The sequence below is a fragment of the Perna viridis genome, chromosome 15 (assembly GCF_037379345.1).
Source record: "Perna viridis isolate PV_CMFRI_1.1 ecotype Kerala chromosome 15, ASM3737934v1, whole genome shotgun sequence".
Lineage (NCBI taxonomy): Eukaryota > Metazoa > Mollusca > Bivalvia > Mytilida > Mytilidae > Perna > Perna viridis.
Window position 1 is genome coordinate 775,892 of NC_142459.1, and position 288,358 is coordinate 1,064,249.

A 288,358-nucleotide genomic window follows, 5' to 3' on the forward strand; every position below is an offset into this window, starting at 1 on the left:
AATATTTAAACTTTAATTACCAAACTGAATTATAGTATAAATGTAGAAAAACTCGTTTCAAGGAGATGAAGGACCGATGACCCTTGTGAAGAGACAAGGGCGTTAAATAACCCAAAGGCGTTAAGTTTTATCCTCGCAAGCAAGCGCTCTAAATCTACTTAAAGTGTTTGTATCATTTATTTCCACCTAATAGTTCGTCCCGTTGTACTCCAAAGACAGTCCATTAAATAAAAATATTCAAAAATTACAAAATATATACAAACACCACAATCACATGATAAAAATATTGTAGGAACATAAATTGAAATTTTAAACAATGAACAAACACGGTGATTTCCAGATTGCTTGTTATTCTTCGTGTTTACTTTGAAGTTGAGTGGTAAATTAAGTTCGTGTGTTCAAATATAGTACTAATATCAATTACGAATTTTTGTGGTGAAGAATTTGAAATACTTGGAGGTGTTTAAAATTGTTTGTTTTGGTTTAAATTTTAGTGCGATCGAGTACAGTTTTGATAAAAAGCATTGTCATTAAAATGTTTATACATGTATAGTAAATTTAATTTCTACTGTTGATCCTTTAATTTCTTTTCGATAGTTCAGTCAGTCTTACCTTCGCCATTTTCCAGCAAAGATCTATAACTCAATAAATAAACTATCGCGAAATTGTTCTTCGAACATTACAATACAATTTGATGAGTGATCGCGAATGTAACTCTTCGTGAAAGCAGATTTATATCAGAATCCGCGAAAAAAGATGGCACGAAATTTCCCGATTTACAGTAACTGATTTGAAACGGGTTCAGAGAAACATGGTATATTAAATTTTGCCTACCCTTTAAACAGATTTGTACTTAAATATTTACATGCCAAGCTTGACAATGACATGGTAAATATTTATTTGTTTGCTCAAGTAATGAATTGGTATTGTATTTTGTCACCTTTGATCTTAAACATACGTATGAAATGATGGGAAGGATGAAATATGATCAATTACCGAGCTGAGCTAAGATGAAATATGATCAATTACTGAGCTGAGCTAAAGCATTTTGGGTAATTATTTGGTTGATGGACTGGTAATATCGCAACATCATGCATGGTATTAATGAAGTTTTTGTCAAAGATATAGATTTTTTAATCAATATTTCATATAAAGATATACATGTGTATGTAAAAATTGATTTAGCTAACCGATCTTTTCTGAATCTGTCACTATAAATAAGTGTAGATGAATTCGTATCAAAGAATTTTTTTCAGTTAAATCCTGTTAAATCTGATCAGAACTTGCATTCATTGCTTTTTTTGTACCGATTCACCCAAAACGCCAGCTTTTTTGTACGAAGACCTCTTAAGCAATGTATTATATAGGCTAGAAACCACTAATTCCACTTCCCATAGGCTTCTATGCTAATTTCACGATATTAAATGGCTTCTCTGGACTTTACCTTAACTTTAACCTGCAGAGGACTATATATCAGTATGATTCTACATATGTCAGCTCACAATCCTCAGAATGGCATGTGGGGTAGCAGACTTGCAGTGCAGTACTGGTCACTGGAAGTGAAGGGTCTATAAATAGCATGGGAAATCCCAGTGTTTTCACAAGATAGGGGTATATTTAGAAATCATTATGGCTTCACATCACAAGAAGCAAATTACGTACGACACAGGTCTCACTTGGACACGGAACATTTTTTAGACTGTGGGGGTTGTGTTGGGTTGGGCTGGGATTAGTTTAGGAAAAAAATCCATACATGGGACAAACACTTTTTTACTCAGCCACGAACAGAACAATATTATGGTTCAATTTTTTCCCGATTCCTTAACAATTTAGATTTTCAAATAATCTTTTAACTCTCGACCGGCTCTGCTGAACGCGCTTGCGCGAAAAATAAAAATCCAAGGTTTTACCTAGAGAAGAAAATGGGATGTGCCTTAAGATACACATGTAAATAGCTGCGCCATAAAGCGGGTGGCTATGTTTACATTTTGTCTCCAAAGATCATTGTTAGGAACTTGAAACGGCTCCTGAACGATTTCAGACAGTGATTTAAATATTTGATTTTTAACTTATATTTGTATATCAGTTTCTGTTTCAATAATTTTAACAATACAAAGAAGAACAGAATTACCAAAATAAAATCATAATCTTTGTCATAATAAAACAGGGCCAACCTTATATCAAACACGTTAAGTAGCACTCCATCTAAGAATCATGAAAGATGTGATACATGGTTGGAAACCCTACATTTTTTATTTTTTGATATTTTGTTTAAAATGCTTAAGTAATGAGAAAATAACATGTGGGTGTTCATAGAACCTGTGTTCATAAGAGATATAAAGTATATAAAATGAACTGTAAAATTCAAAACAAGGGAGATAACTCTATAAATGACATTAAAATACAGTAGAAAACATTAGAGTTTCATTGTGAATTATCTCCTAAGAGAAGACATATTGGAATGAATGATTATATATTTCATCGTATAGACAAATAAAGCAATCTAATATGTAGCCTCTTTGTGGTGTATCACATACAGAATTCTTCTGCTGCCTAAGTAGCTGTATAGAATTAAAGTCTCAGAAGAAGGTAGTAAAACAAAAGAAAAAAAAAGAAAAATGAAGCAAATAAATGCAACATTGACAAAGAAAAACAACAAGAAAGAAGAAAAAATAGAAATAAAACACCCCCACAAAATTAAGTTATATAAATTAATAAAACAAAACAAAAATAAAAAAAAATAGATAGACATGAAATGCTGCATATTTACTCTGAAAAGTGAGGAAAAAGGGGGGTTGTCATAACCGATGCATCGATCTTCAGCTGTATCACCCTTTCGTGGATTTGTTAAAACTTACAGATCATTGCAAATAGGATATGGTGATAACCGATTGCACTAAGTCTAAAACACAGTATTATGGCATTGAAACTTGCAATCTTCATTTAGCGTAACTTAAAGACGGTTAGAATGAAGACGCGCTCCATGTCGCTAGTAGGACATGCTCTCATCCAATGCTTTGGTCAGATATCCCACAAATATAGCTCTGACACCAACAACTAGTGGTCTAATAGCACATGCAATGAAATACCGATCGTGCGAGACGAAAGGGTTGTCGAGGTTGAAACAAATCATAATCATTTTATACTTATGTTCAATTAGGAAAGGGCGTAAGAGCAACATTTGTTAAATCGGTATATATATATATGGGTCTGAAAAGTTCCCAACGATGTTAGAACTGTCAAATTTGCGAAGCAAATTTTTGGTCGTTCCCTCCGCGGGACTCGAACTCGTACCGCTGTGACATCTATGGCAACACCGCCGGCACTAAGTCCAGCGCCCTAGACCACTCGGCCAGCTAGGCTATATAAAAATGTAGCTTTCGCTGGCCGGGTCATTCCTCCTCGTAGGATTAATCTAGGGCTGTAACTTAGTACACGATGTATGGTAGTACGGGACAGTTCATCTAGGTGTTATTATGTAGGATCGAGGATCAAATTAATGATGCACATAACAACAAATCAATATTATACAACGTCTCAGAATGTGACGACTATTCGCTACACTGCTCCATCGGATCAATTTGATACCGGGAAGATAACGTAAACTTATAGAAGGTCTGTTCAACGATGTTAGAACTGTCAAATTTGCGAAGCAAATTTTTGGTCGTTCCCTCCGCGGGACTCGAACTTGTACCGCTGTGACATCTATGGCAATACCGCCTGCACTAAGTCCAGCGCCCTAGACCACTCGGGCAGCTAGGTTATATAAGATATACATCTCGACGGGAGAAATCTGTTTTTTCTGATCGTGACGTCCATGTACAATGTAACAATCTTTATTCCAAAATATACCACAGTATTCAGATGTCACTTCTCATTGAATTATCTTAATTTATTCAGTTCTATTCAATTATATGACTGTAAAAAATTCAAACTTGACAGGAATATCACGCCTTGATATTACTCGCACGCGACGAGAGAACAGTGAGACCGTTTGGGATTTCCCGGGAACTTATCACAAGCAATACAATTTACTTTCACTTTTTTTCACCGCAGACAATAATGCTATCAGTTTATATTTGTTTTGTTTTCATTGAAACATCATTTATCAGCCTTATAGGAGATATACACATCACTATCGCGGATTTTTATCGTGGTTGTGCCGGACTGCAATCTGTATTTTATTATGTCTGATTAGCGGAAGTAAACATTGTATTGAATTTTGGGTTTATTATTTGTTTCCATTCACTTCAGCATATTTGACACAAACTCGATAAATTTTAATGAAAGATAATCCAGACGAGCCCTGAATGTAAGACCGAATTATTCTTTCAGCCGAAAAAGGGTCAGGGTACAACTTTTGCTACATTCAGTGACCTGCACAGTCAGAAATATATCCTTTTTCGTAGCTTCGCACCATGCCAACACCATTACTAAATGTACCCTTTTAACAGTATATGATTACTGTTGTATGCCTTTAGAAAATGGCCACATCCTGCACAGGTTATTCATTTTTAAGGGCAAATGAAGTAGGGCAAAATGTTTTTTTTTTTTTTGTAAATTTGTGAATAATTAAGATTTCACACCAAATCCCCAAATAAGGGGAGGGGTGTTCAACCTGAATTTGCGCCTGTCCGGTAATAGCAGACCTTATAATGTGTGATAATTTTTCACCAAATATTTTAATTTCACCTTAAGATCTGAAAAAAGAGAGAAATACACTAAGAAAAGAAAAAAAAGAAAAAAAAACACAAACAAAGTACGTACAATAAATATGATAAACAAACTAATAAAAACAAAAAATTAACACAGTAATAAAAAGAAGAAAATACGAAAGCATCAACACAACAGAAAGAGAAATGAAAAAGAGTTTCTTGTCCAAACTTGCTTTACAAAAAGAAAAAAAAAACGAGTAAAGAAGCAAACATTTGATATTTGTCAAATGGGAGTGGGTGTATGGGCTAGGATAACATTTTCTATCCTACCTTTTTATTTGGAGAGAGTATAGGCCCTGTTTTTTTTCTGCTGCACAATGCGTTTTTTTTTAATATGAACCAATATATATATATAAAATATTATATTTAAAAAAAGTGCTTTGTGCAGCAGAAAAATGCAGGACCTCTGTTTTCTCGAAATAAAAAGCTAGGGTAGAAAATATGATCCTAGCACACACGGTCATATATTTTTTTTAATTTCTTTTGAAGGCCTGTCTTTTTATTTTATGAAAATTTGAATCCTGCCTTTTTCATATTCGATCTTAACGACACCCTAATCAAGGTCGATTGGAAGTTCCCTAAGGCCAAACGCGTATGATAAAATAGAACTCCAAGTATCTGTATCGCGATGTTTCTGTATTATCAAGGTGTCAAGACTTTTTAAATGATTTGTAAACATTTATTTGTTTGAATAAGAGATGAAATGCCCGTTAACTTTATCGGTATAGCCCATTAAACTAGCCAGACTGTTTGAGAAGAAAATTAAATGACCCGCATCATAATATATCCAGTTAAAACTTTATAAATCACTGAACACGTGACTGCAAATCTTGTCCAATCAGGAACATTTTATTACTGGGCTAACAGTTTCGTCAAACATTGATTGATTGATTATATTTTTACATAGAACGTGAATTATTGATCTGCCAAATAGACATCCGACTCGCTGAGCCGGATTTATCATATGCTCAATCCCAACAGCAAAATTACCTATAAAAAGATAACACCGGCATTAAGTGCTGGAAGCTATAAAAATCTGGCAGAATTGAAAAAAAAGAATGTATCATGCACTCAAATTTAACCATGTAGGCACATAGTTTATGGTGTATTGAAACGAATCGACAGTACATTTGTCATAGTGTCAGTGGAAGCAGAAAAGCAAGTTTAGATCTTAGAATTGTTTCGGTTTAGACAGATGTCCGGTTTACAAAGGTTGGGAATACATTCAAATCGATAAAGAGGGGTTTAAAAGTGTTTGGTTTAGGCAGGTTTTATTGTATTAAGTACCATTCTTTTTAAGAATCAGGCATGAGTGGCACATCATTTTTTTTTCAATTAGGTCTTTTGTACCTCAAATATGTTTTGAAAAATCTAGAAAACAACTTGAAAGCTATTTAAATTTACCCCAAAACAACAGTTATTTCGATCGTTTTTGACTGCTTATATAGGGAAATTGTGCGAGGAAATTTTTCTGCCATTTTCTAGTGCATTTCAACTTAAAAAAAGCGAACTTTACAAGCACTTTGATAGTAATTTCTGGAGGTTATGAGGTATGAATACTTGGTTAATACAATAAAATCTCCGCGTTTTTCCTTCATTTGCCACACTTTATACACATTTTGCCTGATTCTTAGATGGAAAAGTACTTCGATAATGCAATAAGATCTCTGTATTGTTTTCTTCATATGCCACACTGTGTACACATTTTGCCTAATTCTTAGACGGAGTGGCACTTAATGGTTTTAAACTCCTTTCCAGGTTCAAACCTACGACACTCTGTAGTCAAGGTGCACAACGATAACGAATGGAAATACCAACACCACCAACAATAATAAAACATCCACGAAGTTTCCATTTTTCTATCAGAAGAAGAGTCTGAAAAGAAGAAAAGTCAAACATTTTTAGTAGATACATTTTTTTTTGTATTTATTTCTGATGTGTTCGGGAAAAAGTAGTTAAATAGAGGACGAAGTTATCGTAACTGTAATCAAGAAAAAAAATTAAACTTTGACCTTGAAAGCACTGAGAGCTTGATTTTTGTTTAACAGGGAGTAACCTATAGTGCAAGCAAGGATCTTTTTTTAGTTTCGTATCTTAAACAACATAAAATATTTATAGCTCGCAGTTCATTGTTAAGATAAATTATGAAGAAAATTAATCCTGTTTGTAAAAAAATATTAATATGTTCAACCGCGTCCTCTTACAGGTTACACGTGCCTCATGTTGTATATACTTTTAATTAAAGTTAAACTGTTTTCATATGTCTTTGATACTTGATCTTATGAGACAGAATTGAAATTCAAACAAAATAGGAAACTACTGTCACGTTATATGCAACGAATTTATCCTAGATATTTGATGCGAAACTGACATTCCGTAACGGCATCTACATACATATGCACTTGTACAAATGTTTAAGAAAAAAGTCTTCCAGAGAACATTAGCCTTGGGTTTCATGTACAAGTATATTGTATTGAAACCTTTTAAAACCGAACCCATTTGGTTTGGAGATGTTTTTGTTTACGGCAGGTGTTCCGTAAAAACAGGCTAAAAATGCATTGAAATATACGGGTACAGCTATTTCGATGTACCTCTGTATAATGTTGTTCTGGGGCCAGGTGCAGCCTGCGTTGTTGTGTGGGGTTTCCTTATTTTTTTCATTTAAGACCCATGGGTGGCCTTGAGCTGGCCTTATCCCGTAGAGTTTTCTCTTTGACATATCCACCTTATTTATTCTCGCGATATATCTTTATTTATAAGACAAGTTTTTGGATAGGGGAGATTATTATTATATCCTTACCTTTTAAGCGCTTGTAACACATATCCATTCTCGTTACATCAAAACTAAAATGAACGGATTAAAGACAATGTCTGGTTTATAGAGGTGTTTGGTTTATCAAGGGGTTGGTTCATACAATGTAATACAAACCTCTATAAACCAGACATCGTCTTTAATCCGTTTATATTAGTTTCATTAATAACTAGAAATGATACATGTATTCTATGAACTCATTTTAAAATTTAAATCTTTACAACAGTAAAAATTGGATTCATTGTGGCTAAAAGAATCAGAAGCGAACACTAATAAGGCAGTTGCAGATCCGGGGAAGGGTGATGTTGCGTGTGTCATAGCCATAAATAACCCCTCCTTTTCATGGGTAAAATTGACATAATATATTAAGCAATATACTAGCAACCCCCCTTTTTCTGATAACCGCGACTGCCAATCCCTACTTTTCAAAGTGTCTGGTTCCGCACCTTAATATTGAATAAGGGCGTCCTCTTGGTTTGTGTATCATGTCCTGGGTTCTATCTCCGGTTTTGGCCACTCCTAAACTCATTTCTAATAAGAAAAAATTAGAGTTCTTTGAGTGGAGTAATATTTTACGATTAGTGGATTTTACATTCATGTTTCAGATTTTTATCCATTTTACCAACTAGTAATTCTTACAAAGTCTTATACTTAAAGCAGTTTAGTTAATACGGATTGTACAGTAATTTTGAATACCTACCGCTTTCATGTTATAAGGAATAAAATACTATTCTATGACACCTGAGGACATTTTGAGTGTTAAAATACAGAAACTTCTTGGGTTAATTTACACACCTGTACCAAGTAAAATGAACACAGGTGTTCAAGTTTCTTGTTCAAATCTAACTTACCGATAACAAGTGACTTTAATACATTGAAAAGCAACACCTTATTTGCTTTTAAGCTACTAGAAATAATATTTTGAAATAGATTCAGAAATCATATTACATCTCTTTATCTGTTTAAGTCGACTTTAAATATGAAATAACTACATGTGCATGAACGGCTTAAAACAATGAACAAACTACAATTACATGTGTTATGGTCATTTAATGTATAAGAGTTGTGCATAAAGGGCCGTAGCCAGGGTTTCTGAATATTGTGGGGGGGGGGGGTGCGAACTGATCACTGATAAGCAATTTTATTTGGACATCTGGTATGGTTTCTCTTTAATAACAGGTTAAGATATAAATCAAAGAGGGGTGGTTATTTGTTCAAGAGCCTCTGTCTATGGCCTTGGCATACATTTCATTTATGTTGACGTAACAAGGGCGGATCCAGACACATTGAAAAGGTGGGGTGACAACCGGGGTTCCTCAGAAAAAGGGGGTACCATTTTATGTCAATTTAGTCATGAATATGAAAAAAAAATCAATAGAAAGGGGGTGACAACCTTCTGCTCCCACCCCTAGATCCGCCACTGCGTAAGTATGTCATTTTTACTGTTCACAGACGACGATGTTTGTTCTAACGATTTAGTATTTCAACAGAAATGAAAAAGAAGAATGCCTTGACAGAGTCATGATCATAATATGTTAGTCTGTACAATACTGAGTGTTAAACGGCATAAGACATATTGCTGAAACCAGTATTGTTTTCAAATGTCGTAACAGGATTTGGTAGTCAGATATATCAGTCGAAAAAAAGTGTCAGTAAAGAAAGTACAGTGAAATCTGAGTGAACCGGAGCCCTTTATGGACTTCAATAAAATGTAATCGGTGTTTGGTTTCGACAGGTCCAAAAACACATTTAAATTGGAATAATGAATAAATGAACAGAAGGTAAAGAACTGCATACAAATAAAATAGAAATAAAACGTAAAAATATAAAGAAGATGAGCCCAAATTTTCGGCCTTATGGCCTTCATCAGGGGTAAAAAGTGTTGAGGAGAAAAGTATTAACTGCCGGCATTTAAATTGATATAAATGGACTTTCAGAAGCTTTGTGTTTAGTCAGTTTGTTTTTTGTTTACTCAGGGTTCGGTTAAGACAGACATTTTTACAGTAAAACAATGAAACCTTCCATACCAAACTCTAAGTAATACGAAAAACCTGTCTATACCGAACTCTGAATAATGCTAAAAACATGTCTATACCAAACGGAGTGATCCTAAAAACCTGTCTACACTGAACTCTGAGTAATCTAAAAACATGTCTACACCGAACTCTGAGTAATCCTAAAAAGCTTTCTACACCGAACTCTTAGTAATCCTAAAAACCTCTCTGCACTGAACTCTGAATAATGCTAAAAACATGTCTATACCAAACGGAGTGATCCTAAAAACCTGTCTACACTGAACTCAGAGTAATCCTAAAAAGCTTTCTACACCGAACTCTGACTAATCCTAAAAACCTGTCTACACCGAACTTTGAGTAATCCTAAAAACCTGTCTATACCAAACTCTGAGTAATCTTTAAAAAAAAAACTGTCTAACTCGAATTCTGAGTAATCCTAGAAGCCTGTTTTCACCGAACTCTGAGAAATCCTAAAAACCTGTCTATACCAAACTGAGTTATATTAAAAACCTGTCTAAATCGAACTCTGAATATTCCGAAACTAAACACTTCTTAAAGTCCCTTTATATCATTTAATTTTTATGAGCCTTGGTTATCGGTATACCTGTCTAAACCACACGGGTCTAAATCAGTTTCACAGGTTTCACTGTACTGTTATTTTTGAAAATGTTTTTAAAAAGATTCATCCCTGACCAACCATGACAAAATGTTATTTTATATAGCAATTAAGTAGTACTCCAGCTAAGGATCATGCAAAATGTGATTCATGGGTAAAAAGCCTACATATTTTCATTTTTGATATTTTGTTTGAAATGTCATAGTAAACAGAAATTAACATTTGGTTTTTCATAAAACCCATGTTCATAGGAGATAAAAAGTATATAGAATGCACTGAAGATTTCAAAATTAATGGAGATAACTCTGTAAATGACACTCAAATAGAATCTATTGGATTTTCAATGTTGATTATCTCCTAAGAGCATGCAGATTCGAATGAATAATTACACATTTCATAGTATAGACCCATAAAACAACTTAATTACAAAAATAAAAATATGTAGCCTTTTTTGGGGTGTATCACATTTTTCAGATTTTGCATGATTCTTAAAAAGACTGCTACTTAAAGACAATATAACTGTTTTTACATGTACGACAGTTGGACATTTTTAAAAATTGAAATATTTTTTTCTCCAAAATCTTCATCTTAAAAAATTATAAACTTACAATTGTCGACACTAGGATGCATTTAATGATTCATGTCAACGTACAATCTCATTGAAAGTCAAGTCTAGGGTAGACGAAAGAGGAAAGAAAAATTATGACACTTTGAACTAATCAGTTTTCATGGTGCAGATATATATATACACGATCCACGAGTTCATGATGACGACTATAAAACGTTGTGGTGATGACGTTAATCTTGTAGTAATCACATATTGGTAGTGTTGTATAAATGTATCTCTTTTGAAGTTGTGAGTGCAAGAAAATATTGATTGGTAATTTGTTTAACGAAAGACAACAGGTCAACTAAATTATCAAAAATGCAAAAACATTTGTCTAAGATCCCTTTATACATGTAGGTATGCAGTTGTAGGTCCTGGAGTACCGTCTGTTGGGACCGTCTTTTTATTCGACAATTGTCTTAGATTGTGCAAAGCTTTGGTAAAACTGAGCGTATAATAACAGAACTTCCTCTTTATTTTTTGGAATGAAACCCAGTTTACGCTGATATATCCTCGGCTTATCCATGTATGATTGAATGTGTCTATCTGTACTGTTGAATGCTTGTGTTTGCGGGTATCGTCTGGCTGCTACCAGAAGAGTAGTTAAGAAACCCCCATCATATTTCTACAACAATCTACATGTTTTGGAAGAGTTTGCTCAGCGTGCTTACAAAAACAAACATAAGCATCTTCTATAAAACGGAGTAAACTCGATCGAAGTTTACCGGCATTTTTTTTATTCAAATTAGCAATAACATTTAATATATTCTATGTATATGAATTTAAATTTTCTAAAAATAGCTTTTAGGTAAAACAACTACGTCCACTCGATCACATGACCGAATGTAAAACCCACGGGTGGTCTTGAGCTAACATTTTTCATTTCGGTAGGGTTGTTGTCTCTTCGATTTACCATATCCATTCTCGTTATAATCTAAACCTAAAAAAAACCTTTTTATTGCTGCGTGATCAGAATGAGCGTGGAGACCACGTGACCAATTGAGAAGGATAAGCAGACGATTGCCTACAATGACACTGTATAAATATTTTGACCAAACATCTCACTCGTCTGGTGTAAATATTTGACATTTATAAGATGATATTTGTAAACCTTAATGCAAACACGTAGGAAACAGTCATACAACCGTATTTTAACAAATCTCCTTGTTTACAGCTGGATTAAAGTCTGATTTTACAAAATGAGTTCGTGTATTATGGTCAAAATAATTTAATAAACGAAATATATATTGAGTATTAAAATTCCTTAACGTTTTTGACCTCCATCGTTGAGGATTAAGGGATAAAATGGAAAATCAATGAAACGAAAGATTTGTTGAACGTTACCAGAACCGCGTTCAGTGGCACAATAAATATTGAATACAAGAAATTAATAATAAACACTGATTGTTCTGATCGGATTCGAGAGAGGGGGTTTAAGGGTCTGAAAATTTTGAGCAAAACAGCTGGAAAAATTAGCATGAACCCCCTTTTTTAAATTTCTGGATCCGCCTCTGATCATGTATAAATATCTTCCTGTACATGATTTACAGGGGCGAATCTTGGACTGATTTCATTCTGTTTCAAATGAAACTTTTGTAGGCTTAGATGAAATATCACTGATTTCAAGAGTCAAGTCCCTTACACTAGATCTACCTCCTTAAGATTCACCAAAGAGTTAAATCTCATATTAGACTCATCTTTGAACGATGGATAATTTATTTCCTAAGAAAATCATTCACGATTTTATGTTAGTAGAGGGTCCCTTACAGTTGTTGCCAAGGGTTCGCTTATATCCTACCGGAGCACCTGGTCCATGTTGGGATCTTTAATATATTAAGTAGCACTCCAGACAGGAATAATTCAAGATGTGATTGAAGGTTGGAAAACCTACATACATATGTATTTTCATTTTTGATATTTTGTTCAAAATGTTATATTAAACTGAAATTAACATGTGGCTTTTCATATAACTCTTGTTAATAGGAGATAAAAATTATAAAGAATATTCTGTAGCATTCCAAATTAAGGGAGCTAACTCTGTAAATGACAATAAAATACAATAGAAACTATTGGATTTTCCATGAGGGTTATGTCCTAAGAGCAGACAGATTGGAATGAATCATTATATAAATCTATAATTAATGCAACCTATTAACAAATAATAAAAAAGTAGCCTTTTTAGGGTGTATCACATATTACAGAATTTGCATGATCCTTACACAGACTACTACTTAATACGTTCATATATACATGTAATTTTGGTTCTTGTATATAGCATATTACTTTATAACGTTGATTTTGATCCCTGAATTTTAAAGGTCAAACTACCACACCAGCCATTTTTGCAATTGGGGTCCGACCCAAATAAAAACACTATTTTCAATCTAAGTATATATTATAATTTAAAAAAATAAATATAAGAATCTGTGATAAAATCTAAATCAAACAGTGAAAATGAAAAGTATAAATATACGTATAAAAATCAACTACAGTGCAACCTGTCTAAAACGAACCCTGAATAAACCAAAAACCTGGCTAAACTAGACACATCTGAAAGTTTCTTCATATCAGTTTTAATCTGGATGTACCGAAAATCTGTCTCAACTGATCAAATTATACAAAGGCAGAATTATATAATCAAGTCTAAACTACACCCCAACTCTAGAATCGATGCGATATATATATACATAAAATCACGTTAACTTCACATGGAATTCACGTGAACTTGATATAAAATTAACATGGTTTTCGCGTGAAATTCACTTTACACGAATTGCATATAAACAATTCACGTGAATTTCACGTGAAGACTCGATTCACCCAATTTCACGATTCACTCGATTAACATGAATTTCACGTGAAAAACATATACATTTATATTTCTTAAAGGATTCGATTAAGACAAATTTCACTGTATTCATAAAATATCCGAATAAATCTAACAAGATAATCTAAAGCATAAAGGGCATAGCCATATTATGATGGTTTCGTTTAGGGGAGAAGGAGTGTCGAAATTAAATAATGAAATTATGTGCATTTCAATAAGGTTAACAACAAAATTACCGAACACTAATCCGTTCCATGATCAAGTCCAGAACAAATCTGGCATAATATTACATATTACACCACCGGAACAGTGGAACTGCAATTGTCCTGACTTGGTACAGACATTTCAAACGAAATGGTGGGTTAAATCTAGGTTTTACAATAAGGTAAACCCCCTCTTCCGCTTGAATAAACCTGTGGTGATTAAATAGCATTTGTATGTTATTGCGTCATGACAGTTAAATCTGCGGTCACATCAGCACAAAGAACAATTTAAAAAAAATCATTAGTCATAAAGTAGAGGACCAAATTCACTGTGAAAACATTGATGGTAATTTGTTCCTGCTTCTGTTAGCCTTTAGTGGAATAATTTCAGGACAGTACAAGAGTAGACGTTATCTAAATAGTACTTAAGCAAGTGCTTAAAACGGTTCCCTGAATAAACCAAACACATTTCTAAACCAGACACATAATTTTGCCTAAAATTTAAATAAAACAACCAAATTTTCTTATACATAGCGAAGTTAGTTCACTTATAGCACATGTATTTGCCCCATCCCCATTTTATTTTTTACAAAATAACAAATTCTTCTTTATCCGCAGAGTTTAACCCCCGACAAACAAAGCGTGGTTGCCCCTCAATAAAATTTATATTAAATAACAAATTCTCAAATTCTCTCTATATATACGAAGTTAATCCTCTTCAAATAGTTGCAACCCTATAAGAAAATTTAAATGTTTTTTTATTTTTTCAAAAAATAAAAAAAATCACTACAAGAAGCCTACAATGTAAATATGATTGAAATAAAATAACAAATTAATACTCTATCATCACATAAAGAAGTCAGTCCCCAAATTATAATAATCTTAAATTAAAGTAGAACAAAAAGTTCAGTATATATACATGTAGAGAAGTCATCCTCTGTGAATAAATGTGTTTCCAATTCAAAAAAGTTATTTTTTTATCAAATAACAAGTGTATAGTACAATCAAAGCTACTAGCTATATGCCATTTCCGCTACACTAAAAAGAATAGCCTCGGATGGAGAAAAGATAATTTTTTCTTGACAAATTTGTCGGAATTGTAATCATACGCGACTCAAAGTAGTTCTATCCAGCAGATGGCACCAAAAGAGTCAGTAAAAAATCGTTAGAAATAAAGAACAATAGCTCTGTCAAAAATTTTGGCGCGAAGCCAAGAGCTAGGGAAAAAATTATGGTAAAAAAATTAACTATAATTTAAGAATCGGATCGGTTCAAATTCCGGACAGAAACTTCCGCCTCGTGCCTCTAAGGTTTTTTATTTCGTGTAACTAGAAAGGCTGAGGAGTTCAATGAGTACATTGTATATCATAGAAAAATGTTGATGAGGTCAAAGTACAAAATTTGGTCTAAGAGAATTTTTTTCATCCAATCAGAAACTCGTTACTTTTAAAATTAAATTATTCTTCCTGAGTTAGACAGTTACGAAGTAAGAGGTCTAGTAATTTTAAAGAACCTAGCCTGTCATTTGAACATGAAATACACGAACAATTTAGAAAGCAATTTTTGCAATATTCTATAGTACATTCAATAAAATTTGGTTTATAAAATACAATAGTTCAGGTTTGAAAGTCTCGTCTTCGTGTTAAATACGTTTTAAACCGGGACGGGTTTGTATTTAGTTTGCTACTTCTGGGTACATGATGCATATAGATGTGAATTATTCTATTTTGTGTTTAATCCAAACTTGATGATTTATTGTAGAAATAAATTGTCGTCATTTTTCCATCGCATTTACGCTGGAGAGGTTTTTGTTTATAAGACTACCCTCATCCTACGTCCAATGTATGCTCTTGATTGGGTGAGGGACCCATTCTCGCGAATTTACGTGGTCATGTGTCGAGACATTCAAGCCCTATCGGAATAATTATATTAAGAAAAATATACTAGAACTTTAACGTACCATACAAATTGACACGTCATAAAAATGCTACACACAAACAGATAACTGAGTAACACGTAATCAAAAATTGAGCACAACTTGATTCAATCACGTATAGATCTCCTCTTTGGAGATGTACCAAGCTGAACATTCTTATTTTCCCATGGTGGTAATTCTCCAAAAGTTTTCCTCTTTGGTGACAATTTTGAGGTAATATTTACATCAAAATCGAATACTTTCTTCGTGGAAGGAGACACTGGATTTCTGAAACATAAATTTTCGAAGAAATCGATACATTGCAAAAATAAAGACTGAGAACTCAACTTGTGTTCTGATTACATACTCATCTGAAAGACATTGGTTTAGGCTAGGGCAATTATAGACTCAATGCAAAGTTTTGTATCTTCTTTTGCATAACTCAGCCATTTTTCAAGGAAAGTCCTTTAAAACAAAATGGCGGCCATATCTCCGCCATCTTTCTTTTTTCGACAAAAAAAAAAAACGTATTTTGTATTTTTTACTTTCTCACGTGGTCCTACCAGATGCATTAAAGTTCATATGCAATTGTTAATATCCCTTTCGGAAGATTTTGCTTGGGTTTCTCAGGGACATCCTCTTAAGTGATATTCTTTGTAAAAATCAGGCAGTGGGTGAATTATGGTTAAAAAACCCCATAAAAGTCTTTCCATGAAATCTTATTCAAAGCGTTAATTATATTTGAAATGTACAAATTGCATTCATTTCTTACTTAAAAGTCAGTAATTCGTAGTAAAACACATTTTCGAATTATCAAATAGAGAAAACTCACTTAGCCAAATCATTCTATAATTATAAATATGCATCCTTTGACACTTGTAAGACAAACAAACTGACGATTCATCTTCAATAAACTACAAACTATGCGCCTTCATTGACAAATTCGTGTTTTGTTTTCTGAGCATGATTGATATATTTTTTTTCAATTTTGCCTTTTTCTTAAAAAATACCCGCACTGAAGCCCCTTTTCGCGGAAAATTTTCATGAACATCAATGAACTAGATGATATTTTCTTTTTATTGTTTTATTGACACAAATAACTCAAGAAGTCAGTGATATGTTTGTATATATATTCAATTTCACAAAAGCATATCAAGCTTTCATTTGACACAGAATGAAATCAATCCAAATTACTTTGATGTTTACATGATATTGATGTAAAATGCTGAATACAAACGTTCCAATGATTTGTAAGAGTTATGTCCCTGACCCTAGGTCTACCTACCTAGGTTATAACAGACGCTTACCCTACCGGTACATCTTGTCCATACTCCAGGTTTTAAATGGAGTCCGAGCATTTACTTTAGTTACTTTGTATGTATTATTCTAGTTATTTCAAGTTTTTTGTTAAGTGTGTCTGTATAATCTTTGTCCTTGGATTACAGTCTTTTGATTTCCACTAAAATCTTGGTAGCTTAAATTCCTCTGTAACCGAGTGGTTGCCTTGACTGTAAATTTAAAGTAAAATGAATATGTCAAGAAAAAAAGCACTTACATGTACAGACACATTTTCGTAATATTTGCGTCATTGAAATAATTTATCGAAATTATACAAAGTTAGAACTTACATTTCCTGGAAGGCCTTTCTTGGTGATTTTTCACCTATATTTGAGAAGGAAAATTTCCTTTCCTTCGAAAATGGAGAGTTCGACAATGGAGATAAGCAGAGAGGACTAGGTGAAGGCGATTGGTTAACACTAGGTGCTGATTGGCTGCGCATGTGTATGATAGCTAGAGCTGTCGGTTTTACTTTCTTCCTTGGGGACCTCTCAAATGTGTAATTTTCTTTCGACGAGCTACACACACTTGCAATCTCCGTATCACTTTTGGACAATGATGTGTTCAGCTTCGGTGACTTGATTTCACCTACAAAGGAAGAAGGAAATGTCCTTATTAGTTTAGTACTTGCACATTTTTTCAATTCAATTATGTCATATCTGGGGTTTATTCCTGGAATGCCAACATCCTTTGATCTACTACAGGGTTCGACATTAACTTTTATATTCACTTGTCCAGTCGGGCAAGTGACATATGTGATTCACTTGCCCGAAATATTGAAATACTTGCCCGGAACTTTGTGTCACTATATAGTGTTTACTACCTCGACACTTGGGGAGAACTGATTAATTACAAGCCAAATAAATCGAAAAGCCGTCATATTTTTTGCGGGAATAAGGGGTAAAACAAGAAGCAAAGAAATTACAAGTATTCATGTGAGGAGTTTTTATTTCACATCTTTAGTTTAACAAATGGACAACAATAACTATCTTCAATAGAATTTTTTTTCTCTTTTTCTCTCATATTTTCGAAGTTGTCGATACAGATTTCTTACAGTTTTCCAAAGTAAGAAATTCCATAAATAAATCGCGATGTTCAATTGGATAACGAAAATAGATGTACAATTGGACGCATCCGATTGGTCGACATTAATATCATACGATCTATTTTTGGCAAAGGGAAAATCAGAAAACTATCCAATGATAATCTAGATCAGCAAGGTCGGGAAGAACGGCGAACTATACAGAAGTAATTTTCGATGTTTTAGAGCTGCGATGATCAGAAATAATGTAATTTGGGCACATATTTTTTTCACTTGCCCAGTCGGGCAACTTTGATGTCGTTTTTACTTGCCCAGACCGGCGATTTACTTGCCCCGGGCAATCGGGCAACCGTTAATGTCGAACCCTGTCTACCGACAATTTACCAGTAAAATTTTGTCGGCGTTCAAGGAATAGGTATCACTGGTTATCACAACGAAGGTGCATGCTTATCAAAACATTAATACTAATTAAAAGATAGGTAAATTACAGTGACTTATTTAAGTTCATATTTCAATAAATTATTCCAGTTTTTAAAATCTTTCTTTTTTGGCTGTTTATACTGAAGCATTTCTTCACAAAATCATACTTGTACATGTATAGCACAATAGACTTTTGAATTATTTTTGTAGTCCAATAAATTGAAGATATTTCAATCTATCTTTCTACTTCTTTATGTACTAGTACTAGAATAGTTACTAAGTATGAGGTCTTTATTCAGTTTAATAAAACATTTTAATGTCTACACAATGTAGAAGATCCGTTTTGTTGACCATGGTTTAATGACTTTACTCTAATTACTATGATTGAATATCACATGAAGCATAATAAGTAGAAAATAAATATATTCATATGAATGAGTTAAAACGTTTGAATGATAAAGTATGAAATAAATCATTAATATAAAGAATTTGATATAGTGTTAAATTTATATTTATATTATATATCAATAGTAATGTATATTATTTGTACATTTCTTTAAATAAAAGTAAAAAAATATATATATTTTTACAAATTTTAAAAAATTCAAATTTATCATATTCTTACATACTTTTAAAAATCTGCTGTTTTCAATATAAAAAGGTATAATGTGCCATGTATCAACTTCACTAATTATTTATAAAATAATTCTAATTGTTATAAAAGCACCTTTTGTTATAATATAAACATCTATTGATTTTTTTTGTTGGCATTCAAGGAATATGTAACATATAAAATGTTGGCATTTGAGGAAGACACCATATCTGGTAGTCGGGCTTCAATTAATTAACAAAACTATTTTTATTACAATATGAATAAATAAAAATATCTTAATTTCAATAAAAATCTGATTGAGATAGAAATTTCAAAAGGAATTATCAAATTTTAAGATCGAACCAAAAAATAAAAAAGACAATTTTTTAGGGCTTGGTCCAATTATGTACTCCTTAAACTCGAAAAAAGTTTACCTTGTAATTAAAAAAATAATACCAGGAATAAATGAGATTTTCTCATCCTACTTACATAGTCTTAGCTCTTTTCGTGCTCTTTCGTAATCCTCTCGTGCTATATGAACCTCCAGCCTTGCACTCGGGCAATTATATTTATCTTTTAGTTTTTCAGTAAGAAACGTATTATTTATAACTGTCCGAAGTTCACCTGAATCAAACATGCACCAAAGATCCTCTAAAGCAAGTAAGGTCGGACTATTGATGACAAAAATTATACTTCCGGTAAACATGTCCTCAATAATACGGCCATATTTACACATGGATTTGATACCGCAGAGAACTTTTACCGAATCAAAAATATGTTCTCTAGTTTCTGAAGCCTCGTTATTGAATCTGTCAAATGAATATTCACTTGAGTCCATACGCCTTATCTTTTGATAAGCATTTCGCGCCATTTCTAAGATGGAGCTTTCAATATTTGCACAACTGCAATTTTTTCCGCCAGCATGTTCCACTTTCTTTAAGGCTGACTGAAGATTTCGAGATTTTATCGAGACTTCGTCATCTTCACAGCTGACATGAACTTCAAGATCACCTGAAGGGGAAATTAGTTTTGCTATACGTTTAAATCATTATGCATAGATGTACATGGTATAACATATTTTCGAATTTATGCGGAAATTATTTCACACTTTTCTTAGAAAATTCTTCTTTTGTCTTCTATTTGAAGCAAGTGTGTTATATCGTGTTTGAATTTAAAATAAGTTGCAACTCATTAATTTTTCTGAAAAAAATTCAAAAGGTCTGTCAATAACAAAAAATCTGTCTAAATGCATATATACAATGTTGTCAGAAGCTCACAAAGCATTAAAAGGAAGACAGAAGAAAGCTGAAGTTTCAAATTTACCTCGTTTTCGTTTCCTAGAAATGTCTCGCTGAATTCTCGTTTGAGTATGAGAACATCCGGGCATATTGCAATCAAGTTCCCTTTCCGGCATTGGAGCTGGTTCACCGCCAATCATCTGATATTTACGGGAAAGACGATTTGGGGAACGGTTGGTGCCCACGTACATGGCATGGTGTCCTGTTTCTTCAAAATTCTGGGAGTTTCTCCACATTTGTTCGTCATAAAGCTCTTGGGTACGCTCCCGATACATTTCGTCGAGGATATCGGTCAAATCAACCCTCGAATCTCTTGCATCAGTACAATCAAGCCTTTGATTAATTTCTGAAAAAATACACATATTAACCTTACTTTTGATTTAACCAATCACATTTATTGGTTAATATGAGGAAGGTGAACCTTTCAACGCTCCCTAAGAAACATTAACTAAAAACATCTTTGATATTTTTTCGTCAGCTGTAATTTGATGTATTATAATTATAATCTTCAAATATAGTAAATTTTGTAATGATATATGTCCTAAAGCATAATACTAATTATCATGGTCTGATTTTGGCTAGTGGCTGAAATGTCCGGCATTCATAAGGAATTATTGGTTGTCATGGTCCGAAATACCATTGGGTCGAATTATCCGGCACTGGTAAACATTGTGGTTCTTATAACTTGTGAATTCGAAACGTCAAAAAAAAAAGACTTCTGCTATTCAATTTAGTTTCGATTCATTCTGTTTCGATTTGTATCGTTTAATTATGTATTTATTACGATTTGATTCATTTTATAGAATTGTATCGTTTCGATTCTTTCTTTTTTCGATTATTTTCGTTTCTTTATGTTTTGCTTTCATTTCGCAATTTTTATGACCCGAGAATTATGGGTAATATTGATTACATAATTTTTTTTAAACATCTGGGCGCCATACTGTAGACTATTACGGCCAACCTTGGAAAAGCTATGATTCGATTTATATTTAATTATCGAATCTAGCAAATATTTTCCCAGACTGGTTTTGCTCTCAATTCATATATAGAAATATACGCAAATGAAGCTGCCATTATGCCGTTTTTCAGCTCCTGAAAATGCAGATACAAACCGGATATTGATGCTTTTTCTTGATATAAATATACAGAACCAGTTTGATAATACAACCATAAACGCTCCCTCCGGGAGCGTACTAAGTATTTGGTTAAAATGGGGTTCCCTTCTTATGTTTGACAGCAATGTTATAACTGTATTTTGGTTTGCTTTTAGTTCATTTGTGATCTCATGAATTTTTCATAATAAGCATGTATCCTTTCAATGCCTTTACAGTTGTCTTTTGACGACCCCCTTATTTAGAAGAAATAACCAAATTAATTCCATAAATGTGACCAAGCAGACACCACTTCATACGATGCTACATGTAACATAAACTATTAATAAACTATTAAGGTATCGTTTTTATGGCATTGATCTCCATTTTGCCTTTTTAGATATCAGTCTTAAAAAAATGATTTCCTTCTTGTTTAAAAACTACCTCAATGGGTTCTATATAAAAACATTGAAATTTCAATACCTTTTGGAAACAATCTTTGTGCACATTCATCTTGTTGCCTCTCTTCAAACAGACGTCTACGGGCATCTGGGTATTGTATTTCGCTGTAACCATGACAACTTCCTTGACAGCAGGCTCCTCGTGAATGCCTGCTCGTGCTAGTCATGGATGATTCAGAGGTAAACGAATCTTCAAAGACTTCGTCAACATTGAATTCTTCTTTCATTCTTTCCTCAATTAAAAGATTCTTCAGCATTTGTTTCATTTCCATGGGGCTTGATAACGATCTATAAATAGTTCGAACTTTTTCTCTCATTCGATCGATATCGGATTTAGAGGGAGATAACTCGATCATACTATACGGACGCAACATTTCCCGCACTATTGTGTACCTTTCGTGTTCGTTTCCAGATCCGTTGTAGCCATCTAAGCTTTGATCACTGCACTCTGTGCTCTGTAATAACCCTACGACTTTTCTATAGCCGTTAGTCCTTTCTTTAGGGGAACTGTAGTGATTTGAATGAGAGGTTGACCTACTTAATGTAGAGTTGAACGATTCCATCATTAATTCGGAAACAGACTCGCGGTTTATTCCTTTGGTGAGTCGTGCACGATCCAGGTTTTCGAAATGTTGACGATTTGGAGACCTATTCCACGAGCATCCCTGTCTGTCTGGTTTGGAAACAAGAGAAGAACAGCCAGTCCTATTAGGACTTTTTGAGGGGCTTCCTTGTTCATTTAAGTGTTTGTCCCTCGCAGGAACGTCTAAACGAGAAGATAATCTGACGGGAGAATCTATTTTATATACTGGAGAATCTCTTTTATATGAATGATATTGATTTGGGATCATAGAACAACTTTTTGACGGACTAATATTGTTAGGAAGTGACCCTTGTTGTTGATGATGTATTTCCTGGTATCTTTGGTCTTCAAAATACTGTTTATCAACGGAAACGTTCTTTTCTCCATGGAAAGGTGATTCAAAATACTGTTGGTCAATAGCACCACTTCTCGCCCGAGAAAAAGGATCCTCGCCGAGGTTAGGCGTGCTTATAAATGGCGGACGGAGTTTGTCTCCATGGAATGTTGAATCAAAGTACTGTTTGTCACTTTCACCTCCTATCGTCCGAGAAAAAGAATCGTCACTAACTTTAGTCGTGCTTTCAAATGGCAGACGGAGCTTGTCTGATGCTATTCTTGGGCTAAATAGAACAGGTTCAGAAATGTTCGACTTAAATGGAAAAACAAAACCCTTCTCAGTGACTTTAGAATTGGCTACATCTGAAACTGTCGATGATGTACAGACTGGGGCGGCATCTCGAATAAAAGATTCATTCTGGAATTCGGAAGAAAAATCATTTACACAAAATGTGTTCCCTTGATGTTTATATTCTGAAGTTTTTGAATTTTTTTTATGACTACTTCCGTAAGATGTATCGGTCAGGACTGGTGTCGGTGTTGCTGGTATGAAATCATGAACCGAGTTCGGGGACGGATCTGAAATAACCCATTCCAGATTTTTAGTGTATGGTGTTTCGGGAATATTGATTGAGCAATTTGTGTTCAACGGACGTTTGGCGTGCCCTTTACGAGGAGGGACTGTTTGACATTTTTCAGTTGAAGTTGACATTGACGGAATTTCACAGGTATCTGATGGAACATGCAGCTGAACCACATAACCATCATTTATATCCTGTTTTTTCTGTATTCGTGTTGTATATGATGATTGTTCACCGACGCCAGATTCCTCTGTTTGACCTATTTCTTCAAAACTTGACCTTGAATGCTGTGTTGAAATCGAACTGTGTAGTGCTCCAGAGTTGGTATTTTGTGGTTTTTTAGAAGGGAATTTTTGGACTCGATTATCCAAAGATTCATTGGAATCCGTTGAAATCTGACGCTTGAACTTTGGCTTCGGGGGGTCTTGTAGAGGAAACGGTTGGAGAATCTCAGTTTTGTGTGAAGGAGCATCTATAATATACAAAAGCTTCAAAGTAGTAATACCAAAAAAAATTATTAAAAAATGCAGAACAGAAGAAAAAAAACTATTTCTTTGTCTTAGTCTTAGTACTTAACCTCTCTGTCAACCGAACCAAGTTCAAAGTTCAAACGAGGTTCGGTTTAGGAAGGTATCACCTGTACATTGTCTAAACCGAACTCTTAACAAACCAACAACCGTCTAAACGATCCTAATTTAAGTTCATTCATTGCCGTGTTTATTATTTTGAACCTGTCTTAACCAAACAAATTGTAAAGTTTAAAACAAAGAACGATGTCGACACTTCTTATAGTACAGTTAAACCTGTCTAAACCAAACAAATTATAAAGTTGAAAACATGTAACGATGTCGACACTCCTTGTAGTACAGTTAAACCTGTCTAAACCAAACAAATTGTAAAGTTTAAAACAAGTAACGATGTATACCTGTCTAAACCAAACTTGTTTTGAACCTCGATGTGATATATACATACAGCAACTTAATAGCAAAAAAATATTTGTAGCCTTTTTGGGGCGTTTCACAGATTGCAGAATTTGAATGATTCTTTCGAAGACGGCTGCTTTTCTGTTTATCCTGTAAAACATAACCGGGTAGTATTATTTTAAGTTTTGCGATTAATTTTTTTTTAAATTCGTGAGGACACAATATTCCTAATGTAATTTGTCCATCAAATATTTACATTGTCAAATTGAATTTCTGTTTTTTTTTTGTTTTTTTTTGTTTTGTTTTTTAGATTCAACATTAAAAACTGTTTCTGGAAAAGCAAAGGACGCTTACTCTATATGTGCACCTGGTTCATGCTCCCAATTATTAGGGGAGTCACAGTTGCTCATTTACATTTGTTACTTTGTATGTATGATTTTAGTTACTTTATGTTCTTTGTTGTATATCTCTGTTTTCCATGTCTGGTCTTTTTCCCTGGATTACATTCTTTTGATTTCGGCTAGAATTAAGGTTCCCTTGATTACTCTTTCTAATGGGCCAGATCAAAAATGTAACTTCCTTCCTCAAAACAACATTGCACCGTTGCAGTATTCTTGTAAAATACTCCCTGACCAATCCCAGAGTGCAATACCGGTTCTGAATAGGTCTATTGAATATAATATATTTTCATTGTATATTTCAAAATACTTTAAATCCTAATTTCCCCTCCTCCCCATTATAATATCACCATTCCTCATTATGATATCATCACTCCCCATTTAATATTACCATATCATTCTAAAATCACCATTCCCCATTACAATATCACCATTTCCCATTATGATATCACCATTCCCATAATAATATCACCATTTCCCATTATAATATCAACATTCATCATTATAATATCACCATTCCCTATTATAATATCACAATGCCTCATTATAATATCACCATTCCCTATTATGCTGTCACCATTCCCTATTATGATATCACCATTCCCCATTATGATATCACCATTCCTCATTATAATATCATCATTCCCCATTATAATATCACCATTCCCCATTATAGTATCACTATTCCTCATTCTCCATATACCATAGAATGGGACGTGCATACAACTATTGTATCTGACAACATGAGTCATAGACATGTGTTTGATTTACCCCATATTATGTGGCTTATCAAGGGATAAGGAAAGACATATGTTTGGTTTATCAAGGGTTTAGTATAGAGACAGATGTGTGATGTACACAGGAACATGGATAGACAGATGTGTGATTTACCGAGGATTATAGGATAGACAGATGTGTGATTTACCCAGGAATATGGATAGACAGATGTGTGGTTTACCCAGGAATATGGATAGATAGATGCTTAGTTTACCGAGGGCTTAGGAAAAATGTGTGGTTTACCCAGGGTTAAGGATAGACAGATATTTGATTTACCCAAGGTTATACGGATTATCAAAGGTTTTTGATCGACAAATGTTTTTTTTTTTCAAACGGGGCCTAGGATAGGCAGGGTTTTCTGCTATATTTCTCTACAACTTACTTTTTTCGAAGACCTCTCTAATGGCATGCTCGAGTCTTTCTCTTGTTTTATCATCAGCATAGGGTACAAATATTCCTGGCGACTTCAATGGACCTTCAATCTGTGAGTAATAAAAAGGCGAGGGAGTTGATTGTATCCTTTTGTCGTCCCCTGGAAGGTTTCGTAGTCCATCTTTTTCGATTTGTTTTGTATAAATATATTGATGCTGAAAATCTGTGTCTATTGTCAAAGGAGACATTTTGCCATGATTTGATCTGTTTAAAGATTCCCGTTCACTTTCATGAATTTTTTTGTCACGTGATATCTCTATATGTACAATGTCCGGTTCATTGATTTGGTGACCTTTGTGGCGTTGATTATCCATCTGAAATAATTGAATTATTCATTTAGGAAATGACCCTTTAAGGATGTAGACCTAGTGTAAGGGACATAACTCTTTCACATCTTTGGAACGTTTGTATTCACCACTTTACATTAATCATATGTAAGCATCAAAATAACTTGGACTGATTTCATTGTGTTTCAAAGGAAAGCTTGAAAGTTTTTGGTGAAATTGAATATGATACAAATATATCACTGATTTAAGAGTTATTTCTCTTACCCTAGGTCTAACTCTTCAAGTTGATAATTTGGGGAGGCAAACTGTATCTCATATAATGATAAAAAAAAAATTAAACAGTATTTAAGGTATTGGTAAGCTGGGAACACAACATGTTTTCTTTTGGATAAAATACCGAATGGCCCTGACTTTGGACATATCTTAGAAACATAATCCTCATTTATTTGTTATTCATATATCTCACCGCATTCCCATATTTCAATTATTTTTCCTATATGTCAATCAACAGTTCCTAATTCAACATTCTAATATCTCATTCACAATTTACATATCTCGTTCAACATTCCTATATCTCATTTGTTATTACAATTATAGATCATTTTTCCGAGACCTCAATAGTTCCTAATTCAACACTCTAATATCTTCATCAACATTCCCATATCTTATTTGTCATTACCGTTTCATATCATTTTTTCCAATAACTCATTCAACAATCTGGTATTTCTTTCAACATTCTGGTAAATCTCTCAACATTCCGAATTCAGCATTACCTTCACTAAATCTCAATCTCCAAAATGATATTTCGTCCAATAACCTTTACGTAACTCAATGAACATTCCTTTATCTCAACAAATGTTCTAATATCTCAATAAACATTATTATATGTCAATCAACAATCTTATATTTCACTAAACATTCTTATATCTCAATCAATATTCCCATATCTTAATCAACATTCCCATATCTCAATTTTTGAAGCAATATATAAATCAACTTCACTTAAATTAAACCTTACAATAGACCAACCATCAAACCAAGTTGACATTCAATTTAAAAATCTTAACGTATCTCTCTAAACCCCTTTCCACTATCTCGACTCATCAGTAATATTAAATAACCAAACACCTACTCGTTCTTCTACCCTACCAATGCACCTAGTCCATGGTCCTAGATTTTAAGGGAACCCGGATTACTCATTTTGTACGTCTTATTTTGGTTAATTGTTATGTTATTCTTATTCTGAGGATAAAGATTATACAGAGAAAATAGACACGTCATGTACATGCGTAGCACTTCATATGATTCTCTTGTATGACTAATTTTTATCTTCAGAATAAGTGATTATCGCTCGAATCGTCTTGCCCTAGTTTACTCTTGATATAAAAATTTCCAATTCACTCTATTCACCGAATTAAGTGTCATCGATAAGGTTTGCTGCAATATCTACTTAACAACCAGAAGTGTCACACATTAGAATCATATGTAGTGCAACACACGAAATTGTTTAGAGTGTCGCACATGAGAATCTAATAAAGTGCCCAACATGAGAATCTAATGAAGTGCAGCACATGACAATGACATGAAGTGCCGGACATGAGAATCTTATGAAGTGCAGCACATGAGAATTTAATGAAGTGCAGCACATGATAATCTAATCTAATGAAGTACAGCACATGACAATTACATGAAGTGCCGGACATGAGAATCTAATGAAGTGCAGCACATGACAATGACATGAAGTGCAGCATATGACAATGACATGAAGTGCAGCACATGATAATCTAATCTAATGAAGTACAGCACATGACAATTACATGAAGTGCCGGACATGAGAATCTAATGAAGTGCAGCACATGACAATGACATGAAGTGCCGGACATGAGAATCTTATGAAGTGCAGCACATGAGAATCTATTGAAGTGCAGCACATGACAATGACATGAAGTGCCGGACATGAGAATCTTATGAAGTGCCGGACATGAGAATCTTATGAAGTGCCGGATATGAGAATCTTATAGAGTGCAGCACACGAGAATCTAATGAAGTGCAACACATGACAATGACATGAAATGCCCGACATGAGAATCTTATGAAGTGCAGCACATGAAAATCTTATGACGCGCAGGACATGACAATGACATGAAGTGCAAAACATGAGAATATTATGAAGTGCAGCACATGATAATCTGATGAAGTGTAGCACATAACAATGACATAAAGTGCCAGACATGAGAATCTAATGAAGCGTCGCACATAACAATGATATGGGGTACCACACATGATAATCTTATGAAGTGTCACACATAATAGTCTTATGAAGTGTCACACATGAGAATCGTATGCAGTACATCACATGAGAATCGTATGAAGTGCCACACATGATAGTCTTATGAAGTGCTGAACATATGAATCTAATAAATTGTCGCACATGAGAATCGTATGAAGTGCCACACATGATAATCTTATGAAGTGCTGAACATATGAATCTAATAAATTGTCGCACATGTCAATGATGTGGGGTGGCGCACATAAAAATTGTTTGGAGTGTCGCACATGAGAATTAAATAATGTTCATCACATAATTTTCGTACAAACCGAAAGTCGTATGGCGAATACTAGTTTTGATTTGCATATGATAATCCAATGAGTATATTTTTTCATGAATAATACTAATCATAATATACTAAAAAAAATAAACAAAAAGTTTTATAACGACACAAAGACACATTAGTGATCAATACCTAAACAAAAGCACGCGATGTGTAAACAGCCTGGCTTTATTAGGCCGTAATCATTCAATTTTTTAACCAATTTTAAACAAAAGTATGATACGTTTATCATATCATGTCGTTTAAATACATTTGATGTTATTTATCGTAATTTCAAATCAGACAGACATATTGTGCTCTTTAAAATTAAAGACTTGATTTCAGACTGATAGGAGATGATTTTTGCAAGTCATATTTTATTTAAAACTCTTTTATGAAAATGTGAAAGAATACTATAAAAAGTGAAAGTTTCACGCACTACTGCCTATTGTTATAATGGAAAACATAATGTGCGAATCAAAAAGAATTTGTCATAATTTATATTATTCATATTATTTATATTTGAATAAGAGAAAGAGTATTACGGTAAATGTCAGGAAAAAGGTAAAGAAAGATTTAAGAAAGTCCATGTTTGCTGCATTAAACGATTGTCATTGCCTTTCTACATTTAACAGCCGGAAGGGCCGCACATAAGAATCATATGAAGTGCACACATGATAATCTAATAAAGTTCCGCAGATGAGAATCTAATGAAGTTCCGCAGATGATAATCTAATGAAGTGCGACAGATGAAAATCATATGACGTGCCCCACACGAGAATCATATGAAGTGCCCCATATGAGAATTTAATGAAGTGCCCCACATGAGAGTCTAATGAAGTGCCGCACATGAGAATCATATGAAGTGCCGCACATGAGAATCTGTGTATTCCCATTGCTGTCGATTGGTAAATAAATGTACATTATATACAAGAAAACATGTCTTCCATATATGTGTAGGACAAATTTGGAAACATTTGCTTTGTTGAATTAATAACACATGGAAACTTATTTTCCAAATTCACATAAAAACCTATGTCTATGCAAAAAAGGAACATTTCATATGATTCCTTTTCGCATGTTTTTCCTTTCAAGATCATAATAACTTAATAAACATACGTTGTGACTTTGCAAACAAGAACCAAAAACACGTCTGGTTCTTTAATCTTTTGTTGTTTGGTCTCCTTAAGGAGGTAGACCAAAGGTAAGGGACATAACTCTTGAAATCAGTGATATGTTTTTACTATATTCATGCTGAATAAAATTTAATCCAAGTTACTTTGATGATTACATGAGATTGGTGTCAAACGCTGAATTCAAACGTTCCAATGATTTGTACATGAGATTTCATTCTTCTTTGATATATATTGTTTTAGATTCTTCAAATCAAAAACAAATGACTAGACATTGAATTAAGATATAACTGTTTGTTTTATTAAAACAGGAGAGCATTGAGGGAAGTCTAAGATAGGAGCCTGCATGTAAATAACGAGTACATGTTCACAACGGAAACAAAATTAAATACTCTGTATACTATAAAATACTTTATCTATGGGGTCCGAGAAGCACAACTTAGCCGTAAACTTAATGCAAAGACCAGGTGCACTTCACCTCGAATTTAAACTTTTATTTATTTACACAACATGTGCTGTCTCTTTTCTCAACAATTTATGAAAATTGCACTTTAAATTAACCCATTATTCACAAACAATATTAACCACCGGATGTGTCGCGATAAATCTCCTCTACCGTGAAGAGTTGATATCTTCTTCCGGTACTTGTTATTGATTATTTTCGTATCTTTTTGCACCTGTCGCGTGCAGGTTGTCATGGAAATGACATCTGTTTGAAATCACTCTCTATATAACCTAATGCATTGGCAATTTTCTGTCATTTTGTTTAAAACTTGATTTGATTTTTTTCTTCTTGAAATTATAAGTTTTTAAGTTTTGGAAATTTACTTTTTAGGATGAAGAGATTATTATTATCAGTTTTTACATGTTTTACTGCTGGAATCGATGTAGTGTAATAATTCAGAGATTTTATGTCTGAGTAATAGGATTTAACAAAATAATATTTATGTAACAAATTAACAGATTTTCTGAGATTCAAATTTTAAACGATTTTTATAAAAAATTTGAGTTGACATACACAATCTCATTTTTTTAAAGGATGGTGCATGTGAAATTAGACCTGAAAGCATCTTATCAGGAATTTTAAGAAGAAAAACTTAACAAATTTGTCAACTTTTCCAGTTATTATAAGTGGATTGAAATTGCTTATTTTTGAAATATTCCAGAGGAGCGAGGATAGAAAATACGTACAGATTGTAAATATGTGAAAAGGATTTATTAATAAAATGGGGTTATCACAAACTGATCGTGAGGATATACCTTTAATAATACCAAAAGTTGGAAGTACAGAATATTTTTAATTTATCATAACCGATATAAAAGACGACAATTGAGAAAAACTGCAAGCCTCTAGATGACGTATCAATATGCGGACATGCAACATGGAAAAATCTATTTACAAGGAAATAAATGCGACGGTGATAAGCTTCGTATTTACATACCCAAATGAAGGAGCTAAATTTTTAAAGTAAAATTGTGGTTAAAAATGATTAAAGCTTGTAATATCAATTTATGTTTAAATATTCGTTGGATTAAACATAAAACTTCTATAACATGAATGGAAAGGAATACTTTAAATTGTTTTTGGATTATAAATTCAGGTATCGTAATGTTGAGGATGCATACTTTATATTGTTTCCTTTCTGATCTGGAAATACGTCAAAAGGGTTAAGTGCCCTTTTGTCTGGACATTTCTCTATCAAATGTAAAACCACAACGCAATTGTGTTAAAAACAAAATGTAAATATAGAGTGGAGCTTAATTTCTTAACGATTGGATATCCTAATTCATATAGTGTAGTAGTATTGTTTTAAATCTTTCAGTTGGAATTTTCAGATGTAGTTTGAATCATTAATGATTGGTTATAACAGTATGATTCTTATTCTGGTTTTTTTTTCTAATGAAATAAAATAAAATATATTGTGCACATCTTAGAATATTACTGTAATAACATGGATCTACAGTTTATCGATGTTTTAGTTCAAAACGAATCACAGATTTATACATGTATCCCGTGAACACATATTTTTATTCTATGAATCAAGATTGTTGTTTTTTTTTCTTAAAACACAGTGAAAGGCAGTGATTACAATTTTTACCACATTAATTTAACATCCTTATTTTCCTTGAAATGACTTACATTGTAATTAATCGAAATTTTGTTTGCAATAGGTTTCGTCTTTTTTTGCAGATGAACTCTTGTTAAAAGAAAAGTCCTGAACGCATGACTTAATCTTTGTCGGCTTTAAACCAAAGTTAATTTTAGATTTTTGATTCATTGTTATAGCGAATTGAAGTAATTAAGCGCGTTGTTATACGTATATTCCATTCTTTTATGACATGCTTTAAAGCTCTTTAGACCACAGCCAAGGTAAAAAAGTGATAAGCAAATGACCAACACTTCGTGCAACACATAGGCTGCGTCTTTAAAAAAAATATGAAGAAACTAGTCGTATTAGAATTGAAATATATAAAGGAAACTTCTTTTTATCGTTGTTTTACAACAGGCTTACCACGTATGTCGTTATTTAACCACTCGCTATCGCTCGGGGTCAAATAAAGCGACATAAATGGACAGCCAGTTGTAAAAAAGATGATAAAATGGAGTTTTGTAATCTATTTCTTGAATATTATTAATAAAGATAAGACATGTATTTAGGAAAAAATCTGAATTTATTTTTATATTATGTATTATCGCAACTTTATTACATTCCCTTTACCGCTGTCATTTTTTGAAAACCCTGAAACATACGATAAATTAAATTTAAATATCAAAATTTGTATCACATGTCGTGACATTTGTCATACTTCAGATCGAAAATAGAGAAAGCATCCTTGAGTGAAATCATTTTGTCAGATCGGGGGGTTTTGGATATGCATGATTCAGATTTTTCTCATTTTGTCTGATTCTTACAAAAAAAAAAAAAAAAAAAAAAGCTTAAACTTGTTATTATATGGTATGACAACAAAAGATTAACATGGAAAACGAAAATTTTGGGAAGATAAATATCAATTTCATCAATAAGATTTCACACTACTGTATTTGCATGCTTCGTTATTTTTTTAACAGATCTGTTACATCACACCGTCATCCGATGCGGTAATTAGCCGATTTATCTGATCTAACTGTAACAGGATATGACGTGATGTAACTTGTTTGTATGTTTTCAAATCAGGAAGTTGAGACATTTTATTAATATTATGAACAATTAAAATCAGACTGAATGAAAATATCTCGGGTCTTAATCAATTTGAAAATTATAAAATGTAGCGTAAGATAGTACTGAAAAAGATCTGTTAAAATTGTTGATATTTAAGAGTAAGTGTTTGTAAGAATCAGGCAAAACCCCACCGATCTGATACTAAAATATCACTCAGGGTTTTTTTTCTATTTGAGAAGACCATTGTTTAATCTCTGCATCACTGGCTTTGCTTAGAAACGTATCTGACCTTGAAATGTTCATTTTCAGTGCATTTTCATGAAATCATAACTCATTGGTCCCGCATGTTATGGAAAATTTTGTCTCTTTGCCTTTATACCGATAGTTTCTGATAGTGCAAATTGTCAAATTACACTTTAAATTTTTTTTTTCATGCCATGTTTTACTTACTGCCTGATTCGTACAGAGACTGACACTTGAAAAATAAATCAAGTTTAAAAATCGATACAATAATTTTAAGTGTCAGGTTTACACAGATTTTCGCTTAATCGGTGTTCAGTTTAGACAGATTTCTCTGTATGTCCAAATGTTTTCATTGTATAAGCACTATTCATTACAAAGCCAACATGTTTACATTAAAACATATCTAACCGAACTAACGTGTACTACACCTGTCTAAACCGAACTCCTGAAGGATGTTTATTATATTAAGCTTAAAAAACTGATATAAAAGGGTGTTCTTCAAGAGTTTGGTTAAGACAACTTTCAGGTTTTTAAGTGAAAAAAAAAAATGATCGGACTAATCAACTTTAGTGAAAAGTCAAAAGGAACGATAAAAATGTCTGTATAACAAATGGCTTCATCAAGTTTTAAGGTTGAAAACCACCACAATGGTCCTAATTACAGACACATCCGATATAAATACATACTTGTTCGTCATTTCAATTTAACATTAAGAAAACTGTAATCGATTTTTAAAATGCCCTCCATCGGTCAATTAAAGGTAGTGTCGGATGGTCTTAGATTTGACCGCCAATGTACAGCATAACAGGTGTCTTGCGAGAAGCAGTTGAAGCTAACCCAACTGGAGAACATCTGCTCTTGGGGGTAAAATCCGAGGTCACCCGAGTTGGGTACTTGCTGTTCATTTTATTTGTGTATTTTTTTTTAACCTTTGTCGTATTGAATTATATTAATTGTCTTAGTTGTTTTCCATCCATTTCAAAATATTTCCCCTCGTTTTTATATCTAGTGATGGTACTACTTTTTAAATAAAGGTCTAAATATCAGGTAGGGGTGATTATATAATATCTCAAGATAATCGAAGAAACTGTTCTAACGCATTTGCTACGTCGCAAAATCAACTCTTCCTATATTAATTTTCTTGGATCAGCTATGAATCGTGAACAATGTTTGATTTGTTATAGTGTCAAATTTATGATGGGAAATTTCCTGTACTTTACCATAGAAGAACGTACCAAATTTAAGTGCTACTATTTAAGTGAACAACTTTCGTTTGCGCTCTTATTGTCGAATACAGTTTCTATAAGGCCTACTGAAGTATTTCCAATTAAAAGATTTACATGAACCACTAATCACTGGTTTTTAGACAGAGCTGTACTAAACAAATATCAAAACTATAATTCAAGCTTTGAATTGTCTTTCTATCAAAATTAGTGTAATACAAAAAGTTAAAGCACACGATTACTCAGTTCGGTATAACGTATCAATTTTATATGTTATTAGTATTACGAGTAATGGTAAAAGGGAAATATCCTTTCTTTGTTTTGCAACCTTATACTGAAAGGACTATGCTTTTACTATCTAAAAAGTATTGTAGCTTACTTATGTTGTAAAGTGAAAAAGATCATACACTTTTGCATTGTTAGTTTTGTTTTTCATTCAGCAAACTTTATTTTCAGCTTGAAAAGCTCGCATAAACTAGGCTTATCAATTTCATTTTGATAAACAGCGTTTGTATTTAAAAAGGTAAACACACCTGGGTTTTATTTTTAATGGGTGTGCAATTGCGTAACTGAACTGATGGTCTACACATTAATGTAAAGTGAAACTTGCATATAAAGGAAGAGGCTGATGGACTAAACAACTGTTAAATTAATTAAAGTGTTTATTATAAATTGGATTACATGTAAATTACATATAGAAACGAATCATAAAAAACATTTTAAACATTTTTTTCTCTATACGAAAATAAACCAAATGCTTCAGTTATTACCGTGTTTTTACGACATTTGAATTCAGGAAGAAAACGACATTTAGAGTTCTAGTTTTAAAAAGTAATAAAAAGATCTTCTGAATGCGTTCATAGTAATAAGTGCTTCTTATATTCTTGGATTGTAGAATACCTGCTGTTAAGACAGGTACTCGTTATACCCGTGTTTAAATTAATTTTAATTTCAACTGATATGAAGAGGCTTCAACACGAAAATGGTTTGGACTGTTTTTCGGTTAATTTATGGGACGGCTAAGTCAAGTCTCGTTGTATAAGGTTTTATCTAATAGTTCACTAAAAGAATCACATTCGAATGTTTCATACGCTCAGACAAAAAAGGGGGGATGTGGTAAGCAATATTATCCTTAAACAAATTGAGGAACACGTTTCTACATTACCTGCTATTTCAGAACCAAGACTTCCACATAATCCTTTGGCTAAAATGTTTGAAAATGACATTCCTTTCACTTTAATCCAAAAGTACAAAATTTGGGTTTTTACAATGTTTGAATTCGCCGCCACCGTTTTTAATCATTCTTTTTGCGCATATTCGTTACTAGGGTCGAGTCTAATTTTAGATAATACACATTGCCCCGGATGTGCTTTAAAAATGCAAATACATATTTTATGGATAGTATTGATTTACGTCTCAGTAGTAATTTTAAATTATGCAAGGTAACGTTTGTATAACGGCTTATCTAGTTATCAAAGTCTCAATGGTCCTCGGTTCTCCACCGAATAGGACTGTGCCCTTTAATAATTTGTTTCCCGATAAGATTTTTTATCAATGGATATTTAAAAGATATTTCGTAAAGACATTTTAAATCGAAAGAAATAAAATTCAATAGACTTCACTCCATTACATTGAGTCGGTCATCGAGTGTGTTTTAATGTTAAATGCGATTCGAAAGATTTTGTTTCAAAAAAGGAAAATGAGCACAGTTTGATAAAGTATAAAATGTTTTATGTAGTATTTATTTCGTAATAATACAAATAGCTTTAAAATACAATGTATATCACACTCTCCAAAGGGGAAATGTTAGACCACCCTTATTTTTAATCTATACCACCCATTTTCATTGAAAATTTCCCATACTTTTAGTTGAATTACGTATATGTTTAAGAGAGAGAGAGAGACTTTTCATGCGTAAAAAAAACTAATTGTATACATGAAGTCCTACAAACCAAAACTATCGAAATAAGAGGTCAAATTCAACACCAAGAGGGTATGTACAATGTGTATGAGTAACCTAGAGAACCAAGACTCCAGCAGAAACCAAGAGTATGTAATTCAGGAACAAAGACGAAATTTAGTCCAGTTCTTATTCCTATGCCAAATAATTACCCTCATATACATTGAAATTTTTATCTTTAAACACCAAAAATTTTCAAAAATGTCCAAACATATCATGTTGATTATTTTCATTTTCATTTTACTCGAACATATAATGTGAAAACGACCAAATCCAATCCGAAAAAAATGTTTGAATGTTTAAAGAAAATTGTAATAACCTATAATGGACGGGTCTGGTTATGATTTATTGTTCCCTGACAAAATAACAAAAGTATTTATAAAATATATGTTATTTTTTATTTGTAGCTAAACTCAACTCTAAGTAAGGATACATATGTTTTTTGATGAAAATGATGATATAAAGAAAAAACAAACAACGTTGTCATGTTCCGCCTACTGCCCGTTTTTGCATTGACACACTTAAAAAAACGCTTCCATAGGACGTTATTTTAAATGGAAATAAATAATCGGTTATCGAATTGAACATGTGATGATTCATTCGCTTCGTTTATAATTTCGCTTGTGTCACAGTAAAACACTTTAAAAATCACACCATGTTCACACGAATTTAGCATGAATTTCACTTAATAATGTGACACATGAAACTCTTGGTCTTCTTTGACTACTCTTTACTTTTAAGGATTTCATGAGAAATGTTCACAGAGAGTTGTGTTAAGGGGAATTTGTGTGAAATGTTCACACAGAGATACTCTCAAGTGAATTGCATATTAATTTTTACATAAACATCAAGTGCTCATTATTTATTTTGTGCACTAAATACAAAGAATAAGGCTTAACAAAGTCATTTAGATAATGTTTAAAATCAAGATCAAATAACGACAAGTAAAAAAAGTTTGGGTCTGATCTTTATTTCCGTTGCAATAAAATGTAGGTCAAATGTTCCATATATATATATATATATATATATATATATATATATAAAAATAGAAAGGTCTGAAAAATTCCCAACGATGTTAGAACTGTCAAATTTGGTCGTTCCCTCCGCGGGACTCGAACTCGTACCGCTGTGACATCTATGGCAACACCGCCTGCACAATATCCTAGACCACTCGGCCAGATATATATATATATAACTACAACCAAAATACATAACTAAACTCGCTACACAAACGCCAACTAGGATTTGAAATGTTTTACCAAATACCTGCTTTTTATTCAAATATTTAGTGCATAATATTGATAAATGTCAATATTGATGGATCAAATTTAATTTCGCAGACATTCTCACGATACGAGTTGAAAGGTTAAAATCATATGATAATAAGGAACACCTGTATAAGTTGTTAACCAATCAGAATCATTGTATTTTTTCTCTTGTATTTAAATATAATCTCTAGGGGGAGAACTGATTGATTATGTTTAGTACTTTAAGTATTCGATAATATGGTACATATCAATGATTTTTACAATATTATTGTACGAGCGTAACTTTAAATTGGTATATTAGGAATGGGAAATGGAGAAGGAATATGGGAGAGTATGGGGCATAGGGATTTTGAATGGGGAAGATATGGACATTATTTATTAATATGAAAAATGTATTAAATTAAATTGAAAATATAACGTGTAATGTTGAGGAACTTAAAACTATAAATTTCATTTGATAATTTAGATATTTGAAAAAGGACAAAAAATGCATGGATATTTTTTTTTTAGAAATGTAGTAGTCTTCTATGTTGTAGTGGCGACTCCTCTATTGCTGAAAATGATATGAAAAAGGGAATGAGGATGGTATATGATTTAAATAGGAAATGTTTACCATTCAGGATTTGCAAGTTTTAAGTTATATTCAACCTGTGTGATTTATTTTATACACAAGACTATTTTGACTATAAATCTCTAATATGGCATAATTTTCAATAGAAAACATTGAAACCTTTCTATACCGATTTCTAGAAAATTTTGTAAGATCTCTATTGTCTGTTATAATGTATGATTCCTAAACTTCACAAGAATCCATACAAACAACGTTTCATAGCTGGATCTGCAAAATGTACCACCAAACCTCTTTCAAAACTTTTAACTTCTATACTCACAACTGTCAAAGGGGGTCTGCAGTCCTACCACAACACTTGTTACTCCCGGTAGTGGTATTAATTCAATGTGGATCCTAAAAAATTCGAGGGATCTTTTGGAGACAATCAGTTCAAGACTATTATCTGAATATAAGAACATTATAACCTATGATTTTTCAACACTGTATACTTCTATTCCCCAAAGTCAGTTAAAATCCCGACTTAAAAACATTTTATATCGTTGTTTTTTTTTTAAAGATGGTACACCTGGATACAAATATATAGTTCTTGGTAGATATTTCTCATACTCATACTCATCCTCAAATAATTCCAAATCATGTTCCAAATATACAGAGGAAGATGTTTACAAAATGCTGGAATTTTTAATCGACAACATATGTGTCCAGTGTGGTGGACGTGTTTTTCAACAAACGGTCGGCATTTTAATGGGAACAAATTGTGCTCCTTTACTTGCTGACCTTTTCCTTCACTCTTATGAGGCTGACTTTATAGCTGAACTGATCAGAAAGAAAGAATATCGTTTGGCTAGATCCTTCAATCTCAGTTTCCGCTATATAGATGACGTATTATCTTTAAACAATCCTAATTTCGGGGATTTGATACATCGCATCTACCCAAAAGAACTTGAAATAAAGGATACTACACACACTGTGTCAGCCTCATATCTTGACTTACACCTAGAATCGATGGTAAAGGAAAACTATTGACCAAACGTTACGACAACCGTGATGACTTTTCATTCAGAATTGTCAACTTTCCTTTCATCTGTGGCAACATCCCTTCGGCTCCTGCGTATGGAGTGTTCAGGTTACAGACCACCAATTCAACCAATGAGCATTTGGAACGTACGCAAAAATAGTCCTACGCAGAAATTACCCCTGTTCCTCATAGTGCTGTGAAAAAAGTTCTCATCTTATTTAAAAAATTGAAACAGTTTCTGAAAGGAAAAACATTTCTGTACATTTTATAGGTGCATTTTGCTTCTTGTGATGTGAAGCCTAATCTCCATAATGATTTTTAAATATACCCCTGTCTTGTGAAAACACTGGGATTTCCCATGCTATTTATAGACCCTTCACTTCCGGTGACCAGTACTGCACTGCAAGTCTGCTAACCTCACATGCCATTCTGAGGATTGTGAGCTGACATATGTAGAATCATGCTGATATATAGTCCTCTGCAGGTTAAAGTTAAGGTAAAGTCCAGAGAAGCCATTGAATATTGTGAAATTAGCATAGAAGCCTATGGAAAGTGGAATTAGTGGTTTTTAGCCTTAAGATGAAGCCATGGCAAAATGAAAAGTTTCTTGAAATAGCTTTAAACTACTTGAAGATCTTGTTAACTTTGCCATGAGAGGAATACACTACAAAAATCCTTCAAAATATGCATTTGTTTTAAGTTATAGGTCCAAATTATGGAAAATTAGTCTTTTTGGCTGATTTTTATGTCCTATCTTGTAAAAAGTGTAGAAAATTTAGTAAAAATATCAAATATTAAACTTTGAGGGCTATATTTACCTAAATATGGTGGTAATAAGCACTTGAAATCAAGTTTTGTGTAGATTTGAGCAAAAATTAGGTTAGAAATGAGGAAAAACTCACTTTCATTACTGCGGTTAAGGCCATATCAGCATTCCCCTATGGCAACATGGAAAATCCATTATTGAGTACTTTTTTTGCTTTAGGTGCCCTTTACTGGTCATGTTTTAATGTGAAAACACTGTATTTACAAATTTAAAGCCAAATATATCACCTTTTGTGAAAATTTAAAGATTTAGGATTTTTGACATATGATCAAGAAAAAGGGGAGACATGTCAGAAATAAATTTTTAAAAATAGACCAATTTCTCAGAAAATGATTACTTTTAAAACTATTTCTTCATTAATATTGTTAAAAAACAAGTTGTGATTGATATTTTTTATTTGAAAAGTCAGAAAAAGTTCTTTGCAAATATTTAATGCATTTAAGTATGGTAGAATATTGTCACTTTTTTGCTCGCACAACTTGGTTACCCTATATTTAAAAATCAAATATTTAAAAAAGTGCTTGTCACATTTCACTGAAACTTTGCAAATGCATTCAGTATGTGTGTAGGAAGATACCTGTATAGTCATTTATTTTTTCTAAGACAAAAAGTGACTCTTTAGGTTACAGACCACCAATTCAACCAATGAGCATTTGGAACGTACGCAAAAATAGTCCTACGCAGAAATTACCCCTGTTCCTCATAGTGCTGTGAAAAAAGTTCTCATCTTATTTAAAAAATTGAAACAGTTTCTGAAAGGAAAAACATTTCTGTACATTTTATAGGTGCATTTTGCTTCTTGTGATGTGAAGCCTAATCTCCATAATGATTTTTAAATATACCCCTGTCTTGTGAAAACACTGGGATTTCCCATGCTACTTATAGACCCTTCACTTCCGGTGACCAGTACTGCACTGCAAGTCTGCTAACCCCATATGCCATTCTGAGGATTGTGAGCTGACATATGTAGAATCATGCTGATATATAGTCCTCTGCAGGTTAAAGTTAAGGTAAAGTCCAGAGAAGCCATTGAATATTGTGAAATTAGCATAGAAGCCTATGGAAAGTGGAATTAGTGGTTTTTAGCCTTCATATCACAACAGATATGTTATGACAGAGCTTGCCGAAACTACGCAGACTTTGTATCGCTCTAGAACTCTAACAAATAGGCTTCTGGAACAAGGTTATGTTGCTACAAGATTGAAGTCATCACTACAGAAGTTTTATGGTCGTCATCATGAACTCGTGGATCGTTATGGTGTATCCATCAGCACCATGAAAACTGATTTATTCAACGGGTCATAGGTTTCCTTTCCTCGTTTGTCTACCCCGGACTTGACTTTTTATGAGCAACTCGGCGGGTGTTTCTAGAAAAGCAGAGAACGCTTACCCTACCGATGCACCTGGTCCATGCTCCCAGTTTTTAGTGAAGTCCGAGTTGCTCATTTACTTTTGTTACTTTGTTTGTATGATTTTAGTTACTTTATGTTCTTTGTTGTATATGTCTGTTTTCTATGTTTGATATTTGTCCCTGGATTACATTCTTTTGATTACCGCAATAACCTTGGTTCCCTTGATTACTCTTAAACTTTCAGACGAACTATTAAATAATTAAATTCACTAGAGATACCCAAGTAAACCAGTACAAGCCAACAATAAACAATGACACCTGTCTAAAACGAACCCTGAAAAAATCTTGAATGTGTCTTCTATACAAGACATTTTAAGGTTTAAACTGAATTAACCAAACATAACATATACAGCTCGAGTTAAAATTATTTAAATTAGATAAACAAAATTATTACAGAACCAGAATTTTCATCAATCTAAAAAAATAAAAATGGGCACTTGCTTTTATAATAATATTAACCCGTTTGACGTATTTCAGGTAACAAGGGTATTCCCCATATGTAATTGAAGTTAAAGAGATGGACAGAGAAACTCGTCAAATGTAAACCCTAAATAATCCTATCTCAACCAAGCACTTTTGTAATGAGGTTCAAACTATTAATGATTTAATAAAATGTCAAACTGAGAATAAAAGTACCTCGTAAATAAAACCTCTTAGAAACTTTTTGTTAAAAAAGAATCAATCTTTCTCTACATTACCATCTCTAGATAAAGATGTTTTGGCTTGCCACATCCCCCTTTTTTGTCTGTTTTTTACTATTGCGTTGATTTATTTCTACGTTTTGACTGCAGTAAAATGTGAGACCTTGCAGTTAGACATACATTTAATACAAAACTTCAATATCAAACATTCAATTATATATGTTTTGTATCATTCACAACGAGTAAAAATATTGCCAATTGTTTTTACAAATGCAACGGCAAAAATATGATGAATGCAAACCGCCCATTCAGACTCAGATTCAAAACAAACACTGAATAACACGATACCCTGTCTAAACCAGATATTTTTAAATTCCTTTTTATCAATTTACATGTATCTGACACAACGTTAAAGAAAAATCTTGTCTTTACGAACTTTATGAATGTCCAAAATGAGTTTGGTCTTGGCAGTTCTAACTTTTAACTTCCTGATGTTTCTGGCTACACTTTACTGTATTGGATTAGACATTCATCACTCATTTGCATCTTCTCTGCAATTCAAAACTGTGTTATAATTGAAAAACGAAACAACAATTTATTTCGTGTACATCTGTTACTGTACATTATTTGTGTCCTCGGTTTTTTGTTGTTTGTTTCTTGATTTTTTTAATTTTTTAATTTTTTTGTTTTTTTTATTGATGGGATCACTTTATTTTAGCGCATCTTTAATGTTGTTTAAACGGTCAACTTGCATCATGCAGTTTAAAATTTCAATCGTTACTTAAAATGTATTATTATTGTTCTATTTTGAAATATTCACGACACTCTTATTTTTTGCCTTACACGTATATCCATGGAAAAGCAAAATAAAAAAACAAAAAACAAAAAAAACGAAAGTTTCATGAGTTTCCGAATCGTACCAGCTGAGTACAGCTAAGTATACTTTGACACTTTTGACCTGTTTGTATATTTAAGTAGATAATTGTAAATTATGATTAAATACTGAATATTTTAGTTTGCATTAATTCAAATTTAATCTGATATCATTTGTTTATTAAAAGTGAAATACATCGTGTACATTTTAATAGATTAAGTGTATGCATTTTATTTTCATACAAATATAAATTTCGTCAAATTTTGTGGGCAATTTTAGTCAATCGTTTTCTTAAATTGTTTATGCACATAAAAATAGTAACTAACTAAAATAAATTTAATTATCTATAACTTTTTAAACAATTAAAACCGTTGAACCAATCAAAGCGGGACAACTCAAATCGGGAACTTGTGTGTAACTATGGTTATATGCTATACATGTAACAATGGTTTGTAGGTTCTCTACATGCAATTATTCCATATGGAATCCAGAAATCAGGTCTTTGCGTATTCATAAGTGGGTTAAATTCTATTGGTATTTATTGGAACAATATTTCATTATTCACTGTTATATTTCAACAAACATTTCGATCATGACGCATAGTAGCTTCTTCAAATATAAAATGGCCCCGTGCAGGTCCGGGGGCTAGGCGCTCTGCCCACAGAGCAACTGGGATGTGTGCCCCAGGCGGCGGAATGGGGTATCCCTGGCGTGTTACATGCTGGGGTTGTCTGGCTGTAACGATAGGAGTAGGAACCTTTGCGCTCCGCCACATGAGGTTAAATTGCCCGACCCTACCCATCCCTTCCATTCAATTTTGTGGGCAATCAAAATTTTTCGACCCTATCATCTTTGTGTCCCATCCATTTGTCATTTCATCATCATCATCATTTCATGTTCATTTTATCATTTCTTCCGTGTTCATCGCCTGAATATAGCTGGAATATTGCTGCTCGGGCGTTAAACCCCAATAATCAATCAATCAAATATAAAATGTGGCCTTTTAAATATGTGGACAATTAATGGTATATTTTTTCGATGGAATGGGCTGTTTTGTTTACACATTTTCTAGAAGTATCATTTTATCTGACGGACTGTCGTCATCCTTTTTAGACAATAATTAATTATTAATTAGAATGAACTTTAATAAAGTTTTTTATTGATGTGGAATACATTCATCAGAACAAAAAGTTTGTTTTAATAACAATCGTTTGGATGTTATATGTCGTGGAGAACATATAAAGCTTGTGATTTTTTTCTTAAACAACAATGACTTGCGTGTCTAAAATTCTTATGCAAATGACAATAAAACATATCAATATAAAGCTGAATTTGTGAGAATAACAAGACATGACCAATATTATCCCCCACACGTGCAGAGTCGGGGATATATATAGTGATTTTCTTCTGTTCTTCCGTTTGTCTTTCCGTCTGTCTTAAGTTTCTTTCCTCACACACTCATCTATTACCCGTTCCCATGGTATTTGATTTAACTTTTCATTGTTTTAATTCAGTAAAGTTATTTAAACGGAGACAGTTTAGTAACAAATAATAAAGTGTGCACTTGATTTATTTTTAATTATGACATAGGCATTATAATATCTATTAAGCCATGTTTTAATGCATGGATGCTTAATGAGCTTTATATTATAATGTCACATTTGACAATTCCGAATCAACAAATTTATCTTAATTCTAAAAAAGTATACTCTGAAGTTTAAAAGGAAATATTCCATTGAGAAATTGTTCCACTACAGTTTCATACTAATCAAGTGTCAGGAATGTTTCTATGTGAGTTACTCTATAGTGGCTTGATAACTTACCCCTACAATATTTACATGAATGGTAAGACAAAATGTATGTTGAGAAGTAGCTCTGTTAAAGGGGTGCATTACTACCTGCATTTGTGTGATATTAGTATTAAGTTCCACTTTTTTATGATTGAAATGTGGCTATTTATTATTCACACATAATAAACACATTCACGAAAGAGTAATCAAGTCTACTATGGTTTAAAAGAGTAAGCAAGAGAGCCAAGATTCCAGCGGAAATAAAAAATGTAATCCAGGGACAAAGACCAGACATGAAAAACAGACATGCACAACAGAAAACATAAAATAACATATATAATAACTACAAAGTAACAAAAGTGAATGGAAACTGGGACTTGAAGCATGGACCCGGTGCATCGGTAGGGTGAGTGTCCTCTGCTTTTCTAAAAACATCCACCGTGTTGCTCATTTAATATCAAGTCCAGGATAAAAGAAAGAGGAAAGAAAAAATATGACTCGTTGAACAAAGTTTTCTAGTTTTATGGTGCAGATGGATACACCACAACGATCAACGTGTTCATGATGACGACCGTAAAACTTCTGAAGTAATGACTTCAATCTTGTAGCAACATATCTCTGTTCCAGAAACCTACTTTTAAGAAGTTTAGTGCGTTATGGCATAACGTATGAATTATGGTATGAACTTATAAAGTTAATGTTATAGTGTTCCTATTACATGTATGTTTAACGTTGTCTTCTTACGGGTTACGTGTTATTTCTTAGCGGATAACTCGAATTGATGTACCGTTGTAATCATGGGTGTAATTGGGATTGATATCATATACAATAAGGACATATTTTTTCTGCTAGAATATTGGTTCTCTTGATTTACTCTTTGTAGATTTAAACTGGTTTGGACTGGCATGTCAGTTAACTGCTAGTACTCACTCGTTTGTGCAAACTATAACCAGTTACTTTATTAAATGTGTTTACAAACTACTTAGAACTGATTTTGAGTGTATTAATGTAGTAATATATTTTTTCCCCAGTGACCAGATTGAAAGAGGGAGGGTTGTGATAACGCCAAAGAACTTTAAACCCGCTGCACATTTTTTTTATCTGTCTCAAGTCAATAATTTATGTATTTCTTGTTTCGTTTTCAGTTTACTTTATGTTTATAAAGAGGCAACTAATTCGTTATACCTGTTCATACTATCAGTTTTAGGCCAGCAGTTGTCAGCTTTGTGCTGTCAGGGTTTCAACTTTGTTCATTGAAGACAAATGGATGGCTTTGAGCGAACATTTATAATTAAGGCGAGGTTGTTGTCTCTTTGAAATATCACCATATCCATTATCGTTATACGGTGTGTTGTGATTTCACTCAAGGCCGCAAACTTGGATTTAGATGTCTCTGAATTTATTTTTGATGGTCCGGTGTATTTTGCTGATATCTGAATATTTTAATTATGATTTTTAAATGTTTGAATCTTGATTCTTTGGAAGAGTAATCAAGGGAACCAAGGTTATAGCGGTAATCAAAAGAATGTAATTCAGGGACAGAGACCAGACATGGAAAACAGACATACACAACAAAGAACATAATTTGGAACACACGATTTGTCAATCACAACAAAAGTTTGGACTGCGAATGTTACAATATAATTAGGCTTAGTAAATATTGGTTTTGGAAAAATCATCAATTTTTTTGTCTGGTCTTTTCAGATGACACCTAATCATAATTCATACTGAACGGATTTTGGTCTTTTTAAATGTGGTGGTTGCCTGTGATGTACAAATACCTGTTTATTCTTCCGAAACACTCGTTTGTTGACGGAATTCATGTGCTCTGCTGTTTTGCATGATTTCTATTTTTTTCCTTGAGTGTTTTTGAATTTCACACTTTTATCTACATTGTGTATAATGTATATTAACTTTGTTTCCCCTTCTCATGGATCGTTATGGTACATCTATCTGCAACCTGAAAACCAATGTGTCATAGTCATAGTTTTCCTTTTTTTTTGTTTACCCGGACATGACATCATATGAGCAACAACGACAGGTGTTTTTGAAAATCTGATGACGCTTTCATGTTCTGATCTATGCTCTTATTTGTAAAAAAAAGTCGGGATTTCTGATTTGTCTAATTTGTATGTGTGTTTTATTTTTTCCTTTTTCTGTCGTTATCATTGGATTAAATTATTTGTTTTCTATATTTATTATTTGTACATCATTTCGGTTTCATGGTCTGATAATGATTTGGTTTTGATGTTGATAATTTCTTAAATTAATCTGGAATATATTTTTGTTTTAGGTTTATTTACCTGTTGTATCATATTTTGCATATCCACATTAACAACACGAAGGAGTTATTGAGGAGACAAAGATTCTAGTGGAAATCAAAGGAATAAAATCAAAGGACAAAGACCAAACAAGGAAAACAGACACAAACAATAAAGATTATAAAGTAACCAAAAATTACGTACAAAGACCAAAAGTAAATGAGCATTTCCGACTCAACTGAATAATCGGAATCTACTAAAATTCCGCTTAATTGAAGAAAGAAATTTTTACAAGTTTTATAATTTATTACAAAGTAATGCAAATTTGAACATAATGTCATACATTTTTTATGTAACACAAATTATTCGTCATCTAAAGAGCTATCTGTCTTGTCGTCATCAATTGTGCTAATTATATAGCAATGTATTAGATATTGTTATGAATTATGCAATATTTTATTTTAAAGCATCACAAGAATAGTTTCCCACTACATAAAGCAAAGGAGAAGGAATATATGTATACACAATTCCAAATCAAATAAACTGAGCTTAATCAAACAAGGCAGATTGTTCTTATCGAGAGAACACACCTGTACATATTGTTATAAGTCAGTTATTATCAAATGTAATTGAAAATTAACATCATACATGAATGACATGTTCATGGTGTGACATTACAAGCAATATTTCCTTTAGTACGCTTGTACTATTGTCCTTCAGTATTGTAATCTAAGTTTGCCAGAACATGAAGAAAAACATTAGCCTTGAAAACATAATTTCCACCTGACTGTTCTTGCAAACCTCTCCATTCAAATATGGTCCTTCTGGTCACGTCGTTTAACCATTATCGAAAACGAATCTCTGCGTAATATCCTTTCTAAAGGTCCCAAGTACCGTGAACCACGCTCCATAAATTGGAATTATAACTTTAAAGTTCTTATGGATGCCGTCGAGGACTATGCAAGAAAATGGATAAAACGAGAACAAGAAGACATTGATTCTCTGTCAGAGTGGTTAAAGGCCGTGAGGTCTTTGATTTTGAAACAAATGAAAGTTTAAAGTAGGTCAATGCGTGCCAAGGCTACATCAGTTTTCAAAGACCCCGATGTAGCAAAAACATTGTCTACTATACATGTCAAATATGTTGTCGTACCAGCAGACAAAGCCCAAAACAACATTGTTTTTGTCTGCAAAACGTTTAATATCCAATGTTTATTATCAGAGGTAGACGTAGAAAATAATAGCAGTGATAAGACCTACACTGCTACCACTCTCTCCAAAAAAGAGATTGTGGAAAACCATAAATCTGTGCTATCCTCTTTGGTCTCTCTACCAAGGACGATTATTGTGATTTACCGTCTATGTACTGGATTCCTAAACTTCACAAGAATCCATACAAACAACGTTTCATAGCTGGATCTGCAAAATGTACAACTAAAACCTCTTTCAAAACTTTTAACTTCTATACTCACAACTGTAAAAGAGGGTCTACAGTCCTACCATAATACTTTTTACTCCCGTAGTGGTATAAATTCAATGTGGATCCTGAAAAATTCGAAAGATCTTTTGGAGACAATCAGTTCAAGACTATTATCTGAATATAATAGCATTAAAACCTATGATTTTTCAACACTGTATACTTCTATTCCCCATACTCTGTTAAAATCCCGACTTAAAAACATTATACATCGTTGTTTTTACAAAAAAGATGGTACACCTAGATACAAATATATAGTTCTTGGTAGAGATTCCTCATACTTTGTAAGAAATAATTCCAAATCATCTTCCAAATATACAGAGGAAGATGTTTACAAAATGCTGGAATTTTTAATCGACAACATATTTGTCCAGTGTGGTGGACGTGTTTTTCAACAATGGCATTCCAATGGGAACAAATTGTGCTCCTTTACTTGCTGACCTATTTCTTCACTCTTATGAGGCTGACTTTATAGCTGATCTGATCAGAAAGAAAGAATATCGTTTGGCTAGATCCTTTAATCTCAGTTTCCGCTATATAAATGACGTATTATCTTTAAACAATCCTAATTTCGGGGATTTGATACATCGCATCTACCCAAAAGAACTTGAGATAAAGGATACTACAGACACTTTTAAGTCAGCCTCATATCTTGACCTACACTTAGAAATCGATGGTAAAGGAAAACTATTGACCAAACTTTACGATAAACGTGATGTCTTTTCATTCAGAATTGTCAACTTTCCTTTCATCTGTTCAACTCCTGCGTTCATGTCACAACTCATACGTTATGTCAGAGCTTGCCGAAACTACGCAAACAAATAGGCCTCTGGAACAAGGTTATGTTGCTACAAGATTGAAGTCATCACTACAGAAGTTTTATGGTCGTTATCATGAACTCGTGGATCGTTATGGTGTATCCATCAGCACCATGAGAACTGATTTATTCAACGGGTCATAGTTTTCCTTCCTTCGTGTGTCTACCCCGGACTTGACTTTTAATGAGCAACTCGGCGGGTGTTTCTAGAAAAGCAGAGAACGCTTACCCTACCGATGCACCTGGTCCATGCTCCCAGTTTTTAGTGGAGTCCGAGTTGCTCATTTACTTTTGTTACTTTGTATGTATGATTTTAGTTACTTTATGTTCTTTGTTGTGTATGTCTGTTTTCCATGTCTGGTCTTTGTCCCTGGATTACATTCTTTTGATTACCGCTATAACCTTGGTTCCCTTGATTACTCTTTAACGGAATCTTCACAAACGTTCAGTAAGTAAATATTTTTGTATCACAAACAAATTGTTAGTCGAATTTAGTCAAGTATCTAGTTATAAATAAATGTCAAGACAAAACGAAAGTAAAAAAAACACAGAAAGAAAAAACATTTAGCAATGTATCATTTTTAAAAACAAATGATATAAAATGTTGAAGTTATTTCCGCAGTTACTTTGGTTCAATATTGTATATGGTCATTGTTAGTGCTCTTAGTGTTTTTAATAAGAAGGAAAGAAAATTGTCTGATTATAAGACATACCAATCAATCATTCAAAGTTCATGTTATTACACTGGGACAAACATTCTTATAATCTTATAATGTATTATTCCGACAATAACTTCACAACTACATGCAATACAAAGACAATAAAAACTACAACACGTGTTAATAAAATCTTAGTTTTTTTTTTAAAAGAAACAAAATACGATACATGCGGTTCAAATGTAGGCTTCAGGCATTCTGATTTTTCTAGTATTCGGTTTCAAATATTTTGATTTCTGTTTGAAACCTATGCGATATGTAGTGGTGATAAACTATTAAGACCTGATATATTTACGTCTGCTTCATGTTCTATCAGAACATCCATAGAATCAACATGTCCCATCAGGCACGCCCAATACAGAGCAGTTTGTCTATAACTAGTACAACGGTTTATTTCTATGTCAGGATATTTTAGAAGTTCTTTAACTACATCTACTTGATTGTTATAACAGACGGCCAGTAATGGGAAACAACCATCATTCTTACACTTCTTAACATGTTTGGGAGAACGAGCCAGTTCTCTGATTATCTATACATTGATCATTTGACAAACCCAAAGGTCAAGGGGCAGACTGGAATGTTCAGATTTATAAAAGTCATTTTCTCTTTCCTTTAAGAATTTATTGAGATTGTCTTTATTGCCATGGTCACATTCTATCGTTTCCTCTGAATTGTTATCTATGACACCTAGGTTTATGTTTATGTCTGCATTGTGTTCAATCAATGCCCTCACTATTTCTATGTGGCCTTTGAGACATGACAAAGTGCATTGAAACTTGCATTATCATCCCTATGATCAATTCAATATCTTTACACTTGAGGAGTTCTTTAACAACTTCTCTATGGTTGTTATTACTTGCTATCTGTAATGGTGTCCAGCCGTTCTTCATATATATGTTTATGTCTATAGAATGCTGTATCAATTCCCTGACCACCTTGATATGTCCATTCTGACAGGCTACAAACAGAGGTGTTACACCACCTTTTGAACTCTGTCTACAGAGTGTTCTAACAATACATCAACTATGCCATGATTCCCCTCCTGACATGCCTGATAAAGAGCAGTACAACCATTTTTATTTCTATGATCAATGTCAATATCTTTACACTTGAGGAGTTCTTTAACAACTTCTATATGGTTGTTTTGACATGCTGTTTGTAATGGTGACCAGCCTTCCTTCGTACATGTGTTTATGTCTACAGAATTTTGTATCAATTCCCTGACCACTATGATATGTCCATTCTTAATGGCTACAAACACAGGTGTAATACCATTGTTGGTCTTGTTGTTTAAACATTTAGAGCAAGGAGTCAGTAGATTGACCAGGTTAATATATCCCTCTTGACATGCTATATATAATGGTGTGGATAAATCATTCCTACAGATCATCGGTTTATTATCAACTGTGCAAACTCAATATCACCATAAAAAATATCATGAATAATGGTTTGTCACCAAAACACTTGTCTCGTTTTGTTGCTAATTTTGACTGTAAAGAGGTTTCAGTTGTTTTTAGGTAAGACATGAATCTGTTGCGGAAAACTCCAGATTTCTTGTTTGTATTACAGAAAACACAAGTTACCCTACCTTTATCCCAGTCTGAAACCAGTCTTTCCATGAACATCTTGATTTTGTCTTCTGTGACATTGATTTTGTCTTCTGGGACATTGATATACAGTTTGCCTGTTTTGTCTTCAACACAACTGTTGCTAAGAAAAAATCTTTCGCTGATAAATTCATAATCAGAATTTCGAATGAAAGTGTTTATCATTTAATTTCCACATTGTTTTGCTAAAAGATAATAGTCTATCAAATTCTTACTTAAAAAAATGAGAATGGATTTTTCATACAATTTTCCAATTCCAAAATACTCCTTCCCTTTAATTGTCCACATAGAAACGGGAAAAAATCATAATTACTCAAATATTTATTGATCGTTGTTATTTCCCCTTCACCAAAATATCTTTTGATAAACAAGTTCCTTCCGTCAGGCAAAAGGCCAAGACATTCAGAATAAATATCACATTCACTATTCTCAAATACGGAGGGCATCTTGATTTTTTCGTCTTTGAATACCCGAAGCCTAGAGGTAACCAGAATTTTGCAGCAGTTATCTTTCAGATTAGACTTAATTGAATCTAATTTTGATTTCCAATTGTCCAAATAAGTTTGATTTAGTGTAAACTCACCACATAAATTATCAAAAACAAATAAAGTTTTGCAGCCATGCTTGAAGTACTTTTTAATGCCCTCTGGATCCTCTGCTGGAACAATTACATAACCCTCCTCTTTCATCTTAAGAGCTATATGTCGGACTGTGAATGTTTTACCTGTACCGCTGTTCCCAATTACTACCACACAGCTCTGTTCCTCAATCCTTGTAAACACTTCTTTCGCTGCTATTGTTTGAACAAACATGATGTTGTCTTTCTCCCATTGTTCCGTTTGTTTATTGAATTGCTCTTGAAAAACAAAAACTCAATGTTAATATGACTACAATTCATGCGATGTTAATATAAGCAAAACTTAGATTTATGATCTACATACGCTTATAATATGTAAAATAAAAGTAATTCAATAATGCACATCAATATATTTTTATTTCCATTTACCTCGAATGTGTTCTGGAATGTGATTGGATAGCTCGTCAGTTGTTTCTTTAAGTTGCTCTGCAATTCATTAAAACATATTATTAACTTACACCAGTTTGAAAAATAATAAAAAAATATATTAGAAATGCATATATCAACCTGTTACATGTATTGGACATCAGCAACACGTATTTACCGGAGCATCAAAATAGAAAAAAATATGGAAGCATCAAACCAAAGTATACGATCAAAACGGTAATCAGAGACGATTAGATATGAATGAGAAATGTAAACTACAGAAAAGATAGGTTGATTTTTTATGACATGATCGGTCCCGTGCAGCTCCGGGTGTCAAAAAAATAGTCTTGCAGCAGCGCTAAGCTTGTCGTAAAAGGCAACTAAATAGTGCTCAGAAACCTAGCCGGAGGCTAGGCGCTCTGCTCACAGAGCAGCTGGGATGTGTGCCCCAGGTGGTGGAATAGGGTACCCCTGGCATGTTACATGCTGGGGTTGTCCGGCTATAATATGGAAAACCTGACCGCAAACCACAGTGGTACACCGTGATGGGAAAGGTGCCACGTTAAAGAAACCTGCTGTGGTATTCGATAGGAGTAGGAACCTTTGGGCTCCGCCACATGAGGCTAAATTGCCCGACCTTACCTATCCCCCCTTTTTCTAGTGGCAATCAAAATTTGTCGACCCTTTAATCCTTGAGTCCCATCCTTTTTTTTAATTTCATCATCATTTCATGTTCATTTTATCATCCCTTTCATGTTCATCGCCTGAATTTAGCTGAAATATTGCTGCTCAGGCGTTAAACCCCAACAATCAACCAATCAATCATGACATGATCGCTTTCAGTTAGGAATATGATACTTGTTGGAAACAAATCACTGATTCCTTTTTCAAGTATCATTTTGTTAGTAATATATGGACTGTCGGAAGAAGTTATCGAGAGAAGAATTGACATTAGAGAGATGTACGGCTTTTAAGTGACAAACTTCCAAAAGTGAAACTGATGTGCTTTCGATGCCAAAATCAATAATGGTAGTCACCTAGCAACAGTCGTTCATTGAAGACCAAAATATGGCCTTTGGGTGACATTTTCATTCCGGTTGGGTTGTTGTCTCTTTGACATATATACCTATGCTCATTATATTGCTGAAAGTGCCCAAACGTTTCCTTTATCATTACACACTTAATGACAGCTAGTCAGATTTAGAATTCCGATGGCTCATTATTGAAGGTGATACACGTCTATATCTTAAAAGCAACATGCTTAATTCAGTATCAGCGCCATTCTGAAGCAAAATATGTTCTAAAATGTCCTCTTTGATAACTGAAAGATTTCGTCTGTTGAAAACAATTAGTACCACTGTTAACGACGTATCTAAATCACTACCGAGTTGTATTCAAGGGACTCAACTCCAATTCCCATGGAAGAATCTGAAGCGGCAGTTACTATGTGGTAATGCCCTCTTCACATTTTAACGCAAAATAATAAATACTCAATAAATACTCAATGACCATATATTAACAATGTTTTTTTCCTGATATGAAATGAATATAATGTACAATCGGTAGTTATATTATATATTATGTAGTATTCGATACATGCTGTGTCTTTTACAGCGGTGTTAACTCTCTGAAACATATGATATAAATTATCAACCGCTAAGTATAGTACAAAGTTTAAATAACAGGTAATGTACTACGTTAGCTTGTAATTGATACTTAATAATTGTTTTTTCAACAGCGTTTTGTCTCTGAAACATGTAATATCAAAGGAATGAAACCTTTACAAATGCCCATTAGACAAAAAAATCATTTTAATTGCAATTAAAAGTTTAAGCTTTTTTTTTCAATTGAATAATGTATTATTTTCAAGATTAAAAAAATATGTTGCAAATGTTTTGTTGCTGAAATTGTGAGGTTGATATTGTGCAGATATAACTAACTTCATAAAGGACTAATTACAAAAAAAACATGACTGAAAGAGTTGTAAAGTGAACTGCATACTAAAACATATGTTGCTCAGACGTTTTCATTAACATTTAAGTCAATATCGTTTTTGATCTGTTGAAGACAATATGTATTCAATCCATTTCACCTCAAAAGGGTGTCTGACATATTCATGAAGGAGGTATTGGTGAATATTGTCATGAAGTAATATTATGTTACACTATTTTGCAATAATAAACGCGCTTACCCTTTGTTGTATGTGAAATAATCATTGATTATACAATTTGATATACATTTCAGTTTCCTTAACGTTTTTATCGTTTTGAGAATTTCTGAACTTATACAAGAAATGTAGTTAAATAAAATGTACCATGTTTAGACTTTCCAAACTGTGCTCTATTGCTCTTTTGATGTAGATTCATTTAAATCGTCAACTTCTTTCATGAATTTCTTTTTTAAATCCTCTTGAACTAATTAGATACCACAAGAACCATCCAACTGATATCAGTGCTAAGACATACACTGCTATCACATTCTCCTAAGAAGAGATAGTAAAAAACATAAATCTTTGTCATCCTGTTTTGATCTGTCTACCAAAGACGATGATCTACCGTATATAGACTGGGGCCTAAACTCTACAATAATCCATACAAACAACGTTAAATAGCTGGATCTGCAAAATGTACCACCAAACCTCTCTCGAAACGTTTTTTTCACACATGTCAAAGAGAGTCTTCAGTCATACCACGACACTTGTTACTCCCATAGTTGTTTAAATTCAATGTGGATCTTGAAAAAAAATTCGAAAGATCTTCATGAAGCCCCCAATTCAAGATTATTATCAGAATACAATGGCATTAAACTTATGACTTTTTAACTCTTTATACCTCTATTCCCCATCCATCCTCAGTTAAAATTATTACTCAAAAACAGTATGCATCGTTGTGACTCCAAAAAAAAAAAAGACGGCACACCAAAATAAAAATATGTAGTTCTTGGTAGAGATTCCTCATACTTACTAAAAACTAATTCTAAATGACCTTCCAAATATGCCAAAGAAGATGTTTTCAAAATTGTTGTTTATTTGTCCAGTGTGGTGGACATGTTTTTCAACATACTGTCGGCATTCACTAAGGAACAAATTTACTTGCTGACATTTTCTTTTAATCTTATGAGCTTTATATTAGCTAATCTGGTCCAAAAGAAGGAACATCGTTTAATTAGATCCTTTATCTCAGTTTCCGCTATATAGAAGACGTATTATCGTCAGACAATCCTAGTTCGGGGATATGATACATCGCATCTACCCAAAAGAACTTGATATAAAGGATACTACACACACTGTGAAGTCAGTCTCATATCTTGACCTTCACTTAGAGATCGATGGTAAACGAAAACTTTTGACCAAACCATACGACAAACGCAATACTTTCCATTTCGTATTGTCGAATTTCCTTTCATTTGTGGCAACTTCAGCATGTTTTTTTATATCACAATTTATACATTATGCTAGACCTTGACGTAATTTTTGTATTGCGCTGGATTTCTTAAAATAATAATCTGTATTTTGCTACAATATTGAAGTCATTACTACGGAAGTTTTATGGTCATCATCATGAACTCGTTACGGTGTATCCAACTGCACCATGAAAACTGATTTGTTCAACATGTCATAGTTTTCCCTTCCTCTTTTGTCTACCCTGGACTTGACTTTTTATGATCTACCTGGCGGATGTTTCTAAAAAGCAGAGGACGCTTTCCCTACCGGTGCACCTGGTGTATGCTCCAAGTTTTTTGCTGGAGCCCGAGTTGCTAATTTTCCAAACTAATGGACCCTCACCCGCAATCATTCACTGGAATTTGCTGTGTCAAGAAAAGAAGATATGAAGATACATCGAAATCATTATTGATCAAAATCATGAAATATAAATATACACAAAGCGATATATCATAAAGATCTTAAAATTACGCTCGGTCCTTGACGACATATCACTGTATAACGGTCCGTCCGTCTGTATACACATTCTATGCTTAAAACTTATTTTGGTTCATGAAAGGAAGATTTCTTTAGTTTCTTATCCTTCAGAGGGAATTACATGTATTCCCCTCATGTTGTTGATCTTTATTACGATCTGTATTGTTATTCCTTTAAAGTCAACACCTGGACAAACAATTGAAAATAAATGTTATGACATGCTACATTTCAAAACAACCCTAAAATATTTTCTAGCCACAGAAATTCACCCCTTCCCTTCTAGTCCATTCAGAATTAAATAATTTCGCCCTCCACGTGCAGTGGTGGATCCGGGGAGGGGTGGTCGGGATACAAACCTAACCCCCTTTTTAGAAAGCTGTTGTTATTTTTTGGATAATTAAACAAAATGAGCAAAAACAAGTACTTAATTCATTTAATATCTTTATTTGTATATGAAATACGATTAAAGACAGTTATTGCCACGCTTATGAGAATATTTAGATTCAACAACTGTGAATTAACACATCCTCGACGAAAATTAATTCCTTCACATGGTGCGAGTTTCGCAGACGACATTCTAGCATCCGGTCTGACACGTTCTCGGTGTCAAATACATGGATTTTACATTTTAAATGAAATTCTTGTTCTAAATGCATATGATCTTTTACGTTGCTACTACTGAAAAGTACAGAGAAATTGCATCTCAAATTGAATACAATCTTCAGTTACTGTTTAAGTGTTTAATTTCTTATTAGTGTATGATTTATGATTTCAGAAAAACGCAGCCATTTTTAAAGATAATTATATCACGCTTATAAAGCCCTAATAGGCATGCTCGTTAAAATGCTATTGTGAAACATTCCAGCCATTACCCTAAATAAAACGTTAAACCCGTTTAAATGAGACAACTAGCTCTAGACAAAAAGTCTTTATGAATAAGTTTAAATGCATATTAAACCTGCGTTAACACAACATCGGTAAAAGGCATCGGTAAGGTTGGATTTACTGTACATCTAAATGTGCAGTGACACCAGTCCCTTTTGGATTTCAGGTGTGCAGTTTTCAAAGGTTAAAAATACATTTAAAATGATGTGAATGCAGAATATTTGTTCGTCGCTACAGAATGAGTTAATACAGTAGTGGATGCAAGAATTTATCAGGCGTTTGACACCCTTCCCTTTTTGATGGAAAGTTGAGTGAAATTTGTGTAAGATACAAATATTTGCATATCACAGCATAGAAACCCCTTCCACTTTTACAGCTTTCTGATCCGAACCCTCTTTATAAATTTCTGTACCTGTGATAGTCCAAAAACTAAAAGAAAATATATTACTCAAATTTATCATAAAATCATGTAAAATACAGACCCAGACTTTTGATGAAGTAATTGTCTAATCTGATCCTTCAAAAGAATATTATAAATACAGTAACGAAATCAGGAGCGTAAATATGACAAGTAGAATTCGGGTAAAAATAATTATAATAATTCACGACTTTAAGTACCATTCAGTGTAAGAATCGGGATAGGGTGGTACATCATTTTTTTCTCAAAATGGTCTTTTTGCCTCAAATATATTCAATATAGCTAGACCTAGAAAATCAATTCAGTTTTATCCAAGCTGAAGCATCTGGGACGTGCATAATGTTGACAGCTTATATAGAGGAAAAGTGCGGGAAAAACTTCCAGCCCCTTTTCAGCTACATGTGACCTATTACAAACTTGAAAAACAATTTAATGGTTACTTCATGAGGTATAAAACAATAAAATCTTTTTCTTCTATTCTTCATTTGCCACACTTTATACACATTATCCCTGATTCTTAGAAAGAGAAGAACTACAAAATCAAATGATAGCTACATTGGTGAAATCTGGGGTAGATACAGATTTGAGGAGGATGCGATAATTTTTTTGCTACAAAATTTAAAAGCCACATTGAAATTGATTTACAAACTAATGACCGCTGAAATTCAGAAGAAATACATGCACTGATCATTAAAAAGTCCTCATTTCCTCATATTTTTTCCAAATTTAAACGTGAAATTCATAATTTATAGGATTTGCAAAAGATATTCGACATTCCGAGTAAAATAATTAAATTCGAATATTTCCGATAAGATTCAGCGTGTACGATAAAATTAAGAGACACAGCGTATTTAAAGTCGAGCTTGTTTCCATTTAAATTCGAGCTCGTTCCTAATTAAACTCGACGTTGTTCTTGGTTAAATTCGGTAATGTTCCAGTTTAATTTTCACTAATTTTGTTTAAAATGGGTCATTAATTCCTTTTGAAATCCAAATTTTTTATGAGTGTAGGTGGCGCCCTTCGTAAAGAGAATATGCTAATGCCCGGCGAAAATGCTTTTAAGACGCAGCAATTTGTAAGATGTGAACGTGAACAAGCTAAAATATGTAAGAAATAAGCGTACAATAAAAAAGGGATTTTTATTATATATAATAAATATTAATCGATCATTGAAAATAAATAAAATAAAATGAATAAGTGTTTACCAAATACATTATAACCGGAATTTGTTCGTGAGAATTTGTATATCAGCTCCTCATTTTTAAACATAAGAATGTAAAAAACAATTTAATCGTCATCACGAAAATGCTCAACAAAACCATTATAGTCTGACTATAAGAAATGAGGTTTTTTTTTCAGGACTTCAGTCTCACAATAAAAAAACATAAAACAAAACAAAACAAACAAAAAGAATAAAAAACGTTCATTTTAAAGTCAGTGGTCGCAACAAAATTTAAAGTGTATGAGTACACTTGTACAGGAAGTCAATATCAGACATCACCCAAAAAAAACGTATGTATGTGCCATCTTTATAAGGACACCCATCAAATTTAAAGCCAATCCATCAATTTTGAGCCCTTAAAGTGAAAATGGAAAAGGCTTACATATAAAACAAACTTTTGAAAGAGTAATCAAGGGAACCAAGGTTATAGCGGTAATCAAAAGGGATGTTGCCAGAGATGAAAGGAAAGTTTACAATTCTAAATAACAGTCATCACGTTTGTCGTAAAGTTTGGTCAATAGTTTTCCCTTACCATCTATTTCTAATTGTAGGTCAAGATATGAGGCTGACTTCACAGTATCTGTAGTATCCTTTATCTCAAGTTCTTTTGGGTAGATGCGATGTATCAAATCCCCGAAATTAGGATTGTTTAAAGATAATACGTCATCTATATAGCGGAAACTGAGATTGAAGGATCTAGCCAAACGATATTCTTTCTTTCTAATCAGATCAGCTATAAAGTCTGCCTCATAAGAGTGAAGGTATAGGTCAGCAAGTAAAGGAGCACAATTTGTTCCCATTGTAATGCCGACCGTTTGTTGAAAAACACGTCCACCACACTGGACAAATATGTTGCCGATTAAAAATTCCAGTATTTTGTAAACATCTTCCTCTGTATATTTGGAAGATGATTTGGAATTATTTCTTACAAAGTATGAGGAATCTCTACCAAGAACTATATATTTGTATCTAGGTGTACTATCTTTTTGTAAAAACAACGATGTATAATGTTTTTAAGTCGGGATTTTAACTGAGTATGGGAAATAGAGGAATAGAAGTATACAGTGTTGAAAAATCATAGGTTTTAATGCTATTATATTCAGATAATAGACTTGAACTGATTGTCTCCAAAAGATCTTTCGAATTTTTCAGGATCCACATTGAATTAATACCACTTCTTCAAAATTTTGATAAATTTGTAGCATAAAAATAGACACAAGTCGTAGGGTAGATACTTTTCGATTTGCTCAAAAACTCGAAGTGTTACGGCAAATAGAAAGTAGAGCCTGTTTGGTGAAACATATGTTTATAGAGTACTTTGCAATCGTATTTTGTTGATAGTACGGGCTGCATAAGGAGCGGTATTAACTGCAAGAACTGCCTCTAAAAAGACATATAGTGTAAGAATAATTACATAAGAAGGGCTCAAATATTGTGCTATGCTACAAAACAAGGTTTTAGATAGGTGGCGAAAAAATTTTAATTATTTTTAATGGAGATTGAGTTAATTGCTAAAATTAATGATGGCTCTTGAAACAAAAACAATGGAATTATCAACATGTCTGAAGGAAGACAATATGGTCTAGCTTTATCTCAGGAGTAACAATTAGTGACTAGAGTGTTATCTAGATGAGTGATACAGCTGGGATAATCATTCGAAAACGAATGATACCAAATTAGTATTACACACTGACATTGTTTGCCAAAATAAACAAAACTAAAAACTCTGTGCGAGAGACATAACATACGAGAATCAAGGACATTAACCCACGGACAAATACTGCTGGCTAAAATAATGACTGTAATGTCTATACACAGTCAAAATATAACCCAAACAAACAAATCAATATTATACAACGTCTCAGAATGTGACCACTTTATTCGCTACACTGCTCCTTCGGATCAAATTGATACAGGGAAGATAACGTTAACTTATAGAAGGGAAGATAAAACTGATAATAATATTGCTATTATATCATTGTTTTTTTATGATTTCAGATTTAAATATTGTATTATATAAGAACACCATGGATGGTTGTAGTAGTCGTAACTTATATGGCCACTTCTTGTACCCCCTTTTTTAGCATTTAAACATTGCAAAACAAAGGAGTCGAATGCAATTTATTAACCTTAGTAGCTGAAAAAATCATATCAAAAGTCATATTAATCGATATTTCAGTTTAATCATTGAATGTTTGAGCCTGGAATCAATCTTAGATTTTACATACAAGTCGGGCTGCATATTTGATACTTGGTCCAAGTCTCCATGATGTGTTGCCTCCTCCTTGGAGAAAGCTCAACTTTTCCATCGCTGCCATTTTTTGGATTTTGTTTTTTTTTCTCATTGTTTTTAAAACCCTCATCTAATCAACTGTTCTTTGGATATTTTTTAATTGAAAATAGACTTTTCTCTAGTTTGTTTTTTTTTCACCACAAATTCGTTGAACATGAGCTTCATAACATATAGATTTGTCAGCTTATTATTTAATGAATTCACCAGTGAAGACCATTATCAACTTTCTGCACTAAATTAACGTACAACAAATTTCCAGTTGATGTAATAAAACGTAAGGAAAGCGGCCTTATGCTTCAGGACTAGTATTCAAAAGAATACGACCTAGTTACATTTGACTGCTGTCATATCATAAACGGTTATGCCTGTGCATTTGTTGTAAACAATTTCCGGATTTTTTTTGTGTTGCCCATGGTAGCACTGATTTTCATATTGCTGTTATCTAATTTAGCTTTATGTATAAGGAACTTTCTTACACACCCATCAGAGATTGATTCATAAGGATCTTCATAGCTAACCTCTTCATCATTTATTCTCCAAACAACTTCAGCTTTTTCGTTTGTTATTTCACAGCTGAATTCTGCCTTCTCGCCATCAAAGACTGTCGTGTCATTTAATTCCCTGGTCCATGATATAACTATATATATGAAAAAAAACCACAAACGCAATTAAAACTCGGATGATTGAATTCCTTCATTATTGATTCTGGAACTTCATTTTGTACTTCTGTTTATGATTTATAATTAAAACCATAACAGGGTTATCATCTTCATTCATCAATAAGTATTCCCTTAAACGCCGCGAAAAGAGTACATCTGATAAAATAATCACAGCATTGATACTTTATAATTTTATGTTACGAGCTGCGATAAACATTAATTGGTTGAATCGTGATAAGCAACGAAAAAAAAAACAAGTCAAAATGGAAGAAAATACACCATAAAATCATTTATTGGTATTGCTTTTATATGTAGGTATGGTAACGTTAATATTATTATGATTGTCCAGAGTTTTTTCCTTACATTTTCTCGGGTGGGAGATGGGGGCGCTTCCTAGTTATAAGATGACGTGCCGCTGGCATTAGGTGGCATTCGGTGGCATAAGGTTGACTTTGTTACTGTTGTAGCGACATACCAAGGAACAAAATTTTCCTTTCGTTGATAAAACTGTATTTGTGAAGGACCAACCGAGTAACGATAGAAACTTATCACTTCTTTAACCCAAGAGAACTTCTGTATACTTTACAAACGAAATGATGGATTCTCTCTGGTAAAAGGTTTAATGTTGTTTTTTTTTATAATAAAAGCAGGTCATATCAAACACGGCTATTAGGGTTTTTTTTAATGAAATGTAAAAATAGTGTAAAAACTTCCCAACGTTGTAAGACTATGAATAACGCAAGGCATTTTTTTTGCTTTTATCTGTCTGGATTCGACATGTATGACAATACCACCTGCACTCAAGTGCCCTAGACTACTTCACTCATTTTTTAATGGAAAAAGTTGACACATATCCAAATGGACTTGCACATGTTGAACATAGTCATTTATTCAGCAGTATATATTAACATAGGGACGTACTTTCAGTAATTTGTAACCCACATTAATATTATTATAGTTAAATCGCCAAAACGAAGTTTTGCGACTTATTTTTCTTGACTTGCTGTCATCAAAATGGCCACCAAAATCAGCGAAGTTTCAACATTTTTTTTTATTTAAATGAAATTTAATATCTAGGGTAAGCATTACCTTCAAATTCAATGGCGGTTTCATAATTAGGTTGATTTCGATTATTTGCAGTTTTTGGCGATTTTCTGTTGTGCATGAAAACACAGTACCACCTGCTTTTTGGGTTTATTAGTAGCTTCGTTCGTGTTTTTGTGCATATATTGACGATAACTATACTATAATAGTATTTGAAAATAGTTCAAAATAAGATGCGAAGTCTTAGAATATTCAGTAGGCTATTTTTAGCAGGCATGATTGATAAACGAGAATATCACACGCTACGTTAAAAAGTCAAAAATCATATAATTATACAGACATATGTACCATGCGGATAGATAACGTTCTCATGGCTACAAAAACAACAGTCAGCAAAATCGTTTTCCATCCTAAATCTATTTGTCAAATGCCAATGTGTTATTGTCTATGTAGTTATAAAACAAATTTAATTCATATACCTTTTAATATTTCTTAAAATAAAAAAATGTCAAACATACATGTAAAAGTACGTAACCTGCCAACAGCGAAAGCAGAAAAAAAGGCAACTCTCTTCTGGAATCATTTTATCTGCCGTATAAACCAAACACATCCTTCATACACTTATCTTACCATCATTTCTAAGTGACCAAATATTTTATTAAACTTTCAAATTATAAAGTAGTTTACAATTCAATTCACTTTTCAATAGTGAATAGTGAATAGTGAAGTGTACTCCAACTTCAGTCCTATGGTACGGACCACTATATTATTTAATAGGTTTTTGGATGATTAAAGAAGGGGAAAATAAAATAGAATTATTGTTTTGCAAAGTTATTTTTATGATCTGTTTGGCTGCTCTAGATGAAGATGGGACATCGTCATTTCCAGAGTTTTCCTTTCCTCTCTTCATCCTAGAACTATATATCTAAATTAATAATGTATCGCCTTAACATTAGATTTCAGCTACGAGTTATGTAAAATTTTGAAATTTTAGAATGCCGATTGTAGGATTTTACTACTTAAATGTAATAGTTCTTTACACTTAATCTCCATATAACAAAACTTGAAAGAAGGGAATTCATTACTCATTGGCATCATTGCCAATTAATTGAGAAATCCCCATACATTTATGCCATTGCAATATCTCTGAGGTCTTCCAAAAATATATTTAAAAGTATAGTATCAGACGGGAGTTCATTCATGCATGTTATAGATAATTGCATACCACATAAACAGTGATTGTTTAATTGTTACACTTTAAGATAAAAAATAATGCAGACTGTGTATGAAATTGCACTTTGGAAGAATTATAATTGTTGAATTATTTGACTTGATTGACTTCACTTATAAATGTGAAGTTTTCTAAAAAAAAAAATACAGATCTGAAAACAAAACAAAAGTTAAAAAAGTGACATCATTTGTTCGAAGGTTTGAATCACCTTCTCATTAGTACCAAAAATAGAAGTGTCTGAATCTTATAGAGACTGGTACTTACGTATGGTTCTTTCTAAAAATGTAAGGGGAGCGAGGAGTGATTCTTCATAACTCAACAAAACTGTTCAAATACATTTGTAAATAAAACAATTCCATACTAAAACATATGTTTCAAGTATGGTCGGATGTTTATACAAAACGATGTTTTCTGTTCACGTGAAGTCAATCACATCAATTTACTACTGTCCACTACTACAACTCATTGTTAGTCACGTGCAAAATGTGATTAAGATTATTTTCCGTGTTTGAGTTCCAATTCCACTTTTTTTCGACGAAAACGGAATAGCTTCGCTTACACCATTTGACCTTAAATACGCTTTTCCATGGAAACGCAAGTCACCTGATCACGATTCTGTTTCCCAATTGGCCAATAGTGATAACTTAGTGGCGTTCGAAAAAAACTATGTCAAAAATTGACATTGCGTGCCATGTGTTTTTTCCTGAATGAAATGTAGAAAATTATAAGTAGAAAGAACAAATTTTACTGCGTCGGCTATCTAATACTTGTTTTTAAATGTTAATGTTAACGCCCGATAATAAAAGAAAGAAAAAGTGGAAATGTGATCTCACAATACTTTGACTTTACATATAAACAATACCTGATAATTTTTTTTTCTATGAAGCAACACGCTTATTCCTAACAACAAAATAAATATACGAGCAATCGGTTCGATAAAATACCGCTTTACACTTCATTTTATTTTATGTCAGAAAACCGACAAAAATAAAAGTTTTTTTTAGGCAGACAAATCAATAAAGAATATACGAAACAACCTACAGTAAAATATGCAATAATGACGCATTCTCATTGGCTTAATTGAAAGGTAATACCGGGTCATAACGTACACATGTGGATGTTTAAGTCTTTATATAACAGAACTCTCGGACTGTTAAAATTGTCATTGATTTTGCTTATGTCAAGATTAAGCTTTCAGTTGAAAACGGACAAAAATAGTTAAACATTAAATAACACTCCACATTAGAATCAGGCAAAATGTGATTCATGGAAGAGGAGCCTACATATTTTTATTTTATTTAAAATGTTATTGTTAACAGAAATTAAAGAACCTTAGTGAGCGCGCTCATATATCCCACGCATCCCCATGTTGGATACTCCAGTAAATTTGATTGTAAGCGAAATACATGTAGAAGGACCCGATAAAAAAGGAATAAGAGTGTTTTTTAGGCTTTCGACCTTTTTCTTCTTACTAAATTCTGTTACTCAGAATGGTAGTTTCAAACTCCAGACTGTGATTTCTTTGAGTTTTAGTTAATCCAAAGTAAATATCATCGTAGCGGAACAAAACATACTCTTGACCTGTAACTTACCATGGTGTACTTATATACCAAAAATTATGTCATAATCTGCAAGCGTTTAAAAAAAGTCAGACAAACGGTTATTTCTGTAAATTTAGCTATGTTCAAGGCCCGTTATTTTGGTAAAAATCATCGGGGCGGAACCAACTATTTCTCCTGTAACTTATCATGTTGAATTTCTGCACTAAGGATCATGTCAATATCGGCAAACATTTAGAAAAAAAGTCCAGAAAACTGTTATTTCTGCTAATTTTGCTGAGTTCAAGGCCCATAATTTCGGTAAAAATCATCAGAGCGGTAAACTTAACCTGTAACTTATCATGATAAACTTGTATACCAAAACTCATGTCAATATCTGCAAGCGTTTAGAAAAAAAGTCCGGAAAAATGATGATGGACCGACGGACTGACAGCGGGTCAAAGAGTAATCAAGGGAACCAAGGGAAAAGAATGTAATCCAGGGACAAAGACCAAACATGGAAAACAGGCATACACAACAAAGAGCATACAGTATACAGTAACCAAAATCATACATACAAAGTAACAAAAGCAAATGAGCATATCGGACTGCACTAAAAACTGGGAGCATGGACCAGGTGCACCGGTAGGGTAAGCGTCCTCTGCCTTTCTAGAAACATCCGCCGAGTTGCTCATAAAAAGTCAAGTCCGGAGTAGACAAACGAGGAAAGGAAAACTATGACCCGTTGAATAAATCAATTTTCATGGTGCAGATTGATACAACATAACGATCCACGAGTTCATGATGACGACCACAAAACTTCTGTAGTGATGACTTCAATCTTGTAGCAACATAACCCTGTTCCAGAAGCCTATTTGTTCATGCGCAAGATAAAAAGTCTGCGTAGTTTCGGCAAGCTCTGGCATAACGTATGAGTTGTGATATGAACACTCCATACGCAGGTGCTGAAGGGATGTTGTCACAGATGAAAGGAAAGTTGACAATATTAAATGAAAAGTCATCACGTTTGTCGTAAAAAACAACTGAAAGCAATTGAAGCAACTTAATAACAAAAAGGAAATATATAGTCTTTCTTTAAGGTGTATCACATTTTACAGAATTGGCATCATTCTTACAAAGACTGCTACTAAATAAGTCTTCGTCAAAATAAATAAAAACGTTTTAGGAACTGTTATCATTTCAGGAATCATCTTCTTCCAAAATATAGATTTGAATGTCTCCCTTTGCATACTATCGGAACTATATCAGAAGTGCGGTGATTATTATTTACCGTGCTGTAAATAACAGATAAATCTGATTTGGGATTCAGTGTCCGCAGCTGTTTTCTGATAGCGGCCAAAATAAGAAAAATAGCATGAAATAACTGTAGAGCTGAAGTACATCTGTCAAGTAAAATCAGGAAACAGAGATTGTGTCAACTGTTGCATCTGGTGAGTATGTTGAAATAACCTAAACTTGACAAGACTTGCAATATGCAATGTGAATGCAACATTCGTTTTAATAATTGGTAGACTTACCTTTAAATGATAACACGAGCTACCCCTGCTATATTTTATATTGGTCAATAATCGTGTGGTCAATTCATGTCTCAAATAATTTATAGCACCGCCTTCCTGCAGGCTCATAGTCTATTTGTGCTATAAATATAACTTACATTTCTTAAATATCTTGTATCTAATACCTATTTATGGGGTAATCAATAAAAAACGGGTTATAATAACCGAAATATTATCATGAGTGCCAAAGAACGCCAAGATTTTACGAGAGTGCAGAACTGTTTCCATGTACAAGATAGTTTTAAAGCGATGTTGTCATGAGTATGCATTTTTATTCATTCCCCATGTACTATGTAATTCTACTATAGTTTGTCACAGTAACACATATTCCAAACTTGCGTGCGTCCTGTTTTCTTGATTCAGAATTGTACGTTTAAGAGTGATATAGATATAGATATAAATACAGCCTTTATTATAATTACATGATATAGACTAAGACGTGCGTTTCCTTCGTTAATCACAGACCCCAAACTTTGAGGTTTTAGAGATCCTAGTTATACATATTATAAAAGTAAATGTACTGACCCGATTTCATCTAGTTTCATTCCTCACCATGTTAAAGGGTGGATCAATATCTAGGTCAATAATGTCTTTTTTTTTTATTTTAAAATGCACAAAACCATATAGAGGTAGACCTAGTGAAAAGGACATATAACTCTTAAAATCAGTATGGTTGTGTCATATTCAATTTGCCAAACACCTATATATCAGGCTATCATTTGAAACATAATGAAATAAACCTAAGTTATTTTGATGCTTACATGAGATTGGTGTATTATCCTGAATACAGACGTTCCAATAATTTGTAAGAGTTGTGCTCCTTACCCTATGTTTACCACCTTAAAATGTAAAAACACACATCCCTCAAGTCAAATTCAAAATCGTCATTTCTTCATCTATGGGCAGGAATTTCACCCTTTTAAGTACTTGCCAATATGGTTTTCAGTGCAGTCTAGGAAACCCCCTCCAAAAAAAAAGAAAAGAAAAAAGAGAAAACGAGAAAAAAAAACAGAAAACAAAAAAACAAAAACAAAAACAAAACAAAAACAAAACAAAAAACAAAACAAAACAAAAAAATATAAAAACAAAAAAAAAGAAAAAAAAAAGAAAGAAAAATCAAACAAACACATTTAGATTTAAACGAGGAAAAAAACCCTCGAAAACGCGAAATGGTCATATACTGCTACGGTCGTTTAAAACTAAAGTGAGTTACAATATATGCTCCTAGATTGGAAAATAAATTAAACAAAAACCGCGAGAAAGCGTATTGATCGTTTATACAATGTAGCAACTTCTAAAAAGCTAAGGACGCTTACCCTACCGGTGCACCTGGTCCATGCTCCCAGTTTTTTGTGGTGTCCGAGTTACTCATTTGCTTTTGTTACTTTGTATGTATGATTTTAGTTACTTTATGTTCTTTGTGGTGTATGTCTGTTTTCCATGTCTGGTCTTTGTCCCTGGATTACATTCTTTTGATAGCCGTTATAACCTTGGTTCCCTTGGTTCCCTTGGTTACTCTTTCTTTTTTGAACACTTCGCCCGATGTATGTCGGATCTGCGTGCATTTTGTTGCATGAATTAGCTGGTTTTTTTTAAATTATTCAAATATAGGAGATACAACTTTTCATTTCTTTAACCCAACAACAAATATGCAGATGATAAAATGTTGTAATTTAATACAAAACCCTTGTTTCTAGAATTACCAATGATATCATTTTCAATATTTCCGGAAATAATAGCTTTGTGTTACAAGTAATTGTTTTTAACATACTTTCATGTACATGTATATTAACATTTGACTTCACATATTTTTATAAATTGTTCATCAAAAGTATAGGATACCTTTCAAGCCAATATAACAGTAGCATGAATGTGATGAATTTATTTGACAAAAATCCAAGACGGGAAAGAAGTCATTGTCATCGCCAATATACGTCACCTAAGTTACATGATGTCTCCATAAATGGTCTCCTTCTTTCATACAAAAACCTCTTGGACTTCATTACGTTAGAACCAAACTTTATTCTATACCTCTCACTTTACTACACTCCCTTTACAAAACAAATCTTGACACTCCTGTTTCTGACCCTGCTTCATCATTATAGAGACTTGTTGCCATCATTTTGGATATGGGTTTCCACAGACTCTTTAAAGTAGTATGTGTGAAAACTCAAGATGAAGAAAAACGATCATTTCTTCCACCACCGTTTGTCAACAAAGTTATAGATGCAATTAATTTGGCTAACATCCTCCATCACAAAAACGTTACCAACAGAATTCCCCCATATTTCAAAGACAAATCCAAACCAATTATTTCATATTCCTATACTTCACCCATTGCATCCAAAATTTTCAATTAAAAAAGGCTATGGCAGAACCTCGAGATTGAGGACTTCAAGGCTAAACCACCTGACTGTTCTTGTAAAAACTCTCCATTCAAATATGGTCCTTCTGGTCACATCGTTACAGGAGATTTAATAATCATCGACAACGAATCTCTGCGTAATATCCTTTCTAAAGGTCCCAAGTACCGTGAACCCCGCTCCATAAATTGGAATTATAACTTTAAAGTTCTTATGGATGCCGTCGAGGGCTATGCAAGAAAATGGATAAAACGAGAACAAGAAGACATTGATACTCTGTCAGAGTGGTTGAAGGCCGTGAGGTCATTAATTTTGAAGCGAATGTAAGTTTTAAGTAGGTCAATGCGTGCCAAGGTTACATCGGTTTTCAAAGACCCCGATGCAGCAAAAACATTGTCTACTATACATGACAAGTATGTTGTCGTACCAGCAGACAAAGCCCAAAACAATATTGCTTTTGTCTGCAAAGTGTTTTACATCAAATGTTTACTATCAGTGGTAGACGTAGAAAATAATAGCAGTGATAAGACCTATACTGCTACCACACTCAAAGAGATTGTGGAAAACCATAAATCTGTGCTATCCTCTTTTGGTCTCTCTACCAAGGACGATGATTGTGATTTACCGTCTATGTCCTGGATTTCTAAACTCCACAAGAATCCATACAAACAACGTTTCATAGCTGGATCTGCAAAATGTACCACCAAACCTCTTTCAGAACGTTTAACTTTTAATACTCACAACTGTCAAAGAGGGTCCACAGTCTACTACAATACTTGTTAATTTCGTAGTGGTATTAATTCAATCTGGATTCTAAAACATTCGAAAGATCTTTTGGAGACAATCAGTTCGAGACTATTATCTGAATATAATAGCATTAAAACCTATGATTTTTCAACACTGTATACTTCTATTCCCCATACTCTGTTAAAATCCCGACTTAAAAACGTTATACATCGTTGTTTTTTGGGTTTTTTTTCAAAAAAGATGGTACACCAAGATACAAATATATAGTTCTTGGTAGATATTCCTCATACTTTGTAAGAAATAATTCCAAATCATCTTACAAATATACAGAGGAAGATGTTTACAAATGCTGTAAATTTTAATCGACAACATATTTGTCCAGTGTGTTGGACGTGTTTTTCAACAAACGGTCGACATTCCAATGGGAACAAATTGTGCTCATTTACTTGCTGACCTTTTCCTTCACTGTTATGAGGCTGACTTTATAGCTGATCTGATTCGTAAGAAAGAATATCGTTTAGCTAGATCCTTCAATCTCAGTTTCCTCTATATAGATGACGTATTATTTTTAAACAATCCTAATTTCGGGGATTTGAAACATCGCATCTACCCAAAAGAACTTGAGATAAAGGATACTACACACACTGTGAAGTCAGTCTCATATCTTGACCGGCATTTTGAGATCGATGGTAAAGGAAACCTATTGACCAAACTTTACGACAAACGTGATGACTTTTCATTCAAAATTGTCAACTTTCCTTTCATCTGTGGCAACATCCCTTCAACACCTGCATATGGAGTGTTCATATCACAACTCATACGTTATGCCAGAGCTTGCCGAAACTACGCAGACTTTTTGTATCGCGCTAGAACTCTAACAAATAGACTTCTGGAACAGGGTTATGTTGCTACAAGATTGAAGTCATCACTACAGAAGTTTTATAGTCGTCATCATCAACTGGTGGATCGTTATGTTGTATCAAACTGCACCATGAAAACAGATTTATTCAAGGAGTCATAGTTTTCCTTTCCTCGTTTGTCTACTCCGGACTTGACTTTTTATGAGTTACTCGGCGAGTGTTTCTAGAAAAGCCGAGGACGCTTACCCTACCGGTGCACCTGGTACATGCTCCCAGTTTTTAGTGGAGTCCGAGTTGCTCATTTGCTTTTGTTACTTTGTATGTATGATTTTAGTTATTGTATGTTCTTTGTTGTGTATGTCTGTTTTCCATGTCTGGTTTTTGTCCCTGGATTACATTCGTTGATTAACGCTATAATCTTGGTTCCCTAGATTAATCTTTCAGATAATTCAACAAGTATTTCATTAAATTTATGATTGCCTTTTCTTGCTCGAAAAATCACGAGTTCGACGAAACTACACTTCTCTGTATCATTTAATTAAAAGCGACAGTAACTACATATACGGTCACATTCTAAAATTTGACTATTTAACTAATTTATTGTAATACGTTTTCGTGCGCATTGATAATGCTAGCAAATACAGGTGGTCGACGAGGACCTAAATAGAGCCAGACTGACTGTTGTCGAGTGTTGACAATAAAACAAACAGTATCAGAATTAAGTTATTTAACACACTTCAAAAAACTATTTTTTCTACTAAAACGGGTCAGATATGTTTAATTCACATTAATGCTGTGGCCAGAAATGTTTGTCCATGGCCAGACTGATATCGACACTAATCGTTTATATCAACCTTAAATAAATTGATAACTATTCTAGCTTTACATGTATCTAAATTTGGATTGTGATGAATATTTGACACAGAATAGTATAAGATCAAAATCACACTATGCCCTATTTTTTCCCAATTCCCGAATGGTTTCAATAACAGTTTTCAAAGTCAATCCCTTAATTACTTTTTGATGAGTTTAATACTGTGGTACAAATTATTAGAGGAGATCTATCCACTAAATATTATAACATTAACTGTCCGGATTGCAGGAAAAAAGCTTGTGTACCCCCTCCCCAATTGCCGAAAAAATCTATCCAAGCCTTTTTGTTTGTTGTACATGTATGCTATTCTTATTTAATATTTTAGTACTTCATACTATTATTCATACTTCTGATAATATATACATGAGATTAAAAAAGGGGGGACAAAGGTCATTAAGGCCAAATGTCATATAAATCCTTGCCGAAACAAAAATAATTATATTTAAAGGAGTAAAAAAGCAGTATTTGATGGTCATATATATTGTTACCTGGGGATACGTTTTAGATACTACTATTATAGCATTTCAGAGTCACCAATATTGTGTAAGATTGCGCGTGTCAAAAATCGGTGTACAATGTAATCAGTCTTTTCAAAATGTGAATTGGACTTAAATAGCTAAACATGTTACAATCTTGTCAAGTGTGACATTTAAGGGTGATTTTTTTTTTCAATTGCAAATATTAATATTATTTGCCTGTACACATTTGAATGATGGTGTATTGTATACCTATATACATAGCGGTGTGGCTTAGCACTCAAACCTCGATTGGTACGGCGAGAAGAGCATACACACTGCGTGCGGTTCAAACAAAAAATATTGGCCCGATACCAACCGTTCCTGCTGCTGCGTTCCTGCTTATTCCACTACAAATACTAGATGCTACTTCAACCGCTAATCATTTACATACCTACATGTACCTATATCTCAATTCCATGAAAATGTATCGGTGTCTTCGGGAATACGCACCAACTCGTCAAAAATGGAACTGAATTGAACTTACCCTGTATTGCATGGTACTCAAAGTACTATATATATATGCATAGTTTCAAAGCAGTTATCTGATTCGCATAATACCTCGCTACTTCGCGTGATGGGATATACAAAACCACAAGATCAGAAAAAAAAACAATGTTTAAAAACATATTTATAAAAACACTTGATATATGAACACAAAAAATAATCGGGAATGGCCTTCGTTATGGTTTTATGGATGATATAAACAGCGCACAATCCGATTACATCTACATGTCCGTAAATACAGTACATGTTTACAGACAATTTCGTTCAGTTTTCACGCAGTACCTGTATATTTGAAATATTGTATAAGATTCAAAATGTAATACCCAATAAGCGGGGTCTATGTTAATAATGATGTGGGGGGGGGGGCATTTATTTATTTTTTTCCTCATTTAAATAAATCTTTAAACTTAGACTATTAAAACCATGTCACATATGTTACATAATTTTGTTATTACATGTATACACATGTAGGTACTGTTAATGTTTATTCAAGTGTGTTTATCTCCTTTATAATTGAGAATTTAATGTATTTAAAGCAAAATGATGGGCATTTGGTAAGAATCGTCTTTTAAAATAAAACATGCTGTTAATACCATGTTTTTTTAGACTTGACATGTATATATTTTTGGTCTGTAATGAACGCCCCTTACGGAGATATTGTTTAGTAGATATTGGCAGAGCAAGCTTTCGTGAAACCTGACCGAAGAACTCCGACAAATATGTCCTACTACATGTAACAGCCAAGCGGCTGTGTTAATTTCCTGGCTCACGCTCACACAAATGTACCCTATGTGGGTCTGAGAGTATCAAACACGCTTAAGTAGGTCCACGTACCGAAGAGTGAAACAAATCTGGATCGGACCCCCGATTTAATGTGATATGACCCTCCACTCTGATTTTGCAATGCTTTAAATAAATGAGGTCTTTCACATATGACTGGTCTATTCGGTATACAGTATATTATAACAACAACTATTCTTTTAGAGGTTTCCATGTACCATGTTTTAGCTCTGCATGCTCGCCAAGGGAACGCTCTTCTAACACTTTAGAATGTATTTTATAGTGCGTGAAACATCTGAGTGTTTAGAATAAACAAAGCCGATGTAATTAAACGCAATTAGTAGAATTAATTTGAAAATTGAGAGTTTAATAAACAGCTTGCATTTATCGCGCAAGTGACTCGATTGGTGTGGTAGCATGTGCGGCTTCTTTTATCTTCGAACGGTGTCGGCTAACAACTTCCATTACCTGCAAACGCATTTCGCAGTTTACAATCTTTTATTTGATGACCTTATAAAAAACTGCATCAAAAACAAGTATACGACATGGTTAATGGGTGTTTACTGGAGCTTTTAATTCTACGGACAATTTCTTTTGGAATTAGGTAAAATATAACTTTAGTGGATATATACAATGTACATGTATTTCAGTCAGTTTAGAGTGCAAGTTAACTGTAAACAGAATTCGGAGGTAGCACATCTTGTCGCTGGCAAGTTTTTTTCTACAATTACCCGATTGGAAATTGATTACATGTATTAAATATGATCTGTTACAGTATAATATTTTTTTAATAAAACGAAGGCATACTGAATTCACAAAATATTAATAAAATTTTTTTTATAACAACAAAATGTTTACTTCAATATATTTTTTTAAGTAAATGTAAGTAATTTTAAGAATCAAAATGAAAAAAAATAATTTTGATAAATAGTGAAAATTTAACTGGAACATCACCGAATTCGACCAAGAACAACGTCGAATTTAATTAGGAACAAGTTCGAATTTAAATACGCTGTGTATCCTAATTTTATCGTAAACACCGAATTTTATCGAGAATATCCGGATTTTAAATCGATACCCTAATTTAATTATTTTACTATAATTTTAACGGCACATGTCCGAATTTAACTCGGAACATCGAATTTAATATGTAAATCCTAAAAATTAGGCATTTCACTTTTAAATTCGGTAATACGTGAGGAAATTAGGCATTTTTAATGATCAGTGATGACAATCAACAACCAATGCGTCTCGTATCTTATTTGAAGCTTATTCGGTCTTCTTTAAATACACCGATTTCCTAACTCTGGGTATTTTTCAGCTAAATACAAAAGACGTTGAACGGAATAGTTCATTTTAACGGATGTCGGTATACGTAGTATACAAAATTCCTTTAACAGGAACCAGAATTCTAATAGATTTTTACACTCTGCGCTTTAATGTCGAGGTTTGAAATGAAAGTGTTTTCCTTCTTTTGGTCCCTAATTCCTTCTCTCCGCTCCTTCGCAGAGGTACCTTTCTCTAAGTCATTATCATTACATCACTTAATGGAATTTAATGAAACTTTCACAGAATATTCATGAAGTATTGGCAATGTACATCTCCTACGTAAGATTTTTACATGAATGTTTTCGGTGACTTCCAGTACGTAACAACAGGATCGTTGCCTTTTATGAACATACATATGATACCCATCTCTTATCCGCAACTCCTCCTACACAATGAGATAAATTACTTTTATTAAATATTCAAATTCTATTTAAGATTTCGGTCCTAAACCATTTTGATATCAAAGGCGCAAATGGGGGGAGGGTATCAGTTTATTGAGCATTACTCATATTATTTTCTTAGTTTTCTGTATTAAGCCGTGTAGAATTAATTACTGTTTACCTGTCTTGAAATACATACCCCACATATCATAGTTTATGGACGAGAAGAGCCCATTGCAAAAGAGTCTAAAAGTGACCCTCACACCTATTTTTTCACATACGAGATTGACGCAGTCTTTATCCAATCTTCTACAGGAATTTACCCTCATTGATACAATATTTGGTGAAAAGATCTATATATACTATAATATATGACCCTTGTCAAGCACCCCTAGTCTCCAGGAACACGCTGCAAAAAAGGCTCAAATTGACACCCGCCCCACCTACATTCGCTACTTTGTTTTAATTTAAGTCTTTACTCATTCTACCACAGGAGTTTACCTACATCGGCTTTAGTGAAAAGGTCTTTATTTTAGGTCTAGAATAAGCCTTAGTATACACTAAGAACACATTGCGAAAGAATCTCAAAATGACGCTCCAGCCCTTCCCTACCTACCTTTTCACATACTTGGTTTTAATTTGAGTCTAAACTCATTCTACCACAGGAGTTTCCCCACAGTGACATTATATATAGTGTTAGGTCTAGCATAAGCCCTTGTCAAGAACCATGGTCCTTTGGAACACTTTGCGAAAAATCTCTAAGTGACCTCCACCTACCTTTTTCGCATACTAGGTCTTATTTAATATGTGTTGTTACCATTTTCAGTAGGGGTACAGTAGGGGTAATTTTTTATATTTTTCAATGAGTTTGCCATTCTTATGGAAGAATTATATGCACCAGGATATATTATTTATGATTGATAAAAAAAGATTTAGTTGGAAATCGGGAATTTGTATTAATAGAGTTCAGCATTCGTACGAGTCGAGATTTAGAATTCACCCACATTTCCCTACCTAATTGGGTCGGAGGATTACTTGAGCAAAAAAAAAAACACAAAAAAAAAACACTCTTTTAGAGTGTAACGGATACTTTTCCTAACCTGTTACTTTTTAATTTATATTTGGGAGATTACCTTGGTTAATTGCAATGCTATTTATAGTCGTACGTAACTTTCACTTGTATTGGCCACGTGATGAAATCATATAACGGGTAAATTACGGTTTATCCGAAGTTTAGCCACAACATTACCCGATATCCTGGCCGGTACGTATTTCGGGTGACTATAAATACTAAAGTGGCCTCGGGAAAGTGGTTCGGGTAAATTTTATGCAGACGACGCTGGTCAAGTTTTTATCAATAGACAATATTTTTGGGGACTGTTATAAATTATAAAGGTAATTAATATCATCTCCGATCATTAGGGCTTTTAATAACACTCTACCAAGCACCAATAAACTATATATTTGGTATTTATGATAAGTTTTTCTATCTTCATCCTGGAACCAGAGAAATGAATATTCAACCGCGTAAATGTTCAAGAGAAAACTAGCCACTGGAACTAATATCACAAATAAGTGAACAACAAAAAAACTGGAACATTTACGCGCCCGGTTACAAGAGGCTTAAAACTGGTTGAGCACTATTAATGTCGAGAAATTACTCATTCACTCATAATATAAAACTAAACACTTTGAAACAGGTACAGTGTATAAAGGCCGATAAGGGTATGTGACATTAAACATTTGTTTCGTTCCATATGAAAATTCGTTCCATCAAACTGAATTAAAATCTACAAAATCTACCAACTATAATCAAAAAAGACAAGATGGCGGGCAAAAACACAGTGGCCCGTCTGCTTCGTCAACACAAGGCAGCTATCGTTAGAGAATTAGATGTTGAGCGGGTTTTACCCCGTTTAATACGAAACGAAGTTATCACACAATCAGAGAACTTACAAATTATTGATGCAGAAGATCGCCCAAGACAATGTGAACTGTTTTTAGACATTTTGTCTAAGAAAGGCGTTGGAGCATTTCACGAGTTTTGTGCTAGCCTTGAAGAAAGTGCGCCTCATCTACTGACAGGCTTTCTGCTGGAAAATCCAGGTTATTTTTGTCACTTTTACTACATGTGCCCTCTATCTGTTCTCCATGTCAGGGATACGTGGTATCTCCGTTAGCATGTAATATCCTTTGGTCTGTTTGGAGTAAGAGCAAAATATTGTCAACGAAACCATGCTAAGATGCTAACTCCAAGATTTATTTTTTAGCATATCATCTATAATTTCTCTTCATGTTCACAAATGCATGTACATTGTACGTGTTCATAGCAATGACAAATTAGCATGTCTCTTATTGTTAACTTTTTGCTTACATGTTTTGTCAGTTTTATTTAAACTGGGCATAATCTAGGTGGCGGAATGGAGATTTAAGTCACCAAGAATTTTTAGAAATAGTTAAATGTTGCGAGCTCGTGTTCTTTTAACAGAAGTGAAGTCGCTATGAAATTAGACCAAAGAGAGAAGACTCTAGCCCTTCCAGGTATTACACAACCAAAATGTTGGCAATTTTTATGAAGAGAAAACTTGATTTGGAAGAAGTTCACTTTATTTTTATTAGTTCCAAGCAATCCAGGGAATATTTCTCCCCTTCTAGCAACTTGGATAATGGATATGACCAGCAGAATATATTTGAATTCAAAATCAAAGAAAAACAATCACACAAGGTAAGGTACATGTATATTTTCTGTTCCTTGATTAAATATTTAATTTGATGGCTACAGATAATTTATTTATTCAATGAGAGACTCTTACAGTGATTTCAATGGTTTTAAAGGAAAATTGGTAATTGGAAGGTTCATCTTGGATCACAGTTATGTGAATGAGTGCTCAGGAGTTTGAAGTGACACTTTATTTTGATAAGGCCAAAATAAAGATAATTAGCAAACAATCACTTGTAAAAAAATCAGGGAAATTTATTGGATAATTGACTACTATATCATGATGCAGTCATTCATCTATCAATTTAAATTATAACTATCAATTATTTGAAAATAATCTCACTAAACAACATACATGTAAACATTCATGTACATGTACACGTATGCATGTCTGTGTAGGTTGATTGTGTTTTGTATCGATTACAATACAAGTGTGCTCATCATGGTCAGAACAGAGATGATTTACATAGAGTATTTTTTTTTCTTTTTCAGGAAGAGACCACATGAAAGTGCAGACCATTCTTAGACTTTATAAGAAACAAGTTCTCAATGACAATCTGAACTTTACTTATACATGTACTTATTCATTTGCAAGTAAAGAAAATGGAATTACAGTATTAAACATTTCCTATTTGTTTATTATTTATGAGATTACATGTTCTTAAGATACAACTTCACATCAATGTGATAAAATATTCTAGTGATGAAGTATGATTTCTCCCCATTGCAGACTCACTTCTCCTTATCATTCCTGGAAGGGAGAAGTCACTTCTCCTATTCACTGAATCCTAGATTATGCCCTGTTTAAATCACTATTTCTTTGGAATTTTCCACTTCAATGACTTCTTCCATATTGTGGCTTCAAACTGAAGATTTGGATCCAAAATTGATGAGAAAAAAGACAGTTCTGTTATCAGGATTAAGGAAAATGTAACAATGGGATACATTTACATTATATAAGCTGAATACATAAGATATATAAGCAGAGCTTACTACAATATGAACTGATCACTAAAAAATTGTCCTGAAAGCAGGTTGTGTTTAAAATCAAATTTTTGCCCAAGGTTGATATTAAACTAAGGATATGAAAGCCCGGAGGCTTATTTCCAGTGTGGTCCCTGATATAAAAAAAATATCTTACTGGTTAAATAATGGAAGTAAACAACAACAGTCTCATGACTTTGGCAGTGAAACTCTTGACCTGGATTAACAGATGTATAAAATATAAAGTATCATTATGTTACTTTTACTATTTAGTATATTTATCATAATAAGAATCTTTCAATGTTTCAAAGAGAACATCTTTAACTTTAGATTTAATTGTGAATGAACTTTTTATATTTTTTAAAATTTCTATTGGAAGGGTTCTCATCGGCCTCTTTGCATGGCGCTGCACCATGTGTTACTTTCCTTGCACCATGAATTCAAAACAAGCGCCACATGTTCATTTGGTGTGCGCCATGTATTCAAATTTGCGTCATGCATTGCAAATAGGCACTGTATTTCCCAATTACTCTCGTTTATTAATAACCTATATATGTCATAAATCTATATGATTGGCGCATGTGTTTATTCTAATGCTAATTTAAATGTTTTGAGTGGTAATTTACGGGGGTTTATTGGGTCAGGGAGTGAAATGTGTGCGTAAACGCATCTTGGATTTGTCAAATTTACGATTATCATCGTTGGCAAAATCGATAAGATTAGAAAAAGCTGGATGATTTCTATCCTTTTTTTTTTTAAATGAACAAAATTTGAAAACTTTTCATTTAATAAAATATAGAAAGTATTGAGAGTTTAATTCAATTTGATAAAGATCTATATGATCGGAGAGGGAGAAAGACGATCTTAATATATACCACAGTGTTTCAACAATCTCGGCAATTATCTGACAGAGAAAAGTAGTTCAATTTGCCTACCTTTTATGAAAATGTGATGGATCGACTCCCAAAAGTTCTAAAGAATTGTTTAAAGACACAATTTGGATGAAAACAACATTTTACTGTCTAAATTCTTGTGGTTAAATTATAAAGAACTTGTTAAATGCACATGGTTACAATATGTGGTTTAATGGTATCAACAAAATGACCACACCTATCAGTGATTTTAATTCTCTTTAATTTTCTCCTGATCTCTGGACCTATGGTCAAGCCTAAAGAAGGGAAAACTTTACCTTGTTATTATTGAAATAGGCAATACAGACAGAAAAAGAAACACCATTGTTGATTTCTATGTTGTAGCTTGTGCTATTAAATATGTCACATTCAACCTTATTTGGCAAGTTATTTTCTGCGAGAAAGGACACATGCCATGATAAAAATATGTCCAACCAGAGAGTGAGCCATGTGTTAATTTTGATCCATGAAGATCCCTGTATTACAAGTCATAATTCTTACAAAGTCTTCCTTAAGTCAACATCAAATCTTCTAGTTTAAGCTCACTAAAATTTGTGATTGCTTTAATTCTGAAATAAGTCCATACATAGTAATACATGTACATATACAACTGTACACCAGGGTTCATGGTAAACTTGAGAAAATGAGAAAATCACTGGTTGATCAGGAGTTAAGTTTAATAGAGCTCTGAATTTGCATTGATGTTGAAAGCCAAAATAAGTGGCATAAAATATTTTACGATTAGCGATTTCAGTCTTTGATTTTTTATTTGGACTCAAGGTTAACCAACATTTGTTTCAAACCCTGCACTGATATAGAATGCGATAATTATAAAAAAAAGACCCATCAACTGTTTGATTCTGTCACTGTATGTATGATCTAAAAACATTTTGTTCTACTTTCTGTTCTGATGTCCTGAAAAATCTTCAAATAAATTTGGCACTCTATGTGAATACACAGCATTGTAGCCTGGCACCTGACACGTGAGGTTGGGTATCACAGAAATGACAATTTATATTGCCCCCTTTGAGTCTGAGCTAAATTACAATTCACCCTTGGTTAACCATCGTATAATTTTACTATTTTCTCTGTTATCTTTAATTCTTCCCATAATTGGTTTACACCATGGATGAAAGAAACCATTGTCTGAAATTGCATGCACATTGTAGTCAATTCTTTCAGAAACTATGTCCTGTGCCATTCATATTTTAGTACTTGCCTAAATTTTTAGCAATGACTTTAAGAGTAAAATTTACACAACTTAATGAAAAATTCCAAAATCCCATTTTTTACAAGGTATGAGTTACATGTATGACTATGAAAATTGCCACAAGTTTTCAAAAGAACCCCAGAAGTATCAGTTGTGATAGTACTATACAGAACATTCCAAATTAGCTATTTTTTGCTAAAGCAATGATACACTTTACGATGGGGGTTTTGATATTGAAAAATATGTCAATGTAAGTGATTTTTTGTGGGATATGGGGTACCTATTTTGCAATTAATTAAAAATCGTTCGTGTAAGTTAGTGTAACTGCAACTGTCTTTTCTCTTGGTACCATTTATTTGAGACTTTGGCTTGCCTGATGATACTTACATGTATGGTATACATTAACTTCAATTTATATGAAGTACAAATTTCTATGGGAACCAATTGTGCACCACTTATTGCAGACCTATTCCTGTATTGCTAGGAATCACAATTTATGGCTAGAATAAATAAAGACCCTTCAAAACAACATATATTTATAGAAAGTTCAAGTTTTAGGAATAAAACATTTTTTTTTACCTCTGGGAGGTACAATGAATAAAAAATAATGCCAGAAAAAATGCTTCAGTTTGAATTATGGTGACAAATTGATTTGAAATTGGGAAAGTCATATCGAAATTGAGGAGTAAGGAATTTCTAGCCTCTGTATTTCTTTGTTTCATTTTCACCTTTGGTTTACTTTATGTTACTTGAGTTTACATTATATAGCCATTAGGGGCAACTTTTTTGCTGTACCCAGGTCTATATGGGGCGATTCGGGGGGAATTAATTTTGCTGTAATAAAGTTGGTAAGGGGTAGAGGTATACAAAATGTAGATTAGAAATTCAATTTCATGAATATATGATACAGTCAACAATTCAGTCAGCAGGCTGATTTCATTTTGTCCGATATATTTAGTTACTTACATATGTACCTTTAAGAAAAAGTAACATTTATCTCAATAAAAGAAAATGAATAATTGAAAATGCTTGTTTATATTGTCTGCATGTAAGAACATAGAATACATAATTTTAAAGAGCATTGGTAAATGATGCACGTACACATTCACTTCTCCCGGTTCATCCCCACTTTTCCCTGCTTTTCTCAAACCATGTGTACCTGTCCTTCATTGAAGTCCAATAGGTGACCTTGGGGTGACATCCAGGTAGGGTTGTTGTCTCATTGGCTTATTCTTGTTATACTTGCTCAGTCTTTATACCAATGTACATGTTGGTGCATGTGTTTTATGGGTTATTGACTAAAATAAAAGAAATTTGGAAAGTACAAGGAAACTACTGAACATATTTTTGTTAAAATTTAGTAGGATTTTTGTTGATCATACTATTCTACCATTACAGTTTAGGTTTTATTCTAAGATTACATAGGATTTTTATCTTATCATGCAGTCAACAAGTGATTGAATCCTCCCAGTTGCCCCTTTTGTGGTAAGAATAGAATTGAAAAAAAAAAACAGTTGCTATCTTAATATTGGCCTTCATACATCATCGTAACATGTACATGAAGTAAGGAATTAGCAAATTTAACTAACACTTACAGTTAGATTTAGACCGATATTGTACAATGACTACATAATGTAAGTTAGTCAACCAGATTTGGCTTATCAAAATTATCCAACATGTCTCATTAGAGTTGCTTCCCTTTCTACAGGGATAGCCTTGTAGTTCTCATTTAACTGATATTTTCATAGTAAAAATCACCTTGAATAGAACTATTTGTGTACACAGAACCTGTCATGAAGATTTATTTTGCATTTATAACAGACAGATTTAAATAACATACCAAATCATGTAACTATCCTTGCACCCCTATTACCTTTTGGAGTGGACTCAACTGGATATTTATTCTACTACTAATGGATCATCACATACTCAACAATAGGTAGAATATACTTTTGTACCTGTAAATTTTTTGGGTCAATTGCAGAGCGTCTTCAGGTAAGGTTTGATAATAATTTGAAATTTAATTTTTGCATGTTTCAAGGGTAGATGATTAGTAATAATTGCATGATGATTGCAGAAGTTTATTTGTGGTTTGTACATTTGAATACTATCTAGTTTGAGTCATCTCACAGTTGTCTTTTAAATTTAAAAAAAAAATTGGTTATTCTCTTTACCCTGGTGCAGTGAGGCACTGAAGGGATTGTTTTGGTGTATAAATTTAAATATAGTATAAATTTTGACATTTATACTATACACTGCAAGTTGAAAATGTTTAATATTGAACTTCAGTGAATGGGTTTAGAGGGGCTTTTTATCTAATTCCTCCCAGTACACTTAAAAATTTGTCACTTTCAAAAATGCATTAGTCTCGAATTATAATAGAAGAAATTTTACATTCATGTACTTGTAGGTACATGCATATAGGTTATTATGAGATCACAGATTTCAATTTTTTTTACAAATATTGTTCAAGAATGGTCCTTTGAAATTTTTAAGCTCTTTTATAAATGAAAATTTTAATCCTAAACACTGTCAGTGTATCTTCTTGGTCTCCATTGTGAGAGTAATTGTATTAAATTGTAGATATACATGTATCACAAACTGCCCAAGAGGTGTTACTCTCTGTAGAGGAGGTTGTGAGTTATGCCAAATCACACCAGCGATTTTAGTTTTGTCGGCCTTTTCCTACAACATGGGAAATTATATAGGTGTCAGAATAATGTGTCATCTCATACTGATAGTATTGTAAATTGGAAAACTGATGTATATTGTATTGTAATGGGTAGTGCTATTTCAGAGGGTAGACCTAAGGTAAGGGACATAACTCTTACAAATCATTGGAACGTTTGTATTCAGGTGCTTTATATCAATCTGATGTAAACATCAAGGTAACTCGCTCTACCATTCAATAGTCAAGTTGTACTCAATGGTACCCTCTTAACCTTACTCTACAATTCAATAGTCAAATTGTTCTCAATCTTAAATAGTAATAACCTGCCCAGTGGTGTGAGGGTTTCCTCATTCTTTCTCTACTAATTTTTGTCCATCAAACACTTTTTGGTTCTTCACTTGTGATTTTTTGCCCCCCAATGTCCTTCGGATTTTTCACTGGTGATTTTTTGTCCTTTTAACATCTTCAGGTTTGTTACCCCCCAATGACCCCCTCCCCTAAACATCTTCAGGTTCTTCACTTGTGATTTTTTTTTCTTGAACACCTTTGGGTTCCTCACTGGTGATTTGTTGGTAATTACTAGTATTACAACTGATGTTTTTAAAAGACAAAGTTTAATTGTTAAAATGGCTCAAGGTAAGACAAACTTACATGTATCATAAATATTTTATACTACATGTATTACAAAAAAGTACATGAAAATGTACATGTATATACATGTATAAACTGAAACCTTTCTAAACCAAACATTTTTTTCACTGAAGTGCTTGTTTGGTTAAGGAAGGCATTTGTTTTACAGAGGTTTCAATCCATTGAAGTTGATTTTAGAGGACTTTAGACAATGTCTGGTTTGGAGAGATCATCAGTTTATTCAGGGCTTGTTTAGAAAGGCACAATAATATATTTCCATTTGGATAAAAAGTTTGGAATATTTCTATCATAATTATAATAATAAGAATCTATTTTCAGTCATCTTCAGAATTGTGATTTAAAGCTTAAAAATTGAATATGAAATAGCGCAAGTGTAAAATAAGTTTTTGTGAATACAAAGTCAGATTTACATATTTTATTTCAGTAAGTAAAACTAAAATTTTTAACGAGAGCTTTAGCCAGCATTTTACATTTTAATTTTATCATATAGAGTGAAAAAAATGGTTCATAACAATTCTGAGCTGTGAATGGGTGAATTCACTAACACCAGTATCTTGCCTATTTTGATCAAGTTTCAACTTACTATGTCTATGAATTTTTACTGCAAATTACTCTCTTCGAAATTTGAATCTCTCCATAATACACATGTTGAAATGACATGAAGTTCAAGATTTTATGCCTCATTTTCACAAAATAAGACTAAATCTAGGCTTTAAACAGGTCTGGTACAGTGAACTCTTGTTGGTGAAATAGTGTGGGAGATCGTAGGCTTTATCCCTGGCCAAAATCACATCAGTGGTTCTCCCCCAAACGCAGTATTTAGGGGATAGAGTGACGTTTGCTTTGATCAAGGTCAAGATACATATAATGTGTCCAAATGTGGGACATGCCATGTTACTTCTCTGTGTTAGCACCACTGTGACAAAAATCCTGCTTAATATATAGAACTTGTAAGAAGTAGGGTTATATTACATGTGCATGTTCATTTAGACAAACAATCTTGTCTTAAAATGCATGACTTATTTTCATAGGACATCAAACCACAATCAATCAATCAAAATATTGATGTGAAGTGACAGGTAAATGTTTGTAAACAAGTGATTATCCTCTCACCTGTACTCAGGTGTAATACTGTATTACTCTGTTTACAGCTGAGATGAAAAAGATGTATCATTCTGTAGAGGTAAATATCATAGGATTTAAATTCTGATCAGCTGTTTGGGGGTTATTTAGTTAATTCAATTTTTTGTATGTGTTAAAAATTCCAACCAGGTGAGGGAATCAGGCTCCTGGTAGTCTTTTGTTTGTATGTGTTGAAGGTGTAGGAACATTAAGCTATGAATTTTGCCCTAAAATATTAATAACTATTCAATCATGGTAAAACATGTAACTGTTAGATACAACATTGTTGTTTGGTATTGGCTTATTGGAAGGATGTCATATTTTAACAGAAAAATGCTAAAAATTGTAAATTTTGATGTTTATGGAAACATTTAAATGATCCAGAAAAAATATGTCTGCAGACCATCTAAGAAACAACTTTATACCGGTGCTCCAACAATATGATAAACTATGTCAATAATAAATATATTCACTAAATATGAAGCTGTTTATTGGGTGTGGACACCAATTTTCTTCCTGAAAAATTTGACTGGAAAGTGACCAAAAAGTACAAAATTGACACAGGATCTGAATTTTTGTACATTTAAAATTTTGTCCTTTTAGTGCAGGTTTTATCAAAAGTCTTATGTTTTTATTGTTCCTCATTTTTTAAGGATTCAAGTCTCCAAATTCCCAAATAAATCTTTCAACACTTCAGTTCAGTTGTATTTTTGGTCAATGAGAGCCTTTAACACCCCATCTCCTTTGTTATAAGTTTTGGCAGTTCATGGGCAGAGGACAGACTGTCACAAAAATATGGCTTAAATGTATGTAAGGCCAAAAATAAATAATTGTTTGTTTCCCCAAACCTGACCCTACCAAGTCAGGTGTGGGTAGGTAGGTAGGTAAAATATTTTTTTTTTTGGCATTTGTAAATAGGAATTACAAACCAGTATTATAGGCCAGTATTTTAAGTTTTATGGTGTATCAATTTATCATTTTCCTCATGTCAGATTTACTGAATAAAACTTTTTTGAAATCATTTATATTATTGGATTTCTCTTGCGTGGTATTTTGCCAGTAATAATGCAGTCTCTCCACACTGGTAACACAATACAATGTGTTTTAAGGGCCTCCTTGTCCTTCGTTTGTTGCCCCAACAACTGCACAGAAGGCAGAGAAAACTATACCCTTTAGTACTGAGTTATATAGCTTGCTTTACACAAATATTCAGAAAAAAAAAACGATACTGAAGTAAAACCAGGTTTACAATTAATCTATCCACCATTATTATTCAACTCAGGATACCATGTTTATTACAAAAACCAAGGATTGTTGAAAATTGAGCAAATGTAAATAAAAAAAAGCAGGAAAACAACAGCAATTCTGAAAATGGCTGCTCCAATCAAATTTTCAAAATCACTGTTTAACTCAGGATAAAATGTTTACCTACATGTACCTAATTAAATTGAAAATCAAATAATTTTTAAAATACTGCCCAAAAATGGCAGTTATTTTGAAATGCTACGAAGTGATTGGTAAAGGGAGTATCATGCACTAAAAAACGGTGAATGATAATTCATTCCATGGTTCATGGAAAATAAAAGCAAATAAAATCCCTTAGTTTGTGGGAATTTGAAAGTCGCATGCATGATTAAAAAATGTATCTGTAAAAAATGGACTAGGATTAACCTAGTACAAATGACATAGCATGCCCTCAGTGTCGAGCTATCTAAAACATGTTTTATCAATATGTTGTAAAAAAATATATCATGTGGATCAAAGTCCGGTATTGTTGTTATCTGTACTAATGTATTGCATATTTGATAATAAAATGTCATAATATAATTAAAATTTTCATTGACCATAAAGTAAAATCGCATCAGACTCTGTTTATGAGATTTTGTTTTTCATATATTCTGGATAAGATCACATTCATTCTTTGCTGACACGGGGATTGATGCTAGGTATGTTATTGAATAATTTCTACACAAAATCGGCAATAAAATTATTTTGGTCGGGGAAACAAAGAATATTTTACTTTTGGCCTAAAGGATTATATGAAATACTGTTTCAACAATGGTTTGCCAAATTTTGGGAACAACATAAAAAATAATCAACAAAATTCATTCATGTAACATAATTTCAAATAAGACTTAAAAAATAATTCCATTATTACAACTCTTAACATTTTCTTATAATCAAACTGTTCAATCTGCTATAAAATGTAAAAAATAATACAGAGGATTCCATCTAATTGCATACCTGATTATTGCATATTTCTATTAATTGCATAACATTTTCAAGAACCAAATCATTTGCCATCTCTACCATATTAAAAATTCTTCTTAAGGAGGTAGACCTAGGATAAGGGGCACAACTCTTAAAAATCATTGAAACGTTTGTATTGTTGTTATCTGTACTAATGTATTGCATATTTGATAATAAAACGTCATAATATAATTAAAATTTTCATTGACCATAAAGTAAAATCGCATCAGACTCTGTTTATAAGATAAGATAAGATCACATTCATTCTTTGCTGACACAGGGATTGATGCTAGGTATGTTATTGAATTCAAACTCAATCACTTCTTTTTTTTTAAATATCAAATCTTTCAAAACGTTATCCATAGCCTTAAGGTGAAGTTTTAACCTCTTTAATAATTTTAGAAAAACGTAAAATTGGGATAGGTTAGTGAGAATTAGTCAATAAATAGTTGGGTACAGTAACTTCCAGTTACACATTTTATACTTAACAAAACCGATCAAACAAGAGATATCAGAAAAATATACATTAAATACTGTTTCAACAATGGTTTGCCAAATTTTGGGAACAACATAAAAAATAATCAACAAAATTCATTCATGTAACATAATTTCAAATAAGACTTAAAAAATAATTCCATTATTACAACTCTTAACATTTTCTTATTATCAAACTGTTCAATCTGCTATAAAATGTAAAAAATAATACAGAGGATTCCATCTAATTGCATACCTTATTATTGCATATTTCTATTAATTGCATAACATTTTCAAGAACCAAATCATTTGCCATCTCTACCATATTAAAAATTCTTCTTAAGGAGGTAGACCTAGGGTAAGGGACACAACTCTTTGTATTGGGCATCATTCACAGATCATCAGAGGAAATGCCTGGCTCAGTATTTATAAGTGTATTCTGTAAGAGCAATCAAGGGAACCAAGATTCTAGTGGAAATCAACGGAATGCTATACAGGGACAATATTGTACACATACATTTATATATATACATGTGGCACTGAATAAAATGGTTTTTTTGTGGTCAGAAGAATTTTTGCCAGACATTACCGTGTACTGCTATGTCTTGTGGGGGAATGTTCCCAAAATGTCTAATCACAGAATGTCTAATGAAAAAAAGCTTTATTCCCAAATTGTCGAAATAGGAAGAATTAGTAAGAAAAGAAACAAATAATAAAGGGTTGAATTGAAAAGAATGAAACAAATGGGAAAGATACTTGTATAAACATAGTTCAAAATTAAAGTAATCAATTTGGGTCTGTCTAAACACCGCTTAGCCCAGGCTTAGTGCACTTAGCCCCTAACAGTGCACTTAGCCCGGGATGGGAACATTTATGTGTGCATATTAGTATCAATAGACAAAATTTGAATTATGAAGATGTTGTATCTGATTTTTGTAAGTATCGCTGCAGCAATTATTGATTTAAACGTGTTTTAAGATATCATAATGACACATGCCTGTATATCCAAGTTCAGTAGACCGTGAAGGATTATCACACCTACACATTTTATTACTAATTATTAATTGGTGTAAATAACAAAGTAAATGTAAATTATTTTGAATGATTTATTGCAGCTCTATATTGTATAATAACATGTAAAACATCAACAAAATAAAGACATTTGCAGAACTATTGTCATGTTAAAATCTTGGCTTTGTATGGCAGTTTCTAGGTCTTATTCTTTGGTATGGTTTGGCAGCAAGTCTTTTTGGTTGTGGAACTTCAAAGTTTTTATATGAAGACTTAATGCTGGTAACATCATTTAGAAGTCTATGCAACAGGTTGTTCTGTTGTTCTTGTGTTTTGGTTTGCCAACTCTGGTAACTATGTAAATGTTTTCTGTAACGGCCATACAATTCATAATTCCCACTATCGTAAAGTGAACATTTTAAGTCTATGAAATGTACGGTAACAATATCATGTAAGTCTTGTATCAAATTCGGAATTGACTTTGGCTGCCAGTTTACTGCCTTCTTGAAGACGTGATTTATGGATTCGCAGTTGTTGTTTGTCCATAAACGATTGTAGTCCAGTTGCCAGTTTGGAATGTTAACATAATGAAACAGTCTGTCTTTTAAATGGGTTTGAAAATATGAATCAAATTCAGGGTAGTTTCTGCTAATATCTCGAGCCTTGATATGAAAATCTGAGGGATCTATCGCCGATGTCAGTCCGTTGGGCCCAAATAGGTTATTTAGAATATTTGTTCGCAATTGGTTGTTGCATCCAATTTTATTTCTAAGGTGATCAGAAACATTGTCTTTAATGGGTTTAGTGCACAAAAGTCGTTCTATGTTAGGAAAGACACTGTCAATTGCTTTTGTAAAACCACTCTCATCGTCGCTTCCAATTCGTAAATCGATGCATTTCACACTTTCCTGAATGCGTGCTTTTACATGAGATAAAAATGTGTGGTACGAAAGGAACGAACCTTCCCAGTGTAAGAACATAGGGCCTATGAAAATCGGATGATCACCAGTTTCTTTTGACACCACCTTCTTGTTTTTGTATACTAGATTTGTGACATAAACGGCGCCAAGGTTAAAAGTTCTATCTATACCTAGAATGCAATCTTGATCGGTCATCAAAAATTGTTTCAAATCATCTAGTTGCTGTTTAGTGTAACAAATAATGGACGGGGGTTTGTTGTTGCCGTGTGTATATACCACTTCTTGAACAAAGCTGTCATTGTTTACCATCGCCAAAACTTCAATAATTTCATCAGCAACGTTTCCAATGGCAGAGGAAGACGATTTCTTTTTTTCGGTGTACTTCTTGTTTCTTATTTGGTGTCTGTCCCTTGGTGCGTTGTCTGAATCGAGATTTTTGTATATCTCAGAAGAAGACTGTCTCTGTTCGATGCCTGTTTTTATCTTATCAAAAACCTCTGGTTTGGTTCTGATGTATTCTTGGGTCGTGTTTTTGGCATTGCCATGTGGCTGACCATGTCATGGTGATGTGCCGATGTATTCTATTACGGCTACATGTATATTAAGTAATTGATGCTGTGGTAAGGTTTCGAACCAACTCACTCGTCGTTTATATGAATTATCACGTTTTAGCGTTGAATAATACCGATGAATTGTCACAATGTTTTCAGGTTGAGGATTGTAAGGTGTAAGGTGTATATGTTTTTTTACCGTTGGTTTTAGTTTGGAAGCAATAAATGCCGTCTCTCAGAAAAGTCCACTTTAAACTGTTGAAACAATAAAATGTGTTTTTGTAGTTCTACCACAGTGAGAGTCCCATGCCCCACAATCATCAGAAAAGTTACTGTTTTTAGAATTTTGACAACGGCTTATATTGACACTGTTATTTAGTAAAAAGTAAACGTTAGGCATAGATGTATATATGTCTTTCTTTGTAACCATTTCTATACAAGTACGGACACGCAGTTCTGTAGATAATGTCTCAGTTCCGGATAAATCTACCGAAACGGCATTGAAAAGACAACTACCATTATCTTGAACATAGTAAGGGACACCAATATTTTGCATATTACACTGCTGTAGATAGGTCTGTGATAAGACGTCAATACGTGATGGTGCAGTCACTATAGTTGGAAGCTGAAAAGGTGGTAAGCGGTCACGCTCTGCTATGGCAACATCATGTAAATGTAGGAATCCATACTGGCAGGCCTGAAATAAATAACAAAAAATAAATATTTCTATTTATTTAAAAGTAACCAGAGCATGGTTTATTATTTCACGTAACTTGACGCCATTTTATATGATTGAAAACGATGTTGCAAGAATAAGGATTCAGATATATCTTGTTCGATCTGGATATTCTTTTATAAAAGATCTATGATACAAATACGGTAGATCCGACTTTCTGCTAAGAGGGCCCACATGGTGATTTTGTTGTGTGTGTATATTTCCAAAACGACATAAAGAACAGAACAATGCCTTTTAGTTTTTACGATATTTTTTTCAATGTACAAAGTGGACTTACTGGCGGAGGGGAAACGACAGTAAGATAGAATGTGGGCAATAATACTCAGCGGTCAGACTTTGTTCAAATATTTATTTCGTTCCGTATCTGTTTTATTTATCAAATGTCCAGGACACTTTGATGGCTGTTTTGTTTGTGTTTTAGGAACGAAATGAATAAAAGAACAGTCTTACTGGTCAAGCATCAGACAAAAATCAAACTTAGTTTTCAGAAGTTATTCAGATCATTGTGTTCTTTTAAGGGGTATATTTCTGGACAAAAAAGAAACAATGATCAAATAAATCTTAATGAGTTAATTTCCAATGTGCAACAAGATGACGGGCGATACATTGGGGGCGATATATATATACTCAGCGGTCAGAATTTGTTCAGATATTTATTTCGTTCCATATCTTATAATTTTATAATTTATATTGTAAATACGGAAAGTGATAAATGCATTACCTAAAAAAGAAACAACAATCTTTCATCTAAATTAATAATAATTAATATATATATATATATTTATATATACCTCTTGCAATCTATGTAAGACCATGTCATAATCAACGGACGTAGTTGGTGATCCCCAAGGATGCCACATCTCGTATATTTTGTGAAATTTATATTGTATATTGTAAATGCGTTCGCTATGAATGTCCAGAATACCGATGTTCCATATTTAAATGATATTTAATTTTACTCAAAAAATCTTACCAAAACAAGAAATCTTTTTAATATTGTGACAAAAAAATTTTTATATTTTATTCTTTATCGTTCTTTGTCTAAACTTAAAATGTTTTTATGAGATGAACATCAAAGACCATTTGTCCAAGATAGTGCACATTTATTTTTCGCCAATTCTATTGAATAGGTCATTATTGCATATAATTGAAGACAAACAATTAATCATAAATTAATTGACAAGCCGTATATTGCTTGATTAACTTGTTAATTTGTATACGCATGATAGCACACGAAATTGCCGACACACAGACAGTGTGTGCCGTTTTAGAAACCGTTTTTTCCTAAAATATAATAACAATATCTCTAAACAAAGTTCAAATATATAACCATATCTGACATATCTTTTCATCCCAACCTTCAAAAATATAGATATTAATCAATATTTGGGGCTAAGTGCACTTAGCCAGGGCTAAGCGGTATTTATACGTACCGATCAATTCTATACAGTAAGAATATTGTTTGATATTCTGGGAAAAAAAATTGATTTATATCAACTCAAGTTAAAAATTTACCTGGAGACATTTTTGAATTACCTTCAATTTATGATTAGGCAATCTGGGAAATAAAGGTCTAATTAGGTAAAATTTACCTGTAGACATTCTGGGAATTAAGGTCTAATTAGGTAAAATTTACCTGTAAACATTCTAGGAATTAAAGGTCTAATTAGGTAAAATTTACCTTTAGAGATTCTGGGATTAAACATTTAGGGCTACAACCGTCTTGTGAACTTGGTATTAAAGGTATATAAATGTTTATACATGTAGTGGAAAAGAGCAGCAAAATTTTCATGCGCCACACCTTGTACACATTTTGCCAGATTCTTAGACAGAGAAGTACTTAATTCCCTAATAAATTTCTGCTCTATTATTCAGAAACTGATGAGAAGGGACCAACTAAAGCTCTACAACTCGGGTATGAACAAGCTCTAAAACAACGGGACCATGCTTTACGACAGCTGCAACAAATCAAAACAGAGAGAGCATTAGCAAGTCTAGAAAATATAGCAGGGCAGCCAAAATCTCAGAGGTACATGGTTTCTGTAATTCTTTTGTTCTTTCTCAGTGCTAGACCTAAATCTCAGAGGTAGTCAACAATTCTATTGTTCTTCTCAATGCTAGACCTAAATCTCAGTTCTCAAACCCTTTTTCGTGATCCTTAAGGGTAAGCAGTCCTATTTCCATGCTGTTCAGTGACTGTCAGGAGAAGATTAAAGAGGAAAGACATTTGTGAAAGGTGGTTTATCATTCAAATTTGAAAAGGACATTTTATATTTTGTGCATCACATATGTTTCAACAACTAAAAGTCTTTTTTAGCAGTTCTTTTAGAGTTACTGTGAAAGTGCTATTATTCTTGGAGTACCAATTTTTGTGGTTAGGCCGAACCACGAAATTTGGTTCCCAATGAAAGGGAGATTTCCATTGATGTGTATACTGAAAACCTCAAATTACATGAATTAAAGAATCCACGAATTTGTGTTTCTTCCCTAATCCAGGAAAATTGGTATCCATCTGTTATTGATATTTTTACAGCTAAAATTTTCTTAAATAATTTGAATGTCAATTTCAGCAGCAAGTCTTCTGAAGGAACGCCAACCAATCGATCAAAATCACCTAGTCGCAGAACGAGGAGTAAAAGCATGGAAAGTGATACAGAAATCGATGAGGTAGGCCATAACTATATCAATTAATTATACCCCCACTTCAAAGGAGATGGTAGTTATACTGTTTTACCTTTGTCCATGCATATACCCATGTTTTACATCTGTAACAAGCATAACAGTTTTCTTAGCAACTACTCATCACAGGGCATGGACTTTCTAGCATTCAGCAGGGTCCCGTTAAAGGACCCTTTCCCCCAATAATTTAATCAAAATCATGCAATTTATCCAAAATTTTGACTTTACCTCCCTAATTTTGACTCCCAAATGGCAAATTTGTTAACAACTTTTTTTCTCAAAATGCCCAAATATGGCATTTGCCAATATGCCCAGATTAACCCCTGCATGGGCTTGAAATTTTTTACACATTTTTCTGGAAGGTATGTCATATGATGGGATCCATTTTCAGAAAAGTTTGACAACAACTTCCTATTTACCGAGGACTTTGTTTATGTTCCTTATATCGTGTTAAAATGCGGGGACATCACTAATGAGCCTTCACTCACAAATTTCTTGTTTTTGTTTGTGAACTTTATTTTTATTTACGCAGAGTGTGTTATACAATTGATATTAGCTTCTTTTTGTAGTTATCAGGGGAAGTAATTACAAGGAAATACAAGTACATGTATCAGCTTTTCCGTAAAAACTTCAGGGGGCTTTTAGGCCCAAAAAAATTGTTGGTTTAAGGAGGTAGACCTAGGGTATGGGACACAATTCTTCAAAAATAATTGGATTGTTTGTATTCAGCATTTTACATCAGTCTCATGTAAGCATCAAAGTATCTTGGATTGATTTCATTCCATTTCAAATGAAAGCTTGATAGATTTCGGTGAAATTGAATATGATACAAACATATCACTGATTTCAAGAGTTATGCCCATTACCCTAGGTTTACCACTTTAATGTGACATTGGATGAAAAATAGGGTAGGTAGGTACATTTTTTGGTAAAATGGTTATGTAAGACACTTATTGAATGATTAGGTAGGTAAAATAATAAATCAATTTATTTTTTACCCAAAACATTAAAATATTTATGCTTCAATGACTCATGTCAACATTAAAATATGTTGGTGGCAGGAGGTATGTTTTTTAGTTTTATTCACAGTATTTCTAGTTTTATATAACAGCAGGATTTCTTTATTTTAAATGGTGCTGAACTAAACAATGATAGTTATGTGCATTTAAAAAAAACCCAAAAAACTGTTAATATAGGTAGAAAAAAGGGGGTTGGTAGCATGACCCTAAACATTTTTTTTCTTGTCCATGAAAGTGGCACTGCTGTCTGTCGGTATGTCTATTTGAAAGCTGAGTTGAACATTACATGATGAAGGTTGATGTTGGATTATTTCCCCTTGTAAACATCAAACAGTTAATATGTACACTTTGCATACATGTATTTACAACTAAACAATAGATACTTAAAGGGGGGGAGTTTGAAATGTTTAAAACAGAATGAAATCAATCCAAGTTACTTTGATGCTTATGTGAGATTTGTGTAAAATGATTTACTTATATGAACCAGTGATTTGTAAAACTTATGCCCCTTAACCTAGTTTCATCTCCTTACATTTGCCTTGATGAGGACCTTGGAATAGAGATTTTCTTCCATTCATTTAGTTTTCTTCTAATCTTCAATTCAAAGCATTAGGTTTCTTATTAAAATCTTCAACTAAGAGTTATATTTGAGAAATGTAAGAAATTAGGTATGGTTCTGGCAAAGCAGTGAAAATGAGTCTTTTTAAGACCTATTTGTACAAACTCTTTCAATCCTATTAAGTACCAGTCCATATAAAAGTCAGACACTGTCACTCATGGTGTAGAAAAACCCACCATACAACCAACACTTTTTTGTATCTACATACAATGTATTTTAAACCATGTAATTTTTTGTGGTAGTTTCATTTTCACTATTTTTGCTGTAAGACCTGTAACACATAAAGTAAACTGTCATGAATATTTTTTTCCAAGGAACATTCTTATAAGATTCATGAATTTTAAGTTGTTGGAAAGTAGATTGATCGCATAAATCACAGAAAAAAGACTGCGCGAAAATTTCCCAGTTTACAGTATACATATAACATATCAATAGTCTGTACTTTGATCTGCATTTTTTTTAGAAAACCATCGTTTCCCACAAAAATCAATCTAATCAAGGTAAATCAAGAAACAATGACCTAAAAAACTCAAACAATGACCTATATAATATTTATGTTAAAGGTCTGTAACCGTTTCTGATTCCGAAATGAAAGTGAGTTAGGTTGATTTTTGACATGGAGGAAACACCTGATTTTTATAAGACTGCTATTTAATTACATTGTACAAGTAAAGTCTTTAAGTGGATAATTAGGTCCAATGTATTGTTCAGAAAAGGGTGGAAGTTTAATCCCTTGTCCTCTTTTTTGTTATCTGTATTTACATTTGTTTACCTGTAATTAACAGATCAAAGTTATCTCAGGTGACATGTTTGACTGTCTCATGTTTAATGTTTGCCTTTTAAGATTTATTTCTTTTTGAAGATAATGGCCTTTGAATTTTTGTAAAGCTTTTAGATTATTCAACAGATTTAAGTGAAAATTTGAAAGAAGTCACGTCTAGTGTATTATAATGAATTCTTATCCAAGGATTTTCTGTAGTTTTAATCTTTAGTACATGTACACAGATTTCAGGCTGTCTGTCTGTCTGTATATTACACAAAGCGACACCTTTGGGAAAGCATATTTACCCTTTCTGACACACTATTCTGGCTCCAAACCTACCCCTGGTTACTCTGACTTCTGAATCAGGGATAATTTTCTTCCATGTTTTAGTGGAATTTTCACCTTTTTTCAAATCCAGATTTTACTGTTATAATTCCTTTTTTTACTGTATACTTACACTGTCCATTGGATCGCACTTGTGGATGCAACTCCTTGATTACCCTTTCTGAACTTCATGATTCTTGCTTAAGTGGACTAGGATGTATCAATGCATTGCTCAGAGAGCCTTTAGTCAGTCAGGTAGTCAGTTAGTCTTGATTACAATGTCATCATGAAGAGTCATTACAAGTTGTCAGCTAAACGATTAAGGTCATCACAAAGAGTCATTACAAGTTGTCAGCTAAACGGTCAAGGTCCTCACGAAGAGTCATTACAAGTTGTCAGCTAAACGGTCATGGTAACTAGGTTGAATAATATGGTTGCAGGACAGAGCTGTGCGATGGACATGCACAAATACCTTGAAATGAGGATGATACTTTAGTCTAAATCACAAGGCATATATGTAAGTCTTCTTAGGTGAACAAGTGAACCCCCTTTTCATATCATACACAGGCAAAATTATTTTACTTTATGACAGAGTTCAAGTGAAATTCGGTTGAATTCATGTTAAGTGAATTTCACATGAAAATTACGTTAATTTTTTTGAAGTAAGAGTAATCAAGGGAACCAAGGTTATAGCGGTAATCAAAAGAATGTAATCCAGGGACAACGACCTGACATGGAAAACAGAATACACAACAAAGAACATAAAGTAACTGAAATCATACATACAAAGTATAAAAAGCAAATGAGCAACTTGGACTCCACTAAAAACTGGGAGCATGGACCAGGTGCACCGGTAGGGTAAGCGTCCTCTGCTTTTCTAGAAACACCATGAATTTCTTGTGAAGCTTGATTAACATGAATTGCCTGTGTAGGTGAAATGGCAATAACTTATTGTAACATTGTCAATTCTGATCATTTACAACATACCCTGAAAAAAATAAAATACAATCATGGCTTTTGCCTTTATGCAGCTGTTTATTGGGACATTACCTACCTTCTTGACTGGTTCACATTTTAATGGCATTAACCATTCAGTATCTTGTAAAAATCTTTAATTGAAACATATTGGTCTGTTTCACTTTTTTTTTTAGTCTCAACCTATTACATATTTCATCACAATTAAACTGATCTATTTAACATTCTTACCATGATAGAAATCAAATATAAAGATATTGGAGACATTTAAACCATAGACATGAAAAGGTTGTAAGAGTTTAAGATCAACAATGTCAACAAAAATGAAATCTTTTGTCACCAGGTACAGTGACTCAGGTGTAAGTTAAATCTTTTTAGTTTTTCACAACAAAGAGATGTATGAAATTTTACAACTGGTATTTGTTCATACATCTCTCATTTTGTTACTTTGAGCTGTGAATTTTCTAACTTTTGTGACTACAATTTACACAGTTGCAGTATTCTGGTGGGATTATCTGCATGTCAAATTGTGATAGGGAAAATTGTGTTTTGAGGACTGTGCATGTCTTAAAAATTTCTGTGAGGAAACGGAGGAATATTTTGTTTATCTTGTTGAGGTGTTTTTGTGACTACAGTTCACTAAAGGCTATTACAGTGACAAAATTAGAATGTGGCTGGATTTGTAGGAATGAAATGAATTTAATTGACTTCATGTCTTTGTTTGTGATATTTCCAACAATTGTGTGTTCTGAGATCAGGAATTTAACACTCAGTAATTCAGTAATACATGGGGAAAGAAGAGAGAAAAAAATACAAAAATGCACCTAGTCATTGCATTGTATCAAGCCTCTTGCTTGTGGGCAAGTGATTGTTTGGAATCCTAGCTGTCATAGGAGTTGCTAAGCGTCTTCTTTGTGGGCAAGTTAAAAGTTTTGATTCCAAGCTGTCCTTGGAGTTGCCAAGCCTCTTGCTTGTGGGCAAGTGATTGTTTGGAATCCTAGCTGTTCTAAGAGTTGCCAAGCTTCTTGCTAGTGGGCAAGTGATTGTTTGGAATCCTAGCTGTCCTAGGAGTTGTCAAGCCACTTGCTTGTGGGCAAGTGAATGTTTGGATAACTTAGTGATTTATCATATAGGTGTATTTGGGAACCAGAATATGTAAATATTTTTATCAAGATATGTCAGTCAAGTCGGTTCTTTGTTTCAAATTGAGAGAAAATGACTGGGAAAGTTGTGTAAAGAGATTGTTTGGGTTTAATGTGTATTTGGTACAAATTTACTACGTGTTTGTTTACCTCTGGTACATGCAATTCTTCCTAGTTTGTTTTTATTTTATTTTTTTTTAATCTGGTTTGCTTGTTGGAACAAATTAGTTGGCATGTGTTTTATAAATAGTAACAGACTACAAATGGACAATATTGTGATGTTTAGATCATAAAAATCGTAATTAATGTCGTAAATTTGTCTGTTAATGACTGAATTCAGGATATTGTCCCAGTATATTGCAGTCTGGTGGACTAGAGTACTATATGTATGGCATAGCTCACTCAGTCTTTTGACTTGATGGTAATTGTGGTAGCATCAGGTTGAATTAACTTTTTAGCAAAGTATAAAGTTGTAAGAAAGTGAGATCTGTTTGTACAAGTATGTATGGAGCAGCAAACTTACGTAAATATTACTTGTCAAATTTGAAAAAAGATGGATGGATCAGAAATGTGGCATATTCAAAGCTGTGTTTGAAAAAAGATGTTAAAAACAGTTTTATTCTTCTATTGTGAAATTGATAGATTACTTCAAAATCAAGATAGATAACTCTAATTTATCATTCATGACTGAATAACTATAAGAATAAAATTTGTGTATTAAAAATTCAGAATTTGGAAAAATATAGTGTTATTTTATAGAGTGACAAATATATGTACATTGAAAGGAAAAATTGTAGTTTTGCAGAGACAAGTAAAGGTTTCCTAGAGTCTCTGAAATGGAAGGAATTTTGCATGAACTAATCAATATATGAAAATTGAAAGTTGTCTCTTTACAAATGGAGCACACATAATTTTACTTTCCGGAACTTTTATCCTGCACTTTTTTTAGTTACTTTTTATCTGTGTTTTTTTCTTGCATTTTTCATTGAATACATTTAAATCACATTGGAATTCATGTAAGTTGTGGAATACATTTACCATAATTTATATTGGAATACATTTAAGTCATGGAATATATTTAAGTTGTGGAATATATTTTAAGTTGTGGAATACATTTGTCTTGGAATACCCTGAAGTGTATACAATTGGACCACAACTTACACTGATATTGACAGAAGCATCAATTAACGTGATATATAAAAAAATATGTTTTCTTTTAAAATGAAGGGATTACGACGAACACCTTCGAAAAATAAGGTAAAGTAGACCGCATGATATTTCAAGCTCTACACAGTGGCAAATGTTTGTAACGTCATTTTCTTACCACTGCAGACAGGATTTTTAAAATTTTCCAAATCAAATGTTGTTTGACAATCTGATACATTTGTAATATCACTTAAAATCATTCACTTTTCCTGACATTTTAACTTTCTTGAAATTTAGTAGAGATCTGTCTGCAGTGTTTAGAGTGAGCTACAAATATCGGACCCTGTTTAGAGCTAGAAGGTTTTAGTTATAGCAAAATGATTGTTTGATGTAACCATAAGAAAAGAGGGTAGTGTTGTGTTGTAACATGATCATGGTTTCCTGTGTTGTTTTGTTTTGGTGTGCATGTATTGTATATAAATATATCTCCACTAATTGTGAGTTTAACCAATGCATGCTCTTGAGTTAACTAGTGTTTAAAACTGAGTTTGATACTTTGTATACATTTTATATTGTGTATACTGCTGGATTTATTATAACCTTAATTCAAAAAGCAGGAGGTAAAAATGATCATGCAGTCTGTCTGTCTGTCAGTTCATCTGTCCCAGTTCGACTACTTTTACACTGCTGAATACTGTGAAAGTACTATTGCTCATGGGGTGCCAATTTTTGTGGTTTTTGTGGGTATGCCATAACAAAAAATTTGGTTCCCAACAAAAAGGAGATTTCAATTGATTTGTCTACTGAAAACCTCAAAATCAAGAATTCAAGAATCCATGAACTTGTGTTACTTCCCTAATCCACAAAAACTGGTACACACGAATAAAAGTTCTTTTACTGTAGAATGTGATGAATCTAATATATATAAAATAATATAATATATTAACTACCTACCTACCTATATATTAACTACCTACCTACCTATCCTATTATCCAATGTAACCATAGAAACAGACATCATTTTTTTCTTGGCCTCATCAATTGATCATTTCCTGTTGTCTCATCAAAATGTGAAAAATCAGAAACCTGCAAAACTCCACCGGTCTCACATTGCATGTCAAAACTCCACCGGTCTCACAATGAAGTATCACTCAAGGATACCTTCTCTTTTTGAAAAGACCATTATTTAATCTCTGCATCACTGACTTTGCTCAGAAATTTTTCAATTGAACCTTAGAAAAGTGAGGTTTTTGACAGAGTTATCTGCCCTTGGATTATCTTAATTTTCAGTGCATTTCAATGAAATTTTTACCCAATGGTTCAGCATGATATGGAAATTCTTGTCTGTTTTCCTTGATTCTGATGGTAAAAATAGTCAAATTAAACTATCAAAATGGTGGGTTTATTTATACCATGTTTCACCCACTGCCTGATTCTTACAGAGACTGACATTATACTTCTTTACACAGTTAATGATTGGAGACATGTGTCAGGAATTAAGATTCTGTGTATAATATGGCACACATGCCACTCTAGAGATGTGGTGGGGTATTTAGTCCCGTAATGGCCTGTTATGTATTTACCAGCAGACAGTTGAATCTGCAGGCTATCACTGTTACCATATAAGGCTCATCTTGTAATTTTTGATTAATTAGTTTTATGCAAATGAAGTGATATGATTTCTATATAAGGATGTCTTTAATGTCTGTGGTTCCAGGGTGTTTCCTGCTGACTAGACATCGGTTTGTTTGAAGATAAAGCTTGATTGTCCAGTTAATTCCAGCTATTTATATAAATTTCCTTTCTCTTATTTTTTGTGTAAAATTAAAGATCTAGAACAGTATCCATGGTATGAAAAAAAAAAACCAAAATGCTAAATATTATTATGACTTCTCTTGGGTCAAGGTATTATACATGTTTGTCAATTTTTCATCTGTTCAATTTACACAAATGTTTAGGCTGGGTTCAAAATACATCAGAACTGCAAAAAAATGCTATAGGTGATATGGGATAAAGTTGTTTGTTTTTTAAGTGCCAGTATCTGTATGAATCTGGCAGTGGGTGAAATGTGGTAAGGAAAAAAAACACATTTTGATGGTGTAATTTGACTATTTGCACCATCAGAATTAAAGAAGAAGACAATATTTTCCGTAACATGTTGGTGCATTGAATTATAATTTCATTTCACTTAGTTTTGGTTTTGACAGGTTTTACTGTAAATAAAAGATGAAAGGGATGTAAAGAAGTGAAGCAAAGCTGAAAATTTATTTGGGAGTTTAATTCAAAATTTCAAGCAAATACTTTTACATTTTTAAAGATTTTCTTGGGATTGTTTTTCTTCGTACAATCATGATTTCATTGAATTCCCAGTGTTTAAGGGAGGAGGTGATGAATGCCCCCCTCTGAATCTACCCCTGATAAAACAAGATTCAACTGAATTATTTTCTTACTTTACTTCAAGGGCAAATTTGTATTTGTAAGATGTCTAGATTGGGTATGTATTATTTAAGTGTTTGGTTTAGAGATATTTTACAGTATTTTCTAAATGTACTGGTGAAGAATATACATGTATAGAGGTCAGTGTTAAAAACAGGGGGGATTTGAAGGTTAGCAGGTTATGGCTAAAGTATGATATATAGTGTTTTAAGTATGAAGTTTTTGTACATGTTTAATTTCATGAACAGCTGATACTAAATTACATTGTAAACTGATCTCAATAGCAGGGGACAATAATGGATGGGAAGTGAAGTGTCATATTGTGACATATTTATTATCAAATATCACTTTCTGTTACCTGGTGTCTAAATAGGGGAACTTGCATTCTTTTTTTTAACTCTATGGCATTTAGGATCAGTCTGGGATTATTTTGGATCAGCAGCTGTTTGTCTGTTCTCAATGGACCTAGAATTTTAGGAATGTTGATTGTTGAGCAATATCAAGTGAATTTTAATTGTTAAACTGTACATATTTAGAACATACATATAATAAGGAAGGATTTCTGTTCACGTAAGTATTAATTGGAATATTGATGGAGAGTATTAGGCATAGTTGTTAGTAGCTTGCTTTTAAAGACATGGGGTCACATGTTTTTTAAATATTTCAGATTAGGGAGTTATCAGATTTGCTGATTGAGTGAGCTAGGGGCGAAGTTCTTGGAGGTGTAATATGTATAGACAGCAGTTGTGTAAAAATTTCACCTGCAAGTTAATAGCAAAGTTTGGAAAGCATGGGACATATACTAGGTATTAGGCCTAAGACTTGTTGCCAAAGTTATAATTAAGGCTGTTTAAACAGCCAGAAGTAGCATGGTAAATAGTATATGATACGTGTATTTGTAGAAGACTTACCATTAAACTATCTTTATTGAACTATGAACAGTTTTATGGTATTTGAGTGAAGGTAGTAAATATTTCTTTCTCGTACATGTATATGTCATCCTCAGAATGGTTAATATAAAATTTGCAAATTAATACATAATATGCAAATTAGTACTGGTACATAATATGCAAATTAATATAAGATTTCTACCTTATTACTGATAGCCCAACTCTTTGAATTCTTATCTTGAAAGATAAATTAAGGAAAGTTTGCGAGGCGAGTTTGGTAGACAGGATTAAATGTTATGTCAACTACGTCATAACAGTCATCCTTAGTATTGCTAATATAAAATATGCAAATTAATATAAAATGTGCAAATTTAATACAATGTTACTTGTAACCTGACAAGTTTGTTTGTGTAACAGTGAAATTGATGCTCTAATCCAATTTTAATGACTTTCCTTGTAAGAAAAAGTGATGTCTTTGAAATATTTTTCTTTGTTGTCAAGTTTACTTATGTCTTAATCTTCTTCATGTAGATATAGAACATTTTAATAATCTTGTTTACTTTGCATGATACATGTAAAACATATGTACATAAAGACAAACTTGAGCTTAGATTTGATAGATAAGAATTAAATTTTAATACACTATACCAATAATTTTTCATTTATTACATTGTTACTTTTAAAACCAATGGCAGTGATGTTGATTGGAATCATCTTGTGTTACTTGCCGTATTTCTGTTTTTCTGTTAGGAGAATTGGACCATTTACAAGTCCTCTACATATGCTTCTGTCCTCTGCTACTCTGGTTGCATCCAACAATGGGTGAATTCCAATATCAGTCCTTCCTCATTCTACAGTTCTCCAAGTTCCCTTTGGTCTCCCTCTTCTATTGGGATCTTCTAGTTCACTATTATAATTGATAATTTGATCCTAGCCTTGTTCAGCCATCTTGGATGAGATTTTTGTCAAGGATTTACGTATCGGTATCTTTTTCGAAATGATTCAGTACACTTGTTCAAATTTACTATTGAGATTTCTCTAATTTGGAATGAAATGTCCACTTGAAGAAAATAAAAGGTCCTCAGTACAGTTCAATACAAAGAATTCAAGGTCCAGGTCCTAGATAATGAAATTTAAAAGATGCTTGGCTAGAAATGAAGGATCACGAACCTCAGACTTCTACTAATTTGTTTGTTTGAAAGTTTGTTGGGGTTTAACGTCTGAGCAGCAATATTTCAGCTATATTCAGACGATCTACTAATTTGAATCCCTGCAATATTTACACTAATTTGAATCCCTGCAATATTTACACTATATTTACATCAAATTTTACCTACTTCGGTTTAGACCTTAGTGTATTAAGGTCAGATTCTAGTTAAATTGATTTAAGCTATAAAGAAAGTCTGGGGTAAATTTACTTACCAATGAAGAAAATTATTGAAATTAATGTTTTGGGCCAGCAGCTGAAAACAATTTTTTTTGGCACAGACTGTTTCCCTGTTCTTCTTTGTGTATTCTCATCAATGCATATTGTAAATTCAATTTAGTTCCAGTAGGGTTTTGTTTTTTTTCAGTTTTTTTGTGGTTTTATTCAAGGTTTGGTTTAGACAGTGTTTGGTTAAGACAGGTTTCTGGTTTTATTCTTGGTTTGGTTTAGACTGGGTTTGGTTAAGACAGGTTTCTGGTTTTATTCTTGGTTTGGTTTAGACAGGGTTTGGTTAAGACAGGTTTCTGGTTTTATTCTTGGTTTGGTTTAGACAGGGTTTGGTTAAGACAGGTTTCTGGTTTTATTCACAGTTTGGTTTAGACAGGTTTCTGGTTTTATTGATGGTTTTGTTTAGACTAGTTTTTCTTTTTTTTTCAGGGTTTTGATGGATTACACTATATTTTCATATCACTGCCACTGATAAACTCCATTGTCAAAATACAAATGTTTTATAATAACACAATCAATGAAATTCTTTACATACCATGCCAAGTCAAGAGGTTTAACATCACAATTATTTGTGATTTTCCAGGTATTTGACACATTTTGCTGGTTTAGTGGTAATCTGTTACAATTCATTGAGTTTTTTCCTGGATTTTGACACTGGTAGTGTAATTTTGTTTAGGACTTGATAATTAGCCATAATAGATTAAGTAGCTGTTTCCTATCTTTGTGATATTATGTGGAATTGACCAACTGACAAGTTGGAATAATTAATTCAGGTAATCTTTTGTTTCTCGAATTTTTTAAGTGCAAGAATTACATATTGATTATTTCAGGGACAGATCACAAAATTTGAAAAAAAGGAGGTTTCAGATGGGTTCCTAGCTATTACCATATTTTCTAACTTTTGCTCAAAATTTGAAAAATGTATTTTGACCCCTGGAATCCCCCGGACCCATGGATTGATTTGCCACTAATAAATTGATAAATAAGGGAGGTTCAGGTATGGATACAGTTGTTCGTAGATGTTTGACTTTTTATTTAAAGAACCACTAATTTCCACCTTTGTGTAAGCTGTGCAAAATCATGTATGAAAACAATTAGCAAGACTTGTATTGGTTCATAAATTACGGTACTTTGTATGAATGTATAAATATTCTTCATTTTTTTACCTGCTTTGTATGATGTTTATAATAATAACAGAAAATTAGTGTAATTAAATTTAATCACAGACCTATTAATGGTGCATTTAATGGAATTTGTAAATTTAGTTTTAAAAAAAGTGTATATGCTGACTTTATCTTGAAATGAAACTTAAAAAGAACTTAATTTGAAGAAGAAAGTATTCCCTGCAAGAATGATACAATTACTGGTATCATGTACATGTAACTGGTGAATTTGCTTTGGTCTAATTGTAAACAAAGTGAAATAATTCAGTTTTCACAATAAACCCATACATGTAATCCAAAACTCCAGCCTTGTAAAAATACTGGTAGGCCAGTCAAAATTTCACTTACAGGCCAGTACTACCTTTTTATACCCCACTGAACGTGTGAGTTGTATATTGGAATCACCTTGTCCATTGATCTTAATTTCTTCCTAATTTTCTCAGTTCCATGTAACAGATTGATTTCAAATTAGGTGTATGATTTTATATAAATGGGGCATATTTTATACATGTAAATCAATTGTTGTTGCTGTCAAATATCAACTTCCTGTACAAGCAGTACTGTAGCTGGGGTGTGAAGTCATCACTGATCAGCAGTTTTACTTGGTTATCTGGTGTGATTTCTCTTTAATTACAGGCTAAGATGTAAATCAAAGTTTTTTTGTTTTTTCCTTTTAAAAGGGGGGAGAGGGGGCGATTTGGTTTGATTTTGGTTGATTTAGTGGGAGATAAATGTATGGTTTTCTAAAAAAAAAAAAAAATACAGATCTGAATACAGAAAGACCTATCTTAGCATGAGCAAATTACAGCATATGTAGACTTAAACTTATTGTTTATTCAATATGGGTTTTTTACGAACATGCTTAAGTCAGTGTCTGAATTTTATATGAACTGGTACCCCTTACTTTAATTCTGATGTACCACATAAAATCATGTTTTAAGTAGCAGTCTTTGTAAGAATCGTGCACATTCTGTTAGATGTGATTCACTCCAATATTTTTTTTGTTGTTATTCAGTTGCTTTTTAGGTCTATATTATGAAATGTATAATTATTCATTCCAATCTGTCTGCTCTTAGGAGATAATCCACATTGAAAATCTGACAATGTCTATTGTATTTTAGTGTCAATTACAGAGTTATCTCCCTTAATTTTGAATTCTGCAGTGCATTCTATATAATTTTTATCTCCAGTCCTAAGAACACAGGTTATATGAACAGCAACATGTTAATTTCTGTTAAAAAAAAATTGTAGGCTTTCCAACCATGAATCACATTTTGCATGGATCTTGTGTGGAATGCTACTTAAAAACAGCAGAGAAAAATCTCCTTCAGGGTATTACACATTATCTGACCACCATGTTGTCGACATGATCAGTATCAATGTAACAATATTAGAAGATGGTATAGCTCTTAAACCGTGAAGTGGATTTGTTTGTGTGTTTGTTTTACAAGATATTTGAATCCTTTTGTTTTCGTTTTTTGGATTTTGTTTTGCAGTACATATATTGCTACCTAATTTGTGTGCTTTATAATACGCATTACAAATGATTTGTATCTGTATACATTGTGACATGGTGACTTTTGATATGTTTGTATTATATTGTTGAGGTATTTCTGTAAACAGCATGGATATCCATCTTTTTATGGATCGTGTATTATGATCTAGTGACTTTTCAGCTTAGCACAGATAGATTAACTTGCTACGGACTCGTCAGTAGTACAATGTAATGGCAAAATATTTAATGTTTTCAAGATATCATTTTACGACGTGTTGTATGGTACAATTCTGTTTTAAGGGTTTTTTTTTTTTCGGCAGTCTGTTTTGAGTTCTTTTGGTTTTATAAATTGTGTCACATCTTGACCTGTGTCTTGAATGGATCATGAATTTGCTTCATTTATGGACTACAATTCAGTTCTCAAATTTCAAATCTCAAATTCAGTGTACCTTACTGTTGCACCTTGTCCATGCATTTGTTACTTTGTATGTATTATTTTGGTTAAATTATGTTATTTGTCCTTTGTTCTGTGTGTCTGTTTTTGGTTTCTGGTCCTTGGCACTGGATTACATTCTTTTGATTTAGGCTTGAATTTTTGTTCCCTTGATTACTCTTTCCAACATCAATACATTATAAACTGCCTGAACTGAACCTCTATTGGACTGTTTTCAGTTTTACATGTAGGATCAAGCTGAAAGATAGTCTTTATGATTCAGAAAGACAGTGCCGCTGCTTTGAAAACCTTTCTAAAAACAAGAAATTTGAGAGAGAGATTTCCTTTTTGTGATATTAACCTGGGTGACCTCATGTCATTTGCATATCAAAAGGAATTATAATTGGTAGATTACACATGCTTATTTTGTGAATCAATTCCCAGATAATAAAATTATATACGTGATTAACCTTAGAATTTATTAACATAATTTTCGGATTTTAATGAAGCGAAAAATCCGAGTCAGGCACTCAGTGATAAAGAGTAATTAAGAAATGGTGTGATTGTTGGACAGGATTTTGGATGATATCCACTGTTTCAGAAATCTACAAGTATATGGATGTAGATTTGATCACTTAGGAACCTGACTCGTTTTTAAAAGCATTTGAAGCTTACTGTTTTATGTTGTATACAAGTCAAGGTTTAGTTAGTCTGAGCTGTATGAGTTATATTTAGATTGAGGCAGGAATTGGAATAAGTGTCTTGCAGAATTTCGCCATATTGGAATAGATTTGTTAGAAATATTAATTTTATCTTGCATCAGATGAATTTGGAACATGGAAAAATAGGTAGTGAATCCAGAGGAAGCAACACTTAGCTACAAAAAGGGAGGAATTATTTCTCTCAGAATGTGTGACTTGTACATTGGCAGAGTTTTTTCAAGTTGAAAATTGTCAAATTTATCCATAGACAACACTGCAAAACACGAAGCAGATTTAGTCTGCAAGGACTGTAGATAATTTAACTAAACAGGGGACTTTCGTCTGCAAGGACTGTAGATAATTTACCTAAACAGGGGACTTTCAGATAGGGCAGGTCACTTGTGCATATTTTTATGTGTAAAGTTGGTATGTGGAGGATTTAGTCTTGAGAGAACAGTCAATAATTGTCTTCAGTTTTAAACTCATTGGAGTCAGATGATAGGACAAGATACTCGAGCAGCCTTTATAACTCATTATGTTTTTAAAAAAATGACAAATAAATTCTAATTTGCCAGCATTGATGGTAATTTTTGTTTTGATTTAAACTTTGACCTGGATCTTGGTAGAACTTATAAGTAGTACTGTCGAATATCTGAAAACTTTTAAAAAACACAATGTTAGAGTATTAACTCGGATTTATATGAAATTGGATTATGTGGTCTTATCATAAGACTACGATTTATCGCAACATTAGACAATCTCTGAAGTGTGGATTTATTGTGTAAAATATTGACAGAGTTACAAAGCTATCAAAAATATGTTGTGGAATTTTATATAATGGAATTTGTTGTTTTTTTTTTTAATTTGATATGAACATCTGCCTCACAAAAGTCATAACTACAGTGTAATTTCAATTTTACATGAATTGATCTTGAATTTTGTATAAATAGTTGAAAGTGATCTTGATTAAGCAGTGTTGTTTCTCAGTGAATTGAAGTTATAGAAAAATGTAGAAATAATTTTAGTTTATTTCTATGATGTAAGGATCCATTCAATAGCTTTAGGTATTGGAGTCATTTTAAAAAGACAAAACAAGATCGAAGTCTCCATTTTGAACTAAAAAGGAGCCTAACAAGGTAGAAATGTGAGAACTTTCAAGTAAGCAAGAATATGATATCATTAAAGGTGTGATCTAAGACAGTTAGAATGACACAATTCCTGTCAAGGAAATAATGAAATACATGTCAAGAGGGAATCAGTTGTGTAATGTTACATGTGCAGATGTAACATACATGTGTATAAACTATTAACATACATGTTTACACATTTTTAGTCCTCACTGACCAACGTGTTTACACAGTGGCAGAATTTGGGAGTTCATGATTTCTGCAAATTATAATTGTAAGTTGCTTTCAATTAGAAGAATTTTCACTAGAGAATACATGAATGCGAGTGAATTTTAGCAGACTAAGTGATAGAGGCATATTTTGAAATTTCTATTTATACTTTCTTTATAAAGGTTAGGAGAACTTATGAACACTTGTGCTAAGGTGTTCGGGAGAACTTGTTGATGTACTTACTGGTTTAGGCAAGCAATCTTACCAGAGTTTTGCTTTTTTTTTTATCAAAAGTGTTAGGACAAGAGATACAAGACTTGGTGACTTGTGATTTATGACTGAAGCAAGCATTCCTTCTGAAGTATTCTTTTTTTTAGTGGAGAAACGTATTACTGTCTGTTGAAATTTATAATTTGAGTTTTAAGAGATAGTACATTTTATGATTAGAGATTTATGATTTAAGCAAGAAAATTGTGAACAGAGTGTCCTCAATGCGGAATATTTAATGTGGATTTGTAACATTCCATAACTTTTCTTAAACAGCTAGATTCTTATATTGGATCTTAGCAATACTTGCCAGTACTATATTCATGATGAGGAAGGCACAATCTTTCAGTGTGCTGAGGCGGAATGATCCACTTCGGTGGTCAAAAAGTTTGAATGACCTCAGAATTAACAGAAATGTCAACTTCTGGCATAATTCAGTGATGGATGGTCCTGTTAAAGTAAGTCACTAACAACTCATAGTCAGAAGATTAGAAATGGCTTCTCAGAATGTGGCTGTCAAAAGTGTGAAATTTATGGTCATTTTAATATCACAATGTCATTTTACACACAACTTTTTGTGAAATTAACACCACAGTCTCATGTACAGTGTACAGAATTTTTGGGATATTGACCCCTAGACTTATGACTTTTTGTATCGATATTGACCCCTGAACGAAGGCTTTTTGTGATATTGACCCCTGGCTTAGATAAATATTTTTGTTGTATAAAGAGTCTGGTAGTAAGAAGATAAATATGTTTTTTTTATATAAAATGTCACATAAAACTGTGACCATGTGAAGTAAATCATTGTCAATGACAGTCGATTAAGAGACTGGTTTTGTATGGGAGTTATTATTTTTGTCAAGAATAATCATTTCTGCCCAAGTTTTTTTTAACTTGGTGAATAAGATAATGTTTTGTATACATTATTTCTGCTGTTGTAGGTTAGAATGCTTTTACCCCTTCCAACCCCTAGTCCATACCTATTAACCTATTGAACTAATTATGTTGGAACCCTTCCCCCCCCCAAAATGGGCACTGTGGAATATGGGAGATTTTTACCTAAGAGAAAATTTTGCGTGTAAAAATACTGTTATTAAGTATTTTTCACAGAAAATATAGTAACTTTAACCAAAAACCTCCCACAAATCTGATATTTCTATGTGGGAAATTAGAAATTGTTCATGGATTTTATGGTGTCTCTGCCCCCCCCCCCCCCTGCTATGTGGGAGGGTTAACAGGTATGCAAAAATCAAAATTAAAATCTTTATTGTGTGTTTAAGGACCCACAAGGAGCAAAGACAAATATGACATATATGATTAAAACAAGAATTACCGACACATAATACCAAGCATTGCATACGAGATAGACGTTCAGTCAAACCAGGTATCAGGTAGGCCCGCAGGGTTAGGGAAGGGGATAGACGTTCAGACCCTGCAGGCCTGCCTGATACCTGGTTTGACTGAACGTAATAAAATGCTTCCTCTGTAATGTATATACAAGTCTTGTCAGTACTGCATGCTTCCTCTGTAATGTATATACAAGTCTTGTCAGTACTGCATGCTTCCTCTGTAATGTATGTACAAGTCTTGTTAGTACTGCATGCTTCCTCTGTAATGTATATACATGTACAAGTCCTGTTAGTACATGTACTGCATGCTTCCTCTTTAATGTATATATGTAAAATATGGGTGAAAAATTTGCCTTGATATATAGCATATTTTGTTTAATTTTCTCATTTATCAAATAGTAATAGTAATAAAAGGAACCAAGACTTTAGTGGAAATCAAAAGAATGTAATTCAGGTACTCAGACTGGGAAATCAAAAAAATAGCATTTGCAGTCTTTAACCTATTTTGGATTTTTTTCCGACACAGTTGGTATAGTATCGCTTTTTACCCTTTGATGCTCTTCCATGGGAACGCAAGTTGGCCAAATTCTGATAATTTAGTGGGGTTCGAAAAAGGAAATTGAAATTGCATGCCATGCATTATTTCCTGATGAAAATTATAAATAAAAAGAACAACTTTTACTGCGTCTGCTATCTTTTTTTAAATATAGTACTTGTTAAACTTGTAATGTACAAATGTCAAAAGCAAAAATTGTGTGTGGACAACTATTATTGAAAACTAATTGTAGTTAAAACATTGGGGACTGTTTAATTGTAATAATTAAAAAACAATAGTTTCTTACCTGGCTTTATCAGAAACATCAAAGGATTCTTAATCAGATAAACCAATCTTCAGGTGAAAATTTCACACCTTTTAACAGGTGTTGATTACAATCAAAGCACTACTCATTATTATGTCTAGACTTTTACTCAAGGTATGGATTGACTGTGAGATATGAGTTTTTTGGTCTGAAATAATTTGATCAAAGAAAGGGGGGAAATAAAGTGTTATAATTGAGCTTTTTTTAAGTTATGTGAGGAGAAAATTCTATTTTTTGTTTAAAAAAAAAACAAAAAAAAACATACTTTTTATGGATTTTCTTGGGTTTCTTAAATGATACTCAAGTTATAGGGATTGAATATAAGTTGCAGTTTTTGGGTCTGAAATGGAAAATGGAGAATAAAAAAGGGGGGATACATATATATAACACTGAATAGATAGAAAAAACTCTAAGACATTGTTTGGCCTGAACTAGCCATTTGAGAAACAGCCTAACCCAATACATTAAAAACAAACATGTTGTCATGTATATGAATTTTTTTCACGAAATTATATTTTGAGGGTTGAGGCATAATTATGTTTGTCTGTCTGTCATTCAGCTGAATTTCGGCTAAAATAAAATAATAATTTGGGTTTCATAGAGAAAAACCCTTTTAGTATTGTTGTGGGGAAATTGAACATTCTATGGGAAAAAGAAATTTTTCTTTCAACTTCATGACACTAAATGGATTCCATCACGACTCCTCTGAATGATGGCCAGTATTGTTTAAAGAATTCAGGTCGAGGGTCTTATTCCAGATGAGACAGTAAATATATAAGATATTGTTACCTGATATGATATCTTCAAGTTTCTGTTATCAGGAGCTTATAGTTAATATAATCAGACTCAAGTTACAGTATTCCTGTCCCATTATTTTCATGGCTAAGCAAAATAAATTTGTCATCAGTTCTTGACCCATTTCTGCATGCTTTGAATATTGAATACTGTGGACTCCCATTTTTTTAAGAAACCTACATCAGAAACAAAAAATTGTTTTTTTATGAAATGTATTTGTCACATATTTGATTTTCTAATGCATGTTTTCTGCCCGACTATAATAGTTAATTCATTAATTTTGGAAAACTTTGGTTTGAAAATAGAAAAAAAACTCTGCTTTCTGCTCAACATTCATAGTCAATTCATTATTTGTAAGTTAGTTTTAAAACTTCATGTTTTTTTTTTTTTTTTCTTTTATGTGATGACATATTGGTGTTAATTCAACAGGAACATCATGACATATTGTAATAAAAGTTGAACTTAGTCACAACTGCAAAAATTTGCTGAAAAATGACAGAATCAAATGCATACTTTAAATTCGGAATTGATAGTACTATGTAATTAGTTAAAATAAATATTTGTCCTGTCTTTTGGCATGCCATTAAAGTTTCATATTTATTTTTTAAACATACATTTTTTCTGTGGATGACATGTGAAAATGAGTGAAATATGACAAAAAAATTGATATAGTCATTAGGGTCAACATCTACAATAAACTTTGACCTTTAGGGTATATGTACAACATTGTCTAGGGTCATGCATGAGTGACTTGGGTCATGACCTCAAGGATGTCAATCAGTTGTATTGTAATGCTTGCTTTAATTATAATAGTAAACAAACTACCTGGGTTTAATTCCAATTAAGACTCATTAAAGGCAAATAATCTGATTGATCCAAATATATAAACATAGGGGAGGGGCTAATTTTTTTGGAGGGTACATTACCTGTTGACATTTGACATTTCTGGGAAAATTTGCAAACTATTAGACTGAAATATTTCTTGCTAGGAACAAATAAGTGAAACTTCACACTCGATTAATGTGCCACTGTGGACATATGAGGATTATTTGAAGTAAAACCAGGTGTAATCATAGAAAAACTGTGAAAATGATGATGAAAGTTTGTAACCGTTGTCAACAGTATATATCTAACATGGATCATAAATGCCAGGTATGTCAATATGAGGGGTAGTTTTCTCTTTGTCTCCCATAGAAATGTACATGTAAATAAAAAATATTTTATGGGTACTTAAATTTTAATTTAATTTTGTCTTCATGCTTTCATTAAAGGAATAGAGAGTTTTTAGTCTTCGAGGATGAGTTTACTTTTCTTTGAAGGTGATTTTTTTATGTTTTGAAAGAAAGGGGAGGGTTTGGTTGCATTTTGAACTGCATAGAAATATACAAAATATAGTTGTTTGAAACAAAAAGGATACAAAATGTAGATAAATATTGTTAGAACACATCCAGTTAATTGCTTTCTCGTTGAACAGATGTTTGATACTATCTGTAACAGTGTGTTTCCAATGTCAGTAGAAAAAATAACTTGAATAATAAATTATGAATTTAACAGAAAAATATGTGGACTAATAGTATGTTTACAAATCTACACATTTATTTTTGTCTCTACCTGAATCTAAATGGTACATTATTTAATTGATATATACTGGTACTAAATCAGACTCAGATCTTGCCAAGTTTTGGGATTAAAATAAACCATGACTGAGCTGGGTTATAGACAGTGGATTTATCATGAAGATTCCTACCAACTTATTTCGAAAGTTCATCAAGGTAGGATTCTGTAGGTAGTAGGGATTGAATTTTAGAATTTTTTCCACTAGCTAAATTTAGCAAGTACTGAAAATTTACACCCGCTAAATTTTAGTTTTTTGAGTTATTTCTGGACTTGACCTATATGACATATAGAAATCCACTGCCAAATTTTAGCAGGTGTAAATAATTTTTACCAGCAAAATTGAATTTCAACTTGCATTTTAGCAAGTATTTCTCTCTCAATTACTGCAGTAGTAGAACAAAAATAGACCTGCAAAGATGTGCCATTGGCAGAATTTACAAATGGGGAAACTTATGCATTCAGTATTACAAGGCCCAAATCAATGCAGAAAGAGATCTGAAATATTGTTGACATGTTAATTTACACTAATGAACTGTCAAAAAACTTCCATATAAATATTTTAACTACCGAAATTTATGGCTTTGCCAAGAATTAATATTATGACACTTATGCCCTGAAGTTAATTTTTTTTTGATGATATTTTGTTTCAGGGTTAAGAAAATATATTATGTGTTTACAATTTACCCATTCATTAGTTATACACATATCTGGTTTTCTTCAGCCTTCCAGATTATTGTCCCCAGTCACAACAAGGACAGAGTAATATTATTGTCGGTCTGTACCTCTGTCAGTCACATTTGACTTTTAAGACCCAACTCCTCGAAAACAGGTCAACTGATTTTGTTCAAATTTTACAGGATTGTAAGTTACCACACATATAGTTGATTCTGCATCACTTTTTGGATTTGATTAAATTTTCAAGAGATTTTGTTGTATCAAAATGGATGCATCGGAATATATGTTCCAAGTTCCTTAACAAATCAACTCAATTTTGATCAGTTCAGAGAGTTATTTCCCTTTTTTTTGCAATTTTGTAGTGCTTCCTATGTTATTGATTCCTTTTATATCATCTCAGTAATTTACAAAACAATATTTCAGAATACAAGAGTTTGTGATATAAAATGAAAATTAATGTTTTAAAAACATCTACTTGGACACCCCATTAAATTGAATAGTGACAAGTTAATAATGATAGCACTTGATACAGTTTTTTTGCTGTGCTCCATAATTGCACAAGATATATATGATTGACACGGAAGCCTAAAATAAAAAAAAAAAAATAGGAGATGTGTGGTGATTGCCAATGAGACAGTCTTCCACCAAAAGCCAAGCAGCAACCAATTAAATTTCTACAGGTCACCACACGGTCTTCAATGAAGTTATTTTGTTGGTTAATTCTTGTAAGTAATAATAAAGTAACAATGTGATAATTGTATTCTCAATTAAAAGATTAGTAGAAAGTCTAAGTAATGATCTTAGATTTCAAATAATTTAAGTAATAAGAGAAAAAATGTCCAAATCCTTTGATCTGTTTAATTCTGTGGAAATCTGAACTTATAACACAATATTACTATGTAAATATTTAGAGATAGGATTATTGTTATTGTTTGATGGTAAATAAACACTCCAAGATTGTAAACAATTATATTTGAACAGATTAAAGGGAGGTAGTCCTATAAATAAGGGAAGATAATCTGTTAATTTTTTTTTTTTCAAATTCCCATGACTCCTGTATTTTGTTAGATTATTTGGGATTTTGTTGATTGGATTTTTTAATATAAAATTAACTATTTAATGAAATCTAGAACATCCAAATTGTTTATACTCCTTTTTCAAGACCCAAAGCATTCTTCAGTAATTTTTATTTTTCAAGAATTAGTCTTTTATATTAATAACAAATTTAATTATTATTTATAATAAGTCTAGTTAATTAACCTTAAATTTAAATGCTTCAGTATACCAAATTTTATGTTGATCTTAGGTTTGTGAGTGTAATTCAATAATTAATATCAGAAGCATAAAATTCCATTCTATTTTTTTGATTGTGGAGAAAAGGGGGATTAAATTAATTTTCTTTAAAAACATAAAAATAAAATAGACAAAAAACAAGACTAGGAAAATTAAGTTTAAGACTCTTTTGCTCATGATAATCAAATAGATATTCAAGTTTTCTGGTGGATTGTTTTAACTTATGATTGTAGACATAAAAATAGCATGAATTATTGAATCAGCTACTGCTATATATATGTCAGGATGTATCAAGCAAATTTCTAAATAATATTTTTTTGTGATAAAGTGATAGATTACTGATCATAGTCAGATCAATTGGTATTATACAGAGCTCGAAGTTGTACTAGACAGGTGTAATTAGTAACATCAAAGGGCCAGGTATATTACTTCCTGATTGAGTCGTCTACCTTGTTTTTAGTGTAGGACTACCTGGTTTTTGAAGTCCTCAGGCCAATTATCAATTATGCTAATAATTATGATGAAATTCAATGTATTATCTTAGTGAGTATTGATTAGGACATACTAAAAAAATATTAGATTCTTTTTTTTTTTCAAAATATGCGGAGGACTACAGATTTTTTTAAAAATTAAGTGAAAAATGCTGTCAGTGTGAAAGAATTGGACCCAATTAAAAAAAAAACAAACTAAAATAACATTTTTCAGGGACGGTAAAACAGTTGGGTTGGAAGGGTATGAGAATCTAGGATATTTTTTTATTTTGGCCTAATGGTGAAAAGGAACCTGTCTGGGTAAAACTTGTTCAGAAATTCTAGTGATTATAAGATGCTTAAAATTGAATGAGGTGAAAATATGATTTGTTTACTGCTCTTAAGGGTTTAAGAAATAAAGAGTGCATTGATAAGTTGTTAAAATTGAAGTCCAATCCTTCTGTTTTATGTACAATAAATTGTTTAATCGAATCTAACAAATGAACAAAAAATTATATAAACATATTTTATTGAACAAAATAATATGAAAGTAAACATGTAAAAACGTTTGGAATGTTGAATAAAATGTAATGAAATGAGTTTAAAAAAAAAGCAGATGACTTATCTGCCAAAAAATACACAACTTGGCATGAGATAAAAAAAAAAAAGGATTATGAAGGAATTTCAAAAAAATAAATTTATTATATTAGATGTTTGTTAATCTGGTTGCATCACATACAATGCGAAAGTCTTTGATGTTTTAGAAACAAAAGCATAATTTGGCAGGGGGCTGCCTAAATTCCTGAAACAAATGTTTTGATACTGGTCCAAGTGTTTGTACCTGTTTGTTTACATTTAGGATGACTGCGGAATGTCATGATGACAAGGATGAACAAATATTTTGATAATGTGTAACTGTTTGTCTAATGTGACATATTGATAAAGGGGAAAAGGGGGGGGGGGTAAATTTTGATATCTAAAGCATATTTTGTATAATAGGTCTCATTTCTGTTCTGATTTTGTTCTTTTTGGAATGATTTTAAGCTGATCAGATTCAATATTTAGATATATGTTTTAGAAATTTCTCATCATTATTTTCCCCTTTGTCTTTCTTTCTAGACATTTTAATTTTTATTGTCTCTTTTTGACGCACCTTGTCTCTAATTAATGAGACTGGTTTTACTTAGTGTTAGTACATTGTACTTCAAACTTTCTGGTTAAAAAGACCTACTCTTATGGCATGTCAGAAATGTTAAAAAAACGGATATTAATTAAGATAATTATTGATGACCATGTTATGAACTCATTTTGGTGAGGAACATATAAAAAAAAACTAACTTTGTATGGGAAGCTCCAAAAGGCATGACTTCCTCTCAGACTGAAATCTGGCTCTCAGTGCTTCCAAGCCAAGACTTTCATATTAAATATGGTTGTGAAGACTTTGTCCTCTCTCCAATTGATGATGTCCAATTTCTACTTCAGTTTTTCAAATTTTTGATTTCTATTCCAGCATAAGTGGATATAACCAACTAGATATGTACATTCTTAGGTAATAATATGATGCTTTTTATTTCAGCATAAGGGGAGATAACAAATTAGCCATCATAAGTTGGTTGGTTAAATTATGATTAATTTTGTTTTCATTTCAGAGTGGTGATACAGTTGTATGGGAGACGCACAAAGTTTCTTTGACTAGAGTGAGTATAAACTAGTAACCTGAAGAATGTGACAGCACATGATTTAATGCATTTAGTCATAAAAAAGTAGCATGGTTTGGTTTTGAAAATCATTTTCTTTTAGTACTGTGAAAGTACTATTGTACCAATTTTTGTGGTTTTCGTAGGTAGTCCAAAACTTGAAATTTTGTTTCTAATGAAAAGGCGATTTCCATTGATGTGTATACTGAAATCGTCAAAACAAAGAATTCAGCAATCCAAGAAAATGTGTTTCCTCCCCAGTCCTCAAAAATTATATCCACAAATTAAAGCACTTTGACAGTAGCTACAAAATGCACCCCTTAAAATACTGATTTTGGCCAACATCAAGTACTTTTAATCAACTTTTATGAGGGATTGTTCTGTTACTTTCTTATTTCGGAACACCATGCAAGTCTGGGTGTTAACAGAATAGGCCTGCAGCAGCGCTATAGCTTGTCGTAAAAGGGGACTAAATAGTACTCAGAAATCTAGCCAGGGGCTAGGGTGTTCTGCCCACAGAGCAACTGGGATGTGTGCCCCAGGTGGTGGAACGGGGTACCCCTGGCGTGTTACATGCTGGGGTTGTCAGGCTATAATACGGAAAACCTGACTGCATACCATAGTGGTGCACCGTGTTGGGAAATATGCCACACGTTCCTTGCATGTTAAAGAACCCTGCTGTGGTATTCGATAGGAGTAGGAAACTTTGCATTCCGCCACAGGAGGCTAAATTGTCACACCCTACCCATCCCTCCCTTTTTCTAGTGGCAATCAAAATTTGTTGACCCTATTATCCCTTTGTCCCATCCCTTTTTTTTTTTCATCATCCATTTCATGTTCATCGTCTGAATATAGCTGAAATATTGCTGCTCGGATGTAAAACCCCAATAATCAATCAGTTAATCTTATTTTGGAATGCCATCTTTCATGTGCATGTTTGTGTTATTATATGTGTAACTTCATGTTTTCAGGTACCAAGTTTTGGATTTGGTATTGCTGTTAGTGGTGGCATAGATAACCCACATTTCGCCAACGGAGATCCATCTATTGCCATCTCCGATGTTTTAAAGGCTGGGCCTGCTGAGGGACGATTATTGTAAGATATTTATGTTAACTTTTTATACTCCACCACAGTAAAACCTCCACTGCTATTGGCACTTTGTTTATACTCCACCGCACTAAAAACTCCACTGCTATTGGCACTTTGTTTATATTCCACAACACTAAAACCTCCAGTGCTATCGGCACTTTGTTTATACTCCACAGCAGTAAAACCTCCACTGCTAACGACACTTTGTTTATACTCTACTACACGAAGTGCTGATGTGTTATACATTTACTGCCTTCAGTTGAGGGTAGTATACTAGATTACCAGATGAAAAACAGTGTTTGAAATTGGGGCCATCCCACAAGCCAATGCTCGTAAAAATAATGGCGGGCATGCAGAATTCTTGCTTCCAAGCCAATGTATCCTATATATAAAATTCTTTTTATAGTAAGGGTAGGGACTTGTCTTAAATTTAGATGGCAAAGACTGGAAGAAAGAATATTGCCAAGACAGTTTCATCACTAAATATCAAATAGTATGAACAAACAGGTCAAGGGCCAAACTGAAATTATCACTAATTAATCACTAATAATGTGATTTATGTATGTTTATCAGTATTAAAAAACACTCTTATCTAATCAAAAAATATGTTACTTCACAATTAGATAATTTGTACATAATCTGTGTACTATTTCCAGAATAAACGACCGAGTCGTCAGTGTAAACAACATCTCACTAAAAGATGTAGATCATCGTACGGCCATCAAAGTACTTAAGGATAGCGGAAACAAAGTAAACTTAGTCATTCGTAGGAGAGTTGTAGTCCCGTCAATGATGGACCCAGAAACTCCACTGAAAATAACGCTGGAGAAAAAAAACAAAAAAGATGGTAAGAAATTTGGGATTTTCAGATGCAAAATACGGACTTTTTCATTTGTTGATAAAAATGGGGGGGTTGGGGCTTCTTTATTCCACAACCGAGACTCCTCTGAAACCACTGAACAAAATTTGATTAAAGTTTGACAGATTCTTTATTACATGATGCCATTGTGCACCTCCTATTTTGTTTTTCTATCTAAATCACTTATAGGTTATTTTTTATGGTTACTGATAAGGAAAGCAGACGGTGTCTACGACTGAGTTTTGCTCACAGTTTTTCTATGACTTTTGTAACTTCCTGTTAATAGAGAACACATGCTTCAAAACTTGAACCGCCTCCTAAATAAGTGACTAGTCATAGGCCATACAAATTGCTTAGATTTTAGAAAAAAAAATTGATGCAAGGAGGCTTTTTTTTCCTTGATTGTAGCAAGTTTTCCTTTTATTTTTCTTTAAAAATTTCATAGAATTGAGAAGTGAAATAAAATACTTCATGGCATTAAAACTTTACTGGCATATGAGATGTAGCAAGAAGTAAGAGCCTTCACCACAAGACATTCTTTCGTTTTTGATGATCAATGTTAAATTACAGCCTCATTCGCATCATATTGTTTACCTTCTTGTCTAACGCACCGACAAATCCGTTAACTAATTAAAGGTCTATTCCGGGCTGGATACGAAATTTTCTGGAACAGACATGAAGTTTCCAGATTTTAACATGATAAAAATCACAGAGGCGGGTGGGTTTTAAGGGATGGGGTGTGGCCTGAGAACCTAGCAACCTTTTTTTTTTTAGCCATATAGGTCTGCTTTTTTTTGTAATTTATTCCTTTGTTGGAATTCAGATACTAATTGTTGCCTATAAATTTTGAACAGATTTCGGTGTGGTGCTTGGCTGTAGATTTTTCATCAAAGAAATTTATCCTGGTACCCTAGCAAGAGAAGATGGAAGTCTTCATGAAGGGGATACAGTATTAAAAGTGAGTTATGGTTCTTTATCTATGGTAAAATAGTTAAGGGGGGAAATAGTGCAAAATCATGTACATGTATGATGACCTTTAAGGAGAAAAATCAAACTACTGTGAAAGTACTTTAATGCATGGATTCCAACTTTCATGGATCAGGGAATAAACACAAGTTCATGGATTCTTGAAGTCATGGTTTTGAAGTTTTCGTTATACACATCAATGGGAATCTACTATTTGTTGGGAACCAAATTTCGTGGTTTGAACAACCCACAGAAACCACGAAAATTGGTTCCCAACGAACAATAGTACTTTCACAGTATTCACAAAATATATGTCACATCCACACTAATTGTACACGTCAAAGTGACTTTAGAAATTTGTCCAGCTTATTGAATTACAATATCTCACATGAGAAATTACCCTTTGTTTTATTTTGTTTAATATTTTAATCTCTGACTGTATTAAAAAATCATCAGCTACATGTATATTCTTTTTATTTTTAAGTAAAAAGACTTCAAAGTTATTTTTTTCTTCAGACCAGTACTTGAATAAATTTCCTTTTATCATATTACTGACTTTTAAAAGGGGGATGTATAAAGTGACAAGAGTGTCAGTCCTATTACCCATATAAATCTCCTTCCGTTACACAGAGGACCAATCTCTTATCTGAATGGAACTTAATAAAATTTTCATAGAATCTGTATTACATGTACTCACTGTCCACCTATTTAAGATTTTGATCCAAATCAATATGTAAATTAAAAAATGTAAATTTTTGAATGAGGGATTTGGACGTATCAAGTGAGAATTGCTGTTATTGTTTCTAATTTAAGTTGTCATAGAATAAATTGAAGTCATTTTTACATCATGTGATATGATGTATTCCCATTTTTACATCATGTGATATGATTTTGTAGATTAACAACACACCTATAGAGAATCTATCTCTGTCTGATGCCAGGAAGATGATCGAGAAAACTAAAGACAAGCTTCAACTGTTTGTTACAAAGAAAAATCTACACAAACCACACAGTAGGCTTCAAGATGATGGTAAACAAATAACAAGTCAAATGTTGATTCTTTTTGGCAACTTGAATTGAAGTGGTACTGATTTCAACACTTAATTTTTTTAAATTTTGTTTTATAAAATTTAGAGATTAAGGCCATCATAGTTGACAAAAGTTCTGTCAAGTTTCATTGGTTATTAAGTAAAACAAAATGTTTTAATGAGATCACTGTTCTGATATGGAGTTCTGTAAATGTTTCTATGCCATGGTAAAACTTTGATAAACAACAGAAATTTGCTCCAAAATGGTCACCATTTTTGTGTCTTTTCTAAAATAAGAAACTGGTCTTATTATAAACTGGAGAAATCACATTTGATTTTTGTTTTACCATAGGCTGGCAATTTATGTCAATAAAATAATAGGTTATAAATGGCCAGTCTATGGTAAAACTATGATAATATAGACTTTCTGTGATTTATTTAACAAGCCTACCCAAATTTGTGTTCAAATCGGTACTAGTTCAAGAAAAGTTGCCATAACTTAGGAAAAAGGTGGTATTAATTAGGGAAAAAAATTATTGCATAATTTATATTATTATACTTTACATAATAAAGGATTAATTCTATTAGATAGAATATAATCACGTGATATAGATTAATTTGGATATATTTTGTTTTTATTGCTAGAAATTTTGTATAACCCCCAAAATTCTTGCCATCATTGAATAACCCTATTATTCAGTGGTGAATAACCCATCCAGGTTTGAAATTTGAAACCATGCATTTTTGTCCTTTGTTTGTTTGGAATAATCAAACAATTATGACGCTTTAATTCGGTGAATATCCAAAATTGTCAACCTCACTGAGGCAGTCTTTCTGTAGGTTCGTCAGACCACTAGATATCACTGGTAAAAATGTGACAGGACCGTTAAAAAAATCCGGAACGCCAGACCGGAAGTCCGGAAAATTTCTGATATTAGTCATTCTTGATTCAGGTCAAAATGGATGTTAAAACTTTGTTCAGTTCTGAAAAAAGTATGTCATCACAGGACCGAATGTCCAGAAAAAAATACAAACTTTGATAGAGTGCTTAGGTTATTCCCCTCTGGCTAAAGCCCTCAGGGAAATAACCCTAGTCCAGGTTGACAATAGATTATTTTCGGTTTCTATCTTTAAAGCAGAGAGGCACTCAGAAAAAGATCTGGGCGAGCTGTAATACTTGGGTCAACTTAGAGTTAGGGGAAGTAATTCAAACTATGTAATGTATATTGCTCAGTGATTTAGCTGGCGCTCGCCATTTTCGCCATTGACAAGTGATTTTCGAAAGTGGCGAATTTTTCTCGTGCATTTTTCCCCCCCCCCCCCCCCCCCCCCCCCCCAAAAAAAAATATGATGTTCCCACGACCCCATAATTGACAACTTTATTACCTTTCCCAAGCCAATTAGGGTTTTACAATAAACAATCATGACCAATGTTTTTATTGCATCACCTTTGATCAGACCTTGCTTGATCACCTGGTTGAGGCTAATTATCCCGACAAACAAATTAATTGACGGTAATGATTTGTTTGTTGAGCGCTGTAACATGTTCTCAAAGTACTCAAAGTGTCATCGTATGTATTTAAAATGGAAAGATGTTTGGATTTTTCAATCACAGTTCGAATCACAACTATGTCTGCCATTACGAACTATTTTAGTTCGTCGTCACATGACAACATACCTAAAGGTCAAAAGTCTAATAATAAGTCAACTACTACAAAGAGTTGCAGTGATCGACTATTTAAAATTTAAACCAGAGTGGTCAAAGATATTTCCATGCATATACTACAAAGATGGGGCGATGTACTGCCGTGACTGCCAAGATGCTGGACTTACCAATACATTTTCTATCGGAAGCAACGCATTCCTAAAAGATAATATACAGAAGCACATCAACACTGCTGATCATAAACGGGCAGTCCAGACCAATTCCATGAAGCAAGAATTTGAGCAAGGAGTGACTTCAGCAAATAAAACACAGGAGTCAGATGTTACTAGGGCACTCAAAAACATATACTGGTTGGCGAGCAACAACTTACCCAACTCAATGTACACCGTGAATGACCTTCTGATACGTCAGGTGTGTGGTAGTTTATATGAAGTTATATTATTTATTAATAAAATAAAAAGATATATAAAGTAAACGTACATGAGACAAAAAACACAAACAAATGTGTAATTGAAAGAAAGAAATTTTAATTTGATACACATATATAGTATATAGTATGAAGTAAATGTACATGAAACAATGTATCTAAAATTTAATTAGCGATATCTGATTCAAGAAAGAAGACAAAATCATTTAAATTTCAATTTATAAACGATTTTTTTTATGTTTTTGTTGAAATTTTGACGTTTTTCAAAACACAATATCTTATGTTTTGATTTATTTTGCAGAATGTGGAAAGTGTCACCAACACTCAGAAGGCAAAGAATGCCTAATACATGGCTAAGGACAGGAGGTTTATGCATTACTGATCAAGTAAACAGTGCTTTACATTCTTAGACACATGCCAACAATAGTAGCTGATGTATATAATTTTTAGATTTTTACACACATGATATGTATGACACAGTAACAAAGTATTTTTTTGCATATTTTATTCATGAATAGTTGCTGATGTAGAAACTGTATGTTGTTATATATTTTTTATTAATATGAATTATCTGTTATTTATATACCTGTGCTGAAATAGAAATAAACATGTTATTATTTATAATATAGTTGTTATAAGTATATGTATATACATGCATACTTATAAATTTGTGACGCGAAAAGAAAAAACAGTATTGAGATTTAGTCTTACTCAAAAGTGACTAATGGGTTGAAAATTCTGGCTAAATCCCTGATTGCTGGACATCTTATTAAGTAGCTGCTTTTGTAAGAATCAGGCAAAATCTGAAAAATGTGATACACCCCAAAAAAGGCTACATATTTTTATTTATGTTGTATTATGGGTCTATATTATGAAATGTGTAATTATTCATTCCAATCTGTCAGCTCTTTGGAGATAATCCACATTGAAAGTCTAATGGATTCTGTTGTATTTGAGTGTCATGTACAGAGTTATCTATCTTAATTTTGAGATCTACAGTGCATTCTATATAATTGTTATCTCCTAAGAACATGGGTTATGTGAAAAACTGAATGTTAATTTCTTTTTACTGTGGCAAACAAAATATCAAAAATAAAAATATGTAGGCATTTCACCCATGATTTGCATTTTGCATGATTCTTAGCTGGAGTGCTATTGACAGCACTGCAAATGTGTTTCCTTTATATTCATTATGTTTGTTTTTTTTTTCTAAAAAAAAAAATTTAATTTTGCAGAAGCCTCCTTGGGTTATGGAACTTTACAGGGGACACTACAGACACAGAAAAGTGACATTGATAATGTCAATATATATCGTCCTAATGGTGGTCTAGAAGAAATGTACAAAAGTAACCCACAAGAAATTCCCAAAGGAGCTTACCCACCTAGTGAACATGCTCACTTTGATGGGAGATATATCTACGACCATGAAGGTCCACCAGTTCCTCCTCTGCCAACAGGGGTAGATCCTAGTAAGAAAACCTTTTTGTAGAAGTCGTATCAGATCTGAAAATAAAAAAGGAAATGTATAATGGTATCAACCAAAGTATGTTTAAGGTGTAGCTTAACCTGAGAAAAAGCGGTGAATAAGTAATCAAGTAATTATAATAAGTAATCAAGTAAAAAGTAGTCAGTTTATGTTAATATGGAATGGAGTATTAAAAAAGTAATCAACTTATAGTAAGTAATCGTGTAATAAAAAGTAGTCAGTTTATAATAATATGTAATAGAGTATTCAAGTAATGATAAGTGTATTAACTCTTGCAGACATAAGGTTATAATGGTTAGCCTTCTGAAGGATTTTCCTGTCAAAATACAGAATTATTTACCTGTACAGATTGTCCATATTTTTTAAGAATTTTTACTACAATTTACGCTCTATAAATTGTGACTCTTTCCATAGTGCCTTTGTTAAATTTGCATGAAGTTCAGGAGTTTTTGGATCATTTTCACCAAAAGTGGCAAAAAAATTTATTTGTTATCAAGTTGCATAAACAGGTGTGAAAATATTCCTGTGTAGAAAATACAAATGTTTGGCTTTCTGTCAATTTTGAATTATTTTTAAATTTTAGATGCACCTCCAAGACCTCCCAGCCCTGGCAAAGAGCCTTTACGGCCAGAAGACTTTTACAATTCTCCTCAACATAATGATGGATACTATAGCGACCGAGGAGAATCACTCATGGATAAGGGGCCATCTCGTCGTCATCATGATGAGTAAGTTTCTTGTAGTGCTGGAATCTGAAAAAAATCAGGGAATAATGATGAAAAAATTATAGCACCTTATCGATACTATTTATGTTGAACTAAAGAACAAACTGAGTTAAAATAAAAAAATACAGACTCTTACTTTAAATGCTTTAAGTGTCAAAGGGAGATAACTGATATCATCTGTTTTTTTTTCCTGGGTATAATTCATTATTGTTTATTTTTGCCTGATTCTTACAGATGCAGCACTGATATGGGGGTTAATCTGCTGACCTCTTGGTGTTAATCTGCTGACCTCTTGCTTTACATATATTAACATAATGTTTAGTGACTGGTTTATGGCTGATTTTGCAGTATGAAGAGCTAAACTTTCAACTTTTGTATTTTGCTTTGTTGTTTTAATGTTGATAGATCTATGGTCTATTCTAAATTTCTTATAAAAAAACTTGCCTGTATTTTTTCAGTTGACATATTTTAGTTTCTATAGTTTATTATAAATATCTTCTCTAAAACTTGCCTGTTCTTTTTCTAGTAATGTATATACAGGTAATTATTTAGAATAGACTATAGAACAAAGTCTATTGTCAACATTAAACAGTAGCAAAGTATTGTAAACTAAGTTAAAAAAGTTGATTCTTCATTCTTCATTATTTCAGCTATATTCATCCCATATCTATTAATCTTTTGACACTGCCTCATGGAGGAGATTTTTTAGTAAACATCAATTTTTATGTCCAATTGTTTTGGTTTCTTGTATTTTTCACTATAATCTTCCAACAATTTGTGGGAAATTCAAAATTTTTCATTGATTTTGGGGCAGTCTCCCCTTCTGATGTGGAAGGGTTTAATAGGTATGTTATGTGTCACAAATTTTGATTGGTCATTTTTACTAATAAGTCACTTATTTTTATTGGTCAGGCACAGTATTGTTTAAATTTATGTTTTTGTATTTAAATTTCATAATGTTTTGATATCTTTGGTAAAAAGAATTGCCTCCTCCTTCATTGATTTTGACAAAACAAAAATGCATTGGAGCCAAGAAATCATATTTTGGCATAAAAGTCATATTGTTTTGGGCCATTTTATCAGCTTACTGCTCCTTCTCCTTTAATATAAAAACTCTGCCAGATCAGTAAGATTCAGTTCAGCAATTTCTGTATTCACTTAGAAAGTGCTTTTTAATGGGTATCAATTTATATGATTTGTTGAAAATTCAGGATTTCTTTTATTTCTAAATGCACAGATGTTTATTTTAGAACATCTTTACTTTTCAACCAATTTGTGCTTTGATCTAGTTAACTTCCAAAATTGGTACCCACTGTATCCCTAGCACTGCTTCTTCTCTGGGCACAGTATCATCATATTAACATTGTGTATTTCAGACGATATGTTGGCAAGAGAAGAGACATAATGTAAGTATATAGATCCTACAGGGTGCCTTTTTATGTGAAGATAAGAAAAGAATGTCCAATTAGAGGGCATGCGATGATTATGTACAGGGGAAAGTGATTACATTAACTGCACAATGAAGCAGGAATTTCAAACTTCTTTATATATTTATAAAATGATACAAAGTGTAAATATTAATCTCAGTTAATTTTCGTGGTTAATGATTTTTGTGGATGATATCATGTGATTGTATTCAATGAAATCAATTGTTCACAGTTGATAAAAATTGGAAGTGTCGTATAGTTTAAAGTCAATTTTGTGTGTATAATTTTTTGTACTTAATGTACACCACAACAATATAAAAAATTATTAGTTTTACAATAACTAAACAAAGATCATCAGGTGATTGTTGGAAGACCAATTATTTTCCCTATTAACATTGTACGGACTGTAATTGAACATTTATAACTTGTCATTTACACACAACTGAGAATTAAATGACAGTTTTGTATAAAAAAAAAAAAAACAGTTTTAATTAGCAATTACCCATATAGGTATGTAATATTCAGAACTTATTAGTGCAATAATTATAATCTTGTAATTTTCATGTTCATTGAAATTTATAAAAAACAATATTGTGATCTCTAGAATATTTTCTCTTTAGATATACACCTGCATACAAAGGGGTAAATTGAATTTGATGAATTTCTCACATTTGTTACATGTTGTCCTTGTATATCTCCAATTTTGTTTTCCCATCTCAATGACTTATGTGCCTTTTAAGATGGTTTCTAGGGAGAGGAAAAGGAGTATCACCCAGTGAGCAATTTTTTCCTACCTATTATAAATGGCTATGATGAAAAGTCACATCGCTATGTAAATCATAATATCTTAAATATTTGTTTTTTCGTTCATTTAAGTTCTGAGCCAAGGACTGTATACTTCCAAAAAGAACAAGACTTAGGTCTGGGACTAAGACTTGCTGGAGGTAATGCTACAGGGATATTTATAGCCTCCGTACAGCCAGGCAGTGGAGCTGCTATGGTTGGACTCACAGAGGGAGATGAAATTCTAATGGTATGTCTAAACTTGTGTCAAGGCATTTCCACATGACCTAGCACAACAAACATGTTGCATTTCATGCTTATTTTATAATTTTGGTAAAAATGTGGATAAAACCATATATAAAATTTAACACCATTTTAGCAGCATTATTTATTTTAACCAAAAACAACCACACATCAGCATGCAATTAAATATTATGCCCAATATCAACAGGAATTTTAAACGTCCAGACATCTGCTGGAATTTTAAAAAACCCAACATCAGCATGCAATTTAAAAAGTAAAATTAATTAAGAATAATAGTTTTTCAGTGTTCAAATCAAGAAAATTTTCCTTCATGACATTTGAAAAAAAAAAAACATAAAATTTGAACCCCAGAAATGTTTCATATATATTTCTTCTATGAATATAAATCTTCATTCATGTATTTGTATCTCTAGCAGTAATTCATATTAGCCATTTTTAATTGAGGTGTGAACTTCTCTCCTTAGGCCAACAATAAAGCAGTCCATGGTTTATCCCGAGAGGAGGCAGTGACCTACTTAACAAGTCTTGAAGGTCAAGTTCAGATGCAGGTTCAATATAAAAAGGAAGGTCAGTTGTCATTTAAATTACTTAATCTAATTTTATGTGTTGTTATTAAATTAACAACTTATCAAAGAACTCCGCACCTTGTAGAAGAAATGAAATTATATGTCGTCTGTCTGTCTGTCTGTCCGTCCATCCGTCTGTCCATCTGTCCGTCTGTCTGTCTTGATATCTTGTCTTTTCTTGGAACAGAAGTGTTCACTTGTGTGGATGATTCATAGTTACTACAGATTTTGACTGAATTACCATCTACAGATTTTGACTGAATTACCATCTACAGATTTTGACTGAATTACCATCTTCAGATTTTGACTGAATAACCATCTACAGATTTTGACTGAATTACCATCTACAGATTTTGAATCTCTGTGTTAAATAATCCCTGGATTAAAGGATAATTTTTTACACTGAAAAATCTGGATTATCATGAAGAATATGCAGGTCTGAAATTGATATCAAAATTCATTATGAAATTCAAAATTACCCCATTTTATCTGTGAAATAAAGAAATTTGTGCCTTTTTTTTATATGAATTTACAAATATATGGAATTTCAACAGCCCTTACCGACATATCAATGGAACATTTCATCAGCCCTTACCGACATATCAATGGAACATTTCATCAGCCCTTACCGACATATCAATGGAACACTTCATCAGCCCTTACCGACATATCAGTGGAACACTTCATCAGCCCTTAGCAACCTACCAATGGAAAACAAACATTTAACATAAAATGAAAAAGAATTAAAAGAAGAAATTTATTTTAAAAAAGAAACAATATTAAGGAAAGCTATTAGGAACAAAAGTTTTAGGTTTCCAATTTATTCTTGTCGTTTCATGTATGATGTAAAATTTTTGATTGATTTGTCAATATAAGTTTGTTAATTTTGTTAAAAGTATCTTTAATTCCTAAATCTGCTGGTCATTTACAAACACAGAAAGCTTTTTTTCTCTGATAATTAAATTGTAGCTTAGAAATTTCCTATTTTTTATTTATAGAATATGACAGAATAATGGCCAGTAAAGAGGCTGGGGATTCCTTCCATGTCAGGTAACTATAGTAATATTTCTAAATATAGCTAAGGGAATTCCATTTCATGGGTTTCTATATTTGACCCCTGCTTGCAAAGTGCTGATAAACTTGTACCAGGTCTGAGTGCTACAAATAAAAAAAAAATCCATTTTGAGAATGTTGATAACTTCCATGGTGACTTCATTTAACCTGAAAATAGCACCTTTGATTATGTCCTTAGAATTTGACCTTTTGTTTTGATTTTGTAGGGCACATTTCTCGTACGATCCACAGGACCAAGGAGAATTACCTGTCAACTATGGTGATATATTCCTTGTCAAGGACACATTGTTTAGGGGCGTAGTTGGGTCATGGCTGGCTGTTTCCCTCGGAAAAAATAATCGAGAGAACAAGAAAGGCATCATTCCAAATAGAAATAGGTATATTATATATTTCTACTGGACATAATGTATTGAAATTAGTTCTGCAGCTTTCAAATAAAATTCAGTACTATACATAGCCTTTTTGGGGTAGGAAAATTTCACTTTGGATTACTTCAACACCATATGCTAAGAGTATTCCTATTTTTTGTTTGATAAGGTCATACAAAGACAGTGTTGGTAGGTTAGTTTTTTTTATTGATTAGCCTGGAAATAGAATTGTTCATGTGTTTGGCAAATAAAAATATTGCTTATAGATTGTAAAAAAAGTTACATCCCAACACTGAAGTAGGTTTTCTTGGGTTTGTACATGGGGATAAACACATTTGATCATATTTTCACAGAGCTGATGACATCATGGCCACTCAACAGACTTCAGAAGCTGAGAAGGAAAACACTCCGTCAAAGGTTGGACGGGGATTGTTCAAACGTAAAACTGCCAGACGGTCTAAGTCTCTTGGCAAGGACCACTGGGAGGATGTTATATTTTGTAAGTCTAAGAAGCCACTCAATTGGCTTAAAAAGTTGCTATGGAAAGTGTAGTCATTTGTAGATATTAGTTGAATGTTGATGTTAAAATGAAAAAAAATAAACAGTTTTAGTTGGTACAAGCAGTGTGTAATATCTTCCCTGGTCAAGTTACCTAGGGCAGGTTAACATTCCACACACACACACCATCCCCTTGAAGTAAAGATAAAAACCATTTTTTTGTGCATTGAATCATTGATTTTCACTATAGTTACCTCCCCTGGTGTTGAATGTTGAACTAGCAAGTTGAATCAGGGATGATTTTATCCACTTTTTAAAATCGGGATTTTACCATCACAATTCTATTTTTTCACTCTAGATTTATAACGAATTTGTCAGTTTCCGCTCTGTTTGTTGAACTCGTAAAATCATCCCTGGTTGAATGGAAAAATAAAGAAAAATTCAAATTAATAGTTAAAGAAATCAATTTTCTTAATGTTAAATTCATGCATGGGAATTCTCTCAATAAGATTTATAGCATTATTTAGAAACAGGAAAGACTTTATATATTTTCAAGGTCAAAGGTCAATTGGATCCAACTAATCAGATTCATTCTACCATCAACATTCATTTTTTATGTAGAATTAACCAATGGTGCTAGATCTTATATACAAGCATGTTTTGATATTTGTATAATCTTGTTAAGTTTTTGTTATTAAATGTTTATGTCTGTTTTTGTCTGTGTTTGTGTGTTATTTATGCTAAATTTAAATGTGCTCCTATGCTATGTATGATCGATAATTAAAAACACAAGTGAAATGATTAAAAGGATATCAGTTTGTTTTAAAATGATGGTATACCACTGTCTGTATCAATGTCTCTCAGTTAATGAAAATTCAAAATTGCTTTGAGGGAGTTCCATAATTTTTATGTACATAAGTTTGTGGAATTTGTTCCTTTTCACAGTAACAATGGTAACAATAACATGACTTAGTTTTTTTAAAGCAACATGCAGCTCTTTCAATTCAGAATTTTCCATTACCATTCTAATTTTACTGTTATACTTGTATGTTTAGACTTTTATTGTTTTTTGTTCTTTGTCTAATCATTGAAAAAATGGAGGTGGGGTACAAAGGTGTATTGGCTTTGCTTTCATTTTCCTTGTGTCACTGTTAAAAGTGTGTTGTAGTTTTTTGTTAAATTATTTCTGATTTGTGGTTTTTAGCTGATGATGGTGGTAAGTGTTGGTCACCTATAGTTTACCTTGTTGCTATGACAACCTTTTTAGATCTATTTAGACCTTAGACACACTGCTTTTATCATCATCATCTCTTCATATATACAATGAAATATTCAGATTTTAAAAAATCAAATGATTATCTTCTTTTTTTTTCCGGATTTCTGCCATTTCAAAACCTGATTTATGGTTACGACTCTTTTTGTAATGTATATTTGCTTCCGATTTTGCCAATTTCCGCTTTGCTGACCTCATCCCTTAGTGATTTATGCATGAAGAATTAGGTTTCAAAACAGAACACCAAAATAGAAATCGAAAAATGTAAACAAAAACATTTCCCAAATGACAGTTATGATTGTATCTATAAATAGTCCTTTTCTGCCATCAGTGAAATATTGAATTTCCCATCCACAAAGCTGAGACAAAGAACCTGCTAAAGGGGAGATAATTTTTCAGGAAAAGATAAGTTACTTGGTATAGATTTCATGCTTTATATTATTATGCCCACATAAGATTGTATGATTCATCTTTTCAGGGTCATATGCTTGCACATTCTTCAACAGCTGCAATTAGTCGTACAATTTATTCATTTCCTTTTTTGTATTAGATGGCCTAGCTTATTTCAGTGGCAATCTAGTCTTTACAAAAGCTTAGCTTAGATGCATCTGCAGATAAGCCACTTGCATGGCTATCCAGTTATAGAATGCAATGCATCAGTTGTAACAAGCTCCACATCAGGACAGACAATCGTTACCTCTCTTACTGACTGCTGCAGACAACTCTTTCAAAATTCTTGAATCAGACATTCAGACTGCATCACTTAAATTCATTCATCTTTCTTGACTTTCAAAACTCTTCATAATTTTGGGCAGGGCTGTCTGCAGTGTCAAATATTAAGTTTTGAATATCGAATCTTTAAGTTATGATGCAAATTAGGTAGCATGGCCATGATGGGTAATTACAAAATTACCAAACTGATAAACTCTTTAAATGTAGATATATAGGGGTTGGATTGACAGCTTGGTATGAACCAGGAGTGTGAGATTCTGGTTTAAGTAAAATGATATTGTCTTCATTGTAGCTGGTTTTAGAGGTCTACATGAGGCTACTTTGTGTAGGTTTTGTGTGATCCTCCTATACTTTATATGTGCACCAACCCACTTTAAACTCCACTGAACAAAACTAAAATTCTGACTCCACAAAACCAACTTCTTAAGTTCTAACTCCACTAAATACACTTCTAAAGTTCTGTCTCCGCAAAACTAACTTCTGAAGTTCTATCTGCACAAAACAAACTTCCCTGAGGTTTAAAATTCTTTTCTTTAACAAAGGAAAATCAGTGTGAACTATCATTTAATTAAGAGAAGAACATCATTATCCCCCCAAAACATCATCATTGTTAGCATTGTAAAATCACTTCTGTAGAAAATTTATGGTACTTTTTTATTTATTATGTTTACATGACAGACAATTAACATCATAATTGGAAGTACAATTTATTTATATATATAAAAAAAACAAAACAAACAAAAACAAAATCAGACATGTAATGAATATATTGAAACTTATGGTTAAGTTCATATACTGTGAAAGTACTATTGTTTGTGTGGTACCAATTTTCATGATTTGGTTCCCATCGAAATGGAGAATACCATTGATGTGTATACTGAAAACATCCAAAACTACCAATTTAAGAATCCACGAACTTGTGTTTCTCCACTTATCCACGAATTAAAGTACTTTCACAGTAATTTTCATTTGAAAATCGAAGAGGGAGTTTGTGCAGTTTTTAAGTGAAATTTTACCCTTTTTTTGTTTGGAGTGTAACCTTAAAGAGACGTATTTTTTTATGAACTAACAGACAAATTTGTTTTCTTTTTTTTTTAAGGGAAATCACTTAAACTTCTTGTCATTGATGTCTAGATTAGGCACTTACTGAGAACTTTTACACACATACTGTGAAAGTACTATTGTTAATGGGGTAACAATTTTTGTGGGTCGGCTAAACCACAAAATTTGGTTCCAAATGAAAAGGTGATTTCCATGGATGAATATACTGAAAACCTGGAGACCAGGAATTCAAGAATCCACGTGTCGTCCTAATCCATGAAAATTGATCTGATTAAAGATCTTTCACCGTATTGTATAAAAGTTCTTTCACAGTGTTGTATAAAAGGTCTTTCACATTATTGTGTAAAAGTTCTTTCACAGTATTGTATAAAAGTTCTTTCACAGTATTGTATAAAAGGTGAACCTTAATGATAGAGAAAACAACTGTTTAAACCAGAAGTTCCTTTTTATCAGTATAAATGGTAAATATAAAATCTGTCTAAACAGTACTTTTATTAAAGTTCAGGCAGTTTTTACTGTATTTTTAATCAAGTGATTCCTTTGTGTACAGTTCTTTGGTTATAGTGATTTCTCATCTCTTGTAACATAACCTCCAGGTACCATTTACTATAATATATAAAATGTCAAATTCATCTCCATGGAATAAAAAATAAAATTAACATTCATTATTTAATTGGCTAAATATTGTAGGTGATAATTATGGTGAGTCTGATGGCGTCTAATTAACCACTGTCTATAATATCAATTATATAAAAACTAAAAAACTGTGGGACACAAATATCTACATGTGGAAATAAACCTCAGTCTATGGAAACAAAGAAAAAAAACCAGATTTCTAGTAAAATGACTATAACTGCAATTAACAAAATAATTTTACCTTCAATTTTGGTACTTAATGAATCATGTGGAATATCTAAAGTGCTCATAGAGATATTTCTCATGATATTTTGTCAGCATCTAAATAAAAGTAAATATTCTTTATTTACCTATAACCTGTTAAAAATTTAGAACATTTTTTAAGGAGGTAGACCTTTGGGTAAGGGACATAACTCTTTTAAATCATTTGTACCTTTGTGTGAACCATTTTAATTTAATCTCCTTTAAGCTTATTAGTAACTCAGATTAATTTTATTCTGTTGAAGATGAATGCTTGACAGGCTTTAATAAAATTGAATATGACTCAAACATATTACTGATTTTTCAAGAGTTATGTCCCTCAGCCTAAGATCTAACTTCATATATTATTGAAAAAATGAAAATTCTTTTAAGATGTAATGTATAATTGATAGTGGTTAGTAAGCACGGCCAGGTTTTTACTCATTAAATTAAGCATGATATTTCTACTCATTCAATGTATAACAGGATTATTTAACTTGGATCATTTTGGACTTTGGACTTTTAGGATAAATGGTACTGATATTGTTCTTCCTTTCCTTAGTCATTGGAGTTTTAGGATAAATGGTGCTGATATTGTTCTTCCTTTCCTTAGTCATTGTTTTTTATTTTATTTTATTTTTTTTTTGGGGGGGGGTGTAAAAAACTGAATTAACTGAAGTTATAAAATTATGATTATTCCCTTACAAGGGGTAATTGCAGTGGAGCATCCTGCATGTTTTAAAACAGTGGCACACTGTTTTTTTATTTACTCATTTTCCAAAACCCAAAATGTTTCCAGGTTAAAAAACATTTGTTTTAGTCACCATGTTATTGCATCAATTCTTGTTGAATGTCATATTGCAGAAGTTAGTTATTGTGACTGATAATCTGTGAATGACCATATTCATCAGTAACTGTGCAATAATCCTTTATTGTATAGCAGTACAAAGAAGGAAATCAGAAAAATTATTTTCAACAGTGAAACTTGTCTTAACCAAACTCTGAAAAATCATAAAACCTCTCTAAACCAGATACTACCAGTATTTATAATTCCTCTATATCAATTCAATGTATTTTAATTTGAAGTCTTTATAAAAGTCAAGCAGGGGTTGATTCATGCATGTCAAAAACCCACCCATTTTAATTTTGTTTCTTGTTGACAAACAGTTACTGATCACATGACCAGTCTTTGTTTTTGGTTGTTGCACTTTTGAGATAAAAAATTACTTAGATTATACATGACATTGGCAAGAGTTATCTTTCTTGATTTGGTGTAATTTGGTTGATTGTAGCAGGAGTTTAAATGCAGTTTTCTCAAAAGTACAGATTTTAATACAGAAAAGACCATTGTCACATAGAAATATAGCATATGTAGGCATAAAAAGCATCATTTGTTCTGTGGGTTTTTCTACACCATGAATCATGTTACCATAGGCAGTGTCTGAATTTTTTATGGACTGGTACTTAAATCTTGGTAATCCAAACACATGTCTAAACCAAACCAGTTTTAAGAGGTTCTGTATTACAGGTTTCACTTTATAAGCAAATATTTTTTTTTGTTTGTCTGTAAATAAATTTTATTTTAGCTTACTCATTGTACAATATTTATCAAGTAAAATATTACATGCTAATTTTCATCTTAGCAAATGGATTTTGTATTGCTGTACAATGTCAAATCTGTCTTCTGAGACCGTACTGAATGTACATATACAATATTTATTGTCATCAATTCTTCATCACCTTTGACTTATAGAACTCTTGAAATCATATGACTGTCACATGACATAAATCTCTTGTTCATCTTATCATGTGATCATGTTGTGTATTCTGCATGAAATTTATAAGGTTTAGCATGGAGATGGGAAAGTATATCAAAAACAGATGGAATGCTCATGTTTTCTTTGTTATGGAGGTTTGCATGGTTAAGCGTGCCACACATACGGATATTCTATACTATTTGTGGTGTAATAAAATTAAATTCATTTAGAGTTACCATTGAAATTATGAAAAAATTGAGACTTTTTTAAATTCTGTGGGACTCATACTTGACTATATATGATTTGAATATTTGTATTTTCAATCAGTGATATATACAAATATATATCTCTGTTTCCAGTAAGGGGCATAATTCTTACAAATCACTGGTATGTTTTTTGTAAACCATTTTACATAACTATCGTCTAATCATCTAAATTAGATTGATTTCATTCTGTATCAACTGAATGCTTGAATGGCTCTGATGAAATTGATTACAATGCAAACATATTACTGATTTCAAGAGTTATTTCCCTTACCTTAGATCTACCTCTTATTATGTTCCAAGATATAATCTTATAACTGGAATATTGTTAGATCTTTTCTTAGTGTACATTATAGCGAAGGTGATAATAATGTTCAGGAGATTGACTTGTCTTCTCTTGATTAAAAGACAATTACCTGATGGACTACCTATGATTTTTAGCTAGACAATTGACATGGAGATTTAAATTTTCTCTTATTTCATGAGTATTTCAAATATTTTTTGACAGAAAGTTTATGTTTTCTGCATTATTCAGTCGGAATCTGTAGGAAGTTCATAAGGTTATGGTCATGTAATCAAGTGAAAATCAACTCTATTTGAAAATTCACCATTGTATGCACTATAAAAAAGAACAGATATTCAAGATTAAAAAAATAAGAAAAAATTTGTTTGCAGTTCTGGGAGAATTAGCTTGAATAAATTATACCAGTAACATTTAGAGTAGATGATATGTCAATGTGTATTATAAAAAAACGGAAAAAAAACAGAAGGTCATATTTAATTATATTTTTTTTCTATTAACAGCTAATCTGACTACAAAGTTTCCAGCCTACGAGAAAGTCTCACTCAAAGATGGTGAGTAAATGTTTTTGTTGGTGATTTCACTCAAAGATGGTATGAAAAAGTAATCAAAGGAACCAAGGTTATAGCGGTAATCACAGAGTAATCAAAGGAACCAAGGTTATAGCGGTAATCAAAGAGTAATCAAAGGAACCAAGGTTATAGCTGTAATCAAAGGAACCAAGGTTATAGTGGTAATCAAAGAGTAATCAAGGGAACCAAGGTTATAGCGGTAATCAAAATAATGTAATCCAGGGACAAAGACCAGACATGGAAAACAGACATACACAACAAAGAACATAAAGTAACTAAAATCATACATACAAAGTAACAAAAGCAAATGAGCAACTCGGACTCCACTAAAAACTGGGAGCATGGACCAGGTGCACCGGTCGGGCAAGCGTCCTCTGCTTTCCTAGAAACACCCGCTGAGTTGCTTATAAAAAGTCAGGTCCAGGGTAGACAAACGAGGAAAGGAAAACTATGACTCGTTGAATAAATCAGTTTTCATGGTGAAGATGGATACACCATGATATGATGAATGAATGGTTGGTGATTATACTGGATAGTAAATGTTTGAGTTATTCGCCTGAAAGATGAAGGTCCAGTAAGGGCAATATTTTACCTCAAAATCAAACTGCATCAGAAGAAAATTGTATAGTGTTTCTCATACTCTTTTAACTTATATTTCAGTCAATATGATTGGTTTTTTGTAATGACAGTTGAACATATAAACTAGAGTTAAATTTGAAAAAAAATCTGTGAAGTTTTGCACATGCAGTTTTTGACTATTTTCATACATACTCATTCACAAGCTGAACACATTTTTTGTATGTAACTACAACTCATGTGTAAAAATCTTGAGTGAGCACATGTGTGGCCATTTACATTCCACACAGATGTTTTAGTGAGCACATGTGCAGCCTCATATATTCCACACAGATGTCTTGAGTGAGCACATGTGTGGCCACTTAGCGCCACAGAAAACCCATTGTAAAAATTGCAGAAATGTTAAGATTTAGAGTTTTGTAAATTTATGTTATGTCTGAAATTACTTCCAAAGTTTTGTCAAAAATAGCTTGTATTTAGTATTTGCATCCATTTTACTATACTACTTTTGCTTAAAGTAAGTTTTAATCAAAAGTAAAAAATCAACATATTATGAGGCAAAAAAGTGTCTAAACTGGACCTTCTCATTTATTGTAAGTTATGATGTCATTGTGAAAAAAAAAACTGTGATGTCGTTACCTCGAACTTTTTGTAAAATGAACAACTTCACTTTATTATATTTAAAAAATAACATACTTGTAAAATACATCTTGAATTATACTTTATTTGTCGTTTTTTTAAGGGGAGAAATTTGTCAGTGATTGGTTCTTTGTTTATTTCAGTGAACTTTTTTCGTCCTGTCGTTATTTTTGGTGCCTTGTCTGATGTGGCGAGAGAGAAAATGTTAATGGAGTTCCCAGATCGCTTTGAATCTCCGCGTAAGTTGTAGTAGAACTTAGGTTTTTTGGGTTTCAAATTTTTATGGATATTCATGGTTTTGGTACACTACAAATTCAATTTTGCAATAAATTTTTACAAAGAAAATTAATATCCAAAATACAAATGTATATTGAGATTACCTCTTCAGTATTTGGTTTGAGTTTAAGGAGGTAGACCTCTGGTAAGGGGCACAACTCTTACAAATCATTAGAACGTTTATATTCAGCATTTTACATCAATCTCATGTTAGCAACAAAGTAACTTGGAATGCAGTGTTCTAGGATTCATATTTCCCGTTACCCGGGGCTAGTGAAATTTGGGTCAGGGAAAGTTAGGTATTTAGTTACACTTTTCTGTTGCAAGTTGAAAACTTCATATGCTGTAAGGATTTGTTAGGAAAGCAGTCATTGACTGTGGGAAAGTTGATTTTATATGGATTTTTCCCCGAGGAAACCTCAATTTCTGAAAAATCCTAGAACACTGGACTGATTTCATTCTCTATCAAATGAAAGCTAGATAGGCTTAGGTGAAATTGACTGTGGTACAAACATATCACTGATTTCAAGAGTAATGTCCCTTACCCTAGGTCTACCTCCTTAAAGAGCCATAGATGTTTACTTTTACAGTTTCTAAAAGTTTTGGCAGCAAAATTATGATTTGTGAATTTGTCCATAGCATCTATGTTAGAATCACATAAAGTTCAGGATTTAACGTATCATTTCCATAGAATATGATCAAAATATGGAAGCAAGTGGCATGAACAGGTCTAATAAACTTACTGATTGTTAATCTGAGACATTCATGTAGGGGAAATAACTCCATTACAAAAGAGACTGGTTGCCTGTCTCATATTAAATAGATAGATAGATCAGGATTTTTTTTACTTTTGGAAATACCTATATAGTGTAAATTATTTCCACAAAAAAACTTCAACTAATTTCTTTAAAGAGATTTAAGCTTCTGCCTTTCTAGTCTTCTTTCAACCACTCACATGTGTTAATGAAGTTCCTTTTATTCTGTTATATGTATGTTGTATTTTTAAAATGTGAAGATGTCATTATTAAAGATTAATGAGGTTCTAAAACTATTTTTAGAACAAGACAGCAATGGTCATGAAGATGATAAGAAAACCAGATCAGGAATTATTCGTCTTGGTGCAATTAAAGAAATTATAAATAGGGTAGGACGCATTACTTAAGAAGACTCCTTGGCTTGCATTATTTAAGGAGACTCCTTATTCCATTTTTTCTAGGTTGGTTTGCACTATTTAAGGAGACTCCTTGGTTCACATTATTTAAGGAGTCTCCTTGATTCCATTTTTTCCATGAGACTCCTGGGTTTGCACTATTTAAGGATACTCACATGTTCACATTTTTGGCCTTTGGCCAGGTGAGCTATTGCCATCACTTGGCACCGTCGTCATCGTTGTCCATTAACAATTTTTTTCAATTATTGAGGAGACTTCTGGGGACAGATTTCAAAAACAATTAGTAAATAACTTTTTTTTCAGTATATGCTAAGTAATGATAAATAACAATTCAGACCAAAATCTTTTATACAATTTTTCAATTAATTTCTGTCACACATTCCAGACAAATTTTTTTTGAAAACAAAAACACTAAAAGTAATTATGAAAACCTTGGATATTTTATGTTCTATTTCTACATTAAAAAGAGATTGTGCTGAAATATAATGACTTAATAAATTCTTTCTTTTTCATTCTTAAAAACTAAAACCTAAATGATAGACAAAAAATGCCTGAATATAATGAGACCAACAAAAAGTTTCAATTTCTAAAAATTTTCGTTTTGTATATTTCAAAGATTACTGATGACCTCTTTTATAAGTCCTTACTGAAAACCTAGGATTTCATACACGAGAGTTGAGAAATTCTGCGTTTAGCATAAATTATTTCCTCATGTTTATGAAATCTTAGTGTTTCATTAGGGATGAATCTAAATGCCTATTTCTTGCATAAAATACTGCATTTTGTAGTCAAAGCTACCTATAGTCAGGAAGAATACCGCCATTATATTCACAACTGTTGTTATGATAGACATATATATGAGAGAATGACACACGTGGAGTCTCATTGTTTTGGTTCAAGGACTGAAGATGAGAGTGTTTGTCATTTTATTACATTTCTCCTCATAATTTGAAAAGTCGTGCAAGAAATTATCTGTCTAGCATCATATCATTCAATAAATGGGTGATAACTCTGGTTTTCTTGTTGGCAAACTGAGTTTACCAGTGACATGTTAATTGTGCCAATAAATGACTATTTGCCATCCTTAAATCTAGGTTATCAATGACAAATCATCAAGTACAACATGGTTTTGTCTATTTCAAAATGCAGCTGTTAATATTTTCTGTGAAAATGATAATTAAAAGTTAATAAAATACACTTTCTAAGTGTGCTAAAAAAAATTGAGACTGTTAAGTTGATGTCTGGAAATTTTGGTTGTTATCATATGAAATGCCACATTACAAATTTTGCATCAGAATTGTGTTATGTTTATTTCAGAGAAGACATTGCCTGTTGGACGTGACACCAAACAATGTCGATAAACTGAACTATGCCCAGTATTATCCTATTGTAATCTTCCTCAAGGCAGAAAACAAAAATGTAGTCAAAGAATCTCGAGCCAGACTTGCTAAAAATTCCAGTAAAAATCCCAAGAAGCTCTACGAACAGAGTATAAAATTGGAGAAAATGTACAGTCATTTGTTTACAGGTGAGAATATAATTATAGCATTACCTAAGTCCATATGTTTTGTCCCCAGCAACTACACAGAAGGGGAGATGTCTGTCTGTGCGTCTGATACACTTCAGTACACAATTCCTTGGAAACCACTCAGTGGGTTTTGTTTATACTAGTCAATTATTCTAGTGTTTGTTTTTTTCTTACTAGGTTTCACTCGCTTACAAAGACTGACCCTTATATTTTTAAACTTGAAAAGTGCCTAAATAACTATTTTATTACCCAACAGGAATAGTTAACCAGAATACAACAGAGATCTGGTTTCGTCGAGTCATGGAAGTTGTAGAAATACAACAAAATCAACAGATCTGGATGTCGGAGGGTCAGGTGAGTCATAGAAATACAACAAAATCGACAGACCTGGATGTCGGAGGGTCAGGTGAGTCATAGAAATACAACAAAATCAATAGATCTGGATGTCGGAGGGTCAGGTGAGTCATAGAAATACAACAAAATCAACAGATCTGGATGTCGGAGGGTCAGGTGAGTCATAGAAGTACAACAAAATCAACAGATCGGGATGTTGGAGGGTCTGGTGAGTCATAGAAATACAACAAAATCAACAGATCGGGATGTTGGAGGGTCTGGTGAGTCATAGAAATACAACACATTCAAGTTAGTTTTCTCAAGGCATCATAGAATTAGATAATCTGTTTACTTAAATAGATTTTCTGTAGTTTCAACAAAATTTGACAGGAAGTTACATGTAGGGATAGTCTCTATTTTCTCCATGTTAAAATTTTTGTAAAATAGGGTAAAAAGTACAGAACACCAACAAGAAGCTTGTCCGCTATCTTCATTTATAAATCTGATAATTCAATTATTACAACGTTAAATTCAATTATTAAAACGTTAAAATGCTTTATTTACCTGATTTCATGTATTGATTATTGACAGCCTGAAGTTAATGTCCAGGACGACTATTTGTTCCCAATGGCAAGTCGTCTCAGCTTTGCTGGTCCCAGGGAAAGCGAACAGGACCTATCCCGTCACCGAGATGACTTTGACTTTTCTCCTCAACACCGTCCACGGTTGATGAGATCCTCGTCAGATCCAAGTGTCAACACTATGGAAAAGATTCCTGGTATTCCCCCATACCCTGCTCCACCGAGTTATAGGAAACCTTCAAGTGTAAGTTTTTAATGAAAATTTGGTTTTTCCAAAATTATTTTTTCTTGGGTCAATACAGTACACCTCTTCACTGTTTACGGTAAAAATATATTTTCTGGTAAATTGTTTCAAAACTATTGTTTTTAACTGAGAACAGAGTTGTCAGTGCCTTTTTCCAAACTTTGTTTTTTATTCTTTAGAAGAAATTGGTTTACAGTCAAACCAGTATTAAGCAGTCACCTCTGGGGAATACTCAAAGTTACCTTCATAGATAGGTGATCTTTGGAATGAGGTCACAAATTGTGATGTAGAAAGACTGATGTCAGCATATAATCCCATATTCCTTTAAATTGTACTTCCCTTGATTTTCACAGTATTACATGTATTTATCTTGGATTAATTTTCAGAGGTAGATTCATGTATTTAAAAGTATTTTCATTCAAAATATCATTCAGATTAAAATATATGACAATAAAATACAAAGTATTTCCTCACTTCCTGTTTTATGTTGTTTTCATCGTCTACGTTATATTCAATATCCTCTATAATTTCTAATTTTTTTTTTGACAATTTTAGTAATTTGTGTTTTTCAGACATTAATTTCACGGCCAACTTTTCCATTATTTGATTTTTTAATTACCTCATTTCTTTCCGTGACGGAGACATTTCTTTCCATGACGGAGACATTTCTTTGAGCTTCTTGTGTAATTAACAGGTATGCTATTATGTGGAATCTACTGTAACAAGAATTATATTTATTTTCAGCCTACGTCACCAGGGGGTGGTGGTTTGAACGATGATCGAAGATATGTTGATCGTAAGTACATTTGTACTTAAATATCTTACTTGTTTTGTTTTGTTTTTATTTTTTTCTCATAAATGAAGATAAGAGATGAAGTATTTTCATTTTGGATACAAATTACTATATATGAGCCTAACAAAAAAGCGTCCTGCAGAATTTTGATAAAGTCATTCATTTATGAAGGAGTTACACATTTTTTATTTTGATGTACGTGAAAGTCAATCCATTTTATTTTATTTAATGTACAATGAAGAAAGAACTTCATATGAAGATTTCAAGTTATTTGTGGTGAAAGTTACAGTTCATTGACTGTAGATTTATTTCCCTTTTAAGTAGCAGTCTATATAATGTATAGAAAGGAAGTGATTCATGCATGTCAAAAACTCACCAAATTTTATTTTTTGTTTAGAAACAGTTATATCACATAACAGTTGTAGTTGTTGCCCTTTTGAGATAAAAGTTATATAGACTGTACATGAAATTGGCACTTTGCAATATTTATTGTTCTTGATTTTGTCTGATATGGTTGATTTTAGTGGGAGATAAATGTATGTTTTCTTCTCAAATGTGCAGATCTGAATACAGAAATGATTGTCTGTCTGTGAAAACATAGCATATGTAGATTTAAAAAGCATTGTTTGGTGGGTTTTTCTACACCATGAATCACTTTACCATTGGTAGTGTCTGAATTTTATGTGGACTGGTACTTTAAGAAAATATTTTTGGATTAAATTGACTTACATCCTGCTACTTAATGAATCCTTTTATGAATATTAAGTAATCCTCTGTCTATAAGGCCTATTTTTTTTTATGCCTACCCATTTTATAAGCAGTGTTAAACTGTAGATTGTTTCTTAATTAACTCAATGTAAAATGTTTATGAAAAAAAGTTATTTCCCTACCTGCATGGCCTTATTTTTCCTACTTGTAGCAGGAAACAGTACTATTATTTGTGTGGCCTTCATTGCTGATGTTTGAATGGCTTAATGCATGTGGCTGTGACTATTTTTTTTTTCATACATGTACTTTAAACATTACTGAAGTGGTGTATTAATAATGACCCCTCCCCCACTTAAAAAGTGGGTGCTATTTTCAAATCACTTTGTCTATCTGTCCAAATTTAGTATCAATTATCTCAGCGTCCTGTGGATGGATCAGTTTATATAGCAGCATGAGCATTCACATACTGTAAAACCTTGGATGTACAATGAAAATCATGCACATACAATTTCACAGGTCAAAACCTTCATGCAAATGAAAAAAAAACTATTTTGATCTTTGAATTTCTGGTTTTCTGTTAGTTCCGTCTTTTAGACTGAAATTTTCATCCTCAAAATGCATCAGCAATTGAAAATGATATACATGTATATCATAAGTGAAATATTTTGTCTGACTGTGTAGGGTAATTTTCACCCTAAGAAACCCTCTGTATCCCCAGATTCAAAGGTTTGGGGATGCATGAACCCCTGATTCAAAAACTAATGCCATGCTGTATATATATATATGGTATACATTGTAAGTCCGATTGCTCTCTGATATCAACATCTTGTATTATGCAATTTTCTCTGCATGGAACGAATGGGGGTATGTCTAGCATGACATTGCATGCAACGTCATATATTATTTTTTTTTACCGTGAAAGTTTATACTAACAATTGTTTACTCGAAGAATTTATAAAAATTAGCAGACCTTAAACATATATGTGTTTACAGTTGAGTTTGACTTACATGTAGTGACTTGAGCTCATTTTTTTTATTTATTACATTTAATATTGTTAAGAATATTTACTGTGTGTCCCCTCTATTTTTTAAGGAGGTATATCTAGGGTAAGGGAAATAACTCTTGAAATCAGTGATATGTTTGTATCATTTTCAATTCAATTTCTCCTATCAAGCGTTCATTTGAAATAGAATGTCTTGGCTGTAAGCTTGTCATTTGCTTGTAACTTTGAAATATAGATAATTTTCCCGGATGGAATACTGTGAAAGTATTATTGTTCGTGGGGTACCAATTTTTTTGGTTTTCGTGGGTAGGCTAAACCACAAATTTGGTTTCCATCGAAAAGGAGATATTGTTTGATGTGTATTATACTGGTAACCTTAAAACCACGAGTTCGAGAATCCATGAACTTGTGTTTCTTTTGTAATCCATGAACATTGGTATCCACAAATTAAAGTACTTTCACAGTAGTCATTAATGGGACATACAGTATGTTTGTTTGGTATAGTGTAATATAGACTTACTAACAATGGTGTGTGTTTATTTCAGTCGACAGATCTGAAGACAGATATTACCCATCATACTATGCAGATCATTTCTCACCTCGCCATCATGGCCGATCAAATATTGATGCTTATGCCACCATTACACCCCATGAGCGATTACGTCCTTCATTACCCACAGATGGTAGGTTGGGGTCAAAGGCTATGTGTGTTTAAAATAATTGTCTACAACTGATATTTTTTGGTACAACTTGTTCTCGTATTTGCTGAATGACTAGGTCTAGTAGCTGTTTGACTCTATCAGACAGTCCATCAAACTCTGCTTGTTCCTATATTGTGTAAATGGTAGCTCAATAAGTACTGAGCCAATATCAATCAAAATGTATTGTGTTTATATTCATCAAGCAGATGATGCTTACCCTACCAATGCACTTGGTCCATGCTTCCATTTTTAGTGGAGTTCGACTTGCTCCTATACTTTAGTTACTTTGTGTGTGTTAAATTAGTTATTTAGTGTTCTTTGTTGTGTGTGTCTTTTGATTTTTGCTTGAATCTCGGTTTCCTTGATTACTCTATCGATAACTTGTTTTAAGGTAGATCATATCTAATATTTCTTGTAGATAAATTTTCTAAGTTTTTTGGACTATTTCATTAAATAAACATGCATTAGAATCATAGGTCATCAAACTTATAATTTCTTCTGAATTTATATAAAAAAAAAAAGCTTAACTGACATTCTTTTGTATTTCGAAAAGTTAAAAAAGGGGGTCACCAAACAATTTTTCTTGTAATATTTAAAAATTAAAATTCCCAATACATTTCTGTAGAAAATTTTCCTGCTACTTATCTCCCCTTAAAAGAGGCTTTATTCAGTTGATGTTTGTAATTTTACTGTACAATTTTTTATGTCAAAAATTCTTTTCAAATAATTTAATCATACTGTTTTTACATCATTTTAAATGTCATTAGTTAATTTAAAATATATATGTCTGTATGATTTTGAAAGAAAAAAGAAAAGAATGCTTGGTGTAATAGTTACAATCTACCATAAGGTAAAAATCTCCTTTATAAGACAGCATCACTGGTAGAAAAAGGAACAGATATTGTGATAGGTAACAAATGCACAATCATGTAACCCCTATAAAAACAGTAGATACTTAAAAATGGGGAGCATGGACCAGATGCACCAGTAGGGTAAGCAAATTTTGGAATTGTTTAATTAGGAAAGGTTTGAATTTAAGTGTCTATTTCAGAAAAAAAAAATATTAGCAAACTTTATTTTTGTTCATCCGTATCAATTAACAATTATGGCAACAAATTAAACCTTGAACCAAATAATAGTCGGTGTTGATTTTCTGACTTGAACATTTTAGAAAAGTTACATTAGAATCTCCATGTATCTCCATCATTCTGTCTGACCATCTATATTTTGTTGCAATTATCTCAGCTCCCAGTAGATGGATTGATCTTATATTTGGTTTGTGGCTTCATGTAGATAAGGCATATGCTGTAATAATTGTGATTGCTCTCCGATATAAACTTCCTGTATGAGTAGAGATACATTTTTGTATGTATAGCAGGACAAAACTTCTTGTTAACCCTGTTTTGTTATCAATAATGTTTGAAATAGAAATAAAACCACAATAAAATGTTCTATATAGTAGACACAGTATTGTGGTAGGCATCTTGTACTGTATAGCGAGTAATTTTCACAGGGTGCTCATTTTGGTGTATTTTAGGAGTCCATCTGAAAACAACAAATTATTAACTGTTGGCCTAAGTTCTTAGTGCACCATTTAGCATCCGCCAAATAGAAACATCAAAATATTGGTTATACCTGTTTGCCTCAAAATCTCCAAGTTTTAACTCTGCCAAAATAAGATGCTGCACAGTATTCTGTTCTTATATTTTCAGATCGATGGTTCGATCCCGCCTTTGATCCACACAGTCATAAATCACCACCAGATCACAGACGTACAGACAGCGACCCAGCTCATCACAGTCGACAATATGATTCTCAGCCCCCGCCACATTCTCACTTACCGCCAGACAACAAGGTATCACTTTCTGAATAATGCATTGTGGGTGAAACTATTAAATTTATTCACTCACTCAATGATTTGGTGGTATATATTGGAAGCACCTTAATTTCAAATTTGCAGGAATAATTTTCTTATGTTTTTAGCTAATTTCCGCTATTTCCCGATTTTACCATTATGATTCTTTCTTTACTGTGTATTTACTTCTGATTTTGCCAATTTCCACTTTGTGTATGGTATCACTCTATTTCTATTTGCTGTAGTTTCTATCATATCTTATGTATGGTATCACTCGTTTTAAATTGCTATAAACAACATTTAAATTATGACATGAAGATCTGAAATGAATATGTTTTCTTTAAAAGTTATACATTGTTCATTTTTCAGCCATACAATGATAATGCTTCATTTAGTGGAGATTCCTATACTCGATATACATCACATCCCGCCAACAAACATGATGATTCCAAACTGCGGGAGAAATTTGGGACCAAAGGTGTTCGCAATGCTAATATGTCACATGATCCATATAGATTTACACGAAGTACAGCTCACCCGGTGAATACGTCTAACGTGGATAAATCCAAACTCTCAGACCTATCAGCCAGATATAGGTATGTATGTCTGTGATTATAACCTTAGGTGTTAAGTCTCCTGCTTTCAGTGGAAGACTCTCAATATTTGATGAAAAATTCAATAATCTCCCACTAACTTGCCCATGTGAAATAGGAGATTTTGCCACATTCCAAAATTTTTCCAATATTTCTCAACTTTTCGGCCTATCATATATTTAATTAGTTCAATTCTTGTCAAAAAGTGTTATGAAAACTTCAGTTTTCAGCAAATCTCCCGCTTTGAAAATAATTTGAGAGGGAGATCTCCCATTCGAAATTTTTTTCCAAAATAACACCTATGTTGCACCCACCCAAAGAAACAATAAGAAATAAAAATCGGCCAAGATACCAAAATTATTTTCTCACTTGGGTTTAATCAAAGAGATAACAAATTGCTAATTGCTTGCACTTTCAAAATTTATTTTTTAAATTTTTTTCGGCTGACAGAAATGAAGAAAATCTGACAAGTTAGTAAGGTTTCAAAATGACTCAAAATATAAAATTATTAGCCATATTTTTGAAGTATAATTTAATTTTTTTTCAGCAAAATGTCAGCCTCGACTTATTATCCACTTCGACTAATATAAGGATTTTTAAAAAAAATAGTTCATGTACAAGTTCATTAGAATTGTTTACATTTTATTGATTGTTTTCATTCACGGAGTAAACTGCAATCACATGTCGTAGGAAAACAAAAGTTGTCAATGTAAATCAAACCGGCGACTGATTGAACTGAAAAAATAATTGATCAGTGCTGAACGAATACAACAATGTTATATTGAGTCATCCTTATTCTTCAAAACCTTAAAAATATATAAACAAACTCTTGAAGATGCGTTTAAAAAATCTTTAATCAGATGGTGCATTCCAGAGTTATCTGTCCTTTTATAAGCAAATTTATAGCAGTTTACGGTATGTCGTAACACATTCACAATTGGTGCAAATTATAATCAATTTAAGTGTTATCTAATTAGCGTAACCTGATTTAAAGGTAGCAGTTTTTAATTGAATACCATAAAATATTGTTTATTACTTGTTTGTCTATGACCAGCTGTCCAGACTAATTTTACACCTTGGTGCCCACGCTTGACATGTTTACGATCTTTGGGTTTCAATATCAGAGCAATTGACATAGAATTAAATAAAAGTAATAAAACTCATTTACAAAAATAATAGTCAGACTGGTGCAAAGCAGTGTCTGTTCCATCGGTCATACCTTCTCATTGTGAAATTGATTAAATATATCTGCCAGAGGACATTATACCACAATCAATCAATCAATCTTAGAACTTTCAGAATTCTATTTTACAGAGGTAATGAACCAAACCAGAAACCAAGATCATTATCAACATCTCGTCTCCCAACATCACCCTCTCATCAACAGCCCGATCAACCTCAGAAGAAGATTCCCCCTCCAGTACCAGTCAAAACATACAACCTGAAGGATCGAGGCATCGAACCTGACGAACTCAAAATACGCAACTATGAAAATACAAATAGGTGAGTACAAAGTTTCTTCCTTGATGCTGGTTATTAGGCAAACCATTCTCTTCTGTCCCTAAGACCACCTAAAGGAAAGCCATATTGCACATGATGTATTAGCCTTGCCATTTCATGCTTAGATAGTTTTGCTGTGACAATATACATATTTTTATACCCCACTCCGTAGGAGAGGGGGTATTCTGTTTTACCTATGTCTGTCATTCCATCATTGAAACAAGCTGTTGATGTTTTATAAAAGCTTTATATGGGTGTACCATATCATGGGTTGCATTTGTATGACTTCTACTTCCTGCCGAAAAAAACTTGAAATTTCCTGAAATCTGATTGAAAGCAGTGGTACCACTAGTGAGCTGTTAGATAAAGTGGTATCACTAGTGAGCTGTTAGATAAAGGGGTATCACTAGTGAGATGTTAGATAACAGAGGTATCACTAGTGAGCTGGGGTATCACTAGTGAGCTGTTAGATAAAGTGGTATCACTAGTGAGATGTTAGATAACAGAGGTATCACTAGTGTGCTGTTAGATAAAGTGGTATCACTAGTGAGCTGTTAGATAGCAGGGGTATCACTAGTGAGCTGTTAGATAACAGGGGTATCACTAGTGAGATGTTAGATAACAGAGGTATCACTAGTGAGCTGGGGTATCACTAGTGAGCTGTTAGATAAAGTGGTATGACTAGTGAGCTGTTAGATAACAGAGGTATCACTAGTGAGCTGGGGTATCACTAGTGAGCTGTTAGATAGTGGTATCACTAGTGAGCTGTTAGATAACAGGGGTATCACTAGTGAGCTGTTAGATAAAGTGGTACCACTAGTGAGCTGTTAGATAAAGTGGTATCACTAGTGAGCTGGGGTATCACTAGTGAGCTGTTAGATAAAGTGGTATCACTAGTGAGCTGTTAGATAACAGGGGTATCACTAGTGAGCTGTTAGATAACGTATCACTAGTGAGCTGTTAGATAACAGGGGTATCACTAGTGAGCTGTTAGATAACAGGGGTATCACTAGTGAGCTGTTAGATAACAGGGGTATCACTAGTGAGCTGTTAGATAACGTATCACTAGTGAGCTGTTAGATAACAGGGGTATCACTAGTGAGCTGTTAGATAACAGGTATCACTAGTGAGCTGTTAGATAACAGAGGTATCACTAGTGAGCTGTTAGATAACAGGGGTATCACTAGTGAGCTGTTAGATAACAGGGGTATCACTAGTGAGATGTTAGATAACAGAGGTATCACTAGTGAGCTGGGGTATCACTAGTGAGCTGTTAGATAAAGTGGTATCACTAGTGAGATGTTAGATAACAGAGGTATCACTAGTGTGCTGTTAGATAAAGTGGTATCACTAGTGAGCTGTTAGATAGCAGGGGTATCACTAGTGAGCTGTTAGATAACAGGGGTATCACTAGTGAGATGTTAGATAACAGAGGTATCACTAGTGAGCTGGGGTATCACTAGTGAGCTGTTAGATAAAGTGGTATGACTAGTGAGCTGTTAGATAACAGAGGTATCACTAGTGAGCTGGGGTATCACTAGTGAGCTGTTAGATAAAGTGGTATCACTAGTGAGCTGTTAGATAACAGGGGTATCACTAGTGAGCTGTTAGATAACAGAGGTATCACTAGTGAGCTGTTAGATAACAGGGGTATCACTAGTGAGCTGTTAGATAAAGTGGTATCACTAGTGAGCTGTTAGATAACAGGGGTATCACTAGTGAGCTGTTAGGTAACGTATCACTAGTGAGCTGTTAGATAACAGAGGTATCACTAGTGAGCTGTTAGATAAAGTGGTATCACTAGTGAACTGTTAGATAACAGGGGTATCACTAGTGAGCTGTTAGTTTTCTTGTCTTGGTTTTTATATGATTTGTAGTATATAATTCCTTACTAAGAGGCAAGGAAGATGCAGATTTTCAAGTTTAAAAAAAAAGTAACTTTTTATGTAAAGAGTTCTGTCCTGATTTTCCTTTGTTAGGCTGCCACAGACACAATATATAGGAATAATGTCCTTGTTTTTGAAAAAAATAAAGTATACTGTGGAAGTATTGTTATTCATGGTGTACAAATTTTCGTGGTTTTTGTTGGTAGGCCAAACCATGAAATTTGGTTCCCAATGAAAAGGTGATTTCCATTGATGTGTTTACTGAAAACTACCGGTTTAAGAATTGATGAACTTGTGTATCTTCCCATGAAAATTGATATTTACCATGCTAAGTATTGTTATAGCATATTGGCACCTTGAAAGTGGATATTGTGAAGTACTTTTATTTAGTGGGTACCAATTTTGTGATTTAGGCTCAAAAGGATTCTTTGTAAATTCTAGATTTGATTACTCTATCCTACAAATGAATGGGAATTTCTGTTAAATTTGGAACTAAAGTTTGTGATTTACCAAACCCACAAAAAACCACTAAAACTAATATCCCCTGAACAATAATTAACTGTTTACTGGATTATATTATAATTAATGGATTGGTACCTAGTAATAGAAGCACTAAGTAGAGGATTTTCTTTTGTTATTTAGTATCCCACTGTGTGTTTGTATCAGTCACAATTCCTTGTTCAGCTAAGCCTATTATGTAATCAGCTTTTTTTCCTTTGCCTTGCAGATCATATAACTATAGTGATTCCAGTCCTTATGCAACAGTCCATAAACCCGATCGTTTCCATGGTGATGAAAATCCTTATGATTATGTAGTTCCACGATCTGGTTACCAACGGCAACAGCAGCCTCCCCCTCCTCACCAAAGCCATTATGCCAAACCCAATGTAGGAAATGTAAACAGGGGCAGTAACTCTGGTCGGTACTTTGAAAATCAAATATACATGGACACTAAGGAGATTGCGAAAATGAATTCTATTCAGAATCAAGGACCATCAGATCTCCGTGGTAACCAAGACTATTACTCACGTGACCCTGGCTATGTCAGCCCAGGAGATCGTCCAAGGTGAGAGGACCTTTTGACCTTAGAACTTCTTCACAGCTGCAGCTATCACCCTGTGTGATTAACTGATGGTTTTGGTATTTTTTGTCAGGTTTTAACATTTAAAAAAAATCTTCATATTTTAACATAAATCATACTTTCTATATATCACACTTAACTAAATTTAGAATCAAGTTAAGTTTCTGTCTTTCATTTTTAAATTAAATTAATTTGTAACTTTTGACATATTTGGGCTTGGCTCACTTGTTAAAAGTGAAATTTGTATTACTTATGGTTGAGGTGTTTCATTGTCGTACATCTCAATTTTGGTTCATTGATGTCTGTTGTTTGTTAAATTGGTGGTGTTCAGCTACACTAACATCTACAAGTACATGTATCTACCTTTTTCTTGCATTTTAGAAATAGTATATAGCATGACCCTTCATGACTGCTGCATGCTTAATGTATTATCTCCCCTACACTGTGTTTATCTCCCTTTGACAAGGGTTATCTCTCCTTACAATGGTTGTCTCCCTTATACAAGGTTTAACATATCCTAATGGCAATATAGATATGTATATTATACTATATTTTATCAATACTTTAAAAAAAGTGTGTATTTCGTACACTTATTTCTTAAGAATGGAAAGACAAATAAGAATATTTGTTAACTGTTGCTTCTTCTTCACAACTAGCAAGCAAGCAGTAACTGAAAAAGTCTGTCAAACGGAACACAAACTTTACTTGGATCAAGTTATAGTTTTCCTTTTGTATATTGTAAAAATAGCTTAATTTTTTTTCAAAAGATATATGTATGCATAAGACTAGAAATAACTCACACCAAGACTCCAAATACATTTAAGTATAAGTGTTTGTAAGAATCAGGCAAAATGGGAAAAATCGGAAACATGCGTGTTAAAAAAAAACCGATGTGACAATAAAATATCAGACAAGGATACCTTCTCTATTTGAAAAGATGATTATTTAATCTTGGCATTACTGGCTTTGCTCAGAAATTTTTCAATATAATTTTAGAAAATGAGGTTTTTGTCCTTGACATGTTCATTTTCAGTGCATTTCAGTGAAATTGTAACTCAATGGGCTAGCATAATATGGAAAATCTTGTCTGTTTTCCTTTATTAAATTAAACTATCAAAATGGTGGGTTTTCTCATACCATGTTTCACCCACTGCCTGATTTTTACAGATACTGACACTTAAACTGATATGAAGGGACTGTTTTAGATATTGATAATCTAGGGTTTGAATTAGATCAAAACTACATGTACTGAGGTATCAAAAAGTTAAAATACTATTAAAGTATTAATTTTCATGTTCAACTAATTTTCTCAATTTTGTGGTGGGCGAAAAATAATACCTACAAAAGTTTGAACAATATAGAACGTTTATCATTTTTTTGAAATCGCAAAATTGATACCGGCGAATATGTTCACTTTACAGAATCCGCGAAAATTGGTAACCACAAAAATTAATACATTCACAGTAATATTTTGTGTCTGTTCAATACTGTATTAAAAGGGTTTTACTTTTTGAGGATTTTATTTCCTGTTGTAAAACTAAAGGTAAACACATAAGTGCATACATTTTCACAAGAATTTTTAAACACAAAAATTAAAGGTCCTTAAGTTCATTACTTTTCAGCTGAGTTTTTGGGAGATACCAAAATATATAAAAAATGCAAATTTCCACTTTTCAAAATCTATTATGGTGTGTTTGGTTGCATATTCTGTCCCTGTATTTTTTTGTATCAAGATTGTCATCACAGGTGACTGTGAGTTGAACATATTTTAGCAATAAAAAGTTAGGCATTATTTTCTTCTTGTATCACCCAGTGCCTGGTTCTTAGATGGACAAGTTAAATTTGAAGATAAAACCATTTAAGGAGGTAGACCTGGGGTAAGGGACATAACTCTTGAAATCAGTGATATGTTTGTATTATGTACAATTTCACCAAAGCCTTTCAAGCTTTCATTTGAAACAGAATGAAATCAATCCAAGTTACCTAGATGCTTACTTGAGCTTGGTGTCAAATGCTGAATACAAACATTCCAATGATTTGTAAGAGTTGTGTCCCTTACCCTAGGTTTACCTCCTTAAGTAGTAGTCTATATAAAAGTCATGTATGTTAAAAAAAAAAAAAAACACCAAATTTACTTTTATTACTGATTACTGACCTAATGAAATTAAAACTGTGTATAAAATTGGTACTTTACAAGAGTCATTGTTCATGATTTGGTTGATTTATTTGATAGATGAATGTATTGACAGCAAGTCAAGATAACATTAATAGGCATAAAATTCATTTTGGGATTTTCTGTTTCATGAACCACTTTAACTGCTGTCGGAATATTATATGTACAATTACTCTGTATCTACTTTGGTTGTTTTTTTTTTTATTCATATCATGCGTTTTGAAGGAGCCATATATATGGTAACATATGATTTATCTTCAGAAACAGCTTACTCCTCTCTCCCCCATTGTTTATCTGATTAGAAAGTTGTCTTTTCTTTTTTTCTTATGGCAGTCATGACTGGTTTTTAATTTAAAGAAATTTGTAGTGAAGTATTTTTCACATTTTTATAAAATTTGGTAGAGTTCATTATTTTTATAAGATTTAATTCTTGATTTTTTTTTTCAGATAAAGATACATGTAGTTGTACATTTTTTTCAATGGCATTATATATTTTTGTCTTCCTTGGTACATGTAAATGAAATAGCATTTGTCAAGTAATGTTCAAAATTCTATAATTTTTATAGAAACATAGATGGCAACCATATTTTTTATCAGGAAGAGTAATTGAAAAAAGTTTTTTTTTTATTATTATTTACATGTCAGTTTATAATTTTCTATTGAATAAAGGTAATAACTTGTATATAGATAGATTTATAAAATATTTTGTCAATATTACTTTCTATGCAAGTACATTTTTTTCAATTTTTAGTGGAAAAGGAAAATATAATTTTATTGTAGCAATCAAAATTTTGATGGCATTTATGAAACTTGCGATATTTTTTTTATATATTACATTCTTTATGTTGTATATATTTTTCAACAATGATTTATATATTTGACATGTTTATACATATCAAACATTTTGACAGATTTACAAAGTTTTTCTCTATTTTTACTAATTATATAATTGAAAGAATAAGGAAGCATTATTTTACTTAATTTCTCTTGTTAGATCTTGTACAAATAAAGTATATCTGTATAAAGTTTAAAGATGTAAAGATTAATAAAGAATAGATCAGTCATGACTGCCTTAAGTTATCTCCCCTTTATTACCTCCCTTAGATTATAGATTGGTTTCAGTTTCTTGAATCTTTTTTAGTATCACAGGGGTGTTTTTTTTGGTTTTTTTTACTGATTTTTGTATTTTTTATGCATATTTGTTGCAAATTATACTCTACAGCTTGTGAATCTATCCATACTATCTTGAAAATCATACAAATTTTAATACATTTGTACCAAACAGAAAAAAGCATGGAAGGAGCTGTATTATGAATCCCCATGAGAAAACTGTCCTTTATGTTAAAAATATGTACACCATGGTTGCCTTGATCCAGTGTCTTTTTAAGAGAACAGCATGGTGGTTTGAGGTAGCTTGCTTGCCTTTAGAGCAGCAAGTCAAAGGTTCAATCCCAGGTCAAGTCGCACCATAGACTTTAAAATTGGTAGTCTTTGCTAATCTGACGAGCACTCAGTATTTAAGGTAAAAGAGTGACAACTGGTTGGCTCGTAGTCAGAAATTCAGAATAATGTGTTCAAGTGGGGTGCATGCATACCTGCAGGCTGTTGCTTCTGTAAGCTTGCCAATGAAAGATCTGGCTTAGTGTGTCAGACTAGTACAAGGCAGGGTCTGTTTGATTGGCTTAGTGTGTTGGACTAGTACAAGGCAAAGTCTGTTTGATTGGCTTAGTGTGTCGGACTAGTACAAGGCAGGGTCTGTTTGATTGGCTTAGTGTGTCGGACTAGTACAAGGCAGGGTCTGTTTGATTGGCTTAGTGTGTCGGACTAGTACAAGGCAGGGTCTGTTTGATTGGCTTAGTGTGTCGGACTAGTACAAGGCAAAGTCTGTTTGATTGGCTTAGTGTGTCGGACTAGTACAAGGCAGGGTCTGTTTGATTGGCTTAGTGTGTCGGACTAGTACAAGGCAAAGTCTGTTTGATTGGCTTAGTGTGTCGGACTAGTACAAGGCAAAGTCTGTTTGATTGGCTTAGTGTGTCGGACTAGTACAAGGCAGGGTCTGTTTGATTGGCTTAGTGTGTCAGACTAGTACAAGGCAGGGTCTGTTTGATTGGTCAGTCATTCTCATCCTGAAATGCATGACTTCTGTCTTCTATAAAGTAGGATCTGTTTTTAGACTTCAGACGTCTGACTTCTGTCTTCTATAAAGTAGGATCTATTTTGAGACTTCAGAAGTCTGACTTCTGTCTTCTATAAAGTAGGATCTATTTTGAGACTTCAGAAGTCTGACTTCTGTCTTCTATAAAGTAGGATCTATTTTTAGACTTCAGAAGTCTGACTTCTGTCTTCTACAAAGATCTGTTGGATTGATCAAATATTCTCAACCATTTGCATGAAACAGAGTTGCATACTCTTACGATTTGGGCTCACGACTAGGCCATTTTTTTTGCCATTACAGTTGTGAAATTCGTTACGATTTGGCAAACTTCCTGATTTTCTTAATTATTTTCAGTTGAGTTCCATCTTTTTAATATTGCTCTGTAACTGTTGTACCAATGCTCATTTTCATTTTAATATGAAAAAAAACATGAAGCAAAACTATGTCTTAATATAGTTGTAAAGACCTTACTGTTTTTTTTTTATCTCCAATTACTATTGTTTTTGTGCACCTTACTATTTTTATCAGAAAGGGCTATGCAAGTCAGCATGAAATGGACAGACACTGCACTTCTATCAATCAGTCATAATTTTAATGAAAACTTTTCAGAACTGATGATGAATTAAGGCGGGCAGATTTCCGTAAAAGTTGGACGGGTACTGAGAGGCAGTTGAGAACACTGTCGTCTTATGCTAAACTTATTACTCCGGGATTTTATGAGACACGATCAAAATCTCAGGAAGATTTACGGTAATAAGAGGCCATCCAAGGGGTTTTAAGTCTTTTCATATGATACAGCATTTTATTTTTATTAATGTCACATGACTTCACAATGTGCAATGAACAAATAAAATAAGGTTTTATGAGGCATTTTGATAATCTCAGAAAAATTTTGGGTAATAAGAGGCCAATCGCGAATCTTTTGTGGTAATATTGTATGGTACTCATGAGTTCAACAAAGCAGTAATCCAGGGTCTAGTGCCCTCAATTTATGGACCTTAAAATTTCTTTCTAAATTTTGGACCTTCTGTCTCTTTATGTTGACATTTTATTGAGGTGCTTTCTTCTAGTGCGTCTTTGATTTTGAAATTTGAGAGACTCCTAGATTTGTCACATTTGAAAGCTAATTTGAACCCCTGGGTACTGTTGTTATCTGTGTCATCACTGAAATGCCCCAAGATAGTTGGTTTCCATGCAGTAATTTCAATATTAAATAATGGATCTCGACAAAATTCTACCAGAAGATTTAATTAGGAAGTTTTGGGAGTTATGGCCCTTATCTTTTGGAAATTGGAGAAGAAAAAATTCTGTGAGATATTTATCAATGTACAGATTGCAACCAGTACTTACCATTACTGCATGTAATAGATTCCATACCACAAAAGGGAGGTTCCATTTTCAAAATAAAGTTGCATTAGAAGAACAAAAGAATTTGATTTGTACAGATAATTTTCCTACATTTGGGTGGATTCAGAAACTTAGAAAAGGTGGTGTGCCAGCTGTGATTTCTTGAGAAAAGGGAGTGCTGGAATATTTTTTGCCATTTTTTTGTCAATTTTACACATGAAAATGACAAATTTTCCAATAAAATTGGGCGAGCCAACACCCTGCACCCCCTCTGGATCCACCACTGCTACATGTTACTATTAGCTTTTTTCTACTGATGAGGTCCGTCTAGGTCAAATTTTCCATATCAAAATGATGGTGGGGTATGACAGAACATCTAAACTACACCAACATACCCTACTGTCTGCTTAATATGGAAGCAATTTGGCTTAAAGTTGCAGATCTTACATAAGTTGGGCATCATATAAAGATATACTTGAAGAATTGTCATTTTTAATGAATGACTCCAAAGGGAGGTAATTTAAGGTTTTTACTCCATGGTAAGTTGGTGGCATTTTCTTTTCTAGTCAGAGAACAACAACAGCATCCTACAAAACAGTTTATTTAATCAATGTTTACTGTTTAACTTAATTTCCCATGGATGGCCTCAAATAGTCTTGTTTAAGGGTTAAAGGTCATGGTTGTGGGAGAATACAAATGCTTCACATTGAGGAGAGAAAACATTTATTTTCGCACTGCATGGCAAAGGGGAAATACACACATGGTTTTGTGCATAATGCAGGGGAGAAGTTCAGAAATGTACACATATTTTTTTCTGCATGACACTTGGGAGAAGTGTACAATATATTTTGTCTGCATGACACTGGGGAAAATAGACTACATATAGTTTTCTGCATGACACAGGGGAAGATTAGTTTTCTGCACGAAACGGGAGAATTGACTACACATAGTTTTCTGCATGACACAGGGCAGAAATGAGGACACATCGTTTTCTGCATGACAAATTAGAGCAGAGCTAAAGATATTGCTTCATTAAGGAATCCCAATGTCATGGTTTTGTTTATATTAGATATAATCAACCAGTTGAGCTAGTTTTTTTTTATATTATTGATAGGACGCAGCCTAGTGTTGCAGAAAATGCAAAATTATGTGATATTGGTTAAATCTGTCAGGGAAAAACACTGTTGTATGTCTACAATGTTGGTCATATGTTTATCTCTGTTTTACCACGGCTGTGGACTAAAGAGATTTTAAGCACATCATATCAGAATACAATTATAAATACAAAATTATCATCTGAAAAAGTATTTTCCATTTTTACATTTGAATTTGTCAGGCTTTTTTTCATCTTAAGAAGCTAGACCTAGGGTAAGGGACACAACTGTTACAAATAATTGTAACGTTTGTATTCACAACTTTACATCAATCTTATGTAAGCATCAAAGTAACTTGGACTGATTTCATTCTGTTTCAAAGGAAAGCTTGAAAGTCAATGGGGAAATTGAATATGATACAAACATATTACAGATTAAGTAAAAAACAATAATGAAGGTCATAGTGGTATTATAAGTTTTAAGCTCCCAGGTGACCGTCTATGATTATTAAGACAGTCAGAAGATTCTGTTGGAGGGTGAGGGGTAAGCCGAATCCCTTCAACAGATCTATTGAATGTCTAAATAATCATAGACAGTTACTGGACCTTATAACATTTTTGTACAATTTTGATAATCTACATTATGGGGAAAAAAATTGAATCTTTGTATTGAATTATATTACTTCTACCCGGTAAGTTTTTTTGGAAATCATTCTGTGGTTACTTGATGAAATCTATTTTTGTCTTGGCATCCAGGTCAAATGTACACACTCCCTGGTGGTGCAATTGAACTGTCTAGGTCAAATTAGCACTTAGCATGCGTAGCATCATTGATAGAGCTATACTAGTCTCAACGTCATTCTGCAACTATTGTTATCATTGGTGGATGAATTTTTCTTCATTTGCATATTGCTGCTTGAATTATTTGGACGAGTGGTTTAATCCAATCGCGAGTAGTCAACACAACACAAAATCATACAATGTTTTTTGGCTACTACAAGGTTTTCTTTCATAACAGACAAAGATTTCCATAATACATTAAAAACATATTTCTGCCATTTTTTATCATGTGACCATCCAGAAATTACACCGGCTGTTAAGATAGATAATGCTACAGGAAAGGTACGAGTAAGATAATTTCTCCATGTTTATTTCTTCATTGGAAAATCTCAAAAGACATTTTCAACAAGAGTTTATTTTTCGCAGTGGATGACCTTCAGAATATGAACATCTCAAAGTACATATTTTATTCAGGGGAGGATCTCAAGATGCAGATAGTGATGACAGGGGTAGTGCATTTGAAGCCTACAGAAAACCACAGTTATCTACCTTTGGGAAGTCAGACACACCCCATGGCCAAGTTCTGTCATCAAATGGACCCTTGAAGAATTACAGGTAAATTTTTTTTTCAGTTTTCAAGATGTTATAGACTTTTCATGATGTTCATGTTGTAAAGTGTCTTGTCGCTTTAGACTAGATTTAAGCTTATTTTATTTTGAGCGACAAATTGTTCTGTAGTAATTATGTTATTGACTTTTCAGGCAGATTTATTTATTGACAATCTCATCTTTCAACTCAAGAAAAATACTTATGATGCACTCATCTTTATATGACCACAAAAAAACTGGTTTTATGCTGTTGCCATTGACTGTAGACATTTCATTTCTGTATTGTGGGTCGTGACTTGAACCAATTAGGACATACAGGCCGTAAGTACTTCTCTGTCTAAGAATCAGGCAAAATGTGTATAAGGTGTGGCATAACCTCAGGAAATAACTGTCAAAGTATTTGTAAAGTTCAAATTTAGTTGAAATGCACTATGGAAAATGGCATGAAAAATTTCCTAAACTTTTTCTTTATATGAGCGGTCAAGAAATATCTACATCACCAATGCTTCAGGATAAATTTAAATAGCTTTTCAGTTGTTTTCAAGATGTATTTGAATATATTTGAGGCTAAAAGAACACAAATCAAGAAATGAAGCCACTCATTGCCTGATTCTTACACAGAATGGTACTTAAGTGGATAGAAACAATATTTGAGTAAAATCTCTTTAAACACTTGGTGCAATGCCACAAAAAGAAGACTGGGTTTTATTTTGTGATTTATATTGTTTAGAAAAAAATAGGGTCCAAAAGGAACCAGAAACAAGGGTTTTCCTGATTTCTGGACAATTACTTGATTTTGAAATTCTACCAAAAGATGCCATACCACAAAAATGATATTGGGATTGATTTTCAGGGGTTGTGACTTGTACCATATAGCAATTAAGGGACAAAAAGGATAACTTTTGTTATGGTCAGATTCTTATCCAGTGTCAAATATTAAACTGAACTGAAATTAAAACTGTTCAGGTTTCGTCTGCAGTTGTATCTAGCTGTACCCTGGGAAGTATTTTATGTAGCAATTAAACTTCAGTAAATTTTAAGTTATATGTCTCCTCCAACACCTCTTTCTTTTAATCTTGAATACTGTATTATAAGTGGTAACATCTCTACAGTTCTGAACCTGTCACTACTGGTGAGGGCACCTCTACTAACCACAATGCATCACAACTTCCTGTTCAGTCTTGTGACAAGCCTGCGTCTACTCCCACTGAGTCTCCTTCCTCTGAAACTCGGCCCACTGAGACTCCACCCTCTGAGACTCGGCCCACTGAGACTACACCCTCTGAAACTCTGTCTAATGAGAATCAGCCTCAGACTGATTATAAGATAGAAGGGTAAGAAGTGTTTGCAGCTCACTGTGTGTTGCAGAAAGCATGATATTGACCAACCTAAAGGATGAATGTTTCACACAGCACACTACTGCATGCAAAAAATAGCATTTTTTTTCCACCTGCTCATGCTGATTCTAATCTTCAGTCAAGTCATGTTCAGGTTATTATTAACTCTTTTTGAAACCATGAAAATTGATGCTTGTGAATATAATCACTTAAGAGAATCCATGTTTACAATACAATACATTTCTCACCATCTGTAATATTTATCTATGAAAACTTTTCATATACTTTTATGCCTACAAAGTGCTGTATTTTACAGGGAAATAAACCGCCATATGGTGTTATTCCTACATGCATAAATGCATAAAAGGGTCAATTGTGAAATTCACATCATAAATCCTTGTACATGTAACATAAACATTACAGAAGAATTATTTAGGCATACATTCATCCTTTGAGTACCATTCTGTGTAAGAATCTGGCATGGATGCACACCATAATTCTCAATTTGGTCTTTTTTTGCTCAAATATATGAAATACATCTGGAAAACAACTGATGAGCTCTTTAAATTTATCCTGAACCCTCTGTTATGTAGATATTTTGTTCTGCTTATATAAGGAAAATGTACACGAACATTTTCCTGCCATTTTTCTGTAGTAAATTTTAACTAAATTTGGCCTATCAAAATCTTTACAAGGCAAATTTTTACGAACAGTTTGATGCTTTTTTCTAAAGATTATCAGGTATAAAAACTTAATGAAATAAAATCTGTGTGTTTTTTTTTTATTTTATGTGCCTCACCTTCTATACATTTTGCCTGATTCTTAGACGGGGAAGTACCTAATTGATCCAAGTTTGTTTTATACTAATTCAGTGTGATTTCCATGTCTCTTCCTTTTACCATTAATAGATGACTTTCACATTCGCCATTTACATGAAAACTGGTTTACTGTTTTATGAATCTGATAAAAACTGGTTTACTGTTGTATGAATGTGATGAAAACTGGTTTACTGTTTTATACCAGACAGGATATCGGAGACTACAAGAACAGTAATAGTTATTTGGGAATAAGTCTCCAGGAAGAAGTCTCCGAACATTATCGAAAATGTTTCTAAAATATATGTATCATTAAAATAAATTTCAGATGGTAATTAATTAAAGTTTCTTTTCCCTTGGCTCCCATTACCAAGTCACCTGATCTTACGTTGACCTCAATATCATTGAAGAACTTTGCACTAACGGAAGTGAATGTGAAAGTTGTCTCTTCTAACCTGAGTTCTTCCTAATATCTACTCAATACAGTGTGTGATTCTGGGGTTACAGGAGTCACTCTCTTCCAAATCTAGGGTTACAGGAGTCACTCTCTTCCAACTCTAGGGTTACAGGGGTCACTCTCTTCCAACTCTGGGGTTACAGGGGTCACTCTCTTCCAACTTAGGGTGATTCATACCTTTCCTACTGTTCTTTGGGTTTTACCTAACAAATATCTGTCCTTGAACTTTATCGAGATTCACTACTTTAACCTTTAATTTTATCTATTACAGGTATTTCCTTTAAGCTTTTCGATATCTTCCTCTATAGTCCTCAATTTTGCCCATTACAGATTAATGCACATGGATGATCTTGAAGTTTATGTATATTTATATGTTTATTTATATTTTTATTTATATCCTTGATATCCTTAATTTTGCCCTATACAGATGTATCCTTAAAGCTTCTCAAGGTCCACTTTTTTAATCCTCAATTTTTCCTATTACAGATGTATGTACAAGAATATCCCTGAAGCTTTTCTTGATCTGCCTTTTAAATCCTCTATCAAACCCATTACAGATATATCCCTGAAGTTTTTCTGGATCCTTTTGTGAAATCCTCTATCTAACCCATTACAGATATATCCCTGAAGTTTTTCTGGATCCTTTTGTGAAATCCTCTATCTAACCCATTACAGATATATCCCTGAAGCTTTTCTGGATCCTTGTCAGAAATTCTCAGTTTTGCTCGGCAAAGATACATATCCCTGAAGCTTTTGGTGTCTGTTTCTGAAATCCTCAATTTTGACAATTACAGATATATCCCCGAAACTTTTTCATGAACTGTATCTAAAATCCTCAATTTTACTCAGCATGTATCAGACTCAAATCTTTTTGAGATCCTCCATTGAAATTCCTTAGTTTTCACTATGTATATCTGACTCAAAGCGTTTTGAGATCTTCCACACAAATCCTTAATTTTCGTGATCTGCTACATGTACTCAAGCATCTATGTTATTCAGCATATATGTCCATCACTAAAACCTCTAAGACCTTTTTTTAATAACTGGAAAACTCAAGAATATTATGATACAGCTAGAATTATTGTATCTTGTTCAATACTTCAGAGTTTAGTTTAAGGTATTTTAATGAAGATTATTGAAAAAAACTTTACAAACGATTTTGCTACAATTTGTCAAATATCTGTATTTTACATCTCTTGATATGATAAGTTGAAAAAAAAATGATGGTATACCAATGATAAATTTGATCATGCGGGCTTCCTTATTTAAGAGATAGACCTGGTGTAAGGGACACAACTCTTACCAATCAAAACGTTTGTATTCAGCATTTTACATCAATCTCATGTAAGCATCAAAGTATCTTTTGTGAAATTGAATATGATACTAATATATCACTGATTTCAGTACTTATGTCCCTTACCCTAGGTCAACCTCCTTAAGTGGGTTCCTAATATTTTCTCTAAAAGTTACTTAGCTTATAAAAAATTCTTGAAATTTTATTCAGTGTTGTTCTTTTGATAAAAGAAGCAAAATATGGTAATCTCAAGAAATTTTAACCACAATAATGATATTGTTGCTTTGGAAAAAAATCAATGAACATATGATAGCTTTATCAATGACACTTTGGATCACTGAGATGTTTTGAGCTTGATATCAGAATGTTACAAAATAAAGCGTTTTGCTGATTTTTATTGAGTTATTTCCCTTAGGCGTTGTGTTACCCCTTAAGTATAGTTCATAATAACCAGTGTTGAATTGATTTTTTACAGTGCTGTAGAAATAAAAAGATAAATAGTTACTTTTGAATATTTTGATACTAACAATATCATGTGGAATATTTTGATATTGACAATATCATGTGGAATGTTTTAATACTAACAACATCATGTGGAATATTTTTATGCTACATGTATCACTTGTATGCTTTGTTAAGAAAATATATAATGCCCATTATCTTAAGTCTCAGTCCCTGCTAGAAGCAGGTAGTGGATGAAAACATGGTATAAAAAAAAAAAACACTATTTGAAATTTTTATTTGACTACATGTATTTATGCTTCAGATTCAAGGAGTAAAGACAAGATTTCCCACATCACTTTGGTAACTTGAGTTATGCCCTGAAAATGAACATTTCAAGGGCAGATAACTCTGTATAAAACCTCAATTTTGTAATATTGTGTTGAACAATTTAAGTAGCTATTGTAAAAGAACATGAAGGGATAATTTAAGTGTACACAAAATTAGTCCACTGATTTCCAGACAGAATCTCTAAATTTTCTCCTTTGTGTAAAACTAAAAATATCAATTTTTTTGCCAGACTTTTATCATAGTGGTGCTGGACTTTTATATTGACTTTATATATTTATTGGTCCAAATTTAACTTATTTGTAATATTATGTATTAGAGGATTGAAATTCACTAAAAGTTTCATTTATTCTGTCTTCAGGTGGTGGGAAAAACCAGACGAATGGAATTAATTTTTTTTATTTTTAAGGGAGATAACTTATTTCAGCAGCTCAAATATATTTTGAATAAAAGGTTTTATTAAGAAAAGTCATTTCGGCCTGCTGGTTTATGGGAGGTTGTAGGTTTTTTCAAGAAGTCACACTTAAGACTTACTGCTATTCTATCACACACTGGTATAGATGATAGAACACCTGGATGACATGTCTCTGGTATAGATGATAGAACACCTGGATGACATGTCTACCTGTGGGTTGTGGCTTCCCAGAGCTAGTATAATAAAAAATACTGCTCAGCATTTTTTACTGTTACAAAGCAGGGTCTGTACACTCGTCCCAGGGCCTAGACATTGATGACAAGTCTGTTTGAAAAATAATAATTTTGACATAAGTGTCTATGTATAAATCCATAAAAATAGCTTCCCCCTGTCAAAGACAAATGGGAGAAATCAGCACAAACAACGAGAAGTTTTTGCTCATTTTTTCCTTTTAGATTAGACTCTGTTGTCTAAAAATGTATGAAATATCTACTGTATAACAGGAACAATAACCAATCATATTGAGAATCTTTGTCTGCTTGATCTATGAGATGACTTTAATTTACTTTGTCTACAAGACAAATCTCTAAATTTTTTTAATGAATTTCTTTCACTAAATATGCATGGTTCTTATGGTTGATTGATTGATTATGCTTTTCGTGATGCATTTTAGGGTACATTTCACACATTTCAGTATGAAAAAAAAATAATCCAGTGGAACAGACCTTGTTTTATACTATTCCCACAAGCTGAGTCCTATTTTATTTTTGACTGTGTTACCTCACAGAAGCTACATGTAGACTGATTCTTCCAACTTAAACTCCTCTTCAATAGTGAAGGTCATTTAGACTGTTCTTTGATATATATACTACAGATTCAATAATGACGCCCAGTTAGATGAGAATCATACAGTAGTAGCAACAGCACGTGGTTCATTTGACCATAATGGTGGGATATTGGAATCACCAGAGACTGGAGTCAGTATTGTAATTCCTGCTGGAGCCATTCCTGAGGGTGTTCAGCAGGAAATATACTTCAAAGTTTGTCGTGATAATAACATATTACCTCCCCTGGATAAAGAAAAAGGTATGAATATTGAAAAAATACAATTACTCCTTTTTTTTTTCTTATGAGTGGATTGTATACTGTGAAAGTACTATTGTTTGTGGGTTACCAATTTCCATGGTTTTCATGGGTAGACCAAACCACAAATTTGATTCCCAATGAAAAGGAGAATCACATTAATGTGTATAATGCAAACCTCAAAACCATGAATCCAAGAATCCATAAACTTGTGTTTCTTCCTTAATCCACGAAAATTGGTATCCACAAATTATAGTACTTTCACAGTACATGTATTAGAATTATCTTTCCATCTGTCATTCTGTTCATTACAGTTTCATTATATCTGTCTTGGATTGATTTATTTTAAAACTTTTAAAATATGGGACTTTATATAGATGGATCATACTTGGTAGGAGATAGTGGTTGCTATTCAATGTCAACTTCCTGTACATGTGGCAGTATACCTAGGAAGCACAACAATGCTTGCAACTTCAAATCCATTTGTACATGAAGATATTGAAATCACTAAAAACTGTAGATTGTTATACCAAAGGATTTGTTGAAGAATAATCAAGGGAACCAGGGTTATAGCACAAAGTAAAACTCATTTAATTTTAACTGATACATGTTAAGACTTAAGGAGTCTACCTAGAGTAAGGGACATAACTCATGAACTCAGTGATATGTTTGTATTATATTCAATTTCACCAAAGCCTCTCAAGCTTTTGTTTGAAGCAGAATAAAATGAATCCAAGCAGAATTGGTGCTTACATAAGATTGATGTTAAATGCTGAATACAAACGTTCCAATGATTTTTAAGAGTTGTGTCCCTTACCCAAGGTCTACCTCCTTAAGCAGGTATCTATTTCAGATGCAGGAGTTCTAATTTACTTTCAAGATTAAAAGTTCTTGGAGTTTTTTGCAACCTAAATGGAAGGTTGACCAGGAGTTAAAAGTCCTTGAATAATGTATGGTAGGACTAAGGTAAATGAAATGGTCCTACATCAGTCAGAAATTCAGGGTCCTGGACCAGCACTATTTTAAACCCCTGAGATATTTGTCAGTTTCAAGGCTTCAGTTAAGACATGTTTCATGGTATAAGAAAGTATTCTAAGAATAATATAAAATATTGATGTTATAATTTAACAGTGTTTATTTCTCATCATTTCAGGAGAAACATTATTATCTCCCCTTGTTATGTGTGGCCCACATGGACTGAAATTTTTACAACCAGTGGAATTGCAGCTTCCTCACTGTGCCTCTGTTAATCCAGAAAGTTGGTCATTTGCTCTCAAGTCAAGTGATTCTCCCTCAGGTAATAATTCCCCCTCAGGTGAGGCCTCTGTGTGTATCCATTAAATTGCAAAAAAAAATGTTGCATTTAAACCCTTCCCCCCTCCAACCCTCAATTGAGATCTCTCAATAAGCTTATTATTTGTAAATTGAAAATGTTTTCATTTGTAGATATTTATTTTTGATGTTTTTGTTATTGTTATTTTTTACAATCCAAATTAATTCAAATTCTTTGGAGAGAATTTAAAAAAAACAAGAATAAAATGTATTTAAATACAACAAATAATTTCATATGGAAATCTGCCAGACTTCCATAAGAAAAAGGGGTTAAAACTTTAGGATTAGAATAACCTTTTCATACATATATGAAGGACAGTAGATCAAGGTCAAAAACTGACATGATTTTAGTAGATAGATTTTAATGAAACTTGATCTGATAGACTTTCTGGTAGTAAATTGTATATTGATAATATAATTGACTCCATATATTTTAAGATAAGAAAGTTTAGGGTCAAGGACACTGTTGTTAAAAATAGACTACTGCTATAAGGGATTGTTTATGTGTTAATGAATTGTTGAAACAAAGATGTCAAACAAAACAATGTGATTCATGTTTTGCAGGGGGTATATAGAAACCATGATATCTATATGTTCAGTTGTCCACAACTTTTTTATTGCAGTTTTTTTCTATAACTTTATATCATTGCCACTTGTTAATTTGAATGAATCTTTATATATAGGCATGCATATTGTAGAATTAGATTTCAGACTGGAAAAATATCAACTTCCTGTTTGTCAACTTAATTTATGTTTTAACCATGTGGATACTTAAGTAGGGAGAAATTGATATCCTTTAGTGAGATTTGCTCGGAGATTTTCTAGTTTTAATTTATTTTTGACAGGTCAACCTACCCAGTGGCAGAACATGAATTTAGCTGGTACAGAAGGTGTCTCCCAGGGGAGGGTCGGTAAAAGTAAAGTCTCGGTTCTTGTCGACCATTTCTAATGATGTCACTTCCAGTACTAATTACAGATGTCAGTTTCATCTCACAACTTGTCGACTCGCTGTTTTTGAAGATCTGCCACAGTGAATTGTACATTTATTGGGTTTTTGCGATTATCTGGACTTTTTTGTACTTTTTTGTCACAAGTGATTATTTTTGTCATTCATTTTCCCGAACAAAATCAGAAGACAAAGTTCTGTAAAATTCAAAATTTATGTCATTGACAAGGGATAGTTATCCAAACACAGTATTGATCGTATTTTCCAAGTCACAGAAATACTTGTAATATCTTCTCTTCTCTTCTCTAACTTGAACTTCAAGTTTGATTAAACACGTTCAGTTCTTTGTAAAATTTCATGGTCAGAAACTTATTGCTTTGTGAATATCATTAGGCCAAATAAAACTAATTACTAGATTGTCATCCCCTCCCGCCCTTAAAAAATTGACAACAATAGATAAAAAGATTAATTTCTAGTATTGAGGTACTATAACACGCAAATTTTCATTCTTCAGTGACTAAAGCGATGTGGCTATGGATTTTGAACATATTTATTCTTCACATAGCTTAAATTAGGATAGCAAGTATTTGGTGAGGGAAAAAAAAGAAAATCCTTCCACCAGCCCTTTATTTTCTGTGAAGTTGGATGTAAATATACCAATTTCGTTTTTTTGGCTTATGTAGTGAACATTTTTAGATTACCCTCTGAATATTGTAAATATATTGATTTTCGCGATTGATTATTTTTGGCAGATTCTGTTAAGTGAACTTATTTGCAGGTATCAATTTTCGTGGTTTCAAAAAATGATAAGTGTTTTATAGTTTTAAAAATAATTTTTGCTGGTATACTATTTTTCTTTGACATTTATACTTTATTATTATCTTTAAGACATATAAAAATTATCCCTTTTTCTTTTGTCCATTTATATCATGCTACTAAGATCATGGTTCTCTTTTAACAGGCAGCTATAAATAGAATTACATAACACTGAATCATACTACTTCCTGATTAGGAAACTATAAATAGAAATCATTACACAGAATCATACTACTTCTTGGTTTGGAAGCTTTAAATAGGATTACATAACTTAAGAGCAATACTAGGTCACTGGTTATCTATATTTGATGTCATTTATTACCATTGTCATTGCTTTTTTGGAGGGGTTTGGTATTTTTATTGAATACGGCACAAATACAAAGCATCTTGGAGAACTTGAGCATTTGAATGAAACCTCAGATTTTAAACCCTGTATCCTACAGTCAGACCTTTCAGTACAAAGAATAATATCACCTTTCTAAGGTTCAAAATGATTTTCAAATGTATAGACCAACAGGCTTAATGGGGATATTTACTTTGTTTGAATGCATCCCTAAACTTATACTGCTTCTTCTTTGTACAATAGAAATACATAGTGCACAGAATGGTACTTAATGTACTGCTTCCTCTGTGTAAGATAAAAATAGTAGTTGTTTTGAATGGTACTACATGTATATTTATTGCTTCCTCTACGGAAATAGGTGGTACACAGAATGGTACTGAATGTACCTTCTCCTCCTATTTTTAAGCGTGGTTGTGAACATTTGATATTTAATTTGGTTGGTTTTAAGTTGATAATTTGTTTGTTTTTTCCATTAGACCTTAAATGGTCAGAAAAAAATCTAAATGGTTTGGTATTTTGGCCTGGAAATATTGCTAAAACTCTTTTTCACAACTGATGAGCTATCTTATATATATAAACATGCCTGAATTGCCCCCTTTTTTTATATAATTCATTCACAGACTTCAGTTATCATAAAGAAAGAAAAATACTCAAGATTTGTACACATAGCGATTACTGCTTTAACTAGGGTACATTATAATCATGATCAAAATATTTGTTATAGATTTTTGTACGTAGGAGATTATGTAGAGTAGCATTTATTTGTAATTCATAAAAATGGTGAAAACAGCAAGCATTGTGAACAATCCTTTGATACATCTTCATTTTTTTTTTTTTTTGAGTTTTTAAGTTTTTAATATTTCCTTTTATTTCGTTCTTGTAATTCTGGTTGGTAATGTATAGTTTTTACTTCAGATTAAAACAAACTTGTATTAACATGTAACATTTATTTACTTGTCAAAAATTGAGTTGATATAATGTAAAAAAAATACTGCAAAAGTCAAGTCTCTGCATGAAATACACTACAGCTCATGTTGACTTTGCAATATCCACCTTTCACAGTGGAACGGGATGATAGTTCATATTATACACTATGTACCTATAATATAACAAAGAAATGTCTCTGAAAAAAACAAAACAAAAATTTTGAGTGAGGTAAATTGTTTATAGTTAAAACGCAGGGGAAAATTGTTAGAAATGTTGAAAGGAGGATAATTTTTTTGCCTTCCATGGTCTCTTTACTTTTCACCAATCCTTACATTTTTGGTATGTGGGTAAAAAGGCCTAACAGTTTGACCATCTAGACTTGATCAGAAGAGTGATATACATGTATGTTATTTTGTATTTTTATCCTCAGGACACTGGGCCAATTCTATTTCCTATCCAAGGGGTGCCCTAGAACATGCCAGTTTATTTGCACTTTTAAGTATTAGTATTCTCTGTGAATCAGTGAAGCATAAAACATTTCTATGAGCTGTGGTGTACATGAATGTAATTTTTATGTGAAGTATGATAAAATACCTTGTTCAAGATGAAAGTATGTTGGCTTTCACTTGTAAATAAACAATAATGTGCCAAAGGTGTATTCTAAAAACTGCTGTACATAATATGCATCTATATTTCAGTGGAATGATTTTTAAGGTATACTTTGATGAGTTAAATCTTAACTTCTAATGAGTTGATTTTTTTGGGTAAAAATTTTGTAAAAAAAGTGTGTGTGGGGGGAGGGGGGTTACTGTAAATTCAGAAAATACTGGGGAAAAAATATCAGTAATTCTATCTTAGATTTTTTAGTATTAGAGTAAGGGTTTTTTAAGGGAATTTTTCGTTATCTTCATTTTGTGTAACTTGAAAACTTGGTAATAAAAGTCATATTCATTACTTTCTGAATTTACAGACATCTAAATGTATTCAAATTGCATCTGTTTATCCAAGTCAAGCAGTTACAAGAGGATTTTTTAAATGACAAACTTTTTTGTTTGTGGACTTTTATTTTTTTTCTGAATTTAATGACAGTTTAGTGTTTTTTTTTATGTCAGTATAAGGGTTGAAGGTCATGTCAAAGTTACTGCTGAGTGGTTTGTTGTTTGATTTGTTACTTTATGAATATTCAAAATGTGCTGCAAATGATCAAATGTTATCTCGATGTTGATTGGTCAGTTTGTTGATAGGTTGTCAAATTTTACCTAAGATTTATTTTGATTGGTTGTTAACTTGTTGCCATGGTTGTGTTTTATACAAATGTCTATATTTGTATTTGTTTATATACATTTTACATGAATGTGATATATTATGTACATAGAAACAGATTTTATCAATACTTACAAATTAATTAATGATCCTGTTGCTAGTATGCACTCCCTAATTTAGACAGCCTTGGACCAGATATGGTCTGGTTCCCCATTCAATGAGTCATGGAAAAGGATAATTCTTTTGTTTATGTTATTTCTAAAAAAAATATATTTGTCCAACAAGGAAACATTTGAAATAAATATTATATTAAAAATCTCAATGGGTTAAGATATTACTGTCTTTATAAATCCATGCCACAATAAAATGTCTTAGTTAGTAAATTATTTCAATGTATGTGTTTGGCTGATTCAAGGAAGATAAGCCTGATAAAAGGACTGAACTAGGGAGTGCATATATGGTATAGGAAAAAAATATTTTCATAATTGGGAATAAAAATTGGTCTGTTAACCAACAGGTCTTCAAAAGAATATAGATGTTGCATTAGAAGACACCAGCCTAATCCATGCATTTTTCTTCTTTGTCTACTGTTTATTAAAATAACTGTTAATTGAATCAGCTTGAAACATTAATGGTTCATAATCAAGTCCAAGACAAAATAGGGCTGAAATTAAACCTATATTTTATATAATTCTTTGACTGAACAAAAATGTATAAAGTTAATAAGAAAATATCTCATTTTGACCACAGAACTTGTGAATTGAAAGGAGTTATGGACACTATATGATCATCTTTCCTGTACAATGCGGGGTATACCTACAGCACACGCAACTTAAGGAGGTAGATCTAGGGTAAGGCCATAATTATTAAAAATCAATTGTACATTTGTATAAACCTTTTAACATAAATATAATTTAAGCATCTAAGTAACTTGGATTTATTTCATTATGTTTCAGTGGAATGCTTGATAGGCTTTGATAAAATTAACTACCATGCAAACATATCACTGACTTCAAGATTTACTTCCCTTAATGTTTTAATTTGTTGTGTGTAGAGCTTATGGTTATATTTTCGAGTTTTATTCCCAATTATTTTTTGTTCATATTCCACATTGTGTATCTCAATCCTCCATCATTTTAACATATAAATAAAATATATCACCTGAAGTTGTTATGAGTACTGGAAAAAATATTTAGGGCTGAAACATTCAGGGTATTAAAGGTGGGGCATAAGGCTATGAACATCTCCCAAAAATATCAACTTTTTGGTAACAACATAAAAAATGATTAAGGCTAAAAACCACTAATTCCACTTCCCATAGGGTTCTATGCTAATTTCACAATATTCAATGGCTTCTCTGGACTTTACCTTAACTTTAACCTGCAGATGACTATATATCAGCATGATTCTACATATGTCAGCTCACAATCCTCAGAATGGCATGTGGGGTTAGCAGACTTGCAGTGCAGTACTGGTCAGCGGAAGTGAAGGGTCTATAAATAGCATGGGAAATCCCAGTGTTTTCACAAGATAGGGGTATATTTAAAAATCATTATGGAGATTAGGCTTCACATTACAAGAAGCAAAATGCACCTTTAAAATGTACAGAAATGTTTTTCCTTTCAGAAACTGTTTAAATTTTTAAAATAAGATGAGAACTTTTTTCACAGCACTATGAGGAACAGGGGTAATTTCTGCGTAGGACTATTTTTGCGTACGTTCCAAATGCTCATTGGTTGAATTGGTGGTCTGTAACCTTAAAAACAACGTTTCCACAATATCAGGACAATAACTTGTCTATTTAAGTGAAGGTTCCATACTACAAAGGATGGCAGAGATTGATTTTTGTGGTTTTTCAATTAAATTGTTTAGGAATTAAGGGCCAGAAACAATGATTTCATTATGTTACGACCCTAACTTATATAAGTAAATGAATTTCTTTGAAACTATGCACAAGGTGTTTTCAACAAAAGGAAGGCAGAGATAGATTTTTGAGATGTTCTCAAATCTGCTCCATCATTAAGCACATAACACACTCATTAGCTCCACTGAATCTACCTCAACAACTGCCACAAATTGAGAAAAGACAGCAAACCACTTTTCATTTAAGGATGTTCTCTGGCCATGTTCACTCATTTTTGTTAGATTTACGGACTCCTCTGGTTATATTCATTTCATAGCATTAATATTTTTTGGCAATCGACCCCCCACTTTTCTTTTCATAATTTTGTTGAACACACCTTAAAATTTATTTAAGAAGTTTCATTGTTATATTTTCAGGGTTTTACTTCGATAATACCTAGTATGACGAAACCTATATAAAATGTCAAGAGAAATCCTTTTCCCGCCAAATATTCTAATGCTTATATCTCAAAAACAAGCACACTGACCCATCATTTTTTCTACTAAAAATGTTCTGGCATGAAGGATCTTAAAATATTTCACATGTCTGTAGATTCCTTGTTATTCTTAAATTGAGCAGCGAACATCCTTACTATGATTTTAGGTTTTGCCTATGAGTGGAGGGGTTATCTCTGCTCAAATAACAACTTGATTAAGCTATGGGAATATGGGAGAATTCCTAAGACACCAGCCTTGTGCTGATCGTCATCATGAAATCGTGGAACGTTACAATGTATCCATCTGCACTATGAGGACCCAATTGTTCAGCATGTCATAGTTTTCCTTTTCTGTTCCCCAGACTTGACTTGTTATGAGCAATTTGGTGGTTGTTTCTAGAAGAGCAGATGAAGCTTACCCTATCAATGCACCTGGTCAGAGATTCTGGTTTTTAGTCTGACTTGCTTATTTACTCTTGTTACCTTGTATGTATTATTTTGGTTATTTGATGTTCTTTTTATTAATCTATTTTCTATGTATTGGTTTTTGTCTCTGGATTGCATTCTTTTGGTTTACACTAGAATGTTGCTTCCCTTAATTTCTGTTTCAAACATTCACTTCCAATTAACAGACTTCATTTTAGACATTTCAGACCTAAATTTATATAGGATGTTAATGATGCTTTTTTCTTATATATCTTGAGTATTTTAGTGTCCCCTCTTTAGGTAGACAAGTGTTATTTGCACACATATGAAAATGGCCTCTGCTGGTTTATTGTTAACTGGTAAATTTTTTTATTTTTTTTATGCCCCCACAACAAACTATCGGGTAGGGGGGAGGGGGATATTAATTTACCCCTATTCATCCGTCCGTCTGTTTGGATTACACATGATCATGGCTTGTCCGGCTATCTCCTTGTACAGTTTTTGAACTGCATCTACATCTTTTGCAGGGCCAAAGGATTTTATTTTTCGTGAAATATTACGGAAATTGGTGATAGTTACACTTAGTCATTTTACTCAGAAATATATGGATCATGGCTTGTCCGGCTATCTCCTCATACAGTTTTTGAACTACATCTAAAATATTTTTTGCAGGATATTTCTACACATAATGATGGCATGCAGTGTCATAGGATCTTGATTTTTGTGAAATAATACAGGAATTGGTGATAGTTACATTTACTCATTTTCATCAAAAATAGGGCTACATGGCTTGTATGGCTATCTCCTGTATTTTTTTAACTATATCTAAAAATTTTTTTGCAGGATGTTTCTACACATAATGATTGTATGCAAGGTCATAGGATCTTGATTTTCATGAAATATTACAGAACTGGGTGATAAATGGACTTTGGAATAATACAGGACTGGGTGATAGTTAAACTTTGTAATTTTTGTTAGAATATAGAAATATATCCCAAAGCAATACAAAGTTAGGGACTTGTTTAATTGGGGGTATTAACATTTTTTTATGTGTCTGTCAGTCTGTCCATCTGTCCTCTTTTTCTCATCGCAACTAGCCTGACACTAGCAAACAGAATTTCATGACACTGTGGCCAGGATACAATATGTAAATATGCATGTATTTAGGAATTTCTGATCACCAAATTAATCCCCAAACCATGAGTATCACAAGTCTTTGAAGGATTTCTGAATCTGCAAACCATACAAAAATAAACATGTTCCTAATTTGGCAAATCTAGCGAGCGGGACCATCATTAGTGTCTCACAGACACATTTGATTTACTGAAAAAAAAATTACTACTAACAAATGACGCAAGGGCTCCTGTGATAAACAGGGCTTCTAGTTTTTCATGGTTTTTGTAATCTAATCAATCTGATATAATTTGGATCCATACTCAAATTGGATTATATTGTTCTTTGAAGAAAACTTGCAGTACAGCTTTTCCAACATGCAAGACAGCTTGTCTTTCGCAAAAAGTAACAAAAATAAAACTGCCACAAAAATATTTAGGGTTTCACATTAGGTCAGTTGTAGAGCTACTCATAACCACACGTCCATGTTGCCTCAAAAAAGTTGTGCAAAAGTCCCATAACTCTGTAAAATTTGTCAAATTAAAAACACAAAGTTACTAAAATCATACATACAAAGTAACAAAAGCAAATGAGCAACTCGGACTTCACTAAAAACTGGGAGCATGGAACAGGTGCACCGGCAGGGTAAGTGTCAATGGCAGTGCAACACAATCACCTACAAAACAATCCTTCAAAATTTGAACAAAATCTGTCAAGTGGATTCAGAGATGTAACCAGATGGGCAGACATCCTGTATGTCAATGTCCATGTTGTCATGGCAACTGGTGACAAAAATAAACTACAAAGAAAACCATTATTTAATTTCTAATCAGCTTTAATTAATAAATTAACAAATAACAATAACAACTTCTACCAATACACACCGATTAAAAATACTGAGCATTGTATAAAAAATATATACATCTGGCTATACAAAACATGCCATTAGTAAAAAGGTTAACAAAAAAGGGGGGATATTTGAATACATAAGTAGATATTGCCAGACAATTTTGAAAGCAAGCACATGTATATCCCTTTCAACAAATAATATGGCACAATAGCTATAGAAATAAATGGACTTCATTTTGTAAAATGTATTGATTTTGCACTTCATTTGTGGTTGCCAGTACAAATACGAAATTGGCAAGAAACAAGAGAACATCAAACAGAAATATTCAGTTATAAGTTATATTTACCCTAGCTGCAAAAAGTAAGCAGTATTAGTACCACAAGGGATCAAACTCAGGGTTTTAGATAATAATTGCAATAGAAAGAATATAAAGGAAGGATCCTGGGGGTAAAGTTCTGGAAAATTTTTGTAAATATGCAAAATTTGGGCAAAAATGAAAAAAAAAAAAAGAGCAATAATGGCCCTTTTCTCTGGAACCTCTAACGACCCCTCCTGTTTTTAAAAAAAAATTCTGGATCCACTGCTGAGTATTAAACTATAAATATCCCAATTGTTGTTTTTGGGGCTGCCTAGTTTTCAGAAATAGTAGTTCAGTAGTCTCTGGATTTCATCAAAATAACATAGTGTCTAGGCTAATTTCAAATAGATGGGCTCAGCACCCATCCTTCCATTTGACCTTCTTGCACCCCTTCACCCTTGAAAAATATATAAAATTAATTCAATTATAATAGTGCTTTTCTGAAAACCTCTTGTTTTACGTTATCAAATAAAGTGCCCCATAATTCTAGTTTTCAAGCTGGACCACATTATCACATTTCAAAGCTGAATAACAACTTAGGGAGAAACCATTTTTTCATGGAGAATCTCTTGATGGGGTGGAAGAATCCAAACTTGTTACTTGTGGCGGGAGAACCCAAACCTGTTGATAGAGGTAAGAGAGCCTATTGATAAGGTTGTGGGAGAGGAGTTTCCAAATCTGCAGATGGGGGTGTTTTTTTTTCAAATAATTGTACAGGTTTGTGAATATGTAAATGTTATTTGAAATTAACTTGCTTTGTGGATTTATTCAGTATTTCAGTTAGGTTTGAAGGACATAATCAAAAAAGGGGCATACACACATGAAACACTTAATCAACTGAAAAAATATCAAATACATCAATCCAGTCAAAACAAACAACAAAATATGTAACAAGCTCTGCCCAAAGAAAACTAATTATTAGTTTTGAAATGGTAAAAAGTATAGTAAATTTTGTAAAATTGAAACTTGATGTTGCTTTAAAAAGTGTAATATAATACATAAAAATGGGACATTAAATGCTACCCCACCACATTGTAAAAAATTGGGGGGGGGCTAAAAACATCTTAAAATAGCCATACCTTTTATGTAAATTTTCCGGTTTAACTGAAATTTGAATTTCATCTGCATCTAATGATACTCATTATCTATACAAAGTTTGAAAAAGATCCTTCAATATCTTCTAAAAGATACCATCTGGAATCTGCAATCAGTCCAGGAATGGACAGACCAATGGACACACTTTCTGGAGAGTTATACTAACCTTCCTGTTAGAAGCTGGATAACTAATTTATTTTATACTGCAATTGTTCTATTTAAGCAACCAAAATGTGTTCACTGTATATTTATTGGTGATATACGGTCACTGACAGTATATAACACTTTGGCCCTGCCTACTTCCCTACCCTTGCATGAACTACCTGTTTATCGTAGCATCCTATTGGGGGCCACAAGTAGGGAAGAAATGTGAAAAACATGTCATATAAATATATAACTTGATTAAAAAATAATAATTATTGCATTATTAGGAAAATAATTGTATATTGACTACAAATAAAAAATGATATACAAATTCGGAACGAATCGAATAAAAAGGCTCAGCAAGCCTTGCGTTTCACACCAAATCTAAGCCTCATCTGTATATTGTTTTTATTTCTAGTCAATATACATTTATTGTCAATTAGCACTGCTTTGCAGCACTATAATACTTAGCACTGTGCTTTCTAAATTGCTTCAATTATAATACACTGTAAGTAAGCACTGTGTTACAATTTTAGGGGATAAGCATGAGAACAACCATTAGATATTGAGAGGGAAGAGATTTCTTTGGATCAAAATATTAATTTGCACAATACTAATCTGTAAGAATCGGGCAGTGGGTGAAACATGGTATGAAAAAAAAACAACCATTTTGATAGTTTAATTTGACTATTTTCACCATCAGAATCAAGAAAAAATGACAGGATTTTACATATCGTGCGGAACCATTGAAATGCACTGAAAATGAACATGTCAAGGGCAGATATCTCTGTCAATAACCTCATTTTTCTAACATTATATTGAAAAATTTCTGAGCAAAGCCAAAGATGCAGAGATTAAATAATCGTCTTTTAAAATAGAGATATTTTATTGTCAGATCGGTGGGGTTTTGATATGCATGTTTCTGATTTTTCCCATTTTGCCTGATTCTTACAAACACTTGTACTTAAGTAACAGCATTATGTTCAGAGTAATTTTAAAGGATCAAAGATCTCCAAGAACAAAATCTTTGTTTTCAAAAGTTCCTTGTCAAAATATCAATTATCAAAATTCTTCCAAACCCAACCTCAAAATCAAATGGCTGTCCCCTCAAAAGGTTTGCTACATCAGTAATCATACTACGACTTTGAATGCAATGTTTTATACAACATAATACATGTTGATATTATTCCAAAAACACCACTCCATGACCTTGAAAATTTCCCAGCCCACAAAAATCCAGGAGGGCACCAATTAATGGCATTCATAAAGTCTGCAATAGCCTGAAGCAAAGAAAGTTGGGATTCTGCCAATTTGACTTTCAGGGCTTTAACTTCTGTAGTGGCTCCTTCGAGTGGTTCTTCACTGCAAAAGTTGTAGAAAGTCATAAAATTTATAAATAAAATTCATGATAAAAGGAAGTTGATGCTGGACTTCCACATAATAAGCACACAACAAATACAGAGCTGTGCCATCAACCCATGATATGCCTGTCCTATTTAAGGAGATAGATCTAGGGTAAGGGACACAACTCTTACAAATCATAAGAATGTTTGTATTCAGCATTTTACATCAATCTCATGTAAGCATCAAAGTAACTTGGAATGATTTCATTCTGTTTCAAAAGAAAGCTTGATAGGCTTTAGCGAAATTAAATATGATTCAAACATATCACAGATTTCAAGAGTCATGTCCCTTACCCAAGGTCTACCTACTTGAGCTCATATTAATTCCTCAAATGGATACTTGTATGTAAAGTCAGAAAATTACAAAAATTACAAAAATCAAAAGGAAGCTATTAATTACATCAATAAAAACACAACAAAGTTTCATGAAAGTTGCTGGAATTTTTTCAGTTTTTTTAGTACAAAAAATTGAGAAATCACATTTTTTTTTAGTAAATGAGAAAAAGTTTACAAGAAAAGGCGTTTCGAGAAACGCAGAGGACGCTTACCCTACCGGTGCACCTGGTCCATGCTCCCACTTATTTTGGGGAGTTCGAGTTTCTCATTTACTTTTGTTACTTTGAATGAATGAATTTAGTTATTTTATGTTCTTTGTTGTGTATGTCTGTTTTCCATTTCTGGTCTTAGTCCCTGGATTATATTCTTTTGATTACCTGTAGAACTTGGTTCCCTTGATTACTCTTTACAGAATTAAAAGAACGAAATGACTGAACTGATAAACACTATGGTCAATAATCAAAAATGAAAGTCAAATTGTAAACTGATATGTATATATCATGGAATAATTGTCTCTTGAGCAGGAGAGAGAGAGAGAGAGAGTGAGTAAGCGTGTTTTTCAAATTAATATAATATAGTGAGGATTATATACAAGTTTACAAAACCCCATAACACTCTAGTCAGTTAGTGATGTAGCGGGATGTTGTAAAACACTGACTATATTCAAAAATAAATTAAAAAAGAAAAAAAAGAAAAAAACATATTTTTTAAAGATGAAAGTCCATATAACATGTGACAGTATCAAGGTGAGAACCAGAAAGTTGGAAAATATTGCAATGGTACAGGCATTTCTCATGAAAATGGTAGGTAAAACCAGGTTTTATAGTGTGTTAAACCTTTTGCATCTATTACTGTTAATTATTTCTGGTATACACTATATGAACACAACCAGGTAGCATTAAATTGTCACAGGTCAAAATCGATAAAATCAGTAGTGACAACAGTACAGAAACATGTTTTGTATGAGCAATACAGGAAATGTAACATTAAATATTTACACGTGTTCCAAAACAGTACTCATACAATACAGGAAATGTAACATTACATATTTACATGCATTCCAGAACAGTACTCATACAATACAGGAAATGTAACATTACATATTTACATGCATTCCAGAACAGTACTCATACAATACAGGAAATGTAACATTACATATTTACATACGTTCCAAAACAGTACTCATTCAATACAGGAAATGTAACATTACATATTTGCATGTGTTCCAGAACAGTACACAAACAATACAGGAAATGTAACATTACATATTTACATGTGTTCCAGAATACCACACAGGGGCTGATTTCGGGTATTAAGATGGGTTAAACTATTTAATGGGCGGTACCATCCAAAACCAATACCTTTCATTGTTAGTATAGCCCATCTAAATACCTTAAATAAGCTCCTGTGATACCACAGTACAAAGAAGGTAGAAAACAATCCATATCCACATACCTTTCTTGTGTTGACTGTAGGTACTGCTGTTTAGTAACCAACATCAATTTCTTGAGTAACTGTGATATCAGTACAATTTGTCTGGAAGAGAAACAAGTTTATTATATAGAAAGCAGTGTTTTATCGAATGTTCCCAGTGAAAATATATATCGATAATTTACACTGAAATAAATTTGGTAATATCACACTTGGACTTTCTCCCGCAAAAATGTAAAAATTTGAAATCAATCTATGTTAAAAATAGCAACGAATAATCAAGGAAATCTATATGAAAAATAGGATAATCGATTGGTTATCATCAATAAGCAAAAATATTCACTCCTTCAAATTAATTATCCTATTAATATTGGTTCACTTCTGTACATATGATGTAGGATTCTGTACATATAATGTAGGATTCAAAAACATTTCACAATTGTCTAAGTATAAATTGTTTTCTCATATACAACATATAAAACCTACTTTAGAATTTCAGCAAATAATGACAATGTCCAAATATAAATTCCCCGAATCCACCATTTTTTAGAATCTGTACTGAGAACTTTTCTATCAGCAAGCCAAGCAATATGTTCTACTGGGTAGTACAGTTGGTTGGCTACATTTGTCAGGATGTTAAGAAGTCTTAGTGTACTGCTCTTCTCCTACAAAACAAATGTTGTAATTTGGTACCAGATTTTGTAAAAGTCAGGCAATTCTGTGTGGGAGTAATATAGAAGAAGAAATTATGTTGTGACATCAGTAAAATTTGCATAAGATATACTATAAGACTGTCATACACCTTTGATGTCTGCCACATCTTTATCAAAAACCTATCAAGTCTGTGGTCTAAAGACTTTTGAAGCACATTTTATTATAAACTATTTTTCAAATTGTTTGGGTGAATTGTCATACCCACAGTTGGTTTTGAGTGGTACTTATTTTACATATAACATTTTTATACAGAAACTGGAGCATCAATATATACATAGTGATACAATTGATGTTTTCCACACAATAAACAGATAATAATACATGTACATATCATCAGTTCAAGAGATCTGAAAGGTGTTAATTAGCCAGTTTATCAATAACATTATCACAAGGGGGAGAACAAGATTTCCTGACCCTTCCACTTATCTATTAAACTTTTTTTTCCCATTTGATAAAATGACCTGAAATAATTGTAGCGAAAGACTGAAGATTTTTTATGTTATTTTAACTATTTTTCAAAAAACAAAAAAAGTCGCAAAAGGTCAAAGTGAAAATAATGTATCGCAAGCCATTGTGGAATTTTATTCCCCATTAATTGATATTTCGATTTAATTATTGATATCAATAAATTGACATTATTGATATCAATAAATATTACATATTTATTAACATGTTAATAAATATATAACATGTTAATAAATAAATATTGATATCAATAAATGATTCATCAACATGTTTATAAATATTTATCAACATATTGATAATTAATTATTGATATCAATAAACTTCAATTTAATAACATGTTAATAAATATTTATTAACATGTTATTAAATCTTTTATTGATATCAATAAATCAATGTTGATAAAGAGGACCCCACATAGGGGCACCTATAAAATGTGAAACAAAATCGAAATGAAACGAAACGAAACAATTCGAACTGAAACAAAATCCTTCGAAACGAAATGAAACAAATCAAAACAAAATCTATAAATTGTGAAACGAAACAAAATCATTCAAGACATCATCATTTTGTCACATAAGAGTTGAAACGTGTTTCGTATAATTTATATAAATAGTTTGTATATATATAATACATATATAATTTGTAATCAATAACAGAAGACATTTAATTATGTTTTTTTCAATAATTTTAGTCACTGCATGTGACTTAATACATAACTGAGGTTGATTAGTAGCCATGGACGAAGTCATGAACGGACATACGGCTACTAAATAAAATACTGTGATAGCCATAAATACATTTTCATTCAAAAAAACTTCAAAAGATATCTAATGATGACCTCAGAGAAATTATCTTTGAAGGGTGCATCTTCTTATATTTGCTAGATGTGAACTGTGAGGGAGTTACTGGTGTAAAGAAACAATTTTAAATGCAATCAACTCCATTTAATCAGGGAAAATCTAAAGGCAGTCGTCATAATATAAGACCATATAATATCATGAAATGTCAGCAGCTGGAAATGACAATTTCGGTATTTACACAGGTTGTTCTTTTGGAGTTGGTAGATTTATTCAATGATGTGGTTCATTGGATGCTACATTGTATTTACACTCTAAATGAGAAGAAGAAGAATACAACATTCACTCTGCTATGAATAAGAGTATTTCATACTTACATGCATACATATACATTTGTTAATCTTGGTTAATCCTTCTTGAATATTTATCGCTGTATACATCTAAAGATTTATTTCAAGAACATACATGCGTATATAGTTACAATTCACGTACATTTATTTTCTCCATTCTGTTTCGTTTCATTTCGCATTTTACAGTTTCGTTTCGCATCGTACAGTTTCGTTTCACAATTTATAGGTTTTGTTTCGTTTCGAAGGATTTCGATTTTGTTTCACATTTTATAGGTACTCGCCACATAGGTGCTTTATTTGTGTTCAGAAAAGCGTAATTCTTATTATCATTTACAAGGTAAGTAAGCGCATGGCAGATTAAGTTTTGTGTTTTGTGTTACATTGTTTGTCAGAAGGTTGTCAATTGGGGGACGTAAATTGAATGAAATGCCGTCCATAGCAAGGCAAAAAATATTTAGGGGTGAAACTTATGGTGAAATTTTTTTTCTTACCGATTTTGGTGGGGGGGCGTACGCCAGTCCAACGCGGCGACGGCTCAAAAGTCCTTTCAATAAAAGTGCAATTATTTAAAAATATTATCCCTTGAGATTTACGTAAATATTATACATGCGTTACTCCGATTTCTTGTGTTCTCAATTATGACATGCTTTAGACATTCAAAACTTTACCTTTGACCCTAGCCCATACGTTAAGTTGTAAAGAAGCATTGGAAGATCATCAAAAAGACGTAAGACAACTCGACACTGACTTAACTCGGCACTAATGCTCCTGATTCTTTCATAAACAAATGCATTTCTGTCTCCACTTATGAACATGCCAACATAGCTACAGAGACGAATAACCTTATCGCGTCCTCTATACTTTTCTAATAAATGTACAACGTCCATCTTGGGCTTCAAAGTGAAAGTAGATCATGTGACGAACGGATTTGAACAAATACCATTAAGAAACATTTGCAACTATAGGATCAAGGCAGGAGTGACATTTTCAAGAAAATAAAAGGCAGGATAGGCCAAAACAAAAATATAAAAAGGAAATATATATTGTCGTGATATGTTCTGTCTGTGCTTAAAAAAGAAAACCTAGAAGGGCAGGAATGAAAATTTTACCCTCACCTCCATAAAAATATATTGTTGCTCCCTATAAACACAGACCTGGAAGTTATTTTGCCCCGTCCCTGGGCGTTGATTGCATGGAGTTTTCGAGGAAGACAATTTTTTTTTTACAAAACTAGCGTATTTTGTGAGTTAATGCATGTATTAAAATGTGTTTATCAAGGATTTTTTGTGGATTTCTTGGCGCCGGGTTCCATCAGGTGATCACTGGCATTTTTTTTTTATTTTTGAGGAAAAAACCGTCCTCAATTACAAAATAAGATAAGGGTCGCATTCCTTTCTGTTAATTTGCTTACCTCTTCAACTTTTTAAGACATCCTTGCAAAGATGCCCGTCCTATGCACGCGGGCTAACTGTATCAGACTATAAGTTTAGCACCCCTTTTTTATGGAAAAAAATGTCATTTTCATGTGCAAAAATTGACAAATATAATGGCAATCAATGTCCTAGCACCCCTCCTTTTCAAAGTGTCTGGAGCGGCTCTTAACTTAGTTTAGCAATAATATTGAATGTTTTAATTCACTATAATAATTGATATTTTAATATTTTTAGTTTGAGGCAAATATAGGATTAGATCTGCTCTTGAGGTTCCAGTTACCTACCAGGATGTGGTTCTTGTCTTCATAGTGAATATCAGGGGAAATAATGTCATAGCACCCCCTTTTTTGAGTAGGCAGAATTGTTGAATTTTTAATTTGTGGTGCTATTTATACAAATAAAAACTAGAAAATTTCTAAACACGAACATATTTTCTTGTGTGCAGAAATTTATTTGGAAGCAATTAATGATACATATTTTTGTTTGTTTTTGGTGTCATACATATAGTGATCAATACCAGCCACACATACAATGTTTGATTCAACCGAAATGTGTAGACATTTAGATAATACAAATTGCTTAATTCTTACCTGACACGCGGTGTCACACCCGGGTAAACCAGTTACTTCCAAAGCGGTGCTTATCGCAAATACGGTTGATAAACAAAAAATATGGGGCTGTATCATCTCTTGAGTTAAAAAGGCAAATGCTTAACTTACAATACTTCGATATATGCTGTAGGTTGATAAGACGCGTATGTAATTCATACATTACACTAATCTTGGTCATTTTAGACTATTTTATAATATCATTCGAGATAAACGTTTTCTATCGATATTTATTTCATGGGGTTAATGTACCTATACTCGGCGTCACATAAATAACATACTGTTAAAATTTGAATAAAAATATTTTCTACGACTTTATAGACACCAACCGTCGTTTAAATTGTCTTAAATGACTTGCTCATTCGTTTAGCCAAACAGATTCTCAAAAACAAGTCGCTGATTAGCTTAAATCATGCGTAACAAATCCTTACGGGAAAATCCCATACTAATATCCGCCATGTTGGTTTTTACGGGACGATTTGTTTACAAACGAAGTGCGTAAGTTCCCGTCGAACTCCGGTGACAATCGTCTGCTTGATCAACTTCTCGGTATTATACGTTGTTCGCGTAAAATAAATCCGAGATATCCGAAATAACGCCGAATTGCATTCTGGGTTCTTCGGTTTTTGGACAAACCATTTAAACGTAAACAACATCTCCTAGCAACCCGATCACTGTAAACATGGCCGACTTTTTACAATGTAAATATTGCCACCTAGAATTAAAATCTGACCGGAATTTAACGATTCAATGTTTAGGGAGAAGCCGTTTGGCTAAACGAATGAGCAAGTCATTTAAGACAATTTAAACGACGGTAGGTGTCAATAAAGTCGTAGAAAATATTTTTATTCAAATTTTAACAGTATGTTATTTATGTGACGCCGACTATAGTACATGGTATTCGATACATGTATATCAATTAAAAATTAAACTCATAGTTTTTATTCATTGAATCCATAGAAATCTTTATTATGAATGTCTTACCTGTTTTTTTTAAGTAATTTTAGCATCTTCGATACATACTCTTGTTTTCACAGTGGCCAAATTTTAAAGAGGAGGGATTGTGATCATTTCAAAGCTCTTTAACCCCGCGGCATTGTTTTTTTTCTGCCTGTCCCAAGTCAGGAATTTCTGGCCTCTGTATGTCTTGTTTCATTTTCACTTTTAGTTTATTTTTTATGTTGAATATATTGGGGCAACTATCTGGCTGTACCTGTGTATAATGATGTTTTGGGGTCAGCTGCAGCCTGCCCTGAGATATGAGGGTTTCCTTTCGTTCACTGAAGACCAAAAAGTGGCATTGGGGTGACATTTTCATCCCGGTGGTGTTGCTGTCTCTTTGACATATACACCAAACCTATTCTAATTATATTTTATAACTAAGACTTTTCGGGCGACTGATGTGTTTCACCCACAATTCAAGTTTTGCTTAACATGTTTAAGTGATCTATTCTCTTTCGGGAGGATACATATAATTGGTAAGTAGATTTTCACTGTGTGAATGAAATGTACGACAACGGAGGATCCAGATTTTATAAATAGGAAGGGGTCCAATTCAAATATTTCTAAATGGGCTAGTGCTTAAAGGCTATCGCTTACTTATATTTTCCACAACTTGCACGCAATTTCCCAACGAAAAGACGAATCCTTCTCCCGGAACCCCTTTCTGAATCAAGCTGGTACGGATCAAAATAAGTTCCAAAACATGTAACGTAGTTGTTAATTTTTGGGGGTATTTGGCCCCAAGGTTGTATATATAACATTAAAGTTTATTGATATCCTTCTCGCTATAAAAATATTTACTGAATTGAATTACAGACTTTTTGACGTTTTTAACAGGTCTAGTTTAGAAGGCAACACTGGTGAAAGATAGCGGAGGGTGTTCATAATTAAATAAAAACTTCTTTTCTACACGAAGGAGATACATGATGCAAAAATACATGTACTATTTAAGTATCTAATTTGGGTGCATACAGCGTTTACGTATGTACAAAAACACTCAATGAACTTTGAACTGTCTGACTGTGCAATAGACCTGAAAAAATTGTCCTTCATTGTCTTGCACATGCAACACAATTATCATGTTTTTAATGTATGACTTCGTTGCGTACTGAAATTTCCCAGTTTGATCATTTAAAGCTAGCTTTCCACATTTTATTTCACTATTCTTGTATTCAGAAATAGAATTTATCACTATGATTTAGAGGTCATTAGTCTTTTCATCACAATAGAAACATATAAAAACCATGTCTATCCTGTATAGATATACGTTCAGAACCAAAACGACTTTGAAAAAACAATAATATGAACCTATAATTCATCTACAACGATGCAAATCATAGTAAAAAAGGGCTAGATTCATATGCTAGTTTTTAAACATAGCCATAACTTTTCATTGTTATTTATGTCGTAAAATAATAATAAAAAAAAAATAACCGCATTTGCGACTTATTTGTCTGCTCTCGACCACTTTAGACAATCGTATCAACCGTATTAAAAGCTACACATTCCAGGCTCGGGTGCTTTAAAAGCTACACATTCCAGGCTTAGGTGCTTTAAAAGCTACACATTCCAGGCTTGGGTGCTTGAATAACTTTATGTTTATCAATAAATTATTACAAACTATTACAAACTTGGAATTGATCAGGTTTCTATGAGTTGTTTTTAAAAGGAAAATACAAACAACAACAAAATTAATGAAAAGTTCAGATGAAAGATTTTTTTTACTTTGAACTATATTCGATTCATTTGTTAATGAGAATACCTTTAACGAGGGATGGTGTAAGGCTTGAATGAAAAACAATCACCACATTTCCTAAGGATTCATTATTTTACTCCGAGTGTCAATTTTCGTGAACTTGTTTATCAACTGCATTATCGATTAGCACCGCTTTGAAAGCAACGGGTTTACCCGGGTGGTCACTTCGCGGACGGCGATTTATGGTATCCGTCGGGTTTAAACAAAAAATGATACAAGTCGCGGTAATACGATGTGATCTAGACCATATAAATCAAGTACAATGGTTTACGGAATGCAAGTTTTTTTTTCAAAGGGACGTAACCCACCAACACACACCACAGTCATTCCCAAATAATGGGTACAATTAGATTGTAGAAACTGATAAAAATAAATGTCAACTGAACAGAGGGACAAATGGTATACCATTTTGTATCTATATCTGGTCTGTCAATTTCCAAAATTTCACTCGCACCATCAAAGCAGTTTTCAAGTTATAGAATTTTTAAGATGTTAAGGTAGATGTGAACGTTACGGAAGTTAGTGTTTTATAAAGTCAGCCTTAATAATTAAAGAAGAGGAACACATGATGTTTATCAAGGCTCATGTGAAAAGGCTTACATATACCACCATAACAAAATAATTAATGGTATTATTCTGCAATGTATAGAAAGAAATAAACAAATAAAATGTCTGAATCAAGAGAGTTTTTTTTATAATTAATTCATATTACAAGTTTGCAGTACTAGAGAAGTAATGAATTTTAACATATAAAAAGGTCTTATTGTATATTATTATAGTTTCATATTACAGCTTTCCAAAATGATCTAATAAATATGTTTTGAATTACTATTGCGCATGTTTCATGTGGCATATCCACATGCCCAACTTTGTTACGGAGGTTAAGAAAAAAACAGTATGCAAATGTTGATACAAAGTAACATTCAAATATTTATTGCGTACATTTTACAACAACTCACAGACAAGATACAAACTAGACAACTGTTTTTTTATATCAAATTATATGTATTTTTAAATTAAAAGGACCTTTTATGCAATAATCTCCGTAACGATTCATGAACATTCACGAGATTGTTTTATCTTAACTTAATATCGTTAATTTGATATTTCTTGTAACCAACAGTGATATTTTACTGGCCATATTAGACAAATTTATATAACTTGCAATGACATTAAGACGAAATATATTATTTTCAATTATATTTTCGTGTTACGGAGGTTATTTTTTCTCATTTAATTCACATATATTACCAAAACATCACAATAACATGTTTGGAATGACAAGTACATCAAAGTTTTTTAGGCATGTGTTTTAGCGAGGATCTCGATTTTCTTCAAGTCATCTAATGGGATGGTATAAGTTTTTATCCTTTTCCCCGATGGTTTAGGAGGAGACACAATAACACATAAAATGTGCTCCAATTTTATCCAGATTATGTCATCTTCCTTTGGCCATTTGAAGCTCTCCCCATATCGACCAGCCTGTGTCATAAACTTCACATTGACTTCTTCATCATTTTGATCTAAATCTATAACTTGTCCTATGTACCATTTTCGTTGGTACATTGCTGCAACCCAAGTTTCTTTCGAAAGTTTATCTAGCGCAACAGTCTCCTGCTGGTGTCTGTTTATTTCTACTCCTTCTAGATTTCTTCCTTCTCCTGTTTCTCCCTCTTGATCTGAACTTGCCAGAGCTTCTACAATGCCCTCGTTACCACTGTCCTTTACAAGTCGATGAAGCGTGTACCCTACACATGTTGATGTAGAAATATCAGCAATACATTCCTTACAATAGCATGACGTATTTCTTGTATATACTTCGGTTATTCCATTTCCTATGACATAGTGAATTTTGAATGTTCCTTTGACAGCAACAGGTGTAATTCTTTCCGACAAAATCTTCTCTGAGTTATCATAATCCTCCTGGTTGTAAGATATGTATTTCACTCTACTCCCAGATTCCCGAGCTCCAGTAGCCCATATCATAAAATCGTCTGCAGACTGAATCGACCTCTTGCCTTGCTTGACGGCATTATCCGCAGCTCTCTTGACACTTGCGCCAAGCCCGTCACATGGCCCCTTGCCATGACCACTTTCAAGGTAGCTCCATCGAGCTGACATTCCAAATTCCTGATCGTGCATTGCAATAAACTGGAATATTGTTTTATTCCTATACTGACTTGTCGGGGAATCGCTTAGGTAATGTATTCTTTTGAGGTTTGGATTGTCTTCTTTCATGATAGCTATCATTTTTTTAAGGATTGTGTAGACTGCTGTAGCATTGTGTGACAGAACATCTGAAGCAGCAACATAGCTCTGTATTTTGTTGTCCGTACCAGTAGGATAATAAACTACCATAGTATGCAGAGATATCATGGCAGCATTCCAGTAAGCTGATTGTACCTCTTCAACTGAGACACAGCCAAAGTTTTCCGCAAAATCCATCCATATTAAAACTTCATTCTCTGGAAGGTTTTCGCGAAGGGTTTTGAGCTGACTGTATTGGGTATGAACTCTATCAACGTGATCCCTGAATTCTGTCAGATCTTTATCAAATTTGACGCAGAAGTCTGCTTTTGTTACTGTTTCTTCTATTTCTTTAAACCTCATTTTCGTTCCATCTGGAACTCTCTTCCACTGAGTGAACTTGATTGTAGTAGATTCCAGCGAGTTTATCTGTTCTAAGATCTCCTCATTGATGGTGAACTCCTTGATGAGCATATCAGGATTTTTGGAGCACCTCAAGCCTACATTGTTTAGACCCTTTATTTTCAAAGCCAGGTTCTGATGTTTAGAGCACAGACAGGTTTTTCTGTTGGCAAAATCTACGAGAATTATATGCGGTGGTCTTAACTTATAAAAGACCGTTCTCGACATCTGAATTTCTGGGTTTTCGAGCTTGAACTTTTCGTACAGGTTCATTACATAATCTGACAAAACATGCTTCTGCTTAGTTTCTTTATTTGTCGTTTTAGTGTCTTTTTTCCCTGGTAGTGTAGTGCTGTTATCTTCTCTCTCTAAGAATTCAATTACCACGCCCTTCACCTGTTCGGACATAGCTTTGCCTTTCCTCTCTTTTGACAAATCATTAACTTTCTTTCTGTTTACCCCAAGTGATCTACTCAAGGCAGATGCACACCGATATCTTGACATCAACCCGGACCAGACTGATTTAACCCCTTTCTTCTTTTTCTGCTGTACTGATGACCTAATGCTATGAAGTACTGTGTTAGAAAGTAAGAGTTGTTTTCTAACTTGTGCTGCCCTTTTCCTATCTAGCTGCAAGGAGTTTACTTCTGTTCTTGTTTTGCTTCTAGGGGTCATTTCATTGATAGGTATTCTTTCGTTATTGATAGAACTATCCAAACTTGAAATGTCTGCGTCCTCTGCATCTGTAGATGTCAACGTCATCGAGGGTTTCTTCTTGTTCAAACGCTCAATTCTTTTCTGTAACCTTTTATTCTTTCTTTCCAGTTCTGAATTCTTTCCTAACAGTTCATTATTTTTCCTGTACGCTGTTCTCAACGACCTCCGATATGTTTTTCTCACTTGTTTTCCCTTGTTTATGTTGTTGATTGGCAATTTGACTATCATTGTTAATGAGGAGGAAGGTCTTGCAACTTCGATCGTATCATTTTTGACTCTTTTTACTTTCTTGTAATGTCGCTTTGACTTCTTACATAGCTCTTCTCGTCTTTTCTTTAATGCAGCGGGGGAAAGTAAATTCGATGGAATATATGTTTCTCTTTTCCTTTGAGCTTCTTTCTTGAGATATGTAACTGGGTTTTTTGCTTTTTGTTTCTCCCTATAACGTCTCTGTCTCTCTGCATTACTCAGTGGCATTGTCTGAAAATAAAAATAGAACGAAATGAACAGGCTTGTTTTCATACACGCACATGCGCAACTAATCTGGGGGACATGCATAATACTCATACACTCGCGTGCCCGCACCTACATAGATATTATAATGTATTTATACTCCACTATGAAGCATAGGCGTCAATCGATAATCATATATTTTTTTTCTATCCTCCGTAACGAAATTAAAAACCTCCATAACGGCAAATTCGAGCACTTACCAACATCGAACGTATATATCACAGTTAGTATTTCAATGTAATGACTATCAAGACAATGGAACAAAAAATATTCTTCGATTATCGTAACCATAGGAGAATTAAGTCTTGCCTGGAACAAATGATTAATTTTTTTTTAATTTCTATCCTCCGTAACGTATATCAAAAGTGTTGTTAATGAAAGGCATCAATATTTGATACTCATAGGTGGTAATTGATTGACTAAAACGGGATCTGTAACAATGTAAACAAATTTTTAATTGTTATTTTCGTGTATGCATGTTAAATTTTTTTTATTATTAGCATAACCTCCGTAACATTCATGAAGTCTCGAAAATCTGGATAATATTGGCTATACACCGCTATTGAAGTTGTGAAAGTCGTCGTATTTTAGCAAAGTTGTGTTGTAGAGTCTTATATATGAGAAAATGGCTGAGAAAACGTTTATTGTACGTTTTAATGTTTCTTGCATCATGGGGAATAAATGAGCAAACTTACCTTTCAAAAATCGATAAAAATATTCTTTATATCTTTCTTTTGTCGTGCTGTATTATTTTCAACAAAAGCTGTCTGCTACAAAAATGACTTCCGGCGGTGTCAACAGCCGTTGATACCGATAAAAAGGTCCGGTAACAACTGCGTAACGGAGGTTATTAAAACGGAGGTTAGGTTTATTATTATTAATTTGGATATATGCAACAATTTTCTTGATTTGCTTTCATAAAACTGATTCTTGAGAAGAATTATGTGTATTTTAAAGAAACTTTGAATCATATGAGTTGTCCCTGAAAATATGTTACAAAATTATGCGTAACGTAGGTTAGGTTCTTATATGCGACAATGGGAAAATACAGAACAAAAAGTATTTTTTTCAATTTTCATAACCTTGTAACAAAAGTTAGAGGTAGCATTTAAAAAATTAATATATCAACACTTCTTAAAGTCATATGAATCAGGTTTTCTTGTCATATGAATATTTCCTGCCCGTACCTCAACATTCGTTATGGTAGGTTATACGTTTATCGGCGACATTGATTTAGTTTCTTGGTCAAAGTGTATTCAACATCATGCGATGAAGAAAGTAATATATAATTAAAATATAATATGGTGTAAAATAAAAATGGAAAGTTTATATGAATTGGATGAAAAGAAGGATGTTAATTTCACACCTACATTTGGACTTTTTCTAAGCGACATTCGTATTTGGAGTGATTTCCGGATAATGGATGTTAAAATCACACAAAATTATTTACGATTTACATCACCACGAAATATAATTTTATGTTAGTATATATTCCAACTTCTAAGAACAAAAAAGAAACTTCTCCGAAACAAATTTTAAGCTGGTAATTTATGGAATATTGCCGGCGACACTGTAATTATGTAATTGTACCCATTATTTGGGAATGACTGACCAATCTGGTTGACGGTCTCTTGGGGAAGGAAGTAATAGTAAACATTTTTCTTTGAAACCTTTTATACTATTGAAAAGTCATCCTGTTTGTAATATAGTTTGGCCAATAATTAGTCTATTTCCATAGATCTCTAAGTGTAGGTCAAGATATGATTATGAAGATGACTTCACAGTGTCGGTAGTAGTCCAGATAATCATGACGTTCGCTGAGGTCACCAAGAAAAACAAAAATTAGCCTCACAAGACGGCATAATTATTTAGAATATGTCTGTAATATCCTTCAATCCTTCATCACATGTCAAGTTCTTTTGGATAGATATGCTGATGTGTATAAAATCCCCTAAACTACGATTTAAATGAAAACGATATATGGCGTGTGCCTTCCACTGCCTTGGTCTTTCAGGGATTATTTCAAACCTTTCACTGCCTTGGTATATCAAGGGACTTTTTCCAACCGTCCACTGCCTTGGTCTTTCAAGGGATTATTTCTAATCATTTACGAATTGGTTAAAACTGACTTCAAAATTTAATCGAATTGTCATTATACCCCAATATAATCAGCCATAAAAAAATGGTAAAAGAGCACTCATAAATGTGTTTGACTGTTTTCTATATGTTAAGGAGTAATCATGGGAACCAAGATTCTACAGGTGCAGTCTTTCTAAATTAAAATCAGACAGGTGATTCGTGCATGCCAAAACCCCACCGAATTCAGTTTTACTTCTTGTTCAAAAACATTTTCTGATCTTTTCGTTTGGTTGTTGCGCTTTTGAGATAAAATATATATAGATTGTAAATAGAATTGACACTTTGCAAGAGTTATCGTTCCTGATGTGGTTTGATTTGGTTGATTTTAGTGTGAGATGAATGTATGTTTTTTTTTTCAAAAGTGCAGATTTGAATGAGGAAATTATTATTATAATGTGAAATATAGCATGTGTAGATTGCAAAACCACTGTAACGTGTAACTTATCATAGAGAGTCAGATTGAAACTTGCGTTGTACTGCTTATCGTTGTACTGTCTATCGTTGTACTGCTTATCGTTGTACTGTCTATCGTTGTACTGACTATCGCTGTACTGCATATCGTTGTACTGCTTATCGTTGTACTGTCTATCGTTGTACTGACTATCGTTGTACTGTCTGTCGGCAAAGATGTGTAACATTGTCACTTGAAACTCGATATGCATTTGTATCACGACAATATCCTGAAATAGAAAATGTAAGATAAAAAATATCGAGCACTGAGAATATGATAATTATAAGGTTGCCGATTTTTTTTTCAAAAATAAAAGCTTGCAAATATATATGCCGTGTATGATAAATTTGGGTATACGCCTGTTTACGTGGATATGTCTACACTCACTAAATTACGTGGTTATTATTAACGTAGATCGAAGATCAGAATAGATATAGCAGTCGCCAGAGCCTTTAGATTTGTAAAGCCTGATAGCATCTGTAATTATCTTACCCTACCACAGGAAAGTAGTCCCATCGGCATACCCCATTAAGGTTCAAATGCAGATTAGTTAGGTCCACCAAGTAGTTAAATACATATTTAACTCCTCGGGTCCACGTTGTAAGTTTCAGTTCTCTGTTATTTACGTCAATAAACAAATCCAATAAGCGACTTTTACTGTGAACTAAATTTGCTGATTAATTTTGATATCGAATTAAAAATTAGACCTCTAACCTCTTATCAGTATCTGTTTTTTTTATGCATTTACCCGAAATAAAAAAGTCGTTCATTGTCGATACATTCAAGTTACCTATTTATTTTTAGACGAGTAATGAACCATTTGATGCTTAGCTGCGAGGTTATAAATAGTCATCAGTTATAGAACTGAAATATAATAGCGGAAAGCTGAGTACCAATTGGAAGAGCTGTCTCCAGATATTTCATGCGGACCCTGGCGGGTAAAAAGCGCAGTGGTCCCGATCAAGAAACTTGTATAATAAAGAAGATGGTTTGATGCAATTATTCACTTCTCATTTCTAGCCACTTTTTTTACAAAAGAGTAGCACGACACCGAAACCATTCAGACGTATCACCAACTGTATCGTGTATTTTTATGACGGTTATAACGGTTACCGCCCCGTGACATCGAAGCCCAGAGATGACAAATAGAACTGAAACTTTGCATAGACGGTGGCATAGAAATTTTGATAATGTATTTTAGGACTGGTGTTATTGTTTTATTCAATAATCATTCTCTTTGGCTACTTTCGCAGTGTTGTTGTAATTATAATAAAGCTGTAGGTGCTTCGGGGCCTTAAAATTATATTTTAAGACTTTGTCGTTTATGTCAATGTACATGTCTCTGGTACTAGGTGCCCAGAAACTAAGTCTTTTACAGGGCAAGTTGGTTTCTATGGAATATGGAATAACTTGTAGCACTTGAGCTGTGAAGTTTATCAACTGAAAAATGTAGTTAGTTAAGAGGAGCATGTATCTCAAAATATGCATGGCCGTAGCCAGAGGGGGTGCCATAGGTGCAAGTACAACCTCTTTTTGCTTAATATATTTAAAATTCCTGGAGAAAATCAGCTAAAATTGGAAGTCCATTCAAAGTTTATGGGTACGGCACTGATATGATTTATTCAATCATCGTGGGTTAAGTTTACATGATTTAATGGACAGCTTCGGCCAGAAAAATGGTAGATTGTAGTTCAATTATGCACTATGTTGGAGAGTTTTGTGATCATTCATCCAGGTATTCTATATGTTAACCGATATCGAACCTGAATATTACGCAAACTGTCGCACTGCTACTATGCATTATGAATGTTGGTGTGTGTGCTTTCTTTAAATGTCCTTCGTAATCAGAATGGTGAATTTAAATATAAAACAAAGATTTCAATTTTAATCATATTTATAACGATAAGCTTGTGTTACGATACGTTTGAATTCAATCACCGTACTCTCCTTTAATGCTATATTTTTTGCAATTTGATGATTAGTTGAGGAATACAAATTCAAATAATCGATATAAATTGATTCAGTACATGAGTACATTGATATATGATACTGTATACACGTATTGCAAATATATAATTCAGCATTTTTAACGGCTTTATAATAAAAGCTTTATTGTTACAAGTTAACAAAACTATTCCCCAGTTAGAATTGCTAGGAAATTCAGAAGTGAATTTTATCCGAATACGATTTAATTCGATTCCAATAAACTTTTAGACTTTTCATACTATTAGGAAAGTACATTTTCTCTAATACATACACTAAAATCAATGTATAATACTGCATATAAATACATATTATGTAATCATTACAAGGGAGTTTTAAACGTCCTTGACTATTCTTTCAAGTTTTGCACAGACGATACATATAAAACACACGTCATGTCGTTGATAACTAGACCGGATGGAGTTTTCACAGCGACAATTCTTATTGGGATCTGTGTTTACATTTTAGTAATAGTTGCCCGTTATGTCTGGTGGTTTCATCAATGGAAAACATTCTTCAATAATTTACCTGGATACAGCGTAGAGCAAAAACATTGGTTCAAAGGTCATTTACTATTGGTAAGTGAATAGACAGGCAAAAGACGTTAGGATAATTGTATGCGGATCAGTGTAAATTACACTACTATGTATGAATTTGTATATACATGTATAACCATAGAGTTACGTATAATTGAAATATCTATAACTATGTACGTTATACAAGAAAGTTCAACATAGTTTGTATAGCGAATTACCGACGGAGTGAATAATACAGAATTACTAATATATATAGATATAAGCCCGTCGCGGATTTTTTGGGAGAGCTATGGGGCTTTAGTCCCTCCTTCTGCATCACTTAAAAATGATAATCATCACCATAAAACTAAGCTATATGTATCATATATCTTACTAGGTTTATTATATATTATGTATATTTATCATATTTTTAGAATATAACTTTTTTGCATATGCATTATAAGTGTTTGTTTAAACCAAATATCGTCACCCTATATCACAATTCTAGAACTATATCGCATACTGTATATCATACCCAAGACCTATATCGCATACCCTATTTTCCACCCCAGACCTATGTCGCATACCGTATATGTAATAGGGGTTGTAAATACCAAAATTTCAGGTTCACTATGTTTATACTTTATTAGATGTTTAAAGGTTCAACCCTGTCTATGGAACCAGGTTACCCATGTATACATCTAACTACATACTACTAGTATAATATTAATGTACCATCAAAATCAATCTCAGAAATCCCAAATCCAATATTCACATACTTGTACAATATACCAATATGTCTGACTACTTCAAGGACAAAAACTCAACTCAAAGCAGAAAAAGAAAAATGAGCGGGAAAACTCTAGGACAGAAACGATGAAAAAAATGCTCAGACTTCTAAACCAATCTGAACTCCAAAACCAAACACACCTCCAATAACTCATTTACAATTAAATTGCCACACCTGAATGCTTCCAAAATTACCTGTCCACTACTGCAATATAATTGATCAACAGATCATTACCTGAGGATCAAAGTCAATACACAAACACAGTAAAAGGTATTAACCTGCACTAAGAATAATGAAATATTATTCTTAAATTTATTTTACATATTTCACCCCTCAAAAAAAATTTTGCATCGTTCTGCACGACAATTATTTACGCTTAGGCCCCCCCCCTGACCTGAATTACTTGCTTTGCCCTTGTTGAAAGGTTAAAATGAGAAATTTTTGCCAGCTCCCCAGCTGACCAAGGTCTGGACCCGCCGCTGTAAAGAGTAAAAAACTAAAATCTCGTCACGAGACTTTGGTTTTACGAGAATACGTCCTAATCTATCATTCAAATGCATGGAGATTTGTCATTTTCAGAGCGTTGAATTCAGTATTGATTAGATAAAAAAACATAATGTTCGTGTAAAAATACCTATAGAAATGATAAATATCTATTTCTACATTAAAAAAGTGTTAAGAAAAATCCTTAAACTGGAGATTTTGCTATGTAATACAGCGCACGGAAGTTAACAATAAAATTCAGACCGATCTTAGGATTTCCTTTCAGGAAAGTGAGACTAGAACGATACTTACAGACGCTAAAGCATTGTTCGGAAAGATATACACATGTTTTAAGGCATAATCTTTAAACGACAGCGTAAGAATAAAATATTCAGAGTACAATAGTCTTAGTTATCATCCGTAATTACAGCACCTGAAAAATCTGCTGAGTAAAAAGTAAATCAATCTATTGAAACACACAGAGCTATATTGAATTAAAACTAGTAAACCAACATACTATTTCTATGTTGACCGAATTCCTATTTACGCAATATTGTCTTTTTTAAATATATTTTTTTTATATTATCATTATTATAATTTATTTGTGTTTTCATTACATTGTTTATTACATGTACATGTATTTGTGCATTTTTGTCTTTAGGACCGTCTATGGACAGCGTTCCATTAATGCTTTATATTTTATCATTTTTTCCGTAAAATTCAGAGCTAAGCGAATATTTGTATTGAAGTTTCAAATGTTTTGTTTGAAACATTTCATACGGAATTTTGATATAGATGAAAAATATATGTTGAAACAAATATTTTGCCGAACTCGGTAAGAACTGATTGCACAAGACACTATCATTTATAGAATTCGAGGATTACAACTTGATTCAAAGTGGAGCGTTGCTAGTTTTGTGGGGTCACATAATTATTTCATTTTATTTTATTTTTTGGCGGGTCAGAAAATGTATTTTAAACCACATCGAGGCAAAATTATTTATTTTAGCAGACCAGAATTTTTATTTTCTGATATCTCAATCCCTCAGAATCAAATGATCGTTCCTTAGTATTTACGTATACTCGAGTTGGCATTCTAATCAATAATATATATCCAGGGCCGTAGCTAGGTTCTTATTATAATGATGCAAAAACAGTTTGCCGAGATCAGGCCTGGGGCCTCTCAAGACCCCCTAGAAACTCTGGGGGGAATGACGCAAAATCCTGGGTTCTGGGCATTTCTGGGACCCCATCTGACCTCCGAATCTTCACGATCTTTCAACAAAAAATGTGGGTAAAACTTGGTACATGTAAGAGGTGTTACGGATAAATATACCAAAAACTCATTCGGAATTTGGCCCCGTGCAGGTCCGGTTGTTAAAAGAATAGGCCTGCAGCAGCGCTAAGCTTGTCGTAAAAGGCGACTAAATAGTGTGCCTCAGGTGGTGGAATGGGGTACCCCTGGCGTGTTACATGCTGGGGTTGTCAGTCTATAATACGGAAAACCTGACCGCAAACCATAGTGGTGCACTGTGTTGAGAAAGATGCCACGTTCCTCGCACGTTAAAGAACCCTACTGTGGTATTCTCCCGGAGTAGGAACCATATGGCTCCGCCACAGGAGGCTAAATTGCCCGACCCTACCCACCTCTCCCTATTTCCAGTGGCAATCAAAATTTGTCGACCCCATTGTCCTTGTGTCCCATCCCTTTTTCATTTCATCATCATTTCATGTTCATTTTATCATCAATTTCATGTTCATCGTCTGAATATAGCTGAAATATTGCTGCTCGGACGTTAAACCCTAACAAACAAACAAACACTCGGAATTTGGCACTACATGTAGTTGTGTTGACGAATTCAATGACGGTATGTTAAAAATAGCAGAAATGTAATGACAAGATTTTCCCTTTGAATATTCATGTTTCTGTGCATATTAAGCATAGCTTAACCACACCGACGTTTCCCCCGTCAAAGTAGCACGCTCCCAAGTTTTAAGCCTACGCAAGACCAAAAGATATAACAGGAAGAAAGACATAGGTACCAGCATCCAGCAAACTAGTTCTACCGCATGTGTTTGTGCCTGCTCATAGTCAGGAATTATATAAGTTGAAAGATACGATGGGCATGACTTTTTGTAGGTTTAAAATGGTGTGGCACTGGCATGTCAGTTAATTGTTAGTAGTCCTTACTTATAATCAGATTCTTTTTTCCCTTGTAACAAGGGACTCGACCTTTTTTAGCTGGTTTTTAGGTAAGCTTGATTGTGTAATATTTTTCCACAGTGGCCAGATTTTAAAGGGGTGTGTGATGACGCCAAAGTACTTTAACTCCGCCCGTCCCAAGTAAAGAAATCTGGCCTCTGTGTGTCTTGTTTGGTTACTTGAGTACATTGGGGCAACTTTTTCGCCGAAACTGAATGTAAAATGACGTGTTTTGAGGCCAGCTGCAGCTTGCCCTGTGGTGTTAGGGTTCCTTCGTCGTTCGTTGTAGACCAACGTGTGACCTTGAGCTGACATTTTCATTCCGATATCACCATACCCATTCTTGTTATACTTAATATGGAATGCCAACGAGGTCAAAATTCTTAATCCGTAAATTGTTAAATTGTAACTTCTTGATTTGTTAATTGTCAATTTGTAACTTGTAAGTGTGTAACTTTCCATTTTGTACTATGAAAATCTGTATTTTAACTTTGAAATACAACTTTTCTAACTTTGAAATTCTTCAATTGCATCTTCTCACTTCGTAATGCGTTTTTCGAGATTTCTAATTAACAGCCATTTCCTGTAACCACTTAACATGGTGTACCACGCATGGTGACCGATTTCTGTTATATTTGCAGGACTAGCCTATTACCACCAGAAAATGAAAAATAACTTGTAATTTCATCTTTTTGACTATCGGTTGCCATTGTTACAAGGTCCTAAATATTGGCATTTCCTAGCCTAAAATACTGGAAACAGTCTTTAAACTTATCATAAATTAAAATGTGGAACTTGAAAAGAGAAGAAGAAAATATATATATTTACGATATCTATATCCGGTACGCCGTATTATTCTAAAAAAAGGGACAACTGTGTACCTATATTATCTCGCCCTTTTCTGTTGTCATTCCTTTTTTCAATACAAATATATAGTTCTTGGTAGAGATTCCTCATACTTTGTAAGAAATAATTCCAAATCATCTTCCAAATATACAGAGGAAGATGTTTACAAAATGCTGGAATTTTTAATCGACAACATATTTGTCCAGTGTGGTGGACGTGTTTTTCAACAAACAGTCGGCATTCCAACGGGAACAAATTGTGCTCCTTTACTAGCTGACCTATTCCTTCACTCTTATGAGGCTGACTTTATAGCTGATCTGATCAGAAAGAAAGAATATTGTTTGGCTAGATCCTTCAATCTCAGTTTCCGCTATATAGATGACGTGTTATCTTTAAACAATCCTAATTTCGGGGATTTGATACATCACATCTACCCAAAAGAACTTGAGATAAAAGATACTACAGACACTGTGAAGTCAGCCTCATATCTTGACCTACACTTAGAAATCGATGGTAAAGGAAAACTATTGACCAAACTTTACGACAAACGTGATGATTGTTCATTCAGAATTGTCAACTTTCCTTTCATTTGTGGCAACATCCCTTCGGCTCCTGCGTATGGAGTGTTCATATCACAACTCATACGTTATGCCAGAGCTTGCCGGGACAACGCAGACTTTTTGTATCGCGCTAGAACTCTAACAAATAGGCTTCTGGAACAGGGTTATGTTGCTACAAGATTGAAGTCATCACTAAAGAAATTTTTTGGTCGTCATCATGAACTGGTGGATCGTTATGGTGTATCCATCAGCACCATGAAAACTGATTTATTCAACGGGACATATTTTTTCTTTCCTCGTTTGTCTCTCCCGGATTTGACTTTTTATGAGCAACTCGGCGGGTGTTTCTAGAAAAGCAGAGGACGGTTACCCTACCGGTGCACCTGGTCCATGCTCCCAGTTTTTAGTGGAGTCCGAGTTGCTCATTTACTTTTGTTACTTTGTATGTATGATTTTAGCTACTTTATGTTCTTTGTTGTGTATGTCTGTTTTCCATATCTGGTCTTTGTCCCTGGATTACATTCTTTTGATTACCGCTATAACCTTGGTTCCCTTGATTACTCTTTACAACAGTAAGAAAAATGTATCAGTGCGATGCCCGAAACTATGTTGTTGCGTAACTCATATCATATTACAAATCGGTGTAAATATTTGCTTTTCCATATACACTATAGTTTATCAAGGACAGAAGTGTGAATATTGAGGCCGTAGAGGATTTGGTGAAAAGATATCCACGGTTCTTTCGAGTATGGATTGGAAGCTTCAAACCGACGATTTATCTTGTCCACCCAGAGACAGCAAAAATTATCTTAAAGACTGCGGGTATGGAAATAAAGATAAATATTTAACTTGCATCTATTTAAGGAATGACTGTTATATGAAGAAATAACATCAGTCACGTGGTGCTCACTAAATAACATGTATAGCACCACGGGCATTGAGGTTATTTCAAACTGACCGAAAAAATATAACAGTCATTCGACCTTATAATTCAATTTTAGTACCAAAATTCAACGAGTAAATCATTTAAAAAGGTTGATGATGTCACAGTCATTACAAAATTTGGTTTATGAGATGATAAACGAAAATTTTGATCCAAACAGAGGCATTGTTGCTTCTGAAATTATTTTTTTTATGAACATATTTGACAGATAATTAGACTGATTATCTGTCACCAAGAACTACCAGTACATGTAGGTGTAATGGATGATCTTCTCTACTTCTATATCCTCTTTTTTTTATATATATATTTTTACTTAATAACAATTACTTAACAAATATGTAAGTAATCTTCTCCAACAAAGTTATTTTCTTGTATGTATACAATAGAATAAAGTATTGCAATTGGCCAATATTCCCAATTGAGAGCCTGTGAATCAAATTAATTTACTCGAACACTTTTTTAAACGAGAAAAGTATATTTATACTACAAAAATATAATTTGTAATTTACACCACCACCCCTTTCCCCCAAATTACTTGATATTTCACGAATGCGCTATGTTCCAGATCCAAAGCCTATGGGGTTCACGGGAATATACAGAAGTTTATTGCCTTGGCTTGGAGAGGGATTGCTTCTCGCAGGAGGTGAAAAGTGGGCTTACTCTCGAAGACTTTTGACGCCGGCATTTCATTTTGACATTCTTAAACCCTACCAGGATATATTCAACCAGTGTACAGATATAATGCTTGTAAGTAAGTTACGATATTTGAGTATTGATGTCGATTTGTAATTTAGGGTTATTGCGTGAATACTGGGGAATATTATCCCATTTTCTTGTTTATCCTTCGTTACGGGTAAAATAGTGGCCAAAATGTTGGACAGTCGAACAGATACACATGTACATGTAGTTCTAATCATATTGGAATTACATGTAAGAAAGTTTTGATCGGTCAAGCTTGAATTTACTCAACCTACAAGTTATGCATGGTGCATATGAAATCACTAAGTATTGCGCGTGCAGTCTTTTATAACACTGCCGTCTGCGACTTTTCATATTATAACAGTAATGACTGATTGATTGATTATTGGTGGTTTAACGCCCGAGCAGAAATGAAGCGATGTCAAGGAAGATATCAACGTTCAGGGTAACTATCTTAATTTATTATATGAATCTCGGGCTATTAGGCAATTCACGGTCAATGAACTGACGAGCAACCTGCTGCCAAAAAGTAGTTATTAAAGTATTCTTTTTATCTTTGTTTTTAGGAGGTACACCTAGGATAAGGGACATAACTCTTGGAATCACTGATATGTTTGTATCATATTCAATTTCACCAAAGTCTTTCAAGCTTTTCTTTGAAACAGAATGAAATCAGTCTAAGTTGCTTTGATGCTTACATGAGATTGATGTGAAATGATGAAATCAAACGTTCCAATGATTTTTAAAAGTTGTGTCCCTTACGTCCTTCATTTTAAGTTGTCAAAACAGTCGTTCTCTAGTCTAAGAATTTACTGGATTATTTGATGTGATGACTATATTTAAATCAAATGTCATGTTGGTGCATTGAGTTATAATTCCATTGAAATACACTGAAAATGAACATTTCAAGGACAGATAACTCTGTCAAAAACCACATTCTGTTAAAAAATTTCTGAGCGAAGCCAATGATGTAGAGATTAAATAATGGTCTTTTTCATAGAAAATAATATCCTTGAGTGATATTACATTGTCAGATCAGTGGGGTTTTGATGTGCATATTTCTTGTTTTCCCATTTGGCCTGATTCTTACAAATATTTACACTTAATGGCTCATAAGGTTTTATAGAAAATTTGAATCTGATAGATCTTTATTGTTTTGAGGAGAACGCAGTATCTATACTCGGCGTCACATAAATAACATACTGTTAAAATTTGAATAAAAATATTTTCTACGACTTTATTGACACCTACCGTCGTTTAAATTGTCTTAAATGACTTGCTCATTCGTTTAGCCAAACGGCTTCTCCCTGAACAAGTCGCTTTTAGCTTAAATCATGCGTAACAAATCCTTACGGGAAAATCCCATACTAATATCCGCCATGTTGGTTTCTACGGGACGATTTGTTTACAAACGAAGTGCGTAAGTTCCCGTCGAACTCCGGTGACAATCGTCTGCTTGATTAACTTCTCGGTATTGTACGTTGTTCGCGTAAAATAAATCCGAGATATCCGAAATAACGCCGAAATGTATTCTGGGTTCTTCGGTTTTTGGACAAACCATTTAAACGTAAACAACATCTCCTAGCAACCCGATCACTGTAAACATGGCCGACTTTTTACAATGTAAATATTGGCACCTAGAATTAAAATCTGACCGGAATTTAACGATTCAATGTTCAGGGAGAAGCCGTTTGGCTAGACGAATGAGCAAGTCATTTAAGACAATTTAAACGACGGTAGGTCTCAATAAAGTCGTAGAAAATATTTTTATTAAAATTTTAACAGTATGTTATTTATGTGACGCCGAGTATAGTGTAAACATCCCTTTTTTTCAGGATATAATCGACAGGCATGCTGAGTCCGGTGAAAGTTTTGAACTATTTAATCTGATGAGTAACTTAACTTTAGATATCATACTACAATGTGCCTTCTCCTACAAAACCAACTGTCAGTACGAGAGGTAACTATATGTAATTCAATTTGTACTATCACCTTCAAAGATTAGGTGTCCACGTATAAAGACATATACATATGTAAATAATCTTTTCTAAATGAAATTTTTATCTATCAGCGATTTATAACTTCAAAGCTATAAATGAACCTCAGTGAGCGAAGACGTAGAATAAATTACAGTATAACGCATTAAACACCTAATAAATTTTGAAACACACACACACACACACACACACACACACACACACACACACACTATTAAAGTCGGGGTAACATTTAGTGTTTCGAACGGATGAGCATATTTTGCTCTTTACAGGGCACCCACTATGCTAAATATGATATATAATTAATTTCGACCCCTGAAAGATTTACATTGAATGATTTGCGACTAAAATGAGGGGAAAGAAAACATATAGTATAATTCACGTAAATTAAGACTGCTGCTTTAAAGGTTTTTTTTATGTAAAAAAAAAAACCGACGGACTCAAGTCTAAAAACGAAAAAAGCGATGAAATTTGGGTTAACTATATATCGTTTACTCGTTATAGGAATCAGCACTCATACTGTAAAGCTGTCACAAAGGTAGCTCAGTTAGCTATAATAAGAAATTTGTAAGTACCTTCAACCCAAGGTTTACACAACAAGTTTAATGCTGGTGTCTTGACATAGTGTTGGTAATAGTCTCAAAACAAGATACTTGGTTAAGTAAGAAAATTTTCTATTTTCATAGGATTGCTTGTTGATTGTTGAACTCCTTGACATCAAACTGAAACGGGTGAAATGCTGGGTCTTTTTTTCTGTAAATACATTTCTGTTCTATAAAAATGACAACATCTGATTTGTTTATATTTATCTTTATATTGTACATGTATGACAAATTATTTTTCTCTCTCTTTTATTCTAGCTACATCAGCTATGCTTTTAGTACGGTGTGGAACAAAAGTAAAGATGGCAAAGCATTCAATACTGCATGTGACCTTATACATGATGTTGCTGACAAAGTCATTATGAACAGGAAAAGGGCCCTGGTAAGATATCAAATTAATATGATTTTAGAGCATGCATATGATGGACGTAAGCACCTCAACACTTGCATAATCGTCTACTTCCGTGTGTACAAATTTCGTCATTTCCGGCAGATTTTTTTTGCCATTCATCAGTAAGACAACCGAAAGTGCATTTTAGACCCAAAATGTGATCCGCCCTAATCAGTGACCTTCCGCGACGTTTGATCTATTTCGTGTGTATTGGCGGTTCGAAAAATGGTGTAAAAATGACAAATATTGTGAATTCGGGAAAAGTGGGTTCCGAAATTTGCTTAAAAACACCGCCATAATTGCTTTCTCAGGAACCACCAATAATTAGATATTTTCATACCCAGGCGCTTCCGGTTGTCTTACTGTGTAGTTCTAGTCTTACATTCTACATATATAGGACGTAATTGACGCTTCCGTCCATATTATCTTCTCATATTTCACATAATTTCTAAAATAAATATTTTTGTTTATCTTATTTCATGCTATATTTTTTCATAAAAAATGAAATTTTAAGTTAGAGATTTCTATCATGGATACATTCAAATACTGCAAGTTACGTTGAAAGTCACTCGGTACATCAAAAAAAGTTTCAGTATGCATTTTACACATGTTGCATTTCTCGCTTCTTGATAATACCTGTAGAACGAATTTTGACAAGTTTTCAATTTCACTTTTGCATAATAGTCAATCTATAACTTGTGTCTCAGAAATATATATATACTTTTATCTTTAAATTAAATAAATTATGAACAAAAACTAACTTACCATAACTCGTTTGAGTGTGACCTTTTAAATTTCCCGATTCACATATAAAATATACAAAAGTTGCCATTATCATTTTGATTTTTACACTTTATCTTCACTGTTTGTTTGTACAAAAATGCACTATTGAAATAACGCTATTATTCTGGCCAACAACGGCTATTCTATAATCATTTTTCCGACGCAGTTTCGCTTTTCACCCTTTAACATTAAAGACACTCTTTCATGGAAACGCAAGTCATCTGATCACAATTCTGTTTTCTGATTGGCCAAATACTGGTAACTTAGTTGCGCTCAAAAAAACTATCGAAAATTAAAATTGCGTGCCATATGTTATTTTTTTTTAGAAAATTCTAAGTAAAAAGAACGGATTTTACTCCGTAGGCTATCTTTATTTTTAAAGATAGTACTTGCTCTATTGTGGGCTATTTATAACCTTTGTTATGTTTAATACATGATAGAACGAAGGACAAGACAAGAGGAAGAGACTGATAGATTTTGTTGATATACTACTAACAGCTAAGGATGACGTTGGCATGGGAATGTCCCCGGAGGATATCCGAGCGGAAGTCGATACTTTCTTGTTTGCAGGTTTTATTGTATGCTTAGGGAGGTAGACCTAGTATAAGGGACACAACTCTTACAAATCATTGGAACGTTTGTGTTTAGCATTTTACATCAATGTCATGTTGGAAACAAAGTAACTTGGACTGATTATTTTCTGTTTCAAATGAAAGCTTCATATACCTTGGTAAAATTGATATGGTACAAGCATATCACTGATTTCAAGAATTATGTCCTTACCCTAGGTCTATCTCCTTAAATGTTTTAAGACAGATCATTCTCGACATATACACTGTGCCTCCTTACAAGCCAGGAAACTATTTACATCCGATAATCAACTTTCTTCTGTGATTTTTTAAACAATTCAATAGAAAGAGTTGAAGTGTAGTTGAATGTTCTTTTCAATGATTCTCAACCAGATAAATTATTATACATTTTTTTTTTCATTTATAAATATACTCATTTGATAATTAATCAGTTTGTTTTTCACAATAAGTAGAACCGCCACATATATAGTAGATTATTAAGGTTTACATATGAAATATCAAGATCCGAATAGCGTCTGACGTCCGAAATTCATTCAAGACGCTGCAGCCAGCCCTTATCTGGTTCCCTGGTCAATATCATAAGCGACCCCTAGGTTATATTCAGAGAAAGTTGTGGAACGAAAATATTACCTTGGCTTCCAGGTTACAGCCAGCCCTCTCAGAATATGCAAGAATCTTGCAAATTTAAGTCGGAAAAAAGTGAATAATTTTACACGATGTTGTCCAATTGTCAGACAATGCATGGTTTAATAATTTCCGAGAATTTCGAAAGGCTTCTCTGCAGCGGTTTGTAAGAGAGCAAAGAGTAATCATGGGAACCAAGGTTATAGCGGTAATCAAAAGAATGCAATCCAGGGACAAATACCAGACATGGAAAACAGACATACACGACAAGGAACATAAAGTAACTAAATTCAAACATACTAAGTAACAAAAGCAAATGAGCAACTCGGACTCCACTGAAAACTAATAGCATGGACCAGGTGCACCGGTAGGGTAAGCGTCATCTGCTTTTCTAGAAACATCCACCGAGTTGCTCATTAAAAGTCAAGTCCGCGGTAGACAAACGAGGAAAGGAAAACTGTGACCAGTTAAACAAATCATACCGAAATGTAAGACACTGCGTTTTGCTATCTTTATCATGGCTATATATTAAGATATATGATGGACATGATTTCAGATATAAACCGCAGAGGAAAAATCCGGTCACGAAACAGTTTTAATGACACTCAAAAGTCAAAGAACGCAGGAAAACGTCGATGAATACACAAAACGTTACGTCATACATGTACACGAACAACAAGAATTCAGTTGAAAACATCAATCATAAAATGATTTGTACTATGCACACTGCACGGTTTTAAAATAATAACAGTGCATTGTTTTGAAATAAAATCAGTATACGGGTGAGGCTTAGGTTCGGAGTAAAGCGCAAGGCCTCTTGCCGAATTCGTACATCGTTTTTATTTCTAATCAATATACCGTTATTGTCGTTATACTGCAATTCTAATTACGTTTTAAATCAAGTTTAATTTCTATGACGTGATTATTATAACAATTCATCAGTAGTGGCCAGCGATAGTGACAATACGACAAACATGTAGGCAATAGTAGGAAATGAACGGGGCATATTTATCAATTATGGACTTTAAAGAAGTCATATGTTATATAATATGGACCTTTTCAGATTATATTGACCGAGGACTATATATGGACCCGTTAGATCATATTGACCTCGAATCGTCCTCGGTCAGTATAATCTGAACAGGTTCATATATAACGTATTGACCGAGTGAAAGTCCTTAATTTATTCACATATGTAGATAATGTATTTTCTTTTTGTCTGCTTCGTCTGCAGTTCTTCCTGTATGATTGGCTGAGAGTAATCAGGCAACGGAACGGTTTATATTCAGGTCTAAATTTAAAAGTATAGCGTCAATATAATGTAAATAGAAACATAGGGTCAATATAATTATAAATAGAAACATAGCGTCATTATATTTAAAAATAGAAACAAGGCTTCATGTACGTGGAGTATTCTATGGATTATAATAACCAATGAACAGAGAAAGTAACAATAAAGTAACAGTACTGTAACGTTATTGTAAATGACAATACTGTTTCAGTAGTCCTTAAAACAATACAGTTACAGTACAAAATAGAACTGTATAAGTCTTACGTTGGTAATTTGTTGGTAGTGTAGGAAAGTAGGCGTGGCCAAAGTGTCGTATACTGTTACTGACCAATTGTTATCAGTAAATAAACTGCCATTCAAACAGATTAATATGCCTTTAGGTCATGATACTACGACCAGTGCAATGACTTGGATTCTGTATGAGCTTGCAAAACAACCGGATTACATGATGCAATGTCAGGAAGAAATTGATATTGTCTTAAAGGATAGCCATGGCGTTGTAAAATGGTATTGTTATGTAAAAATTGTTATATTGGTGAACTTGTTATGTATTTTCTATTTTAAAATGCTAATGTCCATCCTACACATATTTCAGTTACAGTTGCTATCATTTGAATTATATTGTTCATTATTGAATATCGAATATTAACCTAAATACTTTGCGAAATCTATGCTTTTTCTTTCTTCACGTGCCACGCCCTATAAATAATTTGCCTGTTTCTTAGGCAGGGAAGTACTTAATTACGTCCGTGTTTTCTTTTATGGAGTATCATATACAACCACGGCTTCCGAAGACCCTATTTAAAAAAAATAGACATTACTTATAGGATGAGTAATTATAAAGAATGAATAACCAAAATGTTATTACGAGTGCTGAAGATTTAACGAGTGTTTTTGAAGTTGTTTTTGTTACTAGTTATCGTATTTTGATTATTCACTATAACCAGTTGATTATCTTATTTATTATATAGATTTTGTTCATAATTTATCGATATTTTCAACTTAAATTTTAAATTCTGTGATTGGCGGATTGATATCGAAGTGGTAATGTTTTGGCGGGAGAAAATCCGAGAGTAAAATTACCGAATTTATTTCACAGTGTGAGTTATAAAAATTTATTACACTGGGAACATTTGATAAAACGCTTCTATCTATATAATGATAAGACTTACTACGCAAAAATTTGTTACGTAGTACTCCATCTTGAAATCATGCAAAATGTGATTCATGGTAGGAAAGCCTATATATGTTTATTTTTTTATATTTTGTTTAAAATGTTACAGTAAACAGAAAGTATCATGTTGCTTTTCATACAACCCTTGTTCTTAGGAGATAACAAAAATATATGATGTATTGAAGTATTTTGAATTAAGGGAGATAAGTCTGTTAATGACACTTAAATACGATACAAACTATTTGATTTTCGATGCGAAGGATCTCCTTAGAACAACTTAATTCCAATAATAAAAAATTGTAGCCTTTTCTTCGTGGGGAGGGTGTATCATATATTACAGAATTTGCTTGATTCTTACAAAAACTGCTTCCTAAGTATTTTAAGGTACTAATGATCATATCTATATTTTTTTTACATATTTTTTATCTAATCTGTCTTGGAAGGCAATTTGATACAAGATGTATAAAATTTAAAAGCATCTAAATCTTGCTGTATGCAACGCTAACAACAGTTTCATATTGCGATGGTCAAGAGCATTTTAGTCTGTATTTTTTTTCCAGGGATAGTTTGGAAAAATTAGAATTTTTGACTCAGTGCATTAAGGAAGGTATGAGACTTCATTCACCTGTTCCGATCATCGGTAGACAGGCGTCAAGACCCTATACCATAGATGGTGTAACATTCCCAGCGAAAACTTACTTTTCTGTGCAAGTGTATGCCTTACACCACAACCCAACTGTTTGGCATGAACCACATATTTATGACCCAAATCGCTTCTCTAAAAACAGGAGAGAAGCCATTGAGCCGTTTGCTTTCATACCATTTTCTGCGGGACCAAGGTAAGATATAAATTTAACCTATATGTCAGGTTAACTATTAATTATACAACAACAACAACAATAATAATAATAATAATAATAATAATAATAATACAATTGTTTCAATGGATTTGCACAGTCAGTAAATACAATAGCGTTCCTTAATTAATACAAGTTATATTTTTAAGACCGTCTCTATGTCAGGTGTTTAAATTAAAGACATGTTTTTTTTTTTATTTTCTCGTATTTAAATCATCACATTGCTGACGCTTTGGTTAAATATACCCCAGCTAACAAAGTTTGCGGCAATATAGTTTTCAACCTGTCTGTCTGTCTGTCTGTCCGAACTATGTTCTAATCAGCTTGGAACATTGTTATGAACTTTTGTGGACTGTAATATAACCACCTGGAGATGTGTGCATCCTGGACAAAGTAAATTGTGGGTTTGATGATCGTTTGAACTGATGCATTTTTCACAGTGAGTTATTATAGTCGACGTCAGTTCAAGCCCATTTTCGATTTAATCAATTTTTTTCAGCCGTTCGAAGCAGATTTGACTTTTTTATTATTTGTTATGCGTTTCTCATTTTATATAAAAAAACCAAACATCATTCTTACGATTGATGTGCACAATCAAAAAGAATTGTGTAATTCATTACGAGACACTCCATTGTAATTCCGCCATTTTTGTTGCTAAATGCCGATTTATGACAAAATACTGATAATCGTATTTTTTAATTTCTGTGTTGACAAAAATGTAATTTTTATTTTGAATTTGAATGATATGTTATATATGTGACGCTGAATATAGTCATGTAAGGGCCAATGTCTATTTTTTTGCCGATATATATTACACATTATCTTCAGAAAATAGTGAAGGAAAAAAAATGATGCAAATCCAACAAAACTGCATATTCTTTGTATGCAGAGCGTTATATCAATAACCAATAGCTTATAGAGTGGAATTACAATTCTCCTTTTTTTTCAGAAACTGCATTGGACATCATTTTGCCATAAACGAAGTCAAAACTGTTATTGGTAGAGTCCTAGAGAGGTAAGATCAAATAACTGTGCACGCGACCTTAAGTTGATTGCCAAAATATTTTTTGTCTTTCAGTATATGATTTGAAAATTAAAACTGACACATCAGTAGTGTATATGAAGATGATATTCTTTATTAATTTATGAACACAATAAATACCGTTAAGAGGCGGTTCATGTAAAAATCAGGCAGGTCTTATGATATAGGTGGCATAGGGTAAATTTTGTTTTAAATCGACAATGGGTGGCTCAGAAATTTACTTTAAAATTTTCTTACAATGCAACCGAATATTGCCCAAATAAAAGAGTTATCTCCCATTTTTGAATAAACGTCAATGATTGCAACTACCTGTAATTTAGTTCTCTTTAATCGTTGAAATTAATCAAAAATCAATATTCAACTTTGAAAATAATGCATTTGTGATGTCAAAGGGTTAAAAATATTCTGAAGACATAATTTGCATGTGCCACACACTACCTGACTTTTGCATGGACTTCCTCTTAAGTATTGTAGTATTTTGGTGAAAGATTGATTTTAGATACGTTTTTTTCATGTGTGTCGACTATTTTACCTTTTTTTGATTTTGTTTTCTCTTGATATGTGTTTTTCTCTAATTTGGTTTGGTTTGTTTTTGTTTCAATTGTTTCTATGGTCTTTCTTGACTTTTAACTTTATAATTGTATGACACGATAACTTTTAAATCCGGTTTGTTTGTTATTGTAATATTATCAACACCTGCAGATCAAAGAGCATATACAAAATACCTGACATGGTACATGTGGTAAGGTTTTTTCAACATTTAATACTAGAACTTTTTGTAAAGATACATATTGCATCATTGCAGATTTACCTTAGAAATTGACCCGAACCACAAAGTTGAACGTCGAATGGCTTTGGTAATGCGGGCTAAAAATGGAGTCAAATTTTTTGCCAAGAGAAAAGATCGGTTGTTACAATGATGGAAAAAAATACATAATCAAATGTGTGTGTTTCATTTCATAGCATGTTTATTTCATTTTCATGTTCATGTATGACACAACGTCTTAGTTCTGAACTTTAGATTGTGTACACGACTTGTATATTGTCTACTATACATGCCAAACATGTTGTACCAGCAGACAAAGCCCAAAACGACATTGTTTTTGTCTGAAAAACTGTATAACAGCCGTTGTTTATTACCGGAGGTAGACGTAGAAAATTATAGCAGTAATAAGACATATATTGCTACCACATCTTCCAAAGAAGAGATAGTAGAAAACCATATCTTTTGGTCTCTTTACCAAAGACGATTATTATGATCTACTACTGTCCATGTACTTCCGTATTTGATTCCTAAACCTGTACATCATTATTCACTTGTTTTCTTATTTTAGTTGCTATTCGTTCAATAAAGTTGTATCGATCGATTTTTTAAAATTTTGCTTTTCTTGAATTAAGGATAGAATCCTTAATATCACTTTTCTGTTTGAAACATATTTTCTGTGTAGTTTTTGTGTTTGTTGTAGAACCATTCTTTTCAAATATTCCAAGCTGTTTATACTATTTGGCCAATTGTTGAGACTATCTTGTTATATATTTTTTAAATATACAACTGCATTACAAAATTATTATTTGAGGCTTCTAAATGAAATAATTCAGATGAAAGCTGAAATCGGCGAATAAACGGATCATTATGATTAAATTCAAGATGGTTTGGTAACAGTAGAAACATCCGATGATATAATTTGTATAACAGAGATAACTCTTCCGTTGCTCAATCAAGTTTATCTTGTTAAGGTCGAATTCTTGCTTACCAGTTTGTTTTTTATACGTGACCTTTGATTTTGAAAACACCACCCATTTAATTTCGTCTCCTCTATGGTTGTATGTATTCCGGTTATGCTGTCATTGGAATTAGGAAATTATTGAAAGGAAATAAAAAAATAAAATATCATTGAGCAAGCAATTTAAGGGGGTAGACCGTGGATGAGGGACATAACACTTGTAATCCCCGAGTGCATTGGAAGAGAATATGTTTCTTTCATGAAATCTGTAGAAAACTGACAAATGTAAAGTGACGGGAAAACTCCTTAATCCGATGAGTTTATCGACTGCCCTTAATTGATTAATGGGTAAATGATGCGGTTTCCAAATAATTGTCTTTTCTTTGAACATTGCTTTCACTAATAGAGATATTCGACCTTTAATTGCATCCCTGCGTAAACCTGGGTCAATTGTTTTACTATTGAACCATCTTACCTATTTAGAATATGACGTTTCTACTCCGAATTCGGTCCACTAGAATTTTAATATCCGATAATAATTAATGGTAGTTTTTATGGTATTGTCATTTATCATATTTTTATGAGCTAGCTTTCAATAACTAGGAGCGTTCTTTAAATGCAAATCTACATGGTTTATGTTGCGGTATTCCATGAAGAGAATTGAATATGTTAAAAAAAACAATTTTGTTTATTTTTTGTTGTTTCACTTCATTTTTGACATTAAAGGTGGGTGGTTATGGGGTTTAACCCATCACAGACCTCATTGCCTGTTCACTGTCAGAAGATGTTGGTCATTTATCATTATCATGAGATTTTTCTTGCTTATATTCATTTTTGATTGGTCGCGAACGTCGTTGCCAGAAAGTGCATACATGTATGAACTTTGCCACTTCGTTCATTCATGCATGAACGTCAGTAGACTTGAAACCAATATGGCGGCCGTGTAGTTGGAAAGAGTGTGGCAAAGAACTGAACGGCGTAATATAGCCGTAAGAATAGTTAATTACATGCACATTCATTTTACAGGTCAAGTTTGTTTACAGAGAGTAACTTTCAGCTCGTGGAAAGAAACTTATAACTGAGTCTGACTGAACCCTTGAAAACACCTTATTGTAATTTTCCTTCTTCCTTGTTGTATTTCCGTTATAATTATATTCCTGTTGAATTGTTTTTTTTTTTTTTTTGTGTGTGCCTTTTGGCATGAGACGTTTTTCGGACCGAAATCTCAGATAGGAAATGCATAATTTGTATATGTAATAACAGTCTTTCATATAATTGTGTAGGACGAGTTGCGGACAAGAGATGGGTAACCTATGTTCATACAAAGCAAAGTTCATGTTTTGTTATTGAAGTCCCCGAATACATTCATGTAAAATCTTAAATAGAAGATGCACGTGTTCAATACTTCATAAATATTTGTGAAGGTTCCATTAAAGATAATGACTTAGAGAAGTGCACCCCTCTGCAAAGGAGCGGATAAAAGAAACTACTGACGGAAATGAAACACTTCCATTTTATACCCCGATATTAAAGTGCAATGTATAAAATCTATTTGAATTCTGGTTCTTGTTAAAGGACTTTCGTATATCGACATAATATGAACTATACCATTCAACGTTTTTTGTATTAAATTGAATACCATGACTTAAGAAATCGAGGTATTTAAAAAGACCGAATAAGCTTCAAATATAATACGTGACACGTTGATTGTTGATTGTCATGTTTTGGTGCAAATTTAAATTTAAAATTTAAAAAAGAACGTTGAATTATATATTGCCTGTCATATAACATGGCGACGAATAACTAGATGAAGTCAGGTCAGTATATTTACTAATATTACACTAAACAATCAATGTTTGGGGTCTATAGACGTTATAAACACACGGCTTAATGTAATGTGATTTTAGGCTATGCCTACAATGGATAGAATCTATTCTTTGTTTACGGTGCACTGGCATGTTGCTAGGGTGTGTAGAAATAATGACTAGAAAAGCCATTAAAATGTGCATATTCCTGATTATTTTGTAAACGTTCGATTTGTCTCTATTTTGAGGACATAACCACTTTGGTGGAGCTACACTCTAAAACATAGAGTTTTACATATTTATATAACGTCAGAATAATTCAGCAGACTACAACATATTTAAACGTAAAATCACAAACAAAATGAGTTTTGAATTAAAAACATGATTGACATATGGAATAAGTAATAACTTGAACAATAGTAGTACTAATTATAACATAACGACTTCCTGAATATATTTGACTGTGAGCTTTGATTATGTCAAACACTTGTTTTTTTTTTCTGAAGTAAGATTAGCAGTCAGCACCAACTTACGTGTGTCACTGTCATATAAATTTACATCGAGTCAAACGGTGTGTAAGCTTTCCGTGATAACCATTCTAAATAAACTACATGAACATGGGACAATAAATCAATCAATAGCAAAACTGTTCTATATCAAATACTTCCATTCATGTATAAACAACGGAAACTAAGAGCGTTAAAGTTTAAATGAATATTTATATATCACACTGAAACTATTTTATGGTATTTATATCACTTGAAGTAAAGTGAGAACAAAAATAAACATAGAGCAGTAGAAATAGAAAACGTATTGCAAGTAAAAAAAGAAATTTGAACGAATTTGACAATAATAATTGATAACAGTATTTTACATATGTACATGGGCACATACATAAATAAATAGAAGACAAAAAATACATTGATAATTATATATATTTCATTACAAGTTCATTAATAATAGATTGAATAAACCGGAAACGTAAAGGTCTTTGGAACATTTATCCATTACAATGCCTAAACCGTACGAATTTCATTTGGGTAGTACGTACATATGTATCTGTACTTAAATCCGAAATGTCACTAAAATTTGTATGCACGTGTTATTTGTAACATATGGTAACTATGTGGGTAAACTCCTGTGGAATACTGGGTAAGGACAGAGCAAAATTTGTATATAAAACATAGGTATGGGAAAAACTCTTTTGCAATGGGCTCTCCTTGCCCATAAACTATGATAAGTTGACTTTAGCAATACCTGTATTGTTTTCGCGGGATGTATTTCTAGACAGATAAACAGTGATTAATTATACACTGCTTAATACAGAAAACTAAGAAAAGAGTGCGAGTAATGCTCCCTATACTGATACCCTCCCCCATTTGTGCCTTTTGATGTAAGACTTGTTTCGGACCAAAATCTCAGATAGGAAATACACAATTTGTATATGTAATAACAGTCTTTCATATAGTTGTGTAGGACGAGTTGCGGACAAGAGATGGGTACCCTATGTTCATAAAAAGCAAAGTTCATGTTGTTATGGAAGTCCCCGAATACATTCATGTAAAATCTTAAATAGAAGATGCACGTGTTCAATACTTCATGAATATTTGTGAAGGTTTCATTAAAGATAATGACTTAGAGAAGTGCACCTTTCTGCGAAGATGCGGATAGAAAGAACTACGGACGGAAAGATAGACAGCACTTCCATTTTATACCCCAATATTAAAGTGCAGTGTATAAAATCTATTTGTTTGATTGATTGTTGGGATTTAACGCCCGAGATGAAATATTTCAGCTATATTCAGGCGATGAACAGTGGATGATAAAATCAACATGATGTGAAGATTAAATGAAAAATTGGGATGGGACACAAGTATAATGGGGTTGACAAATTTTGATTGCCACTGGAAATAGGGAGAGGTGGGTAGGGTTGGGCAATTTAGCCACCTGTGGCGGAGCCCTATGGTTACTACTCCGTGAGAATACCACTTTTTTAACGTGCGAGGAACGTGGCATCTTTCCCAACACGGTGCACCACTAAGGTTTGCAGTCAGGTTTTCCGTATTATAGCCTGACAACCCCAGCGTAACACGCCAGGGGTAACCTATTCCACGACCTGGGGCACACAACCCAGTTGCTCTGTGGGCAAAGCGCCCTAGCCCCGGATAGGGTACTGAGTACTATTTAGTCGCCTTTTACGACAAGCTTAGCGCTGCTGCAGGCCTTTTCTTTTGCTTTTGACACCCGGACCTGCACGGAGCTAAAATATATTTGAATTATGGTTCTTGTTAAAGGAATTTCGTATATCGACATATGTTGAAATGATCTATACTATTCAACGTCTTTTGTTTTAAGTGGAAAAATTCCAAGACGTAAGAAATTGAGGTATTTAAAAAAGACCGAATAAGTTTCAAATATAATATGTGACACGTTAATTGTTGATTGTCATGCTTTGGTGCAAATTTAAATTAAAAAGACAATATTGAATTAGATATTTCTCACCCTATAAACATGGCGACGAATAAAACTAGATGAAGTCAGGTCAGTATATTTACTAACATTACACTAAACAATCAATGTTTAGGGTCTATCGACGTTATAAACACACGCCTTCATGTAATGTGATTTTAGGCTATGCCTACAATGGACATAATCTATTCTTTGTTTACGGTGCACTGGCATGTCGCTAGAATGTGTAGAAATAATGACCAGAAATGAGAATGAGCCATTAAAATGTGTATATTTCTGATTCGTTCGAAAACGTTCGATTTGTCTCTATTTTGAGGAAATAACCATTTTAGTGGAGATATACTCAAAAACATAGAGTTTTACATATTTATATAACGTCAGGATAATTCAGCAGACTACAACATATTTAAACATAAAATCCCAAAAAAAATCAGTTTTAAATTAAAAATATGATTGATATATGAAATCAGTAATTATTATAACATAACGACTTCCTGAATATATTTGATTTTGAGCTAGGAATGTGTCAAACACTTGTTTCTGTCTGAAGTAAAATTAGCAATTAGCGCCAATTTACTTGTGTCACTGTCATATAAATTGACTTCGAGTCAAACGGTTAGTAAGCTTTCCGTGATAAACTTTTTAAATAAAATAGTTGTATTTGCACAATAAATCAATCAATAGCAAAATTGTTCTATATCAAATACTTCCATTCGTGTATAAACAACGGAACTAAGAGCGTTAACCTTTAAATGAATATTTATGAATCACACTGAAAACGTACTGAAATGAGAAGTAAAGCATTGCATATAAAAACCATAGGGTTATACTACCCCGCTTTCGTCAAGCTGATACACCGGATCAATTACATTTAATATATATTTATATCACTTGAAGTAAAGTGAGAACAAAAATAAACATAGAGCAGTAGAAATAGAAAACGTATTGCAAGTAAAAAAACAATTTGAACGAATTGAACAATGAATTAAAATTTTGTTGGTGTTTTGTTTTGTTTTGTTTTGTTTGTTTGTTTTTTGTTTTGTTTTGTTTTTTTTTATGTTTTTTTTAGGTTGATTTTATTCTGTTTCAAATGAAAGCCTGATATATATAGGCTTTATTGAATTATGATACAAACATATCACTGATTTCAAGAGTTATGTATCCTTTTCCCAAGGTCTGCATCCATTATCAAAATTATTCTTTCCTTACCGTTTGAAAGTACAGTCGTTAGCCTTTCTTTTCTTGATTAGTGTTTCACTAAAATCATTATTTGCATACAGATCAAGTTTTATTTTGTTGTTGTTTTAATTATGAAAGATATTTTATGGCAAACATATCTTTTGTTTTAGGTTATTTCTTCTTCCTTCACAATTCTCATATGGTTACCAGCATACTATATACCAATCGACAATCGTAGCTAGCCTTTTACGATTGAAAAGCTTCATATTTTTTTAAGGAGTAGAGTTGTGTTGTATGTCTTTTGTATTTAATGGAAAAATACCTGGACAAAAGAAATCGAAAAAGAGACTGAATAAGCGATTGAAAAGCTTCATATTTTTTTAAGGAGTAGAGTTGTGTTGTATGTCTTTTGTATTTAATGGAAAAATACCTGGACAAAAGAAATCGAAAAAGAGACTGAATAAGCTTAAAATAAAAACATGACATGTAAATTATGGATTTTAATGGGTTTGTGCACTTTAAACTAGATGAAATTGGATCAGTACTTTCAATTTTATTATCTATATAGGACTACCTAACACTCAAAGTAAGAAGTCTATGAATAATATATATATATATATATATATATATATATATATATATATATATATATATATATATATATATATATATATATATATATATATATATATATATATATATATAAACGTCTAAATATAAAAGTAAAAATTAACTGTAGAAAAAAGGTTTATTTTGATTTAGATAAATGCTATATGTATATATGCGTACAGTAGACCGCTAACCTGTGTATGTATTTATCGATGACATATTTGCATGTATATAAAGACAATGCATCTTATTATCTTCAACGCGTCTTATCATTTTATCATATGATCAGAAACATAGTAGCTTTATGAAACAAAGTTGATATACTCAGTTTGATTGATATAAAGCACGGTATTTTTTTTTCAATTTGGACTTGGGTAGTCTTTACCTATTATTCAAGTCCTTCGCTAACAGTCGAAGCGTTGGCTTTTCATATTAGTTTAGATGGAGAATGGATAACTAAAGTTGGTATATGCAGGCTCCGTAATTGTGTACTTTTTTAATCACTTGTCTGTAAACCCTTTATTTGGACGAGCATGAGTCGTTACAGTTTATATTTGTATCATTAATTGAATGTGAAACCCGCTGTTTGTCAAGAGTATGCTGTATTATCAGATTTCTGGGAACTCATAGTTTATTTATTTGTCATTTTTTTTACATTTTTTTTAGATGGAACCAAATGATCTAGTAACGAACAATTAACGGAATCATTGCTACCGGTGCAATGGAAGAGCTGAACAAGGTCAATAAGGAAGGAAAAGAATTTGCATATAGTGCCTACTGAAAAAAGAGAAAAAAACAAGAAAGACAAACAAAAACAAAAACAAAACAAAAACAAAAATAAAACAAAAACTTTCTGAAAAAAATAGAAATACTATATGGTGTTTACATTGAATGAGTGGCAAACTACACACCGACGGTAATAGATTCTTATCGTATGTTGTAATATGGTGATATGTGATGCCATTTAAAGTGTCATATCTAAGTCGGTACAAGTAAGTCTAGACAGACTAATACTTAAACAAACCAAAACAAAAGTATGGCAATTGATAAATATATGTATTAGCAGTATCCGAATACGAACAAATATTGATATGTTCAACAAACTATAACTACTTTTTTTTCGTATTGCATTCACTCAGAGAACTATATTAAAGTGTCATATTTTAGTCAGTAAAGAACAAATTACACAGATTTATATTTGTAAATGTAAAGAAGTAACAAATAAAAAAGAAATATATCAAAAATGAAAAGCATTATTTTTGTGTTTCCTCTACATAGAATAACAACTTTTTTGATTTACAGTCCCTGCGTAAAGCAGCAAAAAATGGAGATATTGACTTAGTGTCAGCTTTGATTAAAAGTGGAGCTGACATTAGCTTTCCTTCTGAAATATCGGTAAGTACATAGGACACACGAACTAACCATTTAAAACAAAAAAAAGCAATTTTAATATTTATGTGCCCTTCTGATTCTATATTGCATGGAAAAATGATGGGTCATAACAAAATAACGGAACAGAAAAAATATATATATATCAGTAACCAAAAGAATAGTCTAAAACGAACGCAAATATAACAGAAGGCAATATAAGGGCAAAAAACAAACACAAACAAACAAACAAACAAACAAAAATAAATAAACAAACAAAAAAACAAACAAACATAAATAAAATAAAAAAGATTGTTGGAAAACCATTGCAATGGTCCGGATTTAGTAGAGGTATTAAACAATGAAAGGTGGGTTAATCTACGTTTTATAATGCTCTAAATAATTTTATGTTAAAGTTGAGTCATATTAAAGATGTAGTAATAATAATAATGTATTAATTAAAATTTTAGAAAATCAATCTGAAGATATCATCATATATTTTTACTAAAGTCCCTTCTTATGTAAGATGATTGAACTGATTCCAACAATGTTTATCGTCATAGAGATGTTGACGGTTGGTTGTTGCGATACTTTTTTGACAGGAAGCAACAATTTGAAATTTCAAATCTCGAGACAGTTTGGTTTGAAGTTGAAACTAGTCATAGAAAACCATGTTTACTATGCTTTTGTATAGGCCTCCACAATCTCTTATACAATGGATTGATTACTACAAAAATAAGCTGTCTACTGCCACAGAATCCAATTCTGACATTATTTTGACTGTGTTTTTAATATGGACTTCATATTACCTGATAAATTACCAACTAATTGGAAAAGTATGTTAGAGATTTTTGGTCTTCATCAAATTATAAAAGAATCAAAAAGGGTTACAGAAAGTTCTAGAACTTTAATTAATTATTAAATATGTATATTACAAACAAAGATACGGTTTTAGAATCACATGTGATTAAATACAGTTTAAATGATCATTATCCTGTTTGTATATCTAGAAAAGAAAAAAAATAAACGAAAATAATAATAATAATAAAAACACATTCTAAGAGTCATATAACAAATAGGAATTTTAAAATTTTCAGTGAAAACGCATTTCTAGATGACTTATCTAGAGTCCCTTTCCATTTAGTTGAATTTGAAAGTGACTTAGAAAAGGCTATTAACTTATGGTATGACATCTTTTATAATGTCATCAATAAACACGCTCCTGTAGTAACTAAGAGGGTCAAACGATATAAACAACCCGTATGGTATAATAATGATGTATTATATGCAAGAAAAATGAGAGATAAATACCATATTCCAGGTATGTGGTCAGAATATAGATTCTGGAGAAATAGAGTTTTACATATAATTGAGGAGTCTAAGAAATACTATAATAAAATGGTTATAAATTTAAAAGATCAAAAATTTACTGTGGAAGTGAATTCACAGTCTAAATTTATCAAATCAAGTAAGACCATACGATCAGACAGACAAAGAAGGTATTAGGACAACAGAAGTAAACGAAATGACCAATGAATTCAATGAATTTTGCATGGTTTAAAACCTTATAGATATCAGTCGTAATACCAAATTAAACCCACCTACATTACCATGCTTGAAACGTTGACTCAAAATTTAATCAAGATAAAACCTAAAACAAAACAAGACCTTGTGGAAATAGAAAATGGTGCGAAAGTAATAAGATGTTTATAAACTGTGCTAAAACAAAATGTATGTTAATTTTAACTAATCCATTTAACATTCCAAAAACTACCATCGCCACTATACCTCACCTAAGTTACATGACGTCTCAATCGATGGTCTCTTTCCTTTCATAAAAAAACCTCTTGGACTTCATCACATTAGAAGCTAACTCTATTCTATACCTCTCACTCTATTACATTCCCTTTACAAAACACTCCTTCGCACTCCAGTTTCTGACACTAGGTCATCATTATAGATATTCGTTTCTACAGACTCTTTAAACCAGTTTGTGTGAAAAGTCAAGATAAAGAAAAAACGTTTATCAACAAAGGAATAGATGCAATTAATTTGACTAACATTCTCCATCACAAAAAACGTTACCAACAAAATTCCCTCATATTTCAAAGACAAATATATACCAATCATTTCATATATATTTCAACCACTGCATGCAATTTTTTCAATTATAAAAGGCTATTGCAGAACCTCGAGATTAAGGACTTTAAGGCTAAACCACCTGACTGTTCTTGCAAATACTCTCCATTCATATATGGTCCTTCTGGTCACGTCGTTACGGGAGATTAACCATCATCGAAAACAAATCTCTGCGTAATATCATTTCTACAGGTCCAAATTACCGTGAACCACGCTCCATAAATTGGAATTATAACTTTAAAGTTCTCATGGATGCCGTCGAGGACTATGCAAGAAAATAGATAAAACGAGAACAAGAAGACATTGATTCTCTGTCTCTGTAAATTGTTAATTGATAGTATGTACAAACCTCCATAATAGAGAATGGGAATTTTAAAAAAAATATATATATATTTGAACATGATTTTACAATAAGCAAGCTTTACGTTATGCCACACAGAATGACATAATTAACGACATGCTTTCAATGATTCATTAAAAAAATATACCTGAATCTGTATATTGAAGTAAATCTTAGAATTGTTTAGACCAAGCAACCCAGAAATATAATTTTTAAATTAATGGTTTTTACAAGAGGAATGAAAGAAAAACTGGGTTGGACGTTGCCTAGTATAAAATGGTCCAAACCTAACAGTAGATCAGACACTCTGTTGTCTTGTAAGAATGTGATGTCCCCAGATTGGAATCTTAGCATGCTCACATCTGATTGGGAAAGTGCCCCGACCAATTCAACAAAAAATACTCAATCACAGGTTCAGTCTGCAGACCATCTACCCCAGTAAAAAAATTCTGACTATTTCAAAATTATCAATCCATGTTTCATCACTTTAAATGATATATTTGACTACAACGATGACGAACCACATTGTACCATATCAAAATGTGGTATTAAAAATTGCAAAACATGCAACATTCTTATAATTGACTCTTACTTCTCCAGTTCCCTTACAAACAAAACCTTCCATACAAGAAGTCACGATGACTTAAGTTGCAAATCAACAAACTTAATATATGGATTATAATGCAACTTATGTGGTTTAATATATGTCGGAGAAACATATGAACGATAAAACAAAAGAATGTGCGGTCACCGTTCGGGAATTAACACCACTAAATCCCGACAGTTTATCAACATTTTAATCAACAAGATCATTCAATCCTATCTATGAAAATTCGTATTTTAGAAAAAAAAAATACCATGATACGAATAGTCCCGTTCTAAGTAAAAACTATCGTAGGGAAAGAGAGGAGTACTGGATACGGAGACTAGGTACTGCAATACCTTACGGATGCAATGACAAAATCAAAAGTATAGAAAACCTTTCAAGCCAATGGAACAAGAACATACATGTGATGAATTTATTTGACAAAAATCCAAGACGGGAAAGGAGTCATGGCCATCGCCACTATGCATCTCTTAGTTTATAATGTCTCCATAGATGGTCTCCTTCCCTTCATTCAAAAACCTTTTGTATTTCATCACATTAGAACCAAACTTTATTCTATATCCCTTACGCTACTGCACTCCCTTTACCAAACAAGTCTTAACACTTTACCTAACACTTCATTATACCAACATTTTGGATATTGGTTTCCTTTATCTCTTTAAACCAGTTTGTGTGAAAAGTCAACATAAAGAAAAAAAAGATCATTTCTTCCTCTGCCGTTTATCAACAAAGTTATAGATGTAATTAATTTTGCTTCCATCCTCAATCACAAAAATGTTATCAACATAATTCCCCCATATTTCAAAGACAAATCTGTACCAATTATTTCATATTCCTATACTTCACCCATTACATTCAGAATTTTCAATTATAAAAGGCGTTTGCAGAACCCGGGATTGAGGACTTCAAGGCTAATCCACCTGACTGTTCTTGCAAAACTTTCCATTCAAATATGGTCCTTCTGGTCACGTCGTTATGGGAGATTTAACCATTATCGAAAACGAATCTCTACGTAATATCCTTTCTTAAGGTCCCAAGTACCGTGAACCACGCTCCATAAATTGTAATTATAACTTTAAAGCTTTTATGGATGCCGTCGAGGACTCTGCAAGAAAATGGATAAAACGAGAACAAGAAGACATTGATTCTCTGTCAGAGTGGTTAAAGGCCGTGAGGTCTTTAATCTTGAAACGGATGAAAGGTTTAAGTAGATCAATAAGTGCCAATGCTACATCTGCTTTCAAAGACCCCGATGTAGTGAAAACATTGTCTACTATACATGATAAATATGTTGTCGTACCAGCAGACAAAGCAAAAAGCAACATCGTTTTTGTCTGCAAAACGTTTCACATCCAATATTTATTATCAGAAGTAGACGTAGAACATAACAGCAGTGATAAGACCTGTACTGCTACCACACTCTTCAAAGAAGTGATTGTGGTAAACCATAAAGCTGTGCTATCCTTTTTTGTTTTCTCTACCAAGGACGATGATTGTGATTTACCGTCTATGTACTTGATTCCAAAACTCAACACGAGTCCATACAAACAATGTCTCATAGCAGGATCTGCAACATGTACCACCAAACATATTTAAAAACCTTTAACTTCTATACTCTATATTTTATATTCTATACAACTGTCAAAGAGGGTCTCCAGTCCTATCACAACATTTGTTACACCCGTAGTGGTATTAATTCAATGTGGATCCTGACAAAATCGAAAGGTCTTTTGAAGACAATCAGTTATAGACTATACCTGAACATAATAGCATTAAGACCTATGATTTTTCAACACCGTATACTTCTATTCCCCATACTCACTTGAAATCCCGACTTAAAATATTATACATTGTTGTTTTTTCCAAACAAAGATGGTACACTTAGATACTAATATATAGTTCTTGGTAGAGATTCCTCATATTTTGTAAGAAATAATTCCAAATCGTCTTACAGAAGAAGATGTTTACCAAATGCTGGATTTTTTAATCGACAACATATTTGTCGGCATTCCAATAGGAACAAATTGGGCTCCTTTTCTTGCTGACCTATATCTTCACTCTTATGAGGCTGACTTTATAGCTGATCTGATCCAACAGAAAGGATATCGTTTGGCTAGATCCTTTAATCTCAGTTTCTGCTATAAAAATGACGTATTATCTTTAAACAATCCTAATTTCGGGGACTTGATACATCTCATCTACCCCAAAGAACTTGAGATAAAGGATACTACTGACACAGTGAAATTAGCCTCATTTTTTGACCCACACTTAGAAATCGATGGTAAAGGAAAACTACTGACCAAACTTTACGACAAACGTGATGACTTTTCATTCAGAATTGTCAACTTTTATTTCATCTGTGGCAACATCCCTTCAGCACCTGCGTATTCAGTGTTCATATCACAACTCGTACGTTATGCCATAACATGCCGAAACTACGCATACTTTTTGTATCGCGCTAAAATTATATCAAGTAGGTTTCTGGAACAGGAGTACGCTGCTACAAGATTAAAATCATCACTACAAAAGTTTTATGGATCATTACGGTGTATCCCTCTGCGCTATGAAAACTTTTTAATTAACCCTCTCAAATTGATGAGGTATTTACTTAATTTAATTTAAATCAATGTAACGTTTCATCCATGTATTTATTATTTCTTTTAAAGATATATTTCGTTCACAAATTGATCTTTATAATTCCGGGGATATTTTTTCACACATTATCTCCGTCTATCTCTTCATTTTACATCAGATAAAGGGGCTAATTATATCTTAAGGTTTGGATAGTGAAATGGTATAATTATCTTCCTTATGATCTTCAAAATAAGTTGAAAAACAAATAGACAAAGGCTGTCAATTTCAAAAAGTATGTACGTAAACTTTACTGTACTGGACTTTTGCTAAACCTTTACTTTTGCAGTTTTATTAAAAAAAAAAAAAAAAAAAAAAAAAAAAAAAAAAATGTTCGTATAGAATATGATCGCATGATATCATAGGGTTTGACCAAGCCAATAGAAAGCCTTAGATTAAAAAAAAAAGACAAGAACGTTGATCCTTACCTTTGCATCAAGCATACATAACGAACCAAGTAAATCGAATAGCTAAGAAGACAATCTGTGTTTAACATTGTTGGAAAATAATGAGTTTGAAGAATACGATTTTATGAGTTTGAAGAATGCGATTTTATCAGTGGTTGACCAAACCCCTCAAAAAACAAGAAGGACAATTTGTTACCCACCCCTAACAATAATGTTACAGGAATGGTTGAACTTATTAGCTTAAAAATCATGGGCTGCTTCTTAACTCATTACATTTAGATTCACAACCCTAGTAAAATTTGTCTAAATTTCTATTTATTACTACCCCTGTTATAACAATTCTTAATGATGGAATGTAGTGTGATTTTCTAGGAATTTTACATTCGTATCCGTATCAGTTATGTAGCTTCTGTTTTATTTGACTGTGAATACAATGTGTCTATATTTGTTATATAGTAATATTGCAGTAGTCTTACGACATATGTAGTAACACTTTTGTTTAAGACATAACTACTCGCATTAATAAGTTATGCGGAACTGTTGTGGATTTTTGTCTGTTGTTTATAGTCACACAGTAAACATACTATTCGTTGAACAAGGCGTGAAACATATTTCAACAAGTATACCCTTCCATTTCTGTAAAAATATTTGCGGACTTGTAATGGAGTCTCTCTAGGGATATAAATGTTTACTGCAGCAGTAGTGAAATGTTAACACACTTGCCCATACCACTCGGATAACTACGCTATATAAACTTACCTTTCATTGTCCTCGTAAGAAAATCTAGAGTGTGAATTTTTGCACATGATGTATAATTGGATAGCGTTTTCGATATGCCAACCTCTGATGGTATAGGGTAGGACAGAAGATGATCTGCACCTTGTATACTAGTTTCAGTGAAGGCAGTGTAACCATAAATTTCAGAGAAAAGACGGGATTTGAATCCCGCCGAGGAAGTGACAAAAAATTTCCAGCCTCGCATCGATTCAAGTGTTCTGATCTATTTGGACTAGTTTATACTAATATGTATTTATTTCCTTGCATCAACATTTTGTATTCATAGACGAACATGCTATATATCTACATAGTAAGGCCCTAGACATTAAAATGGTAGAGTTCTCACATCCAATTACCTCTTGTTTTTTTTATATAACTCCAAATGGTAAGGTTTAACTAAGTCTGATATAGTTCGAGTTAGGATATACTGCACAAGGTGTTTGCTTCGATTTTTGATCCTTTGAAAAAACCTTGCTGCATTTTCTAAAAATATAATATATGGCTGTGTCTTCACTTTTGCAAGTATACCTCCAAGACCGTTAGGTTTAGCTAATTCTTATATCTGGTAAACGCGGATAGGATCTTTCTCTTTGCAAATATTCGTGAGAATCTGTTCACCCATGCATGTTGGATTTTGTTGGCAAAGAACTGAAACAATCTCATTTTCAGAAATATTTGAACAAATTTACTTAAAAGTTAAGGTAATTGGTTTCTGGGGTTTTTGATCCGATAAAAAAGATTGCTGTCGATACTAGAAATAGACCTTAGAGATCGCATATAATCTCCAAAACCGTTAGGTACTACCGATTTTTTATATGGGTAAATGTGTTCAGCATGATGATATTAAGATGAGCTCATATTTTACCGACTCATAGCAATATTTTTAGTATTTACTTTAAAAAGATGGAAGACCTAGTAGAAAGATGTAGTACTTGGTGGCGATGAATTAAGCTGGGTAAAAACAATGATTCAGACCATTTTGTTAACATATTGAAAAAAATCGTTGTGAAAATGCTGGATTATTCTTAACAACATATTATGGACGTGTTTTTTTATCATTTCCTGTAAGCCTTTATCAAATTTACCCTGAGAAAAGTGTATTTGATAGCATTCAAAATCGAATAATAAAAACATCTTTATCTGATATCAGACGACCACCTCCAATGTTTGAAAGCGACAGATCAATACTGTATGTTTGTGTTATTTTTTCAGAAATAGTAAATGATTAATTCAAATAACTCTTCAACGAGCCTTAGTAACCAGTTCGTAGATACATTTTTGGATTCGTTGATTTGTCAACTCTAACCATACAAACGAATCGAATATTTCCTTTTTCAAACTTGGTGCTTTACCAAACCCACGAAGACCGCGAACGTAAATTTATACCCATCAAATACCAATACTTTAACAATAATGGTTAAAATTATCAAATAAATGGTCGTAGAGTGTTTGGCAAAATATGTATATTAAACCACCGGATCAATTACCCTGACTTAGTACAAGCATTTCAAACGTAAGTGTGGGTTAAACCAATGTTTTACGGTAGACTTAACCTCCCTCTTCCATTGAGGCGTGAATATACCAGTGGTGATGAAATTGCTGTTACATGCTGGTGGGTCATAATCGGTAAATCGGCGGTCACATCAGCCCAATGAACAATTAAAAAAAAACAATCATTACTCATGATTTTAACAAAAAAACTGAGTATTGTTTCACCAAACACTGACATCTTAAATATAACTTGGTAGACCTTTTGTGATGCATTTCTTCATACCCCTGATTCAGGAGTCTGTTACCCAGATTTTTTATAGCGTCTAAGAATTATTTAGTACTTGCTTTAGAGTAGCGAACCAGTTGTGAAATATAGATACCACATGCATGAGATGAAGGTATATTGCTGCACAGGTAAGGTAAATGTATGATATCAAAAATGAACTCGTCTTTTTTATCATAAATTTTCTTGCTGACTTGACCACTTATTAAAAAAAAACAATCGAAAAGTGATCCCAAAAAGATGTAGAATATGCTGTTTCTGAAGTCTCATTTAGCCCAATGTTGATATATTGAAGGTACCTAAAGAGCAACAACCTCGTATCTTTTACAAAGATGTCTGCAGTTTAGGATGCATTGCAAGCTTGTCGTAGTGTCACCTACTCTCGTAGTTGCACCAATTCATTCTAAAGATTTCTTAAAAACCTTTAATACTGCAGCTTTTCGTAAATTAATTCTCTTCAAACTTTTGACTTTTCATTTCTTTACACTACGTTATCACATGATACATTGAAATTTCGCTTGAAAGGTTATTCGTAAATTTTATGCTGATTCGAAAAGTTATGTCGTTCTTGGAAACAAATCCACATATTTATCTTTAACATCGCAGAAGTGCAAAATGCACGACACAGGAAAGCAGGTTTGTGATATGCTTGATTTCCTGCTTAAAAACATATTTTCCAACAACAGATAAGCATTCTCACAGGCACTTACCCTCCTAGCCAATTTGTGTGTGTGGTCATACGATACTGAATCTCTTCAAAATCTCGTTAAGCATAAAAGTATAAAAGATGATCAATCCTTTAAATTTACATACAGATATATTGATGATGTTTTGTCAAACAATAATAATCACGACAGCAACAGGTAAAAAAGTTTATAGGTAAATCCGGTGTTTTCATGGCTAGTTCATGTTCTTCTTTACATTTGTCTATTTTCCTTGCCTAGTCTTTATTCAACATTTGATTTTTCAATACATTTTAGTTTTGAGTTGTTCTTGTATACAATATTTTTTTATTGAGATTTTTTCTGTGTATTTGATTCAAATGCTGCGGATGAAGGGTTACACCTTGAAACACGTGTACAACATTTTGAAATTTGCAATATATATGATAAGTATTGTTTGTATTTGATAATACTCTTCTGATCAACAGTCAAATCTTGATTCCCTTGACCACTTTTTGAAATGCATGAATAAATGACTGATTTTCATTAATGACATAAGCTCTTAGACAACGTTTTGTGTTGTGTAGCCAAATAAACAATAAATTCTTTTAATATCTGTTTATCTAAATAAAAGGAATTGAGGTGCCTGATTTTTTGTGCGGCTTTAATCTTACAATTGGTACATCCTTGTCATAGAAATACTATCAACAAAAAATTAAGTCCCCATTGTTCATATGTGTCACATCCACTCGATCAATCATAAGGTAATGACAATAACAATGATATTATGTTTCCTGTGATATTGTTTGTTATATTTTCTTTGCAGTCATTTAACATTGTTTTAGGTCGAATTACACCCTCAGACAAAAAGATCGTTTAAAACAAATTTGGTCTTTATATCATGTCCGTTACAGAGCGTAAACTGTTGTGTCTATGTACCAGTGGCTAGTCTTCATATTCTGGTTAAAGACCAAAACCATAACTTCCGGTGCTAATAAGTAAAAAGCTACCCCTTATTGTTTTAAATATCTTGACATTTATCGTAGACTAATTCTGAATAACATTTCTCATGTTGGTTTTCCGTTTCGTTTTGTTTGATATCAATTGACTTCGGACCAGACTTTACTTTTGAATATTACACTTAGCTATTGCTTGCACCTGATCAGTTCAGAAATTGTGTTATTACCCTTCATAGAATAAACAAACGATTGGTGCGAATAAAACTATTCTTGAAATAACTCATTATTATCCTTGCCTTAATAGCTCCTGTTTCATTAGTGGTAAGTATCAAACTTCATAATAGATATGAAGAAGATATTGTGTGTTTGATGATATTTATTTATAACAAATTGGTCATTTACGAATTCCTTTACCTAGTAGCCAATCTAGGGGGTTCTAAAATACCACATTCTTCATTAAACTTGATAATGAGAGTACATATACAATTGGATGCTATGATTTAGCAAATTAGATTTCCAATCCCGACTCTTTCAAATATTGTGTTGTCCAATGTTTCACAGAGATTTATTTATCATATGAATGTAATTTGTCTATTCCGGAAATCGTCAACCATTTCCGCATTACTCACTTTGTTTACATCATGTTGTTTAGTTAAATTAAAATATATTGCCCAAGTGTGAAATTTTCTTGACGGGTCCCATTTTGTATCCTTGTCGGGGGTGAATTATTGATGCCGCACTTTGTCGGTTTTGGCTTGCGAAGCAGTTTTCACGTTCAGGCCACAATTTATTCGAATAATCCCACTCCTGACGCTTTGTTAGTTTTTGTCGATATACAACTAAAAACAATACAGCTTTACACTTCAGTCATAATTCCGTGTATCCAAACCCAACAATTACACACCATTTACACACCATTTTAAGGCTTCTTTTACTTGAAGTGGGATAATGTGTCATTTCGTCACTACCAGGAAATAAGAAAACGTATTGTTCCTGATTCCTGTGTACATAGTATTGGCATATATTAATTTGTATTGTTTTTATTATTTAAAATTTAGTTGCGTATGCTTATTGAATTCGACGAAAGAAATCAGATGCGATTAAACGTTTTTAGCTATATCAAAGTTAATCAATTATAACATTCACTGGAAGTAATATATGGACCCTGAAAATATGAAATATCGTTAAAAATATATTGAATTATTTATTTTCTTTATTTTAAATTTCCAATTGTGTCACTTATCCCCTCCATACAGAAAGTATCCCTATGAAGAACTGACTACGTAGTACCCATAAAGTCATTAATAGGTCACCTAACTAAAATGTGTTTTTCTCACAATGTAAACATGCAATCTTCTGAGAAAATAAAAACAAAGATCAGTTCTTTTAATGACTTTAAAATTGTAGCTATTTAATAAGTTGTTTACCAAACAAACAGGTAAACAATTGTGATATGCTATCGAGAACCAATGAGTCCAGGATATAGGACGTTGTTTGTGACGCTCAAAATACACCTATATATACAAAGTCCGGCAATAATAACACTTATCTATCATTAGAAAATAATCAAAAGTTAAAAACTTACTCCATACGGGGTCAACACCTAATTATTTGATATAAATTTTGACATGTTTTCTTTATCATTCCGGACATGCAATTGAATCAATATTATATAAAACCGGAAACTTTGCCTAGCAGAACAAATTTTTGGGGCGTTACAAAAACAAAATTAAAACAAAATCAGAAATCGCTCGAGTGTTTGTCTTCACAGCGTGATGTTGTCTAGTGACTGGGAAATTGTAAAATAACTTATTGACCAGCTAGCTTATGACACGAGGTTACACAGATTAGCATTTATCCAAAGTACTTTGGCATACAGTTTTTAAGTATCGTATTACAAAGAATTGTACCCACATCTTCTTGGACAGATCAAGTTCCTTAAATCGTCTTCAAAATAGTGTGTGCTCCTTGCTCACGTCTGTAGGATAATACATACACTGATAAAGATTTGCTCTAACCTATTTCAATAGCAGCATCTGGCACACCATTTACACTATCATCTTATTATTTCTATGGAGATGCCATCATGGTTACAGACCACCAATTCAACCAAAGAGCATTTGGAACGTACGCAAAAATAGTCCTACGCAGAAATTACCTCCGTTCCCCACAGTGCTGTGAAAAAAGTTTTTATCTTATTTAAAAAATTTAAACAATTTCTGAAAGGAAAAACATTTCTGTACATTTTGCAGGTGCATTTTGCTTCTTGTGATGTGAAGCTTAATCTCCATAATGATTTCTAAATATACCTCTATCTTGTGAAAACACTGGGATTTCCCATGCTATTTATAGACCCTTCACTTCCGGTGACCAGTACTGCACTGCAAGTCTGCTAACCCCACATGCCACTCTGACGATTGTGAGCTGACATATGTAGAATCATGCTGATATATAGTCCTCTGCAGGTTAAAGTTAAGGTAAAGTCCAGAGAAGCCATTGAATATTGTGAAATTAGCATAGAAACCTATGGGAAGTGGAATTAGTGGTTTCTAGCCTCATCTACATATCATCGATGTTGGTTAATTAAAAGATAAGGAACAGTAAATTGGGATGAATTAATTGTAAATCAAATATGCATGACAAATTAAGAAGACAAGTATTACATATACATGTATAATGCATGTGTATAATACATGTATTCTGGTTCGGTCATTTTGAAAAAAAAATATAATGATGTAATTGTGTATAGCCTTCATTGTCTTATAGTGCTAGAGTTTCAAAATTTTAATTTCTTGGCCTATTTATTTCTTATTCCATCTTTGATATTTATGAGAAATTTTGTTTTAATATGTAATTCAATATAGCTTAGAAACATTATTTAAATTCGTTTTAAAATGTTTTTAAAGAATAATATATTAAAATGGTTTTTTTTTATATATCTACAAATATTTATTGAACTTTTCAGAAAGCAGTATTAAAATCATATTTGGAAATATTTTTAACCTGCTTCAAAGGAATGAAATGAAAACATTATCAGAAAATATTTTATCGTAAAATATAACGAACATGTTTATAAAATATCCAAATAATGTTTAGAAAATAGATCCAACAACAGTACAGTGACATGTTATTTAAATATTTCAAAAGCATTTCAAAAACCAGTTCTGAAAACCTTTTTTTTTCAAACTTAAACGGTAAATTTTTCAAAACGTCATAAAAACATTTTGAAAAAAAAACAAAATGTTTAAAAAACGATTTTAAAATGTTCTGTTGAACACGTTTTCGCAAACCAATAAACTCTAAATAAAATATTTCGAAAAAAAATTGTGCTACCTGGGAAGACATCATATGTAAGTGCAGCACACTTAATATTTTGACATTTGAATATCAATGAAACATTGTATATCTATCGGAGTACTAGATAAACCTAAGGATTTCACCCAACTAACATGATTGTAATATAACAAAGCCGTAACAAAAATGATTGTTTCTCATTCTGACAAACTAATATAGCAGATATGTGTCTAATCGAATATTCTCTGTTGTACATACTAGTATCAATGTTTTGCATATTGCAGAGTTTACTGTCAAAATTATTGTAGCAATCAATGATAATTCCCTCCCAAGGAACATTAACACATCTGATCTTTGAAATAATTTAATTCCCATCCTTCTGCTAGATTTACATCATATGTAAGTGCAGCACACTTAATATTTTGACATTTGAATATCAATGAAACATTGTATATCTATCGGAGTACTAGATAAACCTAAGGATTTCACCCAACTAACATGATTGTAATATAACAAAGCCGTAACAAAAATGATTGTTTCTCATTCTGACAAACTAATATAGCAGATATGTGTCTAATCGAATATTCTCTGTTGTACATACTAGTATCAATGTTTTGCATATTGCAGAGTTTACTGTCAAAATTATTGTAGCAATCAATGATAATTCCCTCCCAAGGAACATTAACACATCTGATCTTTGAAATAATTTAATTCCCATCCTTCTGCTAGATTTACTTAACATGGAAAATAATTCGTCACAGACGGAGATGATTGAATTCATTGAAAACCTATCCGAAACAAAGAGTGCGAAAACCCTCGAAGTCGATATTAGTATCTCGGGCTAATACAAATGACAATATCCAAAAAAAGCCCTCTATAATTTTGTAAAACTATACCATAGATGCTGCGTGATTTATATCATATTTTGGAGTCCTTTTTGCGGTTATTTCATTCTGGAATAAACAGTTCTTAAAGCATTTTTATAATGGAAAATTATAAGCGCCATTGTTTGCTTGTTTCTTTATTTTTCTTTATTTTTTTTCAAATGAGTCAAATAAAGTTAAAGTATGGGGGAGTAATTAAACGCAATACAATTACATTACTTCTGAAAAAAAAGAAAACAGATTCGCTCTATATTTACCACAAGAATATTAGAAACAAGAAAAAAACTGTTATTAAAAAAAGTGGAATTTAGCTGTGTACGTTGCAGTCCATTGTAGCATTATAGTAAACATGAATCTTACTGAGAATAACGGCATCATTACCCTCTTCACTTTAATTACGACATAATTACCTTCTTCACTTCAAGCATATTGAATTAAAGTTTGGGTGTAGCAATCAAACTATACTGTCAATAATTGTTTCATTTCCAGTCTGCAGCTGGAGGCAGATCCCTTCAATGAGTCTTACGTATATGTGTTGAATAACATTAATTATTCGGCTTAACCTTGACCTCCGTTAATACATTGATATTTATACACACATTGTTGTTTTATTCTTTCTGCAGGAATACAACAAAATATTGTCCAGACATGACATACATTAAATATATACCAATTCATAAAATGTTACTATATAGCTGCAGAGGCTGGAGAATATGAGCTTGTGAGCTTGTGAGAAATGGGTCTTATAAAGGTACATTTCAATTTTAACATCATATACAGAAATATGAAATAGTTTTCATGACGATTTTGTCAATTACTGTCTTTCTTTAAACAATTATGAAATCAGGTTTATTGTTCACGCGATTTAAAAGCCCGTTAAGCAAATTTGTGTATGTATTGACAGCGATTTCATGTTGAAATGATTTATTTCAGAAATTGACGCCTCTACATCTGGCTGCACAGCAAGGTCATGAACCTGTCATAACCGTATTACTCAAGGCAGGTGCACTAACTGATGCAAAAGATATAACGGTTAGAATATATATATATTATTTCTCAATTGTTATTGTGTCATTTTTTAAATCAACTTCTTACTGAAACATAATTATACATGTAGAGAATTTTGAGGATGCTGAGGATTTTTAAGCTTTTTTTTTTATTATTATTTTTTTTTTTTTTTGTTTTTTTTGTATTTTTGACTTAACTGTATCAACACAAAGATATAACAATACACCACAATTTTCAATGATAAGTCACTCGCTTGCGATGAATGCCTTAAACGTTATCTACTCAAATTTTTAGAAGAATAAATAAAGGAAGCCAAAATTTTTACTGACTAATGCGGCACAGAGTATCATACAATTTGTATCGTTAAATGCGGCCATATATTTATGCATCGAACATTGAAACTTTCTAAAGAAAGATTTTACAGTTTATTATGATGCATTGTTGGAAAGGTAACTTGTTGGTTATTTTTATCCTTTATATTAGGAATGACGTTTATGGATTATTATTTATACTAGAAATGGCGTTTAGGGGCATGAATTTAAATATACTATTAAGATATATCCACTGAAACGTCTGCCAGCTAAGTTCTGGAGAATAGTACGAAGTAAAAAATCGTCAAACTGTTTAACTCTTGTCTTATTCACGGATGAATAGTTCAGCTGTATGTACAGGGATTGAGGTTACAAACATGAAATATCTCGTTTTGTTCGAATATTTTATTTTTGTGTTTTTTACTGGGGATTACAATAAATACAAAGTTAATTTTATCCATGAATTTCTGATCATTCCATTTAATTTATTAGAATAATTGGTTGTTGTAGAAAAATACAGTGTCATAAAAATTACTACAATTTGTACAATTTGACTACGATTTTGTGATCATCGTTTCAGCACCAATTTAAACCATTAAAGTATGAGCCATAGCGTCCATTCGGTATCATACCGAAGAGAAACATTCTGTTCATGTGCATGTATAAACCTTTTCAAGGTACAGTCAAACCTGTATTAAGCAGTCACATCATATTACATGTATTTGTCTTGAAATTTCGGAGGTAGATTCATGTATTTAAAAATATTATCATTCAAAATATCATTCAGATAAAAATATATGACAATAAAAAACGATGTATTTCCTCATTTTCGTTTTATGTTGTGTTCACTGTCTACGTTATTTCCAATGTTCTCTATAATTTCTGCTTTTCATCTGTTTGTGTTTTTCAGACATAAATTTCCTTTACAACGGCACGGGCACCTTTTCCAGTATTTAATTTTTTAATTGCCTCAATTCTTTCCATTTTTCGTCTCTGAGACATTTCGTCGCAATTCAAACTTTCATAATTAAACTGAAGACTGATGTTTTTTACGACCAGTGAGTAAATTTCACACCTTTACTATCGAATATTTAATTTCATTTTCATTGGAATGCCTATTTAATCCCGTCAACAACCTAATTATATATATTTACATGTTCTAAATATTTTTAAAATACGTTACACGGTAATGTTATCGGATCAAGTGATAAACCGGATGTTAACATAATGGCCGGTATAATAAGTCAGAAACACGATTTTGGTCACAAAATAGGTGACCGATAACGGTTACAGACCACCAATTCAACCAATGAGCATTTGGAACGTACGCAAAAATAGTCCTACGCAGAAATTACCCCTGTTCCTCATAGTGCTGTGAAAAAAGTTCTCATCTTATTTAAAAAATTTAAACAGTTTCTGAAAGGAAAAACATTTCTGTACATTTTGTAGGTGCATTTTGCTTCTTGTGATGTGAAGCCTAATCTCCATAATGATTTTTAAATATACCCCTGTCTTGTGAAAACACTGGGATTTCCCATGCTATTTATAGACCCTTCACTTCCGGTGACCAGTACTGCACTGCAAGTCTGCTAACCCCACATGCCATTCTGAGGATTGTGAGCTGACATATGTAGAATCATGCTGATATATAGTCCTCTGCAGGTTAAAGTTAAGGTAAAGTCCATAGAAGCCATTGAATATTGTGAAATTAGCATAGAAGCCTATGGAAAGTGGAATTAGTGGTTTTTAGCCTAACCGCGTTAGGGAGGTGACCATTGATTTGAGTTAACAAAAATAGATAAAAGAGTTGGGGGGATTGAAATGACCGTTAAGAGAAGGAGACCGTTGATTTGAGGTGACCGATAGAGGAGGTTTGACTGTAATTGGCAAAATGTGGCTGCAAACACTAAATTTGGTTCAACTACTTAAAATAAAAACAAAATGAACATCAATACAGTTGTCATAGAAAGTTCAAATTAAATTGCTGTTCAGATAAATAGTTTCCGGTTTATCTTATTTGAATATTTAAATTTCTTTCAAACTCAACACTTTTTTATTGAGCCATTCAAATGTATGAGGTTATTACACAATTTAATTTGAATGCATATCACGTTCTATCTGTGTATTTTTTTTCTGTTACAAACGTTACTTAATCTTTTTTTTTTAATTCCGTTTAGTAGTTCCAGAAGGGATGTTTGAAGAAAATGTAAACGACGACAACGAACCTATTACTTTTTTGAATTACCAAATCTTACAAATATCTCTCTAAGTATAAATACAAATGTGTCTTACATATCAACGGAAATTTCCTTTTCGTTGGAAACCATGTTTTGTGGTTTGGCCTACCAACAAAACCACGAAATTGGTACCCATGAACAATAGTACTTTCACAGTAGTTGTCACTGGAATTTTAAAAGTTTATAATATTCTTCTTTAGGGTTTTCTGCGAAACGTGTTTCGTTACAGATTCAATCTATCGAAAAAATCTAGTCGTAGTTTCTATAATAAGAACATACTGTTGAGACAAAAGTTCCTTTTTTTGCATATTTCTGAAAAAAACTGTTTAAGACAATTCTGATATAGGGTAAAAGTGTTTAGCGTGATGAGATATACCCGTGGGCAATATGTTCATGCAAATCCATTGACTAATATCCCATATGTAATCCTGCACAGAATTTCGAATTTCCATGTGGATTGTTGATTTGGCTAGAAAATTGACTGCTTTTACAAAACAAATGAAATATTGGACAGACAGCAGTTTACACATAAATCTCCAAAATCGCGAGGTAAAGCCAAAGTCTGAAATGTAGTAAGTGTGTTCACCATGATGATTTCTACATAATCTCAAATTTTCTCGACTCTTAGGGACTAATAGCAGTTGTCATGGTAGTGATCAACCAAACCAAAACAACCAGCTTCAAACAAAACTGTAATCGTTTGTAAAGCGCATCATCTTAATTGCCTCGTTAAGGAATATGACATTGATATTAACACTCCCAAGTATTCTACTTACGAACGTACTACTTTTGACAAAGATTAAATCCTTAACAACTATAAGTCCTTCATGTCTTCTATCAACATCGAAACACAATGTGAAAACTAACCTTACTTGTATTGGACTCCAAAACATCATAAAAATCCACACAAAAAAGTATTTACCTAGATCTTTATCTTGCTAGAGGAAGGAGGTGTCAATTCACCTTACCAATAATGTGTGCATGATCGCATGTCCATTTCTTAATGAATAAATAAAACCAGGAACATCTGTAGGAGAATGATTTTTTAACAAGTATTTTAATATCAACTTTGTTTTCAATCATTTACTATTACATAAACATATTTTATTTAATTGTTTAACTTGCAGCCATTTAAAGAATATTAAAAGTTATCTTTTGGCAAAAATATTTAAAAATCGCAACAACACGTGGACAGAAATGAATAAAACAACATACAAATGAAAATTGAAAATTAATCGATGCTTAATATCACAATAATATAATATTATAGAAATATATTTTCACATTGTATTATTTCATGTTATTTGCATCAAAAATGTACTTCTTAGTAATGAATTGTTAACTTTATTTTTACTTTGAATTATAGATTATAATTATTTACGTTATTTGTATTGGAACTTAAACCCAGTTTGGTTTACCAGGATGACTGTCAACATACAAGAAATGTAATTAACCAATAGAGATACAAAACTAACAATAACAGATTTAATAATAATTATGACAAAGATTGTTTATGCCTTGAAGCATGTCAAATTATGAGAAGACGGCATTAAATAATGTGACAAGAATTCGGGAGAAAAACACATTTCATGAGGTCGAGATTTACTTTGTACTCATAACAATCTCCAATGATAAACAACAGGTGATGCTGTCATATTGATATTATGTGTATATACTTTAGGGTTGGACATCTCTACATTTTGCTGCACACGCAGGACACGTGCCTGTCATTCTATATTTACTCAGCAATGGTGCTTTACTTGAAGAGAAGACAAACGAGGTAATTATCATGTTAATCTCACTAGATGATCTTACAAACATTGAAAATTAGAGCCTATTTCTTTGAACTGAAAAGTTCATCGTGGGGCTAAACAAATTATTTTCGAACTCTGTTGATCGTTTAACCGTCCCCACCCACCCCCTGCATGGATAAGACCTCATCACTTTTAAATTTTATGGGAAAATGAGTGCATAATTGTTTAAAATTTGTGGACCGTAACCCTCGTTTGATAAAATTTTAAATATACCTACATACAAATTATAAGGTGTCCATACTAAACAGTTAATAAAAAAATGTTAAATTATTGTGATTTTATTTCTATCTAGAGCTAAATCCACAACAAATCAATAACAATGTGACTAAAAGCATGAGTAACATTAAAAAAATAAAACAGAGTTGATAATCAAACATTTTGCACAAACTTAATAGTTACGTGTCACTTTTAGACAATTAAACAGGTGTTTAGTATAACAGAAATGTATGTGTCTCTCTATCTCCGAACTATGAATTATTTTTGAAAAAACATCGCATCAACTAAAAATAACATGAGATATAGCATACTGCTGAAAATGTGAAGTCAGCCTCGTATCGTATCTAGAACTACACTTTTACATAGATGGTTATGAAAAGCTGAAGACCAAACTGTACGACAAACGCGATAACTTTTCATTCCGTATTGTCAACTTTTCCTTCATCTGTGGATATATTTCTTCAGCACCTGCGCATGGAAATTTCATATCACAACTTAAAGCCAAAGCATACCGAAACTACGCATACGTTTTGTATCGCGCTAGACTACTTACAATTAGGCTTAACAAATAAGGTTATGTTGCTACAAAATTTAAGTTATAACTACAAAAGTTTTATGATTGTCGTCGATCGCTACGATGTAACCATTTGCACCATCATGATAACTGATTTGATTAATTTGTCGTAGTTTTCTTCCCTCTTTCGTCTACCCTGGACATGACTTTTTATGACAATTCGGCGGTCGTTTCTAGAAAAAAAAGGACGCTTACATACCGGTTAACCTGGTCTATGCTCCCAGTATTTACTGGTGTCTGAGTTGTTTATTTACTTTTGATACTTTGTATGAATTGTCTTCTTGTGGAATCGGAATACTTTGTCAATCTACTCTGATTTGTACCAAAACTATGCTTATAATAAGTAATATCACTCAAGCAATGGATGCCTTCTGCGTTAAGTACTTAAATCGTCAGGTGGACAAATAAATGGCCAAGATATTTATTCTTAATTTTAAAGAACATAATTTAATAATATTTGTATCGTTAAATGCAACGCTTGAGTATTTATTGCGACTATGATTTTAAATGCTTTGGACATTGCTATCCTCCTCCCCTGATTTTACTGTTATAATATTTGGTTGGAACATCTGTCTGTTATTTTCGTAATAAGAATACAAAATAATAGTTGGCAAACTACACCTCCTGGAACGTGTAACGTTGCCAATCCCATGCACAGGTAGCACACGAAAAACGATCCCAGGAAATATGCACACGAAGCACACGATACACGAAACGCGTTGCACGAAGCACGATTAAAGAATGATCGTGTCCGCCGGAAGTATTCTTCTCAAAAAATGGTATATTTCAAAATCTGACTTGTTAAACGAAACTAATAATAATTCATGATATACAGTGTACGTGTTCGTCGTGTTTTGTTGATTGCTATAACATCTTATGTATGATTTTAGTTACTTTATGGCTCCTTGATTAGCCTTACATGTAACTTTACATTAATGTGTATTATGCTTTAATAAATACATTCGATATACACAATTTCTAAATTTCTATCAATGTTTTGATATAAAAGCACGTTAATTTTCGTTATACAATGTACGAAGTATGACAATGTTAAAAGTTAGTTTATTAGTGTTTTTACTATACAATCATTTCGTTTGCATATGAAATAAATAGAACTATATGTATGCGTTAAAAATTTCCATATTTTTTGTATACAGTATTGGAAAATAATATTTTGTTTTAAATAATTTAGTTATTTTAACTAATGCGATACCATTTTATTTATCTAATGAAAATATTGCATTCTTGATATGAAAGAATGTCCACTTCATTATACATGGTTCATCTTTAAAAAAAAAAATCATTAGTCTCTGAGTATAAAGACATTAAAATGTTGATTAGAACGATAAAGGATATATAAAATCAATCGATGACAAATGTAAAATGACAAATAATCGTTTCGTGTATCTTTAAGCGAATTCAATAAAATGCAAAAATCAAATTTAATGCATTCATGTACGTCGCTTAGCAAATATATGAAAAAAAATCGTCAACTGAAACCAACCATTCGTCAGAAAACATATTGAGTGATCATTGGTCACGTGATGTAAAACGGTCTTGGTCTTCATTAATATAGTGTTTCACAATGATAGACATTGGGATTTAAACAAATTTATCCACAAGAAATCAAACTAATCAACCTTCAAGTTATACCACTGACTATTGCTAAAGTATGTGCTGTCATGTTTACTCTTATTGACGCAACGACAAAATAGGTAACGTCATGTAAGAAATAAGTCTAGAAACACCCGCCGAGTTGCTCATACAAAGTCAAGTCCGGGGTAGACAAACGAAGAAAGGAAAACTATGACCCGTTGAATAAATAAGTTTATGGTGCAGATGGATCCACGAGGTCATGATGATGACCATAAAAACTTCTGTAGCGATGACTTCAATCTTGTAGCAACATAACTCTGTTCAAGAAGCCTATTTGTTAGAGTTCTAGCGCGATACCAAAAAGTCTGCGTAGTTTCGACAAGCTCTGGCATAACGTAGGAGTTGTGATATGAACACAGATGAAAGGAAAGTTGACAATTCTGAATAAAACGTCATCACGTTTGTAAATATTGATTTTTTTTATTTAAATGTAAAACAAAAATGGTAGCTTAACATGTACATGGGACGCAATATTATAAAACCAAAAAATATGTTAATCTCATAAAAAGCGCAATCCAAACCTTCATGTATTAAATTCATGCCTACACCCGGTGCTGCTTTTTTAAAGGAAGGTCAACCGATCGTGTTCACTAAATGGATACAAATGACATTGACTTCTTTGAAATATACCATGACAAACAATATCAATCATTTGAACAAAATATAATGAATCAATGTTATTTATTTTAATTGTTTTACATTTGCTCTAGTGAAAACAACACATTGCTGAATACTTGTTTTATTCGTGTATGAGTAGTTCAACAACATGTAAACGAAATACACTTACAAACATGAAATATCTCGTTTTTCCATTATTTTTTGTGTTATTTATTCGGGATTCTATTTCAATAAATACAGAGTAAATTTCATGCATGGATTTCTGATTTGACCATTCCATTTGATTTGTTAAAATGATTAGTTGTCATAGAAAAGTACAGTGTGTCATAAAAATTACTACAATTTGTACGGTGCAACACCTGTTTATTTCATTTAATTTTCAGCAATAACGTCCTTTCGGTTTCGGTATTATAATGAAGAGAAACAATCAGTTCAACTGCATGTACATGTATACATCTTTTTAAGGTAATCGTGATAATTTGGCTACAAACACTAAATTTGGTTCGGTTACTTTAAAATAAAAACAAAAAAAAAAAACATCAAGGTAGGAGGCCTTAGCTTAGCCTTACTTGTCACAGAAAGTTTACATTAAATTGTCATTCAGACTTCCGGTTCATTATACATGTGTTTGATAAACCTTAATTTCATTCGAATTCAAGCCTTTGTTTTAGCCTTACAAATTGAGATAATTTCATTTGAATGCAAGTCACGTTTTATCGGCGTATTTTTGTCATGATACAAAAGCTATTTTTTCACGTTTTCTGCTTTGTTATCTAATGCTGACTAATTCCAGGGATATTTGCCCATACGTTATGTTAGGACATCTCTATATTTATCATCTGATTGAAGTTCTTATTTATGTCCAGTTCAGGAAATTGAAATTAAATTAAATTTTCTTCCTGTATTTTTAATTTTACTAAACCTTTACTTCTGTACTTTTATTGAAAAAAAAATGTTTCTACAAAATATGATCGAATGATATCATTGACCGCGAGACTGTAGACAAGACACAAACGGTGAGTTTTTACTTTGCATCGGGTATACATAAAGAACCAAGTAAATCAAATAGCTTAGAAGCCGATCTCTTTTTAACACTGTTGTGAACTTATAAGTATGGAGAATGCAATTCTTGTTGCAACGGATAGAATCTGTTTTTATACTATTGAATTTCGTCCTGTATCAGTTTTACAAAACATATTGTTCGTGCATAAGTATCACAACTTTCCATGCCTATCACCTCAATCATACTGCTTTCGTTGTTCTATTAAAGTTCTATGATAAACATATATTAAATATTATCGAATGCTAGATTGCTTTGTTAGATCTGATATTTTATATGACCATTTCATATGAAGTACTATGTAGTAAATTTTGAAAAGATGATTTAAAGTCATCTTAAATCACATTCTAGACCTGATATATATTTAATATTCATGCAATTTAAAACCCCTTTAAATAAATGTGTATATGTATTTGACAGCGATTTCATGTTTTAAACGATTTATTTCAGAAAAAGACGCCTCTACACCTGGCTGCATTGAATGGCCATGAACCTGTCGTTTCCGTATTACTCATGGAAGGTGCACTGATTGATGAAAAAGATTTTTTGGTAGGAATACATATTGTATTTTCAATTGTTATTGTGTCATTTTTTAATCAACTTCTTACTGTATTGTCGACTCAACACAAATTTAATTTCGATCATGACGATTATATAAAAACATTACTAAAAGCATGACCTTACATTGACGTTTTTGGATTATTACTTATAGGAATGACGTTTTGGGGCATGTATTTGAATATACTGTTAAGATATATCGACTGGAACATCCTTCTGCTAATTTCTGAAGTATAATAAAACAAATAAAAAAAAATCGTCAAACTGTTTAACTCTTGTTTTATACACGGATGAATGGTGAAGCTACATGTTTACGGAATGTGGTTATAAATATGAAATATCTCGATTTTTTCGATTGTTTTTGTGTTATTTACTGGGGATTCAATTTCAATAAATACAAAGTTAATTTGATGCATGGATTTCTCTGTTGATCATTTCATTAATTTGTTAAAAATATTGGTTGTCGCAGAAAAATACAGTGTGTCATAAAATTATTACAACTTGTACAATTTCGCTACAACTGTGTGATAAAATCATCGGTGCAGCACCTTTTTAGACCATTAAAATATGAACCATAGCGTCCATGCGGTATTATAACGAAGAGAAACTATCAGTTCAAGTGCATGTATAAACCTTTTTAGGGTAATCGACATAATTTGTTTTGACTACTTTAAAATAAAAACAAAACGAACATCAAGGTAGGAGGCCTTAGTAGTTGTCACAGAAAGATCACATCAAATTGTTATTTATATAAATAGTTTCCGGTTCATCTTACTTTAAATATCTTTACTTCATTTAAATTCAACACTTTGTATAGAGCCTGTCAAATTTATAAGGTTAACACATAATTTGTTTTTAATGCATGCCACGTTTTATCAGTGTATTTTGTTTTTTTACACGAGTTATATAATCATGTTCGGACAATGGTACCCCAAAATTTTCCCATAATTGAATTTTCTTTCAATTTGCACATGATATCACAGTAACTGTAGTACATCTTTTGACAAATACTTAAGAAAATTCACAGTCCAGGTTTTTTAACAGTAAGGACTAAAATATTGCTATTTTTGGAAACCTGAACCATTAGCCAAACGGATCTATATCTGATATTTTAGGGTCATTTTTACGAGTTGTTTAACTGCACATTAAGTCGAATTCACTTCAAATGGATTAATGTTTAAGATTTAACATGAACTTTGTATTATATTTATGTAGTCAATGAATAATTGGCTTTTATTGTACCAAACTAACAAAAGGGAGCATATTTAAGCAATTTGCCTATATAAAAATCTCTAATTTAACATCGCAAAAAACTCAATAATTAAATTTTCATACAAAACTGATATAATATGGACTATTCAAATACAAATCTATAAACAAAGTTTCGAAGGAGTTCACCATGTAGTTATGTTTTTTTATGTTTTAAATGATCGTGGGGTTCGCATTGAAAAAAAAATATTTCTCAGTCAAATTAATGGCTAAAGTCATGCAAATATTTAGTAAGATTACAAAATATACAAAGGAATCTTGGTTGGCAGTTGAAACGGCATTTTAAAATATTTTCCCACCTAATGAAAGACATATTCCTCAATGTACTCATTCGAAACATTTAATCAGTACTTCAATTTCCTAATTTATAAAGAGTTGCTGGGGGCTGACACCTTTGTTATAAAATTTTAATCCTTGTTTTGAGTTATTTCCCTTTAACATCAAGGTCAGTTTCAGGCTTGCAATTGAGAGCCTTTCAAACGTTCTATGTTCTTAAAATCCTTTTAGTTTGGATTACCTCCCCTATCTTAAGATTCGTATCTATCTCCAGTTCTGGATATTAAAATTTCATAATTTTCTTTATTAAGAGGGGGAAAAAGAAAAAAATAGGCATGTAAACTCTCCTGTACATTTTTTTTTACTAAACCCCTACGTCTGTACTCTAATTTGAAAAAAAGTTTCTACAAAATACGATCGAATGATATCATAGGGTAGAGTTCTATCAATTTACCACCTAAGAGTGTAAAAACAAACGAAAGCAGAGTTTTTACTTTGCATCGAGCATACACAAGGAACCTTGTAAAACCAACAGTTTAGAAGCCGATCTGTTTTTAACATTGTTGTTATGAGTATGGAGTATGTGATTCTTGTTGCAGTAGTTAATGTCTGTTAATGTCAAAACTGATGAATTTTGTCCTCTAGGAGTTTTACAAAACATCTCCAATATTGTCGAATGATTGATTTTTTTATATAAATCTGATATTTTATATGACCATTTCCTTCGAAATTTTGTAAAGATGTTAATTTGTTGTCGCATGATTTATTGCTATATTATATCAAATTCAAGACTGTATGCCGAAGTTTGCCGATATGTAGTTTGATCTATCCCATGTTTTATGGTAGTTTTTTCTGAATTTTTATCCATCTATCTTTTTCGGACAATTGTCATCCATTTCCCGTATAGGATATTTCTTTTACATCGTAATTCTTCGTTGGATGGAATGACCAACTGTACCCAAGACTTTTACCGGATTAAGGTATAGCAAGAGGAATCCAACACTAGCACCAATACCTTCTACCAGAGATTATCGTAGGAATTACATTATTGAATCTGGTGTTAATACAACAAATACATATTCAGGCGTTGGAATGTCGAAATAAGGGAAATATTTGAAAATAAAACATGCCATTTTTTTTATTTGTTTAATACAGTCAGGGTTTTTCAAACATCCCCCCAGCATCACTACTTGATTGTTATTGGGTTATGTGAACATGAATATATTCCTCACTATATTATATTAATTTGAAAGACTGCACTTATCATGCTTACTCACTCTCTCTCTTATGCTCAATAGACAATCATTCCATGATACATACATATTATGTCTTGTTTCTTTTTTTTTTTTTTTAATTTATTAAACACATTTCAACAAAAAAAACAAAACAACAAAAAAAAAACAAATACAAAAACAAATACAAAAACAAAAACCAAGTAAAAAAATGTTTTATAGTCTCGATACTCTGATTACAAAAATAACACAAATTTGAATATTTTATATGAATCTTGTACAAAAACATATTTGTAGTTACACCTCGATGTAAAAACTTGTATTGGAAATTACTACAACAGTTCTTATTTAGGGGAATTTTTTTTTCCATCAGTAATTTCAGTATGTAATTCACTTTCCCATGTCAAACATTTTTCATAGGAAGTTAACATTCTAATTTCACTAAATGACGATAAATAAATCTAATACATTTATTATTAACAAGAAGTTTCAAATATGAATCCTCAGCCGTGTTTATCACTGTTTTTGTCTTTTAATAAATTGCCTCCAATTAATAGGAGTACTTGATATTAAGGAGACATATTTAACAAAATTTGTGTTCTGTAAATGTGAGAAATTGTTTCCTGACTATATCAAATATATCACTAAGGTATTTGACATCTGAATCTTCCCACTTAATAAAGTAAGAAAAATCTTGTAAAGGTAAAACATCTGAGCTTAAGCACTCATTGATATATGTAAGTTTTTGTATTGTTCAAGATAACGATAAGGCATAAAACACATCTTTCCAAAACGAATTCCTAATATTCTTAGATACTTCTAATAACTTCCCCGTTTGAAAAGAAAAGGTCTCAACCTCTCAAAGTCTCTTAATTTAATATCAAGCAAACTGCCACTCTCCTTCTTTTTGTAAAAAGAGCCTTCTCACCAACATAATTTTCAAATACATAATACAAGAATGTAGATGGACCATCTTTAAACCACCATTGTCTATGTCAACTTTGAATGTTTTACGTTTTATCGTTTTAGTTTTTCCATCTCATATGTAACTGTAAAACATTCTATCTAAGTCATTAATCAAAGATTGAAAATAATACCTGATAAACATTTATTAAGTGTCAGACTAGTCTGACTGTTTTCCCCATTAATACCCTCGACCTCAAAAAATGATGATTATAGAAGGATTGAAATTGGATGCTTACCAGTTGTTTTTTTTTATAATTTGAGTAATGATAGCCTTTCTTCAAATAGTAAAAGCTTGAACATTATCTACATAAAACAACGCCTTATAAAATTTTATAAAGGCTTGAAAGTACCTGCAGGTAATGATGGTTTCCTGTTATACTGATCTTCTTAAATATAAACCTACACTTAAAATGTATCATTTTCATCGTAAATGTTTTAGATAAATTTGTAAATTTGAAATTATTAAATCACTACTTTTGAATAAAATGTATACACGTATTAAACGAAATAAATATCTTTGTACTAATTTAGTGAAATAAATAAATGATATAATTTTGGCAGCAGCGGTTGTATGAATCACTTGAAATATCCAGGGTTGTAGTGTAGATAGTTTTCTGCGTCAAAGGTTTTGACTTTATTTTGGATTATAATAAAATGTCAATTTTCTATGAGACTTCCCGTGCATCAATGGTTCCTTCGATTTTCTAACCTAGGATTGTGTGCTCCCCTCTTCGTCAAATTATGCAAATTTCGTTATTATCCGCACGTGATTCTATGAATAATCTTTTGTCAAAATAATAATAATCAAATAAATAGAAATGTGTTCATCGAAAAATGTCTTATATACCTGAATAACTCATTTCCAAAAATACCGAATTAGAACGCACCGAGAGGTTCTACCTTCTGACATTTAATGCATGAAGCCTTAGTCTTGAAGGTTGTGAATTTAAAAATGTAATATACAACAAGTTTCGTTACATTTTTGATCAGTCGAAAACATCTGGCTGTAGTTTCTGAAATTAGAACATATTGCTGAGGTGAAAGCTTTTTTGCATATTACTCCAAAACCGCTGGATTTAGATAACTTTGATATAGGGTAAATAAATAAGTGTGATTAGATCCATCTGTCGGCGATATGTTTGTGAAAATCATATGACTTACGTTGGAGTTAGAGCATTTTTGGACAATTGACTGATGTTTCTAAAAATAGTATATAAGCAACAGACAGAAGTTATATACATAAATCTCAAAAATCAATAGGTACAGCCAAAATCATAAATGTAGTAAGTGTGTTAACCATGACGATTTCTATATGATCTCAAATTTTCCCGACTCTTCGGGAATAATAGCAGCTGACATGGCAGTGACAAACCATATCGTCTAAAACAATTTAAAACTATTTTCAAATAATATTGTTATTGTTTGTAAAGCGCATCACCTTAATTGCCTCGTTAAGGAATCAGGTGTCGATAGTGACACCCTAAGTAATGCCACTTACAAACGTACTACTTTTGACAAAGATTAAATCCTAAATAACTGAAAGTCCTTCATGTCTTCTCTCAACATCGAAACAAAATGTGAGGAATTATATTAGCTGTATTGGACTCCTAATCGTCATAACAATCTATACAAAAATATACTTGGAACTTTATCTGGCTAGACGAAGGAAGTGTCAATTCACCTCACCAATAATGTGTGCATGATCGCATGTCCATTTCTTAACGAATAAATAAAACCAGGGAACATCTGTAGGAGAATTTTTTTTTAAAACAAATATTTTGATATCATCTTTGTTTTCAATCATTTACTATTACATGTCCTTTTATCGTTTTTGAATTGTTTAACTTGCAGCAATTTAAAAAAAAATCTAAAGTTATCTTTTGGCAAAAAATATTTAAAAATCGCAACAACATTGTATCATTTCATATTTTTTGCATCAAAAATGTACTTCTTAATAATTAATTGTTAACTTTATTTTTACTTTGAATTATACATTATAATTATTTATATTTGTATTGGAACTTAAACACAGTTCGGTTTACCAGGACGACTGTCAACATATAAGAAATATGATTAACCAGTACAGATATAAAACTAACAAAAATAATAATAATAATGATAATTACTTACTAGTTACGGGACAAAAAATGTTTATGCTTTGAAGCATGTCAATTTAGGTCTTCGAGAAGGCGGCATTAAATAAAGCGACAAGAACGCGGGAAAAAGACATATTTTATGAGATTTACTTTGTACTCATTGCAACCTTCAATGAAAAACAACAGGTGATGCTGTCATATTGATATTATGTGTATATACTTTAGGGTTGGACATCTCTACATTTTGCTGCACACGACGGACACGTGCCTGTCATTCTATGTTTACTCAGCAATGGTGCTTTACTTGAAGAAAAGACAGACGAGGTAATTGTCATATTAATGTCACTAGATTATCTTAAAAACATTGAAAATTAGAGCCTACATCTTCGAACTGAAAAGTTCATCGTGGGGCTAATCAAATTACTTTTTAACTCTGTTGATCACTTACCCCCCCCCCACCCACCCCCTGCAGGGATAAGACCTGGTCATTTTCAAATTTCATCGGAAAATGAGTGCATAATTTAAAATTTGTGGACCGTAACCCTCGTTTGATAAAATTTTAAATATAATAATGGTTTTATTACTTAATTATAGGCGTGGCCAACAATTCTGTTTAATACGTCTTAAGACTGCCGTTACTTAATCCTACTCGAAGTAAACAATGACTTATGCTTATGACATCAAGACCTATACATAGAAAATACAGTTAAAGCAATTTTTTTTGTTATTATAGAGGTAATTTGTTTCTGCATCATTTTGTTTCTGTACAATGGGTACAGGCTGTTAACCTTATTCTACCTAATCAAAGTGAGCAATGACTTATAGAATCAAGACCCATACATAGAAAATAGAGTTAAAGCAAATTTTAAGTAACGCATGTCTCTCGTGCGTTATTATTTTATTTGGCATGTTATTATAGAGGTAATTTGTTTCTGCATCAACATCATTTACACACTGGGTACAGGCTGTGTCTGAATAAACACTAGAAAATAAATAATTGTTGATGATTGGAAATGAGACGATTAATGATGATTCTTAAACATTTGATGGAATCCTCAAAGAGTAATTAAATATTAAATTTGAAATGAACAATTCAATGAACTGAGCAATTGATTTTTTAAATGATAAGATGTGGCTCTTTTATTCGTTGGTGAAACTTCAAGTTTGCCTTTAGTATTGATATGTAATATTGACAAATGAACAAAATCAGACAATAGAATATAAAAAATACAAGCTGTATAAAGCCCAAATTATAGGGTGTCCATACTAAACAGTTGATCAGAGGCATAAATGTTGTTTTATTCTGATTTGATTTGTAACAAGAGCTATATCCACAACAAATCAATAACAATGTGACTAAAAGCATGAATTACATTGAAAAATAAAACATAGTTGATAATCAAAATTGTGCGCATAGTGAATACTTATCCATCAATCTAAAAGTGTAGTTCTAGATACGATACGAGGCTGACTTCACATTTTCTGCAGTATGCTTTATCTCATGTTCTTTTGCGTTGAAAAAATGTGACAATTAAACTAGGTGTTTAGTATAACTAATTATTTTAACTAATGCGATACCATTTTATTTATCTAAAAATGAAAATATTGCATTCTTGATATGAAAGAATGTCCACTTTATTATACATGGTCTCTTCATTAGTCTCTGAGTATAATTTAATAATGTTAAGGTAAGATATACTCAATGTTTAGATAATAGAGTGTTTTATACTGATGCGATACCATCTAATTGCTCTAAATATGAAAAGAAAATATTTTTTATGTTTTTTTGGTGTATATGGATCATTAGGAACACAATTTTCGTTTCCCAGGTAAAATAAAAATACCAAAATGTCATAAAGCATTAGTAAAAAGTAATCTTTTCTTAAATACTTCAACTATTTGAACTAATGCGATATCATTTTATTGATCAAAAACAGAAAATATTGCATTGTTGATATGAAATATGTCCATTTTTATTATACATGGTACATTGCGGATTGCGGAAACATTTGACTGGTTTTGGAATTAGAAAATATTACGAATTCATAAAATTGGGGTAAAATATGCTCAGTTTGATCTATGCGATATCATGTTATTGCTCTGAATATGAAAAGAAAGTAATTTTTATATGAATACTGTCCATATTTGTTGTATATGGATCATTTGGAACACATTTTCCATGTTCCAGGAGAACACAAATACTAAAATTGCAGAAGGTATTGTTAAAAATTACATGCAAATAGATCACAGTGTCTTGAGATACCTTGAGACATGGTTAAATGTCTTGAAAAAGTAATCAAGGGAACCAAGGTTATAGCGGTAATCAAAAGAATGTAATTCAGGGACAGAGACCAGACATGGAAAACAGACAAACACAACAAAGAACATGAAATAACTAAAATTATACATACAAAGTAACAAAAGTAAATGAGCAATTCGGACTCCACTAAAAACTAGAAGCAAGGACCAGCTGCACCGGTAGGGTAAGCGTCCTCTGCTTTTCTAGAAACACTCGCCGAGTTGCTCATAAAAAGTCAAGTCCGGGGTAGACAAACGAGGAAAGGAAAACTATGACCCGTTGAATAAATCAGTTTTCATGGTGCAGATGGATTCACCATAACGATCCACGAGTTCATGATGACGATCATAAAACTTCTGTAGTGATGATTTCAATTTTGTAGCAACATAACCCTGTTCCAGAAGCCTATTTGTTAGAATTCTAGCGTGATACCAAAAAGTTTGCGTAGTTTCGGCAAGCTCTGGCATAACGTATGAGTTGTGATATAAACACTCCATACGCAGGTACCGAAGGGATGTTGCCACAGATGAAAGGAAAGTTGACAATTCTGAATGAAAAGTCATCACGTTTGTAAATATTGATTTTTTTTATTTAAAGGTAAAACAAAAATGGTAGCTTAACATGTACTTGGGACGCAATATTATAAAACAAAAAAAAATGTGTTAATCTCATAAAAAGCGCAATCCAAAACCTTCATGTATTAAATTCATGCAGACACCCGGTGCTGCTTTTTTAAAGGAAGGTCAACCGATCGTGTCCATGGATACAAATGAAATTGACTTCTTTGAAACATACCATGACAAACAATATCAATCATTTGAACAAAATATAATGAATCAATGTTATTTATTTTAATTGTTTTACATTTGCTCTAGTGAAAACAACACATTGCTGAATACTTGTTTTATTCGTGTATGAGTAGTTCAACAACATGTAAACGAAATACACTTACAAACATGAAATATCTCGTTTTTCCATTATTTTTTGTGTTATTTATTCGGGATTCTATTTCAATAAATACAGAGTAAATTTCATGCATGGATTTCTGATTTGATCATTCCATTTGATTTGTTAAAATGATTGGTTGTCATAGAAAAGTACAGTGTGTCATAAAAATTACTACAATTTGTACAATTTTACTACAATTTTATGATAAAATTGTCGGTGCGACACCTGTTTTTATCATTAAATTATGAGAAATAACATCCTTTCAGTATTATAACGAAGAGAAAAAAATAGTTCAAGTGCATGTATAGACCTGTTTTAAGGTAATCGTGATAATTTGGCTACAAACACTAAATTTGGTTCGGTTACTTTAAAATAAAAACAAAACAAACATCAAGGTAGGAGGCCTTAGCTTAGCCTTACTTGTCACAGAAAGTTCACATTAAATTGTCATTCATATTACTACTTTCCGGTTCATTATACATGTATTTGAAAAACATAAATTTCATTCGAAATCAAGACTTTTTATTGAGCCTTACAAATTGAGGATAATTTTATTTGAATGCAAGTCACGTTTTATCGGCGATTTTTTTCCTGTTACAAAAGCTATTTTATTCACGTTTTCTTCTTTATTAACTAATGCTAACTAATTCCAGGGATATTTGTCTGATTGAAGTTCTTATTTATCTCCAGTTGAGAAAATTGAAATTAAATTATTTTTTTCCCGTATTTTAATTTTATTAAACTTTTACTTCTGTACTTCTATTGAAAAAAATGTTTCTACAAAATATTATCGAATGATATCATAGGGTAGAGTTTTATCAATTGACCGCGAGACTGTAGACAAGACACAAATGCTGAGTTTTTACTTTGCATGGGGTATATATAATGAACTAAGTAAATCAAATAGCTTAGAAGCCGATCTTTTTTTTAACACTGTTGTGAAATTAGGAGTATAAAAATGCAATTCTTGTTGCAACGGTTAGAATCTGGTTTTTTTTACTATTGAATTTCTCCTGTATCAGTTTTGTTCTTGCATAATTATCACAACTTTCCATAGCTATCACCTCAGTCATACTGCTTTCGTTGTTAGAATTAAAGTTCTATGATAAACATATATTAAATATTATCGAATGACAGATTGCTTTGTTAGATCTGATATTTTATATGACCATTTCATATGAAGTACTTTGTATTAAATTTTGAAAAGCCGTTATGATTTATAGCCATCTTAGATCACATTCAAGACCTGATTATAGACTTTTTCCTGATTAAGTTTCAATAAGGAAGGTGTCGTTGACGTTTATTTTATGAGGATTTCACATTGTTAGTGTTTAAGTTGCTATTATTGTTTTTCTACTTATTTATTTTATGTTTCTTATATTTTCACGGATCTACAGAAAACGGTTGCATTTAAAGTGTAATCAAGAGAACCAAGGTTATAGCGGTAATCAAAACAAGGTAAACCAGGGACAAAGACCAGACATGGAAAACAGACATTCACAACAAAAAACATAAATTAACTATAATCATACATACAAAGTAACGAAAGCAAATGAGCAACTCGGACTCCACTAAACAATGGGAGCATGGACCAGGTGTACGGATAGGATAAGCGATCTATGCTTTTTTAGAAACACCCGCTGAGTAAAAATGTATTTATAATTAAAAAGGATAGAAATGATGCAATGAATTACACATACATATGTTAAAGTATTTTTAAACATAGATTGTAAGACAGTCAACAGATTAGTAAAGGTTTGATAAAGTACTATATAAGTGACGAATATGGGATTTCTCAATTTGAATAGTAGATTTGTTTGTAAGAACACATATTTTATTTTTCAATTGTTATTGTATCATTTTCTAATGAACTTCTTAATGTATTGTCGACTCAACACAAAGATATAATTTCGATCATGACAATAATATAAAAACATTACTAAACGCATGACCTTACTTTGCAAAAATAAGAAATGGTTAATCATGACACACAGCAGCCAAGGTAAATAGTTACGTGTCACAGTTAGAAAGTTAGACGAGGTGCTTAGTATACCAGACATTAAGGTGTCTTTATATCTCCAAACTAGGAATAAGTATTTTTTGTAGGTCTGTGATACAAAAAAAATGATAAACTGTTTTTGCAATATTAGAATATTTCGGTTTGTTTATGAAATGCTTACTTGGAAAAAAGTAGAGTTTGTTTTTCCTGCAGGTGCAACAGGTCCATTTACCAATTCGATATTATTTTTTTTATGAAGTCAAAATCCCATTACATAAGAATTTATTGCATTGGTTTCGATTTGTTGTGTTTAGTTTTGTTTATCTACTCTGTTTTGTACCAAAACTTAAAATAATTTATATAACTCGCTAGCAACGAATGCCTTACTCGTTATCTACTCAAATCTTTAGTTTGGATAATTAAATGAAGCCAACATTTATACTGAATAATGCAGCACAGAATATGATACAATTTGTTTTGATAATGCAACCTTTTAATATTTTGGCGACCATGAATTTATACTTCGAACATTGAAACCTCCTAAAGACAAAATTTACGATTGATTATGACGCATCGTTACAACGATAACTTGTTGGTTATTATTATTATTATTTATATTAGGATTGACGTTTTTGGAATATTATTTATATTAGGAATGACGTTTTGAGGCATGTATTTGAATATACTGTTAAGATATGTCGACTGGATCATCCTCCTGCTAATTTCTAAAGTATAATAAAACAAATTTAAAAAATCGTCAAACTGTTTAACTCTTGTTTTATTCACGGATGAATGATCAAGCTACATGTTTACGGAATTGATCATTTCATTTAATTTGTTAAAAAATATTGGTTGTCGTAGAAATATACAGTGTGTCATAAAATTACTACAAGTTGTACAATTGTACAAGTTGTGATAAAATCAACGGTGCAGCACCTTTTTAGACCATTACAATATGAACCATAGCGTCCATACGGTATTATAACGAAGAAAAACTATCTGTTCAAGTGCATGTACAAACCTTTTAAGGTAATCGACATAATTTGTTTTGACTACTTTAAAAAAAAAACAAAATGAACAACAAGGTAGGAGGCCTAATAGTTGTCACAGAAAGTTCAAATCAAATTGTTATTTATATAAATAGTTTCCGGTTCATCTTACTTTAAATATCTTTATTTCATTAAAATTCCACACTTTGTATAGAGCCTGTCAAATTTATAAGGTTAACACGTAATTTGCTTTTAATGCATGCCACGTTTTATCGGTGTATTTTGTTTTGTTACACAAGTTATATAAGCACACTTGTCTTTGTACACTGATTCCGAGGATAAGTTTTCACGCATAATGTTCGGACAGTGGTACCCCCAAAATTTTCCCATAATGTAGTACATCTTTTGACAAATTATTAAAAAAAATTCACGGTCCAGATTTTGAACAGTAAGGATATTGCTATTTTCAGAATCCTGAACCATCAGCCAAACGGTTCCATATTTGATATTTTAGGGTCATTTTTACAAGTTGTTTAACTGCACATTAAGTCGAATTCACTTCAAATGGATCAATATATAAGATTTCACATAAACTTTGTATTCTATTTATGTAGTCAAAGAATTACTGGCTTTTATTGTACCAAACTAACAAAAGGGGGCAAATTTAAGCTGTTTGCCTAAATAAAAATCTCTGATTTACCATCGCAAAAAACTAAATAATTAAATTTCCATACAAAACAGATATAATATGGACTATTCAAATATAAATCTACAAACAAAGTTTCGGACGGAAGAGTTCACCATGTAGTTATATTTTTAATGTTTTAAATTATATTGGGGTTAGGCATTGGAAACAATTCTTTCTCAGTCAAATTAATGGCTAAAGTCATGCAAATATTTAGTAAGGATACGAAATATAAAATTACAATGAATAATATTGAAGAAAGAGCATAGCCAGATAGTCGTTCTGTCTCATTACCGAGAATATTTCAGTATTTCAATTTGAGTATTTTATCTAGAGGAATCTTGGTTGGCAGTACAAAATTTTAAAATATTTTCCCACCTAAAGAAAGACATATTCCTCCATGTACTGACTTGAAACATTTAATCAATACTTCAATTTCCTAGTTTAAAAAGAGTTGTTGGAGGCTGACACCTTTGTTGTAGAATGTTAATCCTTGTTTTGAGTTATTTCCCTTTAACATCAAGGTCAGTTTCAAGCTTGCAAATTGAAAGTCTTTCAAACGTTCTAGTGACTTAAATTCTTTCCGTTTGTGTTACCTCCCCTACCCTAAGGTTCTTATCTATCTCCAGTTCTGGATATTAAAATTTAATAATTTTCTTTATTAAGAGACAAAAAAAAAAAGAATAGGCATGTAAACTCTCCTTTACTTTATTTCACTAAACTCCTACGTCTGCAATTTATAAAAAGTTTCTACAAAATACGATCGAATGATATCATAGGGTAGAGTTCTATCAATTCACCACCTAAGAGTGTAGAAAACAGAAGAAGTCAGAGTTTTTACTTTGTATCGAGCATACACAAGGAACCATATAAAACCAACAGTTTAGAAGCCGATCTGTTTTTAACATTGTTGTTATGAGTATGGAGTATGTGATTCTAGTTGCAGTGGTTAGAATCTGTTTATGTCAAAACTGATGAATTTTGTCCTTTAGGAGTTTTATAAAATATGCTTATTCACAATTACTACAATATATCATACCTGCCACATCAGCCATACTGCTTACGTTGTTAAAATCTATTTTGTTTAAAAGTATATCTCCAATATTGTCGAATGATTGATTTTTCTTTAGATCTGATATTTCATGTGACCATTGCCTTTGAAATATTGTGGTTAATTTTGTAAAGATGTTAATTTGTTGTCGCATGCTTTATTGCTACATTATATCAAATTCAAGATCATATACCGACGTTTGACGATATGTAATTTGGTGTATCCCATGTTTTATGGTAGTTTTTATCTGAATTTTTATCCATCTATCTATTTCGGACAATTGTCATCCATTTCCCGTATAGGATATTTCTTTTACGTCGTAATTCTTCGTTGGATGGAATGACCAAGTGTACCCAAGATTTTTACCTGATTATATTAACTTTTAATAAGGCAGGTGTCGTTGACGTTTATTTTATAAAGATTTCATATTACTAGTGTTTAAGTTATTATATTTTATTCTTTTGTTTTTCGTCTTGTTTTTTCGTCTTGTTTTTGCTATTTAGAATTAAGCTATAGTAAGAGGAGTCCAACACTAGCACCAATACGTTCTATCAGAGATTATCGTAGGAGTTACATTATTGCATCCGTAGATGTTAATACAAGAAATAAATATTCAGGGGTTAGAATGCCGAAATAAGGGAAAAATTCGAAAATAAAACATTTTTTTTTATTTGTTTAATACAGTCAGGGTTTTCAAACATCCCCCAGCATCACTACTTGTTTGAGTGTTATTGGGTTATGTGAACATGAATATATTTCTCACTATATTATATTAATTTGAGACTGCACTTATCATGCTTACCCAATCTCTCTCTCTCTCTCTCTCTCTCTCTCTCTCTCTCTCTCTCTCTCTCTCTCATGCTGAAGAGACAACCATTCCATGATACATACACATTATGTGTTATTTGTTTTTTTATAATTTGATAAACACATTTTCAGTTATCAGATATCTGAAATATTTCTAATAGGACCCAATATCTCCTCAAATCGGTTTAAAACATTATTTTTCTTGGCAATAAAATGTTCAATGCGATAGTAATGTAAAAAACAGTCTACAGTCTACAATCTCGATACTCTGAATATAAAAATAAAACAAATTTGAGTTTTTTGTATGAATCTTAAAAAAAAACAAAAAAACAAAACAAAAACAAAAATAAAACAAAATAAAAAAAACCCCAAATATTCTATAGTCTCGATACTCTGATTATAAAAATAACACAAATTTGAATCTTGTACAAAAACATATTTGTAGGTACAAGTTGATGTAAAAACTTGTATTGGAAATTACTACAACAGTTCTTATTTAGGGGATTTTTTTTTCCATCTGGAATTTCAGTATGTAATTCACTTTCCCATGTCAAAAATTGTTCATTGGGAGATAGCATTGTAATTTCACTAAACGGCGGTAAATAAATTTAATTCATTTATTATTAACAAGAAGTTTCAAATATGAATCCTCAGCAGTGTTTATCACTGTTTTGTCTACATCTTTTCAAAAAGAATTCCTAATATTCTTAGATATTTCTAATGACTTCCCAGTTTGTAACGAAACGTCTCAAAGTCTTTTAATTTAATATCAAGCAAACATTGCCACTCTCCTTCTTTTTTGTAAAAAAGCCTTCTCCCCCACCCTATTTTCAAATACATAATATAAGAATGCAGATGGACCATCTTTAAACCACCATCGTCTATGTCAACTTTGAATGTTTTACGTTTTATCTTTTTAGTTTTTCCATCTCATATGTAACTGTAAAACATTCTATCTAAGTCATTAATCAAAGATTGAACAATAATACCCGATAAACATTTATTAAGTGTCAGACTAGTCTGACTGTTTTCTCCATTAATACCCTCGACCTAACAAACAATGATGATTATAGAAGGATTGAAATTGGATGCTTACCAGTTGTTTTTTTTTTCATTATTATTTGAGTAAAATAAAAAAGTAGAAGTTTGAACACTATCTGCATAAAACAACGCCTGATAAGTTTTATAGAGACTTGAAATTATCTACAGGTAATGATGGTTTCCTGTTATACTGTTCTTTCTAATCTGTAATCCAGGGTTGTAGTGTTGTAGTGTTTGTGCATTGGATTAAGACGTTTTGATTTTATTTGGATTATAATAAAATGTCAATGTTCTATGGGACTTCCCGTGCATCAATGGTTCCTTCGATTTTCTAACCTAGGATAGTGTGCTCCCCTCTTCGTCAAATTTTGCAAATTTCGTTATTATCCGCACGTGATTCTATGAATAATCTTTTGTCAAAATAATAAAAATCAAATAAATAGAAATGTGTTCATCGAAAAATGTCTTATATACCTGAATAACTCATTTCCAAAACTACCGAATTAGGACGCACAGAGAGGTTCTAACTTTTGACATTTAATACATGAAGCCTTAGTTTTTGAAGGTTTTGAATTTAAAAATGTAATATACAACAATGTACGCTACATTTTTGATCAGTCGAAAACATCTGGCTGTAGTTTCTGAAATTAGAACATATTGTTGAGGCAAAAGGTTTTTGGCATATTTCTCCAGAACCGTTGGGTTTAGACAATTTTGATATAGGGTAAAATAATTAAGTGTGATCAGATGTATCTGTGGGCAGTAATCAATTATACAAACATTCGAACTCAATCACTAAACTTACTGATAAGTATATAATATCCAGATGAAAATAATAGATTTCCAAAAGACGAAAAAGTTTCGCTTACGAAACTTTTGTTCAATGAATGATTTCAACTTTTCTTCTTGATTTAACTTATATCGTTTAATCTGAAGATTGAATATTTTTGCAAGCAAGTTTTCATAAATAGCATTAGCTGAATAAGACTTTATTATAGATAATGCTACAATGTAAACAAGATAAATTGTTAGTTGATAGTGTGCACAACCCTCCGTAATAGAAATTGGGATTTTTTTAAAATATGTATTTGAATATGATTTCAAAACAAGCAAGCTTTATATTAAAGAAAATCTAACAAAATAACATAAAAAATGTTCCCCTGAAAAAGTTGGTTTAATGAGTGCAAACCGAAACTGAACGTAGAGAAATAGGTTATTTTTATAGTTCAAAACTACTTTTCTGTCCGATCGTCGGATCTTTGCGGGAAATTATTTTTTTCATATGTTCATAGAAATGATACATAAGTGAAAGGTTTATTGAATCAATTTTCATATTTTTTATTAAAATATGCACTTCACGCTAGAAGTCTATGGGAAAATTAACACGATACTGAGACCTTTTATTTTTGATCAAGTCAAAATATTAGTAATTTAGAAATTGAATAATGTTACATGCAAAAAAGGTATACCAGTTTTCTATATTGTGAATTTTGATTTGATGTACACGTGTTTCAAAGAGTTATCTCTCCTCAGATTGTTTAAAACAAATATGTAGGAAGACCATAGTCAAAATATTAGTCAATATATACTCAAAACCGAAACTATCGAAAGACGAAGTCAAATCCATGGTTCCATGCAAGGAATGAAGCTTTTTTTACTGATTCTATTAAATTACATATCCGATATCAAGTTCTTATATTGTGAGATTCATTAAGCACATAAAAAATTGTCAAAGGACGATAGCGATACAACAAACACCTTTTAGTAGTCGTTTCAAAATTTTCTGAAAATTGATGTATATTTCAACAGTAGCTTACAATTGCAGATCCAGTGAGTGGTTGCCTGGTGTAAGACCATCCTTTTGTGTCTGACAATTATGTTGGCTTTTGCGCAAACACATAAGAATGGGCAAATAATGGTCTAATTCCCTCCTCTCCTTTCATAAACTGGTGCACCTGCTTCAATCTCATGTTTCTAGTAGAGTCTTTGATGCTCATATATTTTTGTTTCTTTATACGTGCTATTTTGGTTATTTCATGTCCTTTATAGTGTGTCTATTTTCCTCTCTGGTCTTAATCGTTGGAATAAAGTTTGTTGCCCTAGCGGCAAAACCGGATGTTGCATTTGAAAGAGCATTCGATGGGTTTTTTGTGACAGACTTAGGACGTCTTACATAATGTTCTACCAATATTCCCATTTTGTTTGTGGAGGCCGTGTTGCTCATTCACCTTTGATTTTGCTTTATTCTGAACGTTTTAGTTTGGTCATTTCATAATTTGTGTTACTTGTCTAGACGTTATCATTCGAGTTTGGTCTTTTTTATTCTGATTCCCTTTTATTGCCGTTCATGGTTTGGGGTAAAAAAGTGAAAATAAGTTGAAGGATACGTTTGATGAGAACACGTCAGAAAAAAAGTAATTAAACATAATTCACCCTATTGCCCGATCTTCTCATGCAGTTCTTCACCATACAAGTACGTAAAAAGACATAATCAATGCAGTTAACCAGTACCAACTGTTATTTGTCTAGACGCTATCTTTCGATTTTGTTTTTTGTTTTGTTTTGTTTTGTGTTTTTTTTTATTATTATTATTACCATTCACTTTCTGATTCCCTTTCTTGCCGTTCATGCTTTGGGGGTAAAATAGAGGTGAAAATAAGCTGAAGGATATGTTTGATGCGAATACGTCAGAAATAAATTATATAATTATAATTAGCTCGCCTTATTGTCCGATTACCTCATCCAGTCCTCCACCATACATATACGTGTAATTCATAAATTTAATATGTTTAAAAAAATTTAACCAATGTAGTTATTCAGAACAATATTTTAAAAAAAATTATAATACACAATGTATGTTGATATCTTGTTCCTCATGCTTCATTCTCAATGCCGTATTTTATATTGCCGCATTCGTATTTGTCCGGTACATGTTTAGTCCTTAAACACTAAAATACTTTTAGATAAACAATCACTACTGTATAAATATTCTTTGGCGACCAGCTAAACATTAACAAATATGAATCATATCGTTTTCAACATGTGATAATGAAATGATAATCATATCGAACGAGTGTGATATGATTACTGTACACAAATATGCTTCAGCCTTCAAATGGATATCGCATGATTATCCTATGATAATCATATTGTTTTAATATGTTCCCAAGCTAAAATTGACATATGACTGTTAAATGAACACCAAAATAATTGTAATTGCATTTTAAGTTCTTTTTACATTACATCCAAATGATTATCCTGTACATAACACTGTTGATCCACTGATATATGTAGTAATCCAGAATAAAATCAAACAAATAGGATAAAATTAAGACTTATTTTAGGTAGAAAATGTCAAATGATTTTATCCAAAGTTTGCTTTACTATGATGTTACACTTTGTTCATAATCAAGTAAGGTCCATAAATGAATTTGGCAAAATATGTTTTAAACCACCGGAACAGCCGATACTGCAATGACCCTGACTTTGTACATGAATTTCAAATGAAATTGTGGGTTAAACCAATGTTGTTAAAACGCCGTGTAAAGAAATGAAAAGTCAAAAGTTTGTTGATAACTAATTTTCGAAATGCTGCAGTACTTAAGATTTTGAAATAAATTTCAGAATATTTTAGTATCCACATATGATTGACGCCACTACGATAGTAGGTGATACTGTGATTAGCTTGCCGTGCATCCTTCACTACGGACAATATTTCTGTTGTTACTTCGTACGTGATGATTTGATTATTTTATGTCCTGTATTTTCCATATTTATAGTTCAGCCTTCCGTTGTTTTTCTGGTTGATTACAGTTCGAATTAACAAGTTGTTTTAATGGAGTATCTGAGTGATATGACCGTATGTCATGAACAATCACGAGAGCAACCGGTACAATAATGTTAAAAGTAATTCCGGTGTTTCAAGGCTAGTTCATGTTCTTTGTTATGTTTGTCTATTTTCCCTGCATAGTCTTTATTTATCCTTTGATCCTATTTCAATTGATTTTAGGTTTTAGTTCTTGTATAAAATATTTCTCGATTGAGATCTTCCTGTGTATTTGATTCAAATGCTTCGGATGAAGGGTTACACCTTGAAACACGTGTACGACATATTGAAATTTGCAATACCTATGATTGGTACTGTTTGTATTTGATAGTACTCTTCTGATCAACAGTCAAATGTTTGTTATCTTGACCACATTTTCAAACGCATGAATGAATGACTGATTTCTATTAATGGCATAAGCTCTTAGACAACGTTTTTGTGTTGTGTAGCCAAATAAACAATAAATTCAATGAATTGTAATACCTGTTTATGTAAATAAAAGGAATTGAGGTGCCTGATTTTTTTTTGTGCGGCCTTAATCTTACAATGGGTGCATCCTTGTAATAGAAATACTATCAACAAGCAAATTCAGTTCCCATCGTTCAGATGTGTTGCATCCACTCGATCAATCATAAGGTAATGACAATAACAATGATATTATGTTTCCTGTGATATTGTTTGTTATATTTTCTTTGCAATCATTAAATATGGTTTTAGGTCGAATTACCTATACACCCTCAGACAAAAAGGTCGTTTAAAACAAATTTGGTCTTTATATCACGTTCGTTACAGAATTTAAACTGTTGTGTTTCTGTACCAGTCGCTAATCATATTCTAGTTAAAGACCTAAACCATAACTTCCGGTGCTAATTTACATAAAAGCTACCCCTTATCTTTAAATTATCTTGACATTTATCGTAGACTTATTCTGAATAACATTTCTCATATTGGTTTTCCATTTCGTTCTGTTTGTTATCAATTGACTTCGGACCAGACTTTACTTTTGAATATTACACTTAACTATTGCTTGCATCTGATCAGTTCGAAAATGTTGCTATTACCCTTCATAGAATAAACAAACGATTGGTGCGATTACGACTATTCTTGAAATAACTCATCATTACGATTGCCTTAATAGCTCCTGTTTCATTGGTGGTAAGTATCAAACTTCATAATAGATATGAAGAAAATATTGTGTGTTTGATGATATTTATTTTTAACAAATTGGTAATTTACTAATTGCTTTACCTAGTAGCATAGGCAAAGCCAATCTAGGGGGTTCTAAAATACCACATTCTTCACTAAACTTGATAATGAGAGTACATATACAATTGGATGCTATGATTTAGCAAATTAGATTTCCAATCCCGGCTCTTTCAAATATTGTGATTTCTAATGTTTCACAGAGATTTATTTATCATATGAATGTAATGTGTCTATTCCGGAAATCTTCAACCATTTCCGCATTACTCACATTGTTTACATCATATTGTTTAGTTAAATTAAAATATATTGCCCAAGTGTGAAATCTTATTGACGGGTTCCATTTTTACCCTTGCTGGGTGTGCATTATTGATGCCCCACTTTGTCGGTTGTGGCTTGCGAAGCAGTTTTCACGTTCTTGCCTGGTTTTTGAATCACAATTTATTCGAATTATCCCACTCCTGTCGATATACAACTAAAAACAATACAGCTTTACAACACTTCAGCCATAATTCTGTATATCCAAACCCAATGTGTCATTTCATCATTACAAGGAAATAATAAAACGTGTTGTTCCTTATTCCTGTGTACAGAGTTTTGGCATATATTAAATTGTATTGTTTTTATTGGTTTAAAATTTAATTGCGTATGCTTATTGAATTCGACGAAAGAACCCAGCTAGCAAAAACACGTAATAAAGATCTATGGTTGCAAAATAATTACACAAACGTTTTCAATAACCATTCACTATTTATGTTATTATAATGTTTCCTTAAAAAGACTGAAAACATTTTTTAAAACGTAAAAATGTATGGTTGCAGAAATGTTATATTAACGTTTTCAACAACCATTCACTATAATATTATTATAATGTTTTTTAATTACATTTTTTTTCAAAACAATCTAAATTATGAATATTTTAATGCAAAACATGCATCTATATACAACAGATTTAACATGAGATAAGAAAGTCTCTACATTTTGAAGATGTAGCAACCAACTAAACGAAATTTCAAAGATAGGTTTTGTCTGTTCACTTATTCATCTTCAGGCATCTCAAGCAGCGCCCATTTCCGTTCTTTGGTTTCCTGAAAAAACAGATGTGCATGATTAATGATATAGTCACGATATACATACCTACAGTAGTTATATTTAAAACTACAGGAACAATTAATACATACTATCAAATACATATTACTTGTTTTTTTTGTTTTTTTGTTTTTTTTTTTGCAACTGGTGTATGTGTCCATCCTAGAAATACCATTGTCTGCAAGATTAAAACATGCTGTTTTGTATCAAGAAATTATTTGCAGTTTGCAAAATCATGAATTGAGTTTTTAAGCTGAAATTGTGGTGAGCAGAGCTATGTACACCTTTTAAATGTATGTCCTCTTCAAAAAGGAAGTTGATATTCATGGAACCAAACTTCATACATGTGTTCTATAATAAAAACTTTATTGGAGTTCAGCAAAAACAGAGGTGGATCCAAGAGAGACCTATGGTCCCCCTCATATTTGAAAAAAAATTGATTTCATAGAAAATTAATGATATTACATGTACCAATATTGAGCCCCCTCAAAGGTCATATTTCCCCACATTATCGGAGTTTCTGGATCTGCTACTGATTTATGTAAAACAGTGATTGCATATTGCGGTCAAATGAATGAACAGATACACTAAAAGACTAGTAAATGACATTATCAATTGCCATGGTCCAATCAGATTCTCATCACTATATAAAACTTAAAAAAAAAATAATCATCTTGGTTTATTTGGTAAATTAAATCATTAGGTATGAGCTTTTTGTAATCCTTATTCCCTGACAAAGAGGGAGATCATTTATAAAACCAAATCAATTTCGAAATTACAAGCATTATAAAACTCAAAACTATGAACTTTATAAACTCGATCCAAACCCCTGGATAGGGTAAAAGTCTACAATAACAAAAAGACAAAAAAGAAAACAATATTACAAACATAAATATGCAAAAAATTCATTATAGTCAAAACTTACAGAACATGTTCAATATTACATGTATTATGAAGCCAATTTTGACAATATATGTACTGTAAATGTTTCAACTTTTCTGTCAATTTTGCTTTCCATGCAGGACAAGAAGTAATGTTAAAAATTCTAAAATTACCTTCAAAGTTTCAAAATAAATGTCCTGATCAGATTCAAATCAAAATATCTAAGTACTTATAAACATAATCACAATATTCATACTAGTATCATAACGATGAAAAATAGTTTAAACATACATCTATTGCAAAACTATTCAAAAATACTTGAAAATGATTGTAAACTGTTGACAACAAACGTTTATATTCATTCAGAAGACAGTTGTTCACTTTAACACATACCTTAAAAGTACCAAGTTTGGTCAGGAATTTACGTAAAGTGTGAATGTAAACATAGGCAAAACTAGTGACCGGGTTAATATATAGGACGTTCTTTTATAAGAAAGAGGCGGTGTGTACAGATTGAATTTGCCTATAAAATATTTGAAACCATAGGCGTGCCCAATACTGCTGTTTAATACGTCTTAGTACGACTTTTAACCTTAACATACCCAATAAAAGTGAACAATGACTTATAGAATCAAGATACATACATATAAAATAACAATTTATTTCAGGAAAGGACGCCTCTACACCTGGCTGCATTGAATGGCCATGAACCTGTTGTTTCCGTATTACTCAAGGAAGGTGCACTGATTAATGCAAGAGATTTATCGGTAAGAATACATATTTTATTTTTCAATTGTTATAGTATCATTTTTTTTAATCGACTTCTTACTGGAACATAATTATACATGTAGAGGGTTCTCAAGCGTTTTGTACTGCCGACTCAACACACAGATATAACAAGACCAAAGTTTTCAATAATAAATCAATGATAATTTCGATCATGACGATTATATCAAAACATTACTAAAAGCATGACCTTACTTTGCAAAAATAAGAAATGGTTAATCAAGACACACAGTAGCCAAGGCAAAACAGTTACGTGTCACAGTTAGAAAGTTAGACGAGGTGCGTAGTATACCAGAAATTAAGGTGTCTGTATACGTCCATTTTTTTGTAGGTCCGTGATCCAAAAAAAATGATAATTTTTTTTTTTTTTTTTTTGCAATATTAGAATATTTCGGCTTGTTTGTTTAGGTTCCAAGGATATGCTTACTTGGAAAAAAGTAGAGTTTGTTTTCCCTGCAGGTACAACAGGTCCATTTACCAATTCAATATTATTTTATGAAGTCAAAATCCCATAACGTTTTGGGGCATGTATTTGAATATACTGTTAAGATATATCGACTGGAACATCCTCCTGCTAATTTCTGAAGAATAATAAAAAATAAAACAAATGGTCTGTTTAACTCTTGTTTTATTCACGGATGAATGGTAAAGCTACATGTTTACGGAATGTGGTTATAAATATGAAATATCTCGATTTTTTCGGTTGTTTTTGTGTTATTTACTGGGTAATACATTTCAATAAATACAAAGTTAATTTGATGCATGGATTTCTGAGTTGATCATTTCATTTAATTTGTTAAAAATATTGGTTGTCGCAGAAAAAAATACAGTGTGTCATAAAATTATTACAATTTGTACAATTTGGCTACAACTGTGTAGTAAAGTTATCGGTGCTGCACCTTCCTAGACCATTAAAATATGAACCATAGCGTCCATGTGGTATAATAACGAAAAGAAACTATCAGTTCAATTGCACGTACAAACCTTTTTAAGGTAATTGACATAATTTGTATTGACTACTTTAAAATAAAAATAAAACGAACATCAAGGTAGGAGGCGTTTGTAGTAGTCACAGAAAGATCAAAGCAAATTGTTATTTATATAAATAATTTCCGGTTCATCTTACTTTAAATATCTTTATTTCATTTAAACTCAACACTTTGTATTGAGCCTTTCAAATTTATAAGATTAATACATAATTTACTTTGAATGCATGCCACGTTTTATCGGTGTATTTTGTTTTGTTACACAAGTTATATAATCATAGACGGACAATGTACCCCAAAATTTTCCCATGATTGAGTTTTCTTCAAATTTGCACAAGATATCATACTAACTGTCGTACATCCATTGACAAATTCTTAAGAAAATTCACGTTCCAGATTTTGAACAGTAAAGACTAAAATATCGCCATTTTTAGAAACCTGAACCATTAGCCAAACGGATCCATATTTTATATTTTAGGGTCATTTTTACAAGTTGTTTAACTGCACATTAAGTCGAATTCACTTCAAATGAATTGATATATAAGATTTAACATAAACTTTGTATTATATTTATGTAGTCAAAGAATTGTTGGCTTTTATTGTACCAAACTAACAAAAGAGGGCAAATTTAAGCTATTTGCCTATATAAAAAACTTTAATTTACCATCGCAAAAAAAAAACTCCATAATTAATATTTCATACAAAACTGATATAATATGGACTATTCAAATACAAATCTATAAACAAAGTTTCGGAAGAGTTCACCATGTAGTTATATTTTTAATGTTTTAAATTATATTGTTGTTAGGCATTAGAAAAAAACTTCTTTCTCAGTCAAATTAATGGCTAAAGTCATGCAAATTTTTAGTAAGGATACGAAATATGAAATTACAATGAATAATATTGAAGAACGAGCATAGCCATTAGTCGTTCTGTCTCAATACAGAGAATATTTCAGTATTTCAATTTGAGTATTTTATCTAGAGGAATCTTGGTTGGCAGTAGAAACGTCATTTTAAAATATTTTCCCACCTAATAAAAGACATATTCCTCACTGTACTCACTTGAAACATTTAATCAATACTTCAATTTCCTAGTTTATAAAGAGTTGCTGGAGGGTGACACTTTTGTTGTAGAATTTTAACCCTTGTTTTGAATTATTTCCCTTTAACATCAAGGTCAGTTTCAGGCTTGCAAATTGAGAGTCTTTCAAACGTTTACTAAAATATATCATACCTGCCACCTCAGCCATACTGCTTTCGTTGTTAAAATCAATTTTCTTTTAAAAGCATATCTCAAATGTTGTCGAATGATTGATATTTCTTTAGATATTATATTTTATATGACCATTTCCTTCGAAATATTGTTGTAAAGATTTTAATTTGATGTCGCATTTTTTATTGCCACATTATATCAAATTCAAAACCAAATACCGACGTTTGACGATATGTAGTTTGGTCGATCCCATGTTTTATGGTAGTTTTTATCTGAATTTTTATCCATCTATCTATTTCGGACAATTGTCATCCATTTCCCGTATAGGATATTTCTTTTACATCGTAATTCTTCGTTGGATGGAATGACCAAGTGTACCCACGATTTTACCAGATTATATTAACTTTCAATAAGGCAGGTGTCGTTGACGTTTATTTTATAAAGATTTCATATTGCTAGTGTTTAAGTTATTATATTTTATTCTTTTGTTTTTCGTCTTGTTTTTTTCGTCTTGTTTTTGCTATTTAGAATTAAGCTATTGTAAGAGGAATCCAACACTAGCACCAATACGTTCTATCAGAGATTGTCGTAGGAGTTACATTATTGCATCCGTAGGTGTTAATACAAGAAATAAATATTCAAGGGTTGGAATGTCGAAAGAAGGGAAATATTTGAAAAGAAAACATGACATTTTTTTATTTGTATAATACAGTCAGGGTTTTCAAACATCCCCCAGCATCACTACTTGATCGAGTGTTATTGGGTAATGTGAACATGAATATATTCCTCGCTATGTTATATTAATTTGAAAGACACATTTTAGTTATCAAATATCTGAAATATTTCTAATAGGACCCAATATCTCCTCAAATCTGAACAAAACATTATTTTTCTTGGCAATAAAATGTTCAATGCGATAGTAATGTCGAATTTTTTGCTTTAACCCAACAGTTAAGCCGTTTTCTTTCAATTTGCATTTGATTTTATACTGTTTTCCAATACATAACAAAAAAATCTGATATTTGCCTCAGGAACACTTGAAGTAATACAAAAAAAACAAAAAACAAAAAACAAACAAAAAAACAAATGTTCTATAGTTTCGATACTCTGATTATAAAAATAACACAAATTTGAATATTGTACAAAAACATATTTGTAGGTACAAATTGATGTAAAAACTTGTATTGGAAATTACTACAACAGTTCTTATTTAGGGGAATTTTTTTTTCCATCTGGAATTTCAGTATGTAATTTACTTTCCCATGTCAAATTTTTTTCATTGGAAGACAGCATTCTAATTTCACTAAATGACGATAAATAAATCTAATACATTTATTATTAACAAGAAGTTTCAAATATGAATTCTCAGCCGTGTTTATCACTGTTTTATCTACATTTTCTTTTAATAAATTGCCTCCAACTAATAGGAATACTTGATATTAAGGAGACATATTTAACAAAAGTTGTTTATGCACCTTGCATTTCAGTTCTGTAAATGTGAGCAATTGTTTCCTGTTTCCTGACTATATCAAATACATCACTAAGATATTTGACATCTGAATCCTCACACTTAATAAAGTAAGAAACATTTTGTAAAGGCGCAAAATTTAAAATTTCTAAGCTTAAGCACTCATTGATATATGTACGTTTTTGTATTGTTTAAGATAACGATAAGGCATAAAACACATCTTTCCAAAACGAATTCCTAACATTTTTAGATACTTCTAATAACTTTCTCGTTTGTAAACAAAAGGTCGCAACCCCTCAAAGTCTTTTAATTTAATATCAAGTAAACATTGCCACTCTCCTTCTTTTTTGTAAAAAGAGCCTTCTCCCCCACCCTATTTTCAAATACATAAAGAATGTAGATCGACCATCTTTAAACCACCATCGTCTTTGTCAACTTTGAATGTTTTACGTTTTATCTTTTTTAGTTTTTCCATCTCATATGTAAATGTAAAACATTCTATTTAAGTCATTAATCAAAGATTAAAAATAATACCCGATAAACATTTATTAAGTGTCAGACTAGTCTGACTATTTTCTCCATTAATACCCTCGACCTAAAAAAAAGTAGAAGCTTGAACATTATCTGCATAAAACAACGCCTGATAAAATTTTATAGAGGCTTGAAAGTATTTACAGGTAATGATGGGTTCCTGTTATACAGATATTCCTAAATACAAACCTACCCTTTACAAAACAAGTCTTGACACTCCTGTTTCTGACCCCACCTTATCATTATACAGACTTGTTGCCATCATTTTGGATATTGGTTTCCACAGACTCTGTCAACCAGTTTGTGTGAAAAGTCAAGATGAAGAAAAACGATCATTTCTTCCACTACCGTTTGTCAACAAAGGTATAGATGCAATTCATTTGGCTGTCATCCTCCATCACCAAAACGTTACCAACAAATTCCCCCATATTTCAAAGACAAATCGATATTCATATTACTATACTTCACCCATCGCATCCAAAATTTTCAATTATAAAAGGCTATTGCAGAATCTCGAGATTGAGGACTTCAAGGCTAAACCACCTCCTTTGTTCTTGCAAAACCTCTCCATTCAAATATGGTCCTTTTGGTCACGTCGTTACGGGAGATTTAACCATTATAGAAAACGAATCTCTGCGTCCTTTCTAAAGGTCCCAAGTACCGTGAACCACGCTCCATAAATTGGAATTATAACTTTAAAGTTCTTATGGATGCCGTCGAGGACTATGCAAGAAAATGGATAAAACGAGAACAAGAAGACATTGATTCTCTGTGAGTGGTTAAAGGCCGTGAGGTCTTTAATTTTGAAACGAATGAACGTTTTAAGTAGGTCAATGAGTGTCGAGGCTACATCAGTTTTCAAAGACCCCGATGTAGCAAAAACATTGTCTACTATACATGACAAATATGTTGTCGTACCAGCAGACAAAGCCCAAAACAACATTGTTTTTGTCTGCAAACGTTTAATATCCAATGTTTATTATCAGAGGTAGACGTAGAAAGTAATAGCAGTGATAAGATCTACACTGCTACCACTCTCTCTAAAGAAGATATTTTGGAAAACCATAAATCTGTGCTATCCTCTTTTGGTCTCTCTACCAAGGACGATGATTGTGATTTACTGTCTATGTACTGGATTCCTAAACTTCACAAGAATCCATACAAACAACGTTTCATAGTTGGATCTGCAAAATGTACCACCAAACCTCTTTCAAAACTTTTAACTTCTATACTCACAACTGTCAAAGAGGGTCTACAGTCCTACCACAACACTTGTTACTCCCGTAGTGGTATGAATTCAATGTGGATCCTGAAAAATTCGAAAAAAAATTTTGGAGACAATCAGTTCAAGACTATTATCTGAATATAATAGCATTAAAACCTAAGATTTTTCAACACTGTATACTTCTTTTCCCCATACTCAGTTAGAATCCCGACTTAAAAACATTATTCATTGTTGTTTTTCCAAAAAAGATAATACACCTAGATACAAATATATAGTTCTTGGTAGAGATTCCTCATACTTTGTAAGAAATAATTCCAAATCATCTTCCAAATATACAGAGGAAGATGGTTACAAAACGCGGAAATTTATAACTGAGAACATATTTGTCCAGTGTGGTGGACGTGTTTTTCAACAAACGGTCGGCATTCCAATGGGAACAAATTGTGCTCCTTTACTTGCTGACCTATTCCTTCACTCTTATGAGGCTAACTTTATAGCTGATCTGATCAGAAAGAAAGAATATCGTTTGGCTAGATCCTTCAATCTCAGTTTCCGCTATATAGATGACGTATTATCTTTAAACAATCCTAATTTCGGGGATTTGATACATCGCATCTACCCAAAAGAACTTGAGATAAAGGATACTACAGACACTGTGAAGTCAGCCTCATATCTTCACCTACACTTAAAAATCGATGGTAAACTATTGACCAAACTTTCCGACAAACGTGATGACTTTTCATTCAGAATTGTCAACTTTCCCTTCATCCGTGGCCACATCCCTTCGGCTCCTGCGTATGGAGTGTTTATATCACAACTCATACGTTATGCCAGAGCTTGCCGAAACTACGCAGATTTTTTGTTTCGCGGTAGAACTCTAACAAATAGGCTTCTGGAACAGGGTTATGTTGCTACAAGATTGAAGTCATCACTACAGAAGTTTTATGGTCGTCATCATGAACTCGTGGATCGTTATGATGTATCCATCAGCACCATGAAAACTGATTTATTCAACGGGTCATAGTTTTCCTTCCCTCGTTTGTCTACCCCGGACTTGACTTTTATGAGCAACTCGGCGGGTGTTTCTAGAAAAGCAGAGGACGCTTACCCTACCGGTGCACCTGGTCCAGAGTCCGAGTTGCTCATTTACTTTTGTTACTTTGTATGTATGATTTTAGTTACTTTATGTTCTTTGTTGTGCATGTTTGTATTCCATGTCTGGTCTTCGTCCCTGGATTACATTCTTTTGATTACAGCTATAACCTTGGTTCGCGTGATTATTCTTTAAAATGAATCATTTTCATCGTAAATGTTTTAGATAAATTGTGTGTTAATTTGAAATTATTAAATCACTACTTTTGAATAAAAAGTATACACGTATTAAACGAAATAAATATCTTTGTACTAATTTAGTGAAATAAATGAATGATATAATTTTGGCAGCAGCGGTTGTATGAATCACTTTAAATATCCAGGGTTGTAGTGTAGATATATTGTGTGTTAGAGGTTTTGACTTTATTTTGGATTATAATAAAATGTCAATGTTCTATGAGACTTCCCGTGCATCAATGGTTCCTTCGATTTTCTAACCTAGGAGTGTGTGCCCCCCTCTTCGTCAAATTTTGCAAATTTCTTTATTATCCGCACGTGATTCTATGAATAATCTTTTGTCAAAATAATAATAATCAAATAAATAGAAATGTGTTCATCGAAAAATGTCTTATATACCTGAATAACTCATTTCCAAAAATGCCGAATTAGAACGCACCGAGATGTTCTACATTTTGACATTTAATGCATGAAGTTTTGAAGGTTTTGAATTTAAAAATATAATATATAACAAGGTTCTTTACATTTTTGATCAGTCGAAAACATCTGGCTGTAGTTTCTGAAATTAGAACATATTTTTGAGGCAAAAGTTTTTTGCATATTTCTCCAGAACCGTATATAGGGTAAAATAATTAAGTGTGATTAGATCTATCTGTGGGCAGTATATTTGTGAAAATCAATTGACTTACGTTGGAGTTAGAGCCTTTTTGGAAAATTGACCGATGTTACTAAAATTGTGTTATAATGGACATACAGCAGTTATACGCATAAATCTCCAACATCAATAGGTTAAGCCAGTCATAAATGTAGTAAGTGTGTTCACCATGATGATTTCTACATGATCTCAAATTTTCCAGACTCTTTGGGAATAGAAGCAGTTGACGTGTTAGTCACAAACCATACCGTTTAAAACAATTTAAAACTATTTTCAAACAATATTGTAATTATTTGTAAATCACCTAAATTGGCTCGTTAAGGAATCGGGTATTGATTGGAACACCCCAAGGTAATGCCACTTACAAACGAACTACTTTCGACAAAGATTAAATCCGAAATAACTTTTAAGTCCTTCATATCTTGTCTCTTTTTGTCATTGCAGTATCAGCGGTCCATGAAACAGCAAAAGAATATCTTACCAATAATATACCAATCAATGTTAATGAATTTTAAAATAAATTATACCACACAAGCAATGAATACCTTCCACGTTTGTTATTCAAGTCTTCAGTATGTTCTCCACAAAGATCACTTACTGATAAGTATATAATATCCAGATGAAAATAATAGATTTCCAAAAGACGAAAAAGTTTCGCTTACGGAACTTTTGTTCAATGAATGATTTCAATTTTTCTTCTTGATTTAACTTATTTCGTTTAATCTGAAGATTGAATATTTTTGCAAACAAGTTTTCATAAATAGCATTAGCTGAATAAGACTTTATTATAGATAATGCCACAATGTAAACAAGGTAAATTGTTAGTTGATAGTGTGCACAACCCTCCGTAATAGAAATTGGGATTTTTTTAAAATATGTATTTGAACATGATTTCAAAACAAGAAAGCTTTGTATTATACCACACAGAATGGCATAAGTAACGTCATGGTTGACATGGTTAAGATGACAAACATTTTTTAAAGCAAATCTAACAAAAAAAAACATAAAAATGTTCCACTGAAAAAGTTGGTTTGATGAGTGCAAAACGAAACTGAACTTAGAGAAATAGGTTATTTTTATAGTTCAAAACTACTTTTCTGTCTGATCGTCGTGGACTCATCCTACTTTCTTTGCGGCAAATTATTTTTTCATATCTTCCTAGAAATGATACATAAGTGAAAGGTTTATTGAATCAATGTCCATATTTTTATTAAAATCCTAAAAATATGCACTTCACGCTAGATGTCTGTGGGAAAATTAATACGATACTGAGACCTTTTATTTTTGATCAAGTCAAAATATTAGTAATTTAGAATTTGAATAATGTTAAATGCAAAAATGGTATACCAGTTTTCTATATTGTGACATTTGATATGATGTACACGTGTTTCAAAGAGTTATCTCTCCTCAGATTTTTTAAAACAAATATGTAGGAAGACCATAATCAAAATATTAGTTGTATACAAAAAGTACTCAAAACTGAAACTATCGAAAGAGGAAGTCAAATCACCGAGAGGTTCTACCATATGCAATGGACGGAATGAAGCTTCTGTGTTTTACGTATTTTTAGATTTGGAATACTGCAAGAGTATAAAAAGGTGGATAAAATATGATAAAATTCGTGGTCAAAAAAGTCTGACTAATTGGTTGGTGAATATCTTTGGGGACCTCAGGTTCACCAGCAGTCGATCCAGTGGTTCTTAAATACAAAAAGTACAAGTTTTATATATATTTAATTTCGATATCCTGTATACGTGTTTCAAGGAGTTACCTCTACTCAGCAGTATTAAAACAAATTGGTTGGAACATTTGCCTGTTAATTTCTAAATAAGATTACAATATAAAAATCGTCAAATTGTTTAAATCGTGTTTAATTCACGTATTAACATTTTACATACATACACCCTAAATGTGGACACAAAATGAAAAATCTTGTGTCTCCTACCTTTTTTTACTGATTCTATTAAATTACATATCCGATATCAAGTTCTTATATTGTGAGATTCATTAAGCACATAAAACATTGTCAAAGGACCAGAGCGATACAACAAACACCTTTCAGTAGTCGTTTCAAAATTTTCTGAAAATTGAGATATTTTTCAACAGTAGCTTACAATTGCAGATCCAATGAGTGGTTGCCTGGTGTAAGACCACCCTTTTGTGTCTGACAATTTTGTTGGTTTTTGCGCAAAGAAATAAGAATGAGCAAATAATGGTTTAATTCCCTCCGCTCCTTTCATAAACTGGTGCACCTGCTTCATACTCATGTTTCTAGTAGAGTCTTTGATGCTCATATATTTGTGTTTCTTTATACGTGCTAATTTGTTTATTTCATGTCCTTTATAGTGTGTCTATTTTCCTCTCTGGTCTTAATCGTTGGAATATAGTTTATTTCCCTAGCGTCAAAACCGGATGTTGCATTTGAAAGAGCATTCGCTGGGTTTTTGTGACAGACTTAGGACGTCTTACATAATGTTCCACCAATATTCCCAGTTTGTTTGTGTAGGTCGTGTTGCTCATTCATCTTTGGTTTGGCTTTATTCTGAACGTTTTTGTTTGCTCATTTCATAATTTGTGTTACTTGTCTAGACGTTATCATAAAATTTTTATAATACACAATGTATGTTGATATCTTGTTCCCCATGCTTCATTCTCAATGCCGTATTTTATGTTGCCACATTCGTATTTGTCCGGTACATTTTTAGTCCTTAAACACTAAAATACTTTTAGATAAAAAAAATCACTACTGTATAAATATTCTGTGACGACCAGCCAATCATTAACAAATATGAATCATATCGTTTTCAACATGTTATAATGAAATGATAATTATATCGAACGAGTGGGATATGATTACTGTACACAAATATGCTTCAGCCTTCATATGGATATCGCATGATTATCCTATGATAATCACATTCTTTGAATATGTTTCCAAGTTAAAATTGACATATGACTGTTAAATGATCACCAAGATAATTGTAATTACATTTTAAGTTCTTTTTACATTACATCCAAATGATTATCCTGTACATAACACTGTTGATCCACTGATATATGTAGTAATCCAGAATAAAATCAAATAAATATAGGATAAAATGAAGACTTATTTCTGGTACAATAATGTCAAATGATTTTATCCAAAGTTTGCTTTACTATGAGGTTACACATTATTTTTTTATAGAAAAAAAAAACACATTTTATGGTATAAATGCTAAAATTGTCAAAAATAATACTTTGTAGGTGGCTACAAAGCAAATATCTTAGTCCAAATTCTTTAAAATGATATTTTTTCTAAAAATATGCGATTGCCATATCTTTTAATTTCCATTATTGAATTACAATTATTGCAAGAAAATCAACGGAACCAAGAATCTAGCGGAAACAAAAATAATGTTATCCAGACCAGACATTGAAAACAGACAAACACAACAAAGAACATTAAGTAACTGAAATAATACATGCAAAGTAACAAAAATAAAAAAAGGTAAATGAGCAACTCGGGGAGCATTAACCGGGTGCACCGATAGGGCGAGCATCATCTGCTTTTCTAGAAACATCCGCCGAGTTGCTCATAAACAAGTCAAGTCGTCTTAGGTAGACAAAAGAGGAAAGGAAAACTATGACATGTTGAATAAATTAGAATAAAGCAGATGGGTACACCATAACGATCTTTGAGTTCATGATGACGACCATAAAACTTATGTAGTGATGACTTCAATCTTGTAGCAACATAACCTTGTTCCAGAAGCCTATTTGTTAGAGTTCTAGCGCGATACAAAAAGTCTGTGTAGTTTCTGCAAGCTCTGGCATAATTTATGAGTTGTCATATGAACACTCCATACGCAGGTGCTAAAGGGATGTTGGCACAGGTGAAAAGAAAGTTGACAATTCTGAATGAAAAGTCAGAACGTTTGTCGTAAAGTTTGGTCAATAGACGGTAGAGTTCTCACATCCCTTTAGTCTTCATATATATTACTTCATTTTTTTTGGTCATATAACGCCAAATGATTAGGTTTAGCCAAGTCTGATATAGGGTAAAAGTGTTTTAAGCATGATGCTATCTATCTGTGGTCCAATGTTCGTGAAAATCTGTTCACCTATTTTCGAATTAGCACCCTTATGAATGTGTTTTGCTTATTTTGAAGTTAGTATCGGTATAATTATATCTCAGAATATCCTGCACAAGGTGTTTGCTTCGATTTTGATCCATTTAAAAACCTGGCTGGAGTTTCTAAAAATATAACATAGGGCTGAGACTTCACTTTTTCGAATATATCTCCAAGACCGTTAGATTTAATCAATTCTTATATCTGGTAAACGTGTTTAGCAAGATGTAATCTATCTGTGTGTAAATGTTTCTGAGAATCTGTGCATGTTAGAGTTAGCGCCCTTTTTCAAAGAACAAAAACAATCTCATCCTCAGAAACATGTGAAAAAATCGAATGAAAATTTAAAGTTTTTGTTTCCTTGGATTTTTGATCCGATAAAAAATGGCCTTCGATACTAGAAATAGCCATTATGATCTAACCATACAAACAAATGGAAAATTTATTTTTTCAAATTTAGTGTTTTACCAAACCCACGAAAACCGCGAAAGTAATTTCTACCCAACAAATACAAATGCTTTCACAGTAATGGTTGGTGAACTTATCAAATAAAAAGTCATAGATTGTTTCCAAAATCGGTTTCTTTTAAATTTGTAAGCCTAGTAACACTTCATCATATTTTCATTCTTTACATCTATTATAATAACAATTCTTAACAATGGAATGTGACAGCTGAAGTAATTTTTAAAGAAAAATATTTACGATTATTCGTATAGGTAAATATCTCTGGTTTTTTTTTTCAGTGGATACAATGTATCATTTTTTTGTTGACATATGGTAACCAATACAATGCTTGTTTATTGTTTAAGTTGTCTGTAGCTTTAGTCTACTGAACATTGTTTAGTATTACTGTAGCAGTCTATACATACATAACAATGAAAAACACTTCTTTTTAAAACCATGGACTGTTTCAATAAAGTCTACAAGAAAGTTATAAAAAAGGGTAACATCAAAATTACCAAACAATAATCCGATTCATAATCAAGTAAGATCCATAAACAAATTTGGAAAAATATGTTTTAAACCACCAGAACAGCTGATACTGCAATGACCCTGACTTTGTACAGGAATTTTAAACGAAATGGTGGGCTAAACAAATGTTTCTAACCTCCCTCTGCCGTTGAGGTGTGAATATACCAGTGGCGATGAAATTGCATTTACATTCTGTTGCGTCATAATCGGTAAATTGGCGGTCACATCAGCAAAATGAACAATTTCAAAAAGAACAAAATAATCATTACCCATGATTTCAGGAAAAAAAACTGAGTACTTTTTCACCAAACACTGACATCATAAGTAGAATTTGGTAAGATAAATATTGAGACGCATTTCTTTATACCCCTGATTGATTCAGATATTTATAGCGTCCAAGAGAATCAGATTATTTAGCACTTTCTCTTGCGCATCGAATCAGTGGTGAAATATAAACACCACATGTATGAGATGAGGGTTTATTGCTGCACAGGTAAAGAAAATGTATGATATCAAAATTAAAGTTTCTTTCACCATAAATCTTCGTGCTGACTTCCCCACGGTCACAAAATTCGAGATGTGATCCGAAAAAATGTAGAACAAGCTGTTTCTGTAGTCTCCCTTAGCTCAAGTTCTGTCGGATATATTGAAGGTAGCTATTGAGGGTTGGTGTTGGACAATACATCATCAATGTATTTGTATGCAAAAATCAAGGATTTAGCATCTTTCATATTGTTATTCTTAACGAGATTTTGAAAAGATTCAGTATCGTATCAGCACACAAACGAATCGGCTAGGAGAGGAGCACAGTTGCAAACCTGTTTTCCTGTCTAGCACACTTTGCACTTGTTCAATTTTATAGAAAAAAATATTTGGATTTGTTACCAAGAGCAACATAATTTTTCGATTTACAAATAATCTTTCAAGCGGGATTTCAATGTATCATGTTACAACGCAGTGTAAAGAAATGAAAAGTGACAAGTTTGTAAATAACTAATTTCCGAAAAGCTGCAGTACTTAAGATTTTGAAATAAATTTTTAGAATGTTTTAGTATCCAAATATGATTGACGCCACTACGATAGCAGGTGATACTGTGATTAGCTTGCCGTCCATCCTTCACTATGGACAATATTTCTGTTGTTACTTCGTACGTGTTGATTTGATTATTTTATGTCCTGTATTTTCCATATCTAGACTTTACCCTTCCGTTGTGTTCTGGTTGATTACAGTTCGAATTAACAAGTTGTTTTAATGGAGTCTCTGAGTGATATGACCGTATGTCATGAATAATCACGAGAGCAACCGGTACAATAAGTTTAAATGTAATTCCGGTGTTCTCAAAGCTAGTTCATGTTCTTTCTTATGTTTGTCTATTTTCCCTCCATTGTCTTTATTCACCCTTTGATGCTATTTCAATTGATTTTAGGTTTGAGTTCTTGTATAAAATATTTTAGATTGAGATCTTTCTGTGTATTTGATTCAAATACACAGGAATCAAATTCTAATGCTGCGGATGAAGGGTTTCACCTTGAAACACGTGCACGACATATTGAAATTTGCAATACATATGATTGGTATTGTTTGTAATTGATAATACTCTTCTAATCAACAGTCAAAGTTTGGTTTCCTTGACCACGTTTTCAAACGCATGAATAAATGACTGATTTCTATTAATGGCATAAGCTCTTAGACAACGTTGTTGTGTTGTGTAGCCAAATAAACCATCGTTCAGATGTGTCGCATCCACTCGATCAATCATAAGGTTATGACAATAACAATGATTTTATGTTTCCTGTGATATTGTTTGTTATATTTTCTTTGCAATCATTAAATATGGTTTTAGGTCGAATTACCTATACATCCTCAGAGAAAAAGATCGTTTAAAACAAATTTGTGTTTCATATCACGTCCGATACAGAACTTAAACTGTTGTGTCTCTGTACCAGTCGCTAATCACATTCTAGTTAAAATCCTAAACCATA

The 288,358-nt window shown here is 32.6% G+C and overlaps 8 protein-coding genes, 3 long non-coding RNA genes and 1 pseudogene across 35 annotated transcripts in view; 5 read left to right on the forward strand and 7 right to left on the reverse strand.

Moving 5' to 3' along the window:
- Positions 1-4,196: 4,196 nt before the first annotated feature.
- On the forward strand, positions 4,197-6,970 carry LOC148596461 (uncharacterized). Its single transcript, XR_015919202.1, has 2 exons — positions 4,197-4,312; positions 6,474-6,970. It is a non-coding gene; the product is annotated as an uncharacterized LOC148596461 (long non-coding RNA).
- An 8,738-nt stretch (positions 6,971-15,708) lies between these two features.
- Positions 15,709-36,125, reverse strand: LOC148596462 (uncharacterized). The gene is made up of 7 exons (XM_088563275.1): positions 35,786-36,125; positions 25,933-26,296; positions 21,975-23,924; positions 20,426-20,746; positions 19,592-20,113; positions 17,339-17,636; positions 15,709-15,998 (listed from the first exon to the last, which is right to left on the reverse strand). Exons 2-7 carry the CDS (start codon positions 26,294-26,296, stop codon positions 15,839-15,841), a joined length of 3,615 nt encoding a protein of 1,204 aa, XP_088419401.1. The 5' UTR covers positions 35,786-36,125; the 3' UTR covers positions 15,709-15,838.
- A 14,372-nt stretch (positions 36,126-50,497) lies between these two features.
- Positions 50,498-61,622, reverse strand: LOC148596463 (uncharacterized). The gene is made up of 6 exons (XM_088564272.1): positions 61,556-61,622; positions 52,864-52,920; positions 52,171-52,713; positions 51,322-51,501; positions 51,027-51,232; positions 50,498-50,779 (listed from the first exon to the last, which is right to left on the reverse strand). The coding sequence occupies exons 1-6, from the start codon at positions 61,620-61,622 to the stop codon at positions 50,498-50,500; spliced, it is 1,335 nt and encodes a 444-aa protein (XP_088420398.1).
- A 16,180-nt stretch (positions 61,623-77,802) lies between these two features.
- Positions 77,803-176,465, forward strand: LOC148596464 (tight junction protein 1-like). 16 transcript variants are annotated; one of them, XM_088563621.1, is made up of 35 exons: positions 77,803-78,107; positions 94,087-94,240; positions 94,782-94,878; positions 100,960-100,989; positions 119,747-119,794; positions 120,766-120,890; positions 121,541-121,731; positions 122,598-122,701; positions 123,607-123,739; positions 127,066-127,299; positions 127,900-128,044; positions 129,418-129,447; positions 130,345-130,501; positions 130,980-131,082; positions 132,080-132,131; positions 132,362-132,532; positions 132,877-133,022; positions 139,789-139,839; positions 141,216-141,311; positions 142,407-142,492; positions 143,837-144,047; positions 144,304-144,401; positions 144,972-145,205; positions 145,950-146,001; positions 148,256-148,393; positions 150,124-150,266; positions 150,636-150,862; positions 152,174-152,362; positions 154,973-155,311; positions 160,264-160,404; positions 163,349-163,489; positions 164,595-164,816; positions 169,464-169,675; positions 170,826-170,969; positions 171,850-176,465. In XM_088563621.1, the coding sequence occupies exons 1-35, from the start codon at positions 77,828-77,830 to the stop codon at positions 171,951-171,953; spliced, it is 5,028 nt and encodes a 1,675-aa protein (XP_088419747.1). In that variant the 5' UTR covers positions 77,803-77,827; the 3' UTR covers positions 171,954-176,465. The 16 variants fall into 16 exon arrangements, with proteins under 16 accessions (XP_088419747.1, XP_088419748.1, XP_088419753.1 ...); XM_088563622.1 differs by having other exon boundaries at positions 94,785-94,878; XM_088563631.1 differs by lacking the exon at positions 77,803-78,107 and adding an exon at positions 83,697-83,820.
- On the reverse strand, positions 82,345-83,556 carry LOC148596465 (uncharacterized). The gene is made up of 2 exons (XR_015919101.1): positions 83,421-83,556; positions 82,345-83,123 (listed from the first exon to the last, which is right to left on the reverse strand). It is a non-coding gene; the product is annotated as an uncharacterized LOC148596465 (long non-coding RNA).
- Positions 89,882-92,285, reverse strand: LOC148596466 (uncharacterized; annotated as a pseudogene).
- On the forward strand, positions 125,089-127,056 carry LOC148596467 (uncharacterized). The gene is made up of 2 exons (XM_088563638.1): positions 125,089-125,814; positions 126,132-127,056. Exons 1-2 carry the CDS (start codon positions 125,161-125,163, stop codon positions 126,174-126,176), a joined length of 699 nt encoding a protein of 232 aa, XP_088419764.1. The 5' UTR covers positions 125,089-125,160; the 3' UTR covers positions 126,177-127,056.
- A 3,526-nt stretch (positions 176,466-179,991) lies between the features above and the next one.
- On the reverse strand, positions 179,992-188,039 carry LOC148596468 (peroxisomal membrane protein 11C-like). Its single transcript, XM_088563565.1, has 4 exons — positions 187,789-188,039; positions 185,281-185,459; positions 184,819-184,899; positions 179,992-182,986 (listed from the first exon to the last, which is right to left on the reverse strand). Exons 1-4 carry the CDS (start codon positions 188,005-188,007, stop codon positions 182,761-182,763), a joined length of 705 nt encoding a protein of 234 aa, XP_088419691.1. The 5' UTR covers positions 188,008-188,039; the 3' UTR covers positions 179,992-182,760.
- A 4,196-nt stretch (positions 188,040-192,235) lies between these two features.
- LOC148596469 (uncharacterized) lies at positions 192,236-197,392 on the reverse strand. The gene is made up of 2 exons (XM_088563447.1): positions 196,494-197,392; positions 192,236-195,765 (listed from the first exon to the last, which is right to left on the reverse strand). Exon 2 carries the CDS (start codon positions 195,760-195,762, stop codon positions 193,219-193,221), a length of 2,544 nt encoding a protein of 847 aa, XP_088419573.1. The 5' UTR covers positions 195,763-195,765; positions 196,494-197,392; the 3' UTR covers positions 192,236-193,218.
- A 9,868-nt stretch (positions 197,393-207,260) lies between these two features.
- On the forward strand, positions 207,261-217,681 carry LOC148596470 (ultra-long-chain fatty acid omega-hydroxylase-like). The gene is made up of 10 exons (XM_088564274.1): positions 207,261-207,458; positions 207,977-207,979; positions 209,246-209,370; positions 209,912-209,974; positions 210,268-210,391; positions 211,624-211,761; positions 213,972-214,195; positions 215,423-215,701; positions 216,669-216,734; positions 217,567-217,681. The coding sequence occupies exons 1-10, from the start codon at positions 207,261-207,263 to the stop codon at positions 217,679-217,681; spliced, it is 1,335 nt and encodes a 444-aa protein (XP_088420400.1).
- The window catches only part of LOC148596471 (uncharacterized), a 281,131-nt gene continuing 208,400 nt past the window's right edge, over positions 215,628-288,358 (forward strand). The window contains exons 1-10 of one of the 10 annotated variants that reach the window (XM_088564187.1): positions 225,850-225,942; positions 236,516-236,532; positions 241,013-241,140; positions 241,323-241,421; positions 242,289-242,385; positions 245,312-245,390; positions 245,627-245,725; positions 250,334-250,432; positions 256,506-256,604; positions 273,768-273,866. In XM_088564187.1, coding sequence (XP_088420313.1) covers positions 250,397-250,432; positions 256,506-256,604; positions 273,768-273,866 — 234 coding nt within the window. In that variant the 5' untranslated portion in view covers positions 225,850-225,942; positions 236,516-236,532; positions 241,013-241,140; ... (3 more) ...; positions 245,627-245,725; positions 250,334-250,396. The other 9 variants (XM_088564182.1, XM_088564181.1, XM_088564186.1 and 6 more) reach the window with 9 other exon arrangements.
- LOC148596472 (uncharacterized) overlaps positions 272,088-288,358 on the reverse strand; it is a 35,218-nt gene continuing 18,947 nt past the window's right edge. Inside the window, exon 4 of the long non-coding RNA XR_015919201.1 lies at positions 272,088-272,216. This is a non-coding gene — a long non-coding RNA (uncharacterized LOC148596472). The remainder of the gene's footprint in view (positions 272,217-288,358) is intronic.

Bases quoted from the DNA above. Each gene is read 5' to 3' on its own strand.
- LOC148596462 (XM_088563275.1), bottom strand. From the start codon at position 26,296: ATGGATAATCAACGCCACAAAGGTCACCAAATCAATGAACCGGACATT. The intron at 23,925-25,932 runs GTAAGTTGTAGA...TGTATATTATAG, and splicing joins TAGAGAGGTCTTCGAAAAAA to ATGCTCCTTCACACAAAACT. The intron at 17,637-19,591 runs GTAAGTAGGATG...CTTCCTTTGTAG, and splicing joins ACGAAAAGAGCTAAGACTAT to GTGAAATCAAGTCACCGAAG.
- LOC148596463 (XM_088564272.1), bottom strand. From the start codon at position 61,622: ATGGCAGCGATGGAAAAGTTGAGCTTTCTCCAAGGAGGAGGCAACACA. The intron at 51,502-52,170 runs GTAATTATGATT...CTGTGTTTGTAG, and splicing joins AACGATCAATAAATATTTGA to CCATTAAGAATGGACATATC. The intron at 50,780-51,026 runs GTTTCAATGCAC...ATCAATGTATAG, and splicing joins TCATAGGGATGATAATGCAA to ATAATCAGAGAACTGGCTCG.
- LOC148596464 (XM_088563621.1), top strand. From the start codon at position 77,828: ATGGCGGGCAAAAACACAGTGGCCCGTCTGCTTCGTCAACACAAGGCA. The intron at 119,795-120,765 runs GTGAGTATAAAC...TCATGTTTTCAG, and splicing joins ACAAAGTTTCTTTGACTAGA to GTACCAAGTTTTGGATTTGG. The intron at 155,312-160,263 runs GTGAGAGGACCT...AAAACTTTTCAG, and splicing joins AGCCCAGGAGATCGTCCAAG to AACTGATGATGAATTAAGGC.
- LOC148596467 (XM_088563638.1), top strand. From the start codon at position 125,161: ATGACCAATGTTTTTATTGCATCACCTTTGATCAGACCTTGCTTGATC. The intron at 125,815-126,131 runs GTGTGTGGTAGT...TTTATTTTGCAG, and splicing joins ATGACCTTCTGATACGTCAG to AATGTGGAAAGTGTCACCAA.
- LOC148596468 (XM_088563565.1), bottom strand. From the start codon at position 188,007: ATGGACGTTGTACATTTATTAGAAAAGTATAGAGGACGCGATAAGGTT. The intron at 185,460-187,788 runs GTAAAGTTTTGA...TTTGTTTTGTAG, and splicing joins CGTATGGGCTAGGGTCAAAG to GAGAAGAGCAGTACACTAAG. The intron at 182,987-184,818 runs GTATGTGGATAT...CAACTTTTGCAG, and splicing joins CTACAGTCAACACAAGAAAG to TGAAGAACCACTCGAAGGAG.
- LOC148596469 (XM_088563447.1), bottom strand. From the start codon at position 195,762: ATGCCACTGAGTAATGCAGAGAGACAGAGACGTTATAGGGAGAAACAA.
- LOC148596470 (XM_088564274.1), top strand. From the start codon at position 207,261: ATGCGCTATGTTCCAGATCCAAAGCCTATGGGGTTCACGGGAATATAC. The intron at 210,392-211,623 runs GTAAGATATCAA...AATACATGATAG, and splicing joins TGAACAGGAAAAGGGCCCTG to AACGAAGGACAAGACAAGAG. The intron at 216,735-217,566 runs GTAAGATCAAAT...GCATCATTGCAG, and splicing joins ATTGGTAGAGTCCTAGAGAG to ATTTACCTTAGAAATTGACC.